Here is a 288,358-nt window from a genome sequence, read left to right as displayed (position 1 = left end):
TTTGTTTTTAATACTCAGAATAAATGATGTTTTGTTTGTGCCTCACTTTATTTGAAGAAACATTATCTAAAGGCACAGTTAGAAAGAAATTTGATTTACTTTGGGGATGTTAAGTTTAATATGATGGATGGGTATATATATATATTTGTGAGGCTTCTTTTTGATAGAAATAGGGAGCTGAACTAAAGTCAGGGAGAACGAGAGGTGAGGAGTGAGGTATGTAAAACTTTGAACAGAATCTTGGCTCACAGAATCAGACGGCAAAAAGAAATTGACAAATGAAGTATCAGCAGTGCAGGAGACTCAGAAAAGCATAGGGTCATAGAAACTACAGGAAGGAAATGTTTCTTCCAAGTTGTTAGATAAGAGTGTGAATGTGTGGTTCACGAGTCCAATAGCAAAGAAATGTCTATAGTTACAGGTAATCACAAATCCCTTAGTAAAGTTCTTTCAGAGCTTGAGTAAGTGACAATGCAGGCAGTGGGACTTAAACCAGTAAACCACACTCTACTAATGTGTTGTCTTTCTTGGAAATATCAAGCCCTAAAATAAAAGAAAATGTAGGTGGCTTCCATTGGCATGCTTAGATATAATTTGGTCCATTTCCTGTGTCATCAGTTTAGTGGAAATGTGTTAAGGAAACAGGGTTGTTGTTGATGAAACTGACCTAAGCTAGGTCCTGGTATTCAGTCTATTTTGAAATCATTCTGTGTTAAGGAAGACTTCTTGGAAAAGTATTGCAGATATGATGTAGTTTGGATACTATTTAAGAATATAACTTGTTCCTACATGAACTCACTGAGTTCATAGTTTCAGAATCAATAGAGAGTGATTGCCAAACCCAACAAAGACCAGAGCCATGTAGCAGCCTGCCTCAGGAATGACTATATAGAGAATGAATTCAGAAGTGCCACTGGGTTCTGCCACCTGGGTAGCATACTACTTCAGAGCTTTGCTGAGAGACAGAAAAATAGAAAATAAAATTGTGAACGCCATCTGTGCTTTGGAAAGCTAGGGCTAGACATTTTTATACCATGTCTATGATAGAATTTGGTGATAAAATAAATTGATACAAATATTTTACTTTTAATTTCTCATTCTTTGTCAGATAAAATTCAACAAACATTGAGTATCTTGCATGTGTAAGTATTCTCACATATAGCTAATATCTTAAATTGGAGTCTAGCTATTTTTTAACTAAATGCTAAGAATGACTTTATATTCTTTTTACATTCAGTTTTATATAGTACATTGTTCTGTTTTTTTCTTTTTTTAATTCCCTCCACCACCATGCTGGTTTCAGGATGTTGTAGTTTTCAGTGACAGAAATCCAAATTACCACTTAGCTCTGCTTTCTGTTGGATTAGCTTTCTAAGCTTACTCTTTTCGTGCTACAGGAAAGATGCCCGAGCTCAGACTTATATGATCCTTAGCATTGGCTTTCCTGCAAGAAGAAAGATGATCTTTTCCTCAGCACCCCTATCAGCCCCTCAAAAAGAACTGGTTTGTCATCTTTACTTAATAATATATATTGGTATGTTATTCACTCTAGGGCCAATACAGTGATGAGAAAGGTGGCTAGTCTGGCATTGAACCCCAGGAAAGGAAGAATGGTGCTAGCTTCAGAAACACCATTTAGATTAGGAATAGGAATGGGATATCCCCTAAAGAGATGAAGGACGAAATTAAAAATATACTCACTGTATGTGAATCACCATGGTAGCCTTTATTATTATTACTTTTTATTATTATGTTCAGTTAGCCAGCATATAGTACCCTTTATACTCATCTCTTCACATCCAATTTTCCTCCTCTCTGATCATTTTCCAAGAAAAAGTTATTTTTTAAAAGTCACGGTGACTATTATCTTAAAATCATTAAAAAAACCCAAAAGACAACAACAAAAATTAGTATGACCACATTATTCCCAAATTTGAAGTCCTTCAATGGAATCCTATTATCCTTAACAGTCATATCCCAAATCCTGAATGTATTTATAAGGCTTTGATGGTATAGCCTCCGCCTCGGCCTCTTTGGCTTTTCTGTGAGCAGCTCCTCTGGTCCGGGCTTCCATTCAGCTATCCTGGTCTTATTTCTTTGGCATCATATTCAACCAAGCATCTTAGTGTTCACTTTCAGAAACATTCTCCTAAATCCATTTCATTTTTCCACTCCCACCTCTATTCTTTTCCTTCCACTCCTCTCCCCACTTTGCTCCTTAGCCTGGTCAACATGTGTTGATTTTTCAGGTCTTAGAATAAAAATCACTTTCTCAGGGGAGCGGTATTAGTCAGCATTCTCCAAAGAAACAGAACCAATAGACTATATATGAATATATAAAAAGAGATTTATTATGAGGGCTTGGCTCATCACAATTAAGGAGGCTGAAAAGTCCCACCAATGTCCATCAGCAAACTACAACCCGAGGAAAGCTGGTGGTATAGCTCCATGACAAACCTGAAGCCATGAACAGTTTGGGGCAGGCTGAGTCCCAGGCCCAGTCTGAAGTCTTGAAAACCGGGAGCACTGATGTCTGAGGGTAGCAGAAGATGGTTGTCCCAGCTCAAGCAGAGAGAGCAAAGTCACACTTCCTCCTCCTTTTTGTTCTATTCAGGCCCTCAATAGATTGGATGATATCCACCAGCACTTGGGAGAGCAGTCTTCTTTACTAATTCAAATGCTAATTTCTCCTGGAAATACCTTCATAGATATACCCAGAATTAATGTTATATCAGCTGCCTGTGCATCCCTTAGCTTGATCAAGTTGTCCCATAAAATTAACTATCACAGAAGCCCTTTCCTTCTGTGTTAAATTCTCTCGATACATGCTGCCATGGTACTGTGTATCTCTTCTTTATAACACTCATGATATTTGTTATTTCTTTTCTAAATGTCTGTCTCTATTTCCTTTACCAGATTATTAATCCCATGAGGTTAGGAACTGTGTCTAGTTTTCCTCATTACAGTATCTTCACTGTCTAACATGGTGCTGGGTACAGACCAGGACATACAGAAATATTTATTTCATAAATGAATATGTGAATAAATTGTAATTTATTCTCCTTAGGGAAGTTAGTCCACTTTCTTGAAGATGTTTTTACGTCTTTGCATGTAGAACCCAGCTCTGTGATGAGTTCTATTTGACCTTATTTTGATTTCCCTTTCTAAAATACAATTCTAATATTATAAGGTACTTGGTGTGTGCCCAGTGCTACCTATCCCAAGGCAGTGTAAATCACATGTTAAATAGATAAATCTATTTCATTCTTGAGACACCTTTTGGAGGTTGATATGATAGTCTGAATTGTTATTTTCAGCTGATAACTAAGGACTATGGAATTCTGTGCTTAAAGAATTTGATTCTGATCTCACAACAATCAGGTGGTGGTAGGTAGGGATCCAAATGTTGGTCTGTCTGAATGTCATCAAAAACTAAGTGTATTTCAACACACTCTCTCTCACCCAGTGTGTTGCTGGTTCCTTCCCCTGTTCAAAGATTCTTTATCTTGATTAACAATTAGACTATATGGCGTTGGTTTTTTTGATTTATATGATTCAATTCACTTCATTTAAAAAATATGTTTAATAAAATACCATATACTGCCTACCACATTGCTGAATATGCAGAAGAAAACCTAGTTTGTACCATGGATGTGTCTATGTCCTACTAGGAGATAGAGAATTATGGATGGAAAAACAGAAGCTAAGAGGAAATAATTAGCATTGTGTCATTAGATAATCAGCACTAAATGGTCTTGGTAAAGAGAGAGATCATTAATCATAGAGGGTAAAGGAAAACCCTAAGTCTTCCAAAAGAAGTAGCTTGGGGAAGGTGGCAAAAAGAGACCCAAAATGTGTTATGGTTCTAAGGATAAGCTCCAGAATATCCTGACAAGACCAATAAGTGTGTATAGGTAAGTAAAAAGGTAAATGAATTTAGGAAAATTACTCTGGTTAGTTAAGTTTGGGGTTCAGTTTTGGAAGAAAGGTCAGGAACTAAGCTAGGAGTCTGCTCAAAGTAATATAGGCATGAAATCTTATGTCCGATGAGGTCAATGATAGTACGTTTTTTTTTTTTTTTAAGATTTCATTTATTTATTTGACAGAGATACAGCGAGAGAGGGAACACAAGCAGGGGGAGTGGGAGAGGGAGAAGCAGGCTTCCCACAGAGCAGGGAGCCCAATGCAGGGCTCTGTCCCAGGACCCTGGGATCATGACCTGAGCCGAAGGCAGATGCTCAATGACTGAGCCACCCAGGCGCCCCAATGATAGTATGTCTTATGGACATGTGGATTCTGTGACTGATTGGAGATGGATAAAGGATAAACATAGAATGGAAAAAAAAAGACTGAAAAATTGTTTGAACTTAAGCTATGTAAATGGGTGTGCCATGAACAGAAATGTGGAAATTTGGAGGATGGAACTTGGGGAAGGGCAAGAGTTGTAAACTCAGATGCTTGTAGCAATGAGGCAAAAAGGAGGCAGAAGTAAAGCAGGCTGGGGAAAGAAGTGAAGAGGACAGTGGGGTGTGAAGAGGGGCAGTTGCTATTCAATGGCAGCCACCAAATGGGGGATCAGATTTACCAGAAAGAAAATCTAAAATATCAGAAATATCCTCATTTTAAATGTTGATAAATAATTCCATTAAAAAAAAGCCAACACTGTATGGTCTAAATAAGATATTTCCATAGGCTTTGGGAAACAATTCATGACGTCTGGCATAGAGAATAAATTCTTTTCCTTAGGATTCTATGGGGCTACTGTTAGCTCACTGGTTCTTAGGCATAGCTCCTGATGGGACTCAGTGAGTTCCTCTTTCACAACTCAAGAAAAAGAACAAAGGAAAACAAAAACAAAACCATTTACATGCTTTTATCTTGTTCTTTGAAGTTCTACAATATGTTGCAGTTTTGAGTAGTTTTCCAAGCCTTTGTATACAATCTCAAATGGAATATATTATACAACCGAAGCTTCTGAAATATCTTTTTTTTTTTTTGTATTTTTGACTCAATTTCAGTAGCAGCTTTGATTTGTATGGTTTGTGTTGATCTGCCATATACATTTAGCATGCTCTCTTTAATTATCTCAAAATAATAATCCTATGGTGTGAATACTCATCCTGTGTTGATGTTTAAGTAGAAACAAATTAGAGCATGTGCTCAGGAAAATAAACTTCTTAACTAAGTAAACATTTCTTTTATACAAAGGAGGATGAAAGGGCCATGTGATTTTTGTGTTAAAAGAAATGGCTTATTTTTCTGTAATAATGGTGCACCCGAAAGGCATGCATTTGAGGGAAGGATGGTTTTGTTTCTTTTCATTTTAAGACCATATTTAAGCATATTGTGTCACGGTATGTTCTTAGTAAATGCTCTTACATATTTAGAGAAAGTGAGCAAGAGAGAGCATGAATGGGGGTGGGGACGTAGGAGTAGGGGCAGAGGGAGAGGAAGAGAGAGAATCTCAAGCAGGCCCCACACCCAGCACAGAGCTTGACGTGGGGCTTGATCTCACGACACTGAGAGCATGACCTGAGCCAAAATCAAGAGTCAGACGCTTAACTGACTGAGCCGCCCAGGTGCCCTGATGTACTTACATATTTATACCACCTTATTGTTTTAATACTACCTTTTTTTTTTAAGATTTCATTTATTTGAGAGAGAGAGAGAGAGCAAGAGACAGAGCACAAGCAGAGGGAGCTGCAGGCAGAGGGAGAAGCAGACTCCCCACTGAGCAAGGAGCCCGATGCAGGACTTGATCCCAGGACTCTGGGATCATGACCTGAACTGAAGGCAAACACTTAAGAGCCTGAGCCACCCAGGCATCCCTAATACTACCTTTTTAAATGTAGCTCAAACTCTAGGTTCATATGGTAAACTCACTACGACACTATTTTCTTTCTTTTTTTTTTTTTAAAGATTTTATTTATTTATTTGACAGAGAGAGGGAGAAAGCGAGAGAGGGAACACAAGCAGGGGGAGTGGGAGAGGGAGAAGCAGGCTTTCCATGGAGCAGGGAGCCCGATATGGGGCTCGATCCCAGGACCCTGGGATCATGACCTGAGCTGAAGGCAGACGCTTAACAACGGAGCCACCCCGGTGCCCCACTACGACACTATTTTCATATGCCCCATGAAATTATCCATGTTTTGATACCCTCCTCCAAATTTGGAATTGGTCAGAGATGAAGGTACCACACCAGAGGTGTTGATCCAGGCACAGCAGGAGATTTTTGCTGTAGCACAGACTCTTCCTTGTTAAGCTACTATGTAATCTTAAACAATTCTATTATTGAAAAGCACTAGCAAGAAAGCCTAGGGATTTTGTTGTATAGCTATGGCCTTAGCAGTAGATTCAGTGATAGTTGTCAAAGTCAAGGAGCACTATCTTCCCATGCACTGACCGGAAGAACCAATTAGTAAAAAGGCGAAAGAAATAAAGGTTTCATGTTGGAGATGAAGATCTTGACCTGTGATCTTGAGAGAGCTGTCCACCTGAAGATGCCATCTGCTTCTGGGGAGATGCCTCTTTGGTTGATTGTAATTTTAAATCTCCAGCTGGTAAACAGTTCCCAGGGTCTGGATGAGCCATACTTAATTGGGGGATGTGGAGCCATGATTCAATGCCCTGAAGTGTGGTTGCATTGAGGTAGTGAGGAAGACCTGATGTGGTCCTTTCTAAGAAGGCTCAAGAGCAGCTTTTGTTCTTAGTGATTCAAATCAGAAGAGTGGGAGAAAATTGTAAACATTAGTCTGGAGAGTTGTAGCCAGATATTTGAGAGAAGTAGAATTCAGGATCCAATTCAGTTTATAGATATTTTACAAAACCACAAAGACAATGAACAGGACTAGAATCAGATATCCATAAGGTTGTGTTATAATTTTCTACTGAAACATAATTTTGTCCTCTACAATCACCCTCATTTCTATCAAAGATAATCACAGTAAGGCTAATTGGTTTGCAAAATACGTCTAACTTTGTTAAACTTGTCTTGATTATTTATGTAATCAGTTCTGATTGGATGGGGGTTGGTGGTGAGGGAGATCAAAGAATTTACCTGAGTCAGAACAAAGGAGTTTACTGAATACACAAGGGTATTGAATACAATACAAGGGAGTGGCAGGCAAGACAGCAAAGGAGACTGTGTGCCATGAGGCAGTGGTGAGGAGGCTATAGTTATAGGGTTGAGTGAGGAAGTATGGGGACATATGGAATTTTCCCTTTTTCCATAACTGTGCCTGGTTGTAAGTAGCCCACTGATCAGTTAAGGTCTGTGGCTATTTTGAGGTGAGTCGCTTAGTGGACTTGTTGTGTCACCTTGGTGGTCCCTGTGGGCCCTTTTGCTTTGCTCATGTTTCCATTGCTCAAGCCTGGTGTGTAAAAGCAGCCTCTACATTGAAGTGTAGCAACAATAGTGATCATATAGATTTTTTTTAAGTCTGCTTTGCTACAACCTTTCATAAGAAATCTTAGCTTGAACTTTTAAAAGCCTATCCATCTCCAAGCCAAGAAGACATGCCAGGAACTCACCATCAGACTTCACCTGCAGTACGTATAGATTTGGGTAAATTTCTCTTTTCTTGAGAGTCACAAGATAATCTGAGGCTTCTGGGCCTACCAGGAAGTGACCTTCCTTCCTTACCCGGTAAGGCTGCTGGGAACCTCTTAAGCAAGGTTCCAGACTTTTCTTCCAAAGGGATTTTATTGGCTCTGTAAAATCAATCAGAGTTCCTTGAAACTGTCTGGCCATATCTGATTTTACTCAAATTCTCAAATATGGCCAGTCAAAGCCTTGGGAATATAATTAATGTTCCTATTTGTGACCTATTATATAAGGGACTAAATTCTTATTGAACTGATACAATAACTGTATTGCCATGAAAATAAGAATACTCAATAAGTTTCTGAATTCCAGAGGGATCAGGTAGGGAGAAGAGTAAATGTTTCAGTTCTGTTTATAGAGACATAACTTCGCAAAATTACTGTAAGTCACAATAACTTAAAGAGGAATAAAAGGTTTCCTTAAATCTGGAGAAATAAAACATTAAGGAACTAGCAATGTTTCAAAGGAAAGGTGGTAAAAAAAATGTTAATCACCTTCATTAGTTCATTCAATCATGTTATTAATCCTTGTTCTACTTAAATCTAGTTTTTCCATTAGTTCTAGAAATTCTTACCCAGTTCACTTTTATGTTCTTAAAGTTATCAGAAACCTATCTATTGGTAAGACACAAGATTTTTTGCTCTCCAGGTAGATTACCCAAAAGGTAAAACAAACAAACAAAACACTTTCACGATATCTCATCAAAAGAAAACCAGTAGTTCAAGAAACTGTCCTTTTAAAAGAGAGAAAATAAAATTCTAATTCTGCACCACTGTACTTTTAATATTAGAATCCATTCTTTAAAAACTTAAATCCATTCTAATTTTAGACAGCTCAACCACACATAAAATTCCTTTTCCAAGATTCCATTTCCACAAATCTTGTACATTTTTTTTTTTTTTTTTTTTTAATATCTGTTCAGGTTTGTGTCATGAGAATCTCCTCCCTGAAGTTTGCATTTTAAGACGTGGCTTTGGGGCCCTAGAGAAGACCAGGTAGAATATCTACATCTCACAACCAGAGAGAAAGGATTTAAGTTTCTCCAGAAGGTCTGTGTTTCCCAAATCCAGACCTTTTAAAATATCTGCATACCTTTTGAGATGAGTAAGGGAGGTTTGGGGATTGGCAAAAAGGAAAGGTGGGCTTTGCATTGTTCCTAGAGCCATGTTTCTATTCTTGCAAAGACTTCATTTGTAAGACAAATACAGTTGTTTTAATTCCTCAAAGAATTGAGTTGCAACCTGAATGCTAAGGAGACTGACCAAGCCATTCAACTACAGGATTCTTAGTTTGCTTCTTTATATTAGGGATGCGAATTTAAACCAAGACTGAAATCAAAGGATCCCTGTGTTCTAGATTTAGAGCTGTGTGTCTTTGACATATTTTAGTAAATTCTTCCACAATGGCTTCAGAATGTTTTTTTCTTTCCATCTGGGTATACAGTTTTATTTTAGCCTAGAGGAGAAGACCTAAAAAAAGTTTCTATCAGGCTCTGAATATCAGTCTCTAATTTAGCCAGCTTCTAACCATAGAGCTGCTTAAGAAAACTCCTTTTACATATCTTTTCAGGTTTTACTAGGACAAATAGTAAATATTCCTCGTAGCACTGAACATAAGAGGAGTCCTCAAAGAGGATGCAAAAGATGCCACACTTCCAAGATCCAGAGCAACTTCCAAAGATAACCAAAAGAAAGAAAGACCTAGACAATTCCCCTGAGAACTGGCAATGGTCAGTGGGACCCTAGCCGTAAATGGAGTGGAACCCACAATATCTAGCCATATCTGGCCAGAAATGGGAGGCAACCCACAGTTCTGTTGAAGGGGCAGGATATTTTTTTTCCCCTTCTTCTAGGTTTTTTGACTGGTCTAGTAGTTAAATTAATATAGACAGATTAACAGGAGTTAAATTTTGTAGTACAGGAGTCCCATAAAAATATGAGGACCCACGGGGCAGCCAGGTAACATGGCTTATGTAATATCCAGAGCTAAGGAAAGGTGTAGGAGTCTGGGGATACAAAAGGAAGAAAGGCCATTCACAGGAAGGCAAGAAATGTTTAGAAAACCTTTTAGGCAGATAAAATTTTAGATAAAAAGGTATCCCTGATAATAGCTCCCTTTCTGGTTAGGAACCCTTTCCAGTGTAAACTTAGGTCGTTGAAGGTGAGGGAAAGCGCTTCTCCTGATTCTGCTGGGTTTTGACTGTTTTTGGCTCAAAGTAATCCTTATGCTAAGGAGACCTATTCTGGGGTAGAAAAGTCTGCTTCCCTTTACTATCTGGCCATATTTTGAGGGCCCCCAACCTGACAGTTGCCAAGCCAAGTCTTCAAGACACAAGTGAGACAAACAAGAAGGCAATGGCTATTCCTCGGAGAGAAAAAAAAAATCAATAACCAATGTTTTTTCGTGTCAGTCTGAATTTGGAAAGGGGCATTGTAAAATTCTGCCTTTCTCTATCAACTAGGCACGGTAGGTAGAGATCTGGGAGAGTTGACTTTGTTAAGAATTCTTACCCTTTGCTGGCTTGTCCCGGGGTACTGTTTGCAGGCTCCACAGTGAATGGGGTATCCTGGAGGGTCTCACCCTGGTCACTAGACACTGTATAGGAGGAAAAATAATTTTCCCTTTACCCTTTGTACTGAGTGCCTGACTGAAAGGCTTTTCTCTCCAGGGTATTTTGTAAATGTATAAGCTTATCTAACATGGTTAAAAGTTCTCTACTGTGGCCACAGAAATTCAAGATTATCCTTGGTAAGGTTAAGGTTAACCTACTTGTTTAGCCTTAAAACAAAATTTTATTTACCTGATGCCTCACACTAGCCCTGGTCCAGTTTCTGTGTTGGATCCAGACTGACACAGACATAGTTTGGTTTCTAAGTCAGACCCAGAACCTACTGGACACTGGCTGGTTTCTGGATGAGAAATGCGCAAATTAAGTCTAAAAACTCATAACACAAAAGCTGGGGAGCTAGGATCCAGGATCATACAGGGACTTACCTACTACCTCCAGAGGCAGCAAGAAAACATCGAGCCTAAGGGCCCATAAATGATGTCTGGCTGCTTTGTTGCTCCTGGGGGGTTGCCAGGGGCAGGTGCAAGGGGTGGGAGGGTCTCATTTGGTTCTCTCTTCTGACACCAGAACTGTTAAAAGATAAACTGAGGCATATTTAAAATTTTCCAGGGGCTCCTGGGTGGCTCAGTTGGTTAAGTAACTGCCTTAGGCTCAGGTCATGATCCTGGAGTCCCAGGATCGAGTCCCGCATCGGGCTCCCTGCTGTCAGCAGAGAGTCTGCTTCTCCCTCTGACCCTCCCCCCTCTCATGTTCTCTCTTTCTATCTCATTCTCTCTCTCAAATAAATAAATAAAATCTTTAAAAATAAAAAAATAAAATTTTCCGATTTTTTTTTTTTTGAGCAAAATCAATTCCAGTTGGTCAGCACCAAGCCCAAAGGGGTCAGGAATGCCCCCAAGGACTTCTTTATTAACAAATCATTGTCTTAAATTATTTACCATCATAACAAAAGAGTTTCCTATCCATCTCAAGGGTTTACAGAGTTGCAGGGTTTATAGTGCTTTAGAATAGGTAGTGAAATTTCCTGGGTTCAAATTTGGCTTCATCACTTACCATCTTAGGCAAATCACTTACACAATTGGGGATTAAATACTATGTATTACATGGAGTTGCTTTTTCTTACATAATTGGGAGGGAAAGAGCATTTACTATATGGTACATGTTGCTCTGGAGTTTTAATGGCATGCCATACACAGAATACCTAGCACACTGCCTAGCACATTGTTGAACCCCCTTAGGATCAGGTAATTTTTCATATACAGATCACTGACCCTTCATCACATGTTATTTGCTGCCTCTTGCAAATTCCTGGTATCTCTCTTGGTGACATAAGTATTTTAAGAATTCTGATGCATATGTATGGATTCAAATTATATTTTCCACTGATTTATGAGTATATCATAGTAATCACTGCAGAGAAGCGCTCAGAATGGTATGGACCAAAGAATGGGGAAAAGTGATGTTTTTAGTCAATTGTTAAAAATGTGATTAAAAACATGCTCCTGTTGAGAATAGAATCACATGTATATAACAGAGTAAAGTGGCGATGGAGCAGCCAGTTAGTCTTTTCTATTGGCATAGAGAACTCTCAGTCCAAGTATTTTTCTCAGCTAAGTCACATTACTAATTATGCTGTTTTTTAGTGTGTGAATTAAAACAAATTTCTTACAGCACCACAAAGAGCACTCTAGATCTAAATCTAAAGTTTCATTTTCATTAGTGTGATCTTGTTAAGTATAGATTAAAAAGAAGAAAAGAGAAAAAAATGATTATACTGTCTTGCAGTGTTGATGGAAATTTAGTACTAAAATCTGCTGAGTTTATCAACTCTGGGCCACTCTTCATTCTTAAAATGCATGGAGTTATTAACCCCGTATAGCTCCCATCCCCTTTTCACTGATTATTTTCCTCCAGGGAGAGAGATAATTCAACCTTGAGTTGAAAACTCTTACCAGCACCTTCCCCCAGGAAGGCACAGCAAAGCGAGATTTCAAGGTTACTGTTTATATAATTACAAAAGAGGTCATTAAATATAGCAAAAGTTACTGTCTAACCATTCCTTTTGACTTACTGAAAGAAAACAAGAGGGGAACACATTGAAGTAAAGTATTCTTAGAAAATGGTATATATGGAACATTCAGGAAATAGATTTATTTTAATTCATTTGCTGTAAGTTTGTTAGTCAATTCACCAAATAATTATTGAACAACTGCTATGTTTTAGAAATGGTTATAAGGGATATTCTGATTTCTGGACGATAACTTATTAACTATTTTTATTTAATGTTAATTGTAATTACTTAAATTGTTATTAGCTGCCACACATTTTACAAGTTTTTTCTCAGATATCATCATGGGAAATAGATCAAGCAAGGTCCAATAAGACACTAGGTTAAAGTCAGCCAAACTACCGTTGCTGCACACGTGTCTCTTGGAGGCCCCCCTTCTGCTAGCATCATTCATTAAGCCCGGAAGAGTGCCTGAGTTCAGGGTGCCTATTAAAAAGATATCTGATTTTTTTTTCTAATCCAGAACAGATTTGACCCTTTCCACAGCTCAAAGAGTCGTAGAAGCAACTTACACAGTACTTATTTTTCCTTCCAAGGTGATTCTGCAAGTGACTGAAAAGAGCACTTAAAATTATTAATTGTCGGCTTAATTGTATTTGTCATTATCTTGCTTTCAGTATAGATGCCTTGATTGTAGATACCAAAATATTTCTGGTGATTTTTCTTCAAGATTTTATCATTTTTTTGTTTATGTGTGTGCTTTTGTTTATTATCATTATTGAAATGGAAATTAGCATGCTTGCTAGTTATGTGTATGCTTTTGTTTATTATCATTATTGAAATGGAAATTAGCATGCTTGCTAGAATGTTTGAACACATAGAAGGATATAAGTACAATGCAGAGGCTCCTTCCCACCTGACTTGCCTGGCAGTTTTTTCTCTAAAGCAACTACTGTTACTAGCTTCTTGATTTTTGTTTCAGAAATAATCTATACATCTATGAACATTAAAATTTCTCTCTGTCTTGTTACTCTCTTTCCATACATAAAAGGGATAAACATAAGTAGATAGATACATATGTAGATACATACATACCTACATATATAAGCTGCATGAATATATTTTTTACTTCTTTTCTTTCCCTTTTCACTTTTTTCACTAGAAACATATCTTAAAAGGCCTAATTAAAAAAAATAAATTTATATATTAGTATTGAAAAGGGATAGTTTTACAAACTTTTGTATTGTTTCAGGTTTCTCTTTTAAGATATTACATTTTATGTTCATTTGAACTTCATAACCAATGAAACCAGTATTTCAGATACTTATTTTGGTATGTCCTTGACTTGCTAAATTTACTGTTGATTTTTAACAACCACCTACTTATTGTGGTTAGAAGAGTACTTCCATGTTTTTATTATACACATGGTCGGCCTCTGGAAAAATACCATGGCTGTTGCAACACTCCATGGGTTTCTCTGACTCCTCAAGATTTTTGTGCATTTCCATTTATTTCAAATCTATGCTTAAAATTTCCTATTTTAAACCACCTATCCATATTTTCAGTTGAAAATATAATTTTAAATAATTTTGCCTAAAATATAAATGCTAAGTAACACTAAAATCAAAAATGAAAAAAAGATTGATGTTAGCATTTGTATTATTATCAAGAAATCCATGATGTTTAGAAGTGAAACTAAATGTAGTTACATTTTTAAAACTAAGATTTGAGCAAAATTGCTATATGAAATCAAACTGCTTTATAGCAGTCAGTAGTTTTATTTTGAGGGCAGCATTTTTTTAATCATTTCACAAAGTGATAAACTTATTTTCTTAAGTTTTTTTTAAAGATTTGAGAGAGAGAGAGAGAGAGGGCAAGCACGAGTCGAGGGAGGGGCAGAAGGAGAGGAGAGAGAGAGAATCCTTGAGCAGACTCCCACTGAGTGTGGAGCCTGACACGGGACTTGATCCCAGGACCCTGAGATTATGACTTGAGCCTAAATCAAGAGTCTGACACTTAACTGACTGAGCCATCTGGGTGCCCCTTTGTTTTTAAAGTCTAATTCCAGTATAGTTAGCACACAGTGTTATATTAGTTTCAGGCAAAGAATAGAGTCACTCGACAATTCTGTACATTACTCAGTGCTCATGATGAGGAGTGTACACTTTAATCTCCATCACCTATTTTACCCATCTCCCCACCCACTTCAGCTCTGGTAACCATCAGTTTTCTATAGTTAAGAGTCTATTTCTTGGTTTCTCTCTCTCTCTCTCTCTCTCTCTCTCTCTCATTTTTCTTTGCTCACTTGTTTTGTTTCTTAAATTCCACAGATGAGGGAAATCATTTGGTATTTGTCTTTCTCTGACTTACTTCACTTGGCATTATACTCTTTAGCTCCTTCCAGGTTGTTGTAAATGCTAAGATTTCATTCATTTTTATGGCTGAATAATATTCCATTGTTTATATATACCACATCTTTTTTATCCATTCATCTATCCATGGACACTTGGGCCACTTCCAGAACTTGGCTATTGTAAAATAATGCTGCTATAAACATAGCAGTGCCTATATCCCTTTGAATTAGTGTTCTTGTATTTTGGGGTTAAATACCCAGGAGTGTGATTGCTGGATCATAAGGTAGTTCTATTTATAACTTTTTGAGGAACCTCCATACTGTTTTCCACAGTGGCTGCACCAGTTTGCATTCCCACCAGCAGTGTAGGAGGGTTCCTTTTTCTCCACATCCTCGCCAACACTCATTGTTTTCTTTTCTTTTCTTTTCTTTTCTTTTCTTTTCTTTTCTTTTCTTTTCTTTTCTTTTCTTTTCTTTTCTTTTCTTTTTTCTTTTAATCTTTTTATTTTCTTTTATTTAAGATTTTATTTATTTATTTGACAGAGAGAGACAGTGAGAGCAGGAACACAAGCAGGGGGAGTGGGAGAGGGAGAAGCAGGCTTCCCGTTGAGCAGGGAGCCTGATGTGGGACTCAATCCCAGGACCCTGGGATCATGACCTGAGCCGAAGGCAGATGCTTAACGACTGAGCCACCGAGGCACCCTGTTTCTTTTATTTTAATTTGAGCCACTCTGACAGGTGTGAGGTAATGTCTCATTGTAGTTTTGATTTGCATTTCCCTGGTGATGAGTGATGGTGAGCATCTTTTCATGTGTCTCTTGGCCATCTGTTTGTCTTCTTTGGAGAAATGTCTGTTCATGTTTTCTGCCCATTGTTTAATTATTTTTTGAATGTTGTATCAGTTCTTTGTATGTGTTTTGGGTACTAACCCTTCATCCCCTTCATCGGGTGTGTCAACTAGAAATATCTCCTCTCATTCAGTAGGTTGCCTTTTAGTCTTGTTGATTGTTTGCTTCACTGTGAAGAAGATTTTTTTATTTTAATGTAGTATAAACTTATTTTTTAATGCAAGTCATACCAATAGAACCAGCTATCTATGTGCTCTGCAAGGAGTCCCTCACACACTTATAAATCCCTCCCCTCCCTCAGTGACTTCATGTTGATTATGCTTTTTGGCACATTAGCAGCACTTCCTCCTCAGTAGTGCTTCTGTTCACTGTGACTTGGCTACTGCTCAGATGACAAAGCTTCCACCAAATTCCAGGTTATCCAAACATTCAGAACCAACCTCATTTTCTTACTTTCTTTATTCACGACAACCCATGCACAGACAAAAAGAATTGAAATGGAAAAGGAAAATGCTACTGGTTTTATTGTGCACAAAATAAAATCTTTAAAATAACTTATAATTTATTTTCCTAGATCTGTAAATGATGATGGCAAAGTGGCGATGGTATGAGGAACACTCCACATTCTGATAAGGGAGAATTTCTCCCTTCACACTTTGAGCCATAGGATAGTTTCATATGGGCTGGTAGTCTAATACATAAACACGGGACCTTCTCTGCAGAGAGTGGAAGATACCTGTCTCACTCAGAGTACACAATGTAGGGCTCAACTCCAAGCAGACTATCAGTGAGTGGGTGGGTGGGGAGCACTAAGTCTTTCCCAACCAAAATGACAGTGCTGCATTTTCAGAGTCAATAGCCTTACAAATCAGAAATGTGCATGTCATAGTCTTTGAACTGTGGCCAAGTGGTAGAAGGCAGAGCTGTGGGTGAGAATTCTCCACTAGTGTCTGCAGAAGTAAGGTTTACTCTATCGGTATACTGCCTATTCCCTTCTAGCTCTATTATCTTTTTATGTAAATATTTCTACGTTGCATTTATTTATTTATACTTTATTGACTTTAGTGTCTTATGAATCTGTCACCTACCTGCTCGATTTTGACTGTGAATGGCTTGAGCACAGGATCTAGTTGTTCATCATTTCCATTTTCTTAACTCCTAGTACAAAGTAGGGACTTTTATTGTTTAAAAGAATAATCAGACCAGGGTTCTAATCCCACCACTGCTGCAGTAGTTATTTAAAAATGGAGTAATTTAATCAATTTTGTAACCTCAGCTTGGTTATCTGTAGCATAAAGATCATTGTGTTGATGAAATTGAGTGTGCATGTGTGTATGTGTGTGTGTGTGGGGGGGGTGGTGGTGAATTGCTTGGCATCATACCAGGCATATTCTCTAAAATGGTAGCTATCATCTCTGTTAGTGTCATTATTATTCAGTAATCTTTATTAAATTAGATGGAAAGTAATTGATATGTCAACCTAGTTTATATGTAAATTTTAGTAGATTTATAAATACTTCAGCTGTTGCTTAATCTGAGAAAGATAATCGCTGAACCAAGAGAGCATATAACATAAATAATAAATAGATATTGATTGCAAATATTACTCTAGCTTCAAACTTAAATATTTATATTTTCAATTTCATTTTAGGCCAATATTGATTATTTCTATGAGATGTGTGTGTGTGTGTGTGTGTGTGTGTGTGTGTTTAATGTATTAAATTATCTATGTGTTTCCATAGAGTTTCAAAATGTCTCAGATACTCAAAAAATTTTTTTAACCTAAAATAATATTCTAATTTAAAGTGGCATGTATTTTTGTCTCAAGACATATTTCCATTTTTTTTAACTTTTAGAAAATATTGACAACATGTCAATAGAAATGACATGGTAATAGAAATATACAGATGAAGAGAAATGGAGTACTATGTGAAACTTGAGATTTTTCCTCTTCCAAAACCTATCGTTCAGATGCAGAGGTTCTTTTATTTATGTAAAATGGTCAGTGAAACAGACAGAATAGAAGATGTAGTTCATTGGTACATATGGGACTTAAATTATTTTGTTAATGCAAATTATTTTCCTTTGAAATCTGACTGATTTTAAATCTGCATAATCTTGAAAGTGCTTTGATGTGTTTAAATTTAATTACAGATAATAAGTACTTTTTTTTAAAGATTTTATTTATTCATGAGAGACAGAGAGAAAAAGAGAGAGAGAGAGAGAGGCAGAGGGAGAAGCAGGCTCCCAAGGAACAGGGATCCCTATGTGGGACTTGATCCCAGGACTCTGGGATCATGACCTGAGCCGAAGGCAGACGCTTAACCATCTGAGCCACCCAGGCACCCGAAAATAAATACTTTTAATGGTTTATCCTTTATTTAAAAAAGATAAAATAAGAGGGGCTAATGAACCAAAAAAAAAGTGGGGGCTAATGTACCTCTAAAGGGAGAGAGAAAAGAGAAGAAAGAGTGGGGGGTGAAAAGAGGAAAAAAGAGAGCGAGAGGAAGAAAAAGAGGAGAAGCATGAGGAAGAGAAGAGAAAAAGGCAAAGAGAAAGAAAACAGGAGAAGAAAGAAGGGGAAGGGAGAATCTGTGGTTACAGTCGAAATTATTTCTTCTTGAAATACCCAGAATGCAGTTGATCTAAAAGGAATTCATAGTGCTGTATTCAGTTAGATCTGGACATCTGCTTCCAAGTGATTATATCCAAAACAGTAATTATTCCAAATACCACTGTAAAGAGAAAAAAAATCAAGCTCTTCTTCCAGTGCTGCTGGTTCAGAAACCCAGAGGTCACAATTACAGGAGGTACTGACAGTCTAAATGATACGAGTTCCAAGTGGTTAAGTTGGTTCACAAACCTCTCAGAACCACAATTATGTGGAAAAAAGAAAGTGTGAAGAAGTCACAGGCCAAAAAGAACAGATTCTCGTCATTGCTAAATGGGTTTTCCTTGCTCATGAGATATGGAGCTTTAAATAAAACATCTGACAAAGACCGGGAGACTTTATCTACAATTGCCTATAAAGGATACAGAGAAACAAGGGAAAAAACACCATTTATAGTATGATGTCAGCTGATCAAATAACAATTGCATTAAATATACTGAGATAAACGAAGTTATGATAATTATTTGAACTTTAACTCTGAATGATGTCTGGAATATGGACCCATATTATAAAAATGCCAGAGATGCTAAACCAACAGAAATATAAATCTGCTCAATAACATATTTAAATACAAATTTATGATCTTTTAAAGCACTTTTGAGTACATTGCTATATTTGATATTTATCACAGTTATGAGACATCAAACAGGAAAGTGTCATGTTAGTCATTTTTTTTTTCACAGAATAACATAGTTGCTTAAAGGAGTTGAATCAAACAGAACTAAATTAGTGAAACACAGATTAGAATTGGGTCTTCTGAATCCCAGATAAGTGCTCTTTTCAATGATGCAACAATTGAACCTGTCATAATCGTTCTCTGCATACTGTCATTTCCTCGTTCCTCTTGTAGAAACTGGAGTTTCTGTTAAGGTTTTAGCCACCATACTGCCGTGCCACTCTATGACTAGTGCCTGCCCAGTGGGATAAAGCCTGAAAAGAAAATGGAAAAGTCACTCCCTTGTCATTTGCTTCTCCAAATGTTGACTCCCCCTCACACTCTGCCTGTTTTTATTGTTAAAGTACCTAGGTAGTAGGTGTTTTGACTTTTTTAACAGGTTTTTTATTTGTAATCTGCAGAGCGGGTAGGATGTGGTAGGTTTACACCAGGATAGCATACTAGAACTCCCTATCATTGATTTAACAGAATAACATCACCATAAAGACATTTGGAAACATCCAAAAAAGACAAGATACATGCAGGTGTCCCACACACATGCTTTCAAGTCCAATGCTTCTCTTCTGCATCTGACACTCTTGACCTCACATTCCTGAAAACTTTTCTTTTTTTCATGGTTCTCAACAGCTCTGATTTTGGTTTCATTTTGTTTTTATTTTGTCATCTCTTTGTCATCCTAACCCTTAAAATCCATGTTCCCTAATAAATTATCTTTGACTCATGCTTTGTTGATACTAGTTAATGCAATTCTGGCTTCAAGTTTCCTGCTTTTGAAAACTGCTCATATGCTAATGACTCATTAATATTTCCCTCCAGCCCACACCATGTCCTGAGTTTTCTCACTCAGGTATCATGATGTTGGCTAATCATTACCCCTTGATTATTCCATACTCATCTCAAAATCACCATGTCCAAAATGGAAACACCTCCCCACATGAGCCAAACTCTGTAAATGGAGTTATAATCTGCTTGTTGTCAAAACTAGAAGCCTGAGAGTCATGCCACAGTGTCTTCCTTTCACTCTCCATACCCTGGCATGTGGTATCATGTTTTATAAACATTTTTCAGTCTGTTTTCTCTCTATTCCAATTGTCTCTTCTTTTAGTACTTTGTCTAGATGAATTCAGTAGACACTTCTCAGGTTTTTGTCATACCACTCCCTTTTGCTCTTAAATTCATCCTCTAAGTTCCAGTCAGTGTCCTGCATCTTTCTCAGCCAATATTCTTCAGTTGTTCCATTTTTCCTGCAAGATGGCATTCAGACTCCCATGCAAGTTGTCTTTGTGAGCAAGTTCTCTTTAACTCATTAATCTACTTACCCACATCTAGTTTTACTCCTTTTCCCTCACTTTGTATTTTCATAACACCAATCCACATATATTTTCCTGGACCCATCATAGGGTTTCATGCCCAGTGTCTTCATTTGATTATGTCTTACTAATTTTTCAAAACCATTTTAAGTGTCAAACAGAGTTAGACTCAAGTAGGGTTTAATCCTAACCATTAGGATTTAACAAAGTCTGGGTCCTGAAGGAGGAACAGGAAAGGACTAGTGTTAGGTCAAAATTAAAATGCAAACTAAAATTCCAAGTGGTGAGTTTAAGCTGAGGATTCAGAAGGAGTGGGATTACTTGAAGAAACTAGCACCATGCCATTAATCAATAAGGTTTAAGGGATAGTTTCAAATATATCTAACGGTATGTCAGCATTTTCTGCATTTAAAAATCTCTACTTTCATATGATCAGGAAATCTACACCTTTAAGGGTGGCCTGTAAGTTATTTTACATATATTCTCGTGATTGAAAATAAATACCTAGTAATTCACCTTTTATAAGATTCTGACTTTTCAGATATTTTCTGTTAGGGGAATATATTCGGGTTGTAAAGAGAAGAATGAATGTAATTTATTTTTAAAAATATTTAAAAAATTCAGGTTCTAAATACTTCTCAGAAGTCCCAAAATGATTCAATTTGTTTAAAATTGGTTTTTAATTCCTTCAAAGATACTTTCAAGTTCATATTCTTGTGTGAGTATTAAAACCTTCATAGCCTCCTACATCAATATAATTACTCATACAGTTTTAAGGACTATAGCTTTTAAATAATAATTTCACCATTTAAACTAATTAGTAACATTAAATCAACTGATTAAAAGAACAAATGCAGGTCAGTTTGTGTAATATGTAGTATTTTAACAGGCAAAAAAAGGGGAATTTTCTTAAGGTGAAATATAAATTTGAAAATAGTCATTGCACAACATTTCCCTGGGATTAGAAAGTTAAAATGCTTTGGAAGTGCTGCAGAGTATATGACTGCAGAGTAATATAAGACTATTTAGTAATAAAAGACTATTGATTAAAAAATATCTCATTCAATCAGTTATTTATCCTGTAAACATTTGCCACACCAATACTATGTGAAAATACGGTGTGCTAACAGTGTAGAGAGAAGGGAGGCTCTCCTGCTTCCAAGGAGCTAGTCAGTGAAACAGGAAAGAAAGCAATTACAAAACAATGTGGCAAGTGTTATAATCAAGCTGAGTACAATGCATTTGGGGAACATAAAGAATGTTGCCTTAAATCCATACTCTGACAGTGTTTTTCTGTAAACTAAAAAAGTAACATAACTTGCACCTGTATTTGTGGCTATTTAAAAAGTATATAGATATCTCTTTAATAAAATTAACAATCATAGCATTTTCATTTCATAATATTTTTGAGTAAACATGCACATAAGTCAATGCCTGTCCATGAGGATGAGTTTGTATAAAATAATTATATATTACATATACACACACACACGTACACATATATAGTTAATTTAATAAGGAATACTCATAAAAATAAACTTGAGACCCATCATTGTTTCTCCTGTACTCTTTTACAATACACGTATTTTAAATGAGAATGAGTAACCTAGGAGCAGCAAGTAGGTTTTAGCCATGATTGACTGCTGAAGACTATCTGAAGTGCAATGGGGATAAGAATTCTAGAGCTGTCTAGATTCAGTGGGAAAGAATGTGGTTGTTGATTATATGTGCTTTGGGCACAGAAAACGGGAATACTGATACACTGTGCATGCTGTCCTTGGAATGGGTTAACAAGAGATGCTAAATGGTTGGCATCAAGAACAGGGAAGAAGAGGGAGTGCAGCACATTCAAATTAAATATTGCTGGGAAAATTACACGTGAACAGTCATTGGAAGATGATGTACTCCAGTAGGACACCTATTACAGGCTGGAGTCAGGTGTCAGGTCTGAGGGAAGGAAGAAATGATTGAGGGGCAGTGGAAGGGGGCAGTGGAGCTCTGCTGCAGACCAACTCCATTTTTCTCTCATTTGTGTTCAACCTGCAAATCATGAGGGGAAACAAACAAAAAAATTGTTTTATGTTTGCTTGAGGTTGATTTTCAAGAGTTATCCTTTAAGGGGGAGAAAGTTTTTCACCTGGAAACAACACATCTATTATGACTATAGCTTTGAAGGTACAGGAGCCTTTGGGCAACAATAGGGGACAAAATAGTGTGTTGTTCAGTTACATTCATACAATTCTTTAAAAACTGTCCTGAACGACAGTCAGATTAAGAGCGTTGAAATGCTGAGTTCCACTGAAAAACACAAATCTTAGCTTGGTAGAATAACAATCTAGAATTAATCACTGATAGACACAACATATTCGTGTTGAGTATAAAATCAAATTAACACCAGTAGGTTAAATGGTAGGACTTATTTTTAGAGTAAATTTCTTCCCTTGGCATAACCTATCAATCTTGACATTTCTTTTCTTTTTGCTCCTATGTTTTCAGTCCCTTCTCTCATGCATTTTTATGTATACAAAATTGAAACTGACAAGCATATTCCTCCCACTTGTTTGCTTTCCATAAGTGTGTGTGCGTGTGTGTGTGTGTGTGTGTGTGTGTGTGTGTGTGTGTGTGTACTATGGAGGCCTTACAAAATTCAGAAAGGGTATGCATCAAGTCAACTAACAAATGTCCAAAGTAAAAATATGATATCCATTTCAAAGTTTTCTTCAATTCTTACATAGTAATCGGAAAGTGAAGACTTTCTTATTGGATCTGAACTCAGGACTAACATCTATTTTCATGCTAGCATGGATATCTATTGGTGAAGAATCATTGTACCTTATAAGAAGAAAGACATTTATTTATATGTATATACATATATATAGAGAGAGCGTGCAATGCCATGTTTTGTATGTATACACATGTATATGTATGTGTATATGTGTGTATGCATATGTTCCCAATCAATTTATATATATCATACATAAAATTGGTCATTGCTATTTTAAATTTATATGTGGCTTACCATATTAGGAAAAAAAACTACCACTTGGTTATTTTAATGATTTATTCCTTAAATAATTTAATAATTTAATAATTAGTGGTAGAAGTGAACCCAAGTGGCTATTTTCTCAAATCTGTATCCTTGGAAAGAAATATGAAAACCAGCTCTTCTATCCACTCTAGCAAAGGGGAGGTGAAGCCTATTGGTAGCAGAAAGAGCACTGAGGCAGTAGAAGTTATATAAGGGTCTGGATTTGTGAAATGGCAATAGAAAGGGAGTGGGAAAGACTCTATGGTGACAATATTTGACCAGTTTTGGCTACTGTTTGGGTTTAGAAGAGAGAAACACAGATGTAAGATCAAACGAATAAACAAAAGCCAAACCAAAACAAAAAAAACAACCAAACAAACCAAAACACCCAAAATCATATTGAGTTCTTATGTTTGAGCAACCAGAAAAAAGTCTTTTATCAGAAATAAGAAGGGATAATTTTGTGGCAGATTACACTTCAGTTTAGATATAAACCATAACTGGTTCACTTAAATGTGATGTTCCAAAGAAAGAAACACAGATTGGGGCCCAAGAAGTTGAAGAGTTCTATAGACCTCTAGTGAATCATGAGATCATAAAATGTTCATAACAGCATCTTTACTCATCTTCTGTTGCTTCAGCATATTCATTAAAATTGCTAAAAAAACTCAGTTTTCTCTCTTCCCACAAACTACCCCCATCTTTTAGAGCATCCCATTCCTTCAAATTGTGTTAGAATAGCTTGGAGTTTGATTACAAAGAGACAGTATTAAATAAGCCAGACAGTGTTCACTAGGTCATGGGCCTTTTTCTAAACACTACATATATTAGCTCACTAACTTTTAAAACTACTGTGTAAATTATGTGCTATTACTATATCCCCTTTATGGAAAAAAACTGGGGCATAAAGAAGTTGTATGCTCAAAGTAACTTAGCTGTGAAGCTGGAACTCAGTCTGGCTTCAGAGAGCCCACTTTTAGTCACTACCTAGAGTGTCTCTCTAATGACTGCACTGTTTTGCTTACTCAGTGGAGAGATCAGGTGATAACTTGAAGAGTCACACCATAGCCCCATCATCTTTTATGTGGGGAGGAAACAAAACATGGGCAAATTTCATAGCTCAAAATGTAGAAAGTTAATTGTATGTTGGTTTCTCTCCTCTGTTGTGCCCAATCAGTAAAAGAGATGTCCAATGAATGCCTACTGGCTTTGCTGGTCTTTTTTTGTTGGACTGGGTAATCAGATTTAAGAATCCAAGAAACAGTGCTCACTTTGGCAGCACATATACTAAAATTGGAATGATACAGAGAAGATTACGACGGCCCCTGCACAAGGGTGACACACAAATTCATTAAATGTTCCATATTTTTTCTGCTAAACAGATATTTTAAAGCATTAAGAAAAAGAATCTAAGAAATAATAGAAACTGGTTTGATGCTCTCTGAACACATAGTTTACTTTGTACTCTACATTGCACCTTTAAAGACGGTATCTTAGTTTTCTGATGCTTGAAGCTAAAGTGGAAAAACATACAGAGAAATTTGATAGAGCTGGATGTCATGGACGTGAACTTGAATCTGAAATACCTGATTCTAAGAAATCTTGAATTTAATTACCGGAGCCACAGTATGCCTATAATAATAGATTAAAACAAACAAAGAGTGGCATCCTCTTCACTCCTACACCCTAAATTTGGTCTTCTTGTCTACTTTTTCTATGGACATGGAATGTAGGAGATGAGGAAAAGAAATTCCCTTAATCAGAAAATCACAATATCAAAGAAGTAAAAAAAAATGCCACATTTATGAATATAAATTGTAGAGTGACTCAACCTACACTATGCAATTTGATCTTCATAGTCACTCTTTCAAGTAGATAGAGAATATTTTTATCATCTCTATCTTAGAAAGGAAGCATTTGAAACTCAACAAATTTAAGTGACTTACGCAAGTTGACAAAGTTATTAAGTTGGATGTCATCCAGATCTTCTGAATCCAATTCCTTTGCTCTTTTGACTCTTAGGATTTTTAATTAGGATAGGCAGTAACAAAACAGCCCCAAATCTCAGTAGCTCACCCCAGAAAAGTTTCTCACTCTAGCTTACATTGCTCTCATGGTTTGGCAGAGTGTGCTTCTCCACATGGGGACCCTGGTTATAAAGCTTCCCCATCTTGCAGCTACACCATCTGGAACTTGATGTCTCCTTAGTTGCTGAGGCATGGGAAAGAGCACTGAAGGGTCTCAGACCAGCAATTAAATACTTCATCATTTCTTCTCACAAACCATTACCCAAAAATAGTGATATGGTAGGAAGTCTCAGCCTTGTGTGAGTCCAGAAGGGGAAGAGAATTGGATATGACTAAGTACTAGAAGTCTTCTGATATGGTGACTTTGGATAAGTAATATTCACAGGTAGGAAAATGAGCATTAAAACAATTATGAGGGACACCTGGGTGGCTCAGTTGGTTAAGCATCTGCCTTCGGCTCAGATCATGATCCCAGGGTCCTAGGATTGAGTCCCGCATTGGGCTCCCTGCTCACCAGGAAGCCTGCTTCTCCCTCTGTGTGCTTCCCCCTACTGTGCACACTCTCTCTCACTCTTACAAATAAATAAATAAATAAAACAATTATGAAATAATTTCCTTTACCAGGGGTTTCTGTAATTTCTTTTTTTTCACTTAAAAATTTTATTGTTATGTTAATCAGCATACATCATTAATTTTTGATGTAGTGTTCCATGATTCATTGTTTGTGCATAACACCCAGTGCTCCATGCAGAATGTGCCTTCTTTAATACCCGTCACCAGGCTAACCCATCCCCCCAACCCCCTCCCCTCTAGAACCCTCAGTTTGTTTTTCAGAGTCCATCGTCTCTCATGGTTCGTCTCCCCCTCCGACTTACTCCCCTTCATTCTTCCCCTCCTGCTATCTTCTTCTTCTTTTTTTTTCTTAACATATATTGCATTATTTGTTTCAGAGGTACAGATCTGTGATTCAACAGTCTTGCAATTTCTATTTCTATAAATGACAGAATCAAAAGATAATACCCTTTTAAATTAAACCCAAAACACATCATGTATGCTAGCCACATTTAAAGTGCCAACAGCCTGAAAGGCGGGCAGCTAAAACATTCCTTACACTCTGTGAAAACAACCACCTGTATTGACCTGAGATTACTGTCAATCCTTGTTTAGGAACTGAGATTTTAGGTGGGTCCAACTTAATGTCAAACAGAGAAAAAGAATAAGTATAGCAGCAGATTTGCTTGTTAATTTATTTTTTTCCTGGTGTCAAGACATTAAAAACTCCCAAGATCTACTCTATTACTTCAGAGACGTAGAGCTGTGATATTTTTTATAGCTAGAAGTCTCTGACAATTATGGGGAAGGATTATTGAATATCATTCAATATTGCTCTGAACTCAGAAAGCTTGAGAGAATAGCTAGGTAAATGACCAGAGCAATTTTATATCTTAGAAATCAAAGAAACAGCATGATTTAATGGAAAAAGAATGAGCTGCAGAGTCAAATGCCCTTGCTTTGGTTTTTGATTAAACCATTCATTGAGCCTTAGGCTTATTGAATGTAAAAAAGGTATAAATATTAACACCTGCTTTACTGGGTAATTGTGAAGAACCCATGGGACAGTTTTTTGTGACAGCAGTCCCTAGGCTGTAAAGCACTAAAATCAAACTTAGATGCTATTGAAAATTTGTTGGGTTGATATAGAGGAAACGAAAGACCAAATTCTGTGACATAAGAGCCAGGGTCGGACCATTAAGAATGTGGTGAGCGGAACTTTTTGCTCGGAAGTTTCTTCCTTTCCTTCTTATTGCCAATGATCTAAGCATGGTATACTCTCTTCTTCCTTCCTCTATGCAGGTACAAGAAACTTGGAGCTCATTTTATGGTTAGAAGCAATGATCATTTTTAGAACTTTTTTTTCTAAATCCGTGAAATAGCATGTGTGTAGGAAAAAAAGAAAAAGCTTTAAGTTTTCATGCATGCTGAAAAGATAATTTTTTTTCCTAAAGCATTTGCCTAGAAAGATATTCCATGTGTTCAATATAATGAGGCTTAATCCACTTTAAGGAGGATTACGTATTTGTCTCCAGCAAGTAACATGTGCTCCTTTAAACAAAATGTATGTGGGTGAAATGCTGCAATTTAAACTGTAGAGGTGAACTTGATCAAATAAGTGAATATGTTCAATAAATGAAGGAACTAATAATTAAAATTGAATTTCTACTGGATAAACTATGTGGTCAGTGTTGCAAAGCATGCCTTTGCTACCATGGTGTTAGTATTTTAGTTCAAGCTAGTGGGTTAAAGAACAGATGTTGAAAAACTGTGCTTTTTGGTTATAAACACTATTTATATGAACTAATTTCTTCTGAACTATAATCCTCATCTTTAAACTATTTTTAGAGCCAGAATTTTAACATGTGCCATTTTAAACTGCCTAAATAACCAGAGGGTTAGAAATCTCTTGGAAAGAAAGTGCTTCCAGGGTGCCTGGGTGGCTCAATTTGTTAAGCGGCTATCTTCAGCTCAGGTCATGATCCCAGGGTCCTGGGATCAAGCCCCATGTTGGGCTCCCTGCTCAGCGAGATCCTGCTTCTCCCTCTCCCTCTGCCTGCTGCTCTTCCTACTTGTGCTCTCTCTCTCTCTCTCTGTCAAATAAATAAATAAAATTTTACAAAAAAAAAAAAAAAAGTGCTTCCAAAGCAGGTAGTTACTCACATCTCCAGTATATTTATGAATATTTCCGTATGAACAGCCTACCATGGACAAAAACCCAACCTTGCCATATCTCTTCCCTCTCAACCGGATTCATCCATTCATTTATTATTTTTTTTATTTAACACATAATTTGCTGAGATTTACTATTGGTAGGTACTCTTCCAGGTGCTAGGAATATAGATGGTAAGGACATAGATGGTGACTGTGGATGTGGCGTACTCTTTAGAGATAGAGGGTCTCTCTGAGGAGTTGAGAGTAAACAGAGACCTAAATCAACCATACAGAATTGGAGGGGTAAATTTGGAAGGAGAGTATTGCATACAAAAGCCCAAGGTTAGAGTGCCATTAATGTCTTTGGGAAAGAAGCAAATGTGGCTGCCTTGGCATGAGGAATTAAAAGAAAGGTCCCTGAAGCTAGGTCCTGGAGGGCTTCAAAGGTCAGAATGAGAATTGTAGATTCGCTTTTAGAAATCATGGCAGCTATTGGAGGTTCTGGGGTAGGAGAGAGGGACATGATTAAATCTGTGTTTTAAGGATTTCCCTGGCCACAGTGTGGAGACTAGCCCACAAAGGATTAGTGTGCAAATAGGGAAACCACTTGGGACACCTGCAGCAAACCAGAAGCCCACCTTCACATAGCAAATACATGTCATGATTCTCATTAGGGAGCAAATTAATATACAAAGTTAAAGACTGGAAGCCCAATTCTGATATGGCTGAATTTTGTGACTGGTTACTGGTTTAGTACTCCTTGACGAAGTTGACAATTGTGAAATCTGTAAAGTCTCAGTTCCACTTATCAGTAAAATAGAACGATACATGACTTCCCCTCTGCATGTAATGGGGGCAGGATCAAAGGAGATAATGTACATTGAAAACACTGAGAAAACCATAAACTTCAAAGCATGGTACTTTACAAGTGCTGGGTATTGTTATGCATAATTATCTGTCCTGATTTGACTTCAGCAAAGGACGTTTGTTTCCTCTAAGTTGGTCAAAGAGGAACCAAGCATCATTCTGAACTGCAACTAAATCCAGTTGTACGCCAGGTAAATTAAGTGGAATCTAAAGATGATCATTTATGATTTTTTTTTTAGAAAGAGAGCTTTTCTTTGAAATTCAGGTGGCATAAAATTGACCAACCTGAAATCCTTAAAGCTGGCGGGGGTCACTTGTCAGAAATATCTCTGTGAAATGTCATTGTTATCATTATGAAATGGAGCCATGGTGGTTTAACTGACTATATTGAAGATTATAACTGTTTCTCAGGACACTTCAACATCTGTGTATGCCCAGGGAACCTGGCCTCTTGTTCAGACAAACCACAAAGCATAATGAAGTGGTGCTCCTGATGTTTGTAGAATTTAATCTCTTTCTGAGTGGCAGGAGAAGCAACATGATGTTTCCCCCAAAGTCTCCATCCTTTCATCCAGCTTACTTGTCTATTCTCCTTTTTCTTTCTCATTGTATTGAAAATATTGAGGCCTATAAACAAGCTGACATGCCTGGTTAAGGAGTTTAGGCTTGTTTCTGAAGAGTTTTCATCTATCAGAGAGCACCCTTGCTCTGTATTTGACTAATTGCTCCCTCATAATTTGATTCAGTCCTTTCTCAAAGCTCCTCACTCAGATCTTCTTGCCACGGTTTCCTGTCACATGACTTCATAATCAACAGGCTTTCTTTTCAGGAAGAGGCAGAGGATAGAGGTGAGGAAGGGAAAACAAAGAAAGCCATTTTCAAGAACGTCGCCTTCCTTCCCATCAGGTCTTTTTTGGATAACGTCACAACACGTTATTTGTGATCACAACTCGTATTTATAGAGATCTAGATTTGACAAAATGCTTTTTATATATTATGTGTTAAAAAAAAACATGGACACACACAGACGCACATACTGTGAGAGAGCTAGCCTCATTTATGGAGCAGAAATTGAAACACATATGCAAAAGCACATTGTGGAACAAGGGAACTGACCCATGTCTTTCAATTTTAACCTCACTTCTTTTCTCCTCTGGACTCAGAGTTGCCTAGAAAAAGTATGTCAGTATAGTCTTGCAGATGTATACTCACAAGGAATGTGCTATTTTATTTTATTAAAAATTTTATTTGTCAGAGAGAGAGAAAGAGCGAACAAGCAGAGAGGGCAGCAGGCAGAGGGAGAAGCAGGCTCCCTGCTGAGCAAGGAGCCTGATGCGGGACTTGATCCTAGGACCCTGGTATCATGACCTAAGCCAAAGGCAGATGCTTAACCCACTGAACCACCCAGGCATCCTGGAATGTGCTATTTTAAATCAGATACCAGTGTATCTGTCCTGACAGGGATTAGAGGCATAGAGGAAAGGAGGTTTTAGGAGATGGATCCATGTAGGTTACAGTTCTGCCCCTTCTGTCACTAGTTGTTTAGTAAGTGCCCATTTATTCAGCAAGTGTTATTGGTTGCTTATCAAGTGTTGGGCACTGTGACAGAAATATGAGAAAACTAGTAAAGAGAAGCATATGACCTACATTTACAACGTGAAGGCAGGAGAAGGAAATACTCCTGAATTCCAGTCTAATTCTCTACATATTATGTCATACTGTGCTCCAATTGCTAACAAATATACTGATTTTGTTTAAAGAATATGACTTTTGCAAAAACTATTTCTGTAGAACAGGTTATTATTTCTCTAAAAGAAGATAAAATTCAAATGGATAAAATAGTTTATGAGATGTTTGGATCAAGATGTTGGATGTTTAAAAATCTGTAACAACTATTCCTAAACAACCACTAGTAGACAGAAATTAGAGAAATAAGTCAGGAAGTAAAAAATTGTTCTAACAGATAAGAAATTAGTGATAACTATTAACTTATACATACCTCTTTAAAGAGTAAATAAATATAAAAAAATACATAAAGGAAAATTGTGAGATTTATTTTCATTACATCTTAAATAATTTAACAAAGAATTAAAGAATTTTTAAGAGAAATGATGGCATGTTTTAGAGTATATTTCAGTTCACTATTTAATTTGTTTTCAGTGACATTAATGGCAGGTTTATTTATTTAAACAAAACCTGTGTGTCAAGGAATTTTAAAAACCTCAATGTATAAAAAGTTGATGGACGGTGAATGTGTCATTTTTCTTGTTTTTTGCAGCATAGTTCTCCAGGTATTTGATGTTTTATTTTTTAAATTAAAGAAGTGGCACTGAGCTAAATTGGACACACCAAGATTTAATAATTATATTTTTCCAGCTGTGTGTATTACCAGACCCATAATTCTGAGTCATCCACATTACTCCTATTCAAGGAAACACCTATGATTCAAGCCCATTAAAAGTGGTCAACAGAAAGAATATTTTGAGGTAAGAAGATGACATTTTGAAATGCACATCTATTCCTATAACATCTCAAAACTTGGGCATAATTTAATAAATAAGTAGAGGCAGGTGATAGATAAGTAGATAGGTAGGTAGGAAGGTAGAGAGATGAATAAAGAGGTCCTTGCATTATATGTAAAATGTTCTGTATAAAAACTATTATTTCTAAATAATCAGAAGGAGTTCTATTAGGCAAAATGTGCCACTTTAAAATTACTTAAGTCAGTAAAATAGCAGTTTCCAGTATTTATTAATTACCATCAAATAAACGGATGTGCTAAATAGCTCAAAAGTACATCTCTCAAATTCCCTTTAAAAAAAACAGCTTTATTGAGGTATTGATATACAAAAACTGTACATACATATTTAATGTGCACAACTTGATGAGTTTGGCTTTCTTGACTTCTTATAGTATGTTGCAGACATTTGGTTTTTTAGTTTAGATACTCTGCCATTTTTATCTACCAAGTCTTCTTTGGCATTTTTCCTTACAAGGCAGAATAAAATTATCCAGTTTCTGTGATTATTTCGGAAGACACAGACCCAGCATTTGGGCCCTCCTATTGACACTGTCATCCCAAATGTTACAGCCTTTCCCAATGCAAGGTTAAAAACAGGATGATTAGTTCAAAAGGAGGGTTTGCCAGAAACCTATTGACTTGCTTAACAAAGGCTTTCTATTTCTTTTCCTTTTTTTTTTTTTTTTGGTCTTATTTGGAATTGTATGTTTGACTGATATCACCTTGGGAGATCCTAGCCAAGCTAAAGAACATTTTGTTTATAATAACAGCTAACATTTATTCAATGCATATACTTTGTGCCAGCTCTTTTTTAATGTTTGGCATTTAACATCTCATTTAATCCACACATTAATTGTATGGGGATGGAAAACAATGACATCGTTTAATGTGGGAGGAGACCTGAAGAGAGGGAAGTACCACCCAGGATCGCTTCTGCATAGTGGGTGGAGCGAGCCTGTGAACCCAGGTAGCCTGGGGCCAGTCAATCTGCCAAACAGCTTCACTCTTACTATCCTGTGATACGGTTTAAGCCAAGCTGAAGCAGTATGGACTCAGACATTGACAGTTTTTGTTACATCTAGGCTTGTATTGGTTTTATGTAATTATCAGTCTCTTCAGAAAGGAATAAAACATAGTCATGTATCATGTCTGGGAAAACTGAACAGCAGCAGATCTTGACTGGAACACCTTTCCTCTCAATTCTCTGATAAAAATTCACTTGTGACATTACTCTGTCCTGTCTCTCTCATAGTTCTTTCTCACTGTGGTCGGCAGAATTATTTTCTTCCACACGTTCTTCAAATATTGATGGTCCACAGGATTTTGGACTCAGGTCTCCTTTCTATCAATTTCTGAGTGATATGAGCCATTCAGCATCAGTGCCCACTTGTGTGTGTTAATGACTTCTGAATCCTCTCGGCTAGACCAGGTTTTTCTCCAGGCTCTGAGTTAGTATATACCATTGTCTTCTTAAGAGCTATGCCAAGATCTTCCAAAGGGATAAAATGCCAGAATTAAGCTTTCCCATGTCTTTCTTACCCAAATTCCTTTTCCTCCTATTTTTATCTATTGTTAGCCTCATCATTAGCATATAACTTCAAGAAGAAGTCACTAGTATACTTTGGTTCCTTTCTCACTTCCTCTCCCTTTTATAGTCTTCCTGTCACTGAGTCTTGTAAATTGTACTTCCCAAATGCTGCTTAAATGTACTTCCTCCTTCCCATTCCTTTTACTGTTGATGTATTTTAATTTTTTATATTCTGATTTATAGTCTGTTGTAATAAACCCCTACTTGGTCTTCATTGATTTTTTTTTTCCATCCTGTTCTATTTTCCACTTTAAAACCCAGTATTCTTCCCCAAAACACACTTTCTTGATGTTGCTTACATGTTACAACCTCTGAAAATTCTACACACCAGTAGAAAATGACCTGACTCTTTAATGTAGTATGTAAGATCTCATAACAGTCTTGCCCACCGTCCTTTCCTACCCCCTTTTCTTCCTCCTTTCACACTATGCTATAGCCAAGCCAAACTTCTTTCTTTCCCCAGAACGTACCTTTTTCTCATTAAAAAATAAACAACAGGTATTCATTCTCTCTGAGCTCTCTCCCTTGTTTACATAGACCAGAATAATCCTATAGAGAATTCATTCCCTCTTCTTTGTTTGGTAACCCTCTGTTCTTATATCTACTACTGCAGTTGGCATGCTGAATTTTATTTTTCTTAACTTGGTTTTCCAACCCAAGTTTCTTTCTTTCCTTTTTTTTTTTTCTATATTTATCAGAGATATTGGCCTGTAATTTTCTTTTCTTATGGTGTTCTTGTCTGGTTTTAGTATTAGGGTAATGCTAGCTTCATGAAGTAAATTTAGAAGTGTTCCTTCCTCTTTGATTTTTTTGGAAAAATTTGGGAGGAGTTGGTATGATTTCTTCTTTAAGTGATTGATAGAACTCACCAGTGAAGCCATCTAGTACTTGTCTTTTGTCTGTTGGGAGGTGTTTGATTACTAATTCAATCTTCTTACTAATAATTGGTCTATTATCAATCTTGGTAGGTTGATGTTTCTAGGAATTTATCTCTTATTAGATTGTTCAATTTGTTGGCCTATAATTTTTCATAAGATTGTATTTCTTATGATATTTTGTATTTGTGTGCTATCAGTTGGCACATCTCTTCTTTCATTTCTGGTTTTATTCATTTGAGTTCTCTGCTTTTTTTTTTTTTGGTGAGTCTGTCTAAAGGTTCCTCTGTTCTATTTCTTTTTTAAAAAAACGGATCTTAGTTTCATTGATCTTTTCTATTCTCTTTTAGTTCCTATTTCATTTATTATTATACTGATCTTTATTTCTTTCCTTCTACTAACTTTGGGGTTACTTTGTTCTTTTTCTAGTTCCTTGAGGGGTAAAGTTAGGTTGTTCATTTGAGATCTTTGTTTCTTAATGTAGGCATTTATCACTATGAAATTCCCTCTTAAAACTGCTTTTTCTGCATCCCATAAGTTGTAGTATATTGTATTTCCATTTTCATTTGCCTCAAGATACTGTCAAATTTATTTTTTAATTTCTTCTTTGACCCATTAGTTGTTCAGTAGTTGTTCAGGAGTGTTTAATCTCCATAATTTGTAAAAATTTCCAGTTTTTTTCTTGTAATTGATTTTTAGTTTCATATTATTGTGGTTGGAAAAGATGCTTGGTATGATTTCAGTCTTCTCAAATTTATTAAGATTTGTTTTTGACCTAACATATAATCTATCTTGGAGACAGTTCCATGTGTATTTTGCTGCTTTTGGTTGGTATGTCTATAAATGTCTGTCAGGTTCATCTGGTCTAACGTGTCACTTAAGTCCAATGTTTCCTTACTGATTTTCTGTCGGGATGATCTATCCATTGATGAAAGTGGGGGGTATTAAAGTTCCCTACTACTATTGTATTGCTATTTATTTCTCCTTTTTAGGTCTGTTCATATTTGCTTTATATAAACCTAATTTCAAGATGAATAGCATTTGGTATTAGTTGTACAGGCTTTATAAAAACTTCCCCTGTAAAATGTTTTGGTACATAGTAGACAAACAGCATATATTGCCCAGTTAATAAATGACTGAAGGATAGAGAATAATTATGAAATTTGTTTGGAATTGACATACAACATAAAATATCTAGTGTGAATGCCATAAAACCTGAAAAAGGATACTTGCTTTAATATAAAGCAAAAATTTATTCACATAATAGCAAAAAGTACCACATTGTTATAAAATTCTTAATACTACACTGCAAAAGACTTGCAGACATTAATTTTTGCAATACAGATCTATAACAAAACTGACATTTCAAGGTCAAAAATGCTAATTGAGTCTTGGGCAAATGTAAGATGCCTTATTGGAAAGAAGTTGGAATAATTAATCTTGCGGATAAAGCACCTGACATTTGATTAATAAAATCAGAATATCAGGTTAGGGTAAAGGTTAGTGAAAAAAAAAATGAAGGCTTTTCTTTTCTCCTTAACATTACTTTACAGACAATTTTGATACCAATATTTTTGCCCAAACTGTTTTCTGCATATTATTATTTGCTCAGGAATTTTTTCAATTTATCTTCTAAATTTGAATCAGTATTTTTCTAATTTCAGCATGCGTATGAACCACCTACAGATATTGTTAATAATATAGACTCAGATTAAGTGGGTCTGGGGTAAGGCCATGTTTCTGCATTTCTAGCAAGCTCCTAGGTGATTTTGGTGCTACTGGTCTGAGAACTACACTTTGAATAGATAGTATGTAGGACAGTGTCTCAAAATTTTGTTGCACATTTGTAATGTCAGAGGACCACAGATCATCAGGGAAATGCAAACTACAATGAGATCACCTCACATCTGTCAGAATGGCTCAAATCAACAGCACAATAAACAACAGGTATTGGTGAGGATGTGGAGAACGGGGAACCCTTTTGCACTGTTGGTGGGAATGCAAACTGGTACAGCCACTCTGGAAAACAGTATGGAGGTTTCACAAAAAGGTAAAATAGAACTACCCTATGATCCAGCAATTGCACTACTAAGTATTTACCAAAAGAATACAAAAACACTAATTCAAAGGATACATGCACTCCATTGTTTATAGCAGCATTATCTACAATAGCCAAATTATGGAAACAGCCCAAGTCTCTATTAACTGGTAAGTGGATAAAGAAGATGTGGTATATTTATATAATGGAATATTATTCAGCCATAAAAAGAATGAAATCTTGCCATCTGCAAAAACATGGATGGAGCTAGAGAGTATTATGCTAAGTGAAATACATTAGAGAAAGACAAATACCATGTGATTTCACTCATGTGGAATTTAAGCAACAAAAGAAATGAGCAAAGGGGGAAAAAGAGAGAGAGAGAGAGGGAGGCAAACCGGGAAACAGACTCTTACTATATAGAGAACAAAGTGATGGTTACCAGAAGGGAGGTGGGTGGGAGGTGGGTTAAACAGGTGATAGGGATTAAGGTGTGCACTTGTGATGAACACTGAGTGATGTTTGGAAGTGTTGAATCTCTATATTGTACACATGAAATAATACTACACTGTTCATCTACTGGAATTTAAACAAAAACTTAAAAATAACTACTGATATCTAAACAACAAAAGCAAACATTAATAGGACTATATTGAATTCAAAAACTTCTGCACAGCATGAGAAATAATAAAATAATGAAATGCCTGTGGGGGGGGTCAGTAAGTTAAGCGGCTCCCTTCAGCTCAGGTCATGATCCTAGGGTCCTGGGATCTCGCCCCACATTGGGCTCCCTGCTCAGTGGGGAGCCTGCTTCTCCCTCTCCCTCTGCCACTTCTCCTGTTTGTGCTCTCTCACTTGCTCTCTCAAATAAATAAATAAATACTTAAAAATAAATAAATAAAATGATAAGACAACCTATAGAATCGAAGAAAAATTTTGAAACAATGTATCAGTTAAGGGGTTCATATTCAGAATAAATGAGGAACTCCTGTAACTTAAAAACAACAACAAAGCAATCTGATTAAAAAGTGATCAAAAGGGCTAAATATCCAGTTTTTCCAAAGGGAATATCAAAATCACCAATAGGCACAAGAAGGGATGCCCACTATCACTAATCATCAGGGAAATGAAAATAATAACCTTAAGATATCACCTCATACCTATTAGAATGCTTATCACCAAGAGGACATGAGACAATGGTAACATGATGATATGGTGATAAGGAAACATTTATATGTAGTTGGTAGGGATGTAAATTGGTCCAAGCAGTATGGAAAATAATATGGAGGTTCCTTAGAAAGTTAAAAATAGTTCCACCATACAATCCAGCAATTTCACTGCTAGGCACAAGCACACATTGTTTTATTGAGCTTCACTTTATTGTGCATTGCAGATAACGTGGTGTTTACAAATTGAAGGTCTGTGGTGACCCTAAATTGGGCACATCTATCATCACCATTTTTACAGAAGCATTTGTTCACTTTGTATCTTTGTGTCACATTTTGGTGATTTTTGCAATATTTCAGACTTTCTCAGCATTATCATGTTATGGTGATCTGTGATCAATGATCTTTGAAGTTACTATTGTAATCATTTTGGAGTTCCATAAACCATACCCGTATAAGGTGGTAGACTTAATCCATAAATGTTATGTGTGTTCTGACTGCTCTACCAAAGGCCATTCCCTCATCTCTCTTTCCGCAGGACTCCCTATTACCTGAGAGAGATAATTAAGCCAATTAATAATTCTACAGTGGCCTCTAAGTGTTCAAGTGAAAGGAATAGTTGCATGTCTCTCACTTTATTTTTTTATTTTTTATTTATTTTTATTATGATGTTATGTTAATCACCATACATTACATCATTAGTTTTTGATGTAGTGTTTCATGATTCATTGTTTGCATATAACACCCAGTGCTCCATGCAGAACGTGCCCTCCTTAATACCCATCACCAGGCTAACCCATCCCCCCACCCCCCTCCCCTCTAGAACCCTCAGTTTGTTTTTCAGAGTCCATAGTCTCTCATGGTTCGTCTCCCCCTCCGATTTCCCCCCCTTCATTCTTCCCTTCCTGCTATCTTCTTCTTCTTCTTCTTCCTCTTTTTTTTTTAACATATAATGTATTATTTGTTTCAGAGGTACAGGTCTGTGATTCAACAGTTTTACACAATTCACAGTGCTCACCATAGCACATACCCTCCCCAATGTCTATCACTTTAAATGAAAAGCTAGAAATGATTAAGCTTTGTGAGGAAAGCATGTTGAAGGTGAAATAGGCCAAAAACTAGGCCTCTTGTGCCAAATAGCAAGTTGTGAATGCATGCAAAGGAAATGTTCTTGAAGGAAATTAAAAGTGTTACTCCAGTGAGCACATGAATGATAAGAAAGCAAATAGTCTTATTGCTGATATAAAGAAAATTTTTGTGGTCTGGCCAGAAGATCAAACCAGCCACAATATTCTTTGAAACTAAAGCCTAATCCAGAGCAAGGTCCTAACTCTCTTCAATTTTATGAAGGCTGAGTGAGGAACCTGCAGAAGTTTGAAGCTGGCAGAAGTTGGTTCATGTGGTTTAAGGAAAGAAGCCATCTCCATAACATAAAAGCACAAGGTGAAGAAGCAAATGCTATTGTAGAAGCTGCAATAGGTTACCCAGAAGATCTGGCTAAGAGGATTATGGAAGGTCTAGACTAAATAGCAGATTTTCAGTGTAGACAAAACAGTTCTATATTGGAAGGAGATGCCATCTAGGACTTTCATAGCTAGAGAAGAGAAGTCACTGCCTGGCCTCAATGCTTCTAAGGACAGGCTGACTCTCTAGTTAGGAGTTAATGCAGCTGGTAAGTTTAATTTGAAGCCAATGTTCATTTACCATTTCAAAATTCCTAGGGCCTATAAGAATTATGATAAATCAGTTTTTGCTTGTGCTCTATAAATAAAACAAAGCCTGGATGACAGCACATCTGTTTACAAAATGGTTTACTGAATATTTTAAACCCACTGTTGAGACCTACTGCTAAAAAAAAAAATTCCTTCAAAATATTACTCCTCATTGACAGTGCATCTGGTCCCCCAAGAGCTCTGATGGAGATGGACATGGTTAATGTTCTTATGTCTGCTAATACAACATCCATTCTGTAGCCCAAGGATCAAGGAGTAATTTTGACTTTTGAGTCTTATTATGTAAGAAATACATGTCCAAAGGCTATGACTGCCATAAATAGTGATTCCTTTGATGGATCTGGGTAAAGTAAGTTGAAAACCTGGGCAGGATTCACTGTTCTAGGTACCATTCAGAATATCTATGATTCATGGGAAGAGGTCAAAATATCAACATTAATAGGAGTTCAAAGAAGTTGAATCCAACCCTCCATGGATAATGTTGAGAGGTTCAAGACTTCATGGAGGAAAGATGTGGTGGAAATAGTGAGAAAACAAAAATTAGAAGTGGATCCTGAAGATGTGACTGAAATGCTGCAATCTCATGATCAAAGTTAAATGAACAAGGAGTTGCTTTTTATGATGAGCACAGAAAGTAGTTTCTTAAGATGCAATCTACTCCTGCTGAAGATGCTGGGAATGTTGTTGAAATGACAACAAAAGATTTAGAATATTACATAGTTGAGTTGAGAAAGCAGTGGCAGGGTTTGAGAGCATTGACTCTATTTTTGAAAGAAGTGCTACTGTGGGTAAAGTGCTATTAAATAGCATCACATGCTACAAGTTGTTCATGAAGGATAGAATCAATTGCCATGGGAAATCTCAGTGTTGTCTCATTTTAAGAAACTGCCACAGCCACCTTAGCCTTCAGCAGCCACCACCTTGAACAGTCAGCAGCCACCAACATCAAGGTAAGACCCTTCACTGGCAAGAAGATGAAACCTTGCTGGAAACTCAGATGATGTTTAGAATTTTTAGCAATTAAAGCATTTTTAATTAAGGTATGTACATTGTTCTTTTTAAGACTTAATGCTTGGGTTTGAGTATATTGTTACCAAATACCTGGTCTTTTAATTGCCCATCCAGTAAGCTAATATTTTGTTAAGCATTTGTTTTTTAGATTAAGACAGTTAGAACCTCAACTAGTAGCTGATGGCCATCTGTGAAAAAAATTTTGTTTTTACTTGAAGTAGATTGTGTAAAATAGACATCCTCATGTAGTATACAGAACCTCGCTCATTGTTGTGTGCACTACAAGTTGCAATTTGGAAAACTTGCTGTATTGGAATTCTATCAGTACATAGTTTTTTGAATACTGATGTTCTCTCCCAAACACTGGTTACAGCAGCAGCATTTTTCATGCATAAAAGTAGAAAGGCCACTAAGGCCAAAGATTTAAAAAAGGATTGTACAAATTCTTATGTTAAACTAAGCTTTGCTGTAATATTGTTTTCCCTTCAATATGTGACGGTACAGGAATGTTGCTAAATGAAGGGGGTAGAGTATTGCAGGGCAGCATTTTAAATAAAAAGTTTTAATATTTATAAATTTTGATAAGTTTGTTTCTATAGGGAAGATTTTTCTTCCCTACAACTATTTCTGGAATAGCAAATTGCTTCCATTATTAAAAGGCAAAGTTAGTTAAAAATAGTTTTAAAAAAAGACTTAATGCTCTTGCACACTTAAAAGACTATAGTATGTAATGTAAACAGAGCTTTCATATGTACTGGAAAACTGAAAAATTCACTTGACTTGCTTTATTGCAATATATGCTATATTGCAGTGGTCTGGCGCCAAACCCACAATATCTCTGAGGTATTCCTGTACCACACTCATTTAGAAAATGAGGGAAAATAATAGCATCTACATTGTGAGGTTATAAAAATTAAATAAGTTAATAAATATGGGGCAGTATGCACCCAATATGTACAGTATTAACAATATATTATTTTATCATTATAGTTATATTATTGTTGTTAATGTGATTATTATAACACAAGTATAATGAATATAACTTATTTTATAGATGCTGTAATGAAAACCAATAAAAATTACCAGTATATAATCCTGGTTAAGTACATATGTTTCTAATTCTAACCTTCCACTCTTTGCTGTTATTCTTAACTCCTACATCAACACTTCCTGAAATTTGATATAAATACTGTGATTGACAGTTTACAAAGCACACATAATAAGCTCATTTACCCCTCACAAAAATTTGTGTGGAGTTATTGTTCATCCAGAGATGAGGATTCTAAAGCTTTAAATTGTCAAGTGACTTCCTCAGTTTCAAACAACTAGTAAGTAGTAAAAATGAAGTCAAAGCCAGAATCTCTCTAGGAGGCTGGTATTACTCTGATATCATAGACAGACAAAAATATCACAAGAAAGTAATTACAGACCAATGTCTGTTATCAATGTAGATGTAAAAATCCTCAAAAAAATGTTAGCAAACTGAATTCAGCAATTTATTAGGAGTATGATATACCATGGACAAGTGAGATTTATGCCAGGAACACAACACTGGTTAAACTTCATCAACCAGTGCAGTACACCATAGTAATAACATAAAGGAAAAACAAAACAAAACAAAAGCACTATACAGGATCATATCAGTACATGTAGAAAAAGTTGACAAATCCAACACATTTTTATGATAAAAACAGCAATCTAGGCATAGAAGAGAACTTCCTCAATTTGACAAAGAACATCTTTGAAAACCCATATCTAACATCATACTTAATGGTGAAAAACTAAAAGCTTCCCCCTACAGTCAGGAAAAAGACAAGGAGGTACACTCTCACTTATTCTATTCAACATTGTACAGGAAATTCTAGCCAATTAGGCAAGGAAAAGAAAAGTCATCTAGATTTGAAAGGAAAAAGCAAAACTATCTTTGTCAGAAGAAATGATCTTATATATAGAAAAATGCAAAGGTTCCACACATACAAAACTACCAGAGTTAATAATGAGTTCTGCAAAGTTTTAGGATGTAAGGCAATATGCAAAAATCAATTGTATTTCTGTACACTAGCAATGAAATATCCAAAAATGTAATTAACAATTCCATTTATAATAACATCATAAAGAATAAAATGCTTAGGAATGAATTTAACCAAGTAATTGCAAGTTTTATAGACTGCAAATAAAGTATTATTGAAAGTAACTAAATCTAAATAAATTGAAAGGCATCCCATGTTTATAGATTGGAAGACAATATTAAAATAGCAATACTCTTCAACTTGATCTACAAATTCAGTGCAGTCTCTATTAAATAAATTCCCAAACTGACTTTTTTCTTTTCTTTTCTTTTCTTTTTTTTCTGAAATGGGACAAGTTGATCCTAAAATTCACATGGAACTTCAAGAGATTTCAAGTAGCCAAAATAATCTTAAAAAAGAAGAACAGAATTTATGGACTTATCCTTCTCAATTTCAAAACATACATCAATGCTACAGTAATCAAAACACTGCTATACTGGTATAAGGATAGATATATAGATCAATGGCAGATAATCCAGAGTCCAAAAATGAACCCATTCATCTATGGCTAATTGATTTTCAATGGGGAAAAAAGAGAGTTTTTTCAACAAATGGTGCTGGGACAACTGGATATCCACATAAAAACAAATGATTTTGGACCTCTTTCTCACGTGGCATATGACAATTAATTCAAAATGGATCAAAGACCTAAATGTAAATGCTAAAACAATAAAAATCTTAAAGGAAACATGGGTGTAAATCTTTGTGACCTTGGATTAGACAATGGCTTCTTAAATATAATACCAAAGCAAAAATAACAAAACAGGAATAAATTGAACATTAAGAGTAAAATCTTTTTTGCATCAAAGGACACTATTAAGTATAAAGAGTTGCAAATCGTGTCTGATAAAAGTCTAGTAACCAGAATGTATTTTTAAAAATGCTTACAAGTAAACAAAAAAATAATGAATAATAGGTAAACAACTTGAATAGCTATTTCTCTAAAGAGGATACACTGTTGCCAAGAAGAATGGGAAAGGAGATTCAGCATCATTAGTCATTAGGGGAATGGAAATTAAACCCACAGTGAGATACCACTGAATATCCATGAGGATATCTACAATAATAATAAAAAAAATAGAAATAACAAATATTAGTAAGAATGTGGAGAAGTTGGAAAACATACATTGCTAGTGGTAGTGTACAAGAGTATAGCCACTGTGGACAGCAGTTTGGCAATTCCTTAAAAAATAGAGTTACCAAATGAAACAGTAATTCTTCTCAGTATATAGTTAATAGAAAAGACATAATTTCACACCAAAACTCAGACACAGGTTTTTTATAACAGCATTATTTATACCAGCCAAAAAGTGGAAACAACCCCAAAGTCCATCAACTTCTGAATGGATAAATAAAAGAGATATACACCTACAATAGAATATTATTCAGCCATAAAAAAAAATACTGGTGTGTGCTATAACATGGATAAACCTTGAAAATACTATGCTAAATAAAAGAAGGCAGAAACAAAAGCCCACATATCCTATGATTCAATTTATAGGAACTTTCCAGAAGAATTAAACCCAGTTTCCAGCATATGGGAGGATAGATGAATGGAAAGATACAGGTTTTCTTTGGAGTGATGGAAGCATTCTGGAATTAGGTAGTGGTGATGGTTGCACCTTATAAGTGTATTTAAAACCACTGATTTGTGTACTGTAAAATTATTAAAATGGTGACCTTTATGTTATGTGAATGTTATCTCTATTAGAAAATAAATAAACAAAACATCCAAAGGAAATTATCACTCACTGCAAGTTTTCACAGTGGCACTGTGCCATTCAGTGCCTGCATTTTTATCTGAGTAAAATCTTGAAGAGTTGCTTTTAACATTAGAATTCAATACATGAATATCTTTCACCATAATATAGAGTGCACACCACGTATATTTGTTGAAATAGCATTTTCTACAATCTCATTCAGAGAATAAAAGCATAGAGAATACTTCCTAACTCATTTTATGAGGCCAGCATTACCCAAATTACAAAACCAGACAAAGACATTGCTAGAAAACAAAATGACAGACTAATATTTCTCATGAAATTAGATGCAAAAATACTCAAAATATTTTAGCAAATTAAATCCAAAAAATATAAAAAAGAATTATATGCCACAAGTAAGTGGGATTTGTCCTAGGTATGCAAGGCTGGTTCAACATTCAAAATTCATTTAATGTAATCCATCACATCCACAGGTTAAAAAGAAATCGCATGATCATATCAATAGATGCAGAAAAAGCATTTCATAAAATCCAACATCTGTTCATGATAAAAACTCTCAGTAAACCAGGAATACAGAGAAAGTACTTCAACTTAAAGAATGTCTACCAAAAAACGTAACAGCTAACATCATACTTACGGTAAGAACCTTGAAGCTTTTTCTCTACAATCAGGTACAAGGCAAGTATTTCCCCTCTCACCACTCTTTTTCCAGCATTGCAATACAAGTCCTTGCTAATGTAATTAGACAAGACAAAGAAATAGAAGGTATACAGTTTGGGAAGGAAGAAATAAAACTGTTATTGTTCACTCATGTTTATAGATGAATTTTCTATGGAAAATGCAAAAGAATCAATAAAAACCTGGAATTGATAAGCAATTACAGCACAACTGCTGTGTATGAGTTTAATATACAAAAGTAACTGCTTTCCTTTTCATGCCAGCAATGAACAAAAGGAATTTGAAATTAAAAACATAATAATATTTACCTTAGTCCTCAAAAAATGAACTATTTAGATATAAATATAAGTCTAACAAAATATATACAAGATTTATAGAAGGAAAACTACAAAACTCTGATAAATGGAATCAAAGAACTAAATAAATAGACATTCCATGTTCATGGATAGGAAAACCCAATATTGTCAAGATGTCACTTCTGCCTGACTTGATCTATAGATTCACTAAAATTCCAATTAAAATCCTAGCAAATTATTTTATGGATATCAAAATATTGATTCTAAAGATTATATGGAGAGGCATAAGGGGAAGTATAGCCAATACAATATTAAATAAAGAACAAAGTTGGAGGACTGACACCACCTGCCTTCAAGAATTACTCTAAAGCTACAATAATCAAGATTGTGGTATTATAGAAGTAACAAACAGATAGAGACATGGAAAAAATAGCCCAGAAACACCCGTGTAAATATAGCTAACTAATCTTTGACAAAGGAGCAAAAGTGAAACAAGGAAAGACAGTCTCTTCAACAAATGATGCTGGAACAACTGGACATTCACACAAACAACAACAGAAAAAATGTATCTAGACACAGGCCTTATACTCTTCACTAAAATTAACTCAGAAATCTGTCACAGACTTAAATATAAAATTTAGAACCATAAAACTTCTAGAAGATAACATAGCAGAAAACCTAGATGACCCTGGCCATGTCTATTTTTTGGATACAGTACCAAAGGCATGATCCATGAAAGAAATAATTGATAAACTGGATTTTGTTAAAATCAATTACTTCTGTGAAAGACAATATCAAAAGAATGAGAAGACAAGCCACAGACTGGGAAAAATATTTGCAAAAGACCCATCTGATAAAGGACTGTTATCCAAAATATACAAAGAATTCCTAAAACTCAACAAGATGTAATAACATTGTATGATGACAGATGGTGACTACATTCATTGTAGTGAGCATTGAGTAATGTATAGAATTGTCAAATTACTATGTTGTACACCTGAAACTAATATAACATTGTATGCCAACTATACTTCAATAATGCAGTTTTAAAAATTGAACACATAAACCTTGGGGCTGGGGGGTTTGCAGGAAAGAAAAACAAAACAAAACTCGGCAAAACAACATACAACCTGATTTAAAAAATGGGCCAAACACATTAGCAGACACCACACCAAAGAAAATATACAGGTGGCAAAAAAATCATACGAAAGGATGTTCCACATCATGTTAAGAGTGAAATGTATATTAAAATAATGAAATAACACTATGTACCCATTAGAATGGCCAAATTCTAGAACGCTGATAACACCTAATGCTGGTGAGGGTTTGGAACAGCAGGAACTCTCATTCTTGCTGGTGGGAATACAAAATGGTACAGCCACTCTGGAAGACAGTTTAGTGATTTCTTATAAAACTAAATGATAGTCCTATATGATCCATCAATTTTGCTGCTTAGTTCTTACCCAAAGGAGTTAAAAACTCCTTTGTTCACAGAAGTATCTGCACACAGATGTTTGTAGCAACTTTATTCAAAATTGCCCAAACTTGAAAGCCAACCAAGATGCCCTTCAATAGGCAAATGCGTAAATAAACTGTGATATATTCAGACAATGGAATATTATTCAGTGCTAAAAAAAGAAATAAGTTACCAAGGCATGAAAAGATATGGGAGAACCTTAAATGCATATCTCTAAATGGAAAAAAGCTAATTTGAAAAGGCTACATAGTATATGATTCCAACTATACGGAATTCTGAAACCACAAAACTATGAAGAAAGAGGAGCCCCTGGAAGCGTCTGCCTTCGGCTCAGGTCATGATCCCAGGGTCCTGGGATCAAGCCCCACATCCGGGCTCCCCGCTCAGCGGGAAGCCTGCTTCTCCCTCTCCCACTCCCCCTGCCTGTGCTCCTGCTTTCACTATCTTTCTCTCTCTCTCTGTCAAATAAATAAAATCTTTAAAAAAAAAAACTATGAAGAAAGAAATTATGAATTAAAGATCAGTGGTTTCCAGGAATTAGGGGAGGATGAATAGGTAGAGCACAGAGGATTTTCAGGGTAGTGAAAATACTCTATATGATAGTATAATGATGGATACATGTCATTATACATTTGTCCAAACCCATAGAATTTAAGAGTGAACCCTAATGTAAACTATGGATTTTGAGTGATTATGATGTATCAATGTAGGTTTCTCAATTGTAACTAATGTACCATTCTGGTGGGGGGATGTTGATAATGGGACAGGGGGATGTACATGTGTGAGGACAGGGAGTATATGGGAAGGTTCTGTACCTTCCTCTGAATTTTGCTTTGAAGCTAAAACTACCCTCAAAAAAATGAACTTTTTAAAAATATATAATCAGATTGAGTTTTGTAACATAGTAAAATGGATAATGTATTCTATATGGAAAATCAGGTCATGTGCCTTAACGGTTACATGCTAAATCCTCTGCTTACCTAAGAGTAAATTTCCACTATCTCAGCCAAGTATTATTATTTTCCAGGCAGGGAAGCCCAGGCAAATGAGCTCAAGAAAAGAATAATGTTCTTTTGGACAAAAAGATTAAGTTCTTTCTAAGCTAAAAATTTAGTAGTGATAGGCAAAAATATACTTACGTATTCAGGAATTCCCATGTCTTCCCATAAACCAACGTGACACATATGTATAATTTTTCATAAAAATCATTTTTTGTAAAGGAATCTCTTCCTCAATTCAGTTCAGTCCTGATCAACAAGTAGTGATTAATCAGTAGCTACGTTCAAAGTGCTGTGCTAGGTTCTGGGTGCAAAACGATGAATTAGACAACATTTATGCCCTTAAGTGTACAGTATGAACAAAAACATTTATACCTAAGAACATGTAGAAGGATATTGATTTGCTTTGGGGAGACATCACCTTGAAGGGCATAACAATTTCCCCTCTTCAACATTACTTAAAATATAACCAGAAATTTAAAAATATATGAAATGTATATAATTTTATAAATATGGTCTTTAAGAATCAAAATTTTATAGTATTATTACTACTAAGAGAGGAAACACCTCACCATACTGAAAAGTTTTTGGTTCTTTACTGTGGGAACAGAATAGAGTGATGGCAAAAAAATTACACATATCTGGAATTGGATCATGACCACTCTGGTCAAGGACTCTACCATTTTCTAGCTGTGTGACCTTGGGAAAGTTACTTAACTTCTCCATGTCTCAGTTTCTTCCTCTATAAAATTGGTGTGATAATAAGACTTACCTCATAAAGTTGTGAAGATCAATTGAGTTAATACATGTAATGTGCTTGGCACAGGGTTTAGCCCAAGTAAGCACTCATCGGAATGCTGACTGTTCATGTTGTTTCACAAACCGAGTTACTTGCTTCCATTCTGCTACCAATCATCTCTCCCAACCATCACACTGGAGGCTACCACTCCCCATTCTTCATTTCTGAGCTTAGATAACATCTCCTCCAATAGTCATCTTGGCCCCACTCTGACAGAGTAGGTGTCTCTTCCTTCACTTTCAGATCTCTTTGGAGGTACGCATAAGGGCATTTGTTTTACTGAATTAAATTACTTGCTTTAGTGCTCTATGCTTTTCATGAGACAAAAACCAAATAATAGGATAGGAATAGAGCATGACTTCCATAGATTGTTGAATAAAAGAACCATGAGGGAACATGTCAGATCTGACCATACAGGATAGGAGGCAAGAAGGAACAGAGAGAACCTAGTCTGAAATAAGACACAAGTAAATAAGGGGGGAGTAAAAGAAGGATGGGAAGAAAAAGAGACAGCAATGTTTTGTAGTAATTTGCAACATGTAATTTTGAATCTTAATGTCTCAGTTTTCTAGGGCATGAGGTTATTTCATTCTCAGTAACCCACTCAAGAGTTTCTCCTAAGAGGAACAAGTTATCAGAGGTCCCTTTCCCCCATATTTCCTGAAAAACCGATTGCTAGGCCCTCCCATGAACCAGGGACTTTTCCAGAAAGATTTAGCAAGGCCATATTACATGAAAATGTGGTCTTTGGAACCTAGAGGTGTCAGATAACTTCTTGCAAAACGAATACATTTATTTGGGATATAATATGCAAGCTCAGTACAGTCATTACGGAGAGTGCTCAGACTTGATTTCATTTTCTTTCCAACAGAAAAGAAGGAAGGAAAACAACTTCTTTTCAAATACCTGAAAGTCAGCTGGGGGACACCTCTCTGTTTCTTTCTTCAATTTATTCTTCAAAATACACAGCAAAACAAATAAATAAACTTCAAACATATTGTTACCATGTAGTCAGCTTTCAAGAAAGTAAAACAAGATTGCTGTATTCTGGATGATATCTATTCAAACCATTATTTTTTTTTATAACACCCATCTCTTCTCAATCCTCAGAACCATTGTCTCCCTTGTGACAGCAGCATCATTAACTATCTCCTACCTAGTACCCTCTCTTCAGTCTTACCATTCTGGATTCCATTTTCCAGAGATGTTGAGAAAGCCTGACTTTGTTCACTTCACCTTGCTTTTGTCTATACACCCCATGTTTGCTCCTGCTTCTAAGTCTTCATGAAATCCTGCCCTCCCTGACTGAACACTTCCCATCCCTAACCAGCTAGTAATCTCTTTCTCTTCAAGGAGTCAGCTCAAGAGTGACTTTCTCTGTGGGGGAGCCATCCATTTTGGTTTTCTCCAGGCTGAATTAGGTGTTCTTTCATGTTCTCATGACACTCTCTGCATCCTTCTACCCTAGAAACTCACAGAGTGGTTCTATAATCATAACACTTCTAATTTTCTGGTGCACTGTGAGATCATTGAGGCCAGACTATGTCTTATTGATCTTTATGCCTCCAGCTCTTAACTCCTGGGCACATAGGGAATACTCAGAAATATTTCATGAAATGGATTCATAAAGTTATTATAGGCTGCAAAAAGTATAGTCTGGCATCAGGAGTAAGAATATAAAATCTGGGACAGCCCATGTAATCTGAGATCTTTGAACAACCTAACTACAACCACTGGGGGGAAAAAATCTGGCTTTGAGTTTTATTTTCTTTTTCTTTCTCATTTTTAATATATTCAGGTTAGTCGGAGAGCTAAAAGCTACAGAAAAAAGTATAAGATGGCTAGTTAAACAGAATTACTCAGACTATTGTGAGCTACATTTCTCTTTTTTTAAAATAACCACTTAGAGGAATTGATATGTAAAGCAAATAATATTCACACCATTAGATCACATAGTTTTAAATTATATTCAACAAATATTTTCAGATCCCTTCTATATACCAGACACTGTTCTAAAAATATCAATTCATTTAATTCTGATAACAACCTTAAGAGGTCATCACTAGACAAATTTGGAACTTTTTTTTAATTGTCATGCTTTATTAGGCTGACTCCTTTTACATACATCCAACAGAAAGATTTTGAATTGAAGAAAACAATACCTACAGAACTAAAAGTTATTTTCAAATGCCCTAAAAGATATCAAGAGATGTAAAGAAGGATATTACATCAAAATGAGTACTGTAATATTTATCATCTCTAACATGTTTACAAAACATAAAATGAAAATTTGAAGATTTGAGTGAATTTTTGTATGGCAATAGAGTACCATGTATTTAAAATAAAGTGCCCAACAAATTATGGACAGAAAGAAATGGAATACTTTTCAAGATCAATATCCAGGCTTGTTGCAACAGAAAGCGATATCAGAACAAAATCTTGAAACTATTCTCATTTCTCCTTATTTATACTTTTAGTAGAGTGATGATTAATTGCAGGTAGAAAACTTATAAAGAACAGATTGAAGTAGAAACAAGTTGAAGTGCCACACACAGAAAAACCCTAATGGCACTGAGTACTTACAAAACAGTATACGGGGTCCATATTTGTGGATTGTCAACGACAAGAAATTTGAAGACGTTAATGAATATAGATTGCAACTAAAGTAGCCACAACCTTCCCCATTTTTAAAAGAATCATACATGGAAGAGGAAAAACCAGACATTAATAAATCAGAGGGACACATTATACCACAGGATAAAGTTAGCAAATTTGTATCAGTGAACTTGAATGAAGCCACAGAAGGCCTGCTTGTCAAATTTACTGATGACAAGAGGTCTGGTGAAATGGCTAATGCTTTGGATAATAGCAGCAGCATTTAAGATCTGGTTAAACCCCAAATTAACAAAATTAAATTAATACATGCATACATCATGTGGGTATCCTACTTAGCTGTCACCTCTTCACACAGGCCTTTTTGACCATCTGTTTCTAACATGGCCTTTGGGATTCTCCACTTACCATCACTTCACCCTATTTTGTTTTCATCATAACATTTATCCCTTCCTATTATTTTCTTATGTATTCAGTAGTTGATTTGTTCGCATTCTAACTTCCCTAGAAAGTAAAGTTCATGAAAATGGTAACCTTGCTTAACTTATATCACTGAGTGGAATAGAAACACTAAGTAAATATTTGTCAAAGAAATCAAAGGCCTATTTATTTTCTTCTCTTAAAAAATGACTAATGCTTGGGGTACCTGGGTGGCTCAGTTGGTTAGGCGTCTGCCTTTGGCTCAGGTCGTGATCTCAGGGTCCTGGGATGGAGCCCCTGCTCACGGGAGCCTGCTTCTCCCTCACCCTCTCCCTCTGTGCCCCCATTCATGCTCTCTTTCTCTCTTGCTCTTTCTGTCAAATAAATAAATAAAATCTTTAACAAAAATGACTAGTGCAGATGGGAAAACTATAACAATAGTATTTCTTGTGAAATATGACATCTGTAAAATAATAGAAACTCCAAGCTGGGATCAGAAGAAATGGATGGTCTTGCCATAGATTAGTCACTTGACTTTTGGTAAATCATTTAATTTCTCCAGAACAGTTTCCTCATCTGTAAAACAGTGCTAATCATGTCATCCCCTCAGCAGTTTTACAACAATGTGTATGAAAACATTTTCCAACTATAGAACACAAAACAACTGTGAAGAATTATGCCTAGGGTAGGAGTTAGGGCGATTGACTTAACACTCAATACCAATCAACAGTGTCTTGTGACATTTGAAAAAAAGGAATTAGATACAGACATTGGTTTCATCTACATGATAATGTACATTTTGTACCAGCAGGACCCAAACCAAATTACTGTATCTCCTCCTAGTTTCATATTATGCAAGACATTGAGAATTGTCTAAAGGAAGACCACATGAGTAGAGTTTGGGGGAAAGTGTCATTGAAAAACAATGGAATTAATTAGGGAAAAAGAGGAAAGGGAAGGAGACTGTGATACTTATTTTAAATATATGAAGGGTTGTCATGTGGAAGATTTATTCCATGTAGCCCCAAGAGGCAAACTAGGTATTGAGGGTAGAAGGCTAAGAAAATTGTATGTTGGTTTAAGACCTTATTTTAATGTAAGGAGCAGTTTCAGAGCAGCCCCATGATGGTGGAAGTCATAAGTTAAGGTGGTCCATCCAAACCAGGTGGGGAAACATCAGCAATGTTATTAGAAGGCTTCTAATATTAACCGAAGTTGAGGCTAGGTGATGTTGGAGTCCTTTCCCATATCCAGAATTATAATCATATGCAATATTCCTATCATGGATATTGAGAACGAAAGGATCCTGAACTCATACTGTGATGAATCCCAAAATATACTTCTTAGAGATTAAATCAATTTCATTAGAGAGTGGCAGGTGACATCAGTCCTGAGTCAGTAAGAAGAAAGACCAGTGGGGTGTGGTATTCACCAGAGAGCACTTCTGCTTATACCACAACATCCTCCTAAGGATCTGTTTAACATGTGGATGTCTCCTTTGCTTGACAACATTAACTATTAGCACGTTTATGACCCTTGTGCCCTTCAAGCTTTTGCTGCTCTGTTTCTTATGACACTTGGTTTTGCAAGTACAAATTCCAGCTAAATATATCCTTCAATTCAAAAATCGTCTCATTCCCCAGTTTGGAAAAGGGGGAGTGGAGGCGATATCTTCAAGATTCAGCAAGTGCTAAGTTGTCAAAGCCAAACAAATGTGAAAAGGTTTGCCTGAAATGACTTTTGCGTAGTCCTGCTTGAGGAACACAGTGGCCTCCTCTTCGTTACTTAAATGTTGACGTTAAAAAGACAAATGCATCAACAAATCCTGTATTAACCATGGGTGAACATGCTTGTCATGTCCATAGCATACACATGTCTGTGTATGGGTTATGGAAATTGCACGTGAGAAATGGAGGAGAAAAGTAGAAAAGCGGGAGATTTAACCCACGGAGAAATAGGTTAAAACAATTTTTATGACTCCCCCACCCCTTCCCACCCTCCTTCAGCTTCAGCTCTCCCTCAGCGCAGGCGGAGGCTGTGAGCTGTGGACTCAGTGCTGGAATGAGGAGTAATTGAGCCCGAGCCGAGCCCGAGGTAGCTTTCTCCCCACGGTGTCATTGCTGCAGCCTCCAGTGCCAGGTCCCTAGTTCCTCAGCCGCCTCTCTTCACGGTGCAAAATCGTCTACAAAGACAGTGAAGCCGCCGCAGAAGTTGCCCGGCACAAGACTCCGGAGGCATTGGCTCAGTAACTTTTCACGTCATTTTCTGCTCTGGAGCCCCTTCTCGCGTCTCCGCGCAGCCTTTCGCACCGCAAATCACAGTGCTCATGGGGCAGGCGAAGAGCGGCTTGCGGCACTGAGCGGAACCGGACTCGAGCCCGTGATGTCCGGTACCAAATTGGAGGACTCCCCCCCTTGTCGCAACTGGTCATCTGCTTCGGAGCTGAATGAAACTCAAGAGCCCTTTTTAAACCCCACCGACTATGACGACGAGGAATTCCTGCGGTACCTGTGGAGGGAATACCTGCACCCGAAAGAATATGAGTGGGTCCTGATCGCTGGGTACATCATCGTGTTCGTGGTGGCTCTTATTGGGAATGTCCTGGGTGAGTCTGGTCCCGGGCAGCCCTCCAGAGGGCTGTCACGTCTCCTCCGCCCCGGGCTGCAAAGGCTCTGAAGACCTCTCCCTCCCCCCTGGGATGCAAACAAAGAGGTCGCTGCTCTCCGGGTGGGGTTTTCTGTTAAAAAAAAAAAAAAAAAAAAAAAGTTTTCTGATTTTCGGAACCAGGACCGAGCCCTGGAATGGTAATTCCTTTTTCTGCAGGGGGAAGCGTGGAAGCGCATTTCTTTTGCGATCACCACGGTTACAGGCGGAGAGAGGGAGGCAACGACAGGGTCTCCAGGTGGATTTTGTTGAATGTGGGGAAATTGGTCATCCTTTTTTGTAACGTAGCCAGAGATTTCGGGGGCTTTCTGGAGAGGGAAACCTGGGAGAGGACAAAGCTGTGCCCCTAAGGAGCAAACTCTCTGTGGCCATTGAAGTCAAAAAGGATTTGTGAGGCAGGTAGAGTGTCCTTTGGCGAGGAGGTTAGGCTCTGTCTAGAGGTGGTAATGAAAAGGCAGGGAGTGGAGACAGGCGAAGCACGGAAGTGCACTCACGCACTGAAGCTGAATTAAACAGGAACCATGCCTGGAGCCAGCAAGAGGGAGGGGCATCTGAGAAAAGTACCAAAGAGATCTCAATCATTCATCTCCTATCCATTCATTCATTCATCCACTCAACCAATATTTTTTTTCCAGAGCATGCTTGTTGCCAGGCTTGAGGAAATTTTGTAATGGATTTTTTTTTTTTTCGCCCAAAGACAAGACCAAGCTAAACGCTAGCCTCCCTATTTGTCCCTGAGTTCTTATGCAAAGGTAGATTTCCCCGTCCGTTTCCCAGCTGGGCACAATTTCAGAGTGTTGGGGAGGGGGTGCAGTGCGATATGGGGCTGTAGTGATGGAGTTTATTAGGGCAGTTGGGGAATCCACTTAATCCACTGGGGAATCCATTTAAAGAAAAGGAGCTTTGGAAGGGAGGGACGACTTAACATGAATTGTGAATGGAAGGAGCGTGTACCTTGATGAATGGAGAGTGGGAGGCGTTTCAAATGCAGAGGGCAGCGTGGAGGCAATCTCTGTTGAAAATGACAGGAGAAGATGGGGGAGGCTAGGAGAAGATGCTCTTGATTTTCAGTTACAAAAAGTGAAGATGGGTGAGGTGAGATAGGCTGAGTGGCTTTGAAGTCCAAAGCAAAGAATTTGTAGCTGCAATGGAGAATGATAAGGAACTTATCAGCACTAATCTGATTTTTACCTTCTCTCCCCAAGTATGTCAGTCTGGGTAGGAAGCATTCAAGGTAGTCTGTCACCAATTCAGCAAGCAGAGTAGTTGGTAGTATGTGACTGAGAAGCATTCTGGAGAGAGTTGGTAGAATATCATTTTTTTAAGAGAGATACAAGTCCTCTGAAAACTTTTTTTTAAAAAATAATACTATATTGTTTTCAGGCTATTTTTGTTGTTGTTTTAAAGGTAAACATAAAGGGAATCTTTGGGTGATGCAAACAAGGTGGATGAAGGTGAAAATACACATGCTTAGGGTCCTTTGCTATAAGGATAAGTCTGCTAATAATAATGACTTTCTTGTTTCCCTTCCTGGCATCCATTCTTAGAGTTACAACTATTAAAACACATGGCCGCCAGCATAGAAACATATCACTGTTATGCCAACACTTAATGATAAGTAATCTAAATTGAACATCCATTGAGTACCTACCTTGTGCCAGATTCCTTCACATACACTCTCATTTAAACCTCAAAGTAACCCATGTTTGATAGAAGAAGAAACAAGACTTAGAGAAATGAAATGGCTTATTAAAGAACATGATTCAGATTCAGCTCCATTTCTTCTGACCTCAGATCCAAAATTCTCCATTGATATTCCACTCTAGAGCTAGAAAGCATGGAGAGAATGAATTCTTTGCTCCTTGTTGTCTGCAAGCCTATTAAATGTATTTCCTGTTCTCTCTTGCATCTATGTCCACTGTTAATAAATTACCATGAAGGGTTAATGGCTCTGTCATTGTCTCCAACAAAATCCTATCCAGAGAGGGATGTTATTGCATTGCAGTAAAAATTTGACCTGTTTTGTAGGAATAGCTGCAAATCATAACTATTTCCCTTCCCTAATTTTTATTTCAGGCTTAATCTCTGTGATAAAATTTGTTTCCCTTTGCTGTTACTTTATTCTGGCCTTACACAGAATGTTGATGCATAGTCTTCATATTCTAATTGCATAGTTTAGGGGTACGTGTTTGCAAGCCTAAGGAGTTAAAAGTCTCAAGAAGGAAACACCTCTACAGTTAAGACTATGTGTTTCATAATGTCAAGGAAAAGAGCACTGTCCACAGCCCCAAGTGCTGAAATGGCCAATTCCATTCAGCTTAAAAAGAAGAATTTACTCAAAGCACTGTGCTCTCAAGATACTGACAGCTATTTTCTCTGGGACTAAATGACATTGAAATCCTCTCTGGCTGAACTGAAATCCATTCTTTACTGACATATTCCCTGAAAGTTGTTGAAGTTTAAGTTTGACATTTAAACAAATGATCAGTGTGTCATTACTCACAGACAACTTCCTGCTCTTTGATATCACTGTCAAATTTGCAAAATGGATTAGATTGAGAATTGCTTTTTTGCCCCTTTAGTGAAAGTAATTTTATGCATAGAGTGGCAGGACAAGGAATCACATTATTCATGCAAGATAAAGAGGTAACTATTAGGTATGAAGGTGAAAGACCACAGTGTAGGCAGCAGATGTAATCCCTGACCCTTTGGGTCCACCCACCATTTGCACTTTCATGTAACTGACTACTTGTAAAATTTCAACCTTGTTGAACTTTCAGATATAATGTGATCAGTTAGAAGTCATTTCCCCCACAATGTCCTTTTGTGAAGTGATGTAACAGGATATGCCCTGAGCAGAATGACAAAGTCTTGATCATCTCCACCTCTTTTACTTCTCTCCACCGTTCCTCTCTCTCGTTGTCCCTTCTCCCATTTCTATCATATGTTTCTTCCCAATGATGAAAAGCAGTTTTCTGGGGAAAAAAGTGCAATACAAGTTATTCAAAATAAGACAAAGGTGACCCTACATTAAGTTTCATGAGTATATGCATTCTAATAAAAGACATATGCATGTCTACTTATAAAATTTTAGGTCATAGGAAAGAAGATAGGGTAGAGTTCTTTTTGGACACAGTGTTTTTCCAGTATCTTCAAAATTATGCCACATATAACCTATTCCTAAGTATGTCTTGTACTATAGCCAAATAGATGCATTCAATTATTTGACCAGTACGTTTTGAGCAATATTATGTTTTTAAAATTAATGTGTGTTGGGAGGAGGGCTCATGGGGACACTCAGAGGAATATATTTGGTGTTATTCCTACTTCTTTTTCCTTGAGTTGAAACTGGATGGAGTGATGGGTTCTAGTCAATTCAAACATTAAATAGCTGGAAGAAATGAGTAAGTCTCTGTCTGTCTTACTTCTGCATTCAAAGATATCATGATTTTTTTTTTTTAACCTGGAATGCTTCTATCTTCCCTGTTGTTTTCTCCATATGAAAAATGAGAACATTCAACAAATGACATCAGTCCAGGTGTGCTTCTTGCTTCTTGTGTGACCATTAGTATGTTATTGAACTCTCCAAGTCTGTTTTTTCTATTTGAAGATTAAGATTGATAATGTGGGCCTTGTCGAAATATATAATATATACAGAAGTATACACACACACACGTGTGTGTGTATGTGTATTTTTCTTGACACATAGTAGACACTGAATGCCAATTTCTATCCCTTCATTCCCACTAGTGAAATCTCTCCTTGATGTAGTTTGCAGCCATCTTCCTCCATGGCCAGTCTGCAGCTCTGTAGCTCTTTATGACCTCTATTCTGCCTTTTTCTCAATTGAGAGGTTTCCTAAAAGTTATTAGTAAAATGGAGTTGGCACATGTTGCTTTCCTTTTCCATACCAGCTCCACCTACTCATCCCCTAACAGGGGTTTAGTGCCCTCATACTAACTACTTAACATTGCCTTCCTAGCTCTCAGTGAAAGTCATTGCTAACTATCAGGATAATACTCTCTTTCAGCTTAAATTTGCTTGCACTTGGTCCCACTTACTCAGAGTTATGGGTTGTTGTTGGGTTGTTGTTTGGTCTATCACTATTAATGTTTTAAATAGCATGTGTGCACACATACATACACAGGTAATATGTTGATTTAACTCAGTTGAAACACACTGCCTATTAAGGAATTTACCCAATAACATTTAAACTAAATTGGGTGAATGAGATGGGAGAAATATCTGTAATGGGTTGCATCTTACAGAGCTAATCATATGTCCCAGATATGGAACTGGCAGAGTTACAAGTCGCTACTACTTCTAAGCCTAAGAAACATTTGTTTCCTCCTTCTCCTAATGACCAGTTCACATCCGTGGGTGTTTCTAAACCCGCCCTTTCCTACACAGGAGAAAGAAAGAGGTTAGAGATAATACATTACTCATTTCTGCCAAGACCTGATAGAAGTCATGAATGATGACTGTAAAAGGTAATATTAGCCATTGAGCTTTAAACTGGTGTGTTTTTAGTTACAGAATGTAAAATATGCTTATCTGAATAAGAATTAAACTGATGCCACCACACTTTGACTAAAAGCATAACCACCTAGTTTTACTGGGTAAAATAAACCATGTTTTTGATTTGAACAGAATCTCAGTGATAACTTTTTAAATGGCTGTCTCATAGAAAACAACAATATTTATTATTTACAGACAATAATGAAATAATACAAGCTACTGATAATTTAAATGTAATGGATTCTTCCTATATTTGGAAAAAAATTAGGAAAATGAAATAGTGAAAATAATACCAATTTTCAAAAGAGGCCAAATCCAACACTTAAATACAAATACAGTATTCAAGTTTTTAAATGTTTTTTTATTGATTTCATTAGGACATACATATATATTTACATTAATATTCATCATTTTATATTCTAGAATATATTTGCAAATCCTCACATATTACAGCTAGGTTAGCATTCCAAAGTTCCTGAATTCTCAATCAGCTCCCCATATTTCAGGAGTATCCACTGCTGGTGTTATTTTACAAGTGAAAAAAGAATTTTCTATCTTTCTTCTTATAGCATTATGACATACACCAAAACTGTAGGGATGCGTATTCTATTAAGTACTGGCTCACTAATAGGAGTCAGTCAGTGACCTGTGATGGGAGAAGCTGAGGATTCATCTCTAGTTCCCCTTCTCACTGCAAAGGAAAATGGAGAATATTTATGGAGTACCAAATGCTAAGTCCTGAATGCTAGGCTCCACAATGCATATATGTAATTTATTGATGCCTCATAATAAACTTATATGGAGGAGATTAGTAGCTTTGTTTTACAAATGAGGAAAATGAAATTCAAAAGCTATTTTAACTTGTTCCAAAGTTTAGTCAGACAGTAAGGAGCAGAACTAAGTTTCAAAAATGGATTGATCAGGTCCCATGGCCCAGCTGTGTTCCATTATTTCATTCTGTCTCCCTTGTTTCTCATCTTGACTCAGAAACACAGAAGAAAAAAGAGTGGAAATGATGCTTAGATGTGCCCTCTAGACGATTTACAGAGTTGTTCTGGCAAGTTGCCATGCTATATTTCTGATAGACTACAGTTCTTTAGCTCTGTGGATGAGCTCATTTGATAAGCTAATCAAGGTCAGGCTAGGGTTACTTTACAAGAGAAAATTTCAAGGTAAAATAGGTGCTGCCAAAAATGCTTTTGCCTGTTCGGGATGGGGGTGGGGTGACTCATTGGATAAATGTTAGATAATTGTGGCCAAGGATTATTTTGTTTTTGAATGTGCTGTCTTTAGACACAACTTAGACCGAGAACCTAAACATTTAATATATCAAATAATCCAAAGATCTTTTTTTTTCTTTTTTTGGTTTTCAAATCTACTCATGTACTTTATTTTTTATTTTTCTGATATAATGACTGTTAACTTTTTAAAAAAATCATGTTTCTATTGATTTGATTGAATAGGTCAATCTTTATATCACATAATGGTGTTCCTGGAGCATAATGGTGTTATGTACGTCCAAAGAGCATTGAGCATCACACCAGACATGAAATGACCTTTAAATGCAGACAATGAAACACTTTGAGATGCTATTGGATGAAATATATGACATATATGACCAGTCTTTTGAATTGCTGACTCTTTGGGCTGAATTTATTCATTTTACTTTTGTTCCCAATGAGGGATTATCTTTTAACCAAGTAAATGGATATAGGATATATATTTTTTAAATAACATTAAATTTGTTTCCAACAGAATAATTTTCTTATAAACAAAAAACAAACTTTCAGAATAAATATGTACTTTATTCTTAAAAAAATATTTTGGGATTATCATCATTGATTCTTTTCCAGTGGTTTTCTTTCAATAGTAAATACGTATGAAGAATGTTTAATAATTATGTAGTATTTTACTCTTCAGAAGACATTGTTATATATCTATTGTCTCACTTATTCTTCACAATATTATGAGGTAGTTCTTATTTAATGAATCAAGTACTTGAAGTGATTTAAAATTAGTTTAAAAGTTTGAGTAACTGGAAATATCAAGGGGTTCTATGTCACTTTGGGAAAAGCTTGCCAGTTTCTTGTATTCCAAGAGACCAGGGTAAGGGATGCTAACCACCTATGGCTTTCAGCTATGATGTCTTTGATACCTGATTTTGTCAATGTTCTGAGTATAGATGCACATTAACCAAATTCACAAACCTGGCAAAAAAGAAAAGAAGGAAAGCATTCCAGTGTTTTGATTTTAAAAAAGAAGTCACTTTTTTTAGAACATTATTTATTTATTTATTTATTTATTATTTTATGTTAATCACCATACATTACATCATTAGTTTTTGATGTAGTGTTCCATGATTCATTGTTTGCCTATAACACCCAGTGCTCCATGCAGAACGTGCCCTCCTTAATACCCATCACCAGGCTAACCCATCCCTCCACCTCCCTCCCCTCCAGAACCCTCAGTTTTTCAGAGTCCATAGTCTCTCATGGTTCGTCTCCCCCTCCGATCCCCTCCTTCATTCTTCTCCTCCTGCTATCTTCTTCTTCTTCTTCTTTTTTTTTAACATATAATGTATTATTTGTTTCAGAGGTACAGGTCTGTGATTCACTTTTATGAATCTTAGAATACTTGAAGTGTGTTCAATCATCATAGTCTCTTCCGATCGTCATATCTATATGAAGAGCTTTATTGGTCTGAATAGCTAGGCTATGTCGTAGTAGCAAATAAACCCTGAATTTTCATTGGTTTTATGTCACAGGAGTTTATTTCTTGTCTGTTTAACATTTAATGTGGGTTAGAGAGTCAGTTTCATATAGCGACTCAAGGTTGAGGAGTCCCTCATGTTTTATGTACCACCTTAACATGTGGCCTCTGTCATAACCAGCCTCCAAACTGGTTCTCAATGTTCCCGCATCAACTGATAGCCACACCCTGTGTAGTTCCTTTCACGCTGTGCCAGAATTGGTCTGGGTGACCAATAACGTACAGCAGAAGTGATAGTATGTCACTTTCAAGATCACATTATGAAAGGCTACAGCTTCTGCCTTGAGTTTCCACACTTTCTCTTGCTCTTGGATTTCTTGCTCTGGAGAACAGAAGCTGCGTTGTGAGCAACCCACATGGTAAGGAATTGAAATATCCAGCCAACAGCCATATAGGAAATGCAGCCTGCTAACAACCACATGTATGATCTTGGAAACAAATCCTCATCCAGTCTGAGATAACATAGCATCATCCTCCCATCGCCCCCTAGCTTGACTGAAACTTAAATGACATACTCTGAGACAGAACTATCTTACCAAATTTCTCATAGACACTTTAGAAGCTGTGAGATAATAAAAGTTTCTTGTTTTTCAATGTTTAAATTCAGGGATAAGTTGTTAGGCAGCCTATAAAGTATCATGCAGCCTCATGGTAGAAGAGTGAACTGGGAAAAAATACTGGCTCTAAACTACCTTTGTCAATGATCAACACATGTCAGTCATGCCCATAATCATTTGGCCAAAACCAGTCATATTTTATCAACCTAACTACAAGCAGGACTAGAAAGTATAAGGGAACACTGTCTTTGTTACAGAAAGTATAAAGGAACACTGTCTCTGTTTATGCAATAGTTAAAAGTATTTTTAACATGCATGGACTCAGAACAAGGGGAGTTAGAGGAATTAAGGACCTGATGGCATAAGCCTAAAATAAGCTGATAAGATATATCCACTTCACATTTTGGATCTCTGCCAATGGAAATAACATAAATATGGGGAGACTTTGTGCCAGTTACTGTGCTAAGAATCTAGGGTACAGAGATAATAGAAACCAAGGAGCCTACATTTTGGTTGAAGAGACAGACATATTAACAGACGATCTCAGTATAATGTGACAAGTGCTCTTGATAGATGGGTTACAGGGTGCAGTGGAAGCATATAAGAAGGACACTTAGTTCCATTTGGGGGATTAGAGAAAGATCCAGGAGGAGATGACACCCACGCTGAGTATTAACGCATGAATTCAAGTTACACAGGTGAAAAAAATTGGGTAAGGATGTTCTAAGCAGAGGAAACAACATGAGCAAAATCAAAGAGGCGTGAAATAGCATGGACTATGAAGAGAATGCTAAGCAATTGGGTAACTCCAGTATAAGTAAGTGCAGATGAGGAGAGTCTAGGGATGAAGCTGGAGCAGTAGATGAGGATTGGGTTATGAAAGGCCTTGTGTACCATACTGGAGATTTCGGCTAGCTTTGACACTGCAGTTTAGAGGGGGCCCTTTGAAGATTTAAGGAGAGTGCCATCATTAGTTTGCATTTTTCATGAGAGCATTGTAGGGATAATGTAAAGAATAAATCTAAAGGGATAGGTATTTGTGAAGGTTTTCACCCTGGGATTTGTGTCCTCTTTGGGGCTCATTTAATCAAGCCTATTTTAATGAAAACAAAAATTGATAATAAAAGACATAATCAATATTTTCTAGATAATTACCTCTAGGAGGCTAGAAATGTCACTTTCAAGTTCACATTACAAAACATTACAGCTTCTGCCTTGAGTTCCCACTCTTCCTCTTACTCTTGGACTTCTTGCTATTGTGTTGCATAAGGAAGGAAAAGAGAAAAGCAGAAAGTGAGAAATGGAGAGGAAACAAAGGAAGAGAAGAGAAAGATGACTAAAATATAGCAAAAATTGTTGCTATGTCTGCTTTGTAGACTATTTCAATTTGAGAAGTAATTTCTCATTTTTAAAGCTTTTAAAAAAATTATTTATTTTAGAGGAGGGGAGGGGCAGAGGGAGAGGGAAAATCTCAAGCAGACTCCACCACACTGAGTGTGGAGTCCAACATGGGCCTCGATCTCATAACCCTGAGATCATGACCTGAGCCCAAACCAAGAGTCAGACACTCAACTAACTTCACCACCCAGGTACCCCGAGAAGTAATTTCTCTTTAAAATAATTTTTCATATGTCTTTCCCAAAAGAGGTATTTAGGACTCTTACATGCCATCGCTCTATTAACATTTTCCAGTATTCTGTATAATTTTTCACTAAAACGATTTTTGTAATGACTTATTTTTGAGGTTTTGATGGGTCGCTATGCCCTCAGCTATCCATCTTTTTGGCTTTTAAATCATTTTTTGACCTCATACTGAGATGCAAAAGATAAAAATTTGAGACCTGATGAAAATTTTTCATATTTTCCAACTAAAGCCCCAAATTTGTACTACAAATTACTTGTAACTTTCTAAATATGTTCATTTGAAATCTTATCTTAAATGGGAATTTCATCATTCCAATAATCAAAATGATATTGTGTTGACCCCAGGACAGCCCTTAGGGAATTACGGGGAATATTTTCCCACAAGTTGACATGGGAACACTCCAAAATTTCTAAAACTGTGATTAGTTTAAAGCCCTTTATTTGCTATTCCTTGCTCACAATGGGAATAGAGCAGTGATTAAAGATTGCAGCATTCTTTTCTAGATTTTCAGTGAGTTTTTATTCCTACTCAGTGACTATAAAATGAACTTATAAAACACATGGTTTACAACCATGTAGGGCTTTGATTTTATCACTACATTGCTAGAAATGGGGTAAGAAAGCCATTGTCTATAATAATTTATTTTATCAATTTAGAATGAATTTGGTGAGTCATCCACTTTGGTAGAGAACCATATTCCTTATAAATACCATTTTGAAGCCAATTTGTCTTTCTTAAAATGTGCAGATAGTGCTGGTCTTTCAGAGACAGAAGTAAAGAGGTATGATTAAGTGCTTATCAAACAATTTTGTCATTGGGTAAAACTGAGTCAACTTTTAGTTGTAAAAGAATGGCTAAAAACTTAATCTTTCCAATGAAAATACTTACTATAAAATTTCCCCAATCTTAGAAAGCTCAAAAAGAAATACATTAACAAATTTCACCAGCTGGTGCAGGAAAAAGACTTCATAATTATTGGGACATCTATATGCTTGGACTTGATTTATATTTTAGATACAAGAAAGCCTAGAAAGACCTTGTTCTTTGAAGTCATCAGAGATGGTGATAGTGACTCATAGATTCCTGAAAGTCTATAAGATTACCTTGTTTATAAATCTATGTGTTTTTCCCACAGGCATGGTGAATTTTGCAACTGGTCAGATGGGAAGAATTATCTCAGAGCAAAAAGGGAAAATAAGAATTTAATAACTTAAAAACACATAAAAATAACACATGTATACACACACAGGTATTTGCATTGTATGACTAATATGATTTTAATGCACCCTAGTTTTTTTTTTTTTTTCATGCAGGATTAAGAATCTACCTTCCAAACTGAAAAATTCTAAAAACTCTATATAACCCCTTGACTTTGACAAACTTAAGAGATATTTTCAACTATCCCCTGAGAAAATGAACTAGGCTTTAAGGATACAAAAAGAATATATACCCCAGAGATGAGTAAGTCCCTGAATGAATGTCCATGTAAGAAGGAGTATCCTTTGGGGGATCCATCCTTGTAGCATCATTTCTTTTCCTTGAACTGACTCAATGTATTCTTGCTTTAGAGTCTTCACAATTTATAATCCTCTCTGACCCTCTCACAGCTGGCTCCTGCTCACCTCACCTGTCATATCCTCAGAAAAGTTCTCTAAGAAAGCCCACTCTGGATCACCCTGAGTCCCTCTTCATGTATTATGATACCATCCCTTTTTATTTTTGTCATAGAACTTATTACTTTTTAAAATTATATTGTTGGTTTGTCAATTTTTCTATTGTCTCCCTCAAGTAACGTGTTAAGTTCCATGAGAGCAGTTTCTTTATTTTTCTTTTTTTCAGGTACATCCTCAATGTCTAGAACAATGTCAGGCATACAACAATTTTTAGCTACCAGATAAAATACTAGACTTCTACCAAGAGGAATTCCTTAGGAATTATATATATATATATATATATATATATTGCAGACTTTAAATTTCTTTTACATAAAAATTAAAAATAAAACCTCAATAATTAGAGTTTTCAAACATCTTAAGGAATGTACACATTAAAATAAATATATAATTATGAGAGTAATGATTATGAGATACCAATTGTAAAATTTCTCCCAGCACTGAGATCCCCTTGATATTACAATGAAACTATTTTGCTCTTACCATGAAAAGAAATGGGAGTTATAAACTGTGGCAGGTTTCTTCATTTTTTCTCAAGGAAGTTATGCCAAGATCCTTCCACCAAGATTGGCATATTTCTGCAATAACTGAGAAGAACATGTAATATACAAAATCTTTACTTAAACTGTGTTTGTTTCAAAGTAACTTTTAGTTGTCTTTTATGTTTTATAAAAGTCTAAGGAAACATTCAACCATTGGTGTCCCAGATGAAATAAGAGCGCTGAGACTGAATGTTAAGGTGATTCTGCACTTCCTGCAATTAAAAGGACCAAACATATCCCTCTCTGAGCCCAGTATGTTTCAGAAATGCTCACAAAGTCTCAGGTTTAGGAATTCTTTATCATTCTTCCCCATTGCCAGTGACTTATGCCAATTCTGATACAGTAGACTGTTCAGAAAATTGAAAAAAAAAATTCTTCTTTCAGGTAGAGTGCAAGAGCAATGTTGGCAATAGCTGGATACTTCTTGACATTTCATTTAATGAGGGATAAGGGGACAATAAATGCTTTTGACTAACTTCAGTCTTCAGTTTCTGGAAATACCCATCGAATTATAAATTTTTAAAAATTGAAGTGCAGTCTTGGGGTGCCTGGGTGGCTCAGTCTGTTAGGCGTCTGATTCTGGATTTTGGCTCAGCTCATGATTTCAGGGTTGTGAGACGGAACCCTACATTGGGCTCAATGCTCAGTGGGGAGTCTGACTGAGATTCTCTCTCTCCCTTTCCCTTTGCCCCTCTCCCCACTCATACACATGCTCTCCTTCTCTCTCTCTCTCTCTCTCAAATAAATAAACCTTCAGGAAAAAAATCGATGTGCATTCTTGCACAGGGATGGGAGGTATTGCTAATTCTAGCAGATCCTTCACCTACTGAACCGATTGTATTAATATTTCTCATTATATTATGAATCACTTGAATTACAGACATGTTAGGTTTCTTGGAATTGTTATATTGCACTAATTACATAAATCTTCAACAAAAATATTTGCCATCCATTGTTTTGGTTAATCCTACAACAACCTGTGTGATATGGCTATTATTTGTTCCTTTTGCCCAGGTAGTGAAATTTAATATTAGAGAGCTGCCATCATGTTAGTTGTGTGAATAGCTTTACATATTATCACTTAGCTTCCCCATTTCTGAACAGTAGGTAAATACAGATCTCTGTTCTCCATTTCCATTCCTCCTTTGATAGCACAGCTATGCTAGTATGCATAGCAAGTTGAAAAATATGATGTGCATAATATAAGGAAAATACAAATTCTCATGCAAATTTTTTTGTATACTTAACTGAAGTTTCAGTGTCTAATCACCACTGCCTTAGTGATCTATAAGTCATCATCAGTAACTGGCCACAGAGTCTAGAGGGGAAGAAGAGCAGTAGCAAGTCAAGCCTAACATAAAATTTCTCTCCTGGTAAACAGGAGTTCATTATGCCTCTCTGAGTGCTGAGTCACCATCAGCAACAATGGCAGTATCTACAGATTGTTAATTTGAAGTCATGCAAATATATCTTTATGATCCAAATGGAGGTAAAAGCAACATAGAGAATCAGTGGTCTCAGTACAACTGTAGCAGCAAAAGGCACATACCCCAAAAAATAAAGCAGCCTGTACCGACACACTGGCTTTCCAGGGCTTATCTAATTTGAAGCTATTTCCTTTTCTTATTTCATTCAGCAAATATTTATTGAACACCCACAATGTGTAATCTGTTCTATTACATCCTGTGGAGGAAATACAGAAGTGAATGAGGCATAGTCCTTACCTACAAGGAATTTCTAATCTTGTAGGAGAGACAAACATGTAAACAATAGACTATAGTATGAGGGTTATTGAAGAGGCATATGTTAAATGTTAGAACACAGAAACATAAAAGTTTGATCTGACTTGGGGTAGGAGGTACTCCTACACTGAGGAGGTACCATTTGAGGTTTTTTTGATATGAGAGCATGAGACTTTTAAAAAGTTCCAAAGGTTAGAAAGAAATGACACCTATATTGATGAAGTAGAAAGAGTAAATTTATGATTGCTTGCAGATATATAAACAGCTATGCTGAAATATCATCCAAGGAATCCCCTTAAAACATAGGGTTTCATGAACTTTTCTGGATGGTTTCAAAAAATAGAGACTCTAAGTCATCTCCCTTAATGCTTTGCTTTACTTCCATGGTCTTCTTTATTTGATGGGTATCATTTGGAAATAAGTTCTAACATATCAGAGCTTCCCAAAGGAAAATTAATCTGGGGCAATGGTAAGAATGGGTTGAAGTTATGAGAGACCAGATACTGGGAAGTCTGTTGAGACTCTTCAGGAAAGTGATTATAAGGGTAAAACCAAGGCAGTAGAATTGAATATGGAAAAAAGGGAAACAAGTATGAGAGACATTCTGGAGGTAGAAATTAGCAACTCATCAGATGTAGGGATTGATAGGAACAGAAAAGAATCTTCTGATTAACAGAAGTTTTTAGTTAAAGTACAGTGATTATCTTATTTGTCTTTTTCTTAACATAAAACATATAGAAAGAAAATCAAGTGTCATTAGTAGAGGGGTCGTGATGAATTTGGCCAAGGCAGGTTTGAGTTTGAATTGCTAGAGGAGTACACATGTAGATCTGTCCAGTAGGAAGGAGGGCTTGCTCCCCCACATGCCATTCACAATTAGTTTGCTACTCTGAGTGATCTTTTCTTTGTGCCTATGTAAGCAATGTATACAGTTTATGTAAGAATTACATAGACAATGTCTTCTGGAATAATTGAAAGCATACACAGAATATAAATTTCTTGATGGCTATATCAAATGGCAAGACATTTTTTGCAACACTAATTGAATTCATTGGTTCAAAAAAATATTTATTGTGTGCCTATGAGCAGCAAACAAAATAGACAAAGCTTCTTCTCTTAGGAAACTTTTATTCTAGTGGTGATATTTAGGATATATATTGGCAATAGAACCAACAGAATTTGCTGAGGAATTGCATAAGGGTGTGAGAGAAAGAGAGGAGTCAACATTTTCATATCAGGATTGGTGGTGGTACTATTTATTGAGATATGAGACCCTGGGGAAAGATGCAGATTGGAAGCAGGGAAGGAGAATCAAAAGTTTGGTGCCACACATTCTAAATTTGAGATAGTAAAGGTAAGTGTATGATGAGCATTTGGAAGTGAAGTCAGGAGGTTAAGTAGAAAGTCAAGCCAGGGCACGAAGGAGGGCACTTGATATAATGAGCACTGGATGTTATATGCAACTGATGAATCACTAAATTTTACCCCTGAAACTAGTAATACATATTATGTTAACTAAACTGAATTTAAATATTAAAAAAAATAAAATTAAATAAATAGGATTATAGTACACTGAATATGAAAATCCTTGCCATAGGAAAAAATGAAGGTAGAACTCCTATTATTTGAGACCTCCTATTTTTGGAAGCCAAACTGAAAGTCAGATGGTTGTACATTTGACCCAAATTCAACTGTGTCAATAAAGAGATATCTGAGGAGAGAAGATTAAAAGACCTGATTTGAAATGGGATTAGGCAGAAAAACAAGAAAATGTAGCATGACGGCCAATGGGAGGAGTCACAGGAGAAAAAGGAAGGCCAAATGTGCCAGAGCTCCCAGTTTTCTCAGTGATAACTTTGAAGTTGTAGGGGTGGAAAAAATTTCCTTATCCCTTTTTAAGTTTGTCAGCTGGTCTAATAATTAAATTCACATAAAGCAGATTAATAAGAGAAAAACAAATTTAACTTCATAGGTATGAGAGCCCCAAAGATATGTGACCCACGACCACGTTGGTCAATTGAGGCTTTTCTGCTCTCCTGAACTAAGGAATGGGACAGGGGCTGGGAGCTTCAAAGGGGAAGAGGGTGACTTACAGGACAAGAAGAAGAGCAGTTGTTTGGTAATTAGATGCTTGTGCTGCCATGTAGATAGGCCTTTCAAATAAAAATTTATCTCTAGTGATAGATCTCTTTCTGGGCCAGGCCTCCTATCCACATTCTTTTAAGCAGTTAAGGCGGAGATAAAAGTTTTTTTCTTGGGGCCCCTGGGTGACTCAGTTGGTTAAGTGACTGCCTTCAGCTCGGGTCATGGGTCATGATCCCAGGGTCCTGGGATCAAGCAGCCTCAGGCTCCCTGCTCCATGGGGAGCCTGCTTCTCCCTCTCCCCTCTCCTTCTGCCTACTTCTTCCTCTCCCTCTGCCTGCCACTCCCTCTGCTTGTGCTCTCTCTCTTTCTGTCAAATAAATAAATAAAATCTTTAAAAAAATAAGTTTTTTTTTTTCTTGAGTCTGCTGCATGTTGATTGTCTTCAGCTTAAAATAAACCACATGCTAAGTAGTATATTTTGGGGTCACATATTCTGCTCTCCCTCAAAGTAATATTTAGTTATGTAACATTTTAAGCAGAGATATCAATGTGCACATTGGTTCAATTTATTATTATAGTAGTCAGTACACAATTTTTGTTATATGGCTTTTCCAAAATAGGACATTTCACAAGTCTGGCATAATAAGCAGAATTCATTGCATGTAGAATTTGTAAGGCAAAGTTTTAGAAAAAAATCTAGAAATAAATAGAATTAGTAATGCAAAGATTTTTTCTGTACTTTCCAATTTATGATTTTCTCTATGAAGCCATTGTTTCAAGATTAAAATGAAATTTATTTTCTTTTGCTGTGTGCATCCTTGAATCATTAAACAAAATCTATACAAATACTGCTAAATATAATAAATGTAGTTAATTATGTCATGGAAAGGACTAGAAGGTTGTTATGAGAATAAAAGTTGTCACACGGGTGCCTGAGTGGCTCAGTCGTTAAGTGTCTGCCTTAGGCTCAGGTCATGATCCTAGGGTCCTGGGATGGAGCCCCGCATAGGGCTCCCTGCTCAGCGGGAAGCCTGCATCTCCCTCTCCCCCTCCCCCTGCTTGTGTTCCCTTTCCTGCTGTCTCTGTCTGTCAAATACATAAATAAAAAATCTTTAAAAAAAAAGGTGTCAAACAAACCACACAAAGGCATGTGAAGAACTGTCTCTGATTTAGATCTAGTAGTGCTGATTTATTAAATAATAAATATCAGGAATTGCTGGTCACAAAAGAGATAGTAGGATTATGTGAAATTCTAAAAGCACCAAAAATTTTTTGGCAATAATATCGAAGATATGGAAATACTGGGTAGATATGGATTAAGACAAGAAATAAAAATTCTCCTCCAAGTACTTGTCCACACTATGATTTTAGAAATGCAGTTTTTCACTGAGATATCCTTAATCCTCTGTATGGAGACAAGGAGGAAACATAAGACTCTAGCAAGCTCTGTGTAATCCACTGCAGACAGATGGTTACCTACCTTTTTTTTCAATATACTGGAGTTTACAAATATTCCACCTCCAAAGAGTAGGTGTTACAAGAATATTGTAAAAAATGTATAATGCTTGAGGCATACTTGGCTATAGTAGGTTAGAGAAGAGACATTTTTATTTTGGACTACGTTAACTCAGAATTGGATTATATAAGTCTAAATTTTTTCATGTACGTTGTATATATGTTGTATATATACATAAGAATTTATACTAACATGTACTTTAAGGAATTATTACTGTCATTAGTTATAGATAATTTGATTTTCCTTTATATTCAGCTCAAGGGACTCAAATTTAAAGCTTCTATTTTCATTTCTAGAAAAATATTTAGGAGTTTTTTGTTTTTTTTACTATCTTGGCTTTTATTAAGAATGGCATTTAAAGAAAAAAAGAAAGAAAAGGAACAAAAAGTAAATAAAGCCATCATCTTCAACTTCCCTGCACCTGGGTTCTAAACTGTCATTTTGTGTTTACTTAGAGTATTGATAAATAAGGTAAGTATAGGTTGATAAAACAGTTTAAATTCATTCTTTACAAATCTAGATGTCCTCTTCTTTTGCAGGTAATGTCTAAGTATTGTATTTCAATCTATATACCCTGACTATAACACAGGAACAGGATATATGTTGTAGTTTTTATGTTCATTTTTCTATTCAACATTATAATTAAGTGCTTGAAGTTCTATTTTTAGCATTGTGTGAGTATAAGAAAACATGATCTGTGCTCATATTTAAGAAGTGAAGAAATTCACTGAAGGCTTGTGGATAATAATTGCAAGTTCATAGGGACTGATTCCTTTGGAAGGTCATGGAATACCATTTTCTCAAGAGAAAATGTCAGTATCCTGCAGCTCTAGATACTGATGTTCTCCAGAGATCTAGTCTGGGTGGTATGCTACTGTTGAATGGGTGTAATTAAAGATGAATAATGAGAGTACTGTCATTCATTCATTCATGAAATAATTATTGAACATCTTTTCATTGCCATTCTCCTTGACACTAGAGCGAACAAAGATCAAAAAGATATCATTATTTTCTTTTTTTTTAAAGATTTTATTTATTTGACAGAGAGAGACACAGCAAGAGAGGGAACACAAGCAGGGGGAGTGGGAGAGGGAGAAGCAGGCTTCCCACGGAGCAGGGAGCCCGATGCGGGGCTCGATCCCAGGACCCTAGGATCATGACCTGAGCTGAAGGCAGACTCTTAATGACTGAGCCACCCAGGCACCTCTAAGATATGATTATTTTCCTCAAAGAGTTAATGGTCTCCTGGAAAGGACAGAAATGCAATATATTACATAAAAACACAATGTGTTATCTACTATTAAAGAGATATGAACAGTGTACTGAAATATAGGAGTGTATGTGCAAAATTAGCTTAATGGTTGGGAAGGAAACAGTAACACAATAGATGGAGGCATCAGGAATCCAATGACAGGAGGGACAAAAGATGAAGCAAAAAGTGCTGTAGAGTCACAGCACAAACAAGGTAAACTTTCACAACCTCCAGCCTTTCATATCCTCAAAAACGTCTTTGTCCTTGAGAATTTTTTTCTCCCTTCTACTCCAAATGGTACACCTTGGGGTTTAATCACCTCTCTGACCAACCACAATTTATGGAGGAATTCCCACTGCTCCTTTCCTGCTTTCCTGTTTACCTGTGAGAATTGATTGAAATAATTTATCTCCAAATTTCTCATCAAATGTAATAGTTTGGTTGTTTTATTATTACCTTTTTTTAAAATCGATTTTTAAAAAGAAGTCATTCAGAGCTAGCGTTGCTGGCTCATTTTATCAATGTAGGACTACAATACTACAAAGTTAATTCCTTTAATGGATACGTTAATACCATTTGCTTTCTGACCTTTGCATGTCCTTTCCTTCTCTGTTGCTGTCTTAATACTGGTTCTCAGCTTGTTATCACCTCAGCAATGGAACAGAAATGAATAAATCTCAAATTTGTTGTCTGCCCCTGCAATGCTGGGTAAAGTTTTATTTTTTTCATAACATTTTAAAATAGTGTCCTAAATAAGGTTTTTGTTCACTTGTCTAAATTCCCTTTATTTTTCATGATCATAGAGAGTTGAGATAAAAGGACAATATCTTCTACATTTGTATTAGTAACTTAACATTAGGAAAGGGAAGTAAAATCTCATATATCTTAAAATGGGAGTCTCCATAGCTAGCCTAAATGCTTGGTTTTCCTCATTTGCAGTAATTTTTAGAATTATATGATATTATTGGAGACATTGGTCATTTGCAAGTTCATTTAATTAAAGTTCTAATAGGAGAAAATGTTTTATGTTGATCTTTTAAGTCCTTATATGACTTTTCTTTATAAGAAAATAATGCTTTATTTTTGAACAACAGTAATAAAAAAAGTAGAATTTATTTTAAACATTATACTTTTATATTCTAACACACTCTGTTTAAAAAATAACAAGTATGTCATATGGAGACCCTACTCATGTAGTGGAATTTTGAAAATAATTCAGTATATAATTAAATATAGATGCTCATTTTCATGTTTCAAATTAGAAAATATATCTGAGATGCTAACTCTATGTATTATTCCTACTTCACTATCAACACTATGAATCTTACAATATTAATATTAGAACCTAATTTTATAATAAGCATGATGAACAAAGTCATAGAAGTAAACTTGAGATTTACTTTGGGAGATTCTATTCTGTTCAACTCCCTAATATTAAGTTTCTGCAAGTTTAGTATTTAATTATGTGTCTTTGTCACTGAGTGGGCTGGAAATATGAATATTGGGACACCAAAACAATGAGATATTAATGACAGTTCTTTATCATCAAATCTGGGGCTTTTTTAATGAAAGAGATGTTGGCCTCTTGAATTTCTATAAAACTAAAAATTTTATTGCTTTTAATGAAAATATCATTTGGGAAGACAAAATTAGATTAAAAACAAACATGGAGTGATTCATATAAAATATTTAAAAATTGTATAATGTAGACAGAGATACATTGTTTCTATGAGTCTTGTTTTCCAGTACAATTATCACCAAAAGCACTGTAAAAATGATAATTTTGAAGTCACTAACTTTCAGAATAAAGGACAGGAAGAGAAAAGAATGAATGAAGAAGATACCCAGTAACAGCAGAGAACTGAAAGGGTAAATAAAGAGAAGACAAAAAATCAGTAGGAGATTGACTTTTTTTTTTTAAAGACAGAAACATCACAATATAAAAACCTCAGGGAGGGAAATATTACACACACACACACACAATAATAAAATGAAAAGGAAAATGTACCAAAATGACTTGAAGACTATCTTAAAACTTTTAAAATGTATTTAGGTAAAGGTATCTTGAGAAAAATGTTATATCAAGTTGTTCTAGGTACCCACTGAGGATGAAACCAGAGGAAGTGGCTTAAATTAAAATCAGAGAGATGAGAGTAGTGGAAACAGGCATCATCTCCTTTTTCTTCCTAATATATCTACCCCAGGTACACATATTCAAATTAAGGTATTAGATTGATTTTTTTCTAGTAATATATCCATCAAAAAAAAAAAGCCAATGGGAAGAATACTACAAAATACAGTTAGGCATTTAAGGATAATAGTCTTAAATGTCCCTTATGTGCACTTTAAAATAATTACATTTGTTTTATTTTGAAAAAAATTAGCAAGAACATGCAATTTGGGTATAATTTAAAGCTAGAGAAAAGAACATTCTCTATAATTGATGATGTGAGAAAAATATATTAAAATTTCAGGTTTCTCCTGTTTGTGTGAATGAAATGAAAAATTCGTAAGGGAAGGATTTAATCAGTCAGTCAAAAATCTAAAACCATCAAAATTTTATTTATTGCATACTCTCAATGTGCTTAGGACTTGAATGAATACATTTAAAAAATCTACAGCCTGTGTCATGGATGCGAATGAGTACAGCATAGCGGATACAGTTGGTCTTTGGTGCCTGACAAACCTGGGCTCTGCCACTTACTGCTCCAGGTGACTATTTCCATCCATATCATTTTTCCACCTGGAAGATCCACTTTGATTGTAGCAATCAAGATGAAAATGCATATAATTTAAGATACTTTTGTGAAGAATTTTAGCTTAATTTAGGTGTTTTTTTAAAGCAGTTTTTAAAGATTTATTTATTTATTAGAGAGAGAGAGAGAGAAGTGCTGGTGGGGGAGAGGAAGAGAATCTCATGCAGACTCCCCACTGAGTACAGAGCCCTGGGCCTATCTCACAACCCTGAGATCATGACCAGAGCCAAACCCAAGAGTCAAATGCTTAACCAACTGAGCCACCCAGGCACTTCTAGGTGTTTTTTACTATATATTTTCTCTATACTTAAAAATGTCCTTTTCCCTCCAATTTTACTATATGTATTTTCATGCTTATTTATTTTCTTATTTTTAAAAAATATTTAGCGATTTTGAAAGTGGGTCTCACAAGCTTGATTCTACATGGTTGTTTTTAAGTCTATCAGTTGTTTCATTAGTAAAGGCATTAACTGCTTTTTCTCCCTCTTCCCTACTTTTACTTTTTCATGATTCCATATGCCTCTTTACAATTTCCTTGATCCTATTATCAAAATTAAAATCTACAGAGTAATTTCTGATTTTTGCCATTCATGACAAGACAGTACGTACAATTTTGACTCTTCTTGTCTGCAGTATATTAACTCTTCTTCTCTGCTCACTCTATTTTATACTATATTATTATATATTCCATAAATCTTAATTTGTACAGTAGTTTTCAGTTTCCTTTGTATTTTGTATACATTTTTCAAATTATTTGTTATTCTATGATATAATTGGTTTCAATATTCAGCTGTAGTTATTCATACTTTGTTTTTTCAGTGTTGATGTCTTGATTTTGATACATGTATCAGTTTTATAAATGCAAATTCTCCTTTCCCTGCAGAGACTATAATTTCACTAGCTTTGCAAATAAACATAAGATTGATTGGACATACAATTCTTCAGTAATAAAATTTTACAATCTAATTGTACATACATTTTTTTCAAAGATCTTTGCACGTTAGTGCTGTGAAGAAATTATTTTAGTCAAACCTAATCGTTTTGCTTTTTGAGATGTCATATATTTTCCTCCTTCCTTGGTAATCACATATCTGATATTGTATGAACATATTTCATCTGCTTTGAATTTTATATTTAGAAAACATTTGTATTATTTCATATATTCTATCTATATATTATTCATATATGCTTATTCCTGAATTTTCTTCAATAGTACATATAATTCTTAAACTGTATGTCTGTTCCATTTGTTATCTTCTCTTACATAGTTTTTCTTTTTCTTTGAATTCTGGGATGTTTCTCTGCACAGTGTTGGTTCTAGTTTCCAGTACCTCTAGCTTTTAAATTCTTCCATTGAATTTCAAGTCTCATTGTACTGTTTTATTTTTAATTCATCTACTTTTTGTTCGGCTCTCCTTCATTCATGAGTCCTTATTCTTCTTCCAAAGAGGCCACTGTACTCTTCCATTTTTGGAAAAACTCAAGCAAAATATTCCTCAAGAGTTTCATCTGCTTTTTAGAATGATTTTTAACTATACCCTGATTTGAGTCTTCAGTCTAAATTCTTTTTTTCTTTACTCATATATTTTTCATACCCCTACTGTTATCATTCATTTTTATTTTTTTTAATTTTTTTTAATTTTTTTTAAAGATTTTATTTATTTATTAGAGAGAAAGAGAAAAAAGCACAAGCAGCAGGAGCGGCAGGCAGAGGGAGAAGCAGACTCCTCACTGAACAAGGAGCCCGATGTGGGACTCGATCCCAGGACCCTGGGATCATGACCTAAGCCGAAGGCAGACACTTATTCAACTGAGCCACCCAGGCGTCCCTATCATTCATTTTTTAAATTCAAGGAGTGATATCCAATTCCTGCAGTGGTGAGCTCCAGAGGAGTGCCACCTCCCCTTCCTGCCCACTTGAGTGCTGGCAGCTTTTCTTTCTCAGATTCAATCTACAGTGTCAAGTTTATGAGCACAGTACCTATCTAAATTTATGAAATAGGTAAGACAGGCTTTGGGGACTAGTGTTGAAGTCTTTTCTCTACAATCTATAACCTAGTGTAACTCAACTAGAATTAGCTACAGTTTTTAATTCTTGAGATAAAGTTGAGCCTAAAAGATAAAAGAGATTAAATCTCCAAGCAAACGTTGATTCTCTTCTTTGCTCTATACCTATTTGCAATTTTTTGCTTGCATAAATAAGACTCTTATCCTTCTTGTTTCCATGTTGCCCGCTTGCATGGGTATAGAAAGAGTTGAGCTGATGAGAGTAGCAATTAAGATAGATGTTTGGTAAGTTTTCCCAAATTTTAGAGGAGACCATCTTCTTTTCCTTCTTGGTCATTGAAGCTACTTGTATCTTGGAATTAGGTGCAGGCAAAGCACATGTATCGGACTTTCTCTGTCTTCCTTGGTGCCATTTGTCCCATTCTGCTTTAGGGAGAGAAGTACAAGCCCAAGAATTTCCATCCAGCTGCATCAGTGATGCAATTGGTAAAGTTCTGTTCAGACTTAGACCTTTCTTTATTCCTGTTTAGGTCATGCTAATTATTCTGGAAATCCTGAACAGAAAACTCATAGAACTTGAGATGAAGCATGAAAATACACATATGTTCATTTCCAAAACACATGTGTGTGAAATTCTAAAAGTAAATTTCAATGATACAATTCTAGTTTATATTGGAAAAAATGAGATGATTTTTTGTGCATTTATGAAAATATTATTAAATAATAGACATAATGTGTAAATTATCCTTTTTCTTTTTTAGCTATACCAATTTATTAGTAGCAAAAAAAAAGCCATGCAAAACTAATTTTTCTTTTAACAAATTTTTTTTTTTAAGATTTTATTTATTATTTGAGAGAGAGAGAATGAGAGAGAGAGAGCACGAGAGGGGAGAGGGTCAGAGGGAGAAGCAGACTCCCTGCTGAGCAGGGAGCCTGATGCGGGACTCGATCCCGGGACTCCAGGATCATGACCTGAGCCGAAGGCAGTCGCCTAACCAACTGAGCCACCCAGGCGCCCCGCAAAACTAATTTTTCAAGAGAATAAATGAACCCATATATGACATATACAATGCTTAGGAAGTAGTTACATAAATCTAAGAGGTACAGTCCACCTTCTACCAAACTAGAGGTTAATTGAATATTCTATACTTCAGGAAAATTTGGGGTAGACAGTTTTTTTTCCAGATTATTTAGATCCACATACAACACACAAATTTTATAACAAGTATTAGAAAATTAAGTCAGAAACGTCTACTAATGTCTATTTATATTTGTTCAAATTTATGTGATTACTGTTTTTATTGGTTTCAAATGGTTCTTGACCATAGATCTAAATAATACATTTATTCAAGAAGCAATTTTAAGAATCTAATATTAGAAAAGAACTTGAGATAAAGCAATATTAAAAAATTAAAGAAATATCCCTGCACTCACAGTAGGGGTAAGTGCAAGGTTATATGAAAGTCCATAGGCTCTCAAATTTGAGAAGAGTGGAGAAAACTTTTCAAATCAAATAATAATTAAATTTTAAAGAAAAGCTTTGATAATCAGGATAGATTTTTTTTTTTCATTTCTATCTTTGCTTTTCAGGGAAGAAATGATACCTATTAGATGTATAGGTCTATCCCTTTTCTTTCTACCACCTATTCTTGTTCATTCCTTTTTGCCCATTAACAAATTTTAATATCACTGGAAATATGTATTGAATATTCATAAGCAAGATACCTCCTTTTTGTGGAGGTGATAACCCTCATTAAAGGAAAAGTCAAACTGAATCCTGGACTTGGTGATCTTTGCCTTATAAATGCTTAACTTCAGGAGCTGATCTATCTTCATAGAATGACTTTTTTCTGGATATGCCCTGTCAAAAGCATGGCAGGGACATATAGTTTTGGGGGGCAACACTCTTATACACACACACACATACACGTACGCCACTTGAGCCTTAGCAGTTCTCTTTTCATCTTCGTAGTATTTGCTTCAACATCAAAGTTGTTTAAAACATATACGAATTGTTTTAAAATGTGAAAACAACTGGCTTAGAAGGAGTAATTACCTTTTATTATTCAGAGTTCTCTAGGTTTTATTGATATGTAAAAATCAAAACTGAGAACAACAGAGCAGAGGCTGCTGGGAAGATGGTGGAGCAGGACGTCCCAGTGCTGACCTCTTGCCACGTGGCCGCCTAGAGAGCACCCACATCGGCATAAATAACCCAAAAAGCAGCCCGAAAACTGGCAGAACAGACTCTCCGCAGCCCGGCATAGACAAGAGGCCACAGCGAAGCAGATCCACCCGCTCTGATCGCTCTTGGCAAGATCCCGTCAAAGTGGTGCCACAAGCCTGGCAGTGTGTGCGCGGCCCAGACAAGGTCAGCACCACTCCAGAGTGAGTCCTGCCCCAGGGAGAGGGGAAGATAACCACACACCCGTCTGACTGTGACCCCAGCAGCGGGCTGAGGGCAGGGAGCTGGTCTGACTGCAGGCCCCACCCACCAACAAAAGCTTCTCCAGGGACGACACAGGGACAGTGCCTGCAATTTGGTGCTACTGCATCTCTGGCAAACACCTGGTCTGACTTGACTCAAGCCCGAGGCAGCCCCGGAGCAGCCCACCAACACCACGGGCACCAGACTCTGCCCACAACAGGTAGGGAGCCATCGCAGACAACAGGACTAAAGGCAAACACAACCCAGCCACAAGGTAGGACACCCCCTGGAGCAACACACATAGGAGACACCCCCTGAAGCACCAGGTTCTGGGGAATAGACATTGCACTGCAGGACCTCTTCTTCATAGAGCCACTATTTTCAAGTGCAGGAGACGTAGCTGACTTTCCTAACACAGAAAAACAGACAACGCAAGGGACAGAATGAGGAGACAGAGGAATGTGTCCCAAATCAAAGAACAGGACAAAATCAGAGCAGGAGACCTAAGCGAAACGGAGATAAGTAATATGTCTGATAGCAAATTTAAAGTAACGCTCATAAAGATTCTCACTGGAATTGAAGAAGGACTGCAGGACTTCCTTGAGACCCTCCACCAAGAGCTAGGAGATGTAAAAAAGAACCAGTTAGAGCTATTGGATTTACTAAATGGAAATAAAAATAGACCATCTGGAATAAATAGCAAGCAAGAGGAAGTAGAAGAAAGGACCAGCCACCTGGAGGACAGAGTCATGGAAAGCAATGAAGCCGAGCAGATGAGAGGGGGGAAAATATGCAAAATGAAAATAGACCCAGGGAACTGAGCAATGCTGTCAGGCCTAACAGTCGCATGATAGGGATCACAGAAGGAGAAGAGCGAGGAAAGGGGGGCAGAAGATTTGTCTGAAGAAATAATAGCTGAAAACTTCCTGAATCTGGGGAAGGAAAGAGAAATCCAGATCCAGGAGGCACAGAGAGCCCCCAACAAAACCAACCCAAAGAGATCTGCACCAAGACACGAAGTAAATAAGACGGCCAAATGTAGTGAGAAAGAGAGAATTTTAAAAGCAGCAAGAGAAAGGAAAGCAGGTACATACAAAGGAAACCCCATACAGCTATCAGTGGGTTTTTCAGCAGAAATTCTGCAGGCCAGAAGAAAGTGGCATGATAGATTCCAACTGCTAAAAGGAAAAAATCTACAGCCAAGAATACTCTATCCAGCAAGGCTTTCGTTTAGAATAGAGGGAGAGATCAAGTTTCCCAGAAAAACAAAAATTAAAAACAAAACCAGCCGCATCCCTGTCACACATGATGCCATCGTCCTGTGGGTCCCAAATTCACAGTCCAGCTGCCCTCCTGCCCGAGTCAGCATGCACGGCCTGCCACCTGCTAAATGCCAAGTCAACACGCCTTCACCTCAGATTGCCAAGGGCTCAAATTGACACTGTTCCCCTCAAATTTCAGCCCCTGTACCCAAGTTTGTGCACAAAAATGGGAATAATTATAACAGCAGAATGAAGCAACCCAAACATCTATTTCTGTGGAATACAGAATGGATAAAAGGAGTGTGCTAGGCTGAGAACATCTCCAAAAAGCACATGAACAATACATACAGCATGATTCTGGTTAGTTAAAAAAAAAACAAAAACCTAGGAGGAATAAAACAAGATGAAACCAGAGAGGGAGACAAACCATAAGAGACTTCTTAAGCATAGGAAAGAAACAGGCTTGCTGGAGGGGAGGGGAAGGGGGGGATGGGGTGACTGGGTGGTGGGCATGAAGGAGGGCACGTGATGGAATGAGTACGGGTGTTGTATGCAACTGATGAATCACTGAACTCTAAAACCAATAATACACTATATTGTTAATTAATTGAACTTAAAATTTAAAAAAAGGAAACCCCCCAAAAAACTGAGAACAACAGCATAATTAAATGCCCCTCTAAAATTGTCTCTAGAAGAGATAAACTATGTACCCTAAGCTTTATAAAGAGACTATCTATATATGACTATATAAAATAAAATTTTTCTCAAGGATGGATTTTTTTTCATTTGTCCTATATATATAAACTTATTTGACAAATAACCTGCAAAGCTCAAGCTTGAGAAATATTTTATTTTTCTTGATTATTGATTGGCCATCTTATTCAACAATGATATTCAATGGCATTCAATATTGTAGTCATTGTTTAGGTTTTTTGGTTTTGTTTTTGTTTATTCCCAATGGATCTATCATGTACCCAGTTGTGTTAAAAGAACGGGGAGTAGACAAATGAACTAGATAGAAATAGCCACTGACCTTTTGGAGCTCAATTTTCTGAGAGTTGAGACAATCAACAAAAGTGATAAGTAAAATATGTACATTAAAATTTTAGATGAGGTTAGGTGCTATGGAAAAAAATAAAATGGGAGAGGGGTTAGGGAATGCCTAGGGAGGTATGGACTTACCTTAATATTGGATGGCCAGAGAAGTTCTTCCCAAAAAGTAACATTTGAGCAAAGATTTTTCGGAAGGGGGTGAGAAACCATGAAGATATCCTAGGAAATAACATTCCCAACAAAGGAAACAGCAGGTGTAAAAGCCCTGATGTAGAATCATATCTGGGTTATATGAGCAAGAGTAAGGAATTAATGGCAGGCAAAAGAGATGTAGTTGAGGAACAGGTGGAATATCTGGTAAGAACTTGTAAGTCATTATAAAGACCTAAGTTTTTTTTTTTCTCCAGGTGAAATGGGAATCCATTAGGAGGATTTGAGCAGAAAAGTGAATGTAAATACATTTCACAGACTCACTCTGTGGCTGGGTTGAAAATATACTGTGCGGGCATACCAGATACTGTATCGACTACTTCTGTCTGCTTCATGCTTAACTTCACAACCTGACTTTCACTTCCTGTGACATTTTGCATAAAGGCTTTTTCTATGTTCTAATTACTGTAGGAGCTTAATCTGCCCACATATCCAGCCGATTGAAAGTGCCATGGAGCTCAGACTGGAAGCGCTCTCAACATATGAGTCAGGGTAGTTAGTAGATAAATATCACGGGTCTCTCTCTCTCCTTGGGCGGATAACTCTAAGTTGTGTGTTCTACAGTATTACTATGAGCGCCTCCCTCTTAAGTAAGCTCAGGTTACTGGTGTCTTGTTCCATGACATAATTTTTATTAGTTTTCCTCCTTCTGACCCCACTTCTCTGTTTCTCAAAAGTCTTTCTGGGGAGCACTTCCCAAATAAACTGCATTTGCTTGAATTCTTTTCTTAGAATCTTCTTCTAGGGGAACCTGAGCTATGACTGGGATCAAGAGTGGAAGCAGAGAGTTACCTCATAGGCTATTGCAATGATTAGATGCAGGTTAGATGAAGATGGGAGCAATGGAGGTGTAGATAGTGAGAACTATCATACTTTGAACATATCTTGAAAGTAGAGCCAACAATATTTATTCACAAATGAACTTAAGGATGTTACCAAAGTTGTTGTCCTAAGGAAGTAGGAGCTTGGATTTGGAAGAGTTCAAATCAAAAATACCAAAATTATATTTGAGTTGGAGATGCCTATTAGCTATCCAAGTGGAGAAGCCAAGTAGGCACTTAAACATATGGGAATGAATTTGGTAGAGAAGCACAAGTTGAAGATATTTTTAGGGAAATATCAGCAAGTACTTGGTGGTATTTAAAGTGGTGAGCCTGGATGAGATCACTAAGTAGGTGAATATATAGAAAAGAAAACACCTAAGAACTGAGATGTGATTTACTCCAAAAAAAGTTAGAAAAACAATGAAATGTGAGAGGAGACTGAGAAGAATGGTCAGTGAAGAAGAAATCTAAAGGAACCAAGATATTTAATTGTTTTAAGGAGAGAGTCATCAGCTGTGTCAAGTGCTACTGATAAATAAAGTGAGATGGGAGAGGAGAATGGGCGGTGAGATTTAGGACTGTGAGTGTCATTGATGACCTTAGGGAGAATGTTTTTGGTACATTATGGGGTAGAAAGAGGACAAGTAGAGTGGATTCAAGAGAGAATAGAAGAGAAATTAGAGACATTGATACAGAAAATTCCTTCAATGAGTTTTACAATTAAAGAAAATAAAATAGGAAGTGCTTGGAGGGCAGAATACCCTCAAGAGTGATTTCTTGAGTTTTTTTTTTTTTTTTATTTGTTGGTTGGCTCATATGTTTGATTTTTAGGTAAGAGAAATATCATTTGTATCATTTTTTTTAAGATTTTATTTATTTATTTGACAGAGAGAGTGCGCACACAAGCACGGGAAGCAGCAGGCAGAGGGAGAAGCAGGCTCCCCCGTGAGTGGGGAGCCTGATGTGGGCCCCTATCCCAGGACCCTGAGATCATGACCTGAGCCCAAGGCAGACACTTAGCTGACTGAGCCACCCAGGCACCCTCATCATTTGTTTTCTTATCCAGGTTTTTAATCCTTACTCTGGTTACCTGGTATAACACATCTCTATTGTTAATCTATTATAGTTTACTTAGCCTGAATTTTCTCATACACTTATTATTATATTTGCATTTTCATTTTTTAAAAAATGACTTTTTTACATTTGTTAAATAATATTTATAAACTTTTTCACTTACTGAAAGCATTTTCTCATTTTTTTTGAGGGCTGGTGCCTAAATAAATATTTATTAAAATTTTGAGAAGCATTTAATAAGACTAAGAGAAGGCCAAGTATTGGTTGAATAAAATTTCAGGTATTTGGTAGTAGAAAGGAAGGACTAAGTTATGGCTCAAACAGTTTTAGTATAAGTGTGGGTGTAGTTATACAAATTAACAATTTGTATAAAATTTAAAAATTTTATTTGAATTCATAATATTTGAAACAATAGAAATTAGAGAATCACTATGAATAATTATAAAAATGTGAAGTTGCAAGACAATTATACATAAGAAATCTCATAACTGAGGTTATAGCTGGAAATTTTATTCATCTTCTTTGAAAGAAAAATATTTATTCTATGAAACTAGCTATGTGTTCAAAAGATGAGCTAAGGTAAAGTGCAAGAAAACACAGATTTTCTTTCTTTTTTTTTTTTTGAAAAGATAGATTTTTCAAACAGAAACTGGATGTAGTGGAAAATGTGTGAGGCTATTAAGAATTTAATAAGCATTTGGTTTATTTTAAAGGAAAAATGCATGCAAGGAATATGGTGAAAAAATAACATCTACCTATCAGGATTTGCAAAAGCCAAAGATGCTTTTAAAAATAGGAACAAATTGAGAATTAAGTTTCATGTCCTTGGCTCATCCTAATGATATCAAAAATATGGCTGCAAAAATAAGATATGTAACATTTATTGAAAACATGAAAGTTTTTGGGCGCCTGGGTGGCTCAGATGGTTAAGCGTCTGCCTTCAGCTCAGGTCATGATCCCAGGGTCCTGGGATCGAGTCCCGCATCGAGCTCCCGGCCCCTTGGGGAGCCTGCTTCTCCCTCTGCCTCCCTCTCTCTTTCTCCCTGTCCCTCTCTGTCTGTCTCTCATGAATAAATAAATAAAATCTTAAAAAAAAAAAACATGAAAGGTTTTATATGCACTATTATACATCAGAAAGATTTTATCTTTTAATTAATTTTGGAAACTTTTAACATGACCTGTTCCTCTTAAAAAGATCACATCAGAAAAGGCAAAAATAATTGATGATTATTATAAAATAAATTTTGTATGTGTGAGAATTATCATTGACTTAAAGTAATTTTTCAAGTTCAAGATTTATCATGCAGTAAGAAAAAAATTTTTTGAAAAGACAGGAAACCTCATTATATTCCTGTCTTTACATCTAATGGATATGTGATCATATGAAATATGCTTAACCTTCTTGGCCTTGATTTGCTTTTCTATAAAATGGGAGAACTGAAGATAAATTCCAACATACCTCATAAGTCAAATAACACTGGCATTTAAATATAGAAATCTGTAGATTTTTTTTTTAAAGATTTTATTTATTCATCTGACAGAGACAGGGACAGCGAGAGCAGGAACACAAGCAGGGGGAGTGGGAGAGGGAGAGGGAGAAGCAGGCTTCCCGCCGAGCAGGGAGCCCAATGCGGGGCTCCATCCCAGGAGCCCGGGATCATGACCTGAGCCGAAGGCAGACGCTTAACGACTGAGCCACCCAGGCGCCCCTAGAAATCTGTAGATTTTTGAGATTAAGCCCTCTTACCATATGTTATAGCAGGGTTCAAAATTAATTCTGAATTCCCGCCAATTTATATTCATCAGAAAATAATGCACTTTGCTAATAAGGTAAGGACAGCTATTTTACGGGTGTGTGTTCCTAGCTTGTAAAATAAAAACCCTCAATTTTTAAAGCATTTGTTGGCATTCTAAATGAATATGTAATATATAAAACAAAACATTTCTTTGCCTTGGACTCATCTAAAGTAGAAATTAATAAATTAAATATTTGAATATTCCATGAATTTAATGATTATTTCTTTTTACAGTGGTTTCCATATCAAGTCTGAAAAATGTGATTTCTTTTAAACTTGCCATTTGAAATGAACTTAAAGTCCTATTAGATTATGAGATGTAGGAAACAAAGACCAAACTCACACTTTTGTGGAGTTGTATTAGGACAAAATGGTGGAAACAACAGGGAGAAAATTGTAGCTTACAATAGAGAAGAATGCATAAGAATTAAGTGATAGAATAGGCTGAAATGATGACATCAGCTCCTAAACACTTTAAATGTTTAAACAATTCACTGTAATAGGGCTATTGTACTAAAGATTTTTGCCTTGAGTGGGAGGTCAGACCAAATGACATGTAAAGTTTCTTCTAACACTCAACTAGAACAACTCTCTTTTTTTTTTCTATCAGTTAGAGGTATCCAGTAAGTATCAAGAGAAGGCATGCAATAAACTATTGCTGAATGTCTATCTGTATTAATTTTAAAAATATGCTACAACCTCAGATATTAAAAGAAATGGTTTGTAATCTGTGTGATCCTAGAACAAATTTACCTTTTAAAATCATGCCAACATTTCTTGTTTTAATATATCTTCCTTGGATCTAACTGAGCTTTAATGGCATCATCATGGGATATGGCTTGAGATTTATACATGGAAAACTTGTGAACAACTATGGATTGCTACCTTAGTGAGGTGACATTTAATCTTTTTTTTATTATTGTTTTGTTAATCACTATACATTACATCATTAGTTTTTGACTTAGTGTTCCATGATTCATTGTTTGCGTATAACACCCAGTGCTCCATGCAATACGTGCCCTCCTTAATACCCATCACCAGGCTAACCCATCCCCCCACCCCCTCCCCTCTAGAACCTTCAGTTTGTTTTTCAGAGTCCATAGTCTCTCATGGTTTGTCTCCCCCTCCAATTTAATCTTTTTAACCAGAGCTAGTTTTTACTTAACAAAAGATGCAGAATTCTGAATTTTACCTGAAAACCCCCATTTAAGAATGTATTACTTATAAATTTGCCTCATGGCCGATTAGATCTAATCCTGCAGAGATATATATTCTGATGGGAACAGGAAGGTTATTCCAGTGTGTTATCCATGTCATCTATTGATTTCTACTCTGACTCATATGGATGAAGTTGCACCTCACATTTTAAGGTGGTATCATTCTTGCCATTTTCTGCTGTGATGTGCAGTTCAGAACCTCCAGATTAAATCTGTAATGGAATTCAACCATGATAAATATGTATATGTATATTTAGATGGACTCAATGATGAGCTATGTTTTAATCAAAATCAGGTTTGGATGAACTGTGTAAATGAAAGAATCATGCATTAAATTGTCATTTGTGCAAGAGCATTACTAGGTTTCTCAATGAGCTAAGCAGAGTACATAGAATACAAGGACTAGGTTGAATTCCATTGTCATTTTAATCATGTCTTTTGGGCCTTAACTCAAGGTCTAAATATGGGTACTGCTGCTGAAGCATCCTCAGAAAGAAGATGTGAAGTACTGAAAAATGTTTGAAATAATTGAAAAATTATTTTTATTTTACTTACCATGATTATTTTATTATGGATGTTTTTTCAAAGTTAACTCATTGCATTTAAGTTTTGTGCTATGTTAACAGAGTAGTAATGGATATCAGACTGTTTTCTAAATCCATTAAAGTAGAACCCCCTAAGGGAGTTCTGAACAATTATATTCTTCCATATGTTATTGGCATGCTTCATGAGATAATGATTTAATTTCTAGGCTACCTGAATTCAGGTACTAATGAGTCAGATAATAAAGGAGGCTTAATCATGCTATTTAAGTGTTAGTGGAAAAGGTTTATCGATCAAGAAAGTTGGCTTAGAGAAAGATTATAGAATACCTCATTGAATGGAACAGTTCTCCCACAAATGTTCTTTGGTTTATCTTTGAGCATGGCACCATTCTAAACTATCTAACTCAGCATAGCTTATCTTTCTTTTCTTTTTTTTTAAGATTTTGTTTATTTATTTGAGAGGGAGAGAGAGAGTACATGAGCAGGGGGAGGGGCAGAGGAAGAGGGAGAAGCAGACTCCCCGCTGAACAGGGAGCCTAATGCAGGGATTGATCCCAGGACCGCAGGATCATGACCTGACCCAAAGGCAGCTCCTTAACCAACTGAGCCACCCAGGCATCCCAGCATAGCTTCTCTTATTTTAACAAATAAAATATATAGATACAGAGGATTATTAGAAATGTGTTATTTCTTAGGCTGGTGCAATCATAGATATAGTATGCCTACATAATTTGAATGATTAATATCATTAATAGCACAATTATTCAAATAGGAGAAGTCTACAGTTTGTTAGTGCTGTAATAGAATTTTGTTTTTTTTTCCTCGCTCCAAAGGACATTTTTTGGGGGGACCTGTTCTCCAAAACTATATGACTGGATGGCCAGCAAATACCAACTCTGTAGCCCTGTAGTTTTGATCTTCACTGAATAGACCAGGGGTGGACATCTGCCCTGGGATCACTCAGATATTTTCTTCTTAAAATTTATATATGAACTGAGAAGCTTAGCTCATCTCTGACATCACTTATATTAAAATGAGACATGTACTCATATTCTACTGTTGCAGGGGGGATCTGAGAAACCCAGTCCACAGAGAGAACAAAGAGGAGACTAAAATAGTTAAGCAAGGACAGGACAGAGAACAAGACACAGAGATATGGCCCTGATGGTTTTCCATTTCCTGATCATAGTCCCTTTCAATGGCCAGATATGAACATCTCTGGGCTCTGTAAGACATGCTTGCATCCTTACAACACATTTCTACTTTTCACATGCTAGAGTTGGTTTCTTTAGCTTGCAACAGAAGGACCTTGACTGGTACAACTTGACTTTGCCTCATTCTTTTGGATTTAAGAGCCCTTTTGGACATCAATTGACATTGTTTTTACTTATTAAGAGTATTATCAAGTCTATTTTATTTTATAGAATTTGATTGCTTCTCTGCTTTTTGGCTGAGATCAAGTATATTTTATAGAATTTGATCATGAGGTCATAAAAATAAATAAAAATTATAAAGGTATAGTAAATTTCAAAGTATGAATGTCCTGGACCTTCAATCTTACAAGTATCTTGCAAATGATTATAATTCATCTCGATAGGGGCACCTGGGTGGCTCAGTTGGTTAAGCGTCTGCCTTCAGCTCAGGTCATGATCCCAGGGTCCTGGAATTGAGCCCTGTGTCTGGCTCCTTGCTCAGTGGGGAGCCCGCTTCTCCCTCTCCCTCTGCCTGACACTGTCCCCGCTTGTGTTCTCGTGCTCTCTGCCGAATAAATAAATAAAATCTTAAAAAAAAAAAAAAAATTCATCTTGCTGCCAAAATGCTTGCAAGTAATACTCTGTTTGGTTCTGGAAAAGACATATTGCCTAAATATTGGTAGGAAAAGATGGACCCTTTTTTTCCTATGCCTAAAATCTCCATTTCCTCAGTATTTAATTTAATTCAGGCCCTGTGTGTGTTTCCTGTCCCTTTCTGTTGTACGTGGGGACAAATTACAAATGCCTTGGTATTTTTAAAAGCCCTTCATGAACTAGTCCCATCTTTTATGACTTTCCTTCCAAACTCTGCCATCCAGCCTTATTAAATTTCCCTCAGATCCTTGAATGTGCCATTCTTCCCTGACGTTAAGCCTTTGCACATGCAGTGATCTTGATGTGGAGCTGCTTGGCCAACTCTTCTCCTTTAGGTCTCAACTTGAATACCCCTTCCTCTGGGAAGCTTTTAATAATTCCCAAGGTGCTGGGATATGTAGTCTCACAGCAAGCTGGACTGCTTACAACACCTACCTAATTTTATTGTTATTATTTGTTCAATGATATCTCATCACCTGGCCCGTGAGTACTGTGAGAGTAGAAATCATGGCTATCTTATCCCCTCTTTAGCATGAGCTCTCTCTATAAGAGCTTAACAGCAACTAATGTTAAATTAATCCCCCACATGAAGAAATACCTGTCTTTACAGATATCTGTATGCTGAATGTCCAGCACTTGTTCATAAATTCCTATGCCAATACTGAGGATGCAAGATGAATATGACATATCCTAAGAAGTCCTCCAAGGCTGCAGTTCTATCCTAAGTATGAGGTTTGCTTCTAGTGTGAGTGGAAGAATTTTGATCCCTCAAGACTATATATCTTTGGAAATGACACTAAGATGGACATGGGTAGATACCTACTCATGGAATTTCCCATTTTTCCTTACTAAAGCCATCCCAAATTTGTTCAAGTAACCATACGCTTAGCTTCAGTGATGAATCATGATTTTTCTAAAGCAACGATATCAATCCCATTTCCCTTTCCCAATGACTGGTATGGAGGTGGACATGCCAATAACTTTTAGCAAATTGGATTTAAATTTTGGAGATTCTAATAAAGGTTTAGCTATCTAACAGAAAACAAAAGCAGCACCAGGAGAAGAACCTTTCCTGATTTGGATGCAGTTATGAGAGAATATGATACCAAGATTTGAGGTAGATATTTTATAATTATCTAAGTTTAGGATGAAAGTCATACACTGAAATGGCAGAGTGGAAGAATAGAAAGAGATTGGGTCCTTTCTATTTCACAAAGTGTTGACCCGACCTTGAGACAGAATTTGTCTGGATTCTTGTTAAATAATAAGTGTCCTTGTAGTTTAAGCTGTTCTCTACTAACAAACACATCATAACTGATGCAACATTTCCTTGGTCTAATCAAAATTTACCTGACAAGGGGTTGCCTAGTTTAAAAGTCCAATTATTTAGACATCCTAAATAATGTCAATGCCTCAAAGAGATACTAGAAAAGTGCTCATTTGTTTAATGGGATAACTTGCTATGCTCTTTCATTGATACTATAACTGTGTATCTTAGTTTCCATTCTGGTGTGGATCAGATTATGGCTGGGTGACTCTCAGGGAAAAGAAGAAAATTAAAGTACATGAAAGGAAAGAGAAATAGTAGGAGGAGAGCGGGCAGACAAAAAAAAAAAAAAAGAATAGCAGAACAAGGTCAAAACCTTGGTAGGAACAAGAAGGTGCCAGTACAGAGCATAAAAGCCTGAGGTATTGAAGAACTTGAGAAGGTAGAATGGAATAAAGAAGAAAGAACATGAAATAGCAACATGTACAGCTTTGGTGGGTACAGAGGGTGCTGGCTGTTTATTAAAGGTCAAGTTTCAATAAGGTGACAATCTTATCTCATCTTAAGATTTTTAACATCTAAAGCAAACAACAGTTATTTAAATTATTTGCTATGGGTTTTGCCACTTATTAAATATGTGGGGAGAATTTAAAATGAATAAGTACATACACGGTGACATCAAGCAGATGTCAAACAACAAGATAGAAAGCCCCAGATGCCCTTCTTCACCCAACAGACATACCAACTCAACAACACATGGGCCAGTTTCCTTTGTGACAAATTCAGAAACACGTTAAGAGGCTTCTACATTCCAGACAAACATGAAATGAGCCGCATCAAAACTGGTAGGAAAATTTGAGGCACTTGCTCACCATAGCCCATTTCATAGAATGCCACAATGCAATTGGAAAGAAATTTCTCCCTTGAGAAAAAAGAAGACTGAAATGTATGTCTAACATTCAGACTTCAGGGGCCTGCCAAAGGGTCTTGTTTCTGCCTTCCCTAAATCTGAGCACTAACAGGGAATGGCACCAGGTTGGGGGCCACTGAGAAAAGAAGCAATGTTTGGACTAGCATGCATTTACTCACCAGTCCCTCCCCCCTGGTTTAGTGGGGAATGAGCAGGAGAAAATTTCAAACAGCCAGTTTCTCCCTGCACAAGGAAGGAGTTAGAACATATATCTAATGTTCCAGCTTCTTTGGTGACTGCTAGCAGCACTGGTTTTTGCCTCACCTGTCCCAGAGCACTGATGGAACCCCACATATTCTAGATGCCTGAGGACCACTGAGAGAGATAGGCAGCTTGCTACTTTTCCAAAAGACCCACAATACAATAGACAAGCACCAGAAGGAATAAGAGATTACAATCTCCTGGGGAAAAAAAAGTGTGTGGGGGGGCAACTATCTCTAACGAGGAATTTACACACACACATCCAGAAGAATCATCCATAGACAAGGTTTGATAGGTCCCCAGAATCTCTAAATGGGCTGATTGGTGAAAGCCATTTCCTGTACAGAGCCAGTCCAAAATGATTGAATGAGATTGTTTTTTGTTTGTTTATTTTTGTATGTTGTTTTGTTTTAACATGTAGATGCCAACACAAAGTTATAAGACACAAGAAGAAACAGGGAGACTTGGCCCAATCAAGGATATTAAATAAATCCAGAAACTGACCCTAAATAAACAGAAGTATATGATTTATCAGAGAAAGAATTCAAAATAAACATCACAAAAACTGTTCGATGATCTCAGGCAAACCAGGCATGAAAAAAAATGAGAATATTAAAAAAAAGATAAAATTTTAAAAAGAACAAAACAGAAATTCTGGAAATGAAGAATACAATAATTTAATTTAAAAAATTGTTAGAGGTGTTCAATAATGAACTTGATCAAGCCAAAGAAAAAGTCAGTAAACTTGAAGACAGGTCATTTGAAGTTACACATTCAGAAGAGCAAAAAGAATGAGTAATGAAAAAGAGTAAAGAAAGCCTAAGGGATTTATAGGGCACCATCAAACAGACCAGTATATGAAAATGGATGTCCCAGAGGGAGGAGAGAGAAAGGGGCAGAAGGCTAATTTAAAGAAATTTCCCAAATCTGGGGAAGAAAATGAACATCCATATTCATGATGCCTTAAAGATTCTAAGTAGGAGAACCCAGAGAAGACAACACTGAGAAACATTAAATTTTCAAAAGCCAAAGACAAAGAATTTCAAAAAGATCAAGAGAAAAGTAACTCATCATGTGCAGGAAAGCCCCCATAAGACCATCAATGGATTTCTCAGGACCAGAAAAGTCAGCATTCAAAGTATAGAAAGAAGGAAACTACCAAGAAAGAATACTATACTTGGCAAAACTGTCCTTCAAAAATAAAGATTATATAGACTTCCCCAGAAAAACAAAGACTGAGGGAGATCATCACCACTAGACCTGCCTTGCAAGAAATGCTAAGAGAAATTCTTCAAGTTGAAATGAAAGAACACTAAACAACACAAAAGCATGTGAAAATATAAAACTCACTAGTAAAGGTAAATAAATAGACAAAAAATGAATAATACAATACTGTAATTGTAGTTTGTAAATCATTTTAATTCTATTATAAGTTAAAAGACAAAAGTATTAGGAATAAATATGACCACAAAATATGTTAATGGCTACATCATGTAAAAAGATGGAAATTGTAACATCAACCACATAAAGTGCGTGTTGAAGAGGAGAAGTAGAAGTGTAGAGTTTTTCCATGCAATTGAAGTTAGGTCGTGATCAGCTTCAGATGGACTTTTATAACCATAAGCTGTTTTATGTAAGCCTCATGGTAATTACAAAGAAAATACCTAAAGAAGATACACAAAAGAACAGAAAGGAATCAGAGTATATCACTACTAAAAGAAAAATCAACAAATCAAAAAAGAAGTCATCAAGAGAGAAGAAGAGGGACGAAAACAAACACTATAAGATAAAAATAATCATATTACTAAACAGCAATAGTTAAGTCCTTTCTTATAGCAATTACTTTAAATATAAGTGGATTAAACTACCAATAAAAAGACTAGCTAATTGGATTAAGAAAAAAAAAGGCAAGATCCATCTAAAAGATGTGTACAAAAGACTCACTTTAGATTCACAGACACACATAGGCTGAAAGTGAAAGGAAGGGAAAAGATATTACATACAAATAAAATATTAACCAAGAGAGCCTTACTTAGACAAAAGACTTTAAGTCAAAAACTATCACAAAAGACAAGGGACATTAAATAATGATAAAAAGGTGAACTCACCAGGAATATATAACAATTACAAATATATACACACCCAATATCAGAAACAAAAATATATGAAGCAAACATTGACAGAAATAAAAGGACAAATAGATAGCAATGTGACAATAGGATATTTTAGTACTTCACTTTTTTTTTAAGATTTTATTTATTTGAGAGAGAGAGAGTTCACACAAGAGGGAGAGGGAGAGAGAGAATCTTAAGCAGACTCCTCACTGAGTGCAGAGCCTCATGCAGGGCTCAGTTCCACAACCCTGAGATCGTGACGTGAGCTGAAACCAAGAGTTGGACGCTTAACCGACTGAGCTACCTAGGTGCACCAGTACCTCACTTTCAGTAATGAATAGAACATCCATACAGAACTTCAGATAATGAAACAGAAGACTTGAACAACACTATAGACCAAATATACCTAACAGATATATACAAAACAACTCAACATAGCAGAACACATATTCCTCTCAAGCACAATTTGGAGCATTCTCCAGGAGAGAGCACGTTAGACCACAAAACATGTCATAATAAATTTGAGCTTGAAATCATACTAAGTATCTTTTCTGACCATGATGGAATAAAGCACAAATCTAGAGGAGATATTTGCACTCCAATGTTTATTGCAGGATTATTGTCAATATTCTCAGCATTATTCTCAATAGCCAAGAGGTAGAAAACCACCTAAGTGTCCATCGATGGATGTATGGTTAAGGAAAATGTAAATTATACATACATTCATTCATTCAACAATGTTCAAGTACCTGGTAATGCCAACACAGTTTGTTATAATTCCATGTGCATATACTTATATTTTTCAGATGAATGAAGAATGATGCTGTAATTAATAAACTGTAAGTGTATTTAAACATTTTACTATAATTAAATTGAAATTATAATTATTTTCTTTTTTTTAAAGATTTTATTTATTTATTTGAGAGAGAGAGAGAGCACATGAAAGGGGGAGGGTCAGAGGGAGAAGCAGACTCCCTGCTGAGCAGGGAGCCCGATGCAGGACTTGATCCTGGGACTCAAGGATCATGACCTGAGCCGAAGGCAGTCGCTTAACCAACTGAGCCACCCAGGCACCCAAATTATAATTATTTTCTTAATCAACAGAAACTAAAATATAATTTCTATTAAGTATAATAACTTCTTTTAAAGTATAACTACTATTAAATGCTTTTGGCATTCTTTGCCTTATATAAGAGTCTTTGTACTTAAAATGCTTGATAAGCCCTACTTCATATGCTTATCATTGACAAAACATTTTCATTCCATCCCTATGACACTGAGAGGCCAGACTGTTTTGTCCTTACTTCACTGAGCATCAGTGTGTAATGAGAGGGGTAAACAAGATGATTTGCAGTTCAGGGACATTGGGTTATGGAATCCATGGGATATTGATAAGAGCAGTAGTTATCAAATGTGACCATGCATATATCTTTAGAGAGTGTGTTGAACCTTATGCCTCCTCCATTGTACTCAATTTTCTCCTTTCTCATTCTCCTCCTTTTTCTTTTTTCCTCTGTGGCTTCATAAGCTTCATTAAACCCATATTACAATATAAGATGAATTATTTTTTTAATATAAGATGAATTAAAGTGCTCTAAAGTGCTTTCTATTTGTTCAGGATGGAGTCAGAAAGAAAAAAAAAAAAACAAGATCGATATGTATAAGGGAAGTTTAAGGGCACCTAAATTCACTGTACTTATATTCAATCTCTGAGCTCTATGAGCTTGTGGAGTGATGTCAAATCCCAGAAGATTGTTTACAGTATCAAAGATCTAATGAAAACAGGACATAGATATTACTGAAGCATTTTTTTCATTAAAAAATAGCTGTTCTTATTTCAAATATAATGCATCTATTTTATGAAAGTGATAGAATTTATGGGTGAAGTAAAACAAAGAAAAATGATCATAATCTAATATTAATCATAATTGATGTTTACTGAGTATTTCTTTTGCATGCCAGGCATTGTTCTGTTACTTGGATTTCTTCACTTAGCCCTTACGGCATTCTATGAAGTCAGTACTATTTTTATCCCAGGGTTACCTTTATGGCTTAAAAGATTCAAGTGACTTAGATAAGGTTATACACTAGTAGTAAGTGGTTGACACCCACTCAGTTGGCAAATATTTATTGGCTGTTTACTAGAAGTCAGACATAGAGATGTCAGTGTGTATTATTTCTGTTAATTTTTACATTAATTCCATGTGGTTGGGATTAGTGTCCCCATTAGTTTTAGATCATTGAAATATGTTGACCAAAGTCACAGAGCTACTGTATATTGGAACCTGACTTGGATATCAGTTCTATCTGATTCCAGTTTCTCTCCCCCATTTCTTGAATGTGTTTGTGTATCTGTGTGTGTTTATGTGCACATATAAAACCCATCCTAATTTTCTGTAACATAAAAAGCATTAATGTTCTCAGATATGTATTTGATTGGGGAATTTGGTACAGCATGAAAAGCTATTCTTGTACAATATATCTAGCCAGTCGCATGGAATTAAATATTTGAATATTGGTTGTCTTTGGATGTTCCTATAATTGTTTTCTATTCCTATGGAAACTGGATTATTCTGAGGACAGGTACTGCATCATATGCATCTCTAGTTTCCCTGTGATGCATAGTACCTGATTCAAAGTAGATGCTCTTAGTTATACTTGGTGACAAAAAATGGGAGGAATTAAAAATGGAAAGCCAATTTCTACTGTGAACAAGGAAAGGAGAAAATGGAAAGATAAACAGAATTAAACTTAAAATGAAATTGAGATTTAGGAGTGTAGATAAATCTATATAATGAAGATATCAACATCCCAGTACAGAGAGTTCAGAGAAAATATATCAAGGTGAACATAACAATTATTATTTATCCAAATAAGTAATAATTTGACAGTTGGAAAACAAGACATTATTTAGGCACTGGTTAGAGTCTGAAAGATGTTTCAGTAGGTTAGTTTGTTTGGGCCTGAGGCACTATGGTGCAAACAGACAGTGAGGGAGGAGTCAGTTAAGATTCAGAACAAATGCAGAAGTCATGGTTGAAGTAGCAAGAGGACCAACAGGAAGGTGATGAAGAACAGAATCATAGCAGAAAGAGCATGTGGATGTATAGCATAACATGAATAATGATAGAGCAGGGGAAGATCAGACAAGCAGAATGGGGGCAAAAACAAGGGTTGAAATTTGTATATAAGAGTTCAAAGAAGTTTAAATTTTAAATTATAAAAATCAAAATGTGAAAGTTCGATATGTGATATTACAGGGTTTAGCCACCCTTAGCTTGTGAATTCAGTTGGTGATGTTGTTTAAAGCATTGCTAGCTTGAAAAGTAGGCTGAAATGTAGGACTTCCAACACTGTATGATCTGTGACTATTGAGAAGTCAGGCCATAATATTCATTACATCCATTATTTTGCATTGAACCCACAAAGATTTCTTCAGTAAACTACTAGTTATAATGCTGATAGACATTATAAGTAAACCAAAAACTTTTCCAATAACATGTCACAATATTTTGCAGCAAACTAATAACCCCTGAGATTTCATCTACATTCCACTTATCTGTTGGGGTCTCATTCAACTTGCTGTATCAAGTGAAAACTTCTTACACACAAAGTTCGCTTGTATTCTTAAACCTTTTTAAACAATTGAATATCTTTATTCTAAAATGACACCTGTAACCACAAAATAGCTGAGACTTTTTCATGATCTCTCCATCCCATTTTATTTTATTATTATTTTTTAAGATTTTATTTATTCATTTGAGAGGGAGAGAGAGCATGGGCAGGGGTGGAGGCAGAGGGAGAAGCAGACTCCCTGCTGAGCAGGAGCCCGAAGCAGGGCTCAATCCCAGGACCCTGGGATCATGACCTGAGCCAAAGGCAGATGCTTAACCAACTGAGCCACCCACGTGCCCCTCTCCATCCCATTTTAAATTCTGTAGTATCAGTCTAGATATAACAATGACTCAGATTTGACCAATGACCATAAACTTCATAAATACGTTGTTTTTTTTTTTATGGGTGGTATTTGCACTAGTATCTCTAGTAATAATAATAACAGCAGCAACAACAAGGAAGAGTTTACGATGACAGGATCTTTAGAGCTTCATTACTCAAAGTCTAGTTTATAGACCAGCAGCAGTTATGACTTAATTCAGAAATTTCAAGAATTTTTTCAAAATGTATAAAATGGTTTAAAGAAGAGTTTATGCATGAATTTAAAGGGAATCCATTTAAGTGAACTAAAATGAATTTAACATGTACAATATGGCTTACAGAGATGAGTTAGGGAAATTATATTATTTTTCCTGAATTGATCTATCCCGGCATGTGCAGGGGAAGTATTGAGGGAATGACATCAGAACATTTTTCACTATCACCCATCATAATGACTGGCATATATTAGTTACTATATCAATTTCCACTTAATATAAATAGATACACAAATACTTGAAAATGGATTAAAATAATTCAAGCCACAGTACATGATTTTGCATTTTGCACAAAATGAATGATCATATGGCAAAACATGTGTAAGTTATTTTTGCAAAGTGGAATATTATCTTTAATAAATATGTGTTGAAATAATGAATTAATGAATAAGAACTCATTCAAAAACTCAAGTGTGGCTCAGTCTTCTGAATGCTACTACCCAGGGAAACAGTTCAAAGACTTCCTTTCTAGTTCATTTCTAGCCAACAAGACCAAGGCCCATACCATATATTGGCCTCTGTATCTTTCCCTGATTCAGAAACAGTCAACCCCCTCAAATCCCAACCTATGTCTGGAATGGCAGAGAATTTGCTGCAGTTCTATACAAAACCTATATTGGGGGCTGTGAGAAGTCAGTGAGAAAAATCAGATAATTTAATATTTTCATGATTAGCCCAGGTAATTGCTACTTCCCATAACTACTATACTCTTGGGCTCTTTCCCATGCCACCTCCAGACTATAATGTCCCTCAGAGATGTGGTATGAGTAAGCACTGAGAAAGAGACTCAATTTTGTTGAAAAACATAGTCCCATCAATGTTCTACTACACTAGCATCTATACACATTTTAGTAACTAAGCAAAAGTCTATGAAAATTATAAATAGAACTCACTTATAATAATAGGCATAGACTTACATGTTCTCTTGAGTACTTTTTAATCTTTGACCACCAAAATTTTTATTTTTTCATTTTTCAAAGTTACTGTAACAAAATTATACATGTGGAGAGAAAAATACTCTCTTTTAAGAAGAGAAGCAAGAACAAAGTATCCATATGAAATTATACAGTGGATCATTCTCTCTTTTTTAATGGAGAACAGAATTGAAAGAAACACCCACTTTAGCAACTAAAAGTGTTGAGGTTATTGATTTATCATTCGAACGAAGGCACTTACATTTTTAAAGTAAAGGAAGCAAGAATCTGTACCAGCAAATGTCTGCTTCATGTCTTTTCAAATTAGAAATGTATGAACCTAATATAATAGGTTCAGTTATTATAAAGTATTATTTGACCAAAAAAAAGAAAAAGGAAAAGAAGAAAATGTAATAAACTCAGCCATTAAAGGAAAGAGATTGCCAAGACTTGCAGAATTCTGAGATAAGACATCATGGCCTTATTTTGACAAGGCATCCCTTTAATAAATGCTGTATCATCCTAGGTAACTCTATCTTCAATCATATATTTTTTTGTTTGTTGTTGCTCTAAATTTAACTACACCACAACACATTTCTTGATGGATATTCCTTAAGCACATCAAATTTAATATTTTCAAATTGAAACTCATAAGCTTCTCACCTCCACCCTGCTCCTCCCACTGTGATTACTTTCTCCATCTTTGTTAATTGTCCACCATCTTCCACAGAACAGATGTGTCCTAACCCGTTTTCCTAAACGTATTTTTTGTGTATCAAATTATTTCTTTTTTTTTTTAAATTTCAAAGTTCCATACTGACGGAAACATTTAGTTTCATCATATGATTAAAAGCTTAACAATACTAATAGTTTTTCCAAAGAGCATCCTTTCTTTGTCAATGTGCAACTATTTGTGTTAATTTGCATGTAATTCACTTTCACATCCATTCACTGGGGTATGAATATTACTTAGTCAAATGGACAATTAATTAATACAATCTTTACATATTCACTTATTAAAATGCACCACACAATTCCTGTTTTCTTGGGAGTTCTCACTGAATCCATGGGATGTGAGTTTTGAACAGCTGCGGCCTTTTATGCCATTGCTCTTGTCTAGAGGAGCCAGCTGGACATTCTTTTTTTTTCCTCTTGCATTGAGTCAAAATAAAAAATCACTTTCTCTGACATGCTGTCTAAAAGGATGTCATCTTACCTTACCCAGTGGGAGCTCTAAAATTAGGAAATGTTTATTGATCACTGATTACAGGTCAGATTTTAGCTATCCTGTAAAGATGAGAATCTCCAGTGAAATTTTAATTAATTAATTTATTTTTAAAAGATTTTTATTTATTTGACAGAGGGAGACAGCGAGAGAGGGAACACAGCAGGGAGGAGCAGTAGAGGGAGAGGGAGAAGCAGACTACCCACCGAGCAGGGAGCCCGATATGGGGCTCAATCCCAGGACCCAGGGATCATGACCTGAGCCGAAGGCAGACACTTAATGACTGAGCCACCCAGGCACCCCTAATTTATTTTTTTAAAGATTTTATTTATTTATTTGAGAGAGAGAGAGAGAGCACAAGTGGGGGGTAGGGCAGAGGGAGAGGGAGAAGCAGACTCCCCGCTGAGTAGGGAGTTCAATAGGGGCTCGATCCCAGGACCCCAACATCATTACCTGAGCCCAAGACAGATGCTTCACTGACTGAACCACCCAGGCACCCATCCAGTGAAATTTTAAAAATATCCAGTGCTAGAAGTCTTTGTTTTTGGATGACAGAGATAACTGCGGGAGAATTTTATTAAGCTTCACTCTGTTGAAAACCATATAATTTTTAGTGGACATCTATTGTGCATTTATGTTGTAAGCTCTGTGCCAAGTACTTTTATGTTCATTAAAACAATCCTATGAGATAGATACAAATATCCCAATCTTATACATGTCAAAACTGAGGCACAGAGATAAGTAACTTGCCAAAGGTTAAAAGACATTGAAACTGGGATTTGAATTTTTTTTTTTTTTTAATACCAAAATGTGTGACCTTTACCTTCATAGCATCTATTTTTGTTTGAAGAGAAAAATTTCAATACAAATAGATTGATGATTTAAAAACTAGGCTACTTTCTTTCAGAAAACAATATTTTTATATTGCACCAGACTCTTAGCAGTGATTTGGAGAATTTTATGTCTTATGATCCAAGAAAAGTGAGATACATTTTACATAGCCAAGTGGGAAACAAAGATACATTTTTTAATATTAATAAATCTGTTTTTTTAAAGGGTTATTATACAATATTATCAAACTTCATGTGAATGTCAGAACCCAGGACAAACCTAAAATTGGTAACACTTGGGAAAGATGCAGACAGTCCCTCTTTCCGCTTCTTTACTCAGTTATTACAAATATATTCAGTGGTGGCAAGTGAAATATGGTTTTAAATTATTTAGTAAAGCATGAGTAATAAAAAGCAGATCTACTTATGGTCATTAAATAAAAATTACTATAATTTACAAATCAGTATGCTTTGTAGCAGAGAGTGGACTTTTTATAATTATAGTGTACCTATGCCACAACAGAAAGGTTTTCCTTCAGTCTCTATCTCAGGTGAAGACACATTTAAAGTGGTCCATCCTCTTATCCAAAAGGCCGTTCTATTGTTTGCAGTCTTTGTTGAAGACACTTTCAGACACAAACTCTTCCAGGGATTTATGTGAGCAAAATGATGTAAATAGTGCCAAAGTATAAGTAGGTACTATGATTTTGAATCCTTTCTCTTAATTTTCGCTTCCATTTTCAAATAGCGAATATACATATAAAAATGTGTTAAATTTGACCCAATGGAATACCTAACATGAGAAAAGACTGACAGTACCAAGTGTTGACAAAAATGTAAAGCAACTGAGACACTCACAACCTGCTGGTAGGAGTAAAAACAGGTACTGCAATAAGCATTTTGGAGAACTCTTTGACAGTTATGTAGTGATGGTGGTCAAATGCATACTCTATGATTAAAATTTCACTCTTAGATATGTAACTGACAGAAACCCATACATATGTCTGTCAAAATGCATATACAAGAATGTTCATAGAAGCCTTGTTTACAGTACTCCTGAATTAGAACCAACCAAAATGTCCATCAGTAGTAGAGTAGATAAATAATAATCTAATTGTGGATTGGAATACTATACAGTAATGAAAATTATGTAACCACAGTTACCTATATAATATGAATAAACTTGAAAAACATACCAGTGAATGTCAGGCAAAATATAACACATGCATCTTGGTTCCATTTAAATAAAATTAAAAACAGGTAAAATTAGTCTGGGGTGTTACAAATAAGGATACAGATTCTTTTGGTTGCAGGAGCATACTGGTGTAGAGGAAATGTGAATAGAGTAGGGATTTTGGCCACATTCTTTTTCTTGGTCTGGGTAGTAGTTACAGGGCGTACACTTTGTCTAGTGATAAATTTACAGTTCTGTTCATTTGTACATATTTCTACATGTGTGATACTTCAATAAAACATATATTAAAAGCAAAAACAAAAACAGAAGCAAAAACAAAACCCATTAACATCAAGAGATAATTATGCAAATTGATCTTTTACAAATAAATGCACTGGAAATATCTGCTCTCACTTTGTGGCATGCATTTTTAGGCACTTTTGATGCACTTTAACTTTAGGGTGGGTTAGCTGATCAAAATTTTCCTTTATGTTAATTTTTTTTTTAAGATTTTATTTATTTGACAGAGAGAGACAGTGAGAGAAGGAACACAGGCAGGGGGAGAGGGAGAGGGAGAAGCAGGCTTCCCACGGAGCAGGGAGCCCGATGCGGGGCTCGATCCCAGGACCCTGGGATCATGACCTGAGCTGAAGGCAGACGCCTAATGACTGAGCCACCGAGGTGCCCTATGGTAAATATTTTTAAGGGACTCTTTTCAAGAAATGTTTAAAGGGAATCTTTTCAAAGAAATGCTTATCTATCCCAGGGTCATAATGATGGGAGATTTGTCAATCTTCACTGAAAAAATGTTGAGATTTTGCTTAAGATTACATTGAATCTCCACAAGTTTAGAGAAAATTGATATTCTTATAATAGTTATTCTTCTATGAATATGGCCTTATCCCTCCATTTATTTTTCAGTTGTTCTCATGATACTTTGTATTCTCTCTTTTTTAAAGATTTTTATTTATTTATTTGTCAGAGGGCAAGAGAGACAGTGAGAGAGAGAGAGGCAGGCAGAGGGAGATGCAGATTCCCTGCTGAGCAGTGAGCCCGATGTGGGACTCCATCCCAGGACCCTGGGATCATGACCTGAGCAAAGGCAGACACTTAACCAACTGAGCCAACCAGGCATCCCTATTTTATAATTTTCTGTGTAGAAGTTGTATGCATCTCTCACCAAATCTTTCCTAGATATTCAGTATTTTTATGTTATTATGAATGTCATCTTTTTTAATTGCATTTTTCTAGTTGTGGGTGGTTTATAGAAACAAAATTTATTTCTATATTATACCTTTTATATATTGATTTTGTATATTTTATGTATTACTTCATATCCAAGTGTGATAAATTCATTTAGTAAGATTAACAGTTTATCTGCTGATTCTTCTACACTTTTACTTGCAAAATTATGCCCTCTGTGGATAATAGTAGGTTTTATCGCATCATTTCTAAACTTTATGCCTTTTATTTCTTTTTATTACTTTATTGTACTAGCTCTAGCACAATGCTGAATTGCTATGACCATTGGGAGGAATCATTTACTTATTCCTGATCTTTGGTGGGAAGATGATGAGAATTAGCAAATTTTGTCATTGTTATTGACAGTATTTTTCAGATTGAGGAAGAGCCCTTCTACTCCTACAGTGCTAAGAATTTATTAGTGGATGCTGAATTATAACAAATTGTTTTCCTGCATTTATTGAAAGATCATATAAATCTTGTACATTTTTTCTGTTAATATTGTGAATTACATTGGGTGACTTTCCACGTTAAGCTAAATTTATATTCCAGAAGAAATACCCTAATTGGTAGCAATGTATTATTCTTATTACACATATCACTAGATTTGTCTTGCTGATGTTTTGTTCACAATTTTAAAATTTATTTTCCAAAGAGTTCATGAGCTTATGACTTTCTCTCCTTGAAATATCTTTTCCAGGTCTTTAATACCAAGATTTTTATTGGCCTCATAAAAAATTGGGAAGTGTGCCCTTTGCTTCAATTTTGAAAAATTTAATTTATACCTTTAATGTTTAGAAGAATTCATCAGTAAAGTTGTAGGGATTTGGAGTTTTCCTTATGAAAAAGTTCTTTTTTTCCAATTAGAGATTCAATTTTTCAAATTGATATGTCACCTCAGTTTTCTTATTTCTTCTTGTGTCAATTGTGATGAACTATATTTTTAGAGAAATTGTCTAATTCATCTAAATTTTGAAATTTAATGACATTTTTCTTATACTCTCTATACTTTAATGCACATAAGATTTATAATAAAGTTACATTTTTTTAAATTCTGATTTTGATATTTCTGACTTCTTTGTTTTTTGTTCACCTTGTTATGAAGTTAATCATTTTACTAGCTTCCAAATTTTGGTTTTTTGGTTCTACTTCTTGTATATATATTCTATAGTTGATTATTTCAATTCTTTATTTTTTTCTACTGTCTTTGGTTTTAGTTTTCTGTTATTCTTTTACCATTTTGAAATGGATACCTACATCATCAACTTTCAGCTTTTGTTTTCTAATAGATTCACTTACAACTATTAATATAGGTTTAAGCATAACTTTAGCTTATCCATTCCATGGATTTTGATGGTTTGTAATTTATTATTCAGTTCAAAATATTTTAATTTTTATTTTCTTTTAGCTATGTCTTATGAGTTATGTAGAAGTGCATTATCTGAAATTCAAACATCTATGGGTTTTTTTTCAACTTCTTTATTGTTGAATGTTAGCTTAATTTTACTAAGTTCAAATAAGATATTTATTATGATTTTCATCCTTTGAATTGTGTTGAGACTTACTTTATAGTCCCATGGTAAATTTTGGTTCATTTACAATACCTACTCTAAAATAATGTATATTCTTCAGTTTTGGGATACAGTGTTCCAATAGATTGAGATTAAGATTGAAATTTATAGATATAGTAAGTCAATTTTGTTGTTTAAATGAATCTGAAGTGGATTTTGTTGAGTTTATTCTACCAGTTACTTAGAAAGATATTTTATGTCCCTCTGTGAGTCCCACTTTGGCTGTATTATCTTTAGCTTTATATATATCTTTGAGGCTATGATATTGGACTTGTTATACCTTCCTGGTGGGTTGATACTTTCATTATTATAAAATTTTCCTCCTTTTATCAAGTAATTCTTCTTGCCTTAAAATCTAGTTAGTTCAAAATTAATTTAGCTACATCATCATTCTTTAAATAAATGCAAGGTAAATCTCCCCACCATTGCATTTTTAGTTTTGTTGCTTCCCTTTATTAAAAGTGTGCTCCTTATAATCAGCATATGGTTGAGTTTTCTTTTTATCCTGTCTAATAATCCTTGACTTTTAATTAGAGTTTCAGATACCTTTATATTTAGTGTAATTACTGGTATATTTGGGTTTAAATCTATTATCCTACTCTTTGTTTTTTCCTTTTCCCATGTGTTCAATTTTTCTTGACTTTTACCTTTAAAAAAGTATTTTTCTCCCCTTTAGCTTGTTGTTACATAGTCGCTTGTTATTCTTTTATTTATTTATTTATTTATTTATGGATGGGGGGAGGAAGGGAGGGAGAAAGCGGTGGGGAAGCAGCAAAGGGAGAGGAAGAGAGAGACTCTTAAGCAGCCTCCATGCCAACACAGGGCTCAATCTCACCATCCTGAGATCATGATCTGAGCCAAAATAAAGATTCAGATGCTTAGCCAACTGAGCCACTCAGGCACCCCTTATTTTTCTTTTAGAGATTCCCCTGAAGATGACAACTCTGTCATGATAATACATTTTAATATAAATTAGTATGTTTAACACTTATTAAACACTGCAATAAACTTGGAACACTCACCTAACTTCATTTAGCCCTGCTTCCTTTTTTCCAGTTGTTATTAAAGCCTCACAAAACATGATGATGATGATGATATGATGTTTAGCATTATTTTATATAGTCAATGATAATTGATGTTTATTCACATACTTATCATTTCCATTATTTTTAATTACTTTCTATGTTTTGTACCTACACCCGAGATGATTTTCTTTCTTTCTAACTCCCTTTATTTTTTCCTTTGGTTTGGGAATGTAGTTCTTTCAGCTTTTGTTTTTCTAAAAACAACTTTCTTTCACCTTTATTTATCAAGTATATTTTCACTGAATATACCATTTTAGATTTTTGTTACTTTCAACATGCCAATGATACCATTTTATTGTCCTTTAGCTTCGTATTTATTTTCTTTTGAGAATTTACCTGTCAATGTCATTATAATGCATTGATAATTAAGCATTTTTCCCTTGAATTAAGATTTTTCCCTTTGTAACTGGTTTTCAGCAGTTTTGCTATAATATGACTTTGTGTAGTTTTTTATTTCCCCTGGTTGAGCTTTGTAGCTTTTCTGAAATCTGTGGATAGATGTCGTTAGTCTTTTTTTCTGGTAAAATATAATGTACCTAAAATGGATTTTTGAACTTAAGTGCAGGACTACATTTATTCCCATGATAGCTCATATTAAGTTTCCCTCATTGCTCCACCCTGACAAGGACTTTGAGTCATGTGTAATCCAAAATATTGTCTCTCCAAGCTTTGTGCCATCTTCAAATTTAATAAATATGCCCTTTCATTACATCTTTTAAGTAACTGCTAAAAAGTTTGAAGAATAAGATAATATATTGATTAATTACTGATTTTAATCTGGAATGAGGTTTCCAGTGATGTGTCCCAGGACTCTACCTTTGGCTTTTAGTTTTTCTTTCTTTCTTTTTCTTTAAAGATTAATTTATTTATTTTAGAGCAAAAAAGAGGCAGAGGGAGACGAAGAGAGTCCCAAGCAGACTCCCTGACAAGTGGGGAGCCTGACATAAGAGTTTGAACTCATGACCCTGAGATCATGACCTGAGATGAAATCAAGAGTTGGGCACTTAACCAATGAGCTACCCAGGCACCCCAGCTTTTAGTTTTTAAAATTTTTTAAAAAATTATTGGATAATATCTTTTCCTGGCTACTGTCTTTTTAAATACTTTATTCTATGTTTCTTCTCACATATTGAGAACCCAATCACATGTATTTTAGAATTTGCACCATGAATTACTCGTATTCTTTCCTGAGTTTTCATTTTTCTCTATTTTTTAGTTTAAATATTTTTCTATTAGATTTAGTTTGGATAGTCCTATTAGATAGTTCTGTCTATCTAATATTCTGTTAAAGCAATTATCATGTTTCCAGTTAACACATTTTTAAGTTCTGCAGTTTCCCTTTGAATATTTTCCCAATTCTTTATTAACATTCTATACAATATCATGTAATTTTTTAGCTTATTATTTAAATTCTATTAAAATTTATCAAAATTTTATTATTTTTCTATCGACTTTGGTCACATGGTATTGACTTCTTATATGCCTGATGATTTTTTTATTGAAAGAGTAACATTTCATATGAAAACCATAAAAATTATTTGATGTTATAGATGATGTTATCTTCTTCTATAGAGAATTTGCTTTTGTTTTGGCAGCTGTTAGTGTTGGAACAGAAAACTTCTATCCAGTTAGTAAATGAAAATATTAGAAGCTAGGCGTCATTCTTGAGGAGAGCTTGTTTCCTTCAGGTTCATCCTTACTAGAGTTTACTCTTTGGGGTTGTGGCTGAAAGCCAGAGTTGTTTACCTAGTTGGCAGACTTTGAGCTCCAATGTTGCCCTCTGTTCAATAAGACTACTCAAGTTCCTGCTCAGATTCCCATATTATTGGCTGGTGCTTTTTCTTCTGTACTTAGCTGGTGCTTGCAAAATGCCAAAAGCTTTGAGAAGAAAAGAAGTGCTGAATGTCAGGTGAACATCTGTCCTCTTTTTTTTCTCCAGATATTGTCCCTTCAACTCATTGCAAAGGTAGTGTTCCAAGATCTTAAAGAGATGCTGGTTGTTTTAGATGTGAGGTTTGGTCTGCAGCAAGGTTATTTGCCACTACCACAAATGGAAACGATTTTGTAATAGTAAAACCAATGTTTCCTTCAGTACTTCAGGGGAAAATTGACACTTCTTGGATGTTTGCCATCCAAGAATATGTGGCTAAAATTTCACAGTTCTCTAGGCATGACTTAGGTCCTTCCCTTCTTACTCTAGTTGCTATCCTTGGTTGATCTTATTTACTCAGTTGGCTTTCATTGCTATCTCTCTCCTGATTAATCCCAAATATTTACCTATAACTGAAATACATCTCCTGAAATATAGACCCTTACATCCAAATGCAAAATGAATATTGACAATGGGATAGATCACAAATGTTTCCAATTCACATATGAAAAAGGGAATTCCTTGTCTTTTACCTCTACATTCCAGATGAGTCCACCTTATTTTCCTTTATTCCATAGCTCAGGGAGCAACATGATTTTCTCCCCACCTATCAAGCAAAATACCTGCTTATCATCCTCAGTTTTTCTCACTCCCTTGTCTTCATATCTAATCCCTCACCAAGGCCTTATATTTCAACCTCATTATTATTTCTTGAACTCATTAAGTTTTCCCCCATTCTTTCATTGCCAACTTATTTCCTCAGAATTCTAAAACAGTCTCAAAATTGGTCCCCCTGCTTCCAATTTAAGGGCATGTATAATTTCTACATTCTCTCTAAGTCATCTTTGAGAAAGATGGGATCTGGTCATCCCCTTGCTTAAAATCCTTCATTGATTCTCCATAATCTGCAGGACAATGCCCAAATGGTTTAACAAGATTTATATACATTTCATGATCCATGAGTTGAATGTGAAGTAAAGATGCAAAAACTAGAAGATAAAAACATTCTAGTTAGAAATTCTAATATGAAAAACAAAAGAGAGCCAAGAACTAGAGTTATAACTTTGGGAATTGGTCTCCTAGAAATGAGAATTAAACTTGCGAGAGTAAATAATAACAAAGTGGAAAGAATATGGGAGAAAAAGACAAGAGGGTTGAAGATATGTATGATGTACAAGAAGGAAAATATTTCTACAAAGAAGACCCAAGGGAAAGTTCACTGTAGGCATTAAGATAAATGTAAATCAAACATCCTGGAAAGGATAGGTCACTTGTGTGTTAAGTAGTGCAAAGGGACCAAAGATAAGGTTTGACTTTATGTTCCTGAACAGCTCTGAGGATGAGGTAGAGATCCAGATGCAATTCTGAGAGCCTGCACTGGGGATAGGAACTTGTAGTGATTTACCTGTGAAAAGTAATAAGACATGGATAACCGTGAAGTTGATATATCCCCCCAAAGAAATTCCAGTGAAGCCAAGTTAGAGCTACCAAATATAGTCATTAATAAAACTGCAGATGCTAAGACCATGTTGTCTTCCACCCTCCTCACCTTCCTATAGGTCAGCCACAAAAGCTTAGCAATACCCATTAATAGCAGCACTGTTTTGGTCTCTGGCAGCTCCCACACAAAGTCTTGGTGTCAATCTGTGGTTGAGCCTCGCCCTGAAAGAAATAATACCATTAACAGACAGCCGAAAAGTTAAACCTAGTTTTTCCCACTTTTCTCACTGTATTTTTACCTCTCTGAAGAATTTCTTTTTTTTTTTTTTAAGATTTTATTTATTTATTTGAGAGAGAGAGAGAGAGAGAGAAACAGCATGAGAGGGGAGAGGGTCAGAGGGCGAAGCAGGCTCCCCGCTGAGCCGGGAGCCCGATGTGGGACTCGATCCCAGGAGCCCAGGATCATGACCTGAGCCGAAGGCAGTCGCTTAACCAACTGAGCCACCCAGGTGCCCTGAAGAATTTCTTTTGGACTTGATTCCTGTAAATTATTAGCTCCCTTGTCTTTCTGGTTTTTAACATTCTTCTATGTACAGTTCCTTCCTGCACATTTGTGTTTGTGATGATACTGTCTTTCTAAATCTCTTCCCAAACAAATTATTAACTGTGGTTTCTTAATTATTCCTCACATTACCTCCCTGGTATCAACAGCACAGTGACATCATTAGTCTCCATGAGAATTCCCCTGCCTGCATTAACATAATGAGCAGGTGCCAGTGAAAACATATTTATCAAATTATAGACTTTCATATTTTCTTGAGGAAATGAAAACATTTTAAACATATTGTTATATATGCATATACAGTAATTTTTTAAGTTTGCTCTCTATTAATATTAGATAACATTTTGGGTGGCACATTTCACACACAGTGCCTCTTGGCAGTATCCCCTCTGTCAGACTTATAGAAAAAGAAGTGGCACATTTGCTTACTGTTCTTCTAAGCACAGACGGAGAGATTTATAGACAGAGATTTATAGACAATGTTGCCAAGGTGTCAAGGTAGAGAATGGGAGATTGAGCCAGGTATATTGTTATATTGGCCCCAGGAAGAGAAGAAGGCAAAACTAACAGTAGGAAGATGGGCCAATACCAGAGTTGTGAAGTGCACTGAAGGTGAGAAAAAGGAAAATACTTCAGGATTTCATGCAATTTGTTTTACCCTTTTAGGACTAGACCAGTAAGCAACTTCCCTGCTTCTTAAATTTGTAGTCCTAATGATTCTAGATGACCCTATTCCATGACCTGCTTTCATGATAGATTTCTTACAGAAGTTAAATATAGACTACCTTCTTTGTGTTTTCAATTTCTTTTATTGTTGTTGTTTTCATTTAGAAAAATGGTTTTATTTCAGCTAACTCATTTATTTGTATGTAGTTTAAAATATGTTGGCCATTTTTATCTTTTCTTGGAAATTGTTTTTAGTCTAGAAAAATCCTAATTGAAATAAATATATTTATATCTACATTATAATGAATTTTGCAGATCAGGGACAGAACATTTGACTGCATAAAGAATTTTGCAGATAATTTAATGTTTAAAACAACCCTGAAGTAGCAGGGTAAGCAGTTTCAAAGGCTTTCACTGACACTTTGTGGCAAAGGGTGGAACTACATGATTTTTTTTTTTAAGTTTTCTGACATGTTTACCATCTTATACATATGTAATATAATCAAGGAATTATCATCTTATCTACCCATATACATATATATGTAAATAAATAACCAATAAATTAACAATATTTTATTAAGATATTATCTAAATTATAATATCACAACATACTAATAAATAATACTTTGGTTTTGCAAATAATAAAATTGTATATAAAATCGTGGTTGTTGTCTTAAAAACTTCCATTAATACATTAGAAGTACAATAATTGTGAATAATTGCATTTCACTATTTAGCTAATCATTTAAAAAGCTTATGAAACGAGTAATTAAGATTGTCCCCTGGCATTTTCAATCTGTGTTTAAGATTTTTGAGGCACATAGGTGACTCAGTTGGTTAAGTGTCTGACACTTGATCTCAGCTCTGGTCTTGATCTCAGGATCTCAGGGTCATGAGTTCAAGACCAAGTTTTTAACAAAAGATTTTTGAGGGACAGCATTATGGTTCAAAAATTTATTTTCCGTTTTATGGCCCTTTTTATCATGGACATTTTTTAAATTATGGTAAAATACACATAACTTAAAATTTACCATTTTAACCATTTTTAAGTATATAGTTCAGTGGTGTTAAGTATATTCACATTGTTGTGCAACCATCACCATAATCTCCACAAATTTTCTGTCCTGCAAAACTGAAACTCTGTTCCCCTTAAAAAGAGCACCTTATTTTCCCCTCTACCCAGCTTCTGGCAACCACCATTCTACTCTCTATCTCAATGAATTTGACTGCTCTAAATACTTCATATTAAGTGGAATCATACAATTACTAGCCTTTTGGGTCTGACTAAATTCAGTTAGCATAATGTTGATACCTTATTTTAGTGTTACAAAAATTAAATAAATTTGAAAATGCTTAAAATGTTGCTATATGTAGTACAGATCTTTTCAAGGTGCTCAGTAACTAATTAATATCATGCACAGTCCCCTCTTAATATCAAATACCAACTGTTGATATTTCAAGGCCCAAGTGTTTGTAAGAGATACAATCTCACTTACATGGCTTACATATTCTTAATCAGGTCATACCACCAACAGATGAACAGTATTTCACTTTGGTTTAAATTTTTTCAAGTGTAAGTATTGATTTGAGGGAGAAAGTAACTTTGTCCATGTATGGGTCTGAAAGGTGCTGAAAGCCAGTTTTACTACAAGTGCAGATTAAAATGGCGAAGTCCTTATTTAAACTAATATTTTATTTTACCATTTGAAAGTAACTTTAATCTTTGGCCCATATGATAATAGGCAAATAGCTAAGGTTATTTCTAAAGACTGTATCTATATATTGTTTTAAAAATCCATCTTGCATCACAAGTGTAGATGTTCTCATATAGCTTGAGCCACTTTCCATCTGTCAGTCCGGCAGGGAATAAATGGGACCTGTATATCAGCAGATTCTTACAGAGGTGGACTCACTGAATCTGCATTCTTGCCTTCTGTTATTTTTTTATCCCCTCTGTGCTTAACTCCTTCTCATTTTTCTTGTTCATGGAGACAACCTTGTAAGTGCAGACTAGCTATAATGAACTTTAATATTGGTGTATCATGATCATTCAGGGAACCGAATTCCAAAGTAGTACCAAGTTCATGTCTTAGGACCTACTAAAGTTAATCAGAAGGTAATGTATCGAGAATTGAGAGCCAAGAGAATAAATGATAAGCAGATAAGTTCTCCGTAAGCTCTTAGGCTTTAATCCAAAGGAGTGAAGAAAATAAATACTCCATTCAGCTATTGGGTTTTTTTCCCCTCCTTTTAAGGGAGCTCATGTACCATACCAATGGCAGCAATGTACTATAAGTTTATGAACAAATCAGTTCTATGAATATTTATTTGTTGTAAGTTTTTTTTTATTTTTTAAAGGTTTTTATTTTATTTTTTATTTTTTTAAATTTTTTATTGTTATGTTAATCACCATATATTATATCATTTGTTTTTGATGTAGTGTTCCATGATTCATTGTTTGTTCATAACACCCAGTGCTCCATGCAGAATGTGCCCTCTTTAATACCCATCACCAGGCTAACCCATCCCCCTCCCCTCCTCCCCTCCAGAACCCTCAGTTTGTTTTTCAGAGTCCATCATCTCTCCTGGTTCGTCTCCCCCTCTGACTTACTCCCTTCATTCTTCCTCTCCTGCTATCTTCTTCTTTTTCTTTTTTCTTAAAATATGTTGCGTTATTTGTTTCAGAAGTACAGATCTGTGATTCAACAGTCTTGCACAATTCACAGCGCTCACCATAGCACATACCCTCCCCAATGTCTATCACCCAGCCACCCCATCCCTCCCACCCCTCAACCACTCCAGCAACCCTCAGTTTGTCCCTGAGATTAAGAATTCCTCATATCAGTGAGGTAATATGATACATGTCTTTCTCTGATTGACTTATTTCACTAAGCATAACACCCTCCAGTTCCTTGTATAAGGGGGCCCTACTCAAATATGACTGGTCTCCTTATAAGAAGACAGCCATGTGGAGACAGAGACACCAGAGAACACCACGTAATAATGAAGGCAGATACTGGAGTTGTGCAACTGCTCACAAAGAGTGTCAAAGGTTACCAGCACACACCAGAAGTTAGGCAAGAGGCAAGGAAGGATTACTCTACAGGTTTCAGGGGGAACATGCTCCTGCTGATACCTTGATTTTGGACTTTAGTATCCAGAACTGTTGGGACAGCCAGTTTAAGTTGGGTTAAGACACCCAATTGGTAGTGCTTTGTTATAGGAGCCCTAGGAAACAAATACAGATACAACATAAGAAAAAATAGATAAGGTTTATTCCTTGAGTTTCAGGAAAGAATTAAGAACCCATGAAAATTAAACAAAAGCAGATATCAACTCAATGTGAACAAGAACTTCCTATAGCTAAAACCACCACAAAAAGAACCCAAGGGCTATAGCAAGTCGTGAATTCCCCACTATTAAAAATATTCAAATGGAATGGATCAGGAATGTTGCAGAGATGATTTATACATCAGATGTCAAGTTAGACTGAATGATCTCCAACTCCCAAATTCTATGGACCTCCCAAATTCTTATGGACGTTAAAGTCCTGTCAAACAGTGTGCCTTCCTTTTCAACTTCTGTTTCAGAGATATATTAGGAAGGTTTCTTCCATATCTTGGCTATTGTGAATAATGCTACAATAAACATAGAGGTGTGTATATCTTTTTGAGTTAGTGTTTTCACTTCATGTGGGTAAATACCCAATAGTGGAATTTTATTGGATCATATGGTATTTCTATTTTTAGTTTTTTGAGGAACCTCCATACTTTTTAAAATTGTGGCTGTACCAAATTACATTTTACCAACAGTGCATGAGAGTTCCTTTTTCTCTGCATCCTCGCCAATACTTGTTTCTTGTTTGTTTTGTTCTTGTTTTTTACTTTTTAAGTTTTTACTTTAATTCCAGTCAGTTAACATATAGTGTTATTTTAGTTTCAAGTGTGCAATATACTGATTTAATACTTCCATACATCACCTGGTGCGATGTATGTTCCATACATCACAAGTGCACTCCTTAATCCCCATCACCTATTTCACCCATGCCCCCCCCCCCCCCCCGCCCCGGCTCTCCTCTGTTCTCTATAATTAAGAGTCTGTTTCTTGATTTGTCTCTGTCTTTTTTCCCCCTTTGCTCATTTGTTTTGAGTCTTTCTCTGACTGGCTTATTTCACTTAGCATTATATACTCTAGTTCCATCCACGTCATTGCAGATGGCAAGATTTCATTCTTTTTATGCTGAATAATATTCCATTTTATATGTATATCACATCTTCTTTATTCATTCATCAATCAGTGGACACTTGGGCTGCTTCTGTAGTTTAGGTATTGTAAATAAGGCTGCTATCAACATAGAGTGCATATATCCCTTTGAATTAGTGTTTTTGTATTCTTTGGGTAAATACCCAGTAGTGTGATTGCTGGATAATAGGGTACTTTTATTTTTAACTTTTTGATGGGGCACCAGGGTGGCTCAGTCAGTTAAGTGTCTGCCTTTGGCTTAGGTTATGATTTCAGGGTCATGGGATCTAGCCCCACCTCAGGCTCCCTGCTTCACAGGGATTCTGCTTCTTCCTCTGCCTGCCACTCCCCCTGCTTGTGAGTGCTCTCTTGCTCTCTCTCTGTCAAATAAATAAAATATTAAAAAAAAAACTTTTTGAGGAAACTCCATGTGATTTTCCACAATGGCTGCACCAGTTTGCATTTGCACCAACAGTGGGAATGCCCAAATGATCCTTTTCTCCACATTCTCACCAATACCTGTTGTTTCTTGTGTTGTTGATTTTAACCATTCTGACAGGTGTGAGGTGATATCTCATTGTAGTTTTGATTTGCATTTCCCTGAAGGTAAATGATGATGAACATCTTTTCATGTGTCTGTTGGCCATCTGTATGTCTTCTTTGGAGAAATATCTGTTCATATCTTCTGCCCATTTATTAATTGGATTATCTGGTTTTTGGGTATTGAGTTTTATAAGTTCTTTATAAATTTTGGATACAAACCGTTTGTTAGATATTCATCTGCATATATCTTCTCCTATTCTGTAAGTTGTCTTTTAGTTCTGTTGATTGTTTCCTTCACTTTGCAGAAGGTTTTGATTTTGATATAGTCACAATCGTTTATTTTTGCTTTTGTTTCCCTTGCCTCAGGAGACCTATCTAAAAAAAAGTTGCTACAGTCAGTGTCAAAGAAGTTACTGCCTATGTTCTCTTCAAGGACTTTTATGGTTTCAGGTCTCACATTTGGATCTTAAATCCATTTTGAATTTATTTTTGTATATGGTGGAAGAAAATGGTCCAGTTTCTTTCTTTTGCATATAGCTATCCAGTTTTCCCAACACTATTTCTTAAGAGGCTGTTTTCAAATGGGCAAAAGCCCATTAGATATTCTTTTCTGCTTTGTCAAAGATTAATTGATCATATAGTTGTGGATTCATTTCTGGGTTTTCTATTCTGTTCTATTGATCTATGTGTCTATTTTTGCATCAGTACCGTACTGTTTTGATTAATACAGCTTTGTAATATATTTTGAAGACTGGAATTTTGATGCCTCCAGCTTTGCTTTTCTTTTTCAAGGTTGCTTTGGCTATTCAGGGTCTTTTCTGGTTCCACACAAATTTTAGAATTGTTTGTTCTACTTCTGTGAAAAACACTGTTGGAATTTTGATAGGGATTGTTTTAAATGTGTAGATTGCTTTGGGTAGACATTTTAACAATATTTGCTCTTCCAGTCCACGGAATGTCTTTCCATTTTTTGTGTTACCTTCCATTTCTTTCATCAGTGTTTTATAGTTTTCAGAGTACAGATCTTATACTGTACTCTGGTTAGGTTTATTCCTCAGTATCTTTTATTTTGTATGTAATTTTAAATGAAATAGTGTTCTTAATTTTCTTTCTGCTGCTTCATTATTGGTGTACCTTGATTTTGTGTCCTGCAACTTTACTGAGTTCATTTATTAATTCTTGCAGTTTTTTGGTGGTGTCTTTGGGTTTTCTATATATAGTATCATATCATCTGTAAGTAGTGAAAGTTTTACTTCTTCCTTGCTGATCTGGATACCTTTTATTTATTTTTCTTGTGTGATTGCTGAGGCTAGGACTTTCAGTACTATGCTGAATAAGATTGATACCAGTGAACATCCTTGTCTTCTTGTGACTGTACAGGAAATGCTCTCAGGTTTGTCCCATTGAGGTTGATGTTAACTGTGGGTTTTTCATATATGGCCTTTATTATGTTGAGGTACGTTCGTTCTAAACCTACTTTGTTGAGGGTTTTTATCATGGATGGATGTTGTACTTTGTCAAAAGGTTTTTCCAAATCTACTGAAATGATCATATGGTTCTTATCCTTTCTCTTACTGATGTGGTATATGATGTTGATTGATTTGCGAATATTCAACCATCCTTGCAGCCTAGGAACAAATCCCAGTTGATTGTGGTGAATGATTTTTTTAATGTATTGTTGATTCAATTTGCTAGTGTTTTATTAAGGGTTTTTGCATCTGTGTTCATCAGGAATATTGGCTGGTAGTTCTCTTTTTTAGTGATGTCTTTATCCAGTTTTGGTGTCAGGAAAATGCTGACTTCAAAGAATGAATTTGGAAGTTTTCCTTTCTTTTCTATTTTTTGGAATAGTTTGAGAATAATAGGTATTAATTCTTCTTTAAATGTTTGACAGAATTTGCCTGTAAAACCATCTGGTCCTGTACTTTTGTTTGTTGGAAATTTTTTGATTACTGATTCAATTTCCTTGCTGGTAATTGGTCTGTTCAAATTTTCTATGTCATCCTGTTTCAGTTTTGGTAGTTTATATGTTTCTAGGAATTTATTCATTTCTTTTCCTTGTCCAATTTTGTTGATATATAGTTTTTCATAATATTCTCTTATAATTGTATTACTGTTGTATTGTTTTTCTCTTTTCTCATTTGCGATTTTATTAATTCGGGCCCTTTCTCTTTTTTTTCTTGATAGATCTGGCTAGAGGTTTATCAATTTTATTGACTTTTTCAAAGACCCAGCTCCTGATTTCATTAATCTGTTCAATTTTTTTTTAGTTTCTATATCATTTATTTCTGCTCTAATCTTTATTATTTTTTTCCTTCTGAAGGTTTTAGAATTTTTGTTATTCTTTTTATAGCTTCTTTAGATGTCAGGTTATGTTGTTGAGATTTTTCTTGCTTCTTGAGGTAGGCATGTATTGCTATAAACTTTCCTTTTAGAACCAATTTTGCTGCATCAGAAATGTTTTGGACCATTGTGTTTTCATTTTCATTTGTTTCCATGTACTTTTTATCTCTTTTATTTCCTGGTTGACTCATTCATTGTTTAGGAGCATGTTATTTAACCTCCAACTATTTGTGGTCTTTTCAGATTTTTTTCTTGTGATTGATATCTAGTTTCATAGCATTGTGGTCAGAAAAGATGAATGGTATTACTTCAGTTTTTTGAATTTGTTGAGGCTTGTTTTGTGAACTAATATGTGATCTATTCTGGAGAATGTTACATGTGCACTTGAAAAGAATGTGAATTCTGTTTTAGGATGGAATGTTCTGAATATATCTGGTATACCCATTTATTCTAGTCATTCAAAGCCATTGTTTTCTTGTTGATGTTCTGTTTAGATGACCTGTCCATTGATGTAAGTGGGGTGTTGAAGTCCCCTACTATTATTGTATTATTACCAGTTAGCTCCTTTGTGTTTGTTATTAACTGTTTAATGTATTTGGGTGCTCTTATGTTGGGTACATAAATATTCACAATTTTTATATCTTCTTATTGTATTGTCCCCTTTATTATTATATAGTGCCCTTTGTCTCTTATTACAATATTTGTTTTAAAGTCCATTTTGTCTGATATAAGTATTGCTACTCTGACTTTGTTTTGACAGCCATTTGCATGATAGATGTTTTTCCATCCTCTCACTTTCTTTTTTTTAAGATTTTATTTATTTATTTGAGAGAGACAGAGGTAGTGAGAGATAACACAAGTGGGGAGGAGAGGGAGAAGCAGGAAGCCCAGCATGGGGCCCAATCCCAGGACCCTGGGATCATGACCTGAGCAAAAGGCAGACACTTAACCATCTGAGCCACCCAGGCACCCCCATCCACCCTCTCATTTTCAATCTTCAGGTCTTTAGGTCTAAAATGAGTCTCTTGTAGGCAGCATATAGATGGCATATCCATTTTGTCACCTCATGCCTTTTGATTGAAGCTTTTAGTCCATTTACAGTCAAAGTAATTATTGATAGATATGTATTTATTGTCATTTTATTACTTATTTTGTGGTTGTTTCTGAAGATTTTCTCTGAATTTTTTTTATCTTTCTCTCTTTCATGGTTTGTTGATTTTCTTCAGTGATACATTTGGATTTCTTTCTCTCTATTCTTGTATATTTATTAGTGGTTTTTGATATATGGTTACCATTATGTTTGTATATAACCTCTTCTGCATATAGCAATCTATATTAATTTCATGGTCTTTTAATTTTGAACGCATTTTTACTCCTGTCCTTTCCACATTTTAGGTATATATTATTATGTTTTACATTCTTCTGATTTTGTGAATTCTTTGGCAGATTTTTTACAGAAATATTCATTTTTATTGTTTTTGTGTTTGTATTTCCTACCTTTGTACTATCACTCTTGGTCTCTTCTTTACCCTCAAAGTGTACCCTTTAGTATTTCTTACAGGGCTGGTTTAGTGATCATGAACTCCTTTAGTTTTCATTTGTCTGGGAAACTCTTTATCTCTCCTATTCTGGATGATCACCTTGGTGGATAGACTATTCTTGGCTGCAGATTTTTCCCATTCAGTACTGTGAATATATCATGCCACTCCCCTCTGGCTTTGAAAGTTTCTGCTGAAAAATCCTCTTTTAGCTTATGGGTTTTTTACTATAAGTTACTGTCTTCTTTTGTCTTCCTGCTTTTACTTATTTTTTTTAAAGATTTTATTTATTTATTTGACAGAGAGAGACACAGTGAGAGAGGGAACACAAGCAGGGAGAGTGGGAAGGGTAGAAGAAGGCCTCCTGCAGAGCTGGAAGCCTGATGCAGGGCTCGATCCCAGGACCCAGGGATCATGACCTGAGCCGAAGGCAGATGCTTAATGACTGAGCCACCCAGGTGCCCCTTGTCTTCCTGCTCTTAAATTTTTTTCTTTATCACTATATTTTGCCAATTTAGTTACAACATGTCTTGGTGTGGATCTGCTTTTGTTGATTTTGATGGGAGTTCTCTGTGCCTCCTGGATCTGGATATCTGTTCCTTCCCCAGATTAGGGAAGTTTTCAACTATTATTTATTCAAATAAATTTTCTGCCCTCTTTTCTCTCTTCTTCTTCTGGGACTCCTGTAATCTGAATGTTATTACATTTGATGGAGTCACTGGGTTCCCTAAGTCTAGTATCATTTTGCATAAGTATTTTTTTCTCTCTCTTTTGTTCAGCTTGATTACTTTCCATTACTCTGTCTTCTAGGTCATTGATTCATTCTTCTACCTCTTTCAGCCTAGTGTTCATTCTGTCAAGCATGTTTATCATTTTGTTTGAGCCCTTTCTCTCTGCTATGTTATTTCTTATCTTTGTGTTAAAGCTCTCTTTCATCTCTTCTACTCTTCTCAAGTCCATTGAGTATCCTTGTGATCATTACATTAAATTCTGTATCAGACATGTTACTTATATCTGTTTTGCTTAGATCTCCAGCTATGACCTTGTCCTGTTCTTTCATTTGGGATAAATTAGAAGGAATCTCTGTCTTCCTTCCTCATTTTGTCTAGGTCTCTGTGCCTTTTTCTGTGTGTTAAGAAAGTCAGCTACATCTCCTATTCTTGAAGGTAATGGCCTTATGAAAAAGAGGTCATGTAGTGCCTTGCTTATATTGTCCCATGTTCTCCAGGGTCTGGTGCTTCCAGGAGTGTTTCCATGTGTGCTGTGTGTGCTCTGCTGCTTTGTCCTGGCTGCTTTGTCCCTCAGACCAGTCATCTGCAAGAAGCTCTCATTGCCCATTGTGGGCAGTGTTTGGTCCCTGGCCAAAATGTAGCATATTTTAACTAGGTGTACTCTGGTCTGTTTATGAAGTAAGTTCTGTCACAGTGGCCTCCAGAACTGAGGCTCTGCAAAACTCTGGCATTGGGAAACACAGTGTGAGCAAGTGTTTGGGCCAGTTTCTCGGGGTGGTGGGGAGGTGGGCACCATGCTGGGACTGAGATGAGCATGACTAAGAAGGGCAGTTCCACTGGAGTGTGATGTGGGTCTTGGTGTAAGCAAGTTAGATAGCAGTGTGGACACTGTGCTGCTTCCCACAGGTAGCCCTGTATTTATGCTAAGGGATGGGGGAGGGAAATGGCATTATTCAGTTCCTTTGTTCCTGGAAGTGTCTCTCCATGAATGCTGCCTCTTTAGAACATGCTCTGAGATGAATGAATAACCTCCCCACTATGTGCCCCAGGTGCACTTCAGATAGCTGGTTCCATGCTGTATGTCTTCAGGCTATTTGCCTTTCCTTTTCTCTAAGAGCAGCCTCAATGTCTTCCAGGCTTTATCCCAGCCAAGCCCCCTGACCTCTAAAACTCCAGGCTTTAAGCCCTGCTGTTTGCAAGAACTCAAAAAATTCAGCCCCTCTTGCTTTCCACCCTAATTGCTATGGGGATTTGTTTTCCCCATGCACTCCCCTGTGTACTAGTCTGTCTCTAGCCCTTCTTTGCAACTGTGGCTCCCTTCCCACCACATTGACCATGATCTGTTTCTCTCACAAACTTCATCTCTGCATTTCCTACCCTCTTTGATGTGGCCTCTTCTCTACCTTTAATTGTGGAGTTTGTTCTCCAGTCTTCATGTTGATTTATGGGGTATTTAGGATGATTTGAAAGTTATCTAGTTGTATTTGTGGGACGAGGTGAGCCTAGGGTCCTCCTCCTCCACTGCCATCTTCCAATCTCTCTCTTTTGTATTTCTCTATTTTAGCCGTTCTAACAGGTATGAGATGATATCTCACTGTGGTTTTGATTTGTATTTCCCTGACAATTAGTGATGTTGAGCATCTTTTCATGTGGCTGTTGGCCATCTTTTTGTCTTCTTTGGAAAAATGACTATTCAGCTCCTCTGCCCATTTTTAAATCAGATTGTTTGTTGTTTTGGTGTTGAGTTGTATAAGTTCTTTATATATTTTGGATATTAACCCCTTATCAGATGTAACAGGCCTCCAGTTATGGAATGAGTAAATCATGGGAATAAAGGGCAGAGCCTAAGGAATGCAGTCAATGATATTGTAAAAGTAATGTAACAAGACAGATGGCATAGCCACATTTGTGGTGAGCATAACATAATGTATACACATGACAAATCACTAAGTGGTATACCTGAAACTAATGTAACATTTTATTTCAACTATACTAAAAAAAAATATATTAAGATAGCATAGCAGGGTGGATAAGATTTAAATCTAAACTCTAGCACTTACAGGGGGGCGGAGCAAGATGGCGGAGGAGTAGGAGACCTGGATTTCCTCTGGTCTCAGGAATTGAGCTGAATAGGGATCAAACCATTCTGAACACCTACGAACTCAACAGGAGATCGAAGAAGAGAGTAGCAACAACTCTCTGAACAGAGAAGTAACCACTTACTGGAAGGTAGGACGTGCGGAGAAGTGAATCCGAGGCGATATTCAGGAGGATAGACAGCAGGGGAGGGGGCTTCCGTCGGCCACTTCTGGCAAGTGCTAGAGCCACGGAGCACAAAATTGGAACTTTTAGAAGTCGGTTCCCCACCAAAAACTAATGATGTAATATATGGTGATTAACATAACAATAAAAAATTAAAAAAAAAAAAGAAGTCGGTTCCCCTGAGGGATGTCACTCTGGTGGCTAAGCGGGAGGTGGAAACCTCACGGGACAGTGTGGACTCAGGACCCTCGGGGTCACAGAAAGACCGGGGGTGCCTGAGTGCAGCAGAGCTCCCAGGTATTGGAGCGGGGAAGCCGGCTGCAGAGACAGAGCCGAGGGCGCGGGCTCTCAGCTCGGGGTGGCCATAAACTGTGATCTGTGACCCAATTGGGCCACTGCGCCTCCAGCAAGGACCCAACAAGCAGCAGAGCCGGGGAGACTCCCCTTGCTCCCCCAGGAGGAGCAGAGTGGGAGTGCACCGCAGGGATCTGCTGGGCTTGAGACTCCAAACGGGGTCGGGTGCCAGAGATAGAAACGCTCGGTCACAAGCCGGGTGAGCACGGAGTGCGGCCGGAGACCAGGGAGATGGGAGTGATTGACTGCTTTTCTCTGGGGGTGCACTGAGGAGCGGGGCCCCGAGTTCTCAGCTCCTCCGGGCACAGAGTGGGAGGCCATTATTTTCACCCTAGTCCTCCAAAGCTGTACCGAGAGCTTGCAGGGAACAAAAGCTCCTGAGAGCAAACCTGAGCAACTTGCTTAGCCCAGACAGACAAGGGCGGGGCAATTCTGCCTCCGGCAAAGACATTTGGGAACCAAGGCAACAGGCCCCTCCCCAGAAGATCAGCACGAACAGCCAGCAAGCCAAGACCAAGTTTACCGATCAAGGAGAACGGGAGAACTCCAGCGCTAGGGGAATACTGCACATAGAATTCATGGCTTTTTTACCATGATTCATTAGTTTTTCAAAGTTAATTTTTTAGCTATTTTTTTTTGAATTTTTCTTTTTCCCTTTTTCAACCAACATCTTATCAATCCCTTTTTTAAAAAAACATTTTTTTATTTTTCATTTTTAGAGTCATATTTTATCCCTTCATAGTAGTTACCCTTATTTTTGGCATATATATATAAGTTCTTCTCTCTTTAAAATTTTGAGATACAGTTTCTTCTAACAGATCAAACTATACCCTAAATCACTAGTGTATGGCTTTGTTCTAGTCTCCTGCCTGATCACAGTCTCTTCCATTTTTTCTTTACTTTTTTTTTTTAATTTTCTTTCTTCTTTCAAACAACTTCTTATCTTATCAATTCCGTTTATAAAACGTTTTATAATTTTCATCTTTACAGTCATCTTCCATCCCTTCATTGTATCAACGCTTATTTTTGTACATATATAAGTCTTTCTTCCTTTAAAATTTTAGGAGGCACTTTCTTCTAACAGACCAAAAAACACCCAATATCTAGTGTGTGGCACTGATCTATGCACTAGCCTGATCATATTTGATCATATTGTTTTTTGTTTTGTTTTGTTCTGTTTTTGTTTGTTTTTATCTTTTTCTTTTTCTTTTCTTTTTTTTTCTCTTTCTTTTTTCTTTCTTTCTTTACCTTTCTTTTAGCCTGGTTTCAGGTCTTTTCTGATTTGTATAGAGTATATTTGCTGGGAACGTTGTTAACCTGTTAGCATTTTGTTCTCTCATTCATCTATTCTCCTCTGGACAAAATGACAAGATGAAAAAAAATCACCTCAGCAAAAAGAACAAGAGGTAGTACCGTCTGCCAGGGACCTACTCAATACAGACATTGGTACGATGTCGGACCTAGAGTTCAGAATCCTGACTTTAAAGATACTAGCTGGGCTTGAAAAAAAGTGTGGAAGTTATTAGAGAAACCCTTTCAGGAGAAATAAAAGAACTAAAATCTAACCAAGTCGAAATCAAAAAGGCTATTAATGAGGTGCAATCAAAAGTGGGGGCACTAACTGCTAGGATAAATGAGGCAGAAGAGAGAATCAGTGATATAGAAGACCAAATGATGGAAAATAAAGAGGCTGAGAAAAGAGAGATAAACAACTACAGGATCACGAGGGCAGAAATCGAGAGATAAGCGATATGATAAGATGAAACAACATTAGAATAATTGGGATCCCAGAAGAAGAAGAAAGAGAGAGAGGGGCAGAAGGTATATTGGAGCAAATAATAGCAGAGAACTTCCCTAATGTGGGGAAGGAAACAGGCATCAAAATCCAGGAGGCACAGAGAACCCCTCTCAAAATCAATAAAAATAGGTCAACACCCTGACATCTAATAGTAAAACTTGCGAGTCTCAGAGACAAAGAGAAAATCCTGAAAGCAGCTCGGGAGAAGAGATCTGTAACCTACAATGGTAGAAACATTAGATTGGCAACAGACCTATCCACAGAGACCTGGCAGGCCAGAAAGGACTGGCATGATATCTTCAGAGCACTAAACGAGAAAAATATGCAGCCAAGAATACTATATCCAGCTAGACTGTCATTGAAAATAGAAGGAGAGGTAAAAAGCTTCCAGGACAAACAAAAACTAAGGGAATTTGCAAACACAAAACCAGCCCTACAAGAAATCTTGAAGGGGGTCCTCTAAGCAAAGAGAGAGCCTAAAAGCAGCATAGACCAGAAAGGAACCCAGACAATATACAGTAACAGTCACCATAGAGGCAATACAATGGCACTAAATTCATATCTTTCAATAGTTACCCTGAATGTAAATGGGCTAAATGCCCCAATCAAAAGACACAGGCTATCAGGTTGGATTAAAAAAAACAAGACCCATCAATATGCTATCTACAAGAGACTCATTTTAGACCCAAAGACACCCCCAGATTGAAAGTGAGGGGGTGGAAAACCATTTACCATGCTAATGGACACCAAAAGAAAGCTGGGTTGGCAATTCTTATATCAGACAAATTAGATTTTAAAATAAAGACTGTAATAAGAGATGAAGAAGGACACTATATCTTAAAGGGTCTATCCAACAAGAAGATCTAACAATTGTAAATATCTATGCCCCTAACCTGAGAGCAACCAATTATATAAGGCAATTAATAACAAAAGCGAAGAAACACATTGACAACAATACAATAATAGTGGGGGACTTTAACACCCCCCTGACTGAAATGGACAGATCATCTAAGCAAAAGATCAACAAGAAAATAAATACTTTAAATGAAACACTGGACCAAATGGAATTCACAGACATATTCAGAACATTCCATCCCAAAGCAACGGAATACACATTCTTCTCTAGTGCCCATGGAACATTCTCCAGAATTGATCACATCCTAGGTCACAAATCAGGTCTCAACCGGTACCAAAAGATTGGGATTATTCCCTGCATATTTTCAGACCACAAAGCTTTGAAACTAGAACTCAATCACAAGAGGAAAGTTGGAAAGAACTCAAATACATGGAGGCTAAAGAGCATCCTACTAAAGAATGAATGGGTCAACCGGGAAATTAAAGAAGAATTAAAAAAATTCATGGAAACCAATGAAAATGAAAACACAACTGTTCAAAATCTTTGGGATACAACAAAGGCAGTCCTAAGAGGAGAGTATATAGCAATACAAGCCTTTCTCAAGAAACAAGAAAGGTCTCAAATACACAACCTAACCCTACACCTAAAGGAGCTAGAGAAAGAACAGCAAATAAAGCCTAAACCCAGCAGGAGAAGAGAAATAATAAAGATCAGAGCAGAAATCAATGAAATAGAAACCAAAAGAACAGTTGAACAGATCAATGAAACTAGGAGCTGGTTCTTTGAAAGAATTAACAAGATTGATAAACCCCTGGCCAGACTTATCAAAAAGAAAAGAGAAATGACCCAAATCAGCAAAATCCTGAATGAAAGAGGAGAGATCACAACCAACACCAAAGAAATACAAACAATTATAAGAACATATTATGAGCAACTCTATGCCAGCAAATTAGATAACCTGGAAGAAATGGGTGCATTCCTAGAGATGTATCAACTACCAAAACTGAACCAGGAAGAAATAGAAACCTCAACAGACCTATAACCACTAAGGAAATTGAAGTAGTCATCAAAAATCTCCCAACAAACAAAAGCCCAGGGCCAGATGGCTTCCCAGGGGAATTCTATCAGACATTTAAAGAAGAATTAATACCTATTCTCCTGAAACTGTTCCAAAAAATAGAAATGGAAGGAAAACTTCCAAACTCATTTTATGAGGCTACCATTACCTTGATCCCAAAACCAAACAAAGACCCCATCAAAAAGGAGAATTACAGACCAATATCCTTGATGAACATGGATGCAAAAATTCTCACCAAAATACTAGCCAATAGGATCCAACAGTACATAAAAAGGATTATTCACCACGACCAAGTGGGATTTATCCCTGGGCTGCAATGTTGGTTCACCATCTGCAAATCAATCAACGTGATACAATACATTAACAAAAGAAAGAACAAGAGTCATATTATTCTCTCAATAGATGCAGAAAAAGCATTTTACAAAGTACAGCATCCTTTCTTGATCAAAACTCTTCAGAGTATAGGGATAGAGGGTACATACTTCAATATCATAAAAGCCATCTATGAAAAACCTACAGCGAATATCATTCTCAATGGGGAAAAGCTGAGAGCTTTTCCCCTAAGGTCAGGAACGCGGCAGGGATGTCCACTATCACCACTGCTATTCAACATAGTATTAGAAGTCCTAGGCACAGGACGCCTGAGTGGCTCGGTTAAGCGGCTGCCTTCGGCTCAGGTCATGATCCTGGAGTCCTGGGATTGAGTCCCACATCGGGCTCCCTGCTCAGCAGGGAGTGTGCTTCACCCTCTGACCCTCCCTCCTCTCATGCTCTCTCTATCTCATTCTCTCTCTCAAATAAATAAATAAATAATTAGAAAGAAAGTAGTCCTAGCCACAGCAATCAGACAACAAAAAGAAATCAAAGGCATCCAAATCGGCAAAGAAGAAGTCAAACTCTCACTCTTTGCAGATGATATGATACTGTATGTGGAAAACCGAAAAGACTCCACCCCAAAACTGCTAGAACTCATACAGGAATTCAGTAAAGTAGCAGGATATAAAATCAATGCACAGAAATCAGTGGCATTCCTATACACCAACAACAAGACAGAAGAGAGACAAATCAAGGAGTCGATCCCATTTACAATTGCACCCAAAACCATAAGATACCTGGGAATAAACTTAACCAAAGAAGCAAAGGATCTGTACTCAGAAAACTATAAAATACTCATGAAAGAATTGAAGAAGACACAAAGAAATGGAAAAACATTCCATGCTCATGGATTGGAAGAACCAACATTGTGAAGATGTCAATGCTACCTAGAGCAGTCTACACATTCAATGCAATCCCCATCAAAATACCATTGCCTCCACTTTTTTCAAAGAAATGGAACAAATAATCCTAAAATTTGTATGGAACCAGAAGAGACCCCGAATAGCAGAAGAATGTTGAAAAAGAAAAGCAAAGCTGGCTGCATCACAATTCCGGACTTCCAGCTCTATTACAAAGCTGTCATCATCAAGACAGTATGGTACTGGCACAAAAACAGACACATAGATCAATGGAACAGAATAGAGAGCCCCGAAATGGACCCTCATCTCTATGGTCAACTAATCTTTGACAAAGCAGGAAAGAATGTCCAATGGAATAAAGACAGTCTCTTCAACAAATGGTGTTGGGAAAATTGGACAGCCACATGCAGAAGAATGAAACTGGACCATTTCCTTACACCACACACAAAAATAGACTCCAAAGGGTTGAAAGACCTAAACGTGAGACAGGAGTCCATCGAAATCCTAAAGGAGAACACAGGTAGCAACCTCTTCGACCTCAGCCGCAGCAACTTCTTCCTAGAAACATCGCCAAAGGCAAGGGAAGCAAGTGCAAAAATGAACTATTGGGATTTCATCAAGATAAAAAGCTTTTGCACAGCAAAAGAAACAGTCCACAAAACCAAAAGACAACCGACAGAATGGGAGAAAATATTTGCAAATGACATATCAGATAAAGGGCTAGTATCCAAAATCTATAAAGAACTTATCAAACTCAGCACCCAAAGAACAAATAATCCAATCAAGAAATGGGCAGAAGACATGAACAGACATTTTTCCAAAGAAGACATCCAAATGGCCAACAGGCACATGAAAAAGTGCTCAACATCGCTCGGCATCAGGGAAATCCAAATCAAAACCTCGATGAGATACCACCTCACACCAGTCAGAATGGCTAGAATTAACAAGTCAGGAAACAACAGATGTTGGCGGGGATGCGGAGAAAGGGGAACCCTCCTACACTGTTGGTGGGAATGCAAGCTGGTGCAACCACTCTGGAAAACAGTATGGAGGTTCCTGAAACAGTTGAAAATAGAGCTACCCTATGATCCAGCAATTGCACTACTGGGTATTTACCCCAAAGATACAAATGTAGGGACCCGAAGGGGTACATGCACCCCGATGTTTATAGCAGCAATGTTCACAACAGCCAAACTGTGGAAAGAGCCAAGATGTCCATCGACAGATGAATGGATAAAGAAGAGGTGGTATATATACACAATGGAATATTATGCAGCCATCAAAAGGAATGAGATCTTGCCTTTTACAACGACATGGATGGAACTGGAGGGTGTTATGCTGAGTGAAATAAGTCAATCAGAGAAAGACATGTATCATATGACCTCGCTGATATGAGGAATTTTTAACCTCAGGAAACAAACTGAGGGTTGCTGGAATGGTGTGGGGTGGGAGGGATGGGGTGGCTGGGTGACAGACATTGGGGAGGGTATGTGCTATGGTGAGCGCAGTGAATTGTGCAAGACTGTTGAATCACAGATCTGTACTTCTGAAACAAATAATGCAATATATGTTAAAAAAAAAAAGAAGAAGATAGCAGGAGGGGAAGAATGAAGGGGAGTAAGTCGGAGGGGGAGACGAACCATGAGAGACGATGGACTCTGAAAAACAAACTGAGGTTTCTAGAGGGGAGGGGGGTGGGGGGATGGGTTAGCCTGGTGATGGGTATTAAAGAGGGCACGTTCTGCGTGGAGCACTGGGTGTTATGCACAATCAATGAATCATGGAACACTACATCAAAAAGTAATGATGTAATGTATGGTGATTAAAATAACAATAAAAAATTAAAAATAAATAAATAAATAAATAAATAAATAAATAAATAAATAAAATAAACTCTAGCACTTACAAACTTTTTGTCCTTAGGTAGTTTCCTTAACCGCTCTAGCCTCAGTTTCACAACTGTTAAGCAGGGATAGTAATGGTAATCACTTATAGTGTTATGAGACTGAAACTAGTTAATAATTTACATTGCTTAAAACGGGGCATGACACATAGTAAATAGCATAGAAATATTTCCTGAAAATATACTTTTCTCATATTGGCTAGTCATAATGCATCAACACTGTCTTTCCATCATTGCCTCACTTCGAAAATATGGAGAATTAGGAGTCAATCTAGAACTTATATTTTTTTAAGTCTTATTTTCTTTCCTAGATCCAAAATTGTACCATTTGGACCATTTGTTGACTAAATATCAGTGGGGTGAGACTTATATCAATTTTCTAATAACAAACTATGATAATGTGCTAGTCAACTGAGAGTGTGCCTATGTGTGTGTGTGTATGTGTGTGTGTGTGTGTGTGTGTCTTCAAGTGTTTCTGGGAAGTAAATCATTCAGCATTATCACTTTCAAATAGTAAAGACTACAGTTTACCCTAATAAAGTTAATCTGAGTTTTTGGGTACTAATGTTCTGGAATTAGAGAAAGATGTGAAGTTTTCAAAATTAAATCCTCAGGAATTCAGGGATTTTATTAAGTTAGCATATGCTGGTGACTGGAAGATAATTTCAGTTTCTTCAGCATATGAAACTCTTAATAAGCGGTACATAATTGTCAAAAAGAAATCTTTACTTAGTGACTTAAATTTAACAAAATGTGCTTTTATTTCTCCACTCTATAAGGTTATGAATCACTGCATTATTTGGGTGCGTAGGTGACAGCTCTGACAGTTTGATGATACCCAAGGCAAATTTGCAGTTACTGTCAGTGAAGCAATCCATCAATAGATGTGGGTAACAGTGCTTACACCTATATAATTCTTGAGCCAGTGATCATGTAACCTTTGAATACACCACACAGAGAAAAACAGAGAATTGAGGAACTAGATGTTCTTTCCATAAAGAGCAACTGAATAAGATAGAACACCTTTTAAAAATGAAGATAAACTGAAAGACAATGAGGATGGCTCAACCCAGGAGGTATTGAAAAATGTGTTTGATTTGAGGTGATGTTTAGAGGCCATCCAGAGTAATAGAGAGGAAAGAGGACTGAGTCTCTAGAGTATATATGTGTTTTGTTATAACTAGTTCACCAACCCCCCAACAAAAAAGCAACACCTCACTTGGTGTTGAATCCCCAGTTGTAGCTGTAGTTCTGTGCTTTATGAGCCATTTGTCCCTAGGCAAGCTCCATGAATTCCCTGTGTCTCAATTACTGCATATATAAAATGATGGTAACAATGTCTTCCCTTGGGATTGTCAAGATTAAACGACCGGGGCGCCTGGGTGGCTCAGATAGTTAAGCGTCTGCCTTCAGCTCAGGTCATGGTCCCAGGGTCCTGGGATCGAGCCCCGCATCGGGCTCCCTGCTCCTTGGGAGCCTGCTTCTCCCTCTGCTTCTCTCTCTCTCTCCCTCTGTCTCTCATGAATAAATAAATAAAATCTTTAAAAAAAAAAAAAAAGATTAAACGACCTAAGTATATGAACCATATAGCTCAGTGTTTGCCAATAATAGGGGCTGAAAAATTGTTGGCTTTTGTCTTTTAAACCTCTTCATCAATTAGAAGTTCCAAATGCAGAGTTTGGCAGTAGATAGGTTAAACATCATGGTTGAGGCAGACACTACAGTTCATTGAAAATAGCTAGCTCCTAATTCATCTCACTTCGGTAAATATTTCTTGACTCTCTGCTACATGCTGAGCACTGAGGGAATAGAAAGAAGAATCAAAGATTGTTCCTCAGCTTCTGGGAATCACAATTCAAAATCAAGTAGAAATTAATGCAGTCTTATGATCCATTGAGAAATGTCTTGTAAGGTAAACGAACTGATGGTAAGCATGGATTCAGCATTCACACAAACTGACTGATTCAATGAAAACAGTACAGCCTTAAATCATCTTCCTTTTTCAATATTTATTTGTGGTCTTTACAGGAGCATTAATTAGCTTGGCAGTGTTTCCTAATTAGTACCTATTTTCTTTGTATAGTTACTTTTAGTCTATTTGGGCTGCTATAACCAGAATACCATAAACTAGTGGCTTATAAACCACATAAATGTACTTCTCACAGTTCTAGAATCTGAGAAGTCCGAGATCAAGGCTGTAGCAGTTTCAATGTCTGGTGAGGGCCAGTTTCCTCGTTTATAGCCAACAGTTTTTTTTTCACTTTGTCCTCAGATGGTGGGAGAGTCAAAGGATTTCTCTGAGGTCCCTTTTATAATGGCACTAATCCCATTCTTGTGGGCTCTAACACCATGATCTATTCACCTCCTAAAGACCCACCTCTTAATACCATCACACTGGGTGTTAGGATTTCAACATATGAATTTTGTGAGGACAAAAATATTTAGTCCTTAATAGTAACTATTCTTTTTTTTCCCCCAAATTAGTTTGTGTGGCAGTGTGGAAGAACCACCACATGAGGACGGTAACCAACTACTTCATAGTCAACCTTTCTCTGGCTGATGTGCTCGTGACCATTACCTGCCTTCCAGCCACATTGGTGGTAGACATCACTGAGACCTGGTTCTTTGGACAGTCCCTCTGTAAAGTTATTCCATATTTACAGGTAATTGTTTTTCACACTTCTTTTTATCCAAACACAGAAGCTACTGAAAAGGTATTTTCAATTAAGGATTGAAAAGTATTTTCAGTTATAATCATCTGGTCAATTAATTAGTGAGCTAAGAGAGAAATATACCTGCTTCTGGAATTAGCAAACTTAAGAAAAGTAATACTTGATAATTTTTGGGTAAATAAGTTAAGTTCTGGGTAAAAAATAAAACAACAGAATCCTCAAGTCATCATTAGATGCTGAATAAACCTTTTATTTCTCTGATTTCAAATTTTCCCACTGTAAAGTAAGGAAATTGAACAAATAATTATTGAGCCTCTTCTAGTTCAAATAAGCAAGGTCTGTCTATTTTTATAAGTGGTTTTGTTTCACACTGAGAAATTAAAGCTATGTGATCAAAGCAAAGCAGTGAACAGATTTTAGTGTTGATTCTGAATCATACTACCAGGTTTGGAATCTCTGTTCTGCTATTTATTGAATGTATGCTATTGAGCCAAATACACAAGCTCTTTGTGATTCACTTATTAGAGGATAATAATTTTAATTATAGCTAACTCCTATGGTTATGACATTTTCCTTAGCTAATCTGTATAAAGTACGTGGCATAGTGATTACTCTCTGGAAGATGATGATCCTATAAAAATATAGTATATTCTCAATAAACATCAGTCATCATCATTCTCATTAACATCATTAGACATTTTATTGTTCTGTGTGCAAGTAGCTTTTCTACAGTGAATTGTCCTATAAGAAATTGAGAACAGATGCTTTCAGAGAATAATTTTGTTGTGGATATTCTGATAGTTCTAAATCTTTGAAAGTGAAATGTTTTTAAGCTAGTGGCCATAGCCACAGCCCTCAAAGAGATGGATTCTCTTTAGCAATTGGACAGTGAATGAGATCATGCCATTCTCTGCTTGTCTTCCTGTAACCATCCCCCACCCCACATTCCCTACTCCATCCAGTCTCCCAGATGGTGAGCACAGTATTTGGAAGGGATGAAAATATGCTCCCAATAATGAAAAATTGGTGCAGGTAGAACAATTGGACATGCAAAAAAAAAAATCTAGACACAGACCTTACACCCTTCACGAAAATTAACTCAGAATGTATTGTAGACCTGAGTATAGAATGTAAAACTATAAAACCTCTATAAGATAACAAAGAAGAAAACCTAGATGATCTTGGTTATATTGATGACTTTTTAGATACAACACCAAAGACATGTTCCTTGAAAGAAATAATTGATAAGCCAACTTCACTAAATTTAAAACCTTCTACTCTGTGAAAGACAAGAGAATGGAAAGACAAAGACCCGGGAGAAAATATTTTCCAAAGATACATATAATAAAGGACTGACATCCAAAACATACAAAGAACTCTTAAAAACTCAACAATAAGGAAACAAATAACTCAATAAAAAAATGGGCCAAAGACCTTAACAGGACTTCACCAAATAAGATATACAGATGGCAAAGAAGTGTATGAAAAGATGCTCCTCATCATATATCATCAGCAAAATGCAAATTAAAATAACAATGAAATACCACATTATACCTATTAGAATGGCCAGATTTTGGAACACTGACAACACCAAATGCTGGTGAGGATGTGGAGTAACAGGAGCTCTCATTTATTGCTGATGGCACAGCCACTTTGATACACACTCTGGGAGTTTTCTTATAAAACTATACATACTCCCTTCATATGATCCAACAGTTGCATTCCTTGGTATTTACCCAAAGGAGCTGAAAACTTATGTCTACACAAAAACTTGCATACAAATGTTTATAGCAGCTTTATTCACAACCAAAACTTAGATGCAACCAAGATGTCCTTCAGTAGGTGAATGGATAAATATACTGTGGTACATCCAGACAGTAGAATATTATTCAGCACTAAAATGAAATGAACTGTCAAGCCATGAAAAGACACGGGGGAACTTAAATGCTTATTACTAAGTAAAAGAAGCCCAAGCTGAGAAGGCTACATATTGTATGATTTCAATAATATGACATTCTGGAAAAGGCAAAACTAGAGAGACAGTAAAAAGATAAATGGTTGCCAGAAGTAGAAAGTGATAAGCACAGATTATGATAGTACAATGGTGGCTATATGTCATTATACATTTTTCTAAACACATAGAATGTACACCACTAAGAGTGAACCACAATATAAACTATGGACTTCTGATGATTATGATGTATCAATGTAGGTTCATCAATTGTAAGAGATGTACCCCTCTGGTGGAGGGATGTTGATAATGGGAGAGACAGGGAGTATATGGGAAATCTCTGTACGTTCTCAGTTTTGCTGTGATTTTAAATGTATCCCCAAAGTAAAGTTTTAATAAAAAACAAAAGATGGAGGAGACACAAATAACCCATTGCTAGAAATTATATTGATTAAGCTTTTGGATATGAAGTGTTATGAAGAGATCTTTACCCCAATAATTCTTCAATAACCTCATAAGTAAAAGTGATAATTTTTAAGATTAGATTAGACATCATTGACAGTATAGAAAGTATAAAATGCCATGGACATTATAAGCTTTTTGGCAAACATTAGCTATAAGTTTAGTTTGTGTCAGTCAGATGAAAACCATGAATGTGTTACAAAAATAAAATTCAGTAACTTTTTCTGTTTTGAGATAAATAGTACATTGAGCAACAGAGGAAAGTATCCTTATTTAAAAAAATCATTAAGAAATTGGTCTTATGGTTTTGCATGGAGACACTGGAGAAATTGCAAATAGCCCAGAATTCTAATATTTTACCATCTCTTGGTTTTAATAACCACCCAGGGGAAAATTTGAGGGATCATCTTAAGTTTCAAGATATAGGCAGTTGTCCAGATTCTTCTGTTGGCTAAGTGAGAATATTCTATGCTCTCTCTACAAACCAGAAGATTCCCCAGTGAAGAGTGGGGTGATGAGGGAGGAGTGCATCACCCTGTAGTAGGTATAGTTCTGCTCTAAAGCACAATGATAACTACTTATATACCAGGTATTCCATCCAGACTCTCCTATGAGCACTCAAAGACAGACTGGATGCAGTGTGTGTCCAGTGAGTGATGTAGGGCATGGGTCTCTCTTAAAGTTATTGACAATACAATTGCATTTAGCACAACTTATTAGCAAGTCCTACAGTGATGAAACATCTTCATTTCCCGAGAGATTTTGTTTGCTTCTCTATAAATAGTGTCCTGTCTAGTCAAGACCTCAGTTGATTCTCTCCTCCATAGGCCAAGGAAAACTACTGAGTAACCACAAGATCTGAGTCAGATGAAAAAAGACTAGATCCATTCATTGCCTCATTCAGCATTACTTCTTGATGAAAAGTTATAAATGCACAAAAAACTTGGAGCACTGGTAAAACTAGTATCTCCAAATTCTCTTAACATTTATTGCCCATTTTCCATAGAATTTCCCCAAATGGAATGAGCAATATCAATGGACAATAAGCCATTCATTCAAATTTGAAGTTGTTTTCCCTTAGTAGTGATATTCTGAAACTGATGGCTTTTGTCCCTGATATGAAACTTCTGTCCCACTGAATGCTTAAAAAATTATTACAAAAATGTTTATCCAGCCAGATTTTAAGGTTATTCAGTTGTATTTAAGATTTATTGGACATGCATTAATTTTCTATGACTTATATGCCATTTTTTCTTCTAAATACAATATAATACAACCTTTAGGTTTATGACTGATCTACAATAACACTTCACAAAATGCTCAAAAATCCTAAAAATCTCACAAATGTAATAAAGCTTAGCTGAATAATTCAAATGACCCTTCTGTATCTTTAATAATTCTATAAATCCAAGATCATTAACATTTACAGAATAATTAACATGAATTTCTTAGAAAATTATAACATCATTTTTTCTCTCACACTTATACGAGCAGTTGGCTACTTTTTCAGAGTGACTTTTTTTTTTTCAACTGCAGAAGAAGCTCTGCATGGGAAATGTCAGGAAAAGAAGAACAAAAAGCCGCCTGAAATGGAGGTGGTGGCTGGTGGGTGGTGGCTGGTGGAATAGGCTCCTTCACTCTCAGTCACACTTTCCCACCTTCCAATCTTTCAGTGCCTGTGTCCAAATCTGTGATATGGCAAAATTTGTTTCTTTTCTTTCTTCTTTTTTTTAGTTTTTAAAAATTTTTAAGTAATCTCTGTACCCAATGTGGGGTTCAAACAACCCCAAAATCAAGAGTCTCATGCTGTACTGACTGAGTCTGCCAGGTGCCCCCAAATTTCCATTTCTACTTGCCATGGATCTCTGAGGACTTTTTGCCATGGCTATATGCTAGCATAGAACAGAATCATCATCTACTGAAGCAAGTCTCCAGCATTGCCCAGACTACAGGGTGCCGCAGTATGGGTGAAAGGTCAAGCACCTAACAGCAGAAGTTCACATCATCTTATCCCACTTCGTTTATAACATTCATAATCTCCACTGGCCTCATTCTCAAATGATTTGCTACCAGGTTGATTTAAGCTAATATCAAACTCTAAATGAAAAAGGCACACAGAAGTGCACTCCTAGAAGTGAAAGCAGCAAGAAACTGTGATTTGTAATCACTTGGGATAAGATGCCATTTTATATACCTCCCAAGAAAATGTTGTTAATTGGATGCTAGTGTGTATTATGCACCAGCAAATACAGTAGTCAAACAGTGAATATTAAATCACCAATTGCCACGGGTCCATTCAATGAATTCTACTGTTAGATTAATCATGTCAGCATATTCTCTCATGTAGCCACGTAACAGAGAACCACTGCTCTTTGTCTCACTGTTGGCACTGGATGGCAGTCTTTCAAGTGAACTGTTTTTAATTGATAATTACTATTTAATAGTAAAGGAAAATACTAGAAATGACTTTTTAATTTGAGCCATGTTACTTCTATCCCATTCACCCATGTTGATTAGAATTCATGAACAATAAATCACTAAGCCTTGCTGAGCATTTTACACTTCTGATAGCTAGATTGGATAAATATAGCCCCGGCCCAGCAACTATGAAAGGTCAGCTGTGCAGGTCTAGACTACCACAGTTCTATTCCCAAGTTACCAATAGTATTGAGGGGCCCTGAGTGCTTGGCATATTTACAGGGGGGAAATGGGAGTTGGAAGGAAAAGGGTTGGTTTGAGAAGGACACGTCAATTAGCTCTAAGATGGACCAAGTAAATTTCAGGAGTCATCAACACATCTAAACCCTCTCTGATAGAGTTCAGCCTTTAAAGTTACATTTAAAATGCAATTAAACCTCCAAGAATTTAGCATAGTTTAGGCTTTTACTTGTAATTTCTGTGATTTTTTTTTCCTCACTAAAAAGCAGTCCATTCTAATTAAAAGCTAGACTGCCAAGCTTGAGAATGGAATAGAAAAGTAATAGTATAATCACCATAATCATTGCCATAATCATAATAAGTAATAACAACCACTTACATAGCATTAATGGGGCAGGCCAGGCCTAGCCATTTCACATCTCAACTGACTCTCCCTATGATTCCATGTTTGGGTACTATTATCATACAGTTTTACAGATGAGAAAACCGAGATATAGAGAGGTTAAGGAACTTACCCAAGATCATACATTTATCAAGAGAGGTGGGATTCATGCCCAGGAAACCTAGTTGCAAAATTGATTTCAATTATACTGCCTTTTTTTTTATGTTATGTTAATCACCATACATGACATCATTACTTTTTGATGTAGTGTTCCATGATTCATTGTTTGCGTATAACACCCAGTGCTCCATGCAGAACGTGCCCTCTTTAATACCCATCACCAGGCTAACCCATCCCCCCACGCCCCCTCCCCTCTAGAACCCTCAGTTTGTTTCTCAGAGTCCATAGTCTCTCATGGTTCATCTCCCCCTCTGATTAGAATCAAAAGAATCAGAGTAACAAGAATTGTATCCTGTCAGTTTCACTCATTTAACAGAAAAAAATAATAACACATAAGCATTTGGCTTAAAACTGTAAAATGGATGTAGTGCCTGGGTAGCTCAGTCAGTTAAGTGCCCAACTCATGATTTCTGCTCAGGTCATGACCTCATGGGTCATGAGATTGAGCCCCATGTCAGGTTCTGGGCTCAGCAGGGAGTCTGCTTGAGATTCTCTCCCTCTGCCTCCTGCCTGTCACATACATATGTGCACTCTCTCTCTCTCAAATAAATAAATAAATCTTTAAAAAAAAACCCTATAAAATGGGTAAGCCCTCACTGCACAACTAGCTGGTGGGAAGCGAAAACAGATTGATCATCCTGACACTTAGCCCAGAGACCTTTTTCCTGTACTGCCCAGGCTCTTAGATCCTTTTCAGTCATATGCACCCAAAGTCAATGCATCCACAAAGAAGGTCCTGAGGCAAGAAACAGAAATGGCTACCCTTCCACATAGGGTGGGATCAATACAACCAGGACAGAAAAATGAGAGAGAGGACCGGACCACCTTTATTACCTTAGATTGAGGCTTATAACTATTCCTTAACTCAAAAAAAAATTATTAAGCACATCAAACATTGTGCCAGGTACTGGTGACACAGTTGTGAGAATAAACAAAAACAGTAGCAGTCCCTCCTGCTACAGAGTTTTGTTCCGATAGAGAAGGCAGACAATAAATAAGTTAAACAAAAATAATTGTACTATATCACATAATATTTATTGTAAGTACTAAGAAAAAAGGAAAAGGGACTGAGGTTTCTTTTTAAAGATGGGATTTTGAGAGTGATACCAGAATCAATGATTCATCCAGGATAGGAGTTACATTACATATAATTACATACACTGGTCATGTGGGTATAGGCATGCTTAACATGTATCTTTACTATTTCCTTAAAGTACCAAGTTAAAGTATCACTTGTGATGGCATTAATTATGGAAATCTGGACTAGGTGAACCTACTTGAGTTTTAGAGGTGAGTTGCTTACACCAGCAATGAGCAAACTCTGGTGAGGAGATCCATACAGAATTCGCTTCTAACATAACTCCTGCCTTTGGGTGCAACATGCTAGAAATGAACCAATGTACAAATAGCCTTTGTTATTTGAAAATATAGACTGAGTTATCCATAATTTTTAAAAAATGCTAATTAAATGCATTGCAATCAAATTTCTATATATTTTTAAGGTGTTTAGCCACTTTTTAAATTTTTTTTAAATTTTATTGTGTTATGTTAGTCACCATACATTACATCATTAGTTTTTGATGTAGTGTTCCATGATTCATTGTTTGTGCATAACACCCAGTGATCCATGCAGTACGTGCCCTCCTTAATACCCATCACTGGGCTAACCCATCCCCCTTTCCCCTCCCTCTAAAACCCTGTTTCTCAGAGTCCATAGTCTCTCATGGTTATTTTATTTTATTTTATTTTTTAAAGATTTTATTTATTTATTTGAGAGAGAGAGAACGAGAGATAGAGAGCATGAGAGGGAAGAGGGTCAGAGGGAGAAGCAGACTCCCTGCTGAGCAGGGAGCCCGATGTGGGACTCGATCCCGGGACTCCAGGATCATGACCTGAGCCGAAGGCAGTCACTTAACCAACTGAGCCACCCAGGCGCCCCTCTCATGGTTATTTTAAAAGCAAGACATGTCATATAACACATTTGGCATAAAGTGATTGCAATGTTTTCATAGCACCTTTATCATGTTTAATAAGAAATGTTTTCCCTAATATATTTTTAATATAATATTATTAAGTAAAAAACCTTACATGAAATATTTTCTTACAACTTTGAATCTGATTATCTGTGTGACCCTTTCTCTTCTACGGTAAGTACATTAAGAATGATCCATTTAACACCAGATGTTTCTCTTGTCCTATGTTCTTCTACCTCTCTAGACCGTGTCAGTGTCAGTGTCTGTTCTCACACTGAGCTGCATTGCCTTGGATCGATGGTATGCGATCTGTCACCCTTTGATGTTTAAGAGCACAGCCAAGAGGGCCAGGAATAGCATTGTCATCATCTGGATTGTCTCCTGCATTATAATGATTCCTCAGGCCATCGTCATGGAGTGCAGCACCATGCTCCCTGGCTTAGCCAATAAAACCACTCTCTTTACAGTGTGTGATGAGCGCTGGGGCGGTGAGTACATTATGGCCCATAAGCTGACATGGATACTACAGCTGGAAACTAAAAATTTGATTTGCATAGCCATTATAAAGCTGGCCTTGTGCATTTTATTGACACCCGTTAATATAGTTTTGCAAAAGCATGAAAACCAGGTTGAAACCCAAAACAATTTCACAGAGTAGTTCCACCCACTTGGTCCTTTGGAACTACTATGCACAGTTAGCTGGTGTTCATATTTTTCAGATAGGGAACGGAAGGAAGGCTTTTCCTATAATTCAGATTCGATTATGTCAGCTTTTCATAAATTCTCCAAAACAAAAAATGCTCATTTATACAATCCAAATACGTATTCTGGAATGATTAACATTTTACAAGATAGTACGAGGTTATATTGCCTCAAGTGTCAAGTTTCTTAATGGGCTTCAAATACAACTGGGAATTTTCATTTTAAACCCATGTCCTGCCTGGAAATCTGACTGGAGTTGAGTATGTGGACCTATGCTCTTCTCTGAGTCAAATTATCTCCATATGCTGTTTATTCATAATATATTAAGCTGATAAGCTATCACTGGCATAATTATTTTCTGATTTAAGAATTATATTAATTATGAATCCTTTTTGTTTTCCAGTCTGATATGTATGGCAGTTAAATTTAAACAAGCAGAAGTTTGGAGGCCTTATGCTCCTTTGGTTCAAAACTCTCAGTGACTGCCTTTGAAGGTTTTTCTGTAATAGTGGAAACACTTCTATCAATGCCTGATGATGGCATAAACCTGGACACAGCAAAGAGTGACAGGAAATCGACTAATGCTGCATTTTAGTATGTCATGTACTAGTTACAAAATTATTACATTAAATTTGAGGAAAGTGGATCTATCCTCATCTGGATAAGTATATAACAATGGCTCATAGTTAGGAAACTCAATCATTAGGAAAGCATTTGTTTACCAGACAGATGTACATTTATGCACATTAGAAAATGTATTAACAAAAGCACTATACTCCATGGGTTGCTTATGGATCTGGTATTTTTGAGTATTTGAATCTTTGGATTTATATGAACTCCTACCTTGATACTTTGATTTGGAACACTGAAAAGCAAAAGGCAGGAACTGAAAAATTAGACATATGTTTCACTACAACAAGATAAAATTTAAAAGACCCTGGGATTATTTTTCATATATTATCCAAAGTCCTATATTAACTAAAATTTCACAATTTACTGTGTCTCTTATCCCAAAAACTAACTAGCCCTTTTTGAAATTGAGATTTCCCCCTTCCTTTCTTTCTTTCTTTCTTTTTTTTTTTTTTTGCAATTCACTTGCTGTATTTTTCTCTGGATCATCTTTATCTTTTCCCAATTCTCCCCATTAATGATGTAGACAAAAACAAAAGGAATGGAAAATTCCGAAATGGTAAGAGTATTTCTTAAGAGTCTTACGTCCCATTTATTTAATGTTCAAATAACATCTTGAGTACTTAGGATACGCCAGGAATTATGCCAACCTGGAGAGAAATAGATTCTGCCTAGGGAAACACATTCCTTGTAGTGAGACTGAAAGGCAAATAAACAAATGTTTATAGTGTGATTAGTATTTTAATATACTGGTATACAAAGTGCTGGGAACACAAATGAGAGAACAAACTCAATCCTGGCCATTTGAACAAAAGTTTACAAAGGAGCTGCTAACGTTTCAGCAAAGAATTAAAGATGAGGAGAAATTCTCCAGACAGGGAAGAGGGGAAAGGGTGTCCAAGAAGCAAGAAACCCATACAAGAGCACTATCCCTTGTAGAAGAAAAGAGGGTCCAAACCTCTAGTTTCTGTCATGTAGGGATATGCTGTCTAAAGAACTGTGTTTGGAAAGAAGGTGGTTTGGGGACCAATCATGACATGTCTTATGCAATTCTTATACCATGAATTCTATCTGGAAAACAGCCTAAAAATCTTTTGATCAGAATGTGTTAGTTAATTAATGATGAAATTGACCCATAAATTATTTGCAGATTATGAAGCAAAGAAGTATATTTAAATCTAAGCTTTCAACTCAAAAGTTGGATACTTTAAGTTTATGAAAATGATAGAGTAAAATATCCACCTATTATTTAACATGTATCAATAGTATTTTCTCTAAAATATTTTGGTAATTAGTTGATAAGTTTGTGGACTGCTTTTATAAGCTTTCCTTTCTTTTTTTTTTTTTAATGTTGCCCTGAATAATAAAGTAGCATTCACCTTCATTAGCAAAAGAGATTGCAGATCTAGGGAATCCTGTCAGTTATTCTGATTAAATAAATAGCTACATCATTTTCTAATTACTCTGAGCAAAAAATATAAATATCTAAAACTCCTTTCAAACTTTAGCATTTTATTAGCTAGCTGTAGCAGAGACATTTTCTTAAAAAAGCCAGCAACTACTATTGAATATTTATTTATTTATTTATTTGTTAAAGATTTTATTTATTCTATTTATTTAGTGAAAGACGGGAAGAGAATGCACAAGCAGGGGCAGGGGCAGAGGGAGAGGAAGAGAGAATCTTAAGCCAGCTCTGTGCTGAGCACAGAGCCGGATCCGGGGCTCAAACAAGAGTTGGTCACTTAACTAACTGAGCCACCCAGGAGCCCCTACTGTTGCATATTTAAAAATCTAAACTCAACCTTCAGAAGTAATTTAGGAAAACTATTTGAAAATGATTTTATAGTAACCCACAATTACTTAACATGATTATAAAGGCTTAAATTAAGCAGTACAAAATAGAGTTTATCATCCACAAAATCAAACAATAAAATTTATGAAATTAACTTTTTAAATATTAAATGAAATTGTTAATCACTTAATGTTTTCAAGAAGAATATGAAAGAATTAAAGTAGGTTCTTATCATTTTGATCATTAGACTGTTTATTATAATGATTTTTACATAGTATAAGCTTTGTTTATGTAGGCTATTTAGAAGTCCATGTTCAGTTTAAAATGTTAAAATTCGGACATGTGTGTGATAGTCACAACCTAAAAAGTCCATAGGAAATCACATTTTACAGTGTTGACTCTCTGAAGTTCAAACATCTAAGTCCAAAAACATTTAGCCCAATTTTTAAAAATTTGTTGTGAAATATCTTCTATTTGAGATTAATTCATGAATTGTGTTTCTTATTTTTATCCTAAGTTAAATCAGTAACATAATTATAGAAGCAGATGGTGATATCATAATTGTCCTATAACCAATATATTCCAGCATGGATGGAGTCAGTGAACAATGTGGTCACTTTATCCATATCTATCAAAATACTTTTAGGAAAGTCTTGCAAAGGCTATCTCACTCATGGTACAAAATAACTAAGAACTCTTTCTTAGTCTTACTGAAAATATTACCAGAAATACTTAATATCTTGTGGATAAATCATTTCTGCAACTCATTATATTTATTATTGCCTAGAGCTTTTTCAAAAAAAAAGACCACAAACCCTAACTTCTAGCAGACACACTTGATACTCAAAAACAAATAAAATGTGTTAATATTTATTTTAATGAACTTTAAAGTATGTTTTTGAATATGTTACATTAATTCACACTTTTAAATTTTAAGATTATTCCAGAATTATATCCATAGTTCCTTGATTACTTGCTTTGTAAATGCATAGTTTCACAGAATAGTTCCTACTGGAAGGAAAGTAACTTCTTTTTTGCACTAAAGATGTAAGTGTCTCACCAGTCATCCAGTATTTAATGAGCATATACTGTTAGCCAAACATTTTTCTAGATACTGGAGAGTCATAATCTCTCTTCTTGGAGTTTACTGCTGAATTGTTCTTTGGTGGTCTGAAAGAAATAATAATGGAGCCCTTCTTTTACAGTCACACTAATTATAGCATCTGGCCTATTATAAGATTTTGAAATGTGTGTGTGTATATATATATATATATATATATATATATACACACACACACACATATTTATGGAAATATATATACACACGTATATATATATATACATTTATGGAAAACATTTATTAAAAGATAGTAAAATATATTAAAGATTCAGGTAAACTTTAATGGACCTATAAACTTTGAAAAGACAGTCTATATTGAATATTTGGGAAATTATATTTAATTTACGCGGCCATTGAGTCTCTGATATGCGTAGCATGAAAGAGAAAATGTTTGTAGATTTTTAGATAATGAGATTAACATGTTTCAATAATGGACCTAACTCATCTGAGATTAAGTCTTGTCTTAATATATGATACTATTTTTTATCCTCTGACTTCAGAGACTAAATAAAGATCCACATTTTCTCCTTATTTATTGGTTTGATATAGATGCAAGAATTTATTCAGATTGTGTCTATTCATCAGTTGAGTAGAGACACTAGTTTTGAATGATTGTCAATCTTTAAGATGAGGTTTTATAGTATAAATGCTTAAATGGAACAAATTTCCTGTCACTATGTTCTAGGTTATATATAAATGTCTTAAATATATTGAAGACATTGTTCATAAAGTGCAGAGAGACTGCAAAGATAGTTTCAACACATATAACTTAAAATTCCAATGGCATCTCTGGGTTTTCAATTAGCTTAGACTGTAAGCATGAAATGAAGAATGTTAAGACTATCATGTTTCCCCAATTATCTATAATAATTTCTTTATTAAGACATTCAATCCCAGCCTGCAAGTGTAATTTCACTTGATCAACTTTTCTGTGTGGGTGTTCATTATCATAATATGCATTTACCAGCCAATTACATATCTTACCAACTATTTATAAATATACTGACTGCAGAATGAGCTTTCTCTCCCAGCTGTTTAAAACCCAAACTGTTATCACGGTGATGGTATCCATAGCTGCAATTAAAAAAGAAGAATATTACCTCTCAAATCTACCCTCCTCCACTCATTCGGTTTTGTCTGAGATAGGGAGGGACATCAGGGCTTCACAGGTATATCAGCTTCCAAGGTATATTTTTATGTGGGAGGGTCATGTGACACTTTCTTCAAAATAAATAAAAGTTCACAGCCACTCAGGTGCCTGGGAAGTGCTGAGGTCTTCCTCCAGCTCCTCAGAAATGGGCTTATGGAAGCCTGCTTGGGCTGCAACACTTCAGAGGGAAAGGCTGTCATTCCTCTAGTCAGGCTGCTTGGATTCTATCCCTTTTTTCTGTAACTGGCCTGTTATACAGGATAAGCTTGAAAGGAAGTTAGAAACTGATGAGCTAGGTATGGGCCACTTGGCCCACAGAAGAGCTAAAACTGATGCCCAAGTCCGTCTCTTAGACCTCCCAGCCAGCACAGGCACCCTGCTGGCCCCTCTGGAGATGACGTGAAAAAAAAAAAAATCTACCTGAGAAAGAAGACAGGGTTTTAGAAGGAAGCCTAAGTAGAATATTAAACTCAACCAACTCTAGAAGATAAGGCTATGGAATCAAGATTGTGGAGGATATTAAACTCGTAGATAGACTTAAAATACATTCAGTAACAATTAAACGAATGGTTGTTTGATAAAGATCAATTATTGTGGTCATCTTCATAGTTATTATTGGTTAATCTTGACTATAATTTGCCCTTACCACATTTGATCACATAACTGAGTCTTCATGCTCTTATATTCCCTTTCTGAAGCAATGAAAAAAATAAAATGCATGGGGGTGATAGCGTTATCCCTCAGTAATTGTATGGAACTAACCTCATTGCCAATATCAAAGTCAAATTCAGTTGCTTAATTTTTAGAAGTAGGAAAGAAAAACTTTGTTTTGTTAGCATTCAGTTAGAATTCTATCTAATTACTGCATTTAATATCCATGAAACCCATGTAGGTTATATTGTTTCCTGTTTTGCATTTAAGTAAAAGTAGCTGGATCACTGTGATATATTCAAATACTAGTATAGGAAAAATATCCTTGAAAACATTTAAAAAGTCAGTAGGGGAACTTGGCTGGCTCAGTCAGTGGAGCATGTGACTCGATCTCAGGGTTGTGAATTTGAGCCCCACGTTGAGTGTAGAGGTTACTTAAAAATAAAATCTTTTAAAAAATAAATTAATTAAAAGTCAGTAATAAATATACTTTAAAAAGCCAAAAAAATTATATTAAGCCACCATTTTATTTATTAATTTAATAATTGACTCTTGAATGAATACCTAATCTGTGATATGTATCACCTGTGTACATAGGCTTAATGATAAGAAATCACTACAATCCTAGAGGACCTTATGACTAAATAGATGAGATGAATATAAAAAAACATATTTGTTTAAAAATTAACTTTAAAATCCCTAAAAATATCGTTTTTATTAAAAATACATGCATATACACATATATATATACACACAACCTACTGAAAGAGAAATTTTATATTGTTATAGTAATCAACAAAGAGAACCATTAAATGTTCACTGTTTATTTTTCCAAAATTTTTCCACATTTGTATATGGAGGTACAACTGGGAATAGCTTCCCATTTCTCAGGAAACTTATATTCTAATAAGGAAATCAACTCAGTTTATATTCTTTTCCCAAAAGCATTAGCAATTAGATTTGATTGTCTTGTTTCTTATTGCAATTCAAGTATAGCACAATCCAAATTAATTTTTATTAATTAGCCAGAGGTAATCAGACAAAAGTTTTTTTTTGATAAATAAAGGCTTGACTTTGGATAGCCTATGTTAGCACTAATTAAGAAATGGCTAACTGTTATTCCTCTCTGAGTATATTAAATAAAATTAAGACTTCACATTTAGTGTGTGTGTGTACACTGAGTAAGTGTAAGCAATTGATACTATATTACAGTATTGTGTGTGTGTGTGTGTGTGTGTGTATAACATGCCAGTGAAATCATATAGAAGTTAAATGCGTACTTTAAAGGCAAAACATTGACAAACCTTTAAAAAAATTGGTGAATTATAAAACAAGATTTTATTATTTTGGGTTTCATTCCAGGTGAAATTTACCCCAAGATGTATCACATTTGTTTCTTTCTGGTGACATACATGGCACCACTCTGTCTTATGGTGTTGGCCTATCTGCAAATATTTCGTAAACTCTGGTGTCGCCAGGTATGTAATTTCAAATAATTTCCTTGTGTTTTCTATAGAATGCACTTAAAAATAAAACTTAAGAGGGGTGCCTGGGTGGCTCAGTTGGTTGGGTAGCTGGCTCTTGATTTGGCTCAGGTCATGATCTCAGGGTCCTGGATGTCACCTCTCCGTGCTCAATGGGGAGTCTGCTTGAAGATTCTTTCTCTCTGCTCCTCCAACACGCTCTCTCTCTCTCAAACAAACAAATAAATCTCTAAAAAAAAATAAAATTTAAGAGCAGACTGAACCAACATAATATGCTTACCAAAGGATTGTGTATTTTCTGAAATAATGAGACCCTAGCCATAGAAATATGTCTGGGCATTATTTTTAGGGTGATATTTAGGGAATGTATTTTACAAACTGCCTTAATGACTTTAAATTGTAAAGCTCTGTGATTAATTGACTTGATTTTTGTCTAGGACTAATATTATAAATTTTGTATGAGAAATAACAAAAATTTCTTTACCGTTTCCTGAGACTGTATGCAAAGAATGTTGTCTTTTATATGAGATTTATGTAGTACACTTTTATTATATGTGTTAAGCCTTCAACTTCAAAGATCTTATTTTTTTTTAGCACAGTGGAGAATCAGGCAGATTTTAGACTTTTAGAAATGGTATATCATGCTGATTTGGGGGTATTGTAGTTTGTTAGATAATTTTGCTACTTCGACGAGTATATTCGTTCTCTGTTATTCATTCATCAAATACTTACCATATTTCTTTTGCATGTGTATCTAATAAAAAGCTAAAAGCTTCTGTCAAATTCACTGATGAATTCATAGACTAGAGGAGGGAAAGAGTCAGATGCAGAGTGAAAATCATCTTAATAAATATAAGCCAGAGGATCAGAAGGTGTGGTAGAGGAGTATCTAATTCAGAGCAGAAAACACTTAAGCTGAACATTGATGATTCCAAGTAAATCACCAACGAACATGTGTAATGGTTTATAAAAGTTTAGACAAAGAATATAGCTCATCCTCTTGTACTTATAAATTTTATCTTAAAATGCCATGTTTCTTGGAAATAAATCTCTTTCTTTCTCTAAAGTTATTGCCAGTACTTAGACCTTATCAGGCTCATGGAAAGCCATGCCCTTAGTCTGTTTGCTCTCATATATTTTATCCAACTAAAGGAATTTACTGGGATACCTTAATTCATTAAAAAGACTTCACAAACCTTTTATCTGGTCTTTGAGGAAGAGTCTTAATTTGGGTCTCCTTCAACCTTTGTTAGTCAAAGCAACTTTCAGGATATCTTTTACTGGTTGAATATGGGCAGTAGTTGCACTTTTCAACCTTGTATATCTTATAATTCCAAATTGTTTCAATTCCTCTATTTTTGCAAAGAAACAATTACTTTTATACCCTTAAAAATGCAGTTAGTACCAATACTTATTAGCATTCTAAGCCCCAGTCTTTTCAACTAAGTTAACAGATGTGTGCCACTGTAGAACATGAGTTGTGTTTTCCCAATCCCAGTGATAGTTTCCTCAACACTGTCCCCCTCGCCATGATATCATATATTTTAGGGTGTTTGTTACTATCACACCTACTTCTTGGTAAGTATTTTTATACTAGTCCGTTTTTGCTAGGTTATTCTGCTATTAAAAAAAAAAAAAAAAAAAACGTATGTGGCTTGCAACAAGTGTGTCTCACTCATGTTCCATGTCAGTAGTGAGGATGGACTGTGGCTCTGCTTTACTTACCGTCTCATTTCAGAACTCAGGCTAAAGGAACAGCACTTCCTGGGACATGCCATTCTGTGACTGAGGGAAAGGGCAAGGAAGTGGAGAGAAATATGTAATGTCTCTTCGATCTTTGCTTTGAACTGGCATATGTTAAGTCTCTTCATACTTCTTTGGCCAAAACAAGTTGTGTGGTTAAGCTTAACCACGGAGAAGGAAAGAATCCTTCTCTCACAGAAAGACACTGCAAGCCATAAGGCGATAGGAATCTTCTTACAAGCTGAGGAGTGAATAATCAGAAATGATATAGTACAGAGAAGTCAAAAACACAGACTTAAGGTCCAGATTACATGAGTTTAAATCCTTACTCTGCAACTTAATAGATGCATGAATTTTGTCAATTTCTTAAATTTCTCTGCCTCTCTTTTGTTATTTTCAAGTGGGGTTGTGTAGCATCTACCTCACAGAATTATTACACTTATTTGATGAATTAATTGAAGTGCCTAGAGCAGAGAAAGTACTCATTGATTAAAATGCCTTAATAATATATGCTATTATTTGTCATTTCAACTAATTCTGCTTATAGATCTAAAATAACAAGTATGTGTTGAATCCATGTATGTGACTGCTTTCTTAAAGAGATACCTTTCATAGTACTTTTAAAAAAAATTTTATTTATTTTTTGAAAGAGAGAGAGAGTGCAAAAGGGGAAAGGAGCAGAAGGAAAGGGAGAGAGAGAATCTCAAGCAGACTCCGTGCCAAGTGTGGAGCCTGACATGGGGCTCAGTCTCATAACCCTGAGATCATGATCTGAGCTGAAATCAAGAGTTGGACACAACTGACTGAGCCACTCAGGTGCCCCATTTTCATAGTACTTTTCAATAACATTATAATGACCTTCTGTATTTGTTTATCTGCTCTACTCTAAAGCTAAAGACAGTACACTCTAGCCTTTATCTTGTATCCCTCCAATTTGTATACGCTTAGAACATATCAGTTGCTCAATAAATACTTTCTAAGAAAAGAATGAGTAGAAGAATAAGAGAAAGTTCTGGGAACATTTCAATAGAAGAGAACATTGAGGAATCCATTTCTCATTACTCAAAGAACTATTCATAGAAAAATTGGAATTTGAAAAATTTCTTAAAAGAGAAAAAGCATTTAATGAGCATATAGGAATGAAGATATTTTAGATTGAGATTGAGATTTTGACCAGGAATGTTCAGTGTTAAGAGCATTCCCTTACTTCCATATTTTTTACTAGTAAGTGTGTACTACATATAATAGATGTTTTTATTTGTTTATTCATTTATGTACAGATTGACATAACTTTAAAACTCTTTGGGGGTACCTAAATCTGTCTTGTTCATCATTGAATCCCCAACACTTAACATGGTATCTTGCACTGATAGTATTCCAAAAAATGTTGAACAGATAACTACTAAACTCCAGCCAGTTTATTTCTCCATTATTTAAGCTTACAGTTCTTCATGTCTCAAACTCTAAAGTAAGTTCAAAATTGTATTGCAGGTTTAGAAATAACCCACATTCATTTGATGAATTGTTCTGGTTAGAACAAACCATATGATCTGAAAGATTTGCGATAAAATGCTTGGCCTGTGAAACTAAAAACATTTACAAAACAGATTGGAATGGAAAATGACAAGTTCAGCTGAGCTCACTTTAGCAGCCGCAATAAAGTAAATTAACCCCAAATGGGTGATTATGTAGAATTCTGCTTGAGCAACTCTCAATTTCCAACTGTTAATGTCTATAAACAGAGTTCCAAAGCCTTATGTATGCCATAGGCTACATCCAGTGAGCCATCAAATAGAGGGCCTATCCTATTTGCTTAAAATTACAGATGCAGGGAATCTGTTACATACTTTGGAATTTGTCAGTGTAAGATTATTAGTGAGCAAAGTGTGTGACCTTGTCTGACTTTCTCAAGAACTTTCAGCTTTGTTAAAAGAATTAACCAGTGCTTTGTTATAATCAATGACTTAAATTCTTTTTGACAATGTGACTCAGGGAATTCAGTCAATCTGGAAATTCTACAGACTCTTCTCTAAAAGTCCTCTTTTTAAGACCCACTTAATCTTGGTTTATGTGACTCTGTCAACGTTCTTTCCAGCTCTAGACCTCAGATAGTTCAACATTTAAATTTTAATCATCATGTGAACTCATGTTAACTCATTCCAGAATATTCCAAAATATTTGGTAAGCACCCACTATGTGTCTTATATTGTTGGAGGAACTGGGGATGAACCATAATTGATACTCGAGTCTGAACTAAATTTCAACTTACCAGGGAGTATAACTTTGAAAAACTTTTCCTGTCCCAATTTTTCTCACAGTCTTTTCTACTATTCTATATTCTTCAACATTTTTCCAAGAAAACTTAATTAATATTAGTCAGTCTAGTGTGAGGGAATAGTCAGTAAACTGTAATTGCAGAGGCAGAAGCAAAAGGTGATAAATCAAGTTCACACAGAAAAATAAAAAGCACTAGTGAAAGTAACTACATAGGTAAACATGAAAGAGAGTATAAATGTATTTTTCTTTGTAATACTTTTTTTCTCCTACTTAAGAGATAACAGCATAAAGCAATAATTATAAAACTGTAAAGATTCAGCTTGTAATGTAAAGATGTAATACAAAGAAAGGAGACAGGAATGAAGCTAGTTTGGAGCAAAACCTTTATACACTATTAAAATTAAATTACCATTAATCCAAATATTACTTAGGTTGTTGATTGTAATTCTCAGGGCAACCACCAAGAAAATAACTCAGAAAACTATAGTGAAAGGAAAAAAAAAAGAGCATTAAAATGGTATCCTAGAAAATACTTATTTAACACAAAATAAAGCAGCAATGGAGGAAAAGAGGAACAAAATAGACTATATATATATATATACAAACAAAGCAAAATGACAGATGTAAATTATTCCTTTTCAATAATTAAATTAGTAATTAAATAATTAAATTCAGTAACTAAATGTAAATGAATAAAACACTCCAGAGATTGGGAGAATAGATCAAACGAACAAACATAAAATGATACAACTCTATGCTATCTTCAAAAGACACATCTTATATTCAAAGACAGAAATAGGTTAAATGTAAAATAGTGGGGAAAAATGTTTACTATGCAAACACTAACAAAAGAAAGCTGAGGTAGCTGTAGTAATATTAAAGGAAATTTTACCAAAACCGTGACTGTCAGGGCAGCTGGCTGGCTCATTCAGTGGAGCACACAACTCTTGATCTTGTGGTTGTGAGTTTGAATCCCATGGTGGGTGTAGAAATTACTTAAAATTTTGGTGGGGCACCTGGGTGGCTCACGTGGTTAAGCAATTAACTCTGGGTTTTGGCTCGGGTCATGATCTCAGGCTTATGGGATTGAGCCCCATATCAGGCTCCAAGCTCAGTGGGGAGTCTGCTTCTCTCCCTCTCGCCCCTCCTCTGCAGTCTTGTGCATGTTCTCTCTAAAATAAATAAATAAATCTTTAAAAAAATGAGTAGATAAAAGTCAATGAAACTGAAAATTGGTTCTTTGAAAAGATAAGAGATAATTACAAGAGAAAAGAGAAAAGATTCAGATCACTAAAATCAGAAGTAAAAGAGGGACATTATCACAGATGTTACAGAAATAGAAAGAGTAAGAGAATACTGTTAAAGAGGGCACGTACTGAATGGAGCACTGGGTGTTATACACAAACAATGAATCATGGAACACTACATCAAAAACTAATGATGTAATGTATGGTGATTAACATAATAAAATAAAATAGAATACTATGAACAATTGTATGCCAACAAATTAGATAGCATGATAAAATGGACAAATTCATAGACACAAACTACTGAAACTGTCTAAAGGAGAATTAGAAAATCTGAATAGACCTATTACAAGTAAAGAGGTTAAATTAATAATAAAGAAATTTCCCACAGAAAAACCCAGGTGGCTTCACTGTTGAATTCCACCAAATGTTTAAAGGATAATTAACACCAAACCTTCACAAACTCTTTGAAAAAACAGGAGAGGATGAAACACTCCCTACCTCATTCCATAAGGCCAGAATTACACTACTATTAAAACTAGACAAAGGGTATGTGCTATGGTAAGCACTGTGAATTGTGCAAGACTGTTGAATCACAGATCTGTACCTCTGAAACAAATAATGCAATATATGTTAAGAAAAAAAAAAGATAGCAGGAGGGGAAAAATGAAGGGGGGGAAATTGGAGGGGGAGATGAACCATGGGAGAGGATGGACTCTGAAAAACAAACTGAGGATTCTAGAGGGGAGGGGGGTGGGGAGATGGGTTAGCCTGGTGATGGGTATTAAAGAGGGCACGTTCTGCGTGGAGCCCTGGGTGTTATGCACAACCAGTGAATCATGGAACACTACATCAAAAACTAATGATGTAATGCATGGTGATTAACATAACAATAAACATTTAAAGAAAAAAAACTAGACAAAGATACCACAAGAAAACTATAAACTAATATACTTACGAATATAGAGTAGTATACTCAACAAAATACTAGCAAACCAAACCCAATATGTAAAAAAAGGTTATACATGATGACCAAGTGTGCTTTAGCTCAGCAAGGCAATGTGGGTTTAACATATGAAAATGAAGCAGAGTAATACATTAGCAGATAAAAGACAAAATCCACATGACATGATCATCTCAATAAATGCAGCAAAAGCTTTTGACAAAATACAACACCCTTTCAAGATAAAAGCACTTAACCAAATAGAAATAAAAGAGATTTCTTCAATTTGATAATAAGGTCTACAAAACCCCACAGCTAACATCATATTTAATAGTGAAAGACTGAATATTCCCCTCCCAGGGTCAGGAACAAGATAGGGATGTTTGATCTTATCAGTTCTATTTAATATTGAATAGTACTAGATTCTATCCAAGTCAGTTATTCAAGAAATAATATTAAGAATAATAACAAAATGCATCAAGAATGAAAAGTAAGAAGTAAACTAACTCTATTTGCAGATTACATGATACTGTATATAGAAAATCCTAAAGAATCCACATGCAAAAAAATTAAGAGCAAGTTCAGCCAGTTTTGAAAATAATAGATCAACAAAAATTAATTTCATTTCTATAAACTAGCAAAGAACAATCCAAAAAATGGAATTAACAAAACAATTCCATTTAAAATAGCTCTAAAAAGAGTAAAACATTTAGCAATAAGTCTAATAGAAGAAATACCTAACATATACAATTACATAGTATCATTTAAAAATTAAAGAAGGACTACATAAATGAAATGACATTTCATGTTCATGGATTGGAAGACTTAATATTGTTAAGATAGAAAAATTCCTCAAGTTGATCTATGGATTCATCACAATCCTTATCAAACACCCAGCTGTCTTTGTTTGTTTTTGAACAAATTGGCAAACAGTAATAAATCAATATAAATATGCAAGGGATCAGGAATGGCCAAAATGATCTTCAAAAAGATGAACAAAGTTGGAAAACTCACTTCTCAATGTCAAAACTTATTATAAAACTAGAGTAATCAAGATGGTATAGTATTTGCAAACAGACAGTCCTATAGATCGATGAAATAGAATTCAAAGTCTGGAAATAAACCCTTATATTTATAGTTAATTGATTTTTGACAAGACTCTCATCACAATTCAACAGGGAAAATCATAGTCTTATCATCAAATGGGGCTGGGACAGCTCTACATACTCAAAAGAATGGAATTGGATGTCACCTTACACCACATATAATACTTAACTCAGAATAGATTTTAGACTTAAAGATAAGAACTAATACAGATCTTCTTCAACTTACAGTAACATTACATCCCAATAAACTCATCATAAATTGAAAATAACGTAAGTCGAAAATGCATTTAATACACTAACCTGTATAGAACATCATAGCTTAGCCTAAACCACTTTAATGTGCTCAGAACACTTAAATTAGCCTACATTTGGGCAAAATCATCTAACATAAAACCTACCTTATAATAAAGTATTGAGCATCTTATGTAATTTATTAAGTACTGTACTGAAAGTAAAAAACAGAATGGTTGTAAATTTATCAATTGTTTACTTTCATGAATTCATGGCTGATGGGGAGCTGAAGCTCACTGCCACTGCACAGAATCATGAGAGAGTATCATACCACAGTAACTAGCCTGGGAAGAGATCAAAATTCAAAATTCAAAGTACAATTTCTGGATGTATATTACTTTTGTACCATCATAAATTCAAAAAATCATAGGTCAACCATTGTAAGTCAGAGGCCCTCTGTGCTATGAAACTCTTAGAAGAAAACACATTCATTTTATGTCTGTGGTCAGACATCATTATGACCTTGGTTTAGGCTAATGGTTTTAATGACACCAAAACCACAAGCAAAAAAAATTTTTTTAAATAGATAAATTGCATGCTATTGAAATAAAAACATTTGGGGTGCCTGGGTGGCTCAGTCAGTTAACTGGCTGCCTTCAGCTCAGGTCATGATCTCAGGCTCCTGGGATCCAGCCCTGCATTGGGCTCCCTGCTCAGCGGGGAGTCTGCTCCTCCCTCTCCCTCTGTGCTCTCTCTCCCTCTCTCTCTTTCAAATAAATAAATAAAATATTTAAAAAAGAAGAAATAAAAACATTTGTACTTCAAAGTATACCACGAGGAAAGTGAAAAGGCAATTCACAGAATGAGAGAAAACATTTGCAAATTAGATATATGATAAAAGACTTATATCCAAAATATATAAAGAACTCTTCTGATTCAACAATAAAAAGAAATAACCCATTAAAAGCAGCAAAGATTTGAATAAACATTTCTCCAAAGAAGATACACAAATGGCCAATATGCACATGAAAAGATGTAATTATTAGGAAAAGAGAAATCAAAACTACAGTGAGATACCTTTTCACACTCAACAGGATGGCTGAAATAATTTTTTTTAAAAAGATAATTATTGGTGAGAATGTGGAGAAATTAGTACTCTCATTGGAAACGGAAAATGGAAAATGGAAAAATGTAAAGGTAGAAAATGATGCAGCTACTTTGGAAAATGGTTTGGCCCTTCCTCAAAATCTTAAAGGATTACCATGTGACCTACCAGTTTAATCCTTAAGTATATAACCAAGAGAATTGAAAATATGTCCACATAAAAACTTATACATTATTGTTCATAGCAGCATTATACATGGTAGCCAAAAAGTGGAAATAAACCAAATGTCTGTTAATGGATGAATGGATGTGGTTTTTGTGTACAATGGAATATTTTTTTAGCTATAAAAAGTAATGAAATATTTATACATACTACAACATGGATGAATCTCGAAATTATTGTTAAGCGAAAATAGCCAGACACAAAAGACCACATATTTTTTATGATTCTGTTCACATGAAATGTAGAGAATAGGCAAATTTATAGAGCCAGAAAGATTTGTAGTTGCAGAGGGTAGTAGGATAGGGCGATGGGAAGTGACTGATAATAGGTTTGGAGTTTCATTTCCAGGTGATGAAAATATTCTGGAATTAGTGATAGTATGATAATTGCACAACTTTGTTCATACACTAAAACCTACTTAACTGTATCCCTTAAAAGGTGAATTTATAGCATATAAATTCATCTCAATAAATGTTTTTTTTAAAAAGAACAAAAAATAATTTTTTTTTAAAGATTTTATTTATTTATTTGACAGAGAGAGACACAGCGAGAGAGGGAACACAAGCAGGGGGAGTGGGAGAGGGAGAAGCAGGCTTCCCGCGGAGCAGGGAGCCCGATGCGGGGCTCGATCCCAGGACCCTGGGACCATGACCTGAGCCGAAGGCAGGCGCTTAACGACTGAGCCACCCAGGCGCCCCAAAAAATAATGGGTTTTTAAAATAAGAAAAAAATTAAAGATGGAGGCAATTCTTTTAGGAAATTGTTCTGCTCAAACTCGGGGGAAGGACAAAAGGTTAGACACAATTCAACATGTTGATGCAATGAGAATATATAATGGGAACTATCCAAAGGTTGCGACTAAAGATTTTAAGGTCCATAGAAATACAGATGCATGAGAGGACCTAGTCAGTAAAAACCATTTATTTGTTGGATTCCAGGAAGGAAAGGAGAAGCCAGTTTCTACAAAGAAGAGCTAATTGTGTGACGGAGTAATGTTGAGAGACAATACATCTGGGGATGGACAAAGGACAGGAGCCTTGAGTTTGGGAGTTGGGTGAGAGAATCATGGACAGCAAGTTGTAGTCCATACGGGTTGTCTGTAGAACCTGAAACTAGAGCTTTCTATTTTGAAAATGAAGTCAAGAGATGGGACAGATAGAATAGTTATGATCCTCATCATTCAGATTTAGCATGCTCATCTAAATTCTAAAAAGTCTTGCTAGGGTTAAAAAAAAAAAATTCAAGAAGTCATAGAGTTAAATGGAAAAAAAGTCACTGGGTCTTGGAGCTCAGTCATTCTCAAATGATAGTATAAGGAATAAGAAAAAGTCCCATTGTTCCTGCCAGACAGAAAGAGAAAGGTAGAGATTATTGTTTCATATGAGATAGCACCTACCAAGTATCAGTTATACTCTATTATGATAAAATAGGTAATGAGCTAAAGAATGGAAGAAAGATAAAGAAGACCTGTCCTCCTGGAGCAGGCATTTTTAAGTACTAAGAGAAAACATCACCCTAACTCTCAGACTCTTCCAGTTACTAACTTAACTCTATGCTCTTCCACCTCTTCCTAGCTAAAATTCATGGTATTTCCATTTGTTGGCTCCTTTCCTTACCACCTCCCACCCTCACTGATTTCTCAGCCCACTTTATTCTTATTCAAATCCTATCATTACACTGGAACAGCTCCCACTTGAAGTCATCAATGATTTCCAAAAAATGTTTCCCTAAGGATTTTTTCCTTGATCATTTGCCAGCATTGAATAATGTTGTTCATGGTTTCACTGTTTACATAATACTATAGCCCTCCTAATTGTCTTTCTGCTTCTCTTCACTTTGAATATTTATAATCCCTTCCCTGGCTGTTAAGTGACTTTTTACTAGGTTCCTTCATAACTGCACAGAATTATTTTTGGTGATATATTTTCCAAGTGTTTTTTTAATGAGGTGATTTCCCAAATTGTATTTATCAGACTGGTCCTCTTCTTTTTTCTGATATATACACAATCCCATATACACACATATACATATATATATATATGTGGTTTTTGTATATGTATATGACTTTACTGTAAATCCCAAAATCCGATGATATGAATTTATTAAAGGATATGTTAAAGGTTATGAATTAACAGCCAGTTAAAGAGATACACAGGGCAAGGAGCTTCCATGTCCTCTCCTGGTATGCCATTTACCCATATGTTCACCAACTTGGAGACTCTCTGAAACCCATTGTCCTTTTGGGTTTTTATAGAGGCTTCATTATGTCATCATGATTGACTAAGTCATTGGCCATTGGTTGATTCAGCTCCAGCTCCTTTCTCCTTCCCAGAGGTCAGGGGGTGGGACTGAAATTTACCATCTTTTAATAGTTGGTCCTCCTGGCAACTAGTTCCTGACCTTAAGTTACCTTCATTAATAAGACACCCATTTCACCTTTTACGGCTCTGAAGCATTTTCAGGAACTGTAGATGAAGACCAAATATATCTGGGAAATATATTTTGGTCATCTGAACCATGAAATATATGTTGTAAATCATTTTATCACAGAAATACAAGGGATTGTTTATTGATTTGGGGTCCTGCATATTGTTAAATTCAGGTATTCTAGTAGAGTTTTGGAAATTCCTTAGGATTTACTTTGTAAGCAATATGGCTCCTCAATAAAATCAATCTATATACCTTTTATCTATTTTTCTTGTTTTCTTTTACCAGCTAAGACATACAGTATAATGTTGAGTAGAAGCACTGAGAAAAGACTTCATTGTTTTATTCTCAGTCTTAAAGGAAAGTGTTCATATTTTCCCATTAGGTAGGATGATAGCTGAAGGCTTTTTTATAGATGCCTTTTACCAGGTGGATAAAGTTTCCTCATCTTACTAGTTTACTAATTTACTGAAATTTTTATCATGAAAAAGTGTTGAATTTTTCAAATGCGTTTCCTTTATTTATTGAGATGGTCATATTTTTGTCTCTTATTCTGTTAATATAAATTGCATTGATTAACTTTTGAATGTTAAATCAACACTGCGTTGCTGGAATAAATCTAATTGATTTGTTTAGTGAATTTTATTATCCTTTTTGTATATTGCTAAGTATGATTTGATAACATATTTTAAGGAATTATTCATCTCTATTCATGAGAGATATTTAGTCAATTGTTCTCTTTTGTTGCCATGTCTTTGATTATTAGGGTATCTGTAGTATTATAAAATTATTTGGAAAGTATTATTGTTTCTTTGAATTTCAGAAAGAGTCTACATAAGATCTATATTATTTATTTTTTACCATTTGATTGAATTCATTAATGAACCTATCTGGACCTGGAGTTTTTGTTTGGAATCATGGTGCCAATTTTGGTAATCTTTGTTTTTCAAGGTTATTTATCCATCTCACTTAAGTTTGCAAATTTATTCATTATTCATAATATCCTGTATTCTTTTTTAATGTATGCAGCATGTTTCCTTTTTCTTATAAATTAATCCTAGTCACAAATATGGCTTAAGAAAGGGCAGGTTTCAAGGTCCATCATTTACATGATATTTCCAATTCATAATGGTGGTAATAACTCTTCCAAGATGTATTTTCATATCAAAGATGATTTTAAAGTTTATTTACAATAGTGGAATAAAAGTGGACTGTGTGTGTGTGTGTGTGTGTGTGCGTGTACGCATATGCACACACATGCTTTACACAGCTGGATTGTTGAGCCCTTCCTGAGATGGCAGGGGAAGACCTTCCTACATGGACAGCGTCCCAGGCTGGATTTCTCAATGCCCTTTTGTATGATTATTATTTCATCTAACTAGGCACATATTTAAAAATTTACTGTCTTCCATAACACATTGTGTTGAAGTTTATAAATGGAAACCTTATTTCAGAATGGGAAAAGATGAGCTTTGCAGTTAGACAGACCTTAGTGCCAATTCTGACTTGTTAGATATAGACATGGATATTTTATTTAACCTTTCTCAATGTCAATAATAGAATTTCTAAAGTTTAAATGATCTCTGAGAGATCATTTAGAAAACAGCTCAAGATCATGTAGCAGACATTTATAGGGTTACTCATGCTACAGTTTTTCTGGAACTTTCCAACATCCATTGTGGTTTCTCCTCAGTTATTTTATAAATGACTATTTAAAAAGAGACTCACAGAGGAGGAAGGATCCTCAGTGTCCTCCCCACCCCCAATCAGTAATATATATAAGAAAATTTATAGGACCACCACTTATGTGAAAAGTTCAGGCTACATAAAAGAACATAGAGAGGGGCACCTGGGTGGCTCAGATGGTTAAGCGTCTGCCTTCGGCTCAGGTCATGATCCCAGGGTCCTGGAATCGAGCACCACATCGGGCTCCTGGCTCAGTGGGGAGCCTGCTTCTCCCTCTCCCTCTGCCTCTCCCCCTGCTCATGCTCTCTCTCTCCCTCTCTGTATCTCTGTGTCTCAAGTGAATAAATAAAATATTAAAAAAAAAAAAACAAAAAACAGAGAGAGCCAGAAGACAGTTTATCAAACGTTTGTCTATGTAAGGGCAGGTTTTCATTAACTTCATTTGTTTCTTTTTGAAAGAGAATAGTTATGGCTAAAAGGAACTCCATATTAATTTGTGTAGAAATCAAAGTAAAACTCTTCTTGCAAAGATTATCTTAAACACACCTGGGTCTTGTGATGTATAAAGCACAGCATCCGTCCAACGTGCATTCTGAGAGAGCACAGGAACACATGGGTCTGTCCTGGCTAGCAGCACAGAGATAAAAACAATTGAATAATCTTAACAGAACATAGAAGACCACGGAGTCTTACTTAGAACCAACAAACGGCTATGGTGTGCTTGTTGGCACATTTTCCTCTTAAAAAATTATGCGTGCTGAATTTTACTGTTTTGCTCACTAAACTCTATCAATCTTCATGAGCTTATAATTAAGAAAATATTACACTTGGAAGGACTCCCTGCTATTATCAAATAACTTTGAAAAGAAATGGAAAAGTACAAGTTGTATAACTGTTGTTACAAATTCCAGCTATTTGAAATGTTAATGTAATACCACAAGGGATTCTCACTGTTTGTATGCATTTTATTTTTTTAATTTGTTTTAAAGATTTTATTTATTTATTTGAGAGAGAGAAAGAGTAAGAGAATGTGAGCACGAGTGGGGAGACGGGCAGAGGGAGAGGGAGAAGCAGACTCACCACTAAGTAGGGAGCCTGGTGGGGGGAGGTGGGCTTGATCCCAGGACTCAGAGATCAGGACCTGAGCAGAAGGCAGAGGCTTAACTCATGGAGCCACACTGGGCGCCCCTGTTTGTATGCATTTTTAAGGGCCAGACTGGATCACAAAATGGGTTTCAAGTAATTTCATAACAGTAAATAGTAAGCAACAGAGAATATTTTATTTATTTTTTTATTCTCTTCACTCAAGTTTTCTTTTTCTTTTCTTTTTTTTTTTAAGATTTTTATTTATTTGACAGAGAGAGAGAGAGAGAGACAGAGAGAGGGGGAACACAAGCAGGGGCAGTGGGAGAGGGAGAAGCAGGCTTCCCACTGAGCACGGAGCCCGATGCGGGGCTCCATCCCAGGACTCTGGGATCGTGAACTGAGCCGAAGGCAGACACTTAACCGATTGAGCCACCCAGGTGCCCCTTCACTCAGTTTCCGTTGGCCAAACCTGAGAAACAAAATCTAATAAAAAGCACTAGGTAGTTAAGTCCTATCTGTCCCTCTGGCAGCAGATGGCAGTATTGATGCATGAAAAAAATGCTTTCGAGTTACTTTTGCATTACCTGTTACCTTTCCCCTCTCTTTATACTGAGGTATCTGAGCTGAACAAGAATTCCCAATCAGATAATATGGTTGTTGTCCTTTTACATCTCTTCTTTGCCAGTTTTTATTTCTCTCTCCTTTTAATTAAGAATTGGCTTTGGTTGTTAGTTTGCTTGTTTTGTTTTGTTTTTAAGAGCAGTTTTAAGTTCACAGCAAGATTGAATGGAAGATACAGAGGTTTCCCAAATGCCCCCTACCTCCACTTAGGAAGTGCCTCCCCATTATCCATATCCCTCACCAAAGTGATACATTTGTTACAACTGATGAACCTACACTGACATGGAATCATCCAAAGTCCATAGTTTACCTAACGGTTCACCCTTAATATTGTACATTCGTGGATTTGGAGAACATATCCAAAATTCATCATATAATGTATAATGATATGTATCCATCATTACAGTACCATACAGAGTATTTTCATTGCCCCAAGAATCCTCTGTGCTCTGCCCACTAGCCCCCCAACACACCCCCCACCACTCCCAGGCAACCACTGCCTTTCTACTGTCTCTCTGATTTTACCTTTTCTAAGATGTCATGTAGTTGTAGACTTTATGGTATGTAGCCTTTTCAGATTGGCTTCTTTTACTTAGTAATATGCATTTAAGTTTCCTATCATTTTTCATGGCTTCATATCTCATTTCTCTTTGGCACTGAATAATATTCCATTGTCTGGATATACAACGTCTCTGTTTCTAAAGAGGTATCTTTCCCATTTGTAGCTCTCTTTAGACCTTGACAAAAATGGGATGTTTCAACTTGTTTTCCACCCAAACTCCTATCTGATACTCAACTGTATTACTCAAGAACATATTCAACTCAGCAAACACTCTGGGGGAATAGGCTCTTAAGCCTGTACCTCTGGATACAGGCATCCAAAACACTCTCCTTCCTGTATCTTCTGGTTACTTCTCCACAGGGAAGTGGAACTTCCCTGAGTCAGGTGGCGATAAATAGTCTCTGCTCCCTTTAGATACCTGGAACATCATCTGTAGTTCAGAGAAAATGGAAGCCCCTGCAGCCTGCTTCACAGCCTCGAGGGCCAGGACAGCAGACCAAGTCCAGGATTAGTGCTGTGGCCGCTGAAATAAAGCAGATCCGAGCCAGACGGAAAACAGCCCGGATGCTAATGGTTGTGCTTTTGGTGTTTGCAATTTGCTATCTACCAATTAGCATCCTCAACGTGCTCAAGAGGTAAAGTTCTTCTATTATTTGAAAACAAAGTGACTGTTATTTCTTAATTCTTAGTGAAGAAGTTTTTTTTTCTTCTTAAGCCAGAGAAAAATCTAAGCCCTTTGCCTAGATAGTGTCAGGCCAGATAACTCAGTGTGTTGTTGTTCCTAACAGGTAAGTTGGACAGCCTTTTAGAGTGCTCAGACTTTACATGCCTTGTCCATGGAAGTTCTCTGTTGAATGGCAGACATAAAACAGATGTTCCCCTGACCCCTTCAAGCTAATTGCTGAGCCTTAGATGCAGAAAAAGTTCTAATGCAAAAAGAAAAGAAAAGAAACAACAACAACAAAAAACAAAATAAAAAACAAAACAAAACAAAAACCAAAAACCAAAACCAAAACCAAAACCAAACAAAAAAACCTTATTTACAACTTGGAGTTCTTTTTTGATCAGAACAGATTGGGTTTTACAAACTTTGTTCTCATACATAGGGAATTATGACAGAATTCTATCTAAAGGATAAAAAGAGGGGTGTTTTGTTAGCATTCTAATTATACTTAAAAGTGCATTTGTGAGCACACACACAAAAATGGAATCAGGGCTCATACTGTGTTTTGAATGTTTAAACAGAAAAAAAAGCCATTTCCTCAAGTCACTGAATCAAGAGCTCAGGGTGACTATTAATAAAAATTAGCACGAAACTTTTCAGTGAGAGAAAGTGTGTTATTTTTTAGGCTGCAGATACACTGTTAAGTTAAAAACAATGGACCAACAAGAACAGCCAACGCAGGGGCTGTGGTACACATGAACTTCACAGTCAGCCAACTTTATTGGGAATTATCATAACTGTTGCAAACAGACTGGCCCCAAGGTAATAGTAATTTTGTTTGTAATAGGCTTCGAACTTAAACTAGGATTGCTCCTCTCACTTTTCCCTGATTCAGAGTCAGTATCATATTCCTCACAGCTGGAGACTCTGGAGAGCGGCAGCTTTGGCTGGAGTCACACACGCAAAAGGTGGTAAAACCGGCTGCAAAGATTCCTCATTCTTCTTGGCCCTTGTTTTTGATTGCTTAATAACTCTCCCAACGGAAAATGAACTTTTGTTTAGTAATATTATTTAGTACAGACACAGCCTTTAAAGAATGAGATATTCAGCAGCGTGGGGCCTTGAGATACATCCTGGCTCACAAGAAACTGAAAGCTACTTTGCCCTCCATAGCTCTTCATGATTTCGGTCTTATTTTCCTTGACAGAAGAAATCCCATACAAATTTATTCGATCTTTGGCTAGATGCTGTTTTCTACTCTTAAGAACCTTATAAACATGCTATGATACTGAATGATTTTCTCTCATTTTTTTTTAACTTTTTGTACTTTTATGGTACTTTGTCTAAATGCAATGAAAGACTGCTCATTGGGATTCCCTGCGTCTCGGCACTTGGACTGGTCCTTTAGCTATTTCCAAATATCTACTTGTCCATAATATTTCTCTTCTTTTTCTAACTTAAAGACCTCCCTTTCCAAGGAAAATAAACGGCAAGAAGAAAGTCTATGTTAAAATATTCTCAATTTTTTGAGCATTCTGCTCTTTTCCACAAAACTTGAGAAAAACACTCCTTTTCTTCAAATGCTTATCTCTTTGTTTGCCCTTATAGGTTATGCTTGTATTTTCTTTCTCTTACCAATACATTCCTAAACCCTTTTCCTTGAAGCAATTTTTTGCCTGACTAGTTAAACCCAGCTTCTTTAAAGCAGTTCTGGTTTGTCTAGGATTTCAAAGATATATTATGCTAGAGGGTCAGAACATACCATTAATTCCATTTGCCCATGTTATTTCACTCCATATCGTATTTTTATAGAACTCCAGTACTCCACAGAGCGTCACTTTATTTCAGAAATGCATTTCTATTGTGGGCACCATCGTGTGTAATCAAATTACACAGTCAATGATGGAGCCTCTGGCAGGAAATGCATTATCATCTTCAACCTATAAAATTTATTGGGTGGTTAGTTACAAGCTACCTGCTATTGGCTAGCAGATTGAATTTGATAGATGGGATATTTCTGAGTATGGAACAAATCTTAAAAATGATGTTTAAGGATAAAATAATGAAATATTTTTCAGAGTTTAACATCATAAATAAAAATACTAAAACTCATGAATCTTAAGAAGTGACCAGAATTTTGCCTACTGAAAACTAGTCTCTCTAACTGTAATGAAGTCCCAGAAGGCAAATTTCAACAAGGCTGGGAAGAGTGTAGTTGAAAAAATATGATACTTCGATCAATGCACAAAGGTAGGTAGGAAGAAGGACTCAAAGACTGCAGTTTAGGAGTTCTTTTTAAGTAACACACAAAGTGGAATAGTAACAAACTTGTTCAGTTGTATTTAGAAACAAAATGAGAAAAGGACATAGCTATATATTCGACTTCTGCACTCTTACTCACCAGAAATAGGATTGTACTTGTTGTTTACAGGAGAGAAAGACCATTCTCTGGCTTGATTTGGCCTTTGATTTCCTAATCGTGCCATGGAACTTTTGTTCAGGTACTGACATTTTCCTAAACCCAATGTGGTGCCATAAGCCAGTGCCTGCTGCAGGGGAGGACAGGGGTTAGTTAGGGAGCTTCCATCAAGGGCTGTGTTCACCTATGAATTTCATTATTTGAAGGGTACTTTTCAAAATCACATTGGATTTCCCGTGATTGTTTCTTGTTTTGTTTTGTTTTTCCTACAGAGTATTTGGGATGTTTACCCACACAGAAGACAGAGAGACTGTATATGCCTGGTTTACATTTTCACACTGGCTTGTATATGCCAATAGTGCTGCGAACCCAATTATTTATAATTTTCTCAGTGGTGAGTTTTCAACTGTTCCTTCCATGTAAACCCCAATCCTTGCCAGGGTGAGGGATCAGTGACCACAAGGTTTTGAACACTCTTGAAATGTGCAAAGAGCTTAATTGCTATATGATGAGATTTTTTTCCCCTGGATCTAATTCGTCTTGAGGTTTTGCCCTGATGAGAGGGATCACATGGTACCTAACTCATCAGAGAAAACCATCTAAGTCATTTTCCCATAAAATTTAAAAAGAAATGTTGAGTAGGAGGAAAGTGAAAATTGTGAGAACTGAAGAACACACAATCCTGCTTGTCATACATTAAACATATGATTTACCAACATGTAAAATAATTTTATCTGAAAATAAAACAGACTTGCTGTATTATTTCCTTTGCCAACACTGAGATTGCCTCATTGAGATTGAATTGGAAACCACTTTTGGGTATTTTTCTGTATTTACATTTCTCTTGTGAGTAACATCTCTTGGGGTTATCTCAAGATTTCTCACTGACCACAAAAAATGATACTACTTCTAAATATCGCACAAGCTAAATGACACACAAAGACGCACATCTGTAACAGATTTAATCTTTCTCGGTTTATGGAACCAATGTAAATGTAAAAATCATTTAACTAGTTGTTTTATTTACAAACATTTTGCCTGATTGACCTTTAGAATTGTGTTTTAATTAGCTGCATCTTTACACTGTCTTCTTCTCTAACCGGTTGGCTATTTCTATTTCATTGCTATCTCCAAATATATGATAATTTTATATGGAAGAATAAGCTGTTCATTTTATTGCATACTTAATAAAGTATGTGTATTTTCCAACTTCATCTTTGGCCTTGTAGGTTGTATGGGTTATTTAAAAAAAAGAAAAAAAGACAAATGACCAGTCAACTTCCATTGTTTTTTTTCTCAATCATGGTATATACCATATATACCATATATATATATATATATAAAAGCAAGTGTGTGTGTGTGTGTGTGTGTGTGTGTGTATATATATATATATATATATATATATATATATATATATATATATACATATACACCTGCTTTATTTCACCTTTCAGGTGGTGTATATGTGGGGTTTTCTTGCCTTCCCCCACCACATCCAACCCCTGTCTCCAGGTTAAAGATGGCATTAGATCGGAGATCACCGGATACCACTCACTGCTCATGTGATGTGTTTGAGGGGTCAAGGGACCATGTGGAGCTGTGGCTTGGAAAGCAATGAGGAAGCCATTGCCTTGGGGTTAGAGATGACTAAAGCCCTCAGGCTTGCACTAAGCAGATCAAACCTCCTAGAAGGTTATAGGGAGAAGTGTTTGAAGTCAAGGCCACAGGACCAAGTCAAAGTGCTATTGTGGGGTGGAGTGAGGCAGGGAAGGTGGCTGATAACCTGTGGAGACTTGGGATGTGCCAGCGATTGTCAGAGGCCCTTGAACATTCGCTTCTCATGTAATCACTCAATCACCCACTTTGGTAATGGAGGCTCAGAGAAGAGAAATGATGATTCCCAATCCTGTTCATTTATCCTTAAAAAGGTGACTGTTTCATTTTTCATACTTCTCCAATTTCACGTCAGTGATTTAAGAGCAAGTAATAACTTCTAAAGTGGGTAATTTTTCCTTCCATTTTTTGTTCTGCCTCATGCAGATTATGAAACTTTAGAAATTTTCTATATATTTTAAGATGTTTTTTCTAGATACTCTGTTGAACTGAGCATGCCAGTAGACCAGTTTCTTCAGAGTCCAGTGCAGGGATAATTTTTGTACAGTCATGGCTATATACAATACAGGCTTCATCATTTTTGAAATTATTAAATATCTCTGGACAGCCTACTAACGATCATTATCATTACAGCTGTCTATAAAAACCCACAATCACAAATATAGAAGGTTTGACTCTAAAGGAATGAAACAAATTCCAAACATCACACATGAAAAGCAGTTACATTATTTTATGGAAATACCTTATTGTTTCAAGAGTCTACCAAGCTTCCAGTAACACAATTTCCTCTTCCTATTTCCTCCTTTTTGCAAAATGTTTCACCTCATTGTTAGTTTGGCTCAAGGGAGCAACTGGGTTATACCCTATAAATGATTTGTTGAACCCTATTTATGTGTAATTCTTTCTCCTTTCATTCTCCCTGGTTTGCCAGGAAAGTTTCGAGAGGAATTTAAAGCTGCATTTTCTTGCTGTTGCCTTGGAGTTCACCATCGCCAGGAGGACCGGCTTACCCGGGGCCGAACGAGCACAGAGAGCCGGAAGTCTCTGACCACCCAGATCAGCAACTTTGACAACATATCAAAACTCTCAGAGCAAGTTGTGCTCACCAGCATAAGCACACTCCCAGCAGCCAATGGAACAGGGCCACTTCAAAGCTGGTAGAAATTTCATTCATATGACAGGGATATCTGAGTAAAACTATTCTTTTTTAAAAATCTCTGTACACACAAACTTTATTATCCTAATGATCTGAAGCTAAAATTACTTTGTGGACTTTCTTTCTTTCTTTCTTTCTTTCTTTCTTTCTTTCTTTCTTTCTTTCTTTCTACTCTATTGCTCTTTGGAAATAAAAAAAGTCAGTTTAAAATAATTTCTCAACTTTTGATTTAAACAAAATTTTAGAAGTTTGACTTTCAACTGAATTTATTTTAGGCTATTTCACCTTTAGCTTCATGTATTATGATTTGTGTCAATTAAATGTTTGAATATTTTTAATTCTAATTGTTATTTTACTCTCTCACCTTCAGATTGGTTGCAAAAAAATTACCAAGAGTTATCCAATGACTTTCTTTTGTCTACTAAAAGAAGTAGCAATTACTAACTCAATTAACAACAGACATGTTAGTTAACCTCATAATTTTAAAAAAAATCACAAAAGACTGTCATGATGTGACATCTGAAAGAATATTTATATACAAAATAGCATATTATATTAAATAACTCAAAAGCTATCTTTCAAAACTATTTAAAAATATATACTATTAAACTTTAATTTCCATTCATTTAACACAATTTTCTCAGGTTTGTAACCTTACCGTTGCTCACATTTCTCATCTCAACATATGGCCAGTAAGACTGTATTAACATAACAATCTTGGAGTAACTACAAATACATAACAATCTCCATCTCTAAGAAAAGACTTCAACATTTGAGAATAAGGCAGGATTCTTTTAACCAATAAAAATGATGTAGTTAGCCTTGCTGGATTACATTAAGAATGCAATTTACAAAGAAAAGGAGTAGTAGACTACTAAATCACAGCTGGGTCCCATATGGGAGAGTTACTACTGCCATGGTGATGTGATATAAATATTTGCATTTATTTGAATTTCATAAATATTTATCAAATACAAGCACCCACTGTGCTAGGTGCTGGAGAACGAGGTAGGGGCGGATGTACACGTGCCTTCAAAAGAGCTCTAGATGACTGAGGGAGACATGTCGATAGAGTTTACAGGACAGCAAACCACTCTAGGGGACAGATTCAAATGTGGGTGGAGCAGTGAAGCAACCAACATGGGACACGAACAGAAAAAGTTTTGTTTCTGATTCATTACAGTGACACGGCTGATGTCAGCAAATTCCACCTAGGCCTGCAGGTGGTTAGGAGGGAAGTGCTGGCTCCTAACTCACATACAAAGGAGTAGCCACCTGGCGTACTTTGTACAAATGTGAGAGCTGCAATCCAAAGCACTGAATATTTCAAACTTGTCTCCCTGCAAAATGCTTCTAACTCAAATATTTACTTGAAAATTGAATTCAAAATAAGAGATGTTCATGAAAGTTGTTCTCCTTGCATGACAGCAGCAAGTATCCTTATTTTTATTGAAAGAAAAGATGTGGAGAATAATATTTAAGAAAAATTTTTATAGATGATAGAAACTATCTCATTCATTTCTTGCTATTTTCCAACCCATCACTTTCTGAAAGAAGACACAAGCAAATTGTCCACAAGTTGTTTTCCTATTTTAGAACATGAGGCTACCTTGTGCTTTTTTCCTACTCAAAGCAAAAAAATGACCCTACCAGACAAGGTTTATTGAAGTGATATTGCTAATTATCAGAAAGATAACATCAAAAGCAAAGCATTATAACTCTCTCCTCCCTTCCCTTTGTACATTTGAGAACTTTCTTATTTATGCCGCATGAAAGGAATGTTGTAATATTCAGATTGTGATGGGAGCTAGGATTTTAAATAGTTTGAGGATTCTTCAAGTAATATTGATAATATGCCTTAATGCCTAAGTAGTATCTCAGAATAAAAGCTAATTATACAGACTGTAATATATCTAGTTCTTTATTATTTAAGAAGGAGAGAGATTGAGAGAGGGAGTGCAAGAGAGAGGGAGAGAGAAGGAAAGAGAGAAAGAGAGAGGCTCAGAGAGGCAGCCATTGTACGAGTGCCTGTTAAGAACAGACTCAGAAGTCAAGATGCCTTTGCTCTAAATCAGTGATTCTCAAAATGTGGTTTCTGAACCATCACATCAGCCTCACCTAAGAACTTATTAGACATGCAAATTTCCACCCTATCTCAGATCTGCTGCATCAGAAACTTTGGGGGTGGCACCCAGGACTCTGTGTGTTAACAAATCCTACAGGTTATCCTGAAGCACCTAAAAATTTGAGAACCCCTACTCCAAATATACCACCTGGCACCTGCTAATTAGCCAAGGCAAAATTAAGTATTTCACTGCACAGGTATCTACAACAGGGACCATCATCATCACTCCTGTCAACCTGGTTGGAAGTCTGAAAGAAGAGGCTGAGTATCAATGTTGAACATCACTCAGTGTCATCTCATTCAAAGAGATAGTGGTTTATGAACCAATTGCCCTACATGACCAGTGCAGTATGAAAGAAGACTGGTTTTAAAGCACTTGTGTACTTTACGGATACCTGGATGACTTGAGTTTCTCTAACTAAAAGTTTTAAATCTCCAATTTTACTTACACTAACTAAAGGCTAAATCTTGTGGAAGCAGACAGTTTCTAAGAATGATCATTGCCTGGAAGGAAAATAAACACTAGTACCTACAAGAAACTGTGGCAACGGAATAGCAGACTCTATGCATTGCTTTCAACATGTTAATTCTGGAACCCTTCTAAAGGTCTGGATGGAGTATGGTTACCTTACTAGGACAAGTGGTCAAGAAAGAGTTTTTTCCAAAACCTGCCAATCTTACAGAACAAAGAGTCAACCGCACGCCTCATTATGTGCTAATAACACAAATGAGAGACCTCTTATGGAAAGAATGTGTTGCAACTCTTTTATGCTCTACATAGAATACACATCTCTCTGTTTTGCCATATTTCAAAGATTTAATGTAAAATGTCACTAGTGTTGCTGCAATTTTGTTACCGGTAAGGATGAGATCATTTTAACAAATAGAGAATCCATTTGAACTTCATTATTTCTGAATTTCTCCAAACCCATGGACACTTTGATATTCGAATTCATTCATCTTGGCAAAAGAGGACTCCTAGTTTCTGAGGAAAATGACTTAAAGGTACCAAGGCTTAGAGTGTTTCCTGGATATCAAATAACTGTTACAAATCATTGATGAGTTAATTGCAAAAGTGTTAGGCATAGTGATACTGAATTTAACTCCCAGTGTGCATGGTTTTATTAAAGAGAGATAAATATGCTTGTAAAATGTGGTCTGAATATACATAAACCTGAAATATCAGAATGACAAACACCCAAACATGCTTATGGACACAAGTTGTGAGGAGGGCTATTATTGTTTTAATATCTGTATAACAATAATACAATTTCTCATGCCTGATATAATAGTAATCAACTGCATTCAAAAAAAAAGTCTGGTTAGTCATTACAACTTAGAAAGTTTTTCAATTCCAATTAATTTTACAACAGACAATTTTCTACTTTCTACAAGTTACAAGTCAAAAAAAGTAAATTCCATTAGGTTATGTACAATTAGTTTTCAAATAGCATGAAGCAAAATAATTGATTTTTTAGAGAGAATATGTAAACAAAAAATAGTGTCAATTTAAGTCTATTCTACTACTTTATGTACCTCAGAAAATAAAGAGCAAAGGCATGGAAAACAGTGTTATCTCCCCAAATTCAAAGAGGATTGTTTTCTAGAATACTGCTGCAATTAAAGAGGGAGCAAAACACTCCCTCCCATTTGCCACGTATTTCTATTCTCTTAAATTTTCTTTAAAAGCTTTGGGGTTAGAATATCTTTTAAGTTTTTTTCTTCCAAAATGTATTTCTATAATTGTTGTATCCCATGTGTGTAACAACATGTCACTTGTTTAACAGTTATCTTATACATTTAAGGTTCTTTATGCTTAATTTCCTGTGTGTTCATGAAGAAATTTCTTATCAAATCCAATGGGATTACACACCAACTACTGTGAAGGATGCTCATTATGTACTTTTTAAGTAAAAACCGTATTGAGAATTATATAATCACATTAACACTGCCCTCTCTATTGTATGAAAAATCCTGTTGATTAGAGACGTTGGATATTCACTCATAACTAGTGTCAAATCTTTGCAGGTAAGGATTAAATTAAGCCCTCTGGTGTGGTACTTAATGATCAAAATATTTTTTCCCAATAAGTTTATATGACCAGGGTTAATCATGATATAAAATGTTTTTAATGTTGTTTTTAAGAGCAGGTACTGAACTAAGGATGGTTAAGATTAACACAGAAATATTTCATAAAAATTATGTTAAACCACTGATACACATCATTAAATTTTGGAACTTTTATCAGAGTCAAGAGATTGTATCTTATTTGGATTTAGAGAAAATGATGACCTTGTGATTTTCAAGTTATTATTAGACAAATAAGTATGGTATTTCCATAATTAAGCAATTTTTTTCTTGGTCATTGTATATAAAACTTTTAGGGCTCTTTTTAATTAGTGATAAATTTTAAAATGTATATTTTCTGCCTTTCATTTCCTAAATGATTCCGATAAATGACAGAATCAACTGTCAAGGATTTTTATTTAGAAGTCCATTTTTATTCACTGCTGTTTATTCTAACTTGTATCAAAAATGGAGCCAAAGTAACTGGGCAAGGTAAATACTTGACTCCACCTAGAGAAATGTGATTTGATTATGGGATGGTTTCTAAAGACAGAGCAGAAACTCTCAGAATGAAATCCCAAGACTAGCTATTTCATGGGTGAAGGTGTTTTGCTTTGAGTAATCCATCATCACAGACTAGGTCTTTGGCCCCTTCTGCTCCCGGAGTCAGCCCTGAAGAGAGGTAACTCATCCCTGCTTTCATCTAGGCCAGTTGCCATGAATGGGAAGTGGTAACAAGGAAAGTTTCTTGAAGAACCTCTTTGGCCTTGCCCTGCTTTTACTACTTCCTCACTCTCCAGCTGTAGTCCTTACCCCAGCCTCCCCCTCCCCTGAAGCAAAGCATGAGCAGACCTACCCCTACAGCCCACCTTGCCCTACAGAGTTCCTGAACCTTCTTTCAGACCAGCCCCAGACAATAGGGGTGACTCAGTGCCTCGGGTTCTTGTTATCTCTTGAGGTGTACCATGGCAAGTGGTTAACTTGAGAACAAAGCAAAGCTCAAGTAAAAAGGGAAAAAATGCATTTTTATATCCAAAAAATATAATTTTACATCCCCCCAAAACAAGCCATTTATTTTCTTTTCAGAATATCTATGTTTATCAGTGGGCTTTTGGATCTGTGTCAGCTCCCATTCCAAGCCTTAGCTAAGCTTGCTGCCTCAACTTGGAAGGAATCCCAGCTTTGAGACTCTTAGGTCAAGGGCATGGCAGGTCACTAGGGATTTACACCCGAGGAGGTGGTACTTGTGTCATCTTTGGAAACAAACCACCTATTCCATCCATTGCTTTTCATACATTGTTTGAGTTAGCCTGATAATTTCCAAAGGGAGAAGGGTACAAACAAAATATTTGTGGGACTGAGAAATCCTTAACAGGATTTCATGGCAACATGAAGCTTAATTTGTTGCGGATGTGATAAAAGATCATGTCCAGAAAGAAGTGATGTTTCTTTCACAGGGACACAGATTGAAGACTTCTCCTTCTATGGTACAGGTAGATGAAGTGGAGAACTTGCTTACAAAGCCATGTCTAGTCATGCAGAATATTCACTAACGAATGGGAAAAATTGTCATTTTAGACTATTACCAACACATATACACATGTATGTATGTGTATGTCTAACATATATATAAAACTGAGATAGGGGCGCCTGGTTGGCCCAGTTGGTTAAGAGGCCAGCTCTTGATTTCGGCTCAGGTCATGATCTCAGGGTCTTGGGTTGAGCACCGCTCCACACCCCACAGGGAGTCTGCCTGAGGGTTCTCTCCTTCTCTGTCTCCCCCCCTCCCCCTCATGTTCTCACTCTAAAATAAATAAATAAATCTTTTAAAAAAAACCTGAGATAGATAGATATTATTTAGTCTGAGAAAATTCCCCAATGTGTGCTAATTTCACACCCCAGCCTTTTAAAGATTTCCCTTCTTCATTTAGTTTACTCCTCTCTTCAATTATATCTTTTAGTTTGGTGACTAGTTTTCCTCTCCTATACAAATATCTAGGTTTCATATTTATGCTATTCTAGACAGCTTTTTCCCTAAAAACAAAACCATTTCTTTCTTCCTTCCTTCCTTCCTTTCTTTCTTTTTCTTTCTCTTTCTTTCTTTCTTTCTTTCTTTTTCTTTCTTTCTTTCTTTCTTTCTTTCTTTCTTTCTTTCTTTCTTTCTTTCTTTCTTTCTTTCTTTCTTTCTTTCCTTTCTTTCTTTTTCTTTCTCTTTCTTTCTTTCTTTCTTTCTTTCTTTCTTTCTTTCTTTCTTTCTTTCCTTTTCTTTTTCTTCCTTTCTTCCTTTCTTCCTTTCTTCCTTTCCTCCTTCCTTCCTTGCTTCCTTGCTTCCTTCCTTCCTTCCTTCCTCTCTTTCTCTCTCTCTTTCTTTCTTTCTATTTATTTGACTGGTATTCATATGGTTATAATAATTTGGGACAAGTGAAGAAAAGAAGTCTATAAACTGCCTATCTCCTCCAAAATTCCATATAAATAATAAGAATCTAAGATTCTTAATGCCACAGACCTTCTCTGTGTTGTTTACTGCTATATTTCTGGGTCCTAGAATGATGACTGGCATATAGAAGTCACTTGATAAATACTGCTTGAATTAATGAATTAATAATAATCACATGGCAATTCTTTACCCAACTCATCTTTTTGTTTTATTTTTTCTCAATTCTTTCCATGTGCTCTCTAAAACCCCTTTTTCACTGAGAACAAAATGCCCTATATTCCCAGAGTCTACACTGCTTGGACCTTCGTATTTTTTTTTAAACCAAAATTAAACCACATATTGAGAACACTAATTCCCATTCTCCAGTCACCATGGAATTGGGAGGTAGTGCCAGCATTCTCCCTGTCACCCATCCTAGGCCCAGATGACTACTTTTCCATTCATTAGTAAAACCTGGCCCTTCTGAGGGCTTTATCATCATTGATCTCTCTCTTTTGCCAGCATTGTCAGCCTCTTGATCTCTTCTCCCCTCATTCACATACGTTAGCTCCTGGATTGAGGTCACACTCTCCAGCCCCGAGTCCATGTAGATGATGCACCCAGCATCCAGCTCTATACTCCCTTGGTCTCCTTAATGTATAAGACTTTGACTTCCACTATTCTTCACCAAACCACTCATAGTTTTGCTTAGTACAGTTCATGGGGGGCACTTTGTGCCTTATTATCCCCTATGGCAACATATCCTCCTCTGAAATGCAAAACTCTGTTCATTTATTCTGAGCCAACAATTTATTATCTCAATCTTTAATCTCATACTTGTGTTCCCACTATAACTTTCCTCAAACCCAAAGGGACAAATAGATTCTTTATCCTTTCATTTTATTCCCAGTTTATCAGTTACATCTTGGATTTATCTTCTTCCCCATCCAGGAAAAAACGAGATCATCAGGTAGTACTACACTCATTACTTGACATTATTTACTTCAAAAAAATTCTTTTTGCTTTAATGAAAATCATGACATTTCCCATACAACAGAGTGCCTGCTCTCCAATAGTGTCGAAAATAAATTCGAGCTAGGCATAAAAACTTACTGAGTTAGACTGTCCAGCCATCAGAGCCAGCCACTCTTCTCTCATTTGGGATTGCATGCCAGAGACTTACATCTCCAGATGGAGAGTCTGCCTTGGCATGAATCACATCACTTACTTTACCCTCTCTCTGCTATCAGGGGCCTTTCTGGATTTTGATCCTGCAGAAGTTGTTCTGAAAATTATTTCATTATTTACAAATTATTCTTAGGACCATATAAATTTGCTTAATTTGATCTTGTAAATCCTCTACAGCTCTTCCTATTGTCCAATCTTCACTTTTAACTCTGTATGATTGAGGGCAGGAGTAGGTCATACTGCTTTTTTTCTTGGCTAGCTATTAATAATTTCCTTATTGATTCATCTTTTAAAAATTGTATATTATCCATTTTGAATATCTCTGCAGATGAGGCCCTTTTACTTTGTAAATCCTATGGCTTTATTCCCTCTGTTGAGAGCTGTTATAATAATAGAACTTACCCCACTCTGGTATCATGAAAAGGCAGCAGAGCTTCCTTCCTTGGATTCTAAAACAATCATACTGCATTTTTCCTACTCTGAGAGGAGGATTCCTTCTCTGCCGAACATTTTGGCTTTTGAGGATTGACTTAACAAATTTAAATATTATTAGAAAACTGTACCTTTCTCTTTACAAAGTGTGTATCCTCCATTGCATCTATATTGTATCATATTTTTTTGAAAATGTCAAATCTGTTTAAATCCTTTCCCGAATGATGGGTTTCAAATCCTGATGAACAACTGTTATGATTTTCTTAAGACCAAAAATGTAAACATTTTTAAAGAAGTATAAACAACTGTCCTCTCAGAAATTATTCTGTAATATACTAGAAATCCTTTCAGAATCCAGTTATTTTCTTTCCTTTCAGTACCAGTTATTTTCTCAATAAGTTAATTATTGAGATATTAATATTTCTCAATAAATTAGATTCGGATCTTTTGATTTAGGCATTTTCTTCCCTGGCAGCACAATTATTTGAAGGCAAGAACTAGGCTTATTTTTAAGATTTGTTTGTCAGCCCTTGAGCCTCACACAGTGCCTCATAAGATGTAAGCCCTCAACAAACCTTTGTTGACTAAATCAGTCAATGAGGAACCCCTACCCAACATTTTACTTCTACTTTACTGAATTCTGAAAAGCGTTAGGAGCAATATGAGACATTGCTCATGAAGAACAAAAATTGTGTGTTTACGACTCACCTGAACACTCTACTAAGAAGGGTTATACAGCTGAAAAAGATTCAACCTCTGCCAGCATGAAGCTAACCCTTTTGTAAGGAGGAATGTAAACAAAGTGAAAAATCAGTTCTTAGGTGCTAGATACCAGACAGGATGACATTTTGGGCTCTGCCTAAAGAAATGTAGCTGGGGAAGCAAAAGGATTTGCCGGAATTTGAAGGCAGAGATGAGGAAGGCGTTCTGAGCAGAAGGGACAGATCCACAATGCTATAGGCATGTGCATGACCCCTTCAGGATTTGCACACAATTTAAAGGGAAAACAGGGGCCAGTGGTTAAAAAAAAATAATAATAACATTGGTGGGAGGGGGTAGGTGGTAAAAGTTGTTTTTTTTTTAAAGATTTTATTTATCTATTTGAGAGAGAGAATATGAGAGACAGAGAGCATGAGGGGGGGGAGGGTCAGAGGGAGAAGCAGACTCCCCGCTGAGCAGGGAGCCCGATGTGGGACTTGATCCCAGGACTCTAGGATCATGACCTGAGCCGAAGGCAGTCGCTTAACCAACTGAGCCACCCAGGCGCCCGGTAAAAAGTTTTTTATAATATTTAAGGAAATTTAAAACTTGTGTTACATAATGGAGAACAACTTAGGAATTCTACCCAGAGGAGTGATGTGATTAGATTTGGGTTCTGGAGAGTATATTAATGGCCCTGTAGCTGGTGAATTTGAGAGTTGGACGTTGTAAGTTTAGATCTCAGATAAGGTTTTATGGAACTATTCATCCTCAAGAATAACGACTGGATCTAAGCCAAGGCAGTGGCAATGGGGCTGGAAAATAAACATTAGATTTAATATCTAGATGAAAATTTGGGGAATAAGTGAAGTCACATTAATGTTTAATTTTATTTACAGTGGATCTAAGCCACCATCCACTTTAACAGAGGGAGTGCTGTTCTGTCGATGACGTGCTTTAAGTACATTTGTGAACTTGTCTTCCTCTTGTTAACATGCTTTTTTTCTGACTGTGTGTGTTTATAGGAGAGGGAAAGTTAGGTAGATATTCACCCTGTGAGATGTCCTCATTCTTTTTTACTCCAAACCAATGACGTCTGCCCCCTCCTCTGGCATATGTTGCCCCAGGCACCCAAATACTGCTGCCAATTTGCTAGTCTTAGAGCCAAAAATCTGCCACCACCTTGAGCACCACAGCTTGCTCTGCTAGCTGCTCCCTGGCTTATGGAGGCCTTGGTGGACAAGCATGGGTATTGAGGATTTTCTCTTCTCCCCCTCTATCTTTGAGTGCGTCCTTGTGAGAGTGTTCTTGTGAGTGTGGATATGTCTACTATAAATAGAAGAGAGCAAGCTACATTTTCTCCTCTTTTGTTATAAATATCTAAGGTAGCTTCACATCAAAATCTGTCCCAGGTCCAAACCTTAGAGGCTCTTTAGTGGGGTAGCTTGCATTTGAGCTGCTATTTTTCAAGGGGCCACCTGCTGTCAAATGAAATTGAAAATCCCATTTTAGTGTTCCCAGCCTGTAGTCCTCAGACCTTCTTGAATTATTCACCTAAGCAGGAGCAGAAGTCAGCTAACATCAGAGCCAATGACAAAAGGTTGAAAGCCTCTCCTCTAAGATCAAGAACAAGACAAGGGTGTCTATTCTCACCACTCTTATTCAACATAATCCTGGAAGTCCTAGGTAGAGCCATCAGGCAAGACAAAGATATAAAAGCATTCAAAATTAAAATAGAGAAGTACCATTGTTGTTATTTGCAGAATGATACAATCTTATATATAGAAAATCTTAAAGATCAACAAAAAAATGTTTCAACTAAGCAATGAATTCAGTAAAGTTGCAGAAAATAAAATCAACATACAGAAATCAGTTGCATTTCTATTAGCAACAATGAAACATCTGAAAAAGAAATAGAGAAAACTATCCCATTCACAATAGCACCAAAAAATTAAAATATTAAGACTAAATTTAACCAAAAAATGAGAGATCTGTACCATGAAAACTATGAAACTTTAATGAAAGACATTGAAGAAGACACAAATAAATGTGAAGATATATCATGTTCGTGGATCAGAATTGTTGTTAAAATGTCCATAGCTACTCAAAGCCATTAATATATTCAATGCAATCCCTATTAATGTTCCATTGGCATTTTTCACAGAAATAGAAAAAAAGTCCTAAAGTCTGTATGGAGCTACAAAAGACCATGAATAATCAAGGAAATCCTGAGAAAGAAGAAAAAAGCTGGAGGCCTCACACTTCCTGATTTCAAACTATATTAAAATGTTGTAGTAATCAAAATAGTATGGTACTGGCACAAAAACAGGCACATAGATCATCATCAGAACAAAATAGGGAGTCCAGAAATAAACCCACACATATATGGTCAACTAATATTTGACCAGGGAGCCAAGAATACTCAATGAAAAATGGATAGTTTCTTCAACAAGTAGTGCTGGGAAAACTGGATAACCACATGCAGAAAAATGAAATTAGACTTTTTTCTTACATCACTCACAAAAATTAACTTGAAATGAATTAAAACTTAAATATAAGACCTAATACTATAAAACCCCTAGAAGAAAATTGGAAAAGAATCTCTTTAACATTGTTCTTGGCAATGATTTTTTGGATATGACACCAAAGCATAAACAACACAAGCAAAAAATCAACAAGTGGGACTACATCACACTAAAAATCTTCTGCACAACAAAAGAAACAATGAAAAAATATAAAAAGAAAACCTATGGAATAGGAGAAAATATTTGCAAACCATATATTGGATAAGGGTTTAATATCCAAACTACATAAGAAACTATTACAACTCAATAACAACAACAACAACAAAAAACCAAGCACCTGGATTTAAAAAGGTGGGAGGGGCAGAGGAACTGAATAGCATATGGAAGTCCTTCAAAAAATTAAAAATAGACCTACCATATGATCCAGAAATTCCACTGCCTTGTATATATCCAAAGAAAATGAAAACAGGATATCAAGCAGATACCTGCACTCCCATGTTTATTGAAACATTACTCACAGTAACCAAGATATGAAAACAACCTAAATGTCCACCAAAAAATGAATAGAAAAGAAGATGTGCTATATACATATATGCAATGGAATATTATTCATCCATGAGAAAGAAGGAAAACCTGCTATTTACAACAACATGGTTGGGTCTTAAAGGCATTATGCTAAGTGAAATAAATCAGACAGAAAAAGACAAATAACTGTATGATGTCACTTATATGTGGAATCTAAATAAGCCAAACTCTTAGAGTAGAATGGTGGTTACCAGGGGCTGGGAGGTGGGGCAATTGGGAAGATACTGGTCAAAGTGTACAAACTTGCAAATAGAAGATGAATGACTTCTGAAGATCTAATGTATAGCACAGTGATTATAGTCAACAATACTGTATTATATACTTCAAAGTTTGTAAAAGACTAGAAATTTAAAGTTCTCACCATAAAAAAATGATAATGATGTGAGATAATAGAGGTGTTAGCTAATGCTATAGTGGTAATCATATTACTATATGTAAATGTGTCAAATCAACACATTATACACCATAAACTTACACATTATATGCCAATAATATCTCAAGAAATAATTGAGCAAAATACAGACAGTATAAAGGACTGATAAAATTCAGATTATCAGGCAGTATTAATATATTTATTGCAGAAAGTAATATATCAAACAAAAATAAAAATATATGTGAGTATATATATTTATTTTAAAGATTTTATTTATTTGACAGAGAAAGACACAGCGAGAGAGGGATCACAAGCAGGGGGAGTGGAAGAGGGAGAAGCAGGCTTCCCGCTGAGCAGGGAGCCCTATGTGGGGCTTGATCCCAGGACCCTGGGATCACGACCTGAGCCAAAGGCAGACGCTTAATGACTGAGCCACCCAGGTGCCCCTGAGTATATATATTTAAAACTTATATCTGAATACTACTCTGTATCCTGAAAATACAAACATAAATTATCTTAAGATATTGGAATATTTGAAATAACTGAAAATGTATTTGACCACTCAGAAAACCTTAACAAAGAACATAGAGCTATTACAAGCCGATTTAATAATAATGTGATAATATTAGGCATAAATAGAAGAAGTGTTATACAGTGGTTATGAACATAAACTGGACAGTTAGCCTACTCTTGTAGTAGAAAACTTGGAAAGTTATGTATCTTCTTTTTACCTCAGTGTAATGATCATAATGTCAGGATCATAACAGTTTCTGCAACTTAGGGATCTTTTGAGGATCAAATGATTCACTGTATATAAAACACTTAGAACCATTATTGGCATGTGACATGTGCTAAATACATATTAGCTTAAAAAGTTAAGAAACATGCTCTGAAATAATATTTGATTTAAAATAAATCTTAAATCTGATTTAAAATAAAGCTTAAAATATGTTATTCAAAAATAATAAAGAGAACACTTCAAAACAATAGATGTGAAATAGTTATATCTATAAAAAATAGAGCACATGTTATTTTTTAAAGACAATGAAAATAAATTAATTTTATATTTTTAGAAATTAAATGCGGTATTAAAACAGAAGATAATAGAAATTTTTATTAGAAGCAGACTAAAATTTCTGGCAAGAGTTGTGAATAGGTACATTTTATAAATGTGGTAAATGTTTGCAATAGCCATCTTTGAGAATGGGGAATATTTTTAACTAGTTGACCAAGTGCTGTTTGCCATTGTCAAATACTCTAGGTGAGGACAGAAAGTAATAATGATGATGATGATGTTGCCACCAACAAACATGGTCATACAGTTTTCCCCAGTATGAGTCAGTGGTGCAGATGCAGAGCTCATTTGATTTGGGGAGGGACAGCTGTGGTGTATTTAAGGATCCTAAGTAGAAGCATCTGAGAGTACTGAAGAGTGTGAAGAAATGTCTTAACAGGCTTCAGGATGGGAGGCAAGGAAGTGAAACCAGGAGAGTAACGAGAGAATAAAAAAATAAAAGTATGGAAAACTGGAGATTATGTCAAAGTATAAGAACATAATCTCATTGGAAAAGAAACAAGATTTGAAAAGAAAAGAGATTTGTGTTCTTGAGAGGTGTGCAGATTGTAATCTTTCAAAGATGGCTGCACCAGTGTATATCCAATCCCACATGCTATTTTTACAACACCGGCTTGATATTTCTCCATTAGGAGGTGAGTGTTCTATTTCTCCTTGAAACTAAGGAGAACTTCGCAATTGCCTGACTAATAGCATGCAGTGGAAGTGATGTGGCATAAACTGAGAAGCTAACTCACAAAAGGCATTAATGGCTTCCATCTGGCTTTCTCTGGGGACACCCTGTGGGAGCCCTAAACTGACATGTAAGAAGCTCAGCTATCCTGAAGTTACCATCTAGAGTGACCACATGGAGAAAATACATAAAGATAGGGATAGGCCCAAGGAGTCCCAGCTGTTCAAGGCTTCCCAGTTCAGGTGCCAGACAAGTGAGGAAGATGCTTTTGAGATCTTCCTTCTGAAATAACTCACGCGAGTCCTGAGCCAGAACTACGCAGGCAAGCTTCTCCCAAATTTCAGACCCACAGAAACAGTGAATGATGCTAAATAATTATTATTGTTTTAAGACACTGATTATGGGATAATTTTTACATTGCATAGATCTAAAAAAAAAAAAAAGAAAAAACCTGATGCATTGGAAATGTGGAGAAAAGGATCCAAAGTAGGAGAAAATATGGAGAGGAAAATATGGACAGGAAAAATAATACTCTTCAGGAAAAGCCAATTGAATGACCCTCAAAAGGCAAGTTTGTTCTAAGCATCTCAGCGAAGAAATCTCAGATTATGTGGAAAGATCCAAATTCAAGGACCATTAATCTCGGGCTCTGTTTGTAGCAATTCACCTATTAGGAAAATATGAGTTGGAAATGAGCTTTACATCAACAGCAAAGTTGAATTTATTTAGAAATCTATAATGAGATAGAACAAATAAAAGCTGTTGGAAACGATTTTACGGTAATTCCATTAAGTAGACAAAGTCCTTTCCAGGAAAGAATTAAGGGGAAGTAAACATATGATAATCTGCTTAAAATGATATAACATATTAACAGTTCCAGTGAGGCAACACACAGACGTAGAACACAGAGAGGGAAAAACAAGCAATAACACCACAGCGGGGGAGGAGAATGCTAACTTCAGGTGGGTGCTTCCAGTTCGAGACAGAAGAGCTAGAGGGTTACAGCCGGTATTATATTATAGATGTGACTCAAGCACTCATTTGATTTTTACTTGTCGTCAGGAAAGGTGTTTAAGGTGTAGAATAAATATAATCTAGTTTCTCCAACCTCTTCCTTGATCACATATCCCTCTCCAGACCCTGCCCTGATTCTCTGCTTCTCTTTATAGGAAATTTCCTTGAAGAAGAAATAACCAGTTATCAGAATTTTTTTGCTTCCTTTTAATCCTGAATGTACCCTGTTTAGGTTTTTGTTCCCATATCCCACAAGTATGTCTCTTATTATCATCACCAATAATCTCCACATTGCTAAATTAATATTCTGTCTTAATTTTACTGGAGCTATTAGTAGTGGATTACTCCTTTCTCCTGGAAACATTTCTCCTTGGCTTCAAGGATGCCCTGTTCTCGTGGATTTCCTTTCACTTAATTCATCATTTCTTCCTAGTTCCTCATCATCATCCCAAACTCATAGTTCAGTGCACCCAAGGCTCAGAACCAGCTTCCCAAGTAGGCTTTCTGCTTTCACCTTGACTCCCCATGTGCTATTCTCCACACAGCAGCAGTTGGGATCCTTTTAAACAAAGCAAACAAATCTGCTCAATACTCTCCAATGGCTCCTTATTTTATTCAAGTAAAAAAAAAAATCAGAATCCTTACTGTAAGCCTACAAAATCCCACAACCTATCTGACCCCATGTCTTATCACTGCCCTCCTTGGTCACTCTGTCCCAGCCACAGTGGCCTAATAGCTGATCTGTGAACATATAATTATCTATCTCCCTCTGCCTGGAATCTCTCTCCACTTTTTCAGCTATGTGTCTTGTCACTTTACTTACTTATTCTATATAAAATGGTAAGTCTTTTCCCTACAACTCTGGAATTTTGTATCTCCTTTTTTCTTTCTTATTTTTCTTCTTAGATTTACAGGTACCTGATATAGATGGTATATACTTTTTATTTGTTTACATATTCCCTAACTAGAATATAAACCCCATGAAGGCAGAATTTATGTCTCTTTAATTACCTATCTGTAAAACATGAGCTGTGCCTGGAATGTAGTACATGTAAAATAAATATTTGTTGAATAAATGAAAGAATATTAGACTAAATAAAGTTTAAATAATAAAATGCTACATAGACATAAATATATGTTGACATTTACATATGAACATGGAAAGGTGTTCATGATGCATTGTTAATGGAACAAACCAAATTATAGAACAGTATGTAGCATATAATCTTAAAATATATATGGTGAATATTTATAATTATGCCTGGCAAATTTTTGAAAGTTCCACATCAAATCTCAACATCATTTATCTCTGGGAATGAAATTATACATTATTTTTATTTCCTTACTTAGAATTTTATATTTTCTGAATTTTTACCAATGATTATAGGTTTACTTGCATAATTAACCAAAAACAGCTAAGTAGTTTCCACATGCAAAAAAATGCTTTACATGAACAAAGCATTTATTTTATGTGTTAGTCATGGAATTTTAGTTATTTGGATTTCTATTTTAAAAATTTACAGTTTGAAAAACCTGATTTTTTTTTTTTAAGATTTCTTTATTTATTTGAGAGAGAGAGAAACAAAGTCCATGCACGCTGGGGTGGGAGGGGCAGAGGAAGAGGGAGAGAGAATCTTTTAAGCAGACCTCTGGCTGAGTGCAGAGCCCAAGGCAGGGTTGGAACCCATGGCCCCGAGATCATGACCTGAACTGAAACCAAGACTCAGAGGCTTAACCAACTGTGCCATCCAGGAGCCCCCAAAAGTCTTAAAAAATATATATATTAGTTTAAATCCAAGAAGTGAATGTAGAGTTTTAATGGAAATAGCTGAAAATTTAAAATACTTTTGCCATCTTTTTTCATATTATTTCCATCTATAACTTATTAATATTTCTGTGCTATCTATCCTTTGAAAAATGATATATAGGGTACATATGGATGTATATGTATATGTAAGAAGACCTAAGAAATATAACCAAACATTCACATTAGTTACCCATAAGTGATAAAACCACTGATTTTTCTTGACCTTTGCAATGAGAAAAAATTAAGATGCTATTAACATTTTATTGTACAAATGTATATACAAATCCAACAAGGATGCTTTAAAAATAATAAATTAAGTAAAATAAAGAAAATACACCAAAAGGTAAATAGTAGATATCTCTTGGTAGCCTAAATATAAATATTTTCATTTGTTATTTTTCAAATGCTATAATAAGTACCAAATATTTTACAATGGAAAAAAATTACCTTGAGAAGGAAAAGAAGATAATTTAAACAATATAAATCTGTTTCCAGCAGACTTAATACCATATTGAAAATAATATGTCCTTATGTATTATTGTAAGACATCTCTCCCCTAGGATGTCCAGAGCCTTTCTTCAATACTTCCCTGGGAGAATGAATCTTACAAAAATTGTCCAGTCTATAATTCAGCAAAAAGCATCCATCCACTACCCCCAATCATTCATCTCTCTGGAGGACAATGACTGCACTGTGGATGACCTCATTTCAAAGGCTACTATATTCTATAACAAAAGGAAGAACTATATTAAATTTAAAAATAGATCTATAGTGCTTTGAGGTGATCTGGTAATGAGTAGTTCCCTCTCTATTAATAATAAATTTGCCAAATCAAAAGGCACACAATATCTTCCCACCACGATAAGAATGTACAACAGACCCTAAAATTAACATGAAATGGGAAGCAGAGAGCAGATGTGAAGGTAGGAAAAGGAAAATTTAAAGAAATTAAAGATATTTTTCAATTGTTGGTCTTGATTATGTTTTTAAAAGTGTCCTTAATTTCTGAAAATCTGACCCCACTAATAGAAGTTATAGAACAGTTGAAAGCCAGATATAGAACTGCTATTTTCGGTTAGCCATTTTAGCTGCTTCATAGACAAAACCTTCTATGGCATACATTTGACCCTTATGATTAGTCCAATTATATGTGATATTCTAGTATATAATTATTAAATTATTTGTGTCAAAGTAAAGGATATTATTAGTACATTAGAGTTGCAATGTTTTTTTAGAACTTGAAAGAAATTATCTACTAAAGCCTAAACTATAAAATCAATAAAACACAACCATGGAAAGATGTCCAATTTCGCTGAAAAAGGTAGCACTGTGTCCAGATTGGGCTGCCATGATTAAACAGATTAATTTACCCAAGGAAAGCAAGAATATAGCATATACCTCATTTCTACAAAGAGCAGTATCTGGGGACTATCTTAACCTGATGCCATTAAATAATTAGTAATATAGAATTCATTACAGAACTAATCCCCTTAACCTAAACCTTTCATCTACCAACTTTCCCTATTGGCGTGCCTATATGAAGTAAATATATAGGCTATGAGCTAGGTTTCTTTTTATAAATAAGTAAATTGGCAATATGATTAATGTTTCTATGATTTTTTTTTTTTTTCTGTTCGTGAACTCCTAAAGGATGAATCCATTCTTGATCCTATTAGATTGAGAGCCAGACCATGTATAGCAGGAATCCCCCAAAGCAAAACTGTCTTGCAAAGCTGTTTTGATCCTCTTGGAGACAGCCAGCCTATCTCCCCCAGTGACACATCGACCCTAGGAACTCTTGTTTCATCCTAATGTTTAACTTCTTCAACTGATAGAGTTATATTGTAGAGAGAGCATCTAATTGTGAGATGAGTGCCTCAGTAAGTGGCTCACCCGGGACTTTTCCTTCTCCCCATCCCCTGCTTCATCTCAAAGCATCTTTGCTTCATCTCAAAGGGTCACCAGATCACGTAAATTTCAAATTGTTCAATATTTTGGATCTACCATCTCCTCTTCATTGTCAATACTTTTTAGTTCATCCATTACCATGTCTCTCCTGAACTACTGGAATAACCTCAGAACTGGCAATCATCCTTGTTCCCAAACCATCCTCCTAGCACTTTTCAAGCAATTAAAAAAAAAAAAAAAAAAATCAACCTGGTTGCTTCCTATTTAAAATTCACCAACAGCTTCCATTTTCTTTTTGGATAAACTCTAGTCCCCTTGGTAGGGCATAAAACTGCCCATAATTCGGTTGTTTCTTTTTTCCTCTCCATCCACCATGAGTTTCAAAGATATTAGTCCATCTGTAGTCTCCCAAACATACCTCAGGGTTGTCTCTATGCTGTTTCTCAGTTTCTTCTCCCAATCTTGCTGCCCTGTGCCCTGAATCATGGCCATCTCCTGTCAATTTGTTAGTAAGGAGACCAGTGAGCAGTTCATGGCAAGGTTAATTCATCGTGTTGAGTTAATTTTTCTTTTCTGGTGCGGATCTCTGGTAAAAGACAGTGAGTCTCTTATTCCCCCCCACCAAATGCTGTATAATGTCATCTTTTATTACTAAGTGTCTTAGAGCCTTATTGATAGGCCTTATAATCAAGGAGCTCATCACCAGATATATATATTCTTTCCAGAGCTGTCAATTTTAGGTTTACTCAAAATCTGAGGCTGATGATCAGATTTTATTTCTTTCTTCCAGATATGAGCACCTTACAAAATATTAAGTGGACAAATATTGGAACAATGCAGGAGTGGTTGGGGGGGAAGCCAAATGTCATTAAACAGAAAGTAGTTGCCTTATGTTCCAAAAATAATGTCTTCTAATAAATGTCTAATATATAGATATTTCACTGATTATATTTTTATTTTTTTCAACAATTTTTTCTTTCTTTTTTATACTTAGTTTCATCTGCACCCTATTTTATCTAAATGACACTAGGGACCATTCCTTATTTTTGGTTTTGCACAGAACTTTGGCTATTGTAGGCTTTTAGTAAATGTTTGTTGAATACAAATCCTGGTATCTTTTGCCCAGTGACAAGGTGCAAGGCTGAGTGCATTTCATTTAACTGTTATAAGAATGGATTCTCTATGTGAAAATAAATTAACAAATGAGATCAATGAATTTTGAATAGGAGTTCTGGACTCTTTTGATATCCCAATAGCAGCCGTGGATGGTGATGGCAAAAGCCAATTAACAGAGCTTGGGGCTTCCCCACCCAGATTTCAACCAGAGCAATTCTACTTTCTTTTTCATTTATTTATTGATAGCATTTTATTTAAAACATAGGCCACTTTTTAAAACCTCACACCATTATCATTGTAAACTACTGAAGCTGATGATTTTCTCATTTCCTCTCACCTATAAAATGTTCTGACTCAATAGCTGGTTTCCAGGCAATTAATGGATTTGAAAGTACCAATGTTGGTGTGCGTTTCTTTGTTTGTTTTTACATTTCATTAAGGTTCATTAATCTGGAGTGTCTATAAATTTGCTTGGGGCAAAACTGTATTCCATTTTTACTAAACTCTAATTGAAATTCAGTACTTCTTGTGCTGTCTTTATCACCAGTAGAAATTACAGATTGTTTTATATGATACTGCATTTATAGAAAATATCTCAAGTTAACATTTGTGGTCATCAGTAATCTGAAATTACAGTATTATTAGAACCCCTCCCCCCCAAATTTTGGTATTTACTATGGTAGTAAAGAAGCACATATACTACTTTCTCATAAATTCGTGTGTGTTTTTTTAAAGATTTATTTATTTATTTATCTTAGGGAGAGAGTTGGCACCAGTGAGCAAGCACCTGAGCAGGGGAAGGGGCAGAGGGAGAGGGAGAAGGAGAGGGAGAGAAGCAGACTCCCCCCTGAGCACAGAGCTAGAGGCAGAGCTTGATCCCAGGACCCTGAGATCATGACCCAAGCTGAAATCAGAGCTGAAATCAATAGTTGGTCTCCTAAAGGACTGAGTCACCCAGGACCCCTCTCACAAGTTTGTTTTAAAAAATATTTTGATGAATATATTTGAATATGATTACTTTCCTTTGTAATCCTTTAAAACAAAATGCGTGCCTTTAAAAATATTCTAAGGAGAGAGTTCTATGGAGAAAGGGGACTAATGACAAAAAGAAATGCTAAAAACCCCTGCTTTAGATAATGACACAGCTGATTCTTACTATGGGATGAGCAGGTATATCGGCACGGATGCTTTCTCTACCTGTAAGCACTAGACCTCAGCAGCTGTACCTGTTTGGCCAAGATTAGCATCACTCATTGTGTGTCTTAACATTCAGCTTCTGTGTAGCACTGCCTTCTAGAAGTCCTAACCAAATCACCTTTCTTGAGCAAGAAATTGTTTTGGTATTCTTTTTCTTTGTTTCCTTAGTTTATTTTTTCTTGTGGTAGCCCTGCTTTAATTCAGAATTTAGATGCTTTGCTGAGATTTTATTTTTTGTTCCTGCCCAGGTCTCTTCACTTGTCTTCTAATACCTTGACTTTCCTTGGTGATGCACCCCTCTCCTACCATCAGTTTCCGTGGTTGAAATAGGGCCAGTCCCACCTATGTGCATGATGCTGGACACCAAGCAGGATCAATTCCACTTGGTGAGATTGATGGGCATGGGACACATTGAACGGATGTGACACAAATCTGGAATTTTACTATGAACAGTCATAGTCCCTGCTCTGGCTTTGAAGAGAGAAGAATGTATGCCAAGGGCTTGATGGTCCTCTCCCCTTCTAAGGGAAAGAAGCTGCCTGAGAATGGAGTGGACACAGAAGAAAATAGCTAAGAGACAGGAGGGGAAACCCTCAGGCCCAAAACAAGGTTAAAACATGACTGAAATCAATTCTAGCCCTGGACTTTTCAACTATGGGAGACTGGTTCTGTTTGTTTGATTGTTTGTTTGTTTTTAAGATTTTATCCGTTTACTTGACAGAAAGAGACACAGCGAGAGAGGGAACACAAGCAGGGGGAGTGGGAGAGGGAGAAGCAGGCTTCCCACGGAGCAGGGAGCCCCATGCAGGCCCTGATCCCAAGACCCCGGGATCACCACCCGAGCCAAAGGCAGATGCCCAACAACTGAGCCACACAGGCATCCCTATGGGAGCCTGTTAAAGGAGGTCATTGAGAGGACATGGCCTCCAATTGACCCAAGAGCTGAACCTAGGCAATAAGAAGCTCCTTATCCCTCCCTGTCCTTGGAATGTAGGTTATGTTTACCACTCCCACCACAGGAGATGTTTCAAGGATGCAGCCCTGAGAGAGGACTGTGCTATTGAGATCCTCTGGACCATAGACATGACTGAAACCAGGTAAGGGTTCTATGTAAACACGTAAGATTCTGGCAGGCAATGCAGAGATCTACCCATCTGGAGGCTGCTGGAGACAAGCCTCATGTGTAAGTTCCTTTGCTTATTAAACCTGCTGCCTACCAGTCTGCAGTGCCCTGCCTTTTTCTTGGGCTCTGCTTGCCCTCCTCTCGGGGGTGGGGAAGGCAGTTTGTGAACCAACAGAGCCACTGAATCTCTCTCTAGCTTTAGCCAATTTTAGTTGGCCTATATCAAAAAGAACAATTACCTCAGTAAAGTTTATAATACAAGTTTAGTAACTCAGTATCTTTAAAAGATTGTTATTTATTTATTTGAGAGAGGGATTGAGTTAGAGAGAGAAAGAGAGAGAGAGTACATGAGCAGGGGGAAGGGAGAGAGAGAAGCAGACTTCCCACTGAGCAGGGAGCCTGATGCGGCGCTCGATCCCAGGACTCTGGGATCATGACCTGACCTGAAGGCAGATGCTTAACCACCTGAGGCACCCAGACGCCCATAACTCAGTATCTTTAAAAGGAAATAATTAAATAATTTTATGAGATAATTCTTTTGTTAAATGTCACTGCCTGTAGTCTAATTGGCATTTGTTGATCTCTGGGATATAAGCCCCATATGCATACTTAATGTATATAGCAACCATGGATATAATCAGAGCATTTTACAGAGGAGTAAATAAATATTAACAATTTCCCATATAAAGTCATTTACCTATGTTTATAGAGAAAAACAACTTTCAACTTGCTGGACTCCCAAGTTTGTTTTTCCATTATGCATTCTGAAACCAAAGTATGTTGTAACTTCTCTCCAGTGGAAAATAAACATGGAAATTGGAATCAACAATTCTTCCATTGTGTCGCTGTGGATACAAAATACTTCTGTCTCATCTCAAGATAGGAGCTTACCCACACCTGTATTTTCCTAATTTCTTGCCGAAACAGCATTTTGTATTTCCAAGCATCCATTACAGAAAGGTCTCAGGTGTGTTAAAAGTAAGCCTCATGATGCCCCCATGGAGCTGATGTGCTCCAGGGTCTTGTGAGGAAGAATATGATGAAATACAAGGTAAACCCAATCCATCCAGGCTGCTATAACAAAATACAACAGTCTGGTAGTTTATAAACAACAGAAATCTATTTCTCACAATTCTGGAGACTAGAGGTTCACCATCAAGGTGCCAGTATGGTTACGTCCTCACGAGGACCCTCTTCCTGGGTCGTAACTGGTGCCTTCCAGCTGTGCCCCCACAGGTGGAATGAGCAAAGGGACTTCTCTGCAGCCTCTTCCTTGTATGAGACACTAATCCCATTCATGAGGATTCCACCCTGACAACGTAAGCACCTCCCAAAGTCTCTGCCTGTGAATATAATCATTTTACGGGGTCAGAATTTCAACATAAGAATTTGTGCAAACACATAAATACTCAGATGATAGCAATGTCTCTCATCAAAGCTAGGAGAGAAACAGTTGTCAAGTGATGAACGCAAGTGGAGGCTTACCTTTCCGGGGGAGCCGGGCATTTCTGCATTGCTGCAGGAGTCGTTTCTTACACCGTCACTGTCTCTGGTGGGTTTGGGGAAGTGTAGGTGAAGCAGTACGACTTGAAAGTATATACTGTACTATGTGACACATGTAGAGAACATTTCTTATTTGGGAAGATGAGGCACACCAGTTTGATCCCAGTGGAACTTGAATTCCCCATACATTTGCCTGGGCTGCTTAGCACTTTTCTCCTTTTCCATATTCTAAGATGAAATAAAATTGCTCTGATGAGGCTACTTAATGAAGTGGAAACTGAGGATACTCAAGCATCTAGGAAGTTTTGGGGGTATAGTTGGGAGGCTTTTACACAGTTTAGCATTCTAGTTAAAGGAAAAAAAAAACTTTCTCATGAATGTGCTGAGCATGGATCATTTCTTAGTATCTGGCTTGTGGGCTTTCTTGGAAACCTAATATCCGAGATTAGTATGCTCAGAAGAAAATAATTGAATTTGGACATAATTGGGAAAGTTCACAGCTCAGGAAAGATTGGTGAGGAGATGGTGACAAAGGAAGCTGACTTAAATCAGTAATGCTTTCAGGAAGCAAGAGCAGAAGCTGAAGCCTTATCTGGACGGTTGCCGTTCAGAAGGTTGCTGGAGTAACACGTCTGCCTTTCTTTACAGGTGAATATCCCCAAGTTGCCCAGCATGATAGTCTTCATTTTCCTTGGTAAGTGAATCATGCTTCTAGTTTACCTGGATTCATAACACCAATTGTTTATGAACTGAATGCTGTCTTATCTGACTTACCTGTTGATTAAACTAACGGGCTTATAATAAGTATCAATTACAAATGTATACTTTAACGTGGTTTATAACTTTTTCAGAAATGTACACTTACTCATTTATAACTGTAGAAAACACATAATGCAGGAATTGCAATAATCTCTCAGGCTATTTCTATTTTATTGTGTAAGATAAACCAGTTACTTTGAGTTATTTATTAGGATTTATGGAATTCTAGTATATGTGGAATCTATACTAGAGCTTTTGAGAAATGAAACCTTCCAGTATTTATTTACAAGTTATAAGATGACAAATTTCAAATTATCTATTTTTCTTTGAAATTAAATTAAAATGAGATTAACTTAAATCACTCAGTTCCCCTAATTTTAAAGCATTAATATTTCCTAAGTAGGAGTCATTTTGTAGGATAAACCAACTTAATGTCCCATCAAATGCTTCACATTTCAATCAGTTTTTGTGAGCCAGAGATAAGGTTTGGATTTATCCCCCTTGTGTTGGGTAGTGTAAATGTATTGTAAAATGTTGGTAGAAAAGAATTCATTTATAGGTAAAGTAGAATCCATGAAGATCTACTTCCTATATGTGTTATTGGGAATGCTATTATATTTTCTTCAAAATTTAGTAGAATCTATAAAATGAATTCAGGAAAAGAGAGAGTTATGATTACAGATGAATATTAATATTCCATTCATTAAAACAAAGCCAGTATTGTTTTTGCTTATTCTACACTAATAGATATTGATGAATAAAGACATAATTGTGGGCATGAAAATGAAGAAGGTTATTTCAAATTGTGTTGAACATAAAAGGAGAGTCAAAATAAATCAAGTGAAAAAAATTAAGGGAAGAAGGAATGGAATCTTTTATGTATCTTCAGTTTTTCTTTAGTTTAAATAATAGTTATTCAATAGCCCAAAATTTTGCTTCTTGTAGTTATTTTAATAATATTTCCTTATTTCTATTCTTTATTATAAAGAGAAATCTAAGAAACTTTAACTTTTGTAGATAAGGCAACAATAAAACAGAACACGTAAAATACATTACAATCTCATTATGGCCCCAGTTGAAAAAACAAGGATGGCCGCTTGTTTTCAAGTTTCACTTCTAAATTAACCTTGACATTAGGATGCATGAAGGAGTGTGCCTAGGTGGCTTGGATGGTTGAGCGTCTGCTTCAGCTCAGGTCATGATCCTAGAGTCCTGGGATCGAGTCCCGCATCGGGCTCCCTGCTCCTTGGGGGCCTGCTTCTCCCTCTCTCTCTCTCTCTCTCTCTCTCTGTCTCTCATGAATAAATAAATAAAATCTAAAAAAAAAAAGAAAGAAAAGGATGCATGAAGGAGGGAAAGGATTTCTAATACTGTTAGGGTCAAAATTGTACTATTTGATAGGTTTAACCAGTATTTCCCATAGTGCATTCTTCAGAATACTTGTTTAACATCATCTAAGTAGGTCTTGTGATGTGGGATAGTTTATATAGCCAAAGAAATGTTTGACGTAGTGAATTTTTAAAATAGAAAATGTATTATCATGATAAGCCTTAAGAGGGTGATATTATGGACAGTATTCTTCATCTTACTATTTTAGAACAGAAGGGGCACCTGGGTGGCTCAGACAGTTAAGCATCTGCCTTCAGCTCAGGTCATGGTCCCAGAGTCCTGGGATCAAGTCCCACATCAGGCTCCCTGCTCTGCGGGGAGCCTGCTTCTCCCTCTGCCTCTCTCTCTCTCTCATGAATAAATAAATAAAATCTTAAAAAAAAATAAAACAGAACTTGTTTTTCACTGAGCATTTCAAGAGAATCCTTGGAAATTCCTGGATTAAGTATGTGGCTACAAATCATAGTAAGGAATGACTAAAATTTTGGAAAGCTAAAGTTATTTTCATTCTTGTGGGCCAGATCACTGAGATGGTTTTCCTAGTAGATTCAGTATTTCATCCAAATGGAAGGTGTGGAAAATCACGTAAAATAAACAATCAAGTGGAACTTAAAATTTTAAATATGGCAGAAAATGAAATAAATTTGGGAAAGATAATATGTAGCATTCATTAACCATCACTAGACTGAGGTACTGGTAAGGTTTTGATGATATATTCAGAATACTATCACATATAAGTTTCCTGAGGGAGCTATTCACAAAATGCAATGATCAATGTCAAATAAAATTCCAGTTTCTTATGAGTTGAGTTTCTGACATAAAATACCTGAGGGTCTTTGGCAAGCTGGATTAAAACAAATAACTGGGCCAGAATCGAAGGGCCTCTGTTTCTCTTTCTCCAGGCTTGCTAACCTAGGACAGGATTTTGGCTAGATGAGGTTATCTACGAACACATGAAAAAACAGAAGGCTGATATGTCAATTTCCACTCCAGCCCTCAACAAGAAAAATGTGACCGAACCACACCCTTGGGCCTAATCTCCAAATGCAGTGACCCAGCAAATAGTACCTATGATCCTATGAGTTGTCTTGGATTCTCCTTAGGAGAAGAGGTTTGAAAGAGGTAAGATAAAGACAAGATTGTAGGTTTTACTTGAAGCTTATAACTCTGCATTGTCACAGGTGATTCAGAATTAACATCTTTTTAAAAATCCAAATAACTTGGCTCTAAGACATAACTTGAGGTCTCTTGATTATAGTTAATATATTGTCTCTATAACTCAATTGCTGTTCCCATATTTTTCTACGGATTGATTAAGCAAGTGTCAGTTTGTACGCTTGCAGAATCAATTCAGGTAATTTGAACAATATACTAAATTAGCATTGCTACTTTCTTGATATTTTTAGAAAACTTACTGGAAACTTCTCTTCTACCCAAAATAACTTGTAAATATCTGGAAGGTGTTATTTTTATTATAGTATCAGTTACTTTTTTATAACTCATTCTTAAACAACCATTCAAGTTGGTTTAAGTCAATATACATACATAATGTGTCATTGTGTTTGATGATGAGGATACAATTATGAATTGTGTCTAATGCCTGTCTAATAAAACCCTAGAACCCAGCAGTGGAGACAAGCACATAAATACATACTTTCATTACAGAGCAGTAGAGCTATGGTTGGGGAAATCCTAATATTGTAGTGAAACAAATGAGGGGTGTTAAATCAATTTGGATATAGGAAAAGAGGGTATTGAAGTCAGGGAAGGGTTCCATAAAACAGATAATCATTGTGTTGAGTATTAACAGACCAAAAAAAAAAAAGTTATTCCAGAAGAAAAAGAAATGGAGTGCCTACTAATAATCATAAAGTAAATACTCAGAAGTATAAGACACATGGAGCATTTGGGAAACTATAAATGTTCAAGGACTCCCCCGATTGCATATGATAAGTAATATAAGACTTATGCTATAAGGAACCATCTAAAGGGTGAAGCAGAGAAATGGCAGGGCTAAAAAGGTATAGTAAGCAGGTTAGGGGTGTAAAGAACCTATGTGAATAAGATGAAACTGGAGGCACATTGAGTACTTTGTGAGTTGGTCATATATTCAAAATAAGAGTCAGGGAACTATGCAAAAATTGATATAGGAGAGTGAAGTTGAGGATAAAAAAGGTGTCTATCATGAATCCAAGGTTTCTAGTGCGGGTGCTTATGAAAATGGTGAAATTGGTGGAGCAGGTGGTCTACCAGGGAGTGGTGATGATAGAAAGATATTATAGTCTGGAAATGTGTCTGGAACATTTAGGTGGAGATATCAACAAATATAACTGGAATACTGAAAAATAATGGGATTGGGTGATACTTTTGAGAATCATCAGTCTAGAGGTTTTAGTTAAAATTATGATAGTACATAGAAGTGCCCACAGAGAATGTGTAAAATGAGAATGGGAAAAATCTAAGGATGGACATTAAGCTAAAAATATAGTTCACCAGAAAAAGACAAGGATCCTGGGAAGAATTCTAACTATGGTCAGAAAAAATATCAAATGAATAAGTATCAAGAGAACTAGAAGAGAGGGTTGCCAAAGGAAGAGGAGTTTCACAAACAAAATGGCAACACAATGTTCAGTGATAAAAGTAGGCAAGATGAAATCTTAAAACTATTAAGTCTGATGTTTTGGAGATGATCAGGGAAGTTTAAAGTGCAGTTTCAATAGAGCAATGGTCATCAACCTATAAATCAAGGAATGAATAGGCACCAAATAAGAGCACGAGTATAGGCTCTTCATTGAAGAATCTTCTATAGGAAGAATATAGATCTACAGCTAGAAGGAAGGTTAAGATCCATTCCAACCTTGTAATGATTTTATCAGATTGTATTTTCATTAACTCTGTTCTTTATCATCAATAACTTAGTTTTGAGGTAAACAACTGCCATGCTGTAATATTGCAAACGTGTGGTTGTTGTTTTGTTACTGTTGTTATTTCAGCTCTGGTGCTGTGCTTTGAAAATGAATCTGCTTCCCAAACCATTGATTGCACATATTTAAGAGAACAATGCCTAAGTGATGCAAATGGATGTAAATATGCATGGAGAATAATGGAAGATTCGTGCAATGTTTCAGGTAAAACATTATTTAAAACACACTCGAATGATTTCCTTTTACTGAGATAAAAATAAGACTCTGAAAAACAAACTGAGGGTTCTAGAGGGGAGGGGGGTGGGAGGATGGGTTAGCCTGGTGATGGGTATTAAAGAGGGCACATACTGCATGGAGCACTGGGTATTATGCACAAACAATGAATCATGGAACACTACATCCAAAACTAATGATGTAATGTATGGTGATTAACGTAACATTAAAAAATAAAAAAAAATAGGTTTGGATTTTTTTCTGTCACTATCCTGGGAACTAAGTTAGCTTTGCTCTAAACACCTTACTCGAACTTGATATTCAAGTGATTCACCTTCAGTTGCTTATTAGTGAATGTGGTTACAAAAACTCAAGAGTCCTAATGCACTGTGGGTAGCTTTATGAAAGATATCAATTTTTTTTTACTTATCTCACCATGTACAATGTTATAATTATATGCGTGCTTGTCAGAAGTATGGCAGAAATTTTTCAAATATCTTTTTGCTTACATGTTAATATCTCAATGATAAAATAGGAAAAATAACATTTGTGATGATCAAAAGCATTGTTATTATTTGTATGTGTAATACATGTTACACACATTACACATGTTGTAATTCACACTTTATTTCTTGTAACAGATATGCTGTCTTCCATTCTACCTGTGTCAAGAACAATTTAAAATATATTTTTTATTTTTAACTTGTCCTACATTCCAAATATTTGAGGAGAGACCCACAGGGTAGAGAATACGAAGATTAGAGTTACTGTTACTTGTATAAAAGAAAAAAAAAAGCCAAACAATATATCAATTAGTTGAATAAATATTGAATGGAGCATTATAGGAGAACTCCATTCAGGAAAAATAGATAAACTGATGATATAATGAGACATTGCCCTAATACTATTATCCACAAAATGTTACAAAAAATTGTATTCTAACATAATTTATCATCCTGTATAATGGATATTATAATACTGTAAAAACATAACAAGCTTTCTGGAATATTCAGTAAGAAAAATTGAAAAGGGAAAATAACAATAGATTCTTCCATGTCTCACTTTCTCTATTCGTTTCACAAAGATTGAATTCTGTACTGCTCATGACTCTTGCCTATCTGCAATGTGCTTCCTCTACTTCCCAAAAGATGTAGAGGGGCACGCGTTAGGTTAAAAGGCAGCAACCTACAGTTCTGATGGCCAACATTTACAATCTCCATCATCAGAACCTCTGCCCATCCACAGGACCTCAAGGGATTACATGGAATGCAGAGGAAGGGAGAAAGATTTCCTTCTCTTTCCGGCCCTTGAAAGTAGTACATGGAATGTTCATACTCCATAGAAAGATATAGCTGTCTAACCCACCATTCTTATTATACTTCAGGAAAAGAATTTTAAAAGCATAATTTGCTCAAGGTAACGCAATAACTTTAAGATGAGACTAGAAGACAATGACAAAAAAAATGTCATTGGTTTTGATAATGAAGCTCCTCATTACATTTTATAAGGCAATTTAAAATACTGCATTCAGTGTGTTATGAATTATAACATTTACTTCAGTATACAAATAGCAAGTCATTTTCAGTGAATTACAGTAATATTTGCATAATTGTCCCATGCATAAAGCTGAAATAGAAATATTCTCAAATACACAGATGAAATGAACTCAAGTAGTTTTATTCAGAAAAATGAATAAAAGAAAATTGTTGGGTAGATGAATATGGTTTTGTAAATTAAAGCAGAAAATGAAATATCAGTAATTATGAAAGATTCATTATTCAATAATATTTACTGACTGCTTACTAAGTGTCAGGACAACTTCATTTCTCATGGTAAATTCTGAGCCACCTGAATGTCTCTTATTATAATCTTAGAATGACATATGAAATAAAATAGAAGATTATGACAAATAGCTAAAAATATTGCTAAGCCGAGAAAATGGTGAGGATTATAGATCATTCTGATCACCTCATGTAAGGACAGCCTTGATTAATACTGAAGAGTAAAAGTTGGCATTCTAAGTGAGGACAAAGTCATTTTAAAATACAGCAAGCTTTAATCTATTTTAGAAAGTAAATACTGGGGGGAAAGTCAGTAAAAAGAGATTTTGTGATTAAAAAGTTCACTTCCGTGGACATCTTGCAGCAACCGCAGAAAATCTTCCTATAATAATGAATTACTTAGATTAATACATTAAAAGCATTTGGGGTAGGGCAATATTCAGATTAATATCAGGAATATTTTATCTTTGACTGTAAAACCCAGGTAACCCCTGCAAGATGAAGGATTCATCAAACTGTAACCTGAGCATCCAGTCCTTGGTGGAAAGCAATTTCCAATTTGAAGATTGTCTCTGCACTGATAACCTCTATTGCACTATTAACAAATTGCTTGGGGAACAATGCATCAATGAGTCAGGTAACAACAAATTGTTATATGGAATATATACAGTTGTGAGAAAGAAAAGTACAGTTTCAAAATTAACCACATCTATGTAATTTAATTAATTCTCCTTTTTTGATAATTTGATCAATTGTGTAATTTAAGGTTCAGTGAGCTGTAGATCTCAGTAAGTACCTAACATATTTCTGTAGTTGCTAACCATAATTTCAAGCTTCACTCAATTATAATTCATTAGAATTTTAGATTCACTTGCTCAATTCATGTATTTGTGGGGTTTGCTATGGCTTTGCACAAGACCTAAATGATAGAAGACAAATAAGATATTGGAGAAAGTCCAAAATATAACCACGTATCCAGACTTATACTTGCCTTTGGATAGGATCATTTAATCATTTAACATACATTTATTTACTGCCTGTTTGAGGGGCCAGGCTGACACTGAAGTAGCGGTAATCAAAGTACTCTGCATGTGTCCCTAAGGATTCATAAAGATTTTCAAAGGATATGTGGGATAAAATAGTTCTAAAGTGATCAGTGTTTGGATCCTCAATGTCCTTATGCACTATCTCTGAAACGTGGTCAGCTTGGGAATGCACCTGCTGTCATGGGGTTCTTGCCTCTTCTTTCACAATCAACCTCCCATTTTATAAGAACTAGGTTTACCTCTAATCTATCGTGAATGGTCCCATTGTCACACCTCTCAAATCATCCATGGTGAGCTCACTGGACAATTTTCTGCTCCATGATTTTGCTTTTTCCAGAATTTCACATAAATGGAATTATGTACCATGTAGCCTTTTGAGCCTGATTTTTTTTTTATTTAACATAATGCATTTGAGTTTCACCAATGTTTCATGTACAAGTTCGTTCTCTTTTTTGAGTAGTATTCCATTGTTAGTTATACCACACGTTGGTTATCCATTCACCATTGAAAATGATTTGCATTGTTTCCAGACTTTTAGAAATTATATATAAAGCTGCTATAAATATTCATATACAAGATTCATACAAATAGAGGTTTTTGTTTCTTTTGGGTAAGAAATTGTTGGGTCATATGGTAAAGTGTATGTTTAACTTTATGGAGAGCTTCCATACTGTATTCCAAATTTGATGTAACCATCAGTGTATAAAAGTTCCAGTCTTTCCACATTCTCAGTGATACCTGATTTTGTTTTTTACTTGTTTTTGTTTGGGGGCCATTCTAATATGTATTTAATAGTGTTAAATTGTACGTTTAATTTCCACTTGAATAATAGTAATATTGAACATATTTTCATGTGCTTACATGCCATCTATACACATTATTTAGTAAAGCATCTCTTCAAAATTTTGCCTGTTTTAAATTTGAGTTTTGGTTTTTTTACTGGGTTTTAGGAATTGTTTCTCTGTATTGAATAGGGTTTATCAGAATATGTGTTCTGTAAACAATATTTTCCCCTCTCTGTCTTTTATTTATTTCCTTAGGAATATCTTTCAAAAAACAGAGTTTGTTGTTTTTTAAACTTTAATGATAACCAGTTTATTGTTTTTGTTTTCTTTTATGAATAATACCTTTGATGTTGCATTTAAGAAATCTTTATCCAACCCCAAATCACAGAGATATTTCTCATATGGTCTAGAAATTATATAGTTTAGGTTTTGAGTTAATTTTTGATTTTGTTACAATGGGTCAGATACCTTTTTTTCCCATAAGGATAGACAATTGTTGTACCCCATTTGCTAAAGAGACTATGAGTTTCACCTTCCTCAAAAATCATTTGGGCTGTATATTAGTGGTTCTATTTCTAGATTTCCTATCCTGTTCCAATAATCTATATTTCTGTACTTTTGCCCATACTGTATAGTCTTGCTTATTATAGCTTTATGCGGTATCTTATATTCAAGTAGTATAATTCCTTAAACTTTGTTCTTTTTAAAAATTGTTTTGGCTATTCTTTGACTTTCCATATAAATTTTACAATCAGCTTGTCAGTTCTACAAAAAAATCTAGCATTTTGGGGGGCTTCCATTGAAACTATAGATCAGTTTGGGTAGAACTGACACACATGATATATCTCCCCCATTTATTTAAGATTTCTCTTATCAATATCTTATAGTTTTCAGTATATAAGTCTTACACTGTGTTAAGACATATACAAATATGCTTCATTTTTTTGATGCTGTAGTAAATAGTAACTTATTTTATATTTTAATTTCCAATTGATTATAGATAATCTATCAAAATAAAATTGGTATTTTATATGGACCTTATATCCTGTAACTTGCTCAGCTCACTTATTAGTTCTTATTAATCTTTTATTTTGTAGAATCTATAGGGTTGTCCATATAGATATAAATATTCATATCTGTGAATGGAGAAAATTTTATTTCTCCCTTTCCAATCAGTAGGTCTTTATTTGTTTTCCTTGCTCTATAGTTCTGGGTGGGACCTCCCAGGATAACGTTAGATAGGATCTCTGGGAGTGGCCATCCTTGTCTTTTTACTTATCTTAGGAGAAATGCATTAGGTTTTCACCCTAAAGAATGGTTTTTGCAGTAAGTTCTTTTTAGGTTCCCTTTATCAGGCTGAAGAATTCCTTCTTATATCCCATTTGTTTAGAAATTTTATCACAAATAGATAAACAGATGTTAAATTTTGCAAATGCTTTTCCTGCCTCTATTGAAATAATGTTTTACCTTTTTTTATATTGTGAATTTTATTGTTGATTTGTGAATGTTGGTTCTAACCCTTCATTCTGAGGCTATATCCTACTCAGTGATGATGTATTACTCATTTCATATATTGCTTGATTCAATCTGCTAATATTTTGTTAAGGGTTTTTAATCTATGTCCATGAGGGATATTGGAATATTGTTCTCTTTTCTTACAGTCTATTTGTCTGATTTTGTTGTCTGAATAATGCTGGTTTCTTATTGTGTTGGGAAGTATTTCCTCCTATTCCTTATTCTAAAACAGTATACAGAGAATTAGTATTATTTCTTCCTTAAATGTTTGATTTAATTCAGCAGTGAAGATATCTGGGCCATTCTTCATTGGAAGGTTTTAAAATGTTCAATGTGTTTAGATGTTAGAGGACTGTTTTTACTTACCTATTCCTTATTGTGCGAGTTTGGTAATTTGTGTCTTTCAGTGAATGTTCCCGTTTGTTGGATTTATGTTGAATTTTTGTTTTTATGGTTTCCATTTTACTTTTTTTTTCTTTTTTCTGTCTCTCTGCTAAGTTGTCCCTAATATTCTCAAATTGTCCTTTAAATGTCTGTGGGAGTTATAGTGATGTCTTCTCTTTCATTCAGATATTGGCAAACTTGTCTCCTCCTCTCTCTTTGTTTCTCTGTCTCGCAATTTTGCTCTTCATTATTTTTGGTTGTTGTATTTGATTTGATTTGAAGTTGCTCCTCATTTTCTGCTTTCTTGAGATAAAGGCTTATATCACTGACTTGAGATTTTTGTCCTTCCTCCTATAATCATTTCATTATATAAATTTCCTTCCAAATACTGTTTTAGTTAGATCCACAAATCTTAGTATGTTGTATTTTCATTTTTATTCAGTTAAAAATGTTTTCTCATTTCCCTAAAATGGTAAGTGATACATGCTAGATGATACACACCCATACCGCTCCCCCACACACACACACTCTTAAAAAGTACTTGAAGTTATAGAGGAATAAAGAATGGTAACTCAGAAGGTTTCACAGAAGAAATGACAGACTTGGGATTTTAGGGTGAATTGGGTTCATTAGAGAGACAAAATGGATGTTCTAAACAGAGGAAATAGAATGAAGCAGAGTGCATTCGAGGAGCAACAAATCCTTTGTTAAGCTGGTCTGTAGAATGGAACAGTATTAGGAGATGATGCTGGAAAGAAATCAGATGTTAAAAGAAGGAGGAAAGCTGAATTTATGGATCTTTCTAAAGGGATTAGACTTCAAACTGTTACTGCAAGGGGCTCTTATTGCATATTTTATTTATTTTATTTTTATTTTTTTTAAAGATTTTATTTATTTATTTGACAGAGAGAGAGATAGCGAGAGCAGGAACACAAGCAGGGGGAGTGGGAGAGGGAGAAGCAGACTTCCCGCGGAGCAGGGAGCCCGATGCGGGACTCGATCCCAGGATCCTGGGATCATGACCTGAGCCGAAGGCAGATGCTTAACGACTGAGCCACCCAGGTGCCCTCTTAATGCATTTTAAACAGAGGAATGCAGAGTCAGCTTTTCAAAGGTTATCACTGGCAGGAGTGCAAAGGACAGAATGGAGGGGAGGGAGAGATTCAGGCTAGGGATATCAATTAAAAGGCCATCAAAACCATTTGGGAGAGAGGTGATGCAAGCCTAAACTAACACAGTGGTGCTGAGGACTATGAGGAAAAGGCCAAAGTAAGATATGTTTATGAATTATAATTGATAGGAATTGGTGTGAGTTGGATATGAGGAATATGAAATGTATGAAGCATGTTCTACAAATTTCTGGCTTGGGACAGGATACTGGGATACACTGAGATAGGGAAGAAGCAATAAAGTACAGGATTGGGGACAGAAGTGATGAGTTATATTTTGGAGACATTGCATCTGTGGAATGTTTTGGAACATTCATGTTAGGAATGTTGGCATTTTGTTTTAAGTTTTACATGATACAAATAATTTCAAAAAAAGAAAGGAATGTGTGTCATCTAGCTTGCATTTGGAAACATGGATCTTGTACTGAAGAGAGTAATCTAAAATAGACATACAAAAGAAAAGATAAAATTAAATAGACATACAGGTTTTTGAGTTAAAGGTTTATAAGAGGTAGATAAAACCATGAAGGAAGATAGGATTGGTCAATAAAGGCTATAAAGTGAGAGTATAAACTTTTGATAGCAACATTCATGATCTAGTTGAAGAGACAAAAAAGAAGATTTCAAAGGCAGGAAAAGAAACTACAGAAAGAGTTTTTGAAGTCAATGAAAGGGACACAGAGAAAATAGTCAACAATTACAAATGCTGAGATGTCATAAAAAAAAAATAGAGCCTGAAATGAGATTAGTTAGCTAATTAATGGGTCTTTACTAGTTTTAGACTGAAATAGGCTGAAATGAAAACATATTAAAATACTAAAATATTTATTGACTTTTGTTTCACAATGGCAAGACAACTTAATTTGTTCTCTCTCTCGCCACTATGAATCATACCAAGTTTTGACAAAATGTAGTTACCAGTCAACAGGTACATAACAAAGTTAGGGCAGTTAAACTGAAATCAGTTCACGTATTTAAACCTTTTTTTTTCCACAATAGATACTTATTAAAGACTACTGTGTGGTAATATTGATAAGCCAGGAATATAAAAACCCTGTTAGAGGAGAACACTTAAACAATCTCATAAATGCACTTCATGGTGGACATGACCTAGTTATTATGTATACAGGGGGCACTAGCTGATTGCTTATAATTTAGCTTAGAGTGAGAAAGGAAATAATTGAAATCTTATCATTTGTCCTATCTTAACTATGGTACCCTCACAAACTCTGATCATCAGTCCAGAAAGCCATGATCTCTCTCTCTTTCTCTCTCTCTCCCTCTCTCTGTCTTCTCTCTTCCCCCCCCCCCAATGCCCCACTCCCACCCTACTACCTTCCCTCCCCACTTTGGACTCTCAAAACATTCCCCGACATATATAGGCATGTACTTTTCTATTCTTCATTGATATATTGTAAACTTCTTGAACAAATCAGCTTTAGCATTTCTTTCTTTTTTCTTTTTTTCTTAATATGATAAAGCACTCAGTGTAGTACCTGATACTTAGTAAATGACCAATAAATATAATGTATTTTAAATTTATAAACATATTTTGCACACCTAAATCATGTATCCATTTGTATTTATTATTCAGTTAATATGTGTAGACATTTTATAAATGCTGAAGGATGGATAGAAGCTGAATAAAACATGGGACACCTGGGTGGCTCAGTTGGTTAAGCTTCTGACTCTTGATTTCAGCTCAGGCCATGATTTCAGCATTGTGAGAGGAGCCCTGCACATTGAGCTATGCATTCAGTGGGGAGTCTGCTTGAGATGCTCTCCTTCTCCCTCTGCTCCTCCCCCGCTGCTACCTCTCACTCTTTCCATCTCAAATAAATAAAATCTTAAAAAAAAAAGTGACTAAAACAGTCCCTGCTCTTGATAGCTGAAAACATAGTAAAATTGACATTTAGCCATATTCATTTCATTTAACCCAGCTGATTAAGTATATAAATAGAAAGATATTTAGATAGATTGATTGACATATAGACAGGCTTATAGATTATTTCAAAATATATAATTACCAATGTAATAGAACTAATTCTGTGAGGAGAGCATTAAATCACATGTATTCTATTCATGCAAGCCTGCATATGCTAAACAAAAGGAATAGAAGAGAAGGCCTCTATTCTAGTAAAGGAGCCTGATTTACATAATTATAACAATCCATTGTGAGCTGTTATTTGAGAAATGTGCAAAATGCTATAGTAGCATACGTTTTCAAACACATTCAGTTGCCTGTGGCAACTTTCTTCAAATGAGGGCAATGCCTAGCCTCTACAAAGGCTAGACTTAGAATATGCTTATAAGGGTGCCCTAACAGTTTTTAAGTAAACATTTTCATATCATAAAACTGATTACGTTATTTTTGTCTTGTATAAGAATGAGACATTTGTAGAAACTAAGGTGAAAGAAAACTAATAAAACAAAATTAAACAATCTTTTTTTTTTTTTTTAGATCATAATGTTCCAGAAAAAAAAAAGGTGACTTTTGGAAGAATGGTAGGGTCAAGGAATTTTTTATTGTGGAGATCTATTTGAAGTACCTCAGAGGAAGATAAGACATTTTAGAAGTAGACAGTATACTTCTGAAAGCCTATGTTAAGCTAACTTGGAGTCTCATGTTGAAGTTTTTCTGATCTTTTTTTCTATAAAGTCCATATAATTATGGCTTGTTGGAACTATCTAGTAGAACATGTGTTCTCAATGAGGAATAGAACCTCCAAGGGGTGAAAATTGGTACATGGGGTTGGGCAAAAAATCTTTTACTCTTTATTATGTATGAAACACATATATACATCCAGTTCCTAAACAGATATACAGTATATCTGTGGAATTAAAATTTTATAAGGAGGCTTGTGAATTAGAAAAATAAAGGTCCAAAAAGGCTTGTTAAGGGGAAAATAATAAGTTTTTAAAAAGGTGGAGAAACACTTTGAGTACATTTCTAGTAGAAAATAGAAATCCATAAAAATTTATATAAGGGAAATAATGTATTACTTTATAAGTGTCTTAAGTTACACACGATTTCTACCAGTCATCATCAAAATATAATGAAAATTTGGACAAAAGTAAATGATAAGAACGAAATGTCATCAAAAGAAATTGAGCATTACCATTATGTGGTTACATAAACTATAAATAATCAGTGTTTTTATTTCAATTTTTAGAAATTCAGTATCATTTGTAATAACTCTCTTAAAAATTTTTAATGGTTTTTGAAAGACAATGTAGATATAAGAATATAAAAGATAAGTCTAGGGGCACGTGGGTGGCACATTCAGGTGAGTGTCAGACTCCTGATTTTGGTTCAGGTCATGATCTCAGCGTCCTGGGATCGAACCTCAGGTAGGACTCCATGCTTAGCGGGGAGTCTGCTTGAGGATTCTCTCTCCCTCTCCCTCTGCCCCTCCCCCTGCTCACTCTCTCTCCATCTCTGTCTCTAAAATAAATAAATCTTAAAAAAATAAAATTAAATTAAAAAATTAAAATAAAATAAAATAAATCTTTTTAAAAAAACAAGTTTATATACTTATTTATAAGACTTTAAAATATAAGTAAATGAACTCATTTAAACTTTGGTCATTTTTTTTAATTTTGGGTGACTCAGTCGTTAAGTGTCTGCTTTCGGCTCAGGTCATGATCCCAGGGTCCTAGGATCAAGCCCCACATCGGGCTCTCTGCTCAGTGGGAAGCCTGCTTCTCCCTCTCCCTCTGCCTGCCGCTCTGCCTACTTGTGCTCTCTCTCTGTCAAATAAATAAATAAAATCTTTAAAAAAAAATAAAGAAAAATCAGCTCTGTCTTTACATTTGGCTGGACAGTCAAATATCACACAATGGCTCCCTCAGAAAGACACATCATTAATGGTTGGAAAAAAGAGTGACTGTGTCATAGCAGCACATATCTGCCAAGAATCAGAACATTGCATTCTGTTGTATGAAAATTTTAAGAAAACCTGTGGGAGGGAATCAGAACAATGCAAGATCCTTGATGGATGCTACCTGTGTGCCACAGTAAGAGAAATTCTGAAAGAAACGATATTGTGGAATTGTCATTGCAATGAAATTTGGAAAAGTTTGTTTGAAGACATTCATATACAGGATGCTCAGATAGTTCCAGCCTTCAGTGACAACTATGAAGATGGATTCAAACAGGACATTTTTTCAGGTTGGTATTCTAAAGAAGGATTTAGGAACATTAAGTATATAATCACAAATATGAATTAACTAAAGAATATTTAATTTCTGATTCCTGCTTTGTTATTTCAGCCTGTTTCTCTTAAAAAATTAAAAATAAAAAAATTAATGCCATGACCTATGTCCAAAAGGGATTATGAAGAGGCAAGAAAGGCAAATGCTAAAAGGTTTTAGCATGTTAATTGTATTCATTCATTCATTCATTCATTTGAAAAATATTTATGAGATTTAAACGTGCTAGGTACTATACAGCAGGATTTAAAAAAACAGTAACAAAACAAACACCTGTCCTTCGTTTAAGGAGCTTGTTGTTTGTTAGGGGATTTAAGAAATTAAAGAAATAGATCAAATGTGGTTACGTGCTATTTATTTATTTATTTGATAGATCTTTTGAGTCCCTACCATGTCTTAGCCCATGTGCTCAGAGCTGGAGGGAAAGTAAACAAAACAAACAAATCATTGCTCTCTAGGACTTTACATTCTATAGTGAGGAGCATCTTGAATCACATTTCCAGGCAACAGACTCTGAGACAGAGATTTGCACACAAAGGATGTGTTTGGGCTGAGGGTTTAGGAACAAAAGCTAGAAGGAACTGAAGAAAACAGGATTAGGTGGAGGGAGAAGCTGAAATACAGAGCTGCTACCATAGCAGACAGGAAGTTTGGACCTGGAATGACCGGTTGAGGTAAGGGACCTGATTCTTGAACCCCTCCTGTGGGCTAGTCTTTATAGATGAACTGTCCCCTGGGAAAGTCTGTCACCTTGCCTGTGGCAACTTTCTTCAAATGAGGGCAATGCCTAGGAAAGGACTGGTATGCATCATCACCTAACCAAACTTATAGCAGCTAAGGAAATGAAAGCCTGGGGGGCATCTTAGTAGTGGGCCACAGCATCCACTATGGGGACAAAAAGAAAATTAGCAGGATAAATGACTTAAGATAGATATTTTAGACAGCATGAATGCTAAGGAGAAAACTGAAGCAAAGGGGGGAAAAAAGAGGTCTGAGTGGGTGATTTGTAATTTTAATAAGATGGCCGGGAAGCTGCACTCTTAAGTTAATGTTTGAGCAAAGATTAAAAGAGGTAAGGGAATGAGCCTTGTGTTTATTTAGGGAAAGAGCAGTTAAGGCAGAAGAAACAGGGAGTTAAAGGCCTTCAACTGGACATGTGTCTGGAGGTTTGAGGAAGAGCTAAAGGGAGACACATAGGTAGAAGAGAGACTATGGGAGAGAGATGTGGGAGGTGAGATCAGAAATAAAACAGGGACAGGATCAGGTAGGACTTTCTAGGTCATTTCTAGGTCATTGGCTCTTTCCCTGAGGGATACAGAAAATCAATGAAGAATTTTCACTAAGAGATTGTCATGATCTGATTCCTATCTTTAAAAGGATAATTCTGGTTTGTTGTTGTTGTTGTTGTTGTTGTTGATCATTGACTGGAAGATGAGCAAAGGCTCAAGTAGGAAGACCAGTTAGGAGGGTTTTATAACGACACAGAGAAAATGGATGATGCACCGCTGTGGGAAGTTGTCAGTTCTAGATATATTTTGTTAGTAGTAAACCATGTGGGGATGCAAGAGTAAAAAGGAAATGGAGGTTGATTACAAGGTTTTTGTCCTGAGTTACTAGAAGGATGTGGTTACCATTATTTTTATTAACTTACTATGGGAACAACTATAGGAAGAAGAGGCTTCAGTGAGGGACAGAGAAGTCAGAGGTCAGTCTGAAATGTTTATTAGATAGATACCCAAGTAAATATATCAAGTTAGGCAGCCCCACATATGGAATTGATGTCTAAATTAGCACTATCAACAAAGTGAGATCTGTGCAATAGGTGTAAATCTAAGGGGGGGCGGGTCTTTCACTTATAGACGATAAATAAGCCCATGGCCTAGATGAGGTCAACAGAGAAATGCATGCTACCTTGGGCCAGTGTGGTAGCAAGGGGAGAAAATATCAGATCCTGGATATATTTGACATTAGTGGATGACTAAGAAGGAACATTGTGCATTTTTTGGTGTATATGATCTATCTCAGATGTAGATTGGATTGATACAATCTTTTATTTATTCCCATGACATATTGCCCTTTAGCTCCTCTTCAGCAATTAAGCTATGGTTTAAAATACCCTCCCGGAAAAATGTGTATATACATATGTTGGTACTCTGTGAAATTAGAATTTAATGTGCTGAGAATTTATATTAAATTACTCGTAGCATATAAAATAGTACACATCCAAGATAGGGTTTATTTCACCGTGCTAAAATAAATGTTTGGTTGTGTTTATAATAATTACCCACATAGTGAGTATATTAGTCTGCTGGGGCCACCATAACAAAAATACCACAGTGTGGGCAGCTTCAACAACAGAAATGTATCTTCTCATGGTTCTGGGGGCTGGAACTTCCAGATCAAGGTCCAGCAGGGTCGGTTTCTGGTGAGAGCTCTCTTCCCGGCTTGCCGACTTCCTGGTTTCTCTATGTCCTCACATGGCCTTTCCTTGGTGCGGGAGTGCATGGAGGGAGAAGAGTAAGTAAGCTCTTTGTGTCTCTTCTTCCTAGGATGATCATCCTATCAGATCAGGGCCCCACTCTTCTGACCTCATTTAACCTGCCTAACGTTCAGAGATGCCGTCTTCAAACATAGCCACACAGTGGGTTAGGGCTTCAACATGTAAATTTTGGAGGTATATAAACATTTAGTCAAAGTGAGTAAATTCAGTGTTTATGTTTCAGTGATAAATTCTTGAATATGTTATATTTAGTAACTGGCATAGCTATACCAATCAGTCCCAAAGCAGAGATATTAATCTATAATAGAGGTCTAACCTAGACTTTTGTATCTGTTACAGAAGCTATATGCCTCTCTGGGATTCGCTTGTGGGATTTCACTCACCATGGGATAGTGCACAGAAGAAGGAACATCTCAGGCTTCCTCAGGGACACAGGAGAGTGGATCTAGAAACATTGTGATTCTTGAGCTGAGACATTATTGGTAGAAAAGTGAGAAACCATGTATAGATGGAACAATGCAAGGAGTCTGGAAAGACTGTGACCCAATTGGGAGTAAAAAAGAATTTTCTTGTGCTTGTACCTTCTTTTTTTGTATGGTGGATAGGCAGGCAGGGAGTTTGGACAGGCAGCTCAAGTAGGGACAAACTGAATCATGAAGCCATAACAGAAGTCATTATCTTAATAGCCAATGGCAACAATTCAACTTTTATTTTAAAATGCAAATCTGATCATACTATTCCTCTATTACTTTATGCATATGTCTATTTGCACTCCTTATATTTTGTTTGGATTTTTTATTATATCTCTCTATTCCACGCCAGGCTGTGGGTGCTCCATGACAGGGACTACACATTTGTGTCTTCAGTATGGCCCCTGGTACATAGTAGGGACTCAGCCAATGTTTCTTGAATGAAAGAGTTTAGAAGTAGCTGGCCACTGAGTTCACTTCCATCAACACAATTCTCTAGTTCTATGATTATAATTCCTAGGAACTCTAAAAGACTAAGATAATCAGAGGTGGAAATCATCTTTAAATTGCATTTCAATTTAATTAAGACCCTACTGGGAAGGATTTTTTTGATTCAGACAAAACTGCTTCTGTTCTTTCTCCCCAGATTCTTTGTTTACTTCAGTACACATGGTCTGATTGTTAGCATTTGTTTAAATCTTCAAGCAACTAAATCCTCAGAACAGGGCTGTTTAACTCACTTGATATTTGGGGAGGAGGGCGGTGTTTTTCTTTATCTACACCTAACTAATTTTGAGTATCAAGGGTTAAATTAGTGTTACATGAGCTCAAATGGATTTTTTTTTTATTATTCATTTATAAATGTAACCCACATTCTTCTATTAAATTTAAAAAACTGTTCACTAATGAATTAGTCTCTTTGTTTTTCTTCTAGGTAATGTGAAAGAGGATAATCAATCCAAGTGGAATCTAACTACTCTTCCCTATCATGGTAATATTTATACATTGTAATTTTTATCTGCATTGTAAATACTAGACAATATAATTTAAAACATAGTTACTAGCTTTCTTAAAGATATGCCAATATAAAATTAATTGTGTGGCTTTTTATTAGTCTAATATTGCAAAATGCAACAAAATTACTGTGTTTCTTCTACTCATGTATCAAAGCAACTGTTTTGCCCATCCATCCTCTGTTTACAGTTATGCTGAGGAATACATTATAATTAAAACCAAAGACAAGATCTTAGTTAAATTTCATAGGTATTTTGATCATATAAATTAATTGTTTGAGGCTGTTTTTGTGTATATATGTTTGGTGAGGGGCTTGTGGAAGCACTCACATGTATCTGTGTTTTCCAGAGTGTGAACATCTTTATGTGCTAAAATAATATGTAACTATGTAGAGCCTTTAGTCAAAATTTTTGCCCAAAATAAAAAGTGTAATAGAACAAAAATCATTTTGATTTGAGCCCATGAACTCACCATAAGCTATATACCTCAAATGCAATTTCTGAAGATTTATTGTTTACATTTAAGAAACTTGGACTCGAGATTTTTTTTTTCCACTCAGTTTTGGCCCTACACACTTCCCATCACTTCTAGATCACAATATGTACCCAGTATAAATGAAAGATGATTCAAGTAGCCCACCATTCAGGCCTCAGTAAATTTATACTAACTCTTAGGAAGAAAAAGGAATGTTGGCCCCAAATAGCACATTAGTACATCATTGTGTTTTGCTCATAGACTTCTCACAGTGTTTTGCAGATTCTGTATGTACAGATTTGTGTTTACTTTTCCACGAGCCAGACATATCCTTGCTTTCAGGAATCAAAGGGATCCAGTCCTGTTTGGAAGTGGCAGAGGCATGTGTAGGGGATGTGGTCTGTAACGCACAGTTGGCCCCTTACCTTAAAGCTTGCTCAGCAAATGGAAATCTGTGTGATGTGAAACACTGCCAAGCAGCCATACGGTTCTTCTATCAGAATATGCCTTTTAACGTTGCCCAGATGTTGGCTTTTTGTGACTGCGCTCAATCTGATATTCCTTGTCAGCAGTCCAAAGAAGCTCTTCACAGCAAGCCATGTGCAGTGAACGTAGCTCCACCCCCTACTTGCCTGGATGTAATTCACAGCTGCCGAAATGATGAATTATGCAGGTGAGTAAAAACACGCATACCTTACTTTTCTTATTTCGGCACCTTATTTGTTACAGTCCAGTCCTAACACTTTATCTCATTACATTACCTAGAGTTCCCACCCTCATCCAACATGATGTAAACAAAGCCAGACAACTCATATTTTTCAATCTGTGGTACATGTGTAGTGTCCTTTTTTGAAATTCATATGCAGAACACGTTTTTGGAATAAGCAAATTCAGTGTGTCAGGATTTGGTAGCCATGAAACAGCATTATTAAAATTATATATTCAAGTTAAACTAATGAATTAGTAAATAGACCTGACTGGCATGAGCTTTGGCAAGGTGCTTCTTCAAACTTCAAAATGAATCTTTCTCTCTTAGGCTGGAGATCCGGAAGGAAAGGTAACTTTGGACATCCCCAGCACATATGTATGCCATGATGTCAGAAATGTACCCATTCTCCTCTTCCCAACTTCACACCCTTGATTTTCAGGGGAGTAATGTTAGTCATTTATTTGTTTATTTAAATAAATAATTATCAAGCATCTACTACTATTCTAGGTTTCAGTGCACACAAGACCAATATGCTTGCCTTGGGGAGCTTATGTTCTGGTAGGGGGAGAAGGATAATACGTAAGTCAAATGTATATTATAAGGTAATATACATTAACAGGCAAAGGGAGAGAATAGAATGAGCGGCACTGTGAATGGGCAGAAAGAGTTGCAATGTGAACGGTGTGGTCCGAGTAGGGAGCATTTTACCAGATTTAAAGTGGGAGAGTGAGCCTCTCTCAGTCAGCATCTGAAAAAAGAGATACCAAACAGATCAGCCAGTGCTGGAAGGAAGAGGCAGGAAGAAACAGGGCATGTCCAAAAAGTAATGAAGGTCGAGCACACATGGGGGAGAGCAATAGGAGATGCAGTTAGACATTAAACTGGCATGGGGGGTAGGCAGGCCTAGATCACATAGGACCTAGAGGGACACTAAGGACTTGGTTTTTACTCCCAGGAAAATGGAGGGGTTTTGGAGGATTTTGAGCAGAGGTATGAATGATCTGGCTCACTTATTAAAACTTCCACTCTTGCTGCTAGCTGAGACTAGATGGAACCTTTGCAAGTAATTACTCTTGGGAACCATAAATCTAATTCAACACTGGCTTTTTTCTTTTCCTCACTGCAGTCTTCATTAACACATTTCCTTGTATATTCAAGATGAATTTATCTTTTGTGTGGTAAGAAATCCACAGTTAAGTGGGCCTCTTTGGACGAGTAAGAAAATACAGAAAAGAATGAGAGTACTGAATAAATCTGATGAATCAAAATGATTTGTAACATTGATGTTACCAGGTTAAAGGAGCTTTATCTAAACAACCAACATTAAACATATAATCTATGGTTTCATCTTTTGCTTCTTTTTGGAATAATTCTTCATATCAATTTGCCCAGTGTCTTGAATTTTATTTAATTTCATTTAAATAAATAAAACTCCTTAAATAGCAAAATCACTTAAAGATCAAAATAAACATTTAATGTGGAAGAGTAGTATAGTGTGTGATAGCTCAGAGCAAGGATTGTCACATTTGTCACCTTGCTTTGACCATTGGCAAGTGAGCTGAAAGATATAATATCAACTGCCTGAAGGGATGGATTCTTGGTAAACTGCTTTCTTTTAGATTTTAACTATCTCCACTCCTTTACTCTGCCATTCCAACTTTCAGAGTAGCTCCAGATCTTATAAATATTCATCAAAAAAGACAATTGCTTTCCTACAACACACATTCTGTAAGATAAGGGGTAGTGATCTAAGCAGAGTGCTAGAACATTGGTGTATTTTTTGTTTCAAATTATCACATAGATGGCCAAAGTTCTTGAGAATGTCTTATTGAAGGTTCTATTTTATAGAAGTTTATCAGTTATTTTGAGGCTTTTTAACTATATCTCGTGAGTGAATAATAAAATTAATGATAAAAATATCTTACAATGCAATTTAGATATCCTTATTTAGTGAAAAAAGTTCTTATTTAGTGAAATATTGTATTTCATTGACTCTAAGATGCAATTTTTTCTTACACATTTTAATATCCCTAACAGCTTTGGAATGAGTCTTAAGCTCAATGACAAGAAAATATTTATGAAATTAAAACAATAATTTAATTTCCAACAAGTTATTTTAGTTATAATAAGATAATGGTATTTCCTATAGTCAATGAAATAGGATGAAAATGTTTGATTACACTATTTTTATCATCACAAATGGAATATTTATATCTATCTGTCAATCATCTATCTACACTAACAATGAAAACTAGTAATATTTTAACGAGCCAGGAAAACTTTTTTTAAAACAATCCCTGTAAAAATACTAGATGTCTCCATGAATGGGTATCCAGCTTCACCTGATACCAGTGCCAAGACTATAGGATACTACCTCCTTATCCTAAAGTTATTTGCATTCTTTCAGAATGTCCTATATCTAAGCTTCCCTATCAAATTAAGTATTTTAATGGCAAGTGATGGGATCTGCAGTTAGAGTCCTTGAGAAGACCCCTGATGGATTCTGAAGCACACACTCCTGAAAAAACTCACCTTGGCGTCAACACCTTCTCAGATTGATTGGTACAGAGTTGGTAATTTTTCTCCACCAGGACTCCTGGGTTTAAGCACCTCTCTGAAATGCTTGGTGCACAGTCTGCAAAACCAGAGTCCCTTAAAGGATGTCATCCTGTTTCCCTCCACCTTTGAATAGCTTGCAATTAACTTTTATGATTTTTAATGTACATATACATGTCTCTTCTTGTATAATTTCTGTCTTTCATGGATTAATTCAAAAAATAAGAACTGTGTACTTTAGATTTCTTTTCACTGTGCACAAATAATCCCTTAATGAATATTTTATAGAGGCGGTGGAAATATGCAATATTAGTAGTCAAGGTGAAAAGACAAATCCTGTCATTTTCTCAAGCAAATTTTGCCTTAGGGAGATTTCCAGGATTTATATTCACTTATTGTTAATGTAATTCAGGTGGAAAAAATCCAAATTCTTCAGTGAGGATGTTAAGTCCTTCATCTGCTACCTTTTTTGCCAAAGAGCTTATATGTACAGAGAGAAGAGCCTTTGGGTCTTAAAATAAAACTTCTGTCCCTGTTCCAGATTCTTCAGAACAGGAGAGGTTTTGAAACTCCTTTATTTATTTGAAAAGGCCAAAGAAGGCTGTATAAAGACCATTTTTTCAATAAATTTTGTCTCATATAGATGTATACTGAGAGATGAGATTATGTTTTGCCAATTATAAATGTTTAGGCGCTTACAGAAAATAATACATTATATTTTCATATAATACATTATATTTTCATATATTTCATATATATTTCATATTTTCAAATATGAAACATTTTCATATTTTCATGAACTCAAGAAAGTAGTGAAAAAATATTTGCTTAAAAAAATTCTACTTTTTAAAAATAAAAATCTGCAAAGTACACACTTATTTTAAGTGCCATGGAGTACTTACAAAATCTGATGACATATTAGGTCACAAATCCACGTGCAGAAATTATACCAACCACATTCTTTACATTTCGTAATGTAACTGGAAATCAATAGCAAAAATGAAAATAAAATAATGCCATTTTATTTTTTTTAAAGATTTTATTTATTTATTTGAGAGAGAGCATGAGGGGTTGGGTCAGAGGGAGAAGCAGACTCCCCGTTGAGCAAGGATCCCGATGCGGGACTTGGTCCCAGGACTCCAGGATCATGACCTGAGTGAAGGCAGTCGCTCAAACAACTGAGCCAGCCGGGCGCCCAAAATAATTCCATTTTAAAAATTACCTTTAAATAATTGTTTGAACAAAAAACAACATAGAATATCAAGAAAGCAGAATATCAAGAAAATAAGGTAACAAAACATTATACAGCAAAACATTTAAACCTGAAACAATTTCTATCATATAAAATATTTTTTGCCATATTTAAATCTTTTTCAAATCATGTAGGTAATGTGTACTAATTTTATGGTTTTTTAATTTAATTTAATTTTTTAAAGTTTTATTTATTTATTTGGCAGAGCGAGAGAGAGCACAAGCAGGGGGAGCGGCAGGCAGAGGGAGAAGGAGGCTCCCCGCGGAGCAGGGAGCCCGATGTGGGGCTCAATCCCAGGACCCTGGGACCATGACCTGAGCCAAAGGCAGATGCTTAACTAATTGAGCCACCCAGGCATCCCTGATTTTTTTAATTTTAAAATATCCTTTAATTCAGCATTTTTTGCAGAATTTCACAACAATTTTCTGAATGAAATAACTTCCATGAGTAGATAACTCACACAACTTAACTGTAGCAAAATACATATTTAAAAATGAATAAATGGCACCGAGTTACAAATCTATTCTCTATCAACTCATAAATGATAATCCACACTGTCAACACTTATATTTACATGATATTTTCCATATAACCTTTAATTGCATTAAAGGAACATATTTGTTCTTCTGGCTCAAAACTTTTGTAGGATTTTCTTAAATATAAATTTTAACAGATACTAATTATTTTTCCATTACATTAAAAAGCTGATTACTTTAAGGTTACTTAAAATATGAGATTATTAAAAATAATATTTATGGATTTAAGCAGCACCATGTGGACAAATAAGCTCATGATAAATGTCTATTTACTCAGAGGGTTTTCATGCTTGTTTGATGGTGATCTATTCAGAAAGGGCAAGAAGTAATTTTAGGTGATAAATATTAAGTAGGAGGATTAATATCCTCGGTTCCACTGAGGATATCTTCTTTCTGTGAAAGTTTTGAAAATGAAATTATTGTACTTTATCCAGACTTTATATTTCAAAGCTAATATAGCATGAATCAAATATGCAGTCAGAAAAGTTATGAATTGATGTCCTTCTAATGGATTATCTCAGTCATTAAATAAACTCCTAATTTTTACTTTAAATTAGCTCTTGCTGCCAGAGGAGTTCAAAGTATTTTATAAATTCTAATTATTCTGCTCAGAAATATTGAGAAAAAGAGTACAGTACCTTCCATCCTGTGGGAGAACTGGCTGGAAAGATCAAGAGCCTTATATGAAATCACTTGGTGTGAGACAGTGGCCAAAGGCTAGCCATAAAAGCACATTCTGCCTCAGAAATACTGCTAATAATTCCACCAAGTAGTTCATACTGCAAATCATCACCCATTGAAATAAAATTAGTAGTGAAGGATGATTCAACCAGGGAATCCTAAACTTAGTCTCTGTCTTCATTGCAAAAGGAAAACAATTCACAATGTTTCTCTACTTGGACAGTCTCTATTGGGATGCTTGTATGTATTGACTTTGTTTTCAGCTATGTATTGGCATTTAGAAGGCCTTTTGCTTGATGTCAATCTTTCATTAGGTGAGGCAGCACCACATACTATTGCAAGATAATATTATTCAGACTAATCCCATTTCTTGATTCTTTCTAGGAGGCGCTATAGAACATTTCAGTCAAAATGCTGGCAGCATGTGACTAGAAAGTGCCATGAAGATGAGCTCTGCATCAGTACCTTAAGCCAGCAGGATCTCATTTGCTCGGGAAGTGATGACTGCAAAGCAGCTTACATTGGTACCTTTGGGACAGTCCTTCAAGTACACTGCAGCTGTAGGACCATTACACAAAGTGAAGAATCTCTGTGCAAGATTTTCCAACATATGCTTCATAGAAGATCATGTTTTGGTAAGTTATATATATATGCAGTAAATTATACACTTTTTTTTTGTCTATGCAGCACAAAATAATAATCTAGCATAGAAAATTTAACAAAGACAACCTTGTTTGCTATTCCATGTTTTTTGTTTTTTAAAAAAGATTTTATTTATTTGAGAGAGAGAGAGACAGTGAGTGAATGAGAAAGAGAGCACAAGGGGTGCAGGTTGAGGAGGCAGAGGGATGTGGGCACCAGTTGAGGAGGCAGAGGGAGAAGCAGACTCCCTGCTGAGCAAGGAGCCTGACGTGGGGCTTGATCCTAGGACCACGGGATCATGACCTGAGCCGAAGGTAGACGCCCAACTGACTGAGCTGCCCAGGTGCCCCTGCTATTCCATTTTAAAATATATTTTCTGATTGTGTGTTGTGTATTTGCTCTTTTACTCATTTATATGTGAGCGGTAGATGTTTTTTAATGTCTATGATTGGTCACTCCTAGGTATCATTTACTGATTTAAATATCAACAGCATGCAAGGTTTATCCTACAAGATTACTGAATATGTCAGTTATCTATTGTGAATAACACCACCAAAATGTAGTAGCTTAAAATAACCGTTTATTGGCTCATAATTTTGCACAATGGGCTTAGCTTAGTTGGGTGATTCTTCTGATGGTCTTGCTTGGGGGCCACTCAAGTAGCTACTGTCAGCTACTCAGCTGAGGCCAGGTAGTCCAAGATGGTGTCCAGCAAGTGCTACTGGTTGGGATGCATGATTCTCCCCCATGTGTCCTCTTTAGCAGTTGACCCTGGACTCTAACACGGGTGACAGCAGCATTCCTAGCAGCTACGCACCTATCTGCATGTACTTATCAATTGTCTGCCTCTGTCACATTTGCTGTTGTCTCATTGGACAGAGAAAGTCCCATGGCCAAATCCAGAATCACTGTGAGAGGAAACTATAAAAGGATATATATATTTTTAAGGTTGGATTCTTTGGGCAATCATTAATTTAATAATCTAATACAGCTGTCCCAACCTCTGTAAAACATTGACTATTGGATTTAGTTTTTCTACTCTTGGTCTTAACATGTCTGCTGATCTACCTGTAATGAGAAGATGGAAACACATTTTTAAATGTATTATTTACCCAATTTTAAGAATAAAAAAACTGAGATTTAGGAATTTAACTAATGTATCCAGAGCCTCAGAATGAGCAAATGGTTGACAGGGATATGTGTATGAGTCTTAGAGAAAAAAATCTAAGGATGTGATTACATACTAATTCAGACTTTTCTATCATCCATCTTCAAGGGTTTGTCCTTATAACTATCCATGTCTTAAAATACCCCCAGGCCCGTTGGCTCCTCATTGTAACCACGGAACCTGCAAATACCATTCCCAGGAGAAAATAATAGATGTTTACTCTTTTACTGCAAATGAGATAATTATAGTTACCCATAAATTTGACAGATACAGATATGAATATGTCTATACCATACCAATTTAACCATACATAGATACACAGATTTTAAATGTTTTCTTTTTTTCTTAGATACTAAAGAGAAACACATTAATTAATGTGATCAAAATTGTGATTTGTTGTGTATTAGGTAATAGATACCCAACTCAGAGTGTATGGTTTTAATTCAAACGAGGTCTCTGTGGAATTTCTACAATTTCTGTGATTAGCACTATTTCAAATCAAATTTCATATTCAATTGAAATCATGATACAGAGTGGAAAATTGTAACTCTACATGTGTTGAGTTATATTCTGTAAATAATCTTCTTCTCTGATTGATATTAGGTGGCTAATTCTGTTAGAACTAAAGCTACTTATAATGAATGGCTCATAGCATTACAGAAGGAAATACCATATAAATTTAAACCAGCAGAAATACATACAGTTATATTACCATGGTAATTTATAAGTGGGTTTCTCCATATTAAATGATATCTGGGGGAAAAAATATGAAAATCCTATAGGTCAGCGATAACTCAGTTCCTAAAAATGCCATTCCTGACAACCTAATTCTAGTTCCAAACCTGGTTTTCTCCCATGTGTTTTTTTTTTATTATTATTATGTTATGTTAATCACCATACATTACATCATTAGTTTTTGATGTAGTGTTCCATGATTCACTGTTTGCATATAACACCCAGTGCTCCATGCAGTATGTGCCCTCTTTAATACCCATCACCGGACTAACCTATCCCCCCACCACCCTCCCCTCCAGAACCCTCAGTTTGTTTCTCAGAGTCCGTAGTCTCTCATGGTTCATCTCCCCCTCCGATTTCCCCCCGTTCATTTTTCCCTTCCTGCTATCTTTTTTTTTTTTTAACATAAATGTATTATTTGTTTCAGAGGTACAGGTCTGTGATTCAACAGTCTTACACAATTCACAGTGCTCATCGTAGAACATACCTTCCCCAATGTCTATCACCCAGCCACCCATTGCCTCCCACCCCCCACCACTCCAGCAACCCTCAGTTGGTTTCCTGAGATTAAGAATTCCTCTTATCACTGAGGTCATATGACACATGTCTTTCTGATTGACTTCTTTCGCTCAGCATAATACCCTCCAGTTCCATCCACGTCATTGCAAATGGCAAGATTTCATTCCTTTTGATAGCTGCATAATATTCCACTGTATATAGATACACCACTTCTTTTTTATCCATTCATCTGTTGATGGACATCTTGGTTCTTTCCATAGTTTCGCTATTGTGGACATTACTGCTATAAACATCGGGGTGCATGTACCCCTTTGGATCCCTACATTTGTATCTTTGGGGTAAATACCGAGTAGTGCAATTGCTAGATTGTATGATAGCTATATTTTAAACTTTTTGAGAAACCTCCATACTGTTTTCCAGAGTGGTTGCACCAGCTTGCATTCCCACCAACAGTGTAGTAGGCTTCCCCTTTCTCCATCCCCGCCAACATCTGTCATTTCCTGACTTGTTAATTTTAGCCATTCTGACTGGTGTGAGGTGGTATCTCATTGAGGTTTTGATTTGGATTTTCCTGATGCTGAGCGATGTTGAGCACTTTTTCATGTGTCTGTTGGCCATTTGGATGTCTTCTTTGGATAAATGTCTGCTCATGTCTTCTGCCCATTTCTTGATTGGATCATTTGTTCTTTGGGTGTTGAGTTTAAGAAGTTCTTTATAGATTTTGGATACTAGCCCTTTATCTGATATGTCATTTGCAAATATCTTCTCCCATTCTGTCTGTTGTCTTTTGGTTTTGTTGACTGTTTCTTTTGCTGTGCAAAAGCTTTTTATCTTGGTGAAGCCCGAATAGTTCATTTTTGTCCTTACTTCCCTTGCCTTTGGCAATGTTTCTAGGAAGAAGTTGCTGTGGCTCAGGTCGAAGAGGATGCTGCCTGTGTTCTCCTTTAGGATTTTGAAGGACTCTTGTCTCACAGGTCTTTCAACCATTTTAAGTCTGTTTTTGTGTGTGGTGTAAGGAAATGGTCCAGTTCATTCTTTGGCATATGGCTGTCCAATTTTCCCAACACCATTTGTTGAAGAGACTGTCTTTTTTCCACTGGACATTCTTTCCTGCTTTGTTGAAGATTAGTTGACCATAGAGTTGAGGGTCCATTTCTGGGCTCTCTATTCTGTTCCATTGATCTATGTGTCTGTTTTTGTGCTAGTACCATACTGTCTTGATGATGACAGGTTTGTAAGAGAGCTTGAAGTCCGGAATTGTGATGCCACCAGCTTTGCTTTTCTTTTTCAACATTCCTCCGGTTATTCGGGGTCTTTTCTCGTTCCATACAAATTTTAGGATTATTTATTCCATTTGTTTGAAAAAAGTGGATGGTATTTTGATAGGGATTGCATTGAATTTGTAGATTGCTCTAGGTAGCATTGACATCTTCACAATATCTGTTCCTCCAATTCATGAGCATGGAACGTTTTTCCATTTCTTTGTGTCTTCCTCAATTTCTTTGATGAGTATTTTATAGTTTTCTGAGTACAGATTCTTTGCCTATTTGGTTAGATTTATTCCTAGGTATCTTATGGTTTTGGATACAATTGTAAATGGGATTGATGCCTTAAATTCTCTCTCTTCTGTCTTGTTGGTGTATAGGAATGCCACTGATTTCTGTGCATTGATTTTATATCCTGCCACTTTATTGAATTCCTGTATGAGTTTTAGCAGTTTTGGGGTGGAGTCTTTTGGGTTTTCCACATAAAGTATCATATCATCTGCAAAGAGTGAGAGTTTGACTTCTTCTTTGCTGATTCAGATGCCTTTTATTTCTTTTTGTTGTCTGATTGCTGTGGCTAGGACTTCTAAGACTGTTATGAATAACAGTGGTGATAGTGGACATCCCTGCGGTGTTCCTGACATTAGGTGGAAAGCTCTCAGGTTTTCCCCATTGAGAATGATATTTGCTATGGGTTTTTCATAGATGGCTTTTATGATATTGAGGTATGTACTCTCTATCCCTATACTCTGAAGAGTTTTGATCAAGAAAGGATGCTGTACTTTGACAAATGCTTTTTCTGCATCTATTGAGAGGATCATATGGTTCTTGTTCTTTTATTAATGTATCACATTGATTGATTTGCAGATGTTGAATCAACCTTGCAGCCCAGGGATAAATCCCACTTGGTCGTGGTGAATAATCCTTTTAATGTACTGTTGGATCCTATTGGCTAGTATTTTGGTGAGAATTTTTGCATCCATATTCATCAAGGATATTGGTCTGTAATTCTCCCTTTTGATGGGGTCTTTTTCTAGTTTGGGGATCAAGGTAATGGTGGCCTCATAAAACGAGTTTGGAAGTTTTCCTTCCATTTCTAATTTTTGGAACAGTTTCAGAAGAATAGGTATTAATTCTTCTTTAAATGTTTGATAGAATTCCCCTGGGAAGCCATCTGGCCCTGGGCTTTTGTTTCTTGGGAGATTTTTGATGACTACTTCAATTTCCTTAGTGGTTATAGGTCTGTTCAGGTTTTCTATTTCTTCCTGGGTCAGTTTTGTGGTTTATACATCTCTAGGAATGCACCCATTTCTTCCAGATTATCTAATTTGCTGGCATAGAGTTGTTCATAAAATGTTCTTATAATTGTTTGTATTTCTTTGGTGTTGGTTGTGATCTCTCCTCTTTCATTCATGATTTTATTTATTTGGGTCATTTCTCTTTTCTTTTTGATAAGTCTGGTGAGGGGTTTATCAATCTTGTTAATTCTTTCAAAGAACCAGCTCCTAGTTTCGTTGATCTGTTCTACTGTTCTTTTGGTTTCTATTTCATTGATTTCTGCTCTGATTTTTATTATTTCTCTTTCCCTGTTGGGTTTAGGCTTTATTTGCTGTTCTTTCTCTAGCTCCTTTAGGTGTAGGGTTACGTTGTGTATTTGAGACCTTTCTTGTTTCTTGAGAAAGGCTTGTATTGCTATATACTTTCCTCTTAGGACTGCCTTTGCTGCTTCCCAAAGATTTTGAACAGTTGTGTTTTCATTTTCATTGGTTTCCATGAATTTTTTTAATTCTTTAATTTCCTGGTTGACCCATTCATTCTTTAGTAGGATGCTCTTTAGCCTCCATGTATTTGAGTTCTTTCCAACTTTCTTCTTCTAATTGACTTCTAGTTTCAAAGCATTGTGGTCTGAAAATATGCAGGGAATGGTCCCAATCTTTTGGTACCAGTTGAGACCTGATTTGTGACCTAGGATGTGATCAATTCTGGAGAATGTTCCATGGGCACTAGAGAAGAATGTGTATTCTGTTGCTTTGAGATGGAATGTTCTGAATATATCTGTGAAGTCCATTTGGTCCAGTGTGTCATTTCAAGTCTTTATTTCCCTGTTGATCTTTTGCTTAGATGATCTGTCCATTTCATGAGGTGGGTGTTAAAGTCCCCCACTATTATTGTATTGTTGTTGATGTGTTTCTTTGCTTTTGTTATTAATTGGCTTATATAATTGGCTGCTCCCATGTTAGGGGAATAGATATTTACAATTGTTAGATCTTCTTGTTGGATAGACCCTTTAAGTAGGATATAGTGTCCTTCCTCATCTCTTATTATAGTCTTTACTTTAAAATCTAATCTGTCTGATATAAAGATTGCCACCCCAGCTTTCTTTTGGTGTCCATTAGCATGGTAAATTGTTCCCCCCTCCACTTTCAATCTGTGGTTGTCTTGGGTCTAAAATGAGTCTCTTGCAGACAGCATATCAATGGGTCTTGTTTTTTAATCCAATCTGATAGTCTGTGTCTTTTGATTGGGGCATTTAGCCTATTTACATTCAGGGTAACTATTGAAAGATATGAATTTAGTGCCATTGTATTGCCTCTAAGGTGACTGTTACTGTATATTGTCTGGGTTCCTTTCTGGTCTATGTTACTATTAAGCTCTCTCTTTCCTTGGAGGACCCCTTTCAAGATTTCTTGGAGGGCTGGTTTTGTGTTTGCAAATTCCTTTAGTTTTTGTTTGTCCTGGAAGATTTTTATCTCTCCTTCTATTGTCAATGACAGCCTAGCTGGATATAGTATTCTTGGCTGCATATTTTTCTCGTTTAGTGCTCTGAATATATCATGCCAGTCCTTCCTGGCCTACCCGGTCTCTGTGGATAGGTTTGTTGCCAATCTAATGTTTCTACCATTGTGGGTTACAGATCTCTTCTCTTGAGCTGCTTTCTCTGAGACTTGTAAGTTTTTCGATTAGATGTCGGGGTGTTGACCTATTTTTATTGATTTTGAGGGGGGTTCTCTGTGCCTCCTGGATTTTGATGCCTGTTTCCTTCCCCACATTAGGGAAGTTCTCTGCTATAATTTGCTCCAATATACCTTCTGCCCCCTCTCTCTTTCTTCTTCTTCTGGGATACCAGTTATTCTAATAGTGTTTCATCTTATGGTATCAATTATTTCTCAAATTCTGCCCTCGTGATCCAGCAGTTGTTTATCTCTCTTTTTCTCAGCTTCTTTATATTCCATCATTTGGTCTTCTATATCACTAATTCTCTCTTCTGCCTCATTTGTCCTAGCAGTTAAAGCCTCCATTTTTTATTGCACCTCAATAGACTTTTTGATTTTGACTTGGTTAGATTTTAGTTCTTTTATTTCTCGAGAAAGGGTTTCTCTAATATCTTCCATGCTTTTATCAAGCCTAGCTAGTATCTTTATAATCATCATTCTAAACCCTAGTTCCAATATCTTACTAATGGCTGTATTGATTAGGTCCCTGGCAGTCATTACTGCCTCTTGGTTTTTTTTTTTTGAGGTGATACTTTTCCATCTTGTCATTTTGTCCAGAGGAGAATAGACGAATGAGAGAACAAAATGCTAACAGGGTAATAATGACCCCAGAAAAATATACACTAAACAAATCAGAAGAGACCTGAAACCGGGGGGAAAGAAAAGGAAAGAAAGAAAAAAGAAAAAAGAAAAGATAAAAACAAACAAACAAAAAACAGAATATGATCAAATATGATCAGGCTGGTGCATAGATCAGTGCCACACACTAGATTTTGGGCATATTTTGGTCTGTTAGAAGAAAGTGCCTCCCAAAATTTTAAAGTAAGAAAAACTTATATATGTACAAAAATAAGGGTAAGTACAATGAAGGGATGGAATATGACTGTAAAGATGAAAATTATAAAAGATTTTATAAAAGGAATTAAGATAAGAAGTTGGTTGAAAAAAGAAAGAAGAGGATTAAGAAAAAAAAAGGGAGAGAATGTGATCAGGCAGGAGACTAGAACAAAGCCATACACTAGAGATTTAAGGTATATTTTGGTCTGTTAGAAGAAACTGTATCTCAAAATTTTAAAAAGAGAACAATATATATATATATATATATATATATATATATATATATATATATATATACACACATACATACACCAAAAATAAGGTTAACTACTATGGAGGGATAGAATATGACTCTAAAAATGAAAAATAAAAAAGATTTTTTTAAAAAAGGGATTGATAAGATGTTGGTTGAAAAAGGGAAAAAGAAAAATTAAAAAAAAATTAACTTTGAAAGACTAAAGCATCATGGGAAAAAAGCCATGAATTCTATGTGCAGTATTCCCCTAGCGCTGGAGTTCTGCCATTCTCATTGATCAGTAAACTTGGTCTTGGCTGGCTGTTCTTGCTGATCTTCTGGGGGAGGGTTCTGTTGCCGTCGTTCCCAAATGTCTTTGCCAGAGGCGGAATTGCCCCGCCCTTGCCGGTCTGGGCTTAGTAATCTGCGGGTTTGCTCTCAGGAGCTTTTGTTCCCTACAAGCTTTCCTACAGCTTTGGAGGACGAGAGTGAAAATGGCAGCCTCCCAATCTGCGCTCAGGAGGAGCCGTGAGCTCGGGGCCCTGCTCCTCAGTGCGCCCCCAGAGAAAAGCAGTCAATTACTCCTGTGTCCCCGGTCTCCGGCCGCACTCCATGCTCACCCCGCCTGGGACTGAGCGTTTCTATCTCTGGTGCACGACCCCGTGTGGAGTCTCCAGACGCAGCAGATCCCTGCGGTGCGCTCCCACGCCGCTCCTCCCGGGGGAGGAAGGGGAGTCTCCCCAGATCTGCCACTTATTGGGTCCCTGCTGGAGGAGCAGTGGCCCTACTGTCGCCGATCACAGTTTATGGCAACCCCGAACTGAGAGCCCACACGTCGGCTCCGTCTCTGCAGCTGGCTTCCCTGCTCCAATACCTGGGAGCTCTGCCGCACTCAGGCACCCACGGTCTTTCTGTGACCCCAAGGGTCCTGAGACCACACTGTCCTGCAACCTCCGCTTAGCCGCTGGAGTGACGTCCCTCAGGGGAGCCGACTTCTAAAAGTTCCGATTTTGTGCTCCCTGGCTCTATCACTTGCCAGAAGCGGCCGACGGAGGCCCCCTCCCCTGCTGTCTATCTTCCTGAATATCACCTCAGATTCACTGTTCCACACGTCCTACCTTCCAGAAAGTGGTCGCTTTTCTGTTCAGAGAGCTGCTGCTATTCTTTTCTTCAATCTTCTGCTTGAGTTCGTAGGTGTTCAGAATGGTTTGATCCTTATGTAGCTGAATTCCTGGGACCAGATGAAATTTAGGTCTCCTACTCCTCCGCCATCTTGCTCCTCCCCACCCCATGTGTTTTTAATCATTGTTATACTTTACTTGCATTGTACTTAGCTGCTGTAACCTGTATACAACAAAAAGCATTTGTAGAAAAACAGCAGAAATGGACATTTAAAAAGCCATAAACATCAAAGTACTATGTAATGTTTTGGAAAAATGAAAATTCAAAACTCTTCTGCTTTCTTTGCTCCCTTAGACTAAACATCATGACATTTTCTTTTCAAATGTTACCTACTAAAAATAGGAGTTTCAGGTGATAGGTTTGAAGAATAGGCCTTCCATCACAGTTCTTGAATTAACACGAAAAGTTTCAAACCAAAACAAGAACTAAGTCCTTCGGCCTGGCTAGTTCTAACAAACCTTTATCCTCTGCTCCACGTACTTGAGAAGAAACACAACCACAGTTTTGAATGAACCATTTCTCTTAACATGTTTGCATCCTGACTTCTCACATCACTGTGGCATGCTCATGCATTATCAAAATGATCCATCAGTGCAGCTCCTTTCCAAAATTCTTGAGCTTCTGCTTACTCTACTTAAAAGGAGCTGAATGGAATAGGGCTGAGAGGCAGTTATGGAAGATTTTGTTTGGCTTAGAAGCATTATTTTTCAAACTCATTTGACCCCAGACCGCAGGAGGCAATGCATGTTACATTAGCTTTTTATGTGCAATGTCATATATATATATACATATATATATATACACACACACATATATACATATATATAATGAAAAATTCTATTTCAATGTCATCTATACACATATAATGTTATATATATATGTGTGTATATATATATATATAATGGAAAATTCTATTCCATTAATTGTTTTCAATGCTGACTACTACCCACTAACATGGGACTTCATGACTAGCTAATGTGTTGTTTGCTGAAGTTTGAAAAACACTTGCTTGGACCATAAATTCACCTGGAAATAATCTGCATTGATATATCCAAGCCAGTCTTTTTTCTTTTTTTAATTTTTTATTGTTATGTTAATCACCATATATTACATAATTTGTTTTGGTGTAGTGTTCCATGATTCACTGTTTGTTCATAACACCCAGTGCTCCATGCAGAATGTGCCCTCCTCAATACCCATCACCAGGCTAACCCATCCCCCCACCCTCCTCCCCTCCAGAAACCTCAGTTTGTTTTTCAGAGTCCATCATCTCTCCTGGTTCGTCTCCCCCTCTGACTTATTCCCCTTCATTCTTCCTCTCCTGCTATCTTCTTCTTTTTCTTTTTTCTTAAAATACGTTGCGTTATTTGTTTCAGAAGTACAGATCTGTGATTCAACAGTCTTACACAATTCACAGCGCTCACCGTAGCAAATATCTTCCCCAATGTCCATCACCCAGCCACCCCATCCCTCCCACCCCCGACCACTCCAGCAACCCTCAGTTTGTTCCTGAGATTAAGAATTCCTCATATCAGTGAGGTCATATGATACATGTCTTTCTCTGATTGACTTATTTCACTCAGCATAACACCCTCCAGTTCCATCCACGTCGTTGCAAATGGCAAGATCTCATTCCTTTTGATGGCTGCATAATATTCCATTGTGTATATATACCACTTCTTCTTTATCCATTCATCTGTCGATGGACATCTTGGCTCCTTCCACAGTTTGGCTATGGTGGACATTGCTGCTATAAACATTGGGGTGCACGTACCCCTTCGGGTCCCTACATTTGTATTTTTGGGGTAAATACCCAGTAGTGCAATTGCTGGATCGAATGGTAGCTCTAATTTCAACTGTTTGAGGAACCTCCATACTGTTTTCCAGAGTGGTTGCACCAGCTTGCATTCCCACCAACAGTGTAGGAGGGTTCCCCTTTCTCCACATACCCGCCAACATCTGTCGTTCCCTGACTTGTTAATTTTAGCCATTCTGACGGGTGTGAGGTGGTATCTCATTGAGGTTTTGATTTGGATTTCCTGATGCCGAGCGATGTTGAGCACTTTTTCATGTGCCTGTTGGCCATTTGGATGTCTTCTTTGGGAAAATGTCTGTTCATGTCTTCTGCCCATTTCTTGATTGGATTATTTGTTCTTTGGGTGTTGAGTTTGATAAGTTCTTTATAGATTTTGGATACTAGCCCTTTATCTGATATGTTATTTGCAAATATTTTCTCCCATTCTGTCGGTTGTCTTTTGGTTTTGTTGACTGTTTCTTTTGCTGTGCAAAAGCTTTTTATCTTGATGAAATCCCAATAGTTCATTTTTGCCCTGGCTTCCTGTGCCTTTGGTGATGTTTCTAGGAAGAAGTTGCTGCGGCTGAGGTCGAGGAGGTTGCTACCTGTGTTCTCCTTTAGGATTTGGATGGACTCCTGTCTCACGTTTAGGTCTTTCAACCATTTGGAGTCTATTTTTGTGTGTGGTGTAAGGAAATGGTCCAGTTTCATTCTTCTGCATGTGGCTGTCCAATTTTCCCAACACCATTTGTTGAAGAGACTGTCTTTTTTCCACTGGACATTCTTTCCTGCTTTGTCAAAGATAAGTTGACCATAGAGTTGAGGGTCCATTTCTGGGCTCTCGATTCTGTTCCATTGATCTATGGGTCTGTTTTTGTGCCAGTACCATACTGTCTTGATGATGACAGCTTTGTAATAGAGCTGGAAGTCCGGAATTGTGATGCCGCCAGCTTTGCTTTTCTTTTTCAATATTCCTCTGGCTATTCGGGGTCTCTTCTGGTTCCATACAAATTTTAGGATTATTTGTTCCATTTCTTTGAAAAAAGTGGATGGTATTTTGATGGGGATTGCATTGAATGTGTAGACTGCTCTAGGTAGCATTGACATCTTCACAATGTTTGTTCTTCCAATCCATGAGCATGGAACGTTTTTCCATTTCTTTGTGTCTTCTTCAATTTCTTTCCTGAGTATTTTATAGTTTTCTGAGTACAGATCCTTTGCCTCTTTGGTTAAATTTATTCCTAGGTATCTTATTGTTTTGGGTGCAGTTGTGAATGGGATCGACTCCTTGATTTGTCTCTCTTCTGTCTTGTTGTTGGTGTATAGGAATGCCACTGATTTCTGTGCATTGATTTTATAGCCTGCTACTTGACTGAATTCCTGTATGAGTTCTAGCAGTTTTGGGGTGGAGTCTTTTGGGTTTTCCACATAAAGTATCATATCATCTGCAAAGAGTGAGAGTTTGACTTCCTCTTTGCCGATTTGGATGCCTTTGATTTCTTTTTGTTGTCTGATTGCTGTGGCTAGGACTTCTAATACTATGTTGAATAGCAGTGGTGAGAGTGGACATCCCTGCCGCGTTCCTAACCTTAGGGGAAAAGCTCTCAGCTTTTCCCCATTGAGAATGATATTCGCTGTAGGTTTTTCATAGATGGCTTTTATGATATTGAGGTATGTACCTTCTATCCCTATACTCTGAAGAGTTTTGATCAAGAAAGGATGCTGTACATTGTCAAATGCTTTTTCTGCATCTATTGAGAGGATCATATGATTCTTGTTCTTTCTTTTGTTAATGTATTGTATCACGTTGATTGATTTGTGGATGTTGAACCAGCCTTGCAGCCCAGGGATAAATCCCACTTGGTCGTGGTGAATAATCCTTTTAATGTACTGTTGGATCCTATTGGCTAGTATTTTGGTGAGAATTTTTGCATCCATGTTCATCAAGGATATTGGTCTGTAGTTCTCCTTTTTGATGGGATCTTTGTCTGGTTTTGGGATCAAGGTAATGGTGGCCTCATAAAATGAATTTGGAAGTTTTCCTTCCATTTCTATTTTTTGGAACAGTTTCAGAAGAATAGGTATTAATTCTTCTTTAAATGTCTGATAGAATTCCCCTGGGAAGCCATCTGGCCCTGGGCTTTTGTTTCTTGGGAGATTTTTGATGACTGCTTCAATTTCCTTAGTGGTTATAGGTCTGTTCAGGTTTTCTATTTCTTCCTGGTTCAGTTTTGGTAGTTGATACATCTCTAGGAATGCACCCATTTCTTCCAGGTTATCTAATTTGCTGGCATAGAGTTGCTCATAATATGTTCTTATAATTGTTTGTATTTCTTTGGTGTTGGTTGTGATCTCTCCTCTTTCATTCATGATTTTGTTGATTTGGGTCATTTCTCTTTTCTTTTGGATAAGTCTGGCCAGGGGTTTATCAATCTTGTTAATTCTTTCAAAGAACCAGCTCCTAGTTTCATTGATCTGTTCTACTGTTCTTTTGGTTTCTATTTCATTGATTTCTGCTCTGATCTTTATTATTTCTCTTCTCCTGCTGGGTTTAGGCTTTATTTGCTGTTCTTTCTCCAGCTCCTTTAGGTGTAGGGTTAGATTGTGTATTTGAGACCTTTCTTGTTTCTTGAGAAAGGCTTGTATTGCTATATACTTTCCTCTCAGGACTGCCTTTGCTGTATCCCAAAGATTTTGGACAGTTGTGTTTTCATTTTCATTGGTTTCCATGAATTTTTTTAATTCTTCTTTAATTTCCTGGTTGACCCATGCATTCTTTAGTAGGATGCTCTTTAGCCTCCATGTATTTGAGTTCTTTCCGACTTTCCTCTTGTGATTGAGTTCTAGTTTCAAAGCATTGTGGTCTGAAAATATGCAGGGAATGATCCCAATCTTTTGGTACCGGTTGAGACCTGATTTGTGACCTAGGATGTGATCAATTCTGGAGAATGTTCCATGGGCACTAGAGAAGAATGTGTATTCCGTTGCTTTGGGATGGAATGTTCTGAATATGTCTGTGAAGTCCATTTGGTCCAGTGTGTCATTTAAAGTCTTTATTTCCCTGTTGATCTTTTGCTTAGATGATCTGTCCATTTCAGTTAGGGGGGTGTTAAAGTCCCCCACTATTATTGTATTGTTGTCAATGTGTTTCTTTGCTTTTGTTATTAATTGCCTTATATAATTGGCTGCTCCCATGTTCGGGGCATAGATATTTACAATTGTTAGATCTTCTTGTTGGATAGACCCTTTAAGTAGGATATAGTGTCCTTCCTCATCTCTTATTACAGTCTTTGTTTTAAAATCTAGTTTGTCTGATATAAGGATTGCCACCCCAGCTTTCTTTTGGTGTCCATTAGCATGGTAAATGGTTTTCCACCCCCTCACTTTCAATCTGAGGGTGTCTTTGGGTCTAAAATGAGTCTCTTGCAGACAGCATATGGATGGGTCTTGTTTTTTAATCCAATCTGATAGTCTGTGTCTTTTGATTGTGGCATTGAGCCCATTTACATTCAGGGTAACTATTGAAAGGTGTGAATTTAGTGCCATTGTATTGCCTGTAAGGTGACTGTTACTGTATGTTGTCTGTGTTCCTTTCTGATCTTTGCTGCTTTTAGGCTCTCTCTTTGCTTAGAGGACCCCTTTCAATATTTCTTGGAGGGCTGGTTTCGTGTTTGCAAATTCCTTTAGTTTTTGTTTGTTCTGGAAGCTTTTTATCTCTCCTTCTATTTTCAATGACAGCCTAGCTGGATATAGTATTCTTGGCTGCATATTTTTCTCATTTAGTGCTCTGAAGATATCTTGCTAGTCCTTTCTGGCCTGCCAGGTCTCTGTGGATAGGTCTGTTGCCAATCTAATATTTTTACCATTGTAGGTTACATATCTCTTCTCCCGAGCTGCTTTCAGGATTTTCTCTTTGTCTCTGAGACTCGTAAGTTTTACTATTAGATGTCGGGGTGTTGACCTATTTTTATTGATTTTGAGAGGGGTTCTCTGTGCCTCCTGGATTTTGATGCCTGTTTCCTTCCTCACATTAGGGAAGTTCTCTGCTATTATTTGCTCCAATATACCTTCTGCCCCTCTCTCTCTTTCTTCTTCTTCTGGGATCCCAATTATTCTAATGTTGTTTCGTCTTATCGAATCACTTATCTCTCGAATTCTGCCCTCGTGATCCTGTAGTTGTTTCTCCCTCTTTTTCTCAGCCTCTTTACTTTCCATCATTTGGTCTTCTATAGCACTGATTCTCTCTTCTGCCTCATTTATCCTAGCAGTTAGTGCCCCCATTTTTGATTGCACCTCATCAATAGCCTTTTTGATTTCGACTTGGTTAGATTTTAGTTCTTTTATTTCTCCAGAAAGGGTTTCTCTAATAACTTCCACGCTTTTTTCAAGCCCAGCTAGTATCTTTAAAGTCATGATTCTGAACTCTAGGTACAACATCGTACTAATGTCCGTATTGAGTAGGTCCCTGGCTGACGGTACTACGTCTTGTTCTTTTTGCTGAGGTGATTTTTTTCATCTTGTCATTTTGTCCAGAGGAGAATAGATGAATGAGAGAACAAAATGCTAACAGGTTTACAACGTCCCCAGCAAATATACTGTATACAAATCAGAAAAGACCTGAAACCAGGGGAAAAGAAAGGGAAAGAAAGAAAAAAGAAAGAGAAAAGAAAAAAGAAAAAAGAAAAAAAGATAAAAACAAAAACAGAACAATACAAAAAAAGCAGAATGTGATCAAATATGATCAGGCTAGTGCATAGATCAGTGCCACACACTAGATTTTGGGCGTATTTTGGTCTGTTAGAAAAAAGTGCCTCCTAAAATTTTAAAGGAAGAAAGACATATATGTACAAAATAAGGGTTGATACAATGAAGGGATAGAAGATGACTGTAAAGATGAAAATTATAAAAGATTTTATAAAAGGACTTGATAAGATAAGAAGTTGTTTGATAAAAGAAAGAAGATTTAAAAAAAAAAGAAAAAAAAGGGAGAGAATGTGATCAGGCAGGAGACTAGAACAGAACCATACACTAGTGATTTAGGGTATATTTTTATCTGTTAGAAGAAACTGTATCTCAAAATTTTGAAGAGAGAACAACTTATATATATATGCCAAAAATAAGGGTAACTACTATGAAGGGATAAAATATGACTCTAAAAATGAAAAATAAAAAATGTTTTTTTTTTTTAAAGAGATTGATAAGATGTTGGTTGAAAAAGGGAAAAAGAAGAAAAAGAAAAAAAACAGTTAAGCAAAATTAACTTTGATGAACTAATGAATCATGGTAAAAAAAAAAGCCATGAATTCTATGTGCAGTATTCCCCTAGCGCTGGAGTTCTCCCGTTCTCCTTGATCGGTAAACTTGGTCTTGGCTTGCTGGCTGTTCCTGCTGATCTTCTGGGGGATGGGCCTGTTGCTGTGGTTTCCAAATGTCTTTGCCGGAGGCTGAATTGCCCCGCCCTTGTCGGTCTGGGCTAAGCAAGCTGCTCGGGTTTGATCTCAGGAGCTTTTGTTCCCTGCAAGCTCTCCGTACAGCCTTGGAGGACCAGGGCAAAAATGGTGGCCTCCCTATCTCCACCTGGAGGAGCTGAGAACTCCGGGCCCCGCTCCTCAGTGCACCCCCAGAGAAAAGCAGTCACTCCCTTGTCCCTGGTCTCCGGCTGCACTCCGTGCTCACCCGGCCTGTGACCGAGCGCTTGTATCTCTGGCACCCGACCCCGTGTGGAGTCTCCAAACCCAGCAGATCCCTGCGGTGCGTTCCCGCGCCGCTCCTCCCCGGGAAGGAAGGGGAGTCTCCCCGGATCTGCCGCCTGTTGGGTCCCTGCTGCAGGAGCAGTGGCCCGACTGGGCCGCGGATCACAGTTTATGGCAACCCCGAGCTGAGAGCCCACGCCTCAGCTCCGTCTCTGCAGCCGGCTTCCCCGCTCCGATACCTGGGAGCTCTGGCGCACTCAGGCTCCCCCAGTTTTTCTGTGACCCCAAGGGTCCTGAGACCCCACTGTCCTGGGAGGATTCCACCCCCCGCTTAGCCACTGGAGCGAGTCCCTCAGTGGAGCCGACTTCTAAAAGTTCCGATTTTGTGCTCCGCGGCTCTAGCACTTGCCAGAAGCGGCCGGCGGAGGCCCCTCCCCCGCCGTCTAGCCTCCCGAATATCGCCTCGGATTCACTTCTCCGCACGTCCTACCTTCCAGTAAGTGGTCGCTTCTCTGTTCGGAGAGTTGTTGCTACTCTCCTCTTTGATCTCCTGTTGAGTTCGTAGGTTTTCAGAATGGTTTGATCCCTATTCAGCTGAATTCCTGAGACCAGACGAAATCTAGGTCTCCTACTCCTCCGCCATCTTGCTCCGCCACCTCCAAGACAGTCTTATAATAATTACAAATAATTATAGGGCAGCTAGCATTTATTGAATGCTTATTTTTGGTCACATCTCATCTAGTCTTAACATTTAAGTGAGCTAGATACATTATTTTCTCTGTTTCACACATGAGGAAAAGGAAGCTAAGGGATGAAATGGCTTGCTCAGGGTTCTGCACCCAGGAGCACGCGGTGGACTCAGGATCCAAACCCGGGCAGGCTGACTCGGAGCCCACTGTGTTCTCCTGCTGTGAAATGGTAAAGACAAGCTTGTGTCTGCTGAGCATGCTCCAAAGCCCTCTCCGTGGGAACCTCTTAGTTCTGCTATGAGAACTAAGCTTTGAAAACATGCAGAAGAACCCACCTCCATTCCTGCATGCAGGACCAGATTTAGACAAATGAGCATCCTGAATAAACTGTGTATTTGGCCACTAACTTCCTTTTAACTCCGTATTTCTAGATCCATACAGACTTCCTTTTCTCTGATATCTTGCAGCACAAAGCAAACTTGTGGCAGTTAGAGCTGAGAAAGAGGTGAGTAAAATGGAAGAGAGAGGAACTGGTTAAGACAGGCCTCCAGAAGTGGAAGGAATCAAAGGAGCACTGCTGTGTTTCCTTGTTACATTGAAGGATTCAGTCTGCAGGTGTGGGTGTACCTGGCACTAACAGGAATGTTCTCTTTTGCCTTGCTCAACGTTGTCTTTTTTAATGTCAACTGTAGTCATCTTAAAGAGATTTGGACACATCCCTATTCTGCCTCTGAAGACTCGAGTGTTTTGTTTTGTTTTGTTTTTGAAGAATGATTTTTAAAAATAAAAATAAAAAGGAACTACCTTTCTCTATTAAATCTTACAGTGAATGGAAAGCATAGCAATACAGAAATAACAGAAGTTTAAACAAAATTTAAAGAAAATAGAAATAAAAATAAATTCTTCCCCCAATTGCATTCTTTAGAGTCAAGGTTAATAAAGTTGGTGCACATTATTTTGAAACTTTTTTTTCTTGTAATGCATATATAACTTGATTACCTTGTATGTGCCTAAACAGATGCCCCCCTCACAGTGACATACGCATACACACATATTTTTTAATGGAATGAAACTATACATAATTCTTTACAACTTGCTTTTTAACTTAAAAATATATGGGGGGGCATTTGGAAGTACGTACATATTCGATGGTTTTATTCTTTTTAAAGGCTGCATAGTATCCCATGGTATATGTGCATGCACACATGCATGCATGTGTGTTTTTTAATTTATTTATAACTAATAAGGTGGACGTTTAGGTTCAATGTGATTGTTTATTATGATAGGCATTGCTGCAATAAATGTTACTGCACATTTTAGTGGGCATTTCAATAGAATATATTTCAAACTGTGAGATTACTAGACCGTAGGATTTTTATATTTTTAAATTTGGTAAAAACTGGAAAAAAATGCTTGTTCCAATTACATTCTTAGAAAAATCTTAATGTTTTAATTTGCATTTTTATTGTACATGATGCTGAACATTTGTTCAGTGGTTTGTTGGAAATATTCTATTTCTTTGACCTACTCATATTCTTTGCCTGAAACATCTGCCTTTTTTAGTATTGGTAAGTGGAATTTTTGTTGCCTATATCAGAAATTTGTATTGATATGTGAGAATTCACTAATCTGCACACCTCTTACAATAATCTTGATTTTGTAGTCTCTTATGGCAAAGTGATGATCTGTTATATTGTGGGCTTGGGCTCAGATCTTGACCCCGCTATGTGTTATCTGGGTTATCTGGGTTCTTGAATAGTCAACCATTCTTCAGCTGGATAATTTCCACTGCCATTGTAAAAGATGTTTTTTAAGTGATTAATAGTTACCAAAGAAAAAGTAGAATGCAAAACGAAAAACTGACCCTTAAAATATAGATAACAAACTGGTGGTTGCCAGAGAGGGGGCAGGGAACGGGTGAAACAGGTGAAGGGGATTAAGAGTCCACTTGTGGTGATGAGCGCTGAGTAATGTATAGAATTGTGAATCCTTACATTGTATACCTGAAACTAACATAACACGATGTTAACTATACCTGAAAAAAAAAATAATTTGGGAAATATTTTTAAAAAATACATGTATGGAAAATAATATATCTACCATTCAGTTTAAGGTATAGAACATTACCATTATTTTTTAAGGTTTTTTTTAAAGATTTTATTTATTTATTTGAGAGAGAGGGCATGTGAGTGAGCTCCTAGAGGAGCAGAGGGAGAGAGACAAGCAGACTCCCTGCTGAGCACAGAGCCCCATGTGGGGTTTGATACCAAAAACGCTGAGATCATGACCTGAGCCAAAATCAAGAGCCAGATGCTTAATCCACAGAGCCACCCAGGTTCCCCTATTTTTTAAGTTTTTTGAAGTTTTACTTCATATCCCATCCTTTCTCCCCCAATTCAGAGGTAACCAATTGCACATCTGTACACACATGCATGATACATAACAAATTCACATGCATGATATTGTCTAGGACAATGGCTCTCAATCTTTACTGCAGATGAGAATCACCAAGAGATTAAAAATTCTGAGGCCCAGTAAACCAAAAAAATCCCATTATGTGAAAGTAGGACATGGGTCAGTAGGGCTAGTCCCATGGGCATGTGGTCAGTGTGGTCACACAGGCTCTGTGCTCAGAAGGGCCCTGAGCTTGGGGCTTTACGTTCTGCATACATCATCTTGAATTTTTTAATAATTGCATTATTGAATTTGTGTTTTGTAAATAGACTCCAATGGAGCATAAGCGAGGTGCTTAGAGCCTTAGCTCATAAATGTTCCTGCCTCCTGCCACTTCCCAGGGAAGTACAGGTTCTCAACTGCCTGACCCACCCCTTGGTGCCCTGGGCACCGCTCAGTTCTCCTCCTTCCACCCCTCTTTACCTGCCACCAGACATTTGTTTTTATATATTTTTAATGATATTGAGCCTTCCAGTACATATATGTAGATTTTCCTTGATGACTTTCAATAAGTTTTTATTATTTTCTCCATAAAAATAACTTATCAATAATAATTTTCATGCATAACTTTGGCTATAATCATTTCTGGTTATTACAATTGCTGCTGCAAATCACATCTTCCAGATCAAATTTTTCTATTTTCAAACTGTAGCTGAATAATAGAAGTTGATTGATTTTCATACATACATTTATATGTAGCAACATTTTTAAACAAAGGTTTAACAATTTTTGGAATTCTTTTGTATTTACCATGTAATCATATGCTCCTCAATTATTATAGTTTTGTTTCCTCTGTCTAATGCTCATTCTTTTTTTTTTTGAAGTATAATGTTTGTCATTGTGTCTGTAGATACTCTGTATCAGAATAAAGAAGTTCCCTTCTATTCCTTGCCCATAACTTCCTTTTAAAAAATGAGCCCTGAATTTTAGTAAATGCTTTTTCTATATTTGCAGTTTTCATTTAAAACATGTTCAGCATTTTCTAATCATATTCTTGTAAAAGAGCAATTGGTCATGGTGCCAATTTTCTCATACTATTAAAAGTACTCTTCATTTCTAAATACACGCAAGGATCTCCATTTGTATGAAAAGGAAAGGAAAAAAGAAAAATGCTGATTAACATCCTATCTCCTCTCCTTTATAGCCAGATTCTCGAGAAGAGTTGCCTGTGTTCATTACTTCAATTTTGTTATCTCTTACATACTGATCCACCCAGTCCAGCCTGGTCTCTGGGTATAGATCCCTTCACAAAAGATGTCCTACAAGGTACCATGTCAAAGATTCCAGAAGTCCTTGTCTTACTGGAATGTTAAGTCATTTCCAAGAATAGTTTAATTCCTTCTTGATACACATTTTTTTCTCTTTTGGTTCTCATTCCTCTGATCAATCTGGATGCCTCTTCTATGTTTACCTTGTAGGCTTATCCAATTGGCCAACTGATATTTGTGTTGCTTAAGGATTAGTTGCAGTCTCTCTACTAGAGTAAGTCTCTAGTTTTCTCCTAGGAGATGTCCTCTATGGTCACATCATTACCCCATACATTGATTACAGTCTTTAGGGCAAACCTGTTTTCTAAGCTTCAGGTCCACTTACCTGCCCACCTACTTGGATATTTTCTTTTGGATTTTAAGATTATTCTAGATCTTGGATGATGTGCAATCCAGTTGTGATATCTTGTAGTGGACAGGCTACCTATGACTAAAAAGACAAGTCATCACTCCAATACAAACGCCAAACACTGCACACACCCTGTATGTGTGTGTATAGTATATATATGTACACACATATATATGTATATATAGCATATATTGTAAAAGGAATAGCATATAACAGGGATAACATAACCTCAATAAAAGTTTCCATTCCAAATAAGGGAAAATGGGAGAGTAATAGCACACAGTAATGAAATCCTGCTTGATAGGCATTGTGAAGCCTCTCTTGCAGTGTGGATTTCCTTGGATAACCGGGAAGGACCACCTTCTCTGGCTTCCATTTTGCCCTCTGGAAGATTCTTCCTTATCCATCTTCCTCCATAGCCATATCTGAAGGAGGTTTGGGGGAAAATGCCCTCCTTGGGGAATATGGAGCTCTCAGAGACTGGATCCTGTTCATAGTTTGAGGCATTAAAAGTGTAATGGTTGCAGACTTTTTGCAAATGGACTGGTGTCTCCTTTGGCAATATAATCTCTTTAAAAATGTGTTACGTTTCTAATCTTTTTTTTTTTTTCTTTTGCTTTTATTCAGCTATATGTGCCAGTATCCACAATTAAAAAAAGTGTTTTCTTGACTGGGTGCCCAAGTCTGCCTTATTTCCTTGATTCCTCACCCCCATGCCCTTCTCTCTCATGTAATGATTTAAGCTAATCTAAACAATAGACTAAAGTGAAAATGTAATACCTTTAATCTGATTTTTGCTGCATAGTTGAGTCAATTTGTTTAACTCAGAAATACTGGGCCTTTTATAACTGGAGATCTTTTTTTCAATCTTATCTCTTATTATTTGGAATCTAGACGTAGTCAGCTTTCAATGTTGGGGAGTCCTCATTTCTAGCTGATCTCTGCTTAAAAACCAGCCATTTTCTGGGGTGCCTAGGTAGCTCAGTCTTTAAGCGTCTGCCTTCGGCTCATGTCAGGATCCCAGAGTACTGGGATCGAGCCCCACGTCGGGCTCCCTGCTCCATGGGAAGCCTACTTCTCCCTCTCCCACTGCCCCTGCTTGTGTTCCCTCTCTCACTGTGTCTCTCTCTGTCAAATAAATAAAATCTTTAAAAAACAAAACAAAAAAACAACCAGAAAAAAAAAATCAGCCATTTTCTAGTTGGTCATATCTTTATTGTAAAACTCTGCACAATGCAGTCAAGAGTCATCAATTCACCCTATCACTTTAACTCTTTCAAGTTGCCTTGCTCCTTTTGGGACCTTTCAAAGTGCTTGGAGAAATGCATCGTAGAACTGTCTTCATGGTAGAAGAAAGGGGAAAGAAAGCTTTGATTCTTTGAATCCTGTCTTCCATTTCTGAAGAGTGGTCCCATGAGCTTTGATTCCCTGGAAATTGTGGATAGTGTATCCATAAATGTGAAGTAGAATCCAATGTACATTTCATGCTGCAGTGATAGAAAATCACTGAGGAGGATGGAAGGAATGTATGGTGCAAAAGCCAAGGTAAACACTGTCAGGTTGCATCTGCACAAAGATAGATTAGGCATTTGGGGAAGTATTTTGATGGTAAGGAATGAAGACAAATCCATATGCATCATTGCCTCCTTTAGAATGAAAGGATAATGGTATCATCAATCTGCCACCAACCTGCCAGACTGTGGGCACAGTGTCGGTCTCTGCTGTTGCTAGGAGTTTTGGTATTTATTACTAGCTGAACTTTGATGGATTTGCCTTAGAGAGAGACAATCCATTTTGTGGGGCCCATGCATAACCACCATCTCTGTCACCACAACTGTTCTCTTCGCATTCATTGCACAGGCGTAAGGTGGCTGAAGAGGAGGCATAATTTGCCTCCACTGGGTAGATCATCAGTTTACCTGGTTGTTGAGGGCCTGCTCTGTAGTAGATACTGTGCAAGGCATTAACCCAAGATAAAAAGATCTGCCTTCTTTGTGCCATAGTACGGGTGTTTCCACATGCCTCTTTACCTCATTTGTCTCACCATGTTTACAATCTTCCAAGTTTGCTCCTTTCATCTCTCTGATCAAGCAATTTATTACTGCCCATCAGTCTTAACTTCTAACCACCTCTTTCTCTACAAAGTGAACAATCAGATGTACTGCTCACACTTGGCCGGTGGGGAAGATTTCCCTTCACCACTATCCTCTAAAGCCTCTTCTAAGTGGATCTCTGGTGTGGCAGCTGTCCATTTACAGTTAGAACTGATATACTGCACTCTCCTTTCTGGGAACCAATGACTTAATGGATCTTATAATACTCAGTAGCCTATTAGGAGCTATATTTCAAATAGCAAGTGGTCTTTCCACTGCAGGTGGCATAACTTTGCTCCAGAGCATGAGGGGCCTGAGCTGTAACCCTCTTATTAGGGATTGCCAGAAATTCTGTATTTATCTAGACAGTGAATGAGATTAAGTGGATAAAGTGCCTATTATATAGCAAATATTTTATACATTTTTTTAAAGATTTAATTAATTTATTTGACAGAGAGAGACAGCGAGAGAGGGAACACAAGCAGAGGGAGTGGGAGAGGGAGAAGCAGGCTTCTCGCCGAGGAGAGAGCCCAATGCGGGGCTCAATCCCAGGACCCTGGGATCATGACCTGAGCCAAAGGTAGACGCTTAACGACTGAGCCACCCAGGTGCCCCAAATATTCTATACATTTGATTGTCCAGGCCATAAAAAAAAAAAAAAACATTGTTTTTGGTCCCAGATTCAGGACTGAAGCATTATCTTTCCCTAATGTTTTACAGAGACTACACACATTGTTAGGAATTTCTATATTAATGTTTCACTAAAGCCATCTGGTTCCCCAATTCTGTTAGGAACAATCTTTCCAATGTTAATGAAGAGCCTGTTAATCACAAAGGCAACCCCAAAGTATTGAGAAGATGGACATTAAATTGTTAGTTCCTCAAACCTGTTAATTTTCAGAAATATATAGAGAATGTGTTTAAAATGCATTTTACCTAGCAGTTATTTTACCTCAGTTATTCTAATTCAGTGGGCCTGAGGTGGAACTCAAAAATCTGTACTTAAAAAAAAATGACCCAGGTGGTTGTGATTTTCAACCAAGTTTGGGAACCGCTGCTCTAATCCACATGTGGGAAAAACCTGGTCACTGGCCATAGGTCCCAAAGCCTCTTTTCGCTCACACCTCTCAGAGAATGAGAAACGTCTGTGCCCAGAAAGGCAAGACTAATATCATGCAGCTTTCAAGGTGGTCTGCTTTACCCCAAGTGCCTAAAAACAGTTGGCATACATTAGCCACTCAATAAATAGGTAATGAATGAATGAACATATGAATGAATGAATGAACCAATGTCTACTGTCAGCACTGAATACTGTTGTTTTTCTTTCCCTGATTAGAACTCTTCTAATAATACAGCTTCCTTATTAACAGCCGTACTCATTTATGTTTCCACTTAAGCTGGAATTTTCAATTCAAATATTTGACCAAAAGAATCAGGAATTAACAAGACCGGGTTACTACTGCTCCCTTGAATAAAAACATTTCAAGCCCCTTCTATTTTCCAACACTTTTCCTCTTTATAGACCTATTTTCAAAGTCTGAGTAGTAGGAAATATTTTACAGTTGATCCTGAGACAGTGTCAACGCTGTAAATAAACAATTGATCCTGACACAGTTTTGCTCTTAAATGTGTATATTTTCTTAATGAACTCTGTGATATGATTAGCTCTATTAATAATAAAGATGAAAAAAAGATTATCTCCCAACAATTTGCAAAAGTAGCTGGCTTTTATGAAATATTAATAAAGAAACTCCTAAAAATGTATATAGCCCTTTGAGACACTTAAGAAAAGAGCCCTTCTAATTAGTATCTTTTTCTACCCCTTAATTTCCTTTTTGTAGCCCTGCTTTCCACCCATCTGTCTATTGAGGTCTCATCTTAGATATCAAGATGGCTAGTAAGATCCTTTTATTCATTTTTTCTTTTCATTCAATGTATAGATTATTTGGCCCCATTTCCTCTTGCCTTATAGTATTTCATATCTGTTCCTGGTGAAGGTCTTTATCTAAAATTAACATTCCATTAGTGAGCATTTTAATAGGAATTCCATTATACACACCCATATATGTGTAGAGGTGCATAATACATAGTTATATTACATAGAATTACAAAAATATTTACACTATTTTTAGCAAAGTCAAAGTGTGCAATATGGGTTCATAAAAGCTCAAACTCATTTTTACATATTCATAATTTTATGTAATCTAATCACTGTCTATCTGAGAAAGGAAGAATATAGACTATAAATAAAACAGTAAGCTAAGCGAATTGTGGAAGACATTTCCATTGCAAAAAATATCCCCAGCCCTCTCCCACTCTGTCTCTTTCACATATGGACACACACACACACACACACACACACACACACACACACACACACCATCTTCTCTTATAGCCAATTCACATAGGTTAGTATTCCAGGAGCTTTATGTTAAGTTTTGGTTTTAAATAAATCACTTCACCTAGCCAAAACCACTGACTTTTTTTTTGGTTTCTACACAGAACTCTAATTTAGGTCCAGTTTCCTTCAAATTCAGTCCAGGTGCTAAAAAATCTCTTGGTTTTCCAAGGAACACTCAACAGAATTTCTCTTCTCTGTACTCATATTTATAACATGGCCTCTAAATAGTCCAGTATTTTGTATTTGCTGGATTAAAGTGACTCCATAATGAATTTGTAGTCCATCAAATTCATAGACACTCACTTCTAAGTGTATATTTTTCCTCTTAGAAATTAATGATTATTCCTTTAGGATCTTGTTTTTCATTACTTGCAAACTCTTTTGAATTCTTTAGAGAGCAGGCATGTGTGTTACAAATTAGCAATAAAAAGAATAATAAAAATAAATAAACCATTTCTTTAGAATGACTTAATTACCATCCAATGTAAAAATTTAGATTCATGGTAAATTCTGTAATGTTTGGCTTTTATGCTATTTGTAGTTTTAGAATTCTGGATATTTCTTTGGGTTTGGGGCCTCAAGGATAAATCAATGTTATTTAACCTTTATTAAATTTCAAACCTAAAGTATAAAGGGCCTCTTCTACCTCGTTCCTCCTCAGCCCCTCTTGAATTTTGGTTAAAAATCATGATCAGCAGCAATGCCCCTAATAATCAGATAATATGTTTGGAAATGTTAATATACCTTATTAGAGAGCACAGCCATAGAGAGGTGATATGGCACCAGCATGTCTGGGTTCAAATAATTTCTCTACTATTTGTAAGATAGGTAACTGAACAAATTACTCTTTTTGCCACAATTTCTTGTCTGTGAAATAGAAAATATAATCAATTTAACCCAAAATGTTGGTGCAAAGGTTATATCAGTTAATTTGTGTAATGAAATATCCAGAGCATAGTGAAATTCAATAAAATTAACTCCTACTATAGATTTTGAGGGATTTAGAAAATCATTATGATGTCACATAAGTGGTGTGGGAGACAGAATGATTTCTAGATGATCTAAAGTATATTTTCTCAAGATAAGTGTCAGCCTAAACATATCTTTGGATAATTTTAGGGTAGATGAAGAATTCAGATAATTGGTCTCAAACTTTATATTAGAATCACATGGTTTCCAGTTAAAATGCAGATTCTGACTCAGTAGGTCAGGGATGGGGCCTGAGATCTGCATATCTAACAAGCTCCCAGGTGTTTGGTCTAGGGATTACACTTTGAGTAGCATGACCTAGACAACCTACTAAGAACATTTTTAAGAAAAAAAACTGATCATATATGTGTGTGTGTGTACGCACGTGTATGTGTGTAAAATACTTTATGTATCTCATATATAACAACCTGTCTGCTGCTGAGAAATAGACCAACTTAATCGATCTGATGCATTTTGTTAATGTAGTAATCTCGTTTTCATGGACACTATGTGTCTTAGCCTCATGAAAGATTTTAAGTAGATGTTGTTATAATTTCTAAAATTCTTCTTGAGATAGTTGCCTAGAACAGTGGTTTTCAAACTTTAGCTCCATGAGAATCACCTAAAGGCTTGTTATTATTGGGTCTTCAACCCTAGAGTTTCTGATTCAATAGGTCTGGGATGGAACTTGGGCATCTGCATTTCTAATAAGTTCTCAGGTGTTGCATATACTGCTTGTCCAGGTACCACACTTTAAGAACCACTGGTTTAGAATACTCATTTGTGCTTTCCTGAAGTCAGAGTCTAGCAATATAATATTCTCTTGAATCATCACTATAAGCATACACTTCTGTACTTCTATTGGAGGCATTTCAACATTGGTTGTTTTGAAATACTGCGATATTGTGATTTATCATAAAAAATATATATATATATCTCCTGTTCCTGGCATAGAGCTCCTAAAACCCTTAGAATTTCCTGTGACAAGAATGATAAAGGTGTCCTTTGTTGATTAGGTGACTCTTGGAAAGCCTAAGGATGGAGGGCTGGTTGCCAGGGGAATCAACCAAGTAAGTGGTTAGAGGGTTGGAACTTTCAGTACCCACTCCCAGCTTCAACTTCTGGAGAGGAGAGAGGGGCTGGAGGTTGAAACAATAGCCAATGGCCAATGAATTCATCAGTCATATCTATATAATGAATCCGCCATAAAAACCCAAAAAGACAGTGTTTGGAAAGCTTCCAGATTGGTGAATATATGGAAATTCTGGGAGAGTGGTGCACCTGGAGAGAACATGGAAGCTCTGAATTCATTCCCTATGCACTTCTTCCATCTGGCTGTTCCTAAGTTATATCCTTTTATAATAAACCAGGGATCCAGGAAGCAAAACATTTCTCTGAGTTCTGTTGGACACTCTAGCAAATTAATTGAACCAAAGAGGAGGTCATGGGAACCTGTAATTTATAGCCAGTCATTCCAAAGTATAGCTAACAACCTGGACTTGCAACCAGCGTCTAAAGTGGGGATAGGATGAGGGGGTCTTATAGGGCTGAGACCTTAACCTGTGGAATTCGACATTATCTCAGGGTAGTGGTGTCAGAACTGAGTTGAATTAAAGGACACACAGCTGATGTCTTGCAAATTGCTTGTTGATGTGGAGAACTTCTCCCCTGCCACATTGGATTTGGTCTTAGAACACCAAAAAAAGATACCATCCCTAGAATCATGATTCTTAAATGTTTCAATTTGCTTACCAAGTCAGTGAAGCAGAAGATCTCATCACCTCCCATTTATCCCCACACAATAAAACATCCCCAGAGTCAATAGCAAGAGAGGTACTGGTTTTGATTATGGAATAGTGAAATGATGTCTGTTTTTTATTAAACATAAATAAATTATTAATATATCCCAGATGTATTTAGTGCCAAGACTGTCATGTTATAAAAATGAAAAAGTAAACATGGATCACTAGAAGAATGCTCATTGGCCCCCAAATTCCATTGTCCATGTGAAAGTCATTGATCTGATGGATAAAAGTCATGATCAAAAAACATCAGAATAGTGTCATCGGTTGAGTTTTAGCATACAATACATGGTATTGAGAAAATAGTACAGAATGGGTGCTCTACACTGAGTGAAATAAGGCTGGGTGGTAAAGAGCAGTCAAAGGGTGTGTGGGGGGGAAACCCACTAGATAAAATTACTTGTTTGAACCCTGTATATGAAACCTTAATGTATTTGAGTAAGTCATATTTCCCATATTAACTCTTGTAATTCTAAAGGATACTTTGAAAAAACAAACAAACAAACACTTTGTCTTGGTAGTTGGAATGTGCATCAGAACTCCACACATAGACCGGTCTCAGGACCTATCAGTTCACCCTAGATTTGCCTAACCTCCCAAGGGTAGCTTTGAGTAAGTACGAAGAATGCTCCAACTTCTTTCATGGTGTACTTGGGCTATTCTGGAAGGCACCAGTCTTTGGTATAGAGAAGGAGAGCCTATAGATGAGCTTTTCCCATGCCCTTAGCTTCACAGTTGACTTCACTTATAATGGAAAGCAATGACTATTAGCTGTTGGTGCTCTTTGAGCAAATTGTCACTTGTCTCAAAGAGACTGCAGAAAGAATGAAGGGCTAATTGCCAGGAGGAGATCTTTAAAACATTGCATTAATATTAATAATATTAGAATCTGGACAAACTCCTGAAAATAATCCTACTATTTGACAAACCGCAATGAACATTTTAATAGATCTGCTTACAAACTCATCTCAACATTGTAAAATGATAACACAGAGGAAACTGAAGCTATAAAAGATATAATATCCTTAAAATGGAGGTTTAATAAACATCCAAAGATATTGCTTCCCAGTTTAAAGCTGTCCCAGTTTAAAGCTATGAACACTAGCTTGCTTGTCTTTTGCTTATTCAGGGTTCCACAACCTAATTGAGTATTTACTAAGTGTGAGACACTATTCTATTCATTTTATATGTCCTGATTAATTTCCACAAGTAATATATGAAGTAGAGGCTCTTCCTTTTACCCTAGAGGAAACTAGAACACCTAGACGTTAGTAACTTGTCCAAGATAATACAGAAGACAATAGATGCAGAATTTAAATGAGAAAATTTTGGGCGCCAGAAACTGTGATGTTAAAAACCATAATACACTCCTTTCATCTAATGATGGGAAATTTAGAATTGTCAACTGATGTCTATATAACGAGAGGATTTTCAGAAAAAAATGTATTTGATGGGAGGCATTATGTTGTAATATAAAGAATAAGAACTAGGAAACAAGTTCGAGACCTAACTACACACAGTGGTATTGAGGAAGTCAATTATACTCTTCCTAGATCTCTCGGATTTCTTGCATATTAAATTTTGATAACAGTTTAACAGAAACAGATGACCTCTGACGTTAGATGTGGTTAATATTATTGGACTAGATGACTGAAGATACTGAAGGCCAGTACATTTTCAGCAAAACTCCACACTGCCTATATATAAGGACAGATCTGAAGTGATTTATATTTCTTATGCCCAAAAGGCTGGCAAGAACTTTTTCTTCCTATGATTATACTAAAATTTTAAGAAAGGGTGTATCATTTATTTCTTTTTGCCCTTGAAAAATGCTCATTCTCCTCAAGATTTAAATTGAGATTTGTAATAAAAATGGTTTTCTCTAGTGTTGGATTATTTTCTATTGTTTTGTTGCCCAAATTCTAAATAGCTTTATAAATAACATATTCCAATCTCACTATCCAATCATAATAGGGCATGTGTCTTTGCTTCTATTTATATGTTTAAATCTATACAGTTGCATTATTTTAGCAAGGAACATGGTAGTTTTCACTTAAGGCACATTTGGAATATGATTTGGGATTTTGCTATGTACAAATCCAATAAGTTGACCATTATTTGCTACTTTGACTAGGCACATGTGTGTGTGTTGGGGGCAAAGGGGACTTTTGTTTTGGTGAATATATGTGTATAGAGAATCATTAGCTATTTTAAATTAGGTAATTTAAAATCAGATTTCAGAAAGAGACCAAGCTTCCTCTCACCTCTCTGAAGATTTGACTATGACAGGCATCATATCTGGTTGCACCTTCCACTTTTCATTGGCTAAGATTTCAGTCAGGTACTCTAAGGAATAATCTGGAAGGTTTCTCTTAGAACCTTTCAAAATCCAAAACTCCCTCAAGGGAAGAGACATGGAGGTGCTAGCCCCTAAAGATGTAGCCCACTCTAGTGGAGACAAACCCTGGCTTTAGTTTCACCACTAGGTTTACTTGCACGCAAAAGTTCCCAAGAAAATCCAGCTGGTTTAAATTTTGTCTGCAGACCTGAAACCCAGCAAATTTGGCTTGGCTTCCTATTTTGCAGAAAATGTTTCACACGGCTTTAATCTGGAAATACTGAAGTGTACAAACCCTCAACAGAAACAACAGGAGAACAGCTGTCTCCTACCTTCACTTTCTCCCACCTCTACCCTTAAAGCTCTGGGTGTTTTTAACAGAGGGGGAAAAGTCTGCCTCTGAGCATGAAAGATGGTATGAATCATCCATGACTACCTTTGTTGCTTGCTCTAAGCCAAAAAGGAAAGATTAAAGAGTTGCCATTGATAAGTGAGACAACTCAACTTTTGGCATCACTAGAGAAGGAAGGAGCATTTAAGATCATGAAGAGAAATAAAACAACAAAACAATACTGTTACAATTTGAACAATAACAGACTTCAGTATGTGAAAGCGTAGTGTTATCTTTTCCATTTTCCACTCTTGTGCTTTCATTGGCTTCATACAATCCCCTTGTTGCCTATAATTGGGGATGGAGTTAGTGCCAAAGCTGCATAAAATAAGCAATCTTTCCTTTATACTTTCTGTGCATCATGATTGTGTATGTGAAGTCATAAAAATAATTTATTATGAGCATGTGTATTCCTGGCTTAAAGAGCCAACTATTCTTGTGACAACAGTATAATAGCATCACATGTATTCCCATAAAACACCATATGTGGGCACTTAATAGTTATTGCCCTGGCACCTATACACTGGGATATCATCTTAAAGGGAGACCCCTTAGAATTAAGAACACTTGATACTTAGACAAATAAAATCCTGTAGATGAGATAGGTGAGCAAGGGGTAGAGATTTATTAAGAATTCACTGATAATGACAATCATTCATCTTCCATTAGTATATCAGATTGTCTCCGACCACTTTCTAGAGTTTTTTCATGGGTTCAGGAAAACCTTTTACGGATTGAAAACATCAGCAAATATTCTCTCAGTCTCAAATTTGCACGAATGCTCTAACATCACATAGATATCTAGTAAACTGTAAGAATGAGCATGACAATATTTTTCTTCTTCTTGCTCATTACTCTTTGGAAAGCATATATTTGGGGCTTGTGGAACAAATCACAGTAAACAAATTGGTTTTCAAACTAGATGAAAGAGTGTACAGAGTGGCTGAAAACTTCTCTGTGACCCAGTGTGAGTGCTTGGTGATGTTATGCAAGTGTTCCTCTGTGACAGAGACTGTTGCCCATTGTCCCTTTCTTTTCTGCTGGCCTCCAGCTTAGGGTGGAATGGCTTCCTTTGGTTGCCACTGAGGTTGAAGAGTGGCTTTCCCAGTTCTGATATGCATTGAGTGTGTCAGAACTCTGGGACTGGTGTTTAACTATTACATTTGCCCCTGAGTCAGGTGGCCGGACTCTCACTGTAGGCATATGATAGGGACTTTCAAAATAACTCATCTGAAGAAAGAGGCTAGAGCCCACTGGTTCCAGATTGTGTGTCTACTTTAGTTGGGAGTCAAGGTAATCTGCGAGGAGGGAAGCTATATAAATCAGATTGTAGGGCTTTCTTCAAAGGGCAGCTTAACTTAGTGATACGCTGCTGTGTGTCATTGGGATCTGTGTAGGAAAATGCCCCTGTTGATGTCTTAAGTTTCTAGAAAAAAACATGATTCAGTACCTGCATCTCTCTTCACTCACTCTTCCTAGTGTAACAGCCTGAAACTTACAATGGTATTTTGTTTAAAGTACATATGGTAGTTATTACATGGAAAATGTACACTAAGCATATGTCTACAACCCTAATAGCTCCTTCCAACACATCTACATGGCTGCTTCCACCCAATTTCTCTCACTGTTCTTTGGCCCAAACTTCCATTCCAGCACCCCTCCTCCGCTACAATGGAAATATTTTTGCTTTGAATTGTTTTGTTCTTTTTTATAAAGTTTTTATTTTAATTCCAGTTAGTTAACATACAGTGTTACATTGGTTTCAGGTGTACAATATAGTGATTCAACATTAATTCTTTTGTTCTTTTAATACTGATGGGTAGCTGAAAGAGAACTTTTGAAGTGTAACATCTCTTAGTGATCCAAATATGCATTTTTTTTCAGTTAGTAAAATTGGCTTAGCAGTTACTAATCCCTATATATTGTTATTCTCTACCAACTGCTGGGTTTTTCAAAGGCCTTTACCTTATTAAACTTAAGTCCCTGACCTCTTCTCTCTTTCTCATTAAGAACTTCTTTCCATTAGTCTACCATAATGTGGTTTAGAATTTGATTTCCTTCCTGTCTACTTCCAAAATCATGTGTTTTCAATTCTCTACCAGTGATTCTCCATCCTGACCATTCATTTTATCTTCATCATTGGATTAGGAGATATCTAAGAGCAAAGAATTTGGAGAATTTCTCTAAGCTTCAGTTCTCTCGTTTGTAAAATGAAACGAGAATACCTAGGTTCAGAAGATTTTTTTAAGAATGAAAATGTTAAAACTAATACTACTATCAACAGGGTTTTGGGAGACTTCCATGAGAAAGTGCAATTGTAGAGAGGAACAGAAGGGAAAGCAGGGATAAGCGAAGGGATTCCTTTGGTGGTTCTTTTCGTCTACCCCTTTCCCCCTCCTGTGTAGAGGAAAAGAACCACCAAAGGAATCCCTTCTCTTATCCCTGCTTTCCAATTCACTGAAGTATTCTAAAACATCATGTCATATCAAGAACCCAAAAGTCACCTTTCATTTAGTCCTCTGCATTCTCAATATCAAATAAAACTCTAAATTATATCATATTTAATAACTATAATTTATTGAGCACTCTGTGCTCTTTTCACATAGCGTCTTGTTTAATTTTTAACAGTAAATGTTGCGGTAGGCATTATCCATCCCATTTTAAAGATAAAGGAACAGAGGCTCAGTAAATTGCCTAAAATGACAGAGCTGAGGTGAGGCAGAGCCGGTTTTTGATCCATACCTGATTATAACACTTGCGTTACTATGCTCTGCACCATTCTGCTTTCCAACAAAAATCTTTTTGTTTTAAATATAACCATCCACTGTCTCTCTTCTCTACAATGGCTTCTGCCACCTTTTTTTAGTTTTCATCTTCTCACATCTGAATTTTTTCCTAGTCTCCTCACCAAACCAGCCAATTCACTATGACTAGACTAATTCTCCAACTGTGTCTTGATCATGCTATTTCTGTTTGCAGAAGACACTGTTGCTCTCCATTGCTCCTGCTTTCATCCTTCCCACATGTAAACTTCGTCTGATTCTCAAGAACACCCAGAATGCGAATCAGTATTACTTCTCACCATTCCTCAAATGCATACCTTTCCCTTAGCTGTCCCTTGTTGATTCCCACCTCACTTTATTTAAATTATTTCCCTTACCTGAAAGTAGATTGAGAACTTCATAAGAGCAGAGTCATGTATCATCCTACCAATATATCCCCATGTTAACTGCCATGGTGCTAGCTCTGAAGTAGAAAGTAATTACTTATCTGGAAATCTTTACTTGGATCCAAATCTGGTGGTTTCTGCCACATGGTCTTGTGGACATTCATAGGTGACTAGGTGTAAATGATCCATGAACTCCTTCTTGTTCTGCTGGAATCAGTCTCCTAAGTAGAGAGCAGATTCTAAATTCTCCATATCCCATGAGGACAAATTGAGAAATTGAAGTATGGCAGATTAACTGGCAGTAAATGGGGAATTAATGTTGGCATCACACCAACCTCTCTAAGGGGCAATGGAAGTAGCATTTGGGGGTCAGGCATCTCCCAAGCCACAGGCTGAAAAATTTGTTTAACTCCGAGGAATAGAGAACAAGAGAAATTGTAGTTATCAGGTTCTTGTACATATGTATGCTTAGTAGAGGAAAGGATTATAAATAATGCCTATATTCAGGAACACAAAATACTATTAGTATGATTTATCTGACTTTCCACTAACTAAATAAAAATAGGAAGCTTCAATAAACATTTTGTGCCTACCCAAAATATATAAATATTTGTCTATCAATCACATATAGCCATGTTTTCTAAGGTTTGTTTTTTTTTTTTTTTTAATGGATTCCTAGATGTATTCCGTGGAGAAAATAAACTTAGGTAAAGTTTCCCTTCTACCATAGCAAACACACACACACGCACACACACACACACACACACACACACACACAAACAAAACAAAAAACTAGAAAACACTTGCAGCCAGGACATAATTTATTTTGTCTAATCTACAATTTTCCAAAGTCATTTATTTATGAGATCTTTTATTTGCCTAACACACAAAGGGGTTCTATAGAACGAGCATTTCATACGAAACATTTAGACAACTCTGCCTCTGCTAACAAACTTTGAATTTACTGTGTCGACTGCAAGTCAGGTTTCTGAAAGAGGAAATGCCAGAAGGTTCAACTTCAGTGAAGTGACTCAAGAAGATCTTTCTGAGGAAAGGAAAGAAGAGAAGGAGGGCACAAAGGGAAAGGGGTAAAGGGAAAGAACCATCAAAGGAATCCTCTCTCTTATCCCTGCTTTCCCTTCCATTCCTCCCTACAATTGCACATGCTTTCTCATGGAAGTCTCCAAAAACCCTGTTTATACTAATAGTAGTTTTAATATTTTCATTCTCAAAAGTTTTTGTGGACCTAGGTATTTTAGTTTCATTTTACAAACGAGAGAACTGAAGCTTAGAGAAATTCTCAAATTCTTTGCTCGTATATATCTCCTAATCCAATGATCAAGATACTTACTCTTTGTCTATCAGTAAACAACCTGATTGTTAGAATTAATTACCAGGCAAATAGTTTTTTACACATTACTATTGATCGGTAACGATATGCATTAATTACAGATGGGACAATGAATTTTCATTTTTATTTATTTTTTTAAGATTGATTCATTTATTTGAGAGAGAGAGAGAGATTGAACATGAGCAGGGGGAGGAGCAAAGGGAGAGAGGGAGAGAGATTTCTCAAGCAGACTCCCCACTGTGCACAGAGCTCTATCCCAGGACGCTGAGATCATTACCTGAGCCGAAATCAAGTCGGACACTCAACCGACCAAGCCAGCTAGGTGCCCCTGAATTTTCATTTTTAAAAGTGATAATGAGGGCGCCTGGGTGGCTCAGTTGGTTAAGCGACTGCCTTCGGCTCAGGTCATGATCCTGGAGTCCCGGGATCGAGTCCCAGGGAGCCCGCTTCTCCCTCTGACCCTCTTTCCTCTAGTGCTATCTCTCATTCTCTCTCTCTCTCTCAAATAAATAAATAAAATCTTAAAAAAAATAAATAAAAAATAAAAATGATAATGATATGTGAAAAATATGTGATTTATCTAATGACCCTTAGTCAATGTCAAAGATAAGAAAAAAAACTAAACATTATATAATCATACACTATACAGTGATGATAATACACAGTGACAGATGTGCTATATCAAATGTAAAATTGCTAATATATACTTTTTGGCCATTAGATAATTGCATAGGCATGGCATTAGGATAACCATATTACATTGTAAATTAGGTAAATATGATGTCTACTTTTAAGAAGTTTGCTATCTAAGGAAAGCTAACTACATATATCATACTTTTATATTCAGCTTTCTCCCAGAAATTTGTAAATTTATGTGCAGGGAAGAGATACTGCAATTATATACCTTTTTTCCTTTTTAAAACTCAATAATTTACAAAACTTTCTGAATTGTCTCATCATTTCAAATGTCTATGAAGACTTTCCAAAATGTATCCCTTTCCTTCATCTTTTTTCCTAGCTCTCTTTTTCCTGGTGTTTTCAATCAGCCTATGAAAAATTGTGTAAGCTAGCCAGGTAAAGTCTTACACATTTTCAAAACAGTGGACATGAGGGAATCCTTAAGTTCCAAGTAGAGACATCAGAAAGCTATCTAGACAATTAATGTATTGTCACATATATTTTTTCATAAGAAATTTCTGTAAGAAACTTCTGTATAGGAAAACAAAAACTTACAAAGTTGAAAATATAGTGTCGATTATTCCTACTCTTATCTTACATTTGTCTCATTATGAGCTCTCCTAGTGCTTGTATAACATAATTCAAGGTAAAAATTACTGTTCAATTTGGGGAACATATTTTTTTCCAATAAATTCATTCCAGATAGAGGTAGTTTTTAAACAGTGGGGTTATTTTATATTTTTATCTGTTTCAGGATGTATCAATGTAGACATAGATTATAGGAACCAAAGAAATAGCCAAGTCTGATTTTAAACAGTTATAACCGATCTTTTGTGCATTATTCTTTGTGTGCCCTTCGCCTGGTGAAGATACTGGAAAACTTTTTGTATAGTCTTAACTCTACATCTGTAAAAACAGAAAATGCTCATACTGATAGCATAGTCTAAGATAACTACCTTGAAGACTGCAATGTTTATTTTTTTATATTTCTGTTAAATGTCATTAAAGTGGTTGATTTATTTCATTACACTGAAAATGATGAACATATTTCAGAAGGGTTTGCAAGTTGAAACATCCTACAGATGTATGTGAGTCATTTCAGAAGTTTTAGTTATTAGATGTATGTCACCTCTTCTTTTGCAGATTTCAGCAACAGAAACATACATGATCATGGACACTTGTAAGCAGACTATGAGGTGTTTCTCATTGTGCAACACTATTACAAGTTGTCCCTACTACTTTTCAAATTTATTTCTTAATCCAGCTGGATGCCACATTGGAAAACACTGAAAATGTTTTTGCGTAATTTTTGTTACCTCCATGAGGTAGATTTTAGATATAAATTGTGGAAGATTTTGCTACAGATTGCATCTTGGACATGTATACCAACTCTAATCTTGGACAAGACAACTATTCTGAGTGGAAGTTTCTTTATCAAGTTGAGCTAATAATTCCTATTTGACTCGATGTTATAAAGTTTAGCAGTGTTTGTCAAAGTGCCTTTTAAAGTATTAAGCCCCATATATATAGAAGTAAAACATTTTGTTTATTGTATGAGTATATACATGTATTTCTTTCCCCCTGTGTGTGTGTATATACAGTGTATATACTTTATACACACACAGGCACACACAGAATATTTATATATTCTGCTAGCAGCATCAGCATCATCTGGGAAGTTGTAAGAAATTCAGAATTTCTGCCTCATCCCAGACTTACTGAATCAGAATTGGCATTTTAAGGTAAACCAAGAGTCATGTTAAAGTTTGAAAAGCCTTGTTCCATATGGTCTACTCTTTCCACGAACACACACATATATATATGTAGCAGCCAGAGGGCTAGGCAAAAGAGGGTAGATTCATCATCCTGAGTTGATAAAAGAGCAGTCTAGGAAAGTACTTTATATTTTAACTAGAACTGACCATCAATAATAGTGGAAAGATAGAAGGTATTAGGTGGCTCATTCCTGGAATAATGTTTACTGCTGTCAATAATGAGGCAGAATGGATCATTGCACTGCATGTTTGAATTAGATAATCTAAGACAGCCCATCTAATTTTGTAATTCTACTGTACCTACATACTTCTATATTTATTGATATATATTCTAAACATGAATATTTGATTCCTATCTCCAACCTATATCTTTAGATCTGTTTTGTATGAGCCCACAGGTGACAGATATTTTTAATTCCAGATTTAAAATTGTTACATTCTAAAACAATCATATTATATTTATGTATATTTATCATATATAAATCATAGTATATTTATCTAATCTAGTGTTGGTTATTAGATAGCAATGCATAATTTGCATTCTAATTGCTACCCCAATTGCTTTCTCATTATTTTCAGAAACTATTAAGGAAAATGTAGAACAGTTGAGACTCACTATAATCTCTAAGAAATCTACTAGATGTGTGGACAACACTGTTACTCAACCAAGGGCCAAAGAGCTTGACAAGCCAGGCTTGTCAATACAGTTAGTTACTAACACTGAGCTTTTTGGTTCATGCCAAAAGATCAAGGCAAATCTTCTCGAGTGCATACTTTTTCAAGTATGTGTTTTTTGCTTTTGTTTTTGTTGACATACAGAAAGCTGTATGTATTTAAAGGATACAGCTTGATGAGTTTGAAGATAAATATACACCATGAAACTCACATCACTACAGTCGGTACCATAAGTGTATCTATCACCTCTACAAGTTTCTTCCTGTCCTCTATTTATTACTATTCTGTGTGAGTGATAAGCACATTTAACTTAATAGCTGCCCTCTCAGAAAATGTTTAAGTGTAAATATAGCATTGTTAAGAATAGGCACCATGGCGGAAGTTGCTTTCTGAGGTAGCATGCAGTCTTTGTTGGCTTCCACCATGGTGTACGGTGGCCAGGGCCAAAAAGTGCAGAAGGTGATGGTTCAGCCCATCAACCTCATCTTCAGATACTTGCAAAATAGATCTCGTATTCAGGTGTGGCTTTATGAGCAAGTGAATGTGTGAATAGAGGGCTGTATCATTGGTTTTGATGAGTACATGAACCTCATATTAGATGATGCCTAAGGGATTCATTCTAAAACAAAGTCAAGAGAACAACTGTGTCAGATCATGCTAAAAGGAGACAATATTACCCTGCTCCAAAGTGTCTCCAACTAGAAATGATCAATGAAGTCAGAAATTCTTGAGAAGACCATGTAGTTTGTTTGTTTTTTTATTTTATTTTTTTAAAGATTTTATTTATTTATTTGAGAGAGAGAGAATGAGAGATAGAGAGCACGAGAGGGAAGAGGGTCAGAGGGAGAAGCAGGCTCCCTGCTCAGCAGGGAGCCTGATGCGGCACTCAATCCCGGGACTCCAGGATCATGACCTGAGCCGAAGGCAGTCGCTTAACAAACTGAGCCACCCAGGCACCCCATAGTTTGTTTTTTTAGATGTCTTTTGTTGGGAGTGTAGTTCTAAGACATTTGTTCATATTGTTTTGATTACCTTTATGTTATTACCAGAGAACAATAAATGCTGTGGGATTTTGTTTTGTTTTGTTTTTGCTTTTTTAAAGAATAGGCACTATGGTGTACAATAGGTCTCTAGGACTTACTCATTTTGCATAACTGAAATTTTGTACCCTTTGACTATGTTGGAAGAAGCCATCCAGAGGATATTACTGCTAGTTGACCTGTGAGCTGTACCAGGGAAATTGGAGGCTCGTTGCCCCCTCCCCTGTTCTTGGAGTGCACATTCTACTCACTCTTCCCATAGCCAGAGCTGTTTCAAGGATGCAGTCTTGAGAGAGCAATGTGTTGTTGAGACAATATGGACTGTAGATGTGACTGAACCCCTTTTAAGACCTCTGTATAAACTTTTAAAATTCTAGTGGGTGAGTGCTAAGATCTACTATCTAGTGACTGCCCAAGACAAGCCTCATATATAAGTTCCCTTGCTTATTAAAACAGCCACCTACCAATCTGGAGGGGCCCACCTCTTTCTTCAGTCTTTCCTTTTCCTCTGTGTATGGAGAGCTGGTTACAGATTTCACCCAGGGAACTCCTGAGGTTTGCAAACCAACAGGCTAATACCACTAAGTTTCCCTTCCCCCTAGCTCCTGGCAAACATGTGGTTAGCCATACATAGTGCAAGAAAACAAATCTAACACATTGTTTCATCTTTGAAGTTTGTCAACTAAATAAATGAATATGCTTTGTTGATGCATGTTATTATTTAAGGCAAGTATGTTATTTGGTTGATTTACTTTTTACAACATACATTTTAGCAGCAGTGATGTTGTACTGTCATTGTATGTGTTTAATGCCTTGGTTTATCATGTTACTAATGTGTTGTTTTTTCAAACTTAAAGATGTTTACATATTTTCCTTTCTTCCCAGCTGCAATATTTCTTAGATCCATTTTGGAAGGAGGTTTTTATACACTAATAGTAGAAAGAGTCCATGATACAGGGAATCTCACTACTGATCATTAGGTGAAAAAATTCAAAACTCATTTCCAGTTTGGAAATTTAAATACCTTCAGATGACCATATTGAAATATTGACCAAATTAGAAATAGCCCCAACCCTTGGATATGCAAGAAGGTCATCCATGCATTTTCATTCTCACTAAAATATTGTCATGGTATTGGCAATATTCTACTTAAAAATGGAAAGAAGCCAATAACATTTAACTATACCATGTGACATATTAGCAATTAAGAAAAACAGCTACAGGGGCGCCTGGGTGGCTCAGTTGGTTAAGCGACTGCCTTTGGCTCAGGTCATGATCCTGGAGTCCCGGGATCGAGTCCCACATCGGGCTCCCTGCTCAGCGGGGAGTCTGCTTCTCCCTCTGATCGTCCCCCATCTCATGCTCTCTCTCTCTCTCTCATTCTCTCTCTCAAATAAATAAATAAAATCTTTAAAAAAAAGAAAGAAAAACAGCTACAAAACATATTATTCTATGAAAATGTTCACTTTGTCAAACTTTTTCTTCCAAGCAGACTTGTATATGTAAATAGAATTTTAATTGAAGATTTACAAATTTGCACTATGTCATATATTTAATTTCTATTTCAACTATTCTAACATTTCTTTTTAAATCATTATTTTGTATCTGATCTATTGTATCTTTAATTATGCATTTAGCATTTCATATAAATTATAAAAGTAAAGTTTTAGATCCCATCAGCTCTCAGCCACTGCTGCACAAGGATTTGGAAGAAAATAAAAAAGAAATGATCACATCTCTGTAGTCATTTGGGGAGAACACTATTTAAATTTGTTCTTAACACAGGGCTGAAATTAATCTTGATTTCCCGTCAGATGTACAGGGATTTTACAATATAGTTCATAATAGTGTTTAACTCCTCTAGGGTATGAGTTAAGATAAACAAGTCACTGACAGTGTTTATCTATAAATATAGCAGATGGTGTGGGACTGAGGTTGGTTATTAACTCTGACGACTTTAATTTCATGGTTATAAAACACTGTAAACCTCACTGTTTATAAAAGGCAGGGAAGAATCTCCAATGGGCTTCAGTAGCCAAGAAACCCTCTGTAACATTAATCTCTATAACTGATATTCGGTATCCTCCTAGGGTGCAATATTTAAGATTGTGGAGTGATTGCTAGACATATTAAAATTTTCACTGGGATCATTAGCTAACATTTCTGTCATTGATCTATTATAACTTTGTTAATGAGTTCCATGTGAGTGAAATTTAGTGAATGAGACGATTCTTTCTAAACTTTGCTAGGTGAATGTTTAACAATTACTTTAGGCAGATATATTTAAGAGGCAGCCTAATTTGTCAGAATAGTAACCGTTTTTCTTATGTAAAGATGAATCATGGTACCTAACTAGACCAAATGTGCTTAAGGATAGAATTTCATAAAGGAAAACTATAGCATCATGCAAATAATTAGCCAATGTGCATTATATACATTTACATGTAAGCCATGAATCTGCCTCAAAATGCCATAGAATTTTAAATATAAAAGAATTTTTAAAACATTGCAAAATGCCATAGAATTTTTTTTAAAGTAAAACTATCCTTCAGATTCTGAAGTGATTTGAATATAAAATTTTAATATAATTTGTTTCACTAAAACCTGTAAGATCAACTTGATTAAAATTAATTCTTCCCCAAAGAAGGAACCACTAGTATAAAAATTCTATTATTTGAAATAGCTCAGTTTTCCCATTCCAACTTTATAGTGAATAACAAAATGTATTTTATGACCACAAAATTGGAAAAAAAAAATTCACACGCTCTACCTCTATTTCTTTTACACTTAGAAGAGATTGATTTTTCAGTTCCTAAGAAAGTCAGACTTCTATAAATATATGATAACCCAATATGTAAGGCGGGGATTAAAAAATCTTGAACTAAAACATCTTCACCGTATTAGAGTTCAAACTCCTCAAAAAATGGGTTTTCTAATAACAAAATCCTCCCTTTTCTACCTCTTATGTTGGGCTCCTTCTCTTGGACCCATACTGAGAGCTCTGTGCTTTCTGCTGATTATTCCTGGGACCTCAAATCTTGGCTTCCAAGCAGCTGGCTTGTGGACAGCAACCCTCAGTGGAGAGAGGACTGGATGGGACTCTTGGTAATATGTCTTCCCATCTCCCTTCCTCCTCGGAGCCTCTTGTCAGTAATTCTCATCAGATGTATGATTCCACCATTTGATGCACTCATTTCTACAAACAACAGTCTACTCAGACTTCCAGGTCTCAAAGTACACGAAACGGTCAGAGTGGACAGCCAGTCTCTTAAGGGGAAATTTGATCTCATCTCCCCCACCCTTCTTTAAAGATTCTGATCCTACCTGAATCTTCATCAAAGAAGCTGGTTATTGGGCTATTGGTGTATTTAACATTCATGTCTTTGTTGAATCGAATCAAAACTAGGGGTGAGTTCACTTCAAAGTTATCAGTGAATGTCACTGAAAATGGATCTGTTAATTAATCTTAAGGATCCCATCTTTTTGTCTTGTGAGTTGTGAAGGGAGGTAGAAATGTGTTAAGCAAAATGTTGCCACAAAGACTAGGGCCATAGAATGGCTTTTCCACAAGTGTGACACTTTCCCATAAGTGTGACCAAAACTAAGTTAACAATAATAGAAAGGAAAGGGATATACAAGAGACAGAGTAGGGAAATAAGGAAAGCTGGATGTTGAAGTCTGAGTGGAGGGGTAAACAGAGTGATTGCTTTAGGGACTCAAGAAGAATTCATAAATACAGGGGCACCTAGGTGGCTCTGTCAGTTAAGCATCTGCCTTTGGCTCAGGTCATGATCCCAGGGTCCTGGGATCGAGTCCCACATCATGCTCCCTGCTTAGTTGAGAGTCTGCTTCTCCCTCTCACTCTCCCTGTGCTCTCTCTCTCTCTCTCTTTCTCAAATAAATAAGTAATTTTTTAAAGGATTCATAAATCCAAAGAGTCTTAGGGAAATGAGATATTGTTAAAAACATATTGAAACAATCACTCTTGTAGAAAAAAAAGGAATCTTTTTAATATCACAATGGGTAGTTTCAAGTTGATGATTTATTCCCCCTCTGGTCTATATATAAGGTGCCATGAACTGTCATAAAGTATAATCTACTTTCTTAATCATGGTTTGGGACAAAAAAACAAAAACAAACAGTTTCTGTAAAGAAATTATCTGATTAAAAGGTGGGGGAAAAACTGTTAAAATATAAGGAAAGTGCTCCTGCTTTCATCCTCATCTATCAGATTTTATTAAGATAGGGTCAGAAATAAATTGCTGCCTTGTAATATAATATAAAGCAAATTACAACCCATGGGAAAAAGTAATGTATGACTTTTAAATACCGTAATCTCATTTTCATTACTTTCTTTCAGATTATCCGACCCTGTCTAATGTCAAAGGCATAGCATTGCATAAAGGAAAACCTGCAAAGGAGAGAACTCTAAGTGGATTTCATTCCCCTTTCAATGGTGAGTTAAAAATCTATCCTCTATATTTACTACTTATTCTCCCTAAAAAAAAAGCCAGTAATTTGTTGTTGTTGTTGTTTTTAATCTTTTGTTTCTAGGAGAAGTTATCTATGCTGTCATGTGCATGACAGTCACCTGTGGAATCCTTCTCCTGGTTATGCTCAAGCTGAGGTAACTGGATACAGCTCAGAAGGGAAAAGCTGGAACAGAATGGGCCTAGTTAAAGCACATTTCACAAAGGCACACCTTACAAAGGGCCTGAGGATGAAAGCTTCTCCGTTAAGACATACTAAATCATTTTTTAATGTGGGATAGGTCCATGGAAACATTACTCTAAGTCTTCAGATGCAAGAGAAATGTGATCAGGGAGATTTTTTTTATGTTGCATTTTACCAGCACATGTGCATTGTTCCCCCCAATTAAACTGTTATCAATCTTTCCCCTGGTTTTCCTACAAAATCCAAGTTGAACTTTGCTGCATTCCTCATTCAAATCATTTGCAGAATTCATCTGCTTACATAATGGAGCTGTTGTGGACTTCATACAGTTTATCTGAAGATTTCCTCTTTACTCTAATTTCTCATATACTAATAAACTGTGTTCATGTTTTAATATACAATTATTAAAAGAGACATTTAATGAGGCCTCACAGGGTACCCTTAGAAACACTTATTACTATTTCCTGACATTAATTCACTCTTTCCAAATCTTTTTCCTTGGCTGCCCTCATTGCTGGAATGCAGTAATACTCCAGCAAACATGTGAGACTTACATTAGAGATATATCAATCTCTAGACTTCTAAATGTCCAGGACCTAAAATCTTTCCACTTATTTAACATTGACAAATAGGTATAAAATGTTGTGGATTTTCTTAACTTTCATTTAAAAACCCTCACATTTATAAATCAGTGATGTTCATTTTCTTATTCATTATACATGTGTGTATATTTTTGTATAATCTGAGTATCATGCAATGAAGAAATACATATGTTTGCATATGTACATTTTTATCATGTATATGCACACACACATAAAATATATTTATCAGTAAGTTTAGGCCTAGAGAAGATCACTGGAAATAGACATTTCTCTTGTGGCATTCACGGAGGAGGACTCAGTGCACTACCCAACGCATGTACACTGATTACTCCTCCAGAAATCTCTCACTTTAAGGCAGATAAAATGAAAGACTTAAGTGGGGAGACATATGGCGATACCAAGAGGTAAGGCACTTGATGAGTCTACACTCTGCCTAAAGATTTTCAAATATATTTATTGTTAAATGCAATGTCTACTTATCTACTTGTTGGATCCCACCTCAAAGCATTGAATTTGGTGCTCACCAACACCAGTACCCAAACAAACTGCTTTTCTCCGAGGCCTTAAAAGCTGTATCTGTATGAGAAGATGTTCCTTGGATTCCATGATACAGTTTAAAGGCTAAATAATTAGCATCAATTTCTAAGGGGGAAAACAGCATTGGAATTTATTAAACTTGACTTTATTTTGTTTAAAATATTTGAGAGCACTGTTCAGTTACTGGACCTGCCTACATATTCCATTATAGATGTATCATTTCAGATTGACACAGATGGTTTGCTAGTCTAGCAAAAATCTTATTTTAATGGCTCTGAATCTTTATTTCTTAGGCACACATAAGGTATAAAGTTCATATCTACCACACAGGCCAGTGGGGTTTTACAGATTACTGTTGTACCACAGATAAATAAGGTGTTGCCTTTCAAAATCCCCTGTGTGTCTGGTGTAAGTTCACCTCCTTTCTCATCTGCATAGAAAAGCCTGTCCCTTTATTGGATGACAGTGTGAGGGTTTTAGACAAAAATCTTGAATTTAATGTTTATTTTAAGGCAAATCATTCATACTATTAAGTATACCACATGTAGTTACAAATTATTTTCCATACAATTTAAAATGAATCCTTACCCATAATCTGAAAGATCCAGAAAGTAAATGATCTAGGGTTAAGTAAATGACAAAATTACAAGCCATCATGGAAAGAACAAAACAAACAAAAGCATCAGTAACAACAAAACCCATGTTACCCTAGGGATGACCAGCGCCTCCTTAATGAAAGAAGGCTGGTTGACACTTTAGGCATTGTGAATACCTTTCTGTAATACAGGTTAACATTTTTACATTTGTTTCATGTTATGCAAAATTAAAACAACCCTAAATCTTCAGAGAAATTTGCAGAGAATCCAATAATTTAAAACTTAAATATTGAGGCACCAGGGCACCTGGGTGGCTAGTCAGTTAAACATCTGACTCTTGATTTCAGCTTAGGTAATGATCTCAGGATCATGAGATCAAGCCCAGCTTAGGTTCCCTGCTCAGTGGGGAATCTGCTTCTTTCCTTCACCCTCTCCCATTGCCCCTCCCCCCTTCTCTTTCTAAAATAAATAAATAAAATAAATAAATAATAAATAAAAAATAAATTTTAATTGTTAAGTAAGTCTTAAATAATTTAAAACTTAAATGTAATTTAAAAGACTCTTAAAAAAATGATTCCTTGGAAATCACAGTTAAATGCATACTTCTTAGAAAGACCGTAGAATATGTGACAATTGAAACTTTACATTCAAGAACTTGATTATATTTTTTTCTCCAGGCACAGAATCCATCCAAAAATATAAGCACATAGAATCTCATTTGTAAAATCATTAAAATGGCATGTTGTTAACTTTTACTTTTACTTTTACTTTTATATAGAACTTCCAGGATATCAAGTCAAACAAGAGATCATTCTCCAATCCAAATACCTGGAGGACTCATGATTCATTAAGAGTCACGGATCATTAACAATCACTTTCTTTACAGGAAGGCTTTGTAGCCTATCAACAGAATATTCTGTCTGCCATCAGTAAGGAAAATGTGAAGATGGATCTAATGATATTGGATCATTAAGTATAATAATGTAAGAAATAGTAATAATGGCATGATGTTAGATTTATTTTTTTCTTAAGAAAGTATTCAAGTAAAAATGTATGTGGTATCTTCTACGACACTGGTAGAAAATTAAAGTCTCCCTTGAAGGCAAAATGTGTTAACCCAAGTTACAGTCTGCATGATTTGTTTCATGATAAATTTGAATCTATATAATAGTAATTAGTTGCATCAAAATATGATCTATTATGGTTAGCAGGGTTTATTTTTCCTGATCAATTTTATAAATTCCCACTGACTTGCCAAAAGGAAAATGCTAATAGGAATATCCAGTATAATTTATTTGTGTATTGTTGTCTATTTTCAAATCATTAGCTACATCATTAGCATTGACTTTAAGTGACTTTAAGTTCCTAAGTATATTTGGCTAGATGATTAGTCTTAAATATCAGAAATTAGATCTTTGGTTTTTGTAATTTAAATACTGTTGAATTTCACTTTTCAAACTTGTTGTCTTTATTTCATACCTATAGAAATGTAGAGCAACACATTATCTGAAAAACTCAATGTGCATTTTAATAATGACATACTTGTGAATTTAATTTTTTCTATGCTAATTACTATGAACTTATGCAATAATAAACTAACACTCTAATTATTATATTCTGTATTGTTTCCATATGTTACTTTTGGCCTGATTTGACACCAGAGTACAACTGTGATTAGAAAATTGTGAAAAAGATGTTAGTTTAGTTTTTGATACATATATGCTTTTCACCTGTCTGCAATCATACTAGTACCCACTGCTAAGAATACATATGAGGTTTTTATTACCTACAGTGGCACAGGAACACAAACATTCAATAAACTGAGTATGCTAATAAATAGTGATACATTTACATTTAAAGGTCAAATACTTTCTGTCTAGTCTCATATCTATTGCTGTTTACTGTTTCGGATTAAATCGTCTATATTAAATTAAATTTGAAGTTACCATTTGGCTATGTTTACTCAAAGTAACTGAAAAAGCCATCCGTTATCTTTTAAAACAGGGAAGAATGATCTGGGGAGTCAGAAATCTCCCTCAAGAAGTTCTATATATCCCAGCGTCTGTTAGCTCCCTGTTATGTGAAGAGAATGTAGGCACTTCTCTCTCCAAATCCCTGCTATTTAACATGGGCTTGCTAATGTCCAGGAAACATAGATTGTCTCTGGAAAACTGAGGAAAGAAGTCAGGTTGCGTATTGTTTGTGTCGAGCAGGGAAGGGGAGAAGAGTGTGAAACAGATGATGCCCTTTAAAAACAGAATCTTATATCTTAGGCCAGCAAGAATGAATAGGCCGTTTGGGCAGAATTTCAGAAGCAGGAATCCACATGCAGCATTTAGAGAACTTTAAAGAATCAGCTGTCCCTGGACAGGGAGTCTAAATTGAGAAAATATGGGACATAAAACTGACAAACATTAGGGCTGAGACAAAAAAGTCCTTAACCATGTGTCTAAGGAGTCGAGATCCTATAAACGTAGGCCCCTTCAGAACATGGTCCGCATCCCACCCCCACCTTTCACTCTTCCTCATCCCGCCCTCCAGAAAGCCTTTCCTCACAGCCTTTCCCTGCTCTGGGGTTAGGAACTTCTGCTCAGTGCTTCCCCCATCTTAGACTAGTATACCTTACTATGATTTATTTTTCATTATTGTTCTTCTCAGTAAATTGTAAACATTCTAATTGAATCTGTTGGTTCATGTCTGATTTCCCTTCCTTTATACATGTTCAATAATAAAAACTGTTTGACGAATGAATTGCTTCATTTGGAAAGCTATAAAGTGCCATTAAATAATTTTAAATAGGGGAGTGACTTCCGATTTATGAACAAGAAGAGGCACGTAGGCCGAAATGTAAATGGCAGACTGAATATGGCTAACCCTGATGTCCAGGAGTCTGCTAAAAATGCACTGCAATGTGGAGCCAATAAATATTGAGGGCCTGCATTAATTCATGTGTTCAACACATATTTATTGAACATATACCATGAACCAGCCACTCTACTAGGCATTGGAGATAGAGTTCTGAACAGAGTCCTCGTGGAAATTTGGAAAACATACAAGTAAAGACAGTACTTTATGAAAGTGATAGATGCTACTAAGAAATGACAGGCTGGAGTATCAGAGTGATGTAAAGTAACACGAGAGAATAGCATGGACATAAATATTTCATAAATAGAATGGATAGGGATTTGAGATTCGATAATAACATTGTAAAGATCATGGCAGGAACAGAGAATGAGTAGGCTTCTGATTTGTGCCATTAGGTAAACCACAGCACTACCTAAAAACCTGGCTCATATAGGGGGAGGATGAATTTGGAATGGGAAAAAACAGTCTGCCATTTATCTTCAGATCTGTTCCCACCTTTCTCTACCTTGTATATACCCCAAGAGGCTGACCTGTATGAAACACAGGCTTGCCCTCTGGCTTTCAGTTGGCTTCCGCCAATAGTGAGAAGATGGGGGGAGATATTCCCCTGATCCCTCCATGAGGGTCCACCTTGGGCTGGCTGTTTCCCTGGACAGAATATCACTGTTTCTGTCAGTGTGGCTTTTTCTACATGAATCTCTCCTTCTGGATTCCAGAAACATTTCCCTTTCCCTTCAGGACTAGCAGTATTAATGACTCAGCTGTTACTAGTCTTGAGTTCCTGAGTTACTAGATTACTCCTTGTGGTTTTCCTACAACTACCTACACCTATGTAAAGACTCCCTAAATCAAACACTCTTACAGTCATTGAGTTTTCGATAACTTGGACTTTATACTAATTTGAGCATACCGTTTGTTTCCTTTTGGGTCCCTGACTAATGATCCTAGTAATTATTTCAGGTTTGGAACCATTGACAGCAACACCTGTGGGATAGCCATGTGGAGTTATCTAGTGGCCAACCAGAAAATATGGTTGTGGCACTGCTGAGTGAGCTCTAAACCAGATCCGTTGAATTTAGAATTTTCCAAGATCTTCCTTATATCTCTCCCTCCCCAGATGAGAAAGCAAGTTTACCACAGAGGTTGCCTGTGATTTCTGGGGAAAAAAATACATTGGGGGAAGGGTTGCCAGATCACAGACTTCTCAGAAGAATTTGAACATCGATGAAATTCCCTCCAGAGGGGCGCTTGGGTGGCTCAGTCGGTTAAACATCTGCCTTCAGCTCAGGTCATGATTGCAGGGTCCTGGGATCGAGCCCAGCTTCTGGCTCCCTGCTCAGCAGGGAGCCTGTTTCTCCCTCTGCCTCTTCCCCACCCAGGCTTGTGCTCTCTCTCACGCTCACTCTCTTTCTCAAATAAATAAATAAATAAATAAATAAATAAATAAATAAATAAATAAATAAATAAAATCTTTATAAAAAAAGAAATTCCCTCCAGTTATAAGTTTTTGTTCCTCTAGCTTCTTCTGCATATTTACCCACAGCCTCTTTTTCTCTCTAGAATTGTTTGCATAAATTCCCACAGGTGTTCCTTGGCAGGAGGAGTCAGCAGAGTGGTACCAGCTGAAACCCAGCACGATGACTCAGAAAGGCTTCTTGGGAAGGCATTGAAGACAGAAGGAAAACAGGGACTTTGTTGTTACTCTAAAGGTGGGGCTCCGATCTATTCCTACTTTTGAATTCCTTGTGGGACTTTTGAGAACACATTTTTGGGACTTACTGAAGCCTGCATTCCTTTTGTTGCCGTGTACGGTGAAATGAAGTTGAACAACTTAAAGAGTAAGTGGAAGGTTTCTTTTTACTTTTTTAGAACCATCAAATTTGAGAGCTTTACAGCCGAAGAATAAAATCTAAGGAACTGATGGTCAAAATGTTGGCATCACTGCCTTAAAGGCCTGCCAGGTTAACGTGTGTATTTGGTGCATTCCCACTGTATTTTTACATGTCCTTGTCTACTCTTTCACAAGTTGCTCCTCAAAACTTTAAGATGAGTATCCGGCTGCAATCACTTACTGCACTCAGGTTTCTCAAGTTGTTCCCTCAGTGCTGCTTTGAGACTTGCGTGTTCATTTAGACCACACTGATTGCATCCAGAAACTTAGGCTGGTAGAATGGGTGTTTCCGAAAGTTTTCTGCACAGTCAAGTCAGTTTCAATAAATGTGTCCTGTTTAATTAGGGATTTATAACACAGGTATCAATTATCTTGGTTGTACAAAGAGAAGGAAAATAGGCCTTTAAAACAGTGATTTAAAGTTTTATGTAGGGAAGATTGTCAGATTTAATTTTAGATAAAGTCCTAAAACTTCATAAAACTGGAATTTCTCCATCTAGTGCATATAATTATGTTAATCTATTAATATGTCTGAAATATGTAACTGTTCATTTTGAGTGTAATGGACTACTGGGTATCTGCATGTAAGTTGAATTTATACCAGAGACAACAGGGACAATTAAGGTAAAATATTTTCTGAATCTTCTATGCCTAGGTAAAAACACAACTACAAACATAAAACAGCTATCTTTCAAGTAAAAATCTTCATTTGCAAGCCCAGAGTTTGCTTTGGTTGTATGTTGACAGTACCAATTAAGGAGTTTTTAAATTTTTGTTTAATATTACATGTGTGTGCTCATGAAGTTATTTTGTTTTCTTAAAAATATTTGATTTCCTTTATGCAGTGGTTTAAAATCTTTAACATAAATATTACTGTTTATTTCCTCTGATAGAAATTCTTAAAAAGGCTTAAGGAGGATGTATTTCCATGACTCTTAAACTACTACTTTACATAAAATAATAGTGGAAAAAAGAAAGAATACATATGTATTTAAGATGGCTAAATAAACAAATACTTTGAGACCTTACTGAAATTGTCTATCCTGTTGCATAATTGACTGGTTTTGCAGAAATACTTTTATAAGGTGAATATATTTTTACTGAATGCTTACATTTATTCTAGTCCTTTAATATTTCGAAACAAATGTAACTGCTGCTCTTCTGCCTGAAAATCCTAATTTAGTGAGTCACTGGAGGTAATGAGCCTCCTAAGAATAGCAAACGGTATTATTAGGGCAATGTAAACATAAAAGAAGTAGCTATAAATACAAAAGTGGAATAAGTCCTCTAGGAAGTATCCACAAACATCAAATATCTATGATGGACAAGTAACTTAATTTTGCTTTTGGCAGAAATATAAGTCCTTGAGATCTGAAACAGATGTTCTTGGTGGAGACAGAAGCCCAATTACGGTGGAGTGAAGAGAGATAAGTGAGGAAATGTAAACAATGAATACTGGCAAGTGTTAGAGTTTTGCTTCTAAGGACAGCATTGCACATGGGATGGGTCTGTAGTTTCTGTGAATGTGAGGTCATCAACTGATAACTGAGAGAAGTAAATAGAAGGAAGAGAGATTGTGAAATGGTTATTTTGGGGAATGGATCGTATATTTATTAGGAAAGTATTGTAGAAGCAACATTCCTAAGCTTATCTGATTCGAATCCTTGTTGGTTCCTTGTTCTATGATTTGGATCAAAATACTTAAATTCTGAGCTTTGGTTCCCTTAACTTTGAAATAAGGTTAATAGCATTTACCTTAAGTTTTTGAGAGCAATAAATTTTTAATATGTTTATAAATCCATTGTAACTGCTTTGGCATATGGTAAGAAGTGTATGTGGGCTTTCTAGTATGTAATTACTTGAATCACCTGGTACGATATTTGTGGTCATAAAATATATACATCAAAGTTTGGGGGTTTTGTTTTGTATTGTTTTGTTTTGTTTTTGCCATCAACTAACCAGGTATAAAGAGCTGAATTTTGCCACAGTTGAATTTTTGCAGGTAAATTCAATGGAGGGAAGAAGGGAGAGAGGGATTGAATTAAAAATTAGTTGAGTCATTTTGGCAATGATTAGGAAGACGGCAAACAGGTCAACAGGGTCAAGGCTTTGTGGTCTCAGTAGAGATCAGGGATTGTTGGATTGGAATTCTGGGACCTGAATCAATTCCACAAGTTATAGTTAATTGGACCGTGAGGGTGGTAGACTGATTTGAAGGGGACATTGAGGAAAAGGTATTAAAAAAAGGCTAATAAGGAATAAAGGTCAGGTGTTGAGTAGTTAACACATGACTGAAAGGATGTTGACATCACCAAGGAATAACAGTGGAGGGGAAAACAAACAAAAACAAAAATGGTGAGCCAGGCACTGGAATTCATGAGACGGAATTAAGAGAATAGTAAATGACCAAAAAAAAAAAAAAAATCAGTATGGTGACTAAAAGAATCAGGTGATGGGTAACTAAATTTGATGATAATCTCTTCAAATATTTGGGGTATTTTGAAGCAGCAATAAGGAGAAACATTTTGGAAGCAGAGAGGGAATGAACAAGAATATAAAATCAAACCTCTGGGTCCAGAAATAAGTGAGTTATGGCAGGAAACTGCCTAAAAACCGGGAAGATAGAGTTCATAGGCAATAGTCACATAAACTAAACTAAACTCAGTCCTCATCATGGAAGCTTGGAAGTTTTGTGAAACACAGCTTTCTGGGCCCCATCTCTGAGTTTCTATTTAATTGGGGTGAGCTGAGAATTTGCATTCCTAACAGGTTCCCAGGTAATGCTGCCACTGCTGGTCTGAAGATCACCCTGATCTAGTGGCTCTCAACCCTCTATACTTCTCACCTGGGAAGCTTTTAGAGTTACTAAATGCCCACGCTCCATCCTTCTGGATTTAACTGATGTGACATAGTCTAGAGCTTTAGTACAAATCTTCTGCGATGATTCTAATATCCAGCTGATGAGTTAAAATCATTGAATGAGAGCAAGGAGAAAGTAACATGAAGAGGTTAAAGATACAAGATGAGTTGGTTGATGACCAACTGTGAGTTCCTGAAGCCCAGTGCAAGGATATGGAAGGGCAGGAAGGAATGAAAAATGGGATTCTACTAGGAAATGAGCAGAGTGAAGGAATAAGCAAGCACAAAATGGATGGTCTGGGCAGCTGGGACTTAAATAGCATTTGAAACAGTCCTGGGTTTGTCCTGGAAATCGCTGAGCACAAAGAGAATGAAGAGCATGTAGTGATGTCATGCAAGTTTGAAATGTTGTGGCTATCAGCAAAACTCAGGGTGACTACTCTTGCACCTAGCTGGAGAGATTGTTAGATATAAAATGTTCTTTACCAGTGTCGAGAAAAGTTATCAAAGAAACAGAAGGGGCGCCTGGGTGGCTCAGTTGGTTAAGCGACTGCCTTCGGCTCAGGTCATGATCCTGGAGTCCCGGGATCGAGTCCCATATCAGGCTCCCTGCTCAGCAGGGAGTCTGCCTCTCCCTCTGACCCTCTTCCCTCTCGTGCTTTCTATCTCTCATTCTCTCTCTCTCTCTCAAATAAATAAATAAAATCTTAAAAAAAAAAAAAGAAACAGGAGGAACAGGCAGTGTCCCAGCCCCTGAAAACTGTGACCTTGTATGTGTTGAGCAATTACTGGTTGTTTATTCCTAGCTCTAAGAGGGAATCTAGAAAATAGAAAGGGACAAACAGTGATCTGATTCCCTGCTACCCTATGGTTGGATAAAATGAATTTGTTTACTTGAAAAGAGGCAATTGAAAGACAAGGTATTTATAGGCTTACTTCATTAAGCATTTTTAAAATCTGTGAGTACAGGGGAAAAACTTATTTCTTTGATCTGGTGATAAGTACTTCTATACACAAGAAATGTTAAAGTTTTAAAATAGAAACGTCCTATTTCCACAATCTCTTGTTGACACTAATGTAGGAGCCCTTTCTCTTCTCATAGACACCCTTGTCCCCCCAACTGTCCATGTTACTCCCTACCTCTCCATCTGTTACTTAAAATGTCTAAATGGCTTCTCATAGCTTTTAGACTACAGAGTAAATTTCTTAACCCAGCCCTAAAGCAATAATTTCTACAACTTTGTGATGGAAAGGATAGTCCCCAGAGCAAGACTTCCTGGTGTGGAAACTCCTCATTCCATACCAATTAATTCAGTGAGTTTAGGAAAGTTACTTAAACTCTCCATGCCTCCATTGCTTTGGGTAAAAATCCAGAAGAGGAATTATTTAGTCATACGGTAGCTCTATTTTTAATTTTTTGAGGAAGCTCCATACTGTTTTCCCCTGTGGCTGCCCCGATTTATATTCATAGTGCATGAGCGTTCCCTTTGCTCCACATTCTCGCCAACATTTATTTGCCTTTTTATGCTAGTCATTCTGACTGGTGTGAGATGATCTTGTAGATTTGATTTATGTTTGCCTGAGCACTAGTGATGTTCAGCATCTTTTCATGTGTTTGTTGGCCATCTGTGTGTTTTCTCTGGAAAAATCTCTTCAGCTCTTCTGCCCATTTTTTGTTTCTGGGGGGCAGAGCTAAGTTTTTCACATATTATAGATATTAACCCCTTAGTGGATATATCATTTGCAAACACCTTCTCCCATTCATTAGGTTGCCTTAAGGTTTTGTGCATGATTTCCTTCAGTGTCTCAAAGCTTTGTAGTTTGATGTACTCCCAGTTGTTTGTTTTTGCTTTTGCTACCCTTGCCTGGGAAGATCTATGCAGAAAAATACTGCAGAGGCGGATGATGTCCAAGACATTACTGCTAATGTTTTCTTAAAGGACTTCTACAGTTTCAGCTCTTAAATTTAGGTCTTGAATACATTTTGAGTTTGTGGAAGATGTAAGAAAGGGGTCCACTTTCATTCTTTGGCGTATAACTGTCCAGTTTTTTACAACACCATTTATTGAAAAGACTCCCTTTTCTCCATTGTATATTCTAGTCTTTCTTGAGATTAATTGATCTTATAAGCATGGGTTAATTTTTGGGTACTCTATTCTATTCCACCAAACTGTGTGTCTATTTTTGTGCTGGTACCATACTGTTTAGATTATCGTAGATTTGTAGTATAGCCTGAAATCAAGAATTGTGATATCTCCAAGGTTGTTCTTAACATTGCTTTGAGTCTTCAGGGTCTTTCATGGTTCCATACAAATTTTAGGATTATTCATTTTAGTTATATAAAAAACACTACTGGTATTTTGATAAGGATTGTGTTGACTCTCTCAATTATTGGTAGTATGGACATTTTTCCAATACACGAGAATGATCTATCTTTCCATTTATTGATGTCGTCTTCAGTCTATTTCATCAATGTCTTAGAGTTTTCAGATTACAGATCCTTCACCTTTTTGGTTAAATTTATTCCTTGATATGTCACTCTTTTTGATGTGATTATAAATGGGATTGTTTTCTTAATTTCGCTTTCTAATAGTTTATTAGTGTTTAGAAATGCAACAGCTTTCTGTATATTGGCTGCTGTATCCTTTATTAATAGCTTCTAATAGAGTCTCTAGGTTTTTCTATATATATTATCATCCGCAAATAGTGACGGTTTTACTTTACCAATTTGGATGCAGTTTATTTCTGTGTCCAATTGCTGAGGTAGGACTTCTGGTACTATGTTGAATAAGATTGGTAAGAGTAGGCATCCTTGCATTGTTTCTGATAGAAAAATTTCAACTTTTCACCATTGGGTATATTAGCTGTGGGTTTGTCATATTTGGCCTTATTATGTTAAGATATGTTCCCTTATACACATTTTGAGGGTTTTTATCATGAATAGATGTCAGATTTTGTCAAATGCTTTTTCTGCATCTATTGAGAAAATGATATGGTTTTTCACTCTCCTTTTATTAATGTGTATCATGTTGATTGATTTGTAGATGTTGATCTAACTTGCATCCTCAGCATAAATCCCACTTGATTGTGGTGAATGATCCTTTTAATGTGTTGTTGAATGTGGTTTGCTAATATTTTGTTGAGGATTTTTGTATCTGTGTTAATCAGTGATGTTGGCCTGTAATTGTGTGTTTGTGTGTCTTTATCTGGTTTTGGTTTGGTATTCGGTTAATGCTGGCCTTGTAAAATGAATAGTTTGGAATAGTTTGAGAAGGATAAATATTAACTCTTCTTTAAATGCTAAAAAATTCAGCTGTGAAGCTGCCTAGTCCTGGACTTTCATTTTTATGCGAGTTTGGTGTTTACTGGATCAATTTTGTGACTACTAATAGATCTGTTCTGATTTTCTTCTGATTCAGTCTTGGAAAATTGTATGTTTCTAGGAATTTATTTCTTAAAGGTTGTCCAATTTCTTAGCATATAATTTTTTTGTAGTTTCTTGTATTCCTTTGTATTTCTTTGGTGTCAGTTGTGATTTTTCCTCTTTCCATTTTGAGTACTCTTTTCTCTTGAAGTCTGGCCAAAGGTTTATCAGTGCTCTTTCAAAGAACCAGATAATCGTTTCATTGATTTTTTTTTCCCTAATATTTTCTTTTTTTCATCTGTTTCTGCACTAATCTTTATTTCCTTCCTTCTGACTGATATGGGTATTACTAACCTGGCTTTCTTTTTTTTCATATTTGCATAGAATATTTTGTTTCCATCCCTTCTATTTCAGACCATATATGTATTTAGTCTGAAGGGATTCTCTTATAGGCAGCATATAGATGGGTCTTTTTTTTTTAATTCTGTTCCGTTCTGTCACCCCATGTTTTTTAATTGAGCACTTAGACCATTTACATTTAATTATTGATCAGTATGTACTTATGGCCATTTTGTTGTTGTCAGGTTGTTTTTGTAGTTCTGTCCTTTCTCCTTCTCTCACCCTCTTCCCTTGTGGTTAAGTTGATAGTCACTTAAAATTGAACACATTCAAAAAGCTCTACAATTTTTACCCTCCTCTGTATTTTATGTATATGATGTCATATTTTACAACTTATTTTGTCTCTTAACTAATTTTTTGTAGATAAAATTGATTTTACTACTTGTCGTTTAACCTTCATACCCACTTTATAAATGATCTACTACCTGTACTGTATGCTTCTTTTAACCAGTGAAATTTTTTTCTTATAATTTTCTTAATTCAAGTTATGGCCTTTTCTTTTCACTTTAGTTGTCCTTAGTATTTCTTAAAAGACCAGCTTAGTGGTGATGAACTCTTTTAACTTTCATTTGGGAAATTCTTTCTCTCTCCTTATATTTTGAAGGATAACCTTGCCAAGTAGAGTACTCCTGGTTATGTTTTTTGTTTTGTTTTTTTTGTCTTTTTCCTTTTTAGCACCTGGAATATATTGTGTCACTTCTTCTGGCCTGAAAAGTTTCTGCTGAAAAACCACCTGATAGCCTTATGGAGTTTCCTCGTATATAACTGTTTGCTTTTCTTTTGTTGTTTTTTGTGTGAACTTAATTGGGTCCATCTTGTTCAGCTCTGTGTACTTTCTGTACCTGCTGTCTGTTTCTTTCCCCAGAGTAGGGAATTTTTCAGCTATTTCTTAAACAAGTTTTCTGTCCCTTTAGGTCTCTCTTCTCATTTTTGGGACTCCTATAACACAAATGTTTGCATGTTTGATGTTGTCACAGAGGTCCCTGAAACTGTCCTCATTTTTTTTTTCTTTTTGTTACTGAGCTTGGGTGCTTTCTACTCTTGTCTTCCATATCACTAATCCATTCTTCAATTTCTAATCTGCTGTTGATTCCCTATAGTTTATCTTTCATTTCAGATAGTATATTCTTCAGCTTTGGTTCTTTTTCATATTTTCTATCTCTATGTTGAAGTTCTCACTGAGTTCATCCCTCTCTCCTCTCGAGATCAGTGAGCATCTTTAGGACTATTACTTTAAACTCTATCAAGTGGATTGCTGATCTCCATTTCATTTAGCTTTTTTTCTGGTGTTTTGTTCTTTTGTTGGATCATATTCCTTTCTCTCTTAATGTTTGATTCTGTGTTTGTTACTATGTTTTAGTTCAGCTACATCTCCTTGTCTTGAAAGTAGTGGTCTTATATAGAAGCATCATGTGGGGCCTAGTAATGCAATCCCCCTTGGTCACCAGGGCCAGGTGCTCCAGTGGTAGCACCTTCGTGGGCTGCATGCTCCCTCTTGTGGTGAGGCTGTGACTGCTATGGGTGCTCGAGTAGGAGGGGCTGGCCCTCAGCCTGGATGTCCACAAAGACCAGTCATGACTGCCATTCGTGCATTGCTGAGCAGGGCTTGCCTGGCTGCAGCCTTTGTGGGTGGGCTGGTCAGTGGGGCTAGCTCCCTATCCCTCCTTCAGTGGGCAGGAATAGCCATGGGGGGCAATGGTGGTACTGGTCCTAGTGGTTGCTGTTTGCCAAGTGTGGTGGGGCAGTAGTAGCTCTAGGGCATGCTGGCCTCCACTGAGGTTACCTGCTGGGTGTGGCAGAAAGGGAAGTGCTTTAGAGGGTCACTTTCTGGCACATGAGTTGGGCAGAGTGGGTCCTCAGTGGGACACCTAGACTGGGAAAGTAATACTACCAACATAGGTGGTGTTCAGAACTGGTTGCCATAAGTGTCAGGTTAGGTAGGCTAAAGAGGAAGAAAAATAGTACCTGACAGCATCTCTATTCCCAGAGAAAGCTCTTGCAGATCCCTGACCCTTGGGTATGCATCTCAAAATTGTCAATGAATCTTCATAGATACCTCGAGCACTTTTCAAACTGCTGCTTCCATGTTGGGTCTGAGGCCAAGTGATCTATCACACTGCCCTTTAAGAACTTGGTTTCCTGAAGCCTTCTGGCTTTCCTAGAGCGAAGTCCCACTGATTTTTTTCAAAGCCATAGGTTAATGGTTTATCATCCCATTGAAGGTCCTCACAGTACTAGTCCCTGATTTAGGGCTTGAATGACTTGATTCTCAGGGATTGCCTCAATGCCTGTGATACCCTGGTGTGGCAGTGACCCACAAGTTCCCTATTGTACCTCTTTTCCTCATACTCCTTGATGTGGCTTTGTGGCTTTTTCTTTATGCCTTTTAGCTATTGGAAGTCTGCTCTGCCAATCTTAGGTCATTTTTATAGTGAGTTAGATTACATGTAGTTGTTTCTTCAGTGTGTCCATGGAGATGAGCTCAGGATCCCCCTACTCCATCATCTTCCTCTCTCTATCTGAAAGTCTTAATAATATTGCATTTTATATACCCTTGAAAGTTTCTAGTGGAGTAAATGTTTGCACTACAAAAAAGTAATTATGCAAGGTGATGCATAGCATAGCATAATTAACTAATCCTACAGTGACAATTTCTCAATAAGGAAGTGTATCAATCATCATATTGTATACCTTAAATGTATACAATGTTTAGTTACATCTTGATAAAGCTGGGGGAAAAGAATCTTGATTTCCAATCATATCCAAAAATATACTCTATGTATTCAAGTCTTTGAATTATTTAGTAGGAAAGAAGAGATAACTATTAAATAATTTCTCTATTTGTGTATAAATATTCAGAAAGTTGGTAAAGATAACCAGATTTTGGTTATGGTTTCTCCAAACATAGGGACCATTAAGGTATGGGAACATTATTATTAATCTGACTGCTTAATGTGAAGCACATTTGGATAGGCAGCCGCCTTATTTGAAGGCTGTACCAGTTCTGGCTCCCTAGAAAGGGTCTCAGCCTCCTTGCATTCCTCTGAGGGGCAAAATGGTCCTCTACTCTCTCTGCTCATTGTTGTGTTATGCAGTGGTTTGTTGGCATTAACTTCAAATCCCTCCTTCAGTCATGGCTTCCTGCTAGAGTTCCAGTGACGTGTTGGTTTCGCAATATAATTAATGCATGCCTTTGCTGAGAGAAAAGCAGTAGAACTCTTATACTGACATTTGCCACAAACTTACATGGATGTTAACACTGTTTGTCATTTCTGCCCTCGTACCAAGCCCATGGTGTGTTCCACTATGGATGGGCTGGGACAATGACTGGGAGTTGGGGGAAGTAATGGTTAAGAAGGGGTCAAGACAGAATGCCAAAGTTGAACCTCCTGCTTCTGCCTTTCTCTTCCCTTCATCTCTCTAGGGTTGAAAGTTTCCTATCAAATGTGGACTTTTCTTTCAGCATATTCTCCAGATTTTTTATGCTATAACTTTGAGTGCAGCCCTAGCACTCAGATCTACCAGAATTAGATCATGATATATACAGGAAAGTTAATAAAATTTAGAAAATACTCTCAACAAAGCCTGGCTTTCAATGCTATTGTTTCTTCATGTGCTTTTAGATTTTGAGCTCAAATTGAACAATGATTTCTTTGGTCTAATACTGTACCCAAACTTAGGAGTAATGAATACTGTTGCTTCATTAGTTTTGGAGCTGTAGAGAATCACAATTCAAGGAAAATGATAGAAAAATTTTTGATGACTTAAGATTTTCCATACGTTCCTATTACATGCAATGGGTCAACTAAAAGCTAGGGTTAATAGAGGAAAGAGGAAATGAGGACAAGGGAAATGAGAAGAAAAGAGTAGAGATGAGAGCAAGTGAGAAGAGAGAAAAGGTGGGGGTGGGGGGAGACTATGCTCTCCTACCATCTCTTTCCATATTTTACACCATTCTACCTCTACTGCAGGTAGAAAACAAGAGTGCCTGTTAGAGCAGAGAGTACTCCAAATTTAAAACTGTAAATCTATGCTTTTGTAGATTCATTCAGATTAGATTCAGATTAGGACTGGTGGTTTTAGTTGCCTCACTGTTTTGCAAATAACTATAATGACTGCCACAGGTCAGAGAAGAAGACGACTGAAAATCCTACAATTTCCCCACACTGGATTTAATTTGCTAGTCAAATATATATTTATAAATACATATGTACATTTTGTGAGGATCCATGGGACATAGTTAATATTTCTGATCTAGAAGTACTTTTTTTTTTAAAAGATTTTATTTATTTATTTGAGAGAGAGAGAATGAGAGATAGAAAGCATGAGAGGGAAGAGGGTCAGAGGGAGAAGCAGACTCCCTGCTGAGCAGGAAGCCCGATGTGGGACTCAATTCCGGGACTCCAGGATCATGACCTGAGCCGAAGGCAGTCGCTTAACCAACTGAGCCACCCAGGCGCCCCTAGAAGTACTTTTGATGTAGCTTTGGATGTTGGTGAGGTCTGGAGCCGACTGCCAAGAAAATTCTTGAGACCTGGTTGGTGCAAAAGGTGATTTTATTAAAGTAAGGGACAGGACCTGGGGACAGAAAGAGCTGCTGCCCTGGGGTTATGAGGAATGGCTGATTATATACTTGGGAGTTGGGGGAGGTTAAAAAAGGGAGGTGTCCAAAAGGACTTTCATATGCCAAAGAAAACCCTCAGGATACTGGAGGTCTTGCTGTTGTCAAGCTAAGGTTGTTTTTCCCTCTAGCAAAGCATTAACTTTCAGACAGTTGGGGGTTTCCTGGAGGAATGTCCTACATAACCCACCCAGTAGTGGGAGGGGAGAGTTTGCAGCGAATCAGCTTGTGCTTTGTCCTCAGCTTGCCTTCTGCTCCCTCATCAGTTTTATTGCCCTTAGTAACTGACTTCTTATTATATAATGGACACTGAATCTAATATCTAAATGTTTGCTTTATGAAGTAGCTAAAAGAAAGCTGAGTTTAATTTGCATCTAACATCGACAAAGTATCCCTGACTATACAGACTTTTATGATTTTTTTTTAAAGATTTTATTTATTTGACAGAGAGAGACACAGCGAGAGAGGGAACACAAGCTGGGGGAGTGAGAGAGGGAGAAGCAGGCTTCCTGCCTAGCAGGGAGCGGGGCTCTATCCCAGGACCCTGGGACCATGACCTGAGCTGAAGGCAGATGCTTAATGACTGAGCCACCCAGGCGCTCCCAGACTTTTATAATTTTCAATAACTATTTGCATTTGTCTTATTTATCTTATTTATAATAGTAATAAGTGCATCAAACAGGAGGCTGGGTTATTTTATAGGAATGAACAGTCACAAAATGTCAGTGGATCACAATAACAAAGGTTTATTTCTTGCTCACACTGCAAGTTGATTACAGCTAAATTCTGACTGTGCCCTGTTGCTTTCCCTGGGAGATCCAGGCTGATAAAGCCGCTTCTCCCTCTAATACTACCAAAGGGAAATTAGAAATCATGACAGAGTACATTTTGGATCTTAAAACTTAGATCTAGGAATAAAATATGTCCTTTCTGCTCACTTTTCATTGGCCAAAGCAAATCATAAAACTGAATCAGTGAGGCAGGGAAGTACGTTGTTGCTGTAGAGAAGCCCAGGAGATATTTGGGGATAACAAGACAAGTCCATCAAAAAGAGATAACATTTAAGTAATTATTCTGAACTCTGTGTTCTTGTAAGACTGATGCATTTAATACTCATCAGAGTCCTGTCGGGTATATACTAGGTTTTTCTTATCAATGAGCAATAATGAGTTTGGAGAGTAAGAAGTTAGCTCAGGTTGACAAAGTTGATAGTGGATTAAGATGGGATGGGAACTGGATTTTTTCTGTTTCCAAAAGTAGTCTCTACTTAGGTTTATATTGCACTGCCTATGTTTTTTATAAGCTCTCTGGGATAAGGAGAGGGTTGAATATTTTTTTTTTTAAGATTTTATTTATTTATTTGAGAGAGAGAGAATGAGAGATAGAGAGCATGAGAGGGAAGAGGGTCAGAGGGAGAAGCAGACTCCCTGCCGAGCAGGGAGCCCGATGCGGGACTCGATTCCGGGACTCCAGGATCATGACCTGAGCCGAAGGCAGTCGCTTAACCAACTGAGCCACCCAGGCGCCCGGGTTGAATATTTAAACATAAGCTCATGAGAAGTTGAATGATCCACATTACCACTTCTGTGTTAGGAAAATCCAATTTGATGGTAGTGAGTTTTCCTTTACTCTTGTTTAAGGAACCAACTGCTAACAGGCCAAAGTAGCTGCAAATGAGCCAATGATTTTCTCTCATTGGTAATTAGTTAACCGACAGCCTGGGGGCACTTGCCCCTAGGTGTTGAGGAAACCAGTAAAATGAGGGTCGACTAGGATAGCTGAAAAAGTCAAACCAGATTTTTGGAAATATAAAAATTATGTATGTGATAATAAATTACCTGTATATGTGACAACCAAAGAGGTGTTAGTCAAATCTATATATTGCCTTTGTAATTTTTAAGGTGCCATCTGTTTTATGTATGAAAATAGAATTTCAGCAAGCCATGGGCTTCTTAATCTAACCAATCACTGACCACAGTACTTAAAACCATTTTGGGTTGTTGGATAGGCAGCTTAAGTTTTCTGGATGCCATTTTCCTTCACATACAAAATTGCTATTGCTTCCCACTGTTACGCTTCAGTGTAATTTCTTAAGGCACCCCTGGCCACAAAGAGAAGAAATACTGAAACCCAATTATATACCTGGGCTTGTGGTGAACCTGGATGTAAAAAAAAAATTCTGCCCTCTTGTAGCTGAAAGTCAACTGTGGTGACTTAATTTGCAGAGGTATTTGTGTAATTAATACCAATCATGGCAGCATTGAAGTATTTGGACACCACATCCCATTTGTAATCTTTGCCTACTGTCCTGATTTTGACAGAAAAGTAACATGCAAATTCATTGACTTCAACTTCAGTGTCAAGTTGTGGATTGAATGGTTGTATTTGTCCTGAAATTCATACGTTGAGATCCCAGCCCCCACTACCACCCCCCATGTGATGGTATTATTGAGAGGTGGGCCTTGAGAAGGTAACTTATGTTATAAGGGTGGAGCCCTCATGAATGGGATTGATGTCCTCTCTAGAGAGTTCTCTAGCTTTTTCCCCATGTGAGAATAACACAAGCAGTCAGCAGTTGCAACTTGGAAGAGGGCTCTCACCAAAACCTAACCATCCTGGAACTCTGATCTCACTTTCAGCATCCCAAACTGAGAAATAAATTTGCTTATGTGGTGGTTTGTTATAGTAGCCCAAACTAAGACATACTATGGTTTAACTTATACTACATAGAAGGTAGATATTTGTTAGTCTGGATAATTACTTATGCCTACACAATTACATACCAGTGATTTAGAAATATATGTATCAGAATTAAAAACTAATGCATTTAAGCTTATCATTTTGAAGGCTTCAAATTTCCTCATGAAGTTAAAATTACATTTAATATGTAATTTTTGAATGCTGCCATAAAATTTCAAATGTAGTTATAAGTAAACATAAATGTTGGAAAGTATCTTTTGGTAATTAAAACTTTGATTTGTCATGAGAACTGAAAATTAAGTTACTAATAGACTTTTAAAGTCTGTGAAAATGGTACTATATATTTAACTTTACTATAATAAAAAGACTTATATTTTCTGGTTTCCAGAATATATGACCATATATTCTCATCCTTGAATATCTTGAGGCACCCTGTGAAGCTTAGCATAAAACTAACAGGCCCTCAAATAGGTGGATAACATAATTTTCATTTTCCTAATGTATAACAATATAAATTGCATTTTGCCTTCATTTGAAACCCAACCATTTGGTTATGGTAAACTGTCTTGATGGGAAGTTTATCTTAAGACTTATATAATCTTTGCCCCTTGTGTATCATGATATTTGGGGAATATATTTTCCGGGGATAACATATGGTAGAATAATCTTTCAGGTTACCTGTTGTGACCCTGAGTTTGCATTATGGGGAGAAATATGCTTCCAATTAAAATTGTCCTATGGGGATGCTATTCTTTATGAAATCAGGGTGAAGAATAGCTAAAGAGTCTGGTCTGTGTCTGACAGCTGGTGCAAAGCACCTTGAATCAATAAAACTCTTATTAATTCCATGTTAAGTACTTACTATTGGTTCACATGGACATGATTCTACAAAGAATTGTAGGTTTGAAAACCTCTAATATAGATTATCGTTCAGAACAATGCCAGTATTCCTGAGAAAGGCCTACATACTGACAAAAATGACATCAAGTAAATACCTCTCCATCAGCAGTTTGTGGTCAGTGTTTTAAGAGCTTTGAGGGTTACAAAGAAGTTTAAAGAGAGAATTATTTCCTTAAATGGTATTTCTAGAAAAAAAAGACCTAACGCTTTAAGGCTATATAGACTAGGGTTTATAGAAATTCCTCTTAAAACAAGAATTCACTTTCTGTTGAAAATGATCCAGCCATTCACAAATGATTTCCTAGGTTGCACCCGGTATGCTGCTAAAACTATTAAACATTCTGCAGAGTCAAGTAAAATTTAATTATAGGAAGATTTATTTTTCCTTACTGTTCTCTAAGCTTTCAGGTTGTTCCATATTCAGTTTTTTATCCAGGGTAAAATAGGACAACACTGTCATGTTAATTCACTGTTTAGCCTTCATTATGCATCTCTAGTTTGTTGCTATACCCCACTGGTTTTCTGGAACATACTCTACTATTTTATTGTCTAATTCAGATCTGAGTATCCAGATTCAAAGCAACAATCTTCTTTTGATATCACTACTACAGCCCCTCACCTTCAGTAGAAAATCAACTTTATGGCCAATAATGGGGAAGGAGTTGACCATTCATTCCTTTTTCCCTATTACAAGAATCTCAAGGTCTTTAACTTTTTTAAAAGATTTACTTCTCATTCCTAATATTCCCTAACAGCCAGTCAATAAGACGAAAGATCTATCTCTTTTTCATATTTGCTTAGTCATAAGGATTTGGGTGTTGTTGAACAGAGAACCATTTCTTGAAATTACATTACATGACAAAATTAATTCTTGTTAAGTAATTTGGTCATTTTAAAATTTTGATCTTTTACTGAGCAAATACATAGGTGCAGAGTGATTGCTTTGTCTTAAACACTGAGCCCATGGTTGTAGAAGAACTTTGAGGCTACAAACATAATTCCCAAGCATCTGCCCAACTGAAATCCTTGTGTATTATTTGAGCGCTCTCTTAACCAACTTGGGTCTGTATGTCCATATTACTCTATTTTTCCCTGTGCTTCTTTGAGTTTCCCAGATGCCTCGTGCCCCTTCCATGAAATGATCTTTTTTATTTAGCACTTTAATTTTTTTTTAGACTTTACCTCATGAATCATGTCCTATGGATAGACCCACTTGGCAAGGTCATATGTTCTATACACAGAAAAAAAATACATTTCTTCTTTATAGCACTTATTACAAGTATAATTGTCACTCGGTTTTGATTTCCCCCTATTAGATAGTTCTATAAGGAACTATGGGTGATTTTACTCATAGTTACATCTCTAGCACATCATACAACCTGGCCCCTATTTAGGCTAGTTGACAGTTGCTTTCTCAGGATCCAGTCTCACTTCTGTACATAGAATTATGATTTTGTGTAGGGTAGCAATATGCTCAAATGAAATGCTGGAAGTCTCTGACTCGTTAACAACTAAGTATAGTGATGACATATTTCTGGCTAATGATAATGGGAAGATTATAATTTTCCTGATAAAGAGACAGATGTAGCAAGACTGCTGTTGCCCTCATTTCTGACCTTGAATGTGAATGTAGAGACTGGATCTATAGAAGCTATTTTGAGACCAGAGGAAACCAGCAAAAAGATGAAAAACAACATGCTTTCATCATGGTGAAGCAGAAATATAGCATTACAGTGTTGTGATCACTTACAGAGACAGGACGGGCCTCCACCCAAAATTGGTTCAAATAGTGAAACTGATGATGCTTCTACATATACCAAGATGTGAAGAGATGTATTCCTTGGACATAGTGAATCTTTCTGAGAGGATCAGAGATACACAAGCAGATATAAAAATGACTTGTGCAAGGGAAAAGGACGATTGGACCTGGATTTTATTGTGGCTAGGAGATAGAGCCAAGGTGGAGGTTCCTGCACAGTTTGAATTTAACTTGCTGGTGATAGCATGGCTTGAACTTCCTCACCAGCACTAATGGAAGGAGCAACTGGGCTTTCCTTTGAGCGTGTCCAGATGTGGCACAGAAGGATAGGGAAAGGTGGGGGAGATTTAAAAGCTGTCAGTGGTTATACACCAAAAGGGAGTCAGACATTTTATGACATAGGGCATTAGAACGGTAACTGCAACCATCTATCTCTGTATTCTTGTCACTAGCAGGCAGTTGCAATCCTAACTATATAATAGGTGCTGAAAAAATACTATGCATTTGTCTTGGAGGTATAATTGAGCTATAACATATTCTAAGTATGTAACATAATGATTCAATAATTTGTATAATAAGAGTATCGCAAGAAACCTGGTTAACATCTATAACCATACATATTACAACAAAATTTTCCTTGGGACGAGGACTTGTAAGACTTACTCTATTAGCAACTTTGAAATATGCAATACAGGATTAACTAACCATAGGCACAAAGCTGTACTGCATCTCTGACTTATTTTATAACTAAAAATTTGTACCTTTTGACCCCTTTTTACGTGTTTTGCCTACCTACCTACCCCCTCGACCCCGGCTTCTGGCAACCACCAACGTATTCTCTATATCTAAGAGCTAGTCTTTGTTTTTTTTAATTTTTTTCAGAATTCCACATATAAGATCCTATGACACTTCTTTTTCTGACTTAGTTCATTTAGCATAATGCCCTCAAGGGTCATCCTTGTCACAAATGGCAAGATTTCATTCTGTTTAATGGCTGAATGATCTTTCATCATATATACACATATATACATGCATGCACATATATACTTGCACACACACTATGTGCAAGTATGTTTCTATATCAAATCCACATAACCACATCATCTTTATGCATTCATGTGTCAGTGGACACTTAGGTTGTTTCCCTTTCTGGGCTATTGTAAATAATGTGATAAACATGGGGGTACATGTATCTTTTCAAAATAGTTTTTTTTAAGATTTTATTTATTTATTTGATAGATAGCAAGAGCAGGAACACAAGCAGGGGGAGTGGGAGAGGGAGAAGCAGGCTTCCTACTAAAGCAGGAAATCTGATGCGGAGCCGGATCTCAGGACCCTGGGATCATGACCTGAGCTGAAGGCAGACACCTAACAGTTGAGCCACCTAGGCGCCCCTAGTTTTTGTTTCCTTCAGATAAATACTCAGAATTGTTTAATCATATGGTAGTTCTCTTTTTAATTTGTTGAGGAATCTCCATGTTGTTTACCATAGTGGCTGTACCAGTTTACATTCCCACCAGTGATGCCTGATGGTTCCATTTTCTCCACATTCTCACCATTTTAACAGGTGGGAGGTGATACATCCTTGTGGTTTTGATTCATACTTCCCTTATGTTTAGTGATGCTGAGCATCTTTTCATGTACCTGTTGGCCATTTGTATGTCTTCTTTGGAAAAATATCTGTTCAGATCTTTCTCTCTTTTAAAATTGGATTGTATGTTTTTTTACTACTGAGTTGTACAAATTCTTGATATATTTCGGATATTAACCCTTATCAGATACATGATTTGGGAATATTTTCTAATTCATTAAGTTGCTCTTTCATTTTGTTGATGATTTTCTTAGCTCTACAGAAGCTTTCTACCTTGATGTAGTCCCACTTGTTTTTTAGTTGTTGTTGTTGCTTTACTTTTGCAATAAAATCTAAAAAATCATCACCAAGACCAATGTCAAAGAATTGACTGCCTACGGTTTCTGTTCTTACATTTGGGGTTTTAACCCATTTTGATTTTATTTTTGTGTATGATATAAGAAAATGGTCCAGTTTCATTCTTTTGCATGTAACTGTCCATATTTCCCCAACACCATTTATTGAACA

The 288,358-nt window shown here is 36.3% G+C and overlaps 2 protein-coding genes, 1 non-coding gene and 1 pseudogene across 3 annotated transcripts; all 4 read left to right on the top strand.

Annotated features, from left to right (window-relative positions):
- The first annotated feature begins 24,329 nt into the window (after positions 1-24,329).
- On the top strand, positions 24,330-24,436 carry LOC114204683 (U6 spliceosomal RNA). The gene has a single exon (XR_003608210.1). It is a non-coding gene; the product is annotated as a U6 spliceosomal RNA (small nuclear RNA).
- Positions 24,437-53,051: 28,615 nt separating this feature from the next.
- On the top strand, positions 53,052-170,169 carry HCRTR2 (hypocretin receptor 2). Its single transcript, XM_028097808.2, has 8 exons — positions 53,052-53,274; positions 131,361-131,539; positions 139,399-139,642; positions 146,562-146,677; positions 162,354-162,574; positions 165,295-165,416; positions 167,568-167,793; positions 170,115-170,169. Exons 1-8 carry the CDS (start codon positions 53,052-53,054, stop codon positions 170,167-170,169), a joined length of 1,386 nt encoding a protein of 461 aa, XP_027953609.1.
- A 22,121-nt stretch (positions 170,170-192,290) lies between these two features.
- On the top strand, positions 192,291-265,753 carry GFRAL (GDNF family receptor alpha like). Its single transcript, XM_088024345.1, has 10 exons — positions 192,291-192,312; positions 196,760-196,894; positions 199,169-199,321; positions 207,374-207,754; positions 211,700-211,756; positions 212,596-212,926; positions 218,372-218,622; positions 262,854-262,949; positions 263,048-263,120; positions 265,681-265,753. Exons 1-10 carry the CDS (start codon positions 192,291-192,293, stop codon positions 265,751-265,753), a joined length of 1,572 nt encoding a protein of 523 aa, XP_087880471.1.
- LOC114204665 (small nuclear ribonucleoprotein E pseudogene) lies at positions 257,861-258,155 on the top strand (annotated as a pseudogene).
- Positions 265,754-288,358: the final 22,605 nt, after the last annotated feature.

Source organism: Eumetopias jubatus, unplaced genomic scaffold, assembly GCF_037043125.1.
Source record: "Eumetopias jubatus isolate StellerSeaLion01/CBP00866 unplaced genomic scaffold, mEumJub1_p1.0 scaffold_6, whole genome shotgun sequence".
NCBI classification, from domain to species: Eukaryota; Metazoa; Chordata; class Mammalia; order Carnivora; family Otariidae; genus Eumetopias; species Eumetopias jubatus.
This window is presented reverse-complemented; position numbering and strand designations above follow the sequence as displayed.

Bases quoted from the DNA above. Each gene is read 5' to 3' on its own strand.
- HCRTR2 (XM_028097808.2), top strand. From the start codon at position 53,052: ATGTCCGGTACCAAATTGGAGGACTCCCCCCCTTGTCGCAACTGGTCA. The intron at 139,643-146,561 runs GTGAGTACATTA...GTTTCATTCCAG, and splicing joins GTGTGATGAGCGCTGGGGCG to GTGAAATTTACCCCAAGATG. The intron at 165,417-167,567 runs GTGAGTTTTCAA...CTGGTTTGCCAG, and splicing joins TATTTATAATTTTCTCAGTG to GAAAGTTTCGAGAGGAATTT.
- GFRAL (XM_088024345.1), top strand. From the start codon at position 192,291: ATGATAGTCTTCATTTTCCTTG. The intron at 207,755-211,699 runs GTTGGTATTCTA...TTTTTCTTCTAG, and splicing joins CAAACAGGACATTTTTTCAG to GTAATGTGAAAGAGGATAAT. The intron at 262,950-263,047 runs GTGAGTTAAAAA...TTTTGTTTCTAG, and splicing joins ATTTCATTCCCCTTTCAATG to GAGAAGTTATCTATGCTGTC.